The sequence below is a fragment of the Pseudorca crassidens genome, chromosome 1 (assembly GCF_039906515.1).
Source record: "Pseudorca crassidens isolate mPseCra1 chromosome 1, mPseCra1.hap1, whole genome shotgun sequence".
In the NCBI taxonomy this organism is placed as follows: Eukaryota; Metazoa; Chordata; class Mammalia; order Artiodactyla; family Delphinidae; genus Pseudorca; species Pseudorca crassidens.
The window spans coordinates 38,488,608-38,776,965 of NC_090296.1; the positions used below are offsets into that span (position 1 = coordinate 38,488,608).

General features: G+C 39.9%; 3 protein-coding genes across 7 annotated transcripts in view; 2 read left to right on the top strand and 1 right to left on the bottom strand.

Moving 5' to 3' along the window:
* The first annotated feature begins 25,181 nt into the window (after positions 1-25,181).
* PPP2R5E (protein phosphatase 2 regulatory subunit B'epsilon) lies at positions 25,182-177,088 on the top strand. Of its 4 annotated transcripts, none has more exons than XM_067733873.1 (14): positions 25,182-25,831; positions 28,251-28,414; positions 102,201-102,397; positions 134,564-134,665; positions 140,990-141,082; positions 155,633-155,763; positions 155,931-155,990; positions 156,972-157,080; positions 158,528-158,581; positions 158,684-158,734; positions 160,463-160,582; positions 165,079-165,206; positions 167,318-167,404; positions 172,347-177,088. In XM_067733873.1, the coding sequence occupies exons 2-14, from the start codon at positions 28,258-28,260 to the stop codon at positions 172,444-172,446; spliced, it is 1,389 nt and encodes a 462-aa protein (XP_067589974.1). In that variant the 5' UTR covers positions 25,182-25,831; positions 28,251-28,257; the 3' UTR covers positions 172,447-177,088. The 4 variants fall into 4 exon arrangements, with proteins under 4 accessions (XP_067589974.1, XP_067589980.1, XP_067589963.1 ...); XM_067733862.1 differs by having other exon boundaries at positions 25,188-25,831; positions 28,254-28,414; positions 167,318-167,419; XM_067733852.1 differs by having other exon boundaries at positions 25,191-25,831; positions 167,318-167,419.
* A 56,798-nt stretch (positions 177,089-233,886) lies between these two features.
* GPHB5 (glycoprotein hormone subunit beta 5) lies at positions 233,887-240,090 on the top strand. Its single transcript, XM_067740336.1, has 2 exons — positions 233,887-234,412; positions 238,802-240,090. Exons 1-2 carry the CDS (start codon positions 234,152-234,154, stop codon positions 238,988-238,990), a joined length of 450 nt encoding a protein of 149 aa, XP_067596437.1. The 5' UTR covers positions 233,887-234,151; the 3' UTR covers positions 238,991-240,090.
* Positions 240,091-258,110: 18,020 nt separating this feature from the next.
* The window catches only part of RHOJ (ras homolog family member J), an 82,699-nt gene continuing 52,451 nt past the window's right edge, over positions 258,111-288,358 (bottom strand). The window contains exons 2-6 of one of the 2 annotated variants that reach the window (XM_067733899.1): positions 279,699-279,757; positions 269,781-269,945; positions 267,792-267,887; positions 260,034-260,214; positions 258,111-259,880 (exon numbers count right to left, since the gene is read on the bottom strand). In XM_067733899.1, coding sequence (XP_067590000.1) covers positions 260,068-260,214; positions 267,792-267,887; positions 269,781-269,945; positions 279,699-279,757 — 467 coding nt within the window. In that variant the 3' untranslated portion in view covers positions 258,111-259,880; positions 260,034-260,067. Of the gene's footprint in view, positions 260,215-267,791; positions 267,888-269,780; positions 269,946-279,698; positions 279,758-288,358 lie in introns of both variants that reach the window. The other variant, XM_067733891.1, reaches the window with a different exon arrangement.

The following is a 288,358-nucleotide window of genomic DNA, read 5'->3' on the forward strand; positions in this document are numbered from 1 at the left end:
AATCTAAACTCGGATTACAGTAGATTTTTTTGACACATCCCTTGCTAACTGAACACTTCCTTCTTGCTCTCTGAAACTCAGGAACCAAATTTATTTAGCTAACGGTATTCGTTGCTGACCAAACTCAATGGCTGAACCTAGGAAATAAAAGAGATTTGGATTTCAGGAGATACTTGCTTTTCCATCCTATAATTCTGTGACCAAACTACCCTCATGTTCTATACTTCAAGTTTAAAACATGAAGAGAAGTTTAGAACATTTAAGACATACAACATTTTAAACTTTAGTTTCTATGCAGCATTTCTCCAAAGAAGATATACAGATTGCCAACAAACACATGAAAGAATGCTCAACATCACTAATCATTAGAGAAATGCAAATCAAAACTACAATGAGGTATCACCTCACACCAGTCAGAATGGCCATCATCAAAAAATCTACAAACAATAAATGCTGGAGAGGGTGTGGAGAAGAGGGAATCCTCTTGCACTGTTGGTGGGAATGTAAATTGATACAGCCACTGTGGAGAACAGTATGGAGGTTCCTTAAAAAACTAAAAATAGAACAACCATATGACCCAGCAATCCCACTACTGGGCATATACCCTGAGAAATCCATAATTCAAAAAGAGTCATGTACCACAATGTTTAATGCAGCTCTTTACAATAGCCAGGACATGGAAGCAACCTAAGTGTCCATCGACAGATGAATGGATAAAGAAGATGTGGCACATATATACAATGGAATATTACTCAGCCATAAGAAGAAACGAAATTGAGTTATTTGTAGTGAGGTGGATGGACCTAGAGTCTGTCCTACAGAGTGAAGTAAGTCAGAAAGAGAAAAACAAATACCATATGCTGACACATAAATATGGAATCTTAAAAAAAAATTGGGAATAAAGACGCAGACCTAGAGAATGGACTTGAGGACATGGGGAGGGGGAAGGGTAAGCTGGGACAAAGTGAGAGAGTGGCATGTAGATATATACACTACCAAATGTAAAATAGATAGCTAGTGGGAAGCAGCCGCATAGCACAGGGAGATCAGCTCTGTGCTTTGTGACCACCTAGAGGGGTGGGATAGGGAGGGTGGGAGAGAGTTGCAAGAGAGAGGAGATATGGGGATATACGTATGTGTATAGCTGATTCACTTTGTTATAAAGCAGAAACACACCATTATAAAGCAATTATAATCCAATAAAGATGTTAAAAGAAGTAGAAAAAACCAAAACTTAAATATGAACACTTGCAAAATAAATAAATTGTTAATTATGGCCAAAAAAAGGCTCATCTAGGAAAAAATAAATAAAAGTCTACTATAAAAATAAATAAAAATAAATAAAAGTCCACAAAAAATAAGGGAGTAAATCAAGGGAGGCAGCAGATAGCAGAAATCAGTGCCCCAACCCAGTATAGTGGCAGGATAACATTTGCAGCAGGCCCACAATATTCAGTCCAGATTGGAGGAGGATGAGCTATGGGGAGGGAGATGTCCAGGGAGAAAAATGAACTGACAGGTTACCCAATGCATTTGACCATGGGGAAAATGGTATAAGCGGATTAAACTCACCAATTACAGGAGATCCTATATTGAAAAATTTTAAGTGAAAACCTTTAAAAAATAGAAGTTTTTAAAAGATTAAAAAATAAAAGCAATAAATAAGATTCACTTAAAGGCATAAGTTAAAACATAAAAGGATGAGGAAAGGTAGATCAACCCACAGAATGGAAGAAAATATTTGCAAATAATAGATAAGAACTTGTATCAACTTATTTTAAAAAATGAAAAAAACTTGCCACTCGGTAATAAGACCACCCAGTGACTTCCCTGGCGGTCCAGTGGTTGGGACTCCATGCTTCCACTGCAGGGTGTGCAAGTTCAGTCCCTGGTCAGGGAACTAAGATCCCACATGTGGCGCCGCCAGAAAAAAAAAAGAAAAAGAAAAACAAATCTATTAAAAATATAATAAGACACCAACTTTTTGACTGGTCAAAGGATCTGAATAGACATCTCTCCAAAGAAGATAAACAAATGGTCAGTAAACACAAAAAAAGATGTTTAACGTCATTAGTCATTAGGGAAGTGCAAATGGAAACCACAGTGAGATACCATTTCACACCCACTAGGGTGGGTATAATAAAAAAATATTGGTGAGGGTGTAGAGAAATAGAAAGCTTCATATACTGCTGTTAGGAATGCAAAATGGTATAGTTGCAGTCTGGCAATTCCTCAAACGATTAAACAGAGTTGCTATTTGATACAGCAGTTCCACTCCTAAGGCATATGCTGAAGAGTGTTGAAAACAGTCCACACAGAAACTTGTACATGAATGTTCATAACAGTATTCATAATAACCGAAAGGTGGAAATCCAAATGTCCCATCAACTGATGAATGGGTAAAAGTATATACGTACAATGGAATATTATTCATCCATAAAAAGGCATGAAATACTAATACAAGCTGCAGCTTAGATGAATCTTGAAAACATGCTAACTAAAACTAGCCACAAAAGACCACATGTTGTATGAGTCCATCTACATCAAATGTTCAGAATAGTCAAATCTATAAAGAGAACATATATATATATAGTGGTTGCCTAGGGCTGGGAGGTGCGGGGGGGAATGAGAGGGTGTGAATGATAGCTAAAGGGTATAGGATTTCTTTTGGGGGGGTGATGAAAATATTCCAAAATTGATTGTGGTTATGGTTGCACAACTCTGAGCATATTAAAAACCATTGAATAGTACACTTTAAATAGATGAATTGTATGGTATGTGAACCATATCTGAATAAAGCTCTTGCCAAAAAAAGTATATGCCAGACAAATATGAACCCAAAAGGCCAGATTGCAATCTTAACTATTGACAAAATAGAATTTAAGGCTAATGTTGATTTCAAAACCAGATGAAAATGAAGGAAAAAGGCCCATTTTGTTTATGAATATATATTCACAGTTAAAAATACTAGCTACCAAATCCAATGGTGTATTTTAAAATACGTGACCAAATAGGATTTATCTCAGGAATACCAGGATGACTCCACATCAGAAAATCTATCAGAATAATGGACAAAAAAGGGAAAAAAAAGTGTGATTATCTTAATTGATATAGAAGAGCATATGGTAAGGTTTCACACCTATTTATGAAAAATACAGCATCAAGCCAGCAATGGAATAATTTTTTAACTTGGTTAAGGTTTATATATAAAAAATCTAAACTAAATGTTATTCTTAGTGGAGAAATGTTATTAGATTAAATGCATTTCCTTCAAGACCAAGGCAGTGGATAAGCCTATAATAGTATGGATTCTGTCTAATATCATAAAGAAAGATTTTTAAAAAACTATAATATATAAGGATTGTAAGAGAAGAGGGGAAAAAAACCTCTCCTTTGCAAAAGATAAATACCTGAAAAAATCCAACAATCAACAAATTATTTGAACTATAAAGAGGTTCAGCAAAGTTGCCAGAAGAAAGTCAGCCTATAAAACTCCAAACATCATTTCACAATAGCAAAAGTTAAAAACTATCAAGGAATTAACCAAGAATATAAGAGATCCATTTGCAGAAAACTCTAAAATTCCAATAAAGACATAGGAAATGATCTGAGAAACATTCCATGCTTCCAGTGAGATGACAATATTAAAAAAGTGAACATTCTAAATTTAATCTTTAATCCCAACCAAATTCTAGTTGAATTTTTTGAGGAATCCAAACTTACTTTAAAATTTGTATGGAAGAATGAGGTCCACAAATAACTAAGTAAACTTTAGAAAGGGGCATTTTCTCTATCAGATATTAAGATATTCCACAAACTCATAGCAGTAAGAACTGATATGGCCATAGAACAATGCAAACGAATAGAGCTCAGAGACAGCATGGATATATGGCAACTTAATATTTGTAAAGGTGACATAATAGAAAAGGAGAGTTTTTTATTAAGTGGTTTTGAGCATACTAGCTCACTATACAGAGAAAAATAAAACTAGATTCCTTAAATGATAGAATTAAATGATAAAAGGTTATAACTATAAATTTACAAGGAAGCATGGGAGAATATCTCTAACCTAGAGGGTGGCAACTGGCTTCTTAAACTTCAAAAGTATGAAGTATAGGGCTTCCCTGGTGGCGCAGTTGTTGAGAATCCGCCTGCCGATGCAGGGGACACGGGTTCGGGCCCCCGTCCGGGAGGATCCCACATGCCGCGGAGCGGCTGGGCCCGTGAGCCCTGGCCGCTGAGCCTGCGCGTCTGGAGCCTGTGCTCCACAACGGGAGAGGCCACAACAGTGAGAGGCCCGCGTACCGCAAAAAAAAAAAAAAGTATGAAGTATAAGACAAAAACAAAAGGAATTTGATTATATCAAAATTAAGCATTTCTGGTCACAGAACATCTATAGATAAATGACAGAATGGGAGAAAAGATACTTGAAATCAATGAGTGATTAAATGTAGACTACAGAAGGAATTCTGAAAATCAATAAGGGAAAACCAATGGAAATATGAGCAATGAATATGAAAAGGCAATTTCAGAAGAAACCAAAGAAATCATCAAACTCTTTAGTAATTAGAAAATGAAAATAAAATAATCACCTTGTATCTTTTAGAATTACAAAAGTTAGGAAATTAAATGATACCAAGATATTGGAGACATGTGGGCATATAGGAACCCTCATGCACTGCTGATGGGAGTGTAGACACACAGATACAACTATTCTGGAGAGCAAAAACATGTGTTCATCTACCCTCTGACCTAGGAATAACACTGCTTGGTGTGATATTCCAAAGATATTTCCATACAGGTCCATTGTCGGTCATTATTTGTGATGTCATGGAGTTGGAGACAACCTGGATATCCATCCCTGGGAGACAGGTAAAAATGTGGTGGATGTACACAGTGAAGTACTCTGCAATACGTACAAACCACAGACTAGATGTACTTTAGCCATATGGCTTAATCATAAAAATATAGTACCAAATGAAAATAGTAAGAAATTGAATACATGTGTGGGGAAAACCATTTATATACGTTTAAAATATACAAAAAGCAATTCACATTTTGCAAGAATATATAGACAATTATACATGTTAATCACGTTAGGGTGGTTGCCTGGTATGGGGAGAGAAGGGAATGGAAGTGGGTTTAGAAATAAAAGAGGAAGGGAGAATGAGAGAGGAAGGAGAGAGAGATAAGACAATAATTTTAATAGGAAAGAAAAGAAAATCTCTTTGAAGGGATAGTACAACCCCACTGGAGAGTTTGAGAACTAATCATAGGCATATGGAAAACCATGCAAATGAAGAGGCGGGGGATAATTTTTAACTCCAAGGGGGGAAAAATTGTATGAGAAAAGAAATGGAATTGTAGTATACTGCTTGACCCCGTGGCGAATAATATTTATGTAGTCATAGTGTAAGGACAATATTGATTTCATCAAAAGTTGTAAAACTATATTGAGAGCAAGGAAGGAAAGTGAAAGGGGTGTGCAAATGCTTAGCTTTCCTTTTCCATAGTAAAAAGTCAGCATTCTTTCTATGGAAAAGTCAAGAAAATAGCCATATAAGCGTATTTTTTAGAAGTATGTAAGTAAATCACCTGCCAAAACAGAAGAGTTGAAAGTGGTTCCCTCTGGAGAAGAAAGGCAGAAAAGAAAGGATAGGAGACTGCTGTTTTTGTTGTTCTTTGATTTTTGTTATATGCATACCTTCTGGTAGAATATCAGGATACTTTTGGCTGCAAATACAGCTCAATTCAAATTAACCAAAAAAGGAACATATTACTTTGCATAAGTTCAGAAGTGAAGCATTCCCAGGGCTGGTTGTTAGCAAGAATGCAAATTCTTTCCATTTTTCTGCTCTGCCAGTTTTCATCTTGTCAGGTTCAAGTTCACAAGATGACTACAATCAGCCAATGAGCACATCCATACTCAACAAAGGTTTTTTTAAATATATAAATTTATTTATTTATTTTTGGCTGCGTTGGATCTTCGTTGCTGCGCGTGGGCTTTCTCTAGTTGCGGTGAGCGGGGGCTACTCTTTGTTGCAGTATGCGGGCTTCTCATTGCAGTGGCTTCTCTTGTAGCTGAGCACGGGCTCTAGACGTGCAGGCTTCAGTAGTTGTGGCTCATGGGCTCTAGAACGCAGGTTCAGTAGTTGTGGTTCATGGGCTTAGTTGCTCCACGGCATGTGGGATCTTCCGGGACCAGGGCTCGAACCCGTGTCCTCTGCATTGGCAGGTGGATTCTTAACCAGTGTGCCACCAGGGAAGTCCCCTCAATAATGTTTAATGGAGACATTTGCTTGTGATTCTTTTTATTAACGATTACACACACTTTCTGAGAAGCTGTGCAGCAAGTGTCATTGGTGGAAATTTCATTATGTGCCCAAGCCAAAAATAGTCACTAGCCAGAGAAATACAGTCACCACCAACTGGCCCAATCATGATTCACTGCCTATGGTTTTGGAGATAACATATCTGAAGCACATGGGTTCAGAGAAGGGTATGGAAAAGTAGGTTGGGGTTGATGAATAGTTCTTCTACAGGTACTAACTACTTCAGTTATGTGTATGTGTTACTTCAAAATACTTTTCACTTTATCATTGAATCAAATAAATAAATGTAAGATATTTGTGAGGGGGAAAAAATGGTTCTGAAGAACCTAGGGGCAGGACAGGAATAAAGACACAGATGTAGAGAATGGACTTGAGGACACGGGGAGGAGGAAGGGTAAGCTGGGACGAAGTGAGAGAGTGGCAAGGACATATATACACTACCAAATGTAAAATAGATAGCTAGTGGGAAGCAGCCGCATAGCACGGGGAAATCAGCTCCGTGCTTTGTGACCACCTAGAGGGGTGGGATAGGGAGGGTGGGAGGGAGACGCAAGAGGGAGGAGATATGGGGATATATTTATATGTATACCTGATTCACTTTATTATAAAGCAGAAAGTAACACACCATTGTAAAGCAATTATACTCCAGTAAAGATGTTAAAAAAAATTTGTGAGATGATTAACTTGCACTGTTGTAGTGATCAACATGCATTAAATGCAAACTATTATATCTATATATCTATTATATCTTTATTGGACTATTGTTTAGAAGAGAGGTAGACATTTAAAAAATGGAAAGGAAAACTACTATATATAAAGTAGATAAACAGGGACTTCCCTGGTGGTCCAGTGGTAAAGAATCTGCCTTGCAATGCAGGGGATGGGAGTTTGATCCCTGGTCAGGGAACTAAGATCCTACATGACGCAGGGCAACTAAGTCTGCGTGCCACAACTACTGAGCTCCTGCGCCTCAACTAGAGCCCACATTCCGCAAACTACAGAGCCCACGCGCTCTGGAGCCTGCACACCACAACTAGAGAAGAGAAAACCCGCACACCACAGCTAGAGAGAAGCCGGCGCACCACAATGAAGAGCCTGCATGCTGCAAGGAAAGATCCCACGTGCTTCAACAAAGATCCTGCGTGCCGCAGCTAAAAATAAAGTAAATATTTAAAAAATATTAAAGTAAAAAAATAAAATAAAGTCCAACTGTATAGCACAGGGAACTATAATCAATACTCTGTAATAAACTATAATGGAAAAGAATATGAAAAAGAATATATATGTATAACTGAATCACTTTGATGTATATCAGAAATTGACACAACATTGTAAATCAACTATACTTCAAAAAAAAAAAATTAAAAGAAAAATTGAAAAATGTGCCAGATGATTTTTGTTGTCTTTTTCGCAAAGTTTATGTAATCTTCTGCCACTGCAATCAGTAATATCATATTGAATTAATTTATTATTCAATTACTGTCTCATTAGTAAATCCATCTCTTGGATCCACAAACCAACTCTCAATTGTCTGGCTTTGAGATTACTCACACATTAGGTCTTCTGAACTTTAGTGCTGCCTGGGTTTTGTGCTTTTCACTGCCCATTATCTTTTTGATCATGTGAAGTGTCAGAATTAAAATCATACGACTTTGCAGCCTTATCACCCTCCATTCTTCCCACTCTTACACCTTATGCATAAACCAAAAGAAATTACTTGAAATCCCTGAATACCCCATGAAAATAATGCAACCACACTTTGCATCAGTTTTGTTATCTGAAAAAGAAAGATGAGTATGTGACAGAACCTGCTAATTGTCTCCCATTATCTGTTCTCCCTTTCCATACTTATGGAAACCCCACATTTCAGGTGGGGATGTAATGCCTGGAATGAAGATTATATTCTCCAGAGTCTTCTGCAACTGTTTGTGGTTATAAGACTATGTGGGGTTGGGAGTTCCCTGGTAGCCTAGTAGTTAGGATTCTGGTCTTTCCCTGCCATGGCCTGGGTTCAATCCCTGGTTGGGGAACTGAGATCCCACAAACCACATGGTGTGGCCAAAAAAAAAAAAAAGACTATTTTGGGTTAATGAGATGTATGTAGAACCTCCATAAAATGACCGTTGAGTTCCCTGTGCTCCCTCCTGCCATCTGGACTGTGGATGTGATGGCTGGAGCTCTAGCCAACATCTTGGACCAGGAGGATGATGGCCACAACTAGCTTCTAGAGTAGTTGGCTAAAAGGAGCCTGGGACCCTGAGGTTTTGTGGAGAAAGGAGCTATTAAACTACTGCTTAAGCCACTCTTATTTTAGGTTTCTGTTGTAAACAGTGGAACCTAACTGATAACATTGTATAAAGTTTTTAAGATTGTTCAAAACATTATGTGAACTGATATATGTCAAAGCTCTTAGAGCATTATCAGCTTTTAGAGTGAGTGCAAAGTAACATTTATAATGTTATACTATTTCCATGCTTTGGTAAGGTTGTTCCCTCTGTCTAGAGGTTTATTTGGCAAACTTGTATTTGTCCTTAAGCCCCAGATTAATCATGTCCTTCTCTCTGAAACTTCTTCTGATCCCCACCTGGGGAGTTAATCCTTCCTTTGCTTTATACTGGTTCTTAATCTTGTGTATACTTTTATAGCAACTTGATATTTCAGTTTACACATTTGTCTCCCTATTAAACCACTCTTTCTCATTCAAAACAAAACAAACAAAAACAACTGGAATTCTCTCTCAATAAACATAAAAATCTCATGGCTCATGTAGATTCTGATACTGCCCCTAAACCTATTTAATAGGGTTAGATACTGATAGATACTGATAGATACAGCCCCTAAACCTATTTAATATTTTACAATATTAATATGCCAATCCTGCAAACCCCTCCTCACTCCCCACCCCCAGACCCCCGCCAAAAGATCCTGATGCACCACCCTTAGAGGAGACATACCGCTCCTTCCTTCTCCTGGCCGATTCAGTTGATCAGTTAGGATAAATATCTGTTGGACCGGACACTGTAGTAGATGATGCTGGAGAAAGAGATTTGGTCTCTGTCCTCACAGGGGCTGCAATGTGCTAGATGAGATAGAGTCTCTAATAATAATAATACGACGTACAGAGTGCACAAGTAGGAGGGATGGGAATATGATTCATTCTGTTTTCAGGCACAGGTTAAGAATAGATGATGCCTGGACTGTATTTTGAAAGAAAAATAGTTTACCTGATAGACTGGAGAAAGGGGAGAAAAGAGCAACAGAAGATAAAATGGGCAGAAGGAACAACATGTGCACAGACGCAGAGGCATAAAATACGTGGTTAATTTTAGTCACGAGCATCGGACTCAGGTCTTCCTGAGTTTCTCTGCAAACACATTCACAAAACATTTCTTAGGGTGAGTTACCTCCGCAGATGGCTCATCGCATCTCTTACGTCTTGATTTTTCACTGTTTTAATTCTGAGGACTGTGTTTCCCTGAGCCTGTTTCCTAGCGTCAATACCACTGGATAATAAGTGAAGTTGTTAATATTACTCTTCTGGAGAAGTGTTCCTCGGTGCCAGTTCAGGGCCTCGCCGTTGACTCATCCTGCAATTGTGCACATTCAGAAGCTCTTCCTTCTAAAGGCTTACGCTCATCTCTGACATTCAGAACATTTGCAAGATTGCTTTGTAAAAACTTCCTGGTTAGTTTTTAGATTTTCGTTTCTAGTTAACGCCAGGTTTGTTAGTTTTCTACCCTCTGTCTTTAGTCCCTAGCCTAGGGGCAATGCTGCATTCATTTAGCTTCAGTCTTCTTGTTTATTTGTTTTTTGGTTCCAGTAGCCTCCTCATTGATTAAACTAGACTGTATTTATGAAGTGGCTTCTGTTCTGAAAACGGGTGACATCCTCATGGTTGTCTGTAGGAGGCAGTAATGTGATCTGAGTGGTTAAGAGTGTGGACTCGGCTTCCCTGGTGGCGCACTGGTTGGGAGTCCGCCTGCTGATGCAGGGGACGCGGGTTCGTGCCCTGATGCGGGAAGATCCCACATGCCGCGGAGCGGCTGGGCCCGTGAGCCGTGGCCGCTGAGCCTGCGCGTCCGGAGCTCCGCAACGGGAGAGGTCACAACAGTGAGAGGCCCGCAAACCATAAAAAAAAAAAAAAAAAAAAAAAAAGGAGGAGTGTGGACTCAGATGTCAGATTGCCTGCGTTTAAGTCCTGGCTATGTTAATTATTGCTTCTGTGGATTTGGGGAGCAAGTTACATAACCTCTCTGTGCCTGGGCTTCCTCATCTGAAAAAAATGGAGCAATTAATAGCCTTTACCTTTTGGGTTGTTATAAGAATTAAATGAATTAATATGGGTGAAGCACTTAGCATAGTACTTGGGACAAGAAAAGTCCTCGATAAGTGTTAGCCGTCAACATCATCATCATCGTCATCACTGGAACCGAGTTTGTCAGGTAGCAGAAGTCAGATAAAATGAGGCCCACGACCATTAGTCACTGATCACAAAAATTTGTGCTTGCACAATGCTTTACAGTCTTCGAAGACCTTTCACATTTATTATCCTGCCTGATTCCATCACTCTATTGGCTGGTATAGCCAGTTATGCCATCTTCATTTTATGGATTCATTCAACACTACTTAGAGAGGCCTCTTATGTGCCAGGCACTGTTATGTTCTGAAAATTCAAAGATGGAAACGTATGGTTCCTGCTCTTTGGTTATCAAGAGCTATCTTTGGGAGTGGGTTTTGAGAGGCCATTTTATTTTCTACACTTTGTTTGAGTTTATATGATAAAAGTATATTAATTTTACAGTCAGAAAAGTAAAAGGTGTGGTGCAAGGGAAGAGTCTAATGGTGAGGCAGGGATGCAAATTACTAATTATAATACAGTTGTCATTGTGGAGGTACAGATAAGGATCAGTGGACATACAGGAATTCCAGGGGGAAAGTCAGAGGAAAGTGGCATTTAAGCTGGGACAGGAATGTTGAGAAGTTTGCCAAGTAAATGAAGAGAGGAAGGTATTCAAGCAGAGGAAGCTTGAACGACTATGGTGTATCCTGAGGAAACTACGGACCATTCAGTGTTGCCTGTCATGAAGTGAGGGGCAAATGATGTAAGTTAACACGGGTTAGGTAAGCAGGAGTCAGATAATGAAGGGATGTACTAGACAGAGGTGTTCAGAATTTGCCCTATAGGTGATGGGAGCCCATAAAGAATTTTATGTTAGGGAGTGACAATGATGAGATTTGTATCATTCTGTTGGCAGTGTAGACAAGGGGAACTGATAATTCTCTGAAAGGCTAAAGTGGTCAAATCAATACCAATATCAGAACTCAAGTCTTTTTGACCCAAGTTTAGCAGATTTTCCATTAAACCATGCTGACCCCGCTATAGAGCAGTGTATACAAGGTCCCACTATTTACTGTATTGATTTGCTAGTGTGAATTTAAATTCTTAACTAAGAGAATGGGAAAAAATTTCACAAAATCACTGAACAACTTAACCTTGTCTTTCCTCCCTTTGGAAAGACATGCCTATTAGAAGATAACTTTTCTGTTGAATTCCATCTCCTCATTAAAATGGAAGAGAGCTACAATTCATTCATTCTTCAGATATGTACAGAGCACGGATTCCACTGAGCAATTTGTTCTGGTGCCTATATCCTTTATAAATTCATGTAATTTTTTAAGTCTAAATTTAATTTTCATTGATACAGTGTAATCCCATTTCTCCTTTCATAAGATTATATATTAAGTCCAAGGATGTATGGACAGCAGCCTTTAACAGGAGAGCTTGCTTTCTCATTGAGACAATAACTACCCTCAGTGTGTTTAATCCTGTCTTTGCTTCTACACCCCTGTCCCCAATAGAGGGCATCAGTCAGCCTAATGCACAGCAAGCTGGCCAACAGAGAATCTTCCACTTGAGGTGACAATGCTTTTGCTTCTGATGCCCTCTACCCAGGGCTCATGCTGTCTGGCAGAAGAGAGGGGAAATACAATCCTGCACTATTAGCTCCCTTTCTTGGCTTTTCCTACCTAGAGCACTGTCCCATCAATCTGGCAGACCTTAGAATTCCAAGGGTTCTCTGAGCTCCCCAAATCCTCTGAGCGCCCCAAATCCTTGTGGTTAGTATGATCCTACATTATCAGCAGAGATTTAGTCTTATCAGCAGAGATTTAGTCTGAATTCATCCTAGGGATGTTACCATTCTGGCAAAATTCATGTCATTGAGTGTTTCTTTACCATCTGTGTTCTACTTCCTGCTTGCTGGAACAAGAAGTGCTAAACTATTCTCTCTCATCAATGACAACACCCACTTCTGGGGTTAAGTTCAATTTTCAAACTATACCCAGAAACATGGTCTTTTGTTCATGTACTTATTCATTTATCCATTTTTTTATAACATTCCGTTTTTGTTTTTTGTTTTTTTTAAATTTTATTTATTTATTGATTGATTTTTGGCTGTGTTGGGTCTTCATTGCTGCATGCGAGCGGGGGCTACACTTCATTGTGTTGCGCGGGCTTCTTATTGTGGTGGCTTCTCTTGTTGCAGAGTATGGGCTCTAGGTGCGTGGGCTTCAGTAGTTGCAGCATGTGGGCTCAGTAGTTGTGGCTCATGGGCTCTAGAGTGTAGGCTCAGTAGTTGTGGTGCACGGGCTTAGTTGCTCCGTGGCATGTGGGATCTTCCCGGACCAGGGCTCGAACCCGTGTCCCCTGCATTGGCAGGCGGATTCTTAACCACTGCACCACCAGGGAAGTCCCATTTATCCACTTTTTTGAGTGCTTATTCTATTTCAGAGACTGGATTAGTTACTTCAGGCACAGTATTGGACGAAACAGATAGGTCCTTCCATCATGTATCTTCTGATCTAGTGACCCTGATAATTGGGGGGGGGATATTAAAAGTGAAGAGTGGCTTGTCAACTGAGAATGGGAGGAAATGGAAGTGTCTACAGTTGCCAACATTGTAATTGATGCATCTTAAGTAAGAAGTTTAAACATATTGTAATGGTTGTGTATGAGCATGATTGCTATTTTCAATTTAATTAGAGGGAAGGCAACATGCCGCCTCTTAACATGTTGCAGGAGAGTCCGTGAGAATGGGGCTATTTGTTTAAAAGATAACTGGTTCTTTAAAAAACTAAATATAGAATTACCATGTGATCCACTTTTGGGTATATATTCCAAAAGAATTAAAAGCAGGATTTTGAAGAGATATTTGCACCTCTGTGTTCATTGCAGCATTACACTATTGCCAAGAGGTGGAAGCAGCACAAGTGTCCATGGACAGATGAATGCATAAAGAAAATGTGGTATAAACACACACTGGAATATTATTCAGCCTTAAAAAAGAAGAAAATCCCATCATATGCTACAACGTGGATGAACTTTGAGGACATTATGTTGAGTGAAATAAGCCAGTCACAAAAGGACAAATACTGTGTGGTTCCTCTTATATGAGGTATCTAAACAGTCAAAAATCATGGAAACAGAAAGTAGAATGGTGGTTGCCAGGAGCTGAGGGCGGGGAGGAATGGGGAGTTGTTTGATGGCTAAAGAGTTTCAGTTTTGCAAGATGAAAAAATTCTAGACATCTATTACTGAACAAAGTGAATACAGTTAACACGATTGAACTATACACTTAAAAATAGAGGGAAAATGTTATATTATGTGGGTTTTTTGCCACAATTAAAATTTTTAAAAAATAATTTTAGGGGACTTCCCTGGCGGTCCAGTGGTTAAGACTCCATGCTTCCACTGCAGGGGACATGGGTTCGATCCCTGATTGGGGAACTAAGGTCCTGCATGCCTCGGGGCTCGGCAAATAAATAAATAAAGATACTTTAAAAAGTTAACACAGTTATCATGGAAACAACCGTTGGTGTGATAAAATGAGTGGTGAGAGGGCTTCCCTCGTGGCGCAGTGGTTGAGAGTCCGCCTGCTGATGTAGGGGATGCGGGTTCCTGCCCCGGTCCGGGAGGATCCCACATGCCGCGGAGCGACTGGGCCCGTGAGCCATGGCCGCTGAGCCTGCGTGTCCGGAGCCTGTGCTCCGCAACGGGAGAGGCCACAACAGTGAGAGGCCCGCGTACCGCAAAAAAAAAAAAAAAAAAAAAAAGAGTGGTGAGTAGGTTTCAATTAGAAGGCTGGAGTTGTAGACCTAGCACTGCCAATTCCTAGCTGTTTGACTGTGAGCTTGGAATTGCATTTAACCTCTAAGTCTCAGTGTCCTCCCTGGTAAAATGGAGATCATGTCACTACTTCAAAGAGTTTTTCAGGGTTAAATGAGATGATGTGTGTGCAAGTTGGCAGACCCTAAAGCACTGTTTTATGGTGATGATGTGGATTTCTCTATTATCCGGCTTCCTCACTCTTGCATCTGGCCATACCAGGCAGGGTGGCATGTTGAAGCACCATGAGAGATGTTGAGCTTCTGTCTCCCATTTGTCCTGCTATTTTCTCCACCTCCAGATTACAGATTTTAAAAGTGGAATGCCTAACCTGGTTGCTGATCCTCTTACCAGCAACTGTTCTTACCAACTTCTCTCCAGGCAAGTTCTGCTTGCCTCTCTTTTCTTATTTTAGTTAATGCAATCATAGAATTGGAGAGATTAAATACAAACACGTGAGAAAATTGAATTGCAATGCAAGATAGTGGGATCACTCCTGACCAGGACTCTTAGAGTAGCTAGGACCCCTTCCTTCTTCTTTGAAGGAAGGAAAAGTCTTGAATAAACAAAATAAGGGAATGGAAGGAAGGGTTAGCATTTCTGGCAGGAGGGAACCTCATGAGCAAAGTTTGGAGATAAAAATAGATGACGAAAGCTTAGGGGACAAAGAGGACACAGGCCTGCTTGAAATGATGAGCCTGAAAGTTGAGAAGAGGATACAGATATTGGGGGGACTTCAGTAGTGGCTGAGGATACTGGATTTTGTGCAGTGAGGAGTTTAGTCATTTCAGTTTGACAGTGGAAGAATGATCTGTCCAGTGTGGATTTTAGGCTAAAATAATTCTTGGGCCTAATGCAATAGCAATCAAATCTCAGTGAATTATAATACTTAGGAGAGCTCTACAACATGATACCAAAATTCAACTACACGAGTCATCAGGTGAGAATAAGGAAGAAAAAGACTTAAAAGTGTAATGAAGAAGGACTTGTTGTAACAATAAATGATGGTGGGAAAAGTGATTATTTATAAAAAATCAACTTAGGTTCTCATTTTACACCATATACCAAAATTAATTCAAGCTCAATTGAAGGGTATAGTGTAAGAGAAAAATTAAAAAAAATTAGAAGATAATGTAGATAAATGTCCACATTCTGGATGAGGAAGGATTTTTTTGGACATCAGAATCTCCTATATACTCCTGGTGAGATTGTAAATTTGTACAAACATTTGGGAAAGCAATATGCCCCTATCTTGTGAAGTTGGAGAGCTCATACCCTATGACCTGATGCCACTACACACACTGGAGAAACTACAGTACACAAGGAGATGTTCACAGCACCACTGTTCAAGATAGTAAAATGCTGGAAACAACCCAAACATCACAAAATAAGAGGATGAATAAACTGCAGAACATTTGTAAGTAGAATGCTATATAGCAGGGAAAGTGAATGATCCAGAGTACCTCTATCAACATGGTTAAGTTAAAAACACATCATATTGAGTGAATAATTATGTTACAGAAGATAATGTACAGTATAACACCAATTGTATGCAATCATAAAATATGAAAAAAGTACTACATACTGTTTAGGAAAATGTACTTATTTAGTAAAAGTATGACATCATGGGAAGAATAAGCTCCAGATTCAGGGTCATGGTAACCTCTGAGATAGAAGGGATGTGACGGGGGACTGTTACATAGGAGACTTCCGCCACGTTGGTATTTATTTCTAGAGTCGTGTGGTTATACTATTGTTATATTACTCATTATGGCTCTTTGTAAGTTTAAAATGTTTTTTTTAAATAAGATTTAGGAGATGCATATTCCTTATACAAATTGAAACACTATCTCAGTAATAGTTTAATCTTTACTACCTACCTCTGACTCATGCCCCAAAATATTCACTGTTAACAGTTCCAAGTATATTCTTCCAGTCTTTTTCTAGATATTTACCTTTTCTAGATATCTATATATCTAACTATACATCAGGTTTCTCCTAATATAGAGTACTACTTAACCTAAAATTTTGTAATTCTTGCTTTTTTCACTTAATGTCATAGATACCTTTCCATATGAGTACATATACATCTCCTGTATTTTTAATGGCTACATAATGTTCCATAGTATGAATGTACCATAATTTATTTTACTATCCCTCAACTGATACATATTTAAGTTGTTTATATTTTTTGTTATTAAAATTCTTCAGTGAATATCCCTGGTAAACCTTAGGAGTATTTTTGTTTGAAATATTTCCAGGGGGAAGAATTTTTAAGGCAAAGACTTTCTAAGAATTTATGCTTAGCAATGAAAGAAATCCCAAAGGAAATCTGGTATACTCCTGTATGTAAAAATCAATGTGTAGAAAGCTCATGTAAGTAAATCACAAAAGCATTAAAACTGTAATAGAAAAATAAGCTATGAACGCTAATGGACAATTTGCAGGAAAAGAAATATAAATGACTACTAAACATGTGGAAAACATTTTAACTATTTTAGCTCTGTAACTAAAGAGATGAAAGTGATGATTAGTTTCAAATTTGGGGCCTATCAACTTAGACAAGATGAGAAAGGGAGTGATAGTGTTGGCAATGTGGCGGAACTTAATCAAGGACTTAAGGAATATTCTTATCCCTAGACCATTACTTCCACTAGTATAAATTTAATTTGAGGAAAAAAATCAAAGATGTCATAAGTAGACAATCATTGCATGTGTTCTGGGGCAATGGCTCCTTTTCTTCTTTTTCTTTCCCAGCACACATTGAAACAGCAGAGAGCCCCAGTCACTCATTTTGTGCAACACGCCTCTGATGTCCTGACCATAGTTGATTGGACCAGACATGGGTACCTGACCTAGGCTGGACCAAAGCCCCCTATCCAGGGATTCTAGCCTAACTTCTGCATGCTCTCTTAAAAGGAGCCAATGAAAATGTGAGAGCTTGATCTGCCGTTCTGTCCTCAGAGAAAACCCCTCTTTAATGAGAGAAAAAAATAGAGTACAATCACAGCAAGGGACAGAGACAAAAAAAGACCTCAGGGCTTTCCTGTCCTGCTGCTAGTCCCTGCTTGCTGATGCTGTGTGTCCCTGCCCAGAATTCTAACAATTCCTCCCCTTCGCTTACACCAGCTAAGTCCCTGGTAAGGCTCCTGTTGCTCTGACTCAAGAGAGAGACCCCTAGATTCTGCCCTATCCCTCAATATCCCAGCACACAGAGAGTGAAGGGTAATGAGTATCCTAATTCTTAAATCTGAAGGTGGCCTAGGGAAGATGTGAAGGAATGGAAGGAAGAATTCAACCCCGGTTGAGCACTTATTAATAAAATGAAAATAATCTATGTGACTCACTTGGATAGTTCCTGGCCTAAAGTAAAGAATAAACAAATGAACAAATAAGATGTCAAGCCAGGAGGGAATGAGAGCTCTGAGTGTCACAAGGTTCAGCTTATATATCATGCCCTCTTTTTCCTTTAAATTTTTTTTTTCCATTTCCCCCTCCTGGTCACAAGGTATTACACTGGGCTCTGGGCTCCCATAATAATTAGCTCTTGATCATAACATCTTGTAATACACTGGAGTGATAGTACTTATTATGTCTTATTCATATTTGAATTTTCCCAGAGCACAGAGTAGTTACTTAAATGTTTGGAATGAATGCATGAGGGAATGATTAAGTGAAATAATGAAAATTTGGTGAGGAAAGTTCTCTGATATTAAGTGTTTGAAAGGCTTATTGAAATGTACTCACCATGATGATCATGATGATTTGTCTTGAAGCTGAGCACTTGCTCCCATTTGCCTTTGAAGCCAGTGACTTTTAGTTAATTATAACTTTTTTCCTCTAAAGGTCAAGAGAGCTGGAATTTTATACTTTGAATGAGTCTCTTCCAACGCTTGTTCTTCAAAAATACTTTTTCATAAATAGTTTGTTCCAGTTGCCAACTGGTTTGTTAACCGGGTCACTAACCATCCAAATCTGAGAATAGAAGTTTGTTTTGTTTTGGTTTGGTTTTTTTGGCCGCACCGCATGGCACGCAGGATCCTAGTTCCCCAACCAGGGATCAAACCTGCGCTCCCTGCAGTGGAAGTGCAGAGTCTTAACCACTGAATCTCCAGGGAAGTCCCAAGAATATAAGCTTTATTGACTTTGAAACCCACCAGACAGAACATTTTCAAATACTACAGGTGACTGCTGCCATTATCCCTGTTTCAAAGCTCTTTAAGACTAAGTTTTCCAAAACAAATCTCTTCAACAACAAGAAGGTTGATTTGGATCCACACTGCAACCTAACTCCACCAGCAAAGTGTGCTTCTCACCAAAGACATAATGGGGTTTCTTTGTTATTTTGGAAAAAGGCTTAAATATCAAGGGAAATGAGCTAGAAAGGTTTCATGCTTTCTACATATTCTACACAGCACTATATACAAACCAGATTGTATAGACCATTTCCCAGGGGGGGACAGGCAGTAAAACAGTTTTGAATTTCAGTGCCTGTCTTCTAGTCTTAACTCCTGCCCAAATTCTGCCACTTACTAGCTGTATGACCTTTGAAAAGAAAATAAGCTTTCTGTATCTTAGTTTCTGCACCTGTAAAATGGGATAAAATTACTTACATTTACAGGTTATTTTAAGAATTAAGAGAATACATGTAAAATGTCTGCCATTGTTCCTGGCTTATAGAGTGGGAGTTCACGTTGATGATGATGGAAGACTTGGCCCATCGTTTATGCTTTTTTTTTCTTCTTTATGACATTGTATAAGACATTTAAATTCTGTATCTTATTAGTCTTTCCTTCTGTAAGATGGAGAAAAGAGTAGCCTCATATTCAATTACTTGGCCATATCATTAGCAAACAAGGATTTAAAAATAGAGGTAACTTGGTACAGTGTGAAGAGGACTGTCCCTTGGAAGAACAAATTGTGGTTCTACTAGTTACTAGCTGTGTGGCACTGGAAAACTTCCCTGATACTCACTTTTCTTATATAAATAAGAAAATAAATAAAATGGAAATAATATGTATCTACAGAATTAAGGTTCAAATTAAGTATTGCATAGGAAAGTGAGCTAAATTGCTGTGCACATGTTTGCAGTTATTATTACCAGCACCATACGAGATTGGATATATTGTCCTTATTGGTTTTTTTTTGTTGTTGTTGTTGCTTGCTTGCTTGTTTTAATAACAGTGTATTCAAATTTAAGTTCTCACCCTCTTTTGGTTGTCTTGCCCCTTGAGAACATTTTAGCAGTGATTTACCTTATGTTCATAGGTTTTACCCAATTTTATTGATATGTTAAAAGCAATGTTTGCTCTTTATGATAGATAGATAAGAACCTTAGATGCAATATTCAGTCATAGGCTGCACTTTCTAAAATATGGCCTTGGTGTTTTAAGTGACACAGTAAAAATGACCTAGTGAAAAGCTGCAGTTTGCTAAGAATAAAGCTTATTTTCGTGTTTGGTAAGTCACTTCACCATCTCTCCTCATGTAGGTGTATTCTAGGGGAACTTAACTCTGTAGGTGCAATTCTTAAGAATATCTGCCTTGAGTCTTAAAATAAAACCCAACAAATAAATTCGCCTTGATAAATTACATTAGGAAAGAATTTCTAGCAGGATCACTTTAAATGGTTTTCTTTCATGCTTAGGATTAGATTTCACCTAAAGATTTCATTTAGTTCAACCAGTAGAAAACCCCAGATTCAGGGCCTAAGAGTAAACTGAGGTTTGGAGAGGTTTAGTGACTTGGCCATGCCTTATTAGTCAGGATATTTTTTGGTGTAGGTTATAGACATTCGACTCCAAAGTGGCTTAAACAAAAAACGGAATTCACTGGGTCACACAACAGAAACTAGCTTCCAACATAGCTGAATCCAGCAGCTCCAATCATGTTCTTAAAACTCAGCATTTGCCAACGTTTTTCCCAGAGTATTGGCTTCCTCCAGGATGGAGGAGAGGGAGGGAGATGATCATAAGTAGCTCCAGCTTACATCATTTCTATGGTTTATTATCCAAAAGGAAGAGAGGCATCTCTCTCCCAGCTTTCACAGAGCAAATTTTGTGGAAGATCCAAGCGATCCCCTTGGATCCAAGAGAGATAACCCATCACTCTTGGTTAACAGTCCCACCAGGATCACATGAAGTGAGGAGTGTGGTCCTCAAAGGGAAAGTGGGGATGCGTGGGAAGCAGATATCCACCACACCAAGGCTAGGGCATTATTAAGGTGGGGCTAGGACTCAGTCCTAGTGCCGTTCTGAAGGTTGCAGTGAGAAAGAGAAATAGGTAAGCTTAGAGCAAAATAGTTTAAGCCTCTCTTAAAGGTGTATAAATTAGAAATGAATATAAAGCTTTGAAGTGATGTTAAGTCAAATGACCATTTTTTTTCTTTTACTTTCAAAAGTATATGGATATTGTAAAATGCAAATCCCCGTTATTGCTAATGAACGCTCCTACACGCACTTGATCATTTAGTGTGGAAGTGGATTGAAAGGCATGCCTCTCATTTCCTTGCTCCTTGTTTTCTTCCTGTCACAGAGGGGTATTCTGGAATATAATTTTGAGGGGAAAAAAAAAGACAAAACTTAAAGAGAAATTTCTAAGTGGATAAAAAGTATTAAAATGTGAAGAAAGTAGATGATTATGGTAATAACTAGTATTTACTTAGCAGTTAACATGTGCCAGGCACTATAGTAAGTGCATAACCTCATTTAAATCTGATGACCATCCTATGAGTTAGGAAGTGTTATTCTGCTCATTTAGAGGCCAGGAATCCCAGGCTGTGAGGAGTGAAAAATTTGCCCCAGCTCCTGGCTCTCAGAGCTGGGATTCCACCTTGGGTATATCTAATTCTAGAGTCTGTGTTCTCATCATTATGCTTATAATTAGTTATAACTTTAATTCATTTAATTGTATAAGTTGACTATTTTACCAGGAAAATTATTGCTTGTGGTGCATTATTTTGTGTTTTATCCTATGTGAAATAAAGTGCACTTGAAGCTGGCTTTCTCCTCCCCCCCCCCTTTTTTTTTTGGTCCATTTTCCTTCCCCATCAGTGACATGGGGTCCCTGTTCCTGCCTTGATCCACTAGTGACCGAGGATCTCTCACTGCTAGGAATGGAACTGGAGCTCCTAAACATTTTAAATCTCAAGCTATAATTATACACATTAATCACATGGAAAGCCATGCATGACCTATGACTTTTGAGGCACATCTGAAAATGCAACTGTACTCTTTAAATTGCGACCCAAGAAAATGTCACTGCTGAGGGTGTTACCTGTGTAGATAAATGTGGCTCGAAGAAATATAACACCAAAGTCCCTTGTCTACACTAGCTGTGTATGTAATCTTTCATTGCTTTTCCTAAGAGAGCAGCTCTTGTCTCAGGCTTTTTCATTATTCTTCCCTCTCAGCTCACAACCAGTTTAATGTACCCTCCACTCGCACTCACAAATTGGGCTAGTCTACCTCTGATGATGTTGTCTTATCAGCATAGGTCTTTTCCTCCTATACTGGTTGATAATTGTTTTGATGATACTGCTGCTTATTATCTTATCCCTTCTTTAGTTCACCAGTCAGCTACCATTTAATAGTCTACTATGTCTTCCAGTCTCATCACATGGCCAGTCTGCCAGTAGGTTCATGATAAGCTCAGCCTTGATGTCTGGGAAGTGAATGCTTTCATCTGATAGCAATGGACAGTGTTTTGTCACTTGATAATGGCTTCCCAGATGGCTATAATGTATTTCTTTTTGTATTATCTGGAGTAGCAGTCTGCAAACTTTTTTGATCATTCATTCCGATCAGTGTATTTTTGGGGAGCAATTCTTAACCAAACATATGTATATTTATTTGTAAAGTATATATCATCATTAGCTTATAACTCAATTATAATATATGCTCAGGATGAAGTTCACTGTTTTTTTGTTTGTTTGTTTTGCGGTACGCGGGCCTCTCACTGTTGTGGCCTCTCCCGTTGCGGAGCACAGGCTCCGGACGCGCAGGCTCAGCGGCCACGGCTCACGGGCCTAGCCGCTCCGCGGCATGTGGGATCTTCCCATACCGGGGCACGAACCCGTGTCCCCTGCATCGGCAGGCGGACTCTCAACCACTGCGCCACCAGGGAAGCCCTGAAGTTCATTGTTAATAACAGTGGATATAAATCCACATTCAAATAATCTTGATGAATTTGATATTTTTTAAGCCAAAATTTGATTGGATTTATTGGATCGTTAATTTTGAAATGTGCTGTCAAAAAACCTGATACTGGGAGAAGTGTCAATTCCACCATTTGCTTATTTTCCTGTGGTTTCTTTGCAAAGGACTCTGGTAAACTAACTTGCCCATTTTCTATGGGTTAGTTTAATTAAACCTAGATAATCAGTAAGTCCTCTTTAACCTAGCAAACCACAATAAGTCATTACATGTTGACAAGGACTGACTGGGTGGGACCACCACTGCCAACCCCTGGAAATGGGTAACTCCCACTTTTCCTTGAGGACATCTCCTACGATGTTATGGGCCAAGAGACCATTCCATGGGCTGGGTCCCTCATTATGTATATAAAATATTATATAAAATATTTTTCTTTTTCGATTAGAACTAAGCATAAATAGATGTCCTCATATTTTCTTCTCCTGCATCCCAAACGGACTGACTTGCATTCTTCCTGGAATATACATACCCCTGGGATGCATTGCATGGACCTCCTTTAGAAACTGTTGGTCCAAGGAAAAATCTCTCACATAGGCAAGGATGTTTCCATTTAAAAAGACCTACTCATTTCAGTTACTCAGCCATTTTACAGAAAGTGAAAGAGTTTTGAAATGAATCATCTTTACAGATTCATAATTTGCAAGCAAAATCCCCACTCTACAAAATGTGAAATGTTCTAAGCAACAGCTGTGAGCATTTCAAACGTGCACTACTCTTGGACAATTCAATTGTTGCCAAGGGAAATTGAGTTGGCTTTAAAATCTTCCTTGGTTTGAATTCTGCATTTACCCTTAATCAGAAATTGAGCAAACAAGTTCTGCATGGCTGGGGCACTGAACTCTTCACGAAGACTGGTATGGGAAACTGAGATGTGGAAATGTAAGTTTCTTGAAGGTGGGAAGGAGACTGGTATTCTAGCCAGTTTTGTAAGGCCTAGGGGAGGTGAACTTTTCAGAGCAAACACAGACACTATCTATACAGTGACCAATCACCTGGAGTCAGTAGAGGAAGCCTGCTTCCATATAAGAGCACCATCTTTTCCTGTTTCCCATTTCAGTTCAAAACAGGAATTAAAAAAAATTTTAATGGCACAAAAAAAGACCCATTCAAGACCCATTTCTGGGGATGTGCATAGAAGTTTGCAACACTTGAGTGCTAAATAACACAAACAAGAGAAATAACAATGCATATTTTTGTTATTGTCAGTTGTATATATGTTACAGTTTTATTTATATATAGTTCTATTTCCTAACTGTATAGAAAACATGATATAATGCGAAGGGGAAAAACTACAGAACGGAATACACAATTTTAAAGAAAAAAAATACTGGACAGAAGTACACCAAAATGCTAACAGTGGTTATCTCTGGGTTGAAGGATTATAAACGTTATTTTTTGTACTAAGCATTAAGAATTTCTTTCTTCCTTCCTTTCTTTTTTTTAAACCCTCTCAAAAGACATACGTAGAATCCACTCAAATAGAGCAAGAGTCCAAGAATATTCTCTGGAAATGCACCACTTGGCCTAGGACTCACTAAGGATGCAAACATATCTCTAAATATTTTATCACTTGTTCTAGCTAGAGTTAAGTGAAGCCTTCTCCATAAACTGTTTCGGATCCAACTTGCCAGTGAAGAGCTCCCAAGCTCCCGCAGTTTGAAGCTGGGTTTCCCTGCGCTCTGTACAGCGGGTGGGCCCAAGAGATTATCTCAATAAATGATCACAGAGCGTGGAGACCGCGTTCCCACCTGCACAAGTTACACTGAACTGGCCCCAACCAGGCTTGCAGGAGCTCCAGGGAGCTGATATTCAAAACAGAGGTTTAGGGAAAAGGAGACTAGGCGAGAGAGAATTCGAAGCGATACCCAACCCTTGGCCGGGCCCCAGGGGTTCAGATTTCCGTGCCAGGCCTCCCACAAGGTGGAGCGGAGAGCGACTGCTGGGGGCTTTACAGCCCCGGGCTGCGAGGGGCCCATCTACAAAGGCAGCGGCGCACAGGCTGCCTTTCTTTCTTTCTATGCGGCGCTGGTTCCCGTCCGAATGGGATTCCTCGAGTCCAGAAGGGCTAGCCTCGCCGCTGAAAGGGGCGGAATCAAGGGCCAGGGACGCCCCCACCCTTAGCCGACCCTTGCCCTTGGAATCCTCAGGTTGCAGACGACCGCCGCCCAGAGGATCCGCACAGCGCGGAAACCCATCGCACTGATGTCACGCGCACCCCTCCGGGTTTAAGGAGCTCGGCTCAGGCCTGGCGGCGGCAGCGGATCCCCGCTTCAGCCTACCCCACCGCCTGGCGGAAGCGGCGGCAGCGCGGCCGGAGATCGCGGTTGCATCCGGGTCCCTCTCGCCTCAGCCCAATCCTCGGCCTCCTCTCTTCCCACCCTCCTGTTTCTCCGCCCCCCCGCCGCCAATCCCCGATCGGATCTCAGCCCAACATGCTGACAAGGGAGTGAAGGCGGACGCCGGCCAATGAAGCCTCGCTTCCCGTTTGAAGCCTCCAGTGAGTGGGCGCTGGAGGCGGGCGCTGCTGGCCAGAAGGTTCGGTTGCGAGTGTGCCATGGACTCAGCTGCCCGGTGATATTGACAATAGGAGAGAGAAAGGGGCATTGACGGGGACTCACCGCGGGCACTGAACGGCGGCTCTGGCAGCGGCGGCTCCAGCCCCAGCGGCTCCTTCTTCTCCTTCCTTCTCCTCCTGCTGCCTCTGCGGATCCAGTCTTCCTCCCTCCCTTCCCCCCTCCCCTCGTCGTCGCTGCAGCCGCCGGGTCCGGGGCAACGAGCAGAGGCGCCGCCCGCCGGGAATGTGAGCGAGGAGCCACCGGCGGAGCCGCAGCGGGGTCGGTGCCGATTTGATGGGACGGGCCCGCGGGGGAGGATCGTGAGGCCGCCGCCGCCGCCGCCGGAGCGCTGAGGTTCAGGTCCGGCCGTGAGGCCTAGAGGCGCCGCTGCCGCGGAACCGGAGGGACGCCGCGCCGGACAGCCGTCGCCCCGGGCTCCCTGCCGCTGTCCGGACCTCCCCCCGCACGCCCCGGTCCCGCCACCCGCCCCCGCTGCGGCCCTCTCTCCCGTCTCCCGCCCCTCCGAAACCACAGATCATCTTCGGATTCTTCTCCAGAAGCTTCAAGGTAACTTCGTCCCTCCAGCACCGCGGCTCGTCTGCTTCCTTTCCTCCTTTCCTGCCTTCTACCCGACCTCCTGGGGAACCTGCGGGGCACCGACCTGGGGAAGGCCTGGCCTGGGCCGGCGAGGGGTGCGATGGGGTGAGGTGCGGGAGAGGGAGCGCCGGTCCCACTTGTCTGATTTATCTGCAAATGCTTCTGATGATGCCTTTCATTCACTCTGCCCTCCACCCCCCTTTTTCTCCACCTTCCGGCATTGGAGGCGTATTCTTGTCCCCCTTTATCCACTGACGGGGGCGGGGGGGAGGAAAGGGGGATTGGTGTAGTGAGAAGGATTCTGTAGCAGCTTATCTTCTCCAGGGCTTGGGGTGGCACGGGGTGGGGTGGGGTGGGTGGGAGCAAACGGAGTATGTGAGCATCCCTACAGACCAACCTTTTCTCTGTCTTTCTCCTCCACCCCAGTACCCGCTTTGGGTTATCCTGTGCCTTGGAAATGCCCCGTGCCCAATGCTTAGAGGATGATAAAGCTTCGGGCGTCCTAGCCCACGGCGAAACCTGTTTCCCCGGGCTTTGTACGGACCCGCTGCTATTGCACGTTCAATTCTGCAGCGCTTTAGGGTTGAGATCCTTGACGTTTATCCTGGACCGCGGGCAAATGATTAAAACAGAATTTGTTTTTGCTACCAGTAAATCATCTTTAGAGATGGGAGATAAAGAATAAAGGAGAGACAAAAAGAGTGGAGGAGGAACAGGATTTATGGAAATCTTGTGTTGTGAGGGTTAAATGTAGTCTAAATAATTCACATACCAGATTGGAAAAGCAGCCCCTAAATTTACAACATACAAATGTGATGTGGAGCTTCTTGCAGATGCAGTTATTATAAATTTTTAAGTCATCTTACTTCTTCTATAATCATTCATGGTTTGCAATTCCTTTTTATCTGTCACATTTTATTTAAGGCTAAATTAGATTGTTAAAAACTTTTTTAAAAAAGAGTACCAAACAGGACTTCAAAATTCCAAACCTCAACATCATATGGTTTTGTTTGTTTTTTGTTTATGTTTTTATTATTTTTACTTTGTCAGAATCCAGCTAATCCAGGTAACTTTTTATTCTCACACGTTCAGGAAAAAACTCCTTAACTCTTTTAGAGGTTAAAAAACACTTATGTTATGTATTGGAATGACAGGTGAGTAATTGCATTTCAGCATTTCCCCCATGTGCGTTATTTCTATTCAAGTCTGCCATTAATCTTCCATGGAGCATGGAGCCTCAGTGCCATAGAAATGATGGCATCTGTTTAAATTGGTGAATGAAACTGAGCTTAATCCTTGTTACTTTTAGGAAATAGCCTTCATTTTAATGATTTGAGAATGTTAAAAAAAATCCCAAATAACTGTTCAGTTCCATTAGTTTGATAGAATGAAAATTAATATTTGATGATGAACTTCAAGGGAACTCAACTTGGTTGTCTAAGTAGGCTGTGAATTTGTTTTTATTTCAACTTTGGTGTACCATTTCATCATAGTTTTGTTTATTAAGCTTTAGTAACTTCAGATGGCTTCATTCAAAAAGAAGACTTCTTTGAAATGATTTTAATTATGCCTTTTATGTGTTCTGTTTAAAGTAACCTAGCTTGTCCTCCTTTGTGGTGTGGTGTAGTTTATCATAGCTAACACAGCACATTGCATTAAAAGTCATGTCTTGGTAGTTGAGAAATTGTAGATTTCACCTGGCTGTGATACAGTGGTGTAGATTCTTGAAGTACCATAAGAGTTTCAACTCTAGAGCCCATTCATAATATTAACTATCTTGGGAAAATGTTTGGATGGAAATTTTGTAGCTATAGAATAGTTCCTCAGTTACTTCTGGATCTCAAGATGAGAAGAGCTGTGCAGTTATAAAATGAGTACATGTTCAAGTATAAATGAACATCTTTTTGTTTGTTTGTTTGTTTGTTTGTTTTGCGGTATGCGGGCCTCTCACTGTTGTGGCCTCTCCCGTTGCGGAGCACAGGCTCCGGACGCGCAGGCTCAGCAGCCATGGCTCACAGGCCTAGCTGCTCCATGGCATGTGGGATCTTCCCAGACCGGGGCACGAACCCGTGTCCCCTGCATCGGCAAGTGGACTCTCAACCACTGCGCCACCAGGGAAGCCCTAAATGAACATCTTTAATGCATATTGTAGTGGGAGTAGCACAATGCATTAGCATTACAGTATTGCTTATATAGTACTTATATTCTGTTTTCCACCAAGTTTTTCTGTTTTCCCATTGAACATGTGACTGCTCTTAATTGATTTTATTTGCTTTCTTTTAAACATACTCCCATTTTCAAAAACAGTGTATGGGAATTTTAGAATTTGAGTAACTCACTTGTATGCTTCTACCTCGGGAATGTGTTGATGATACTTCTTTCTTTTCAGTAGGGATATGTCCTCAGCACCAACTACTCCTCCATCAGTGGATAAAGTAGACGGATTTTCTCGGAAGTCCGTCAGAAAAGCCAGACAGAAGAGGTCGCAAAGTTCCTCACAGTTTAGGTCTCAAGGCAAGCCTATTGAGTTAACACCTCTGCCGCTGCTAAAAGGTAAGGCTCATGACCAGGTGATGGATTCCTTTTCAATTGATCTTTTTGTATCTGTATATAATTTTCGTTTTTGTAGAGTTCCATATTTGTTAAAATTCCGTGTTGCAGATTGAAGAGATGGGAGGTTTCTGACATGTTGAAGTTATTGGTGTGTGATACACCCACTCCCCCTTTTAAAGGGTTCAATTTAATATAAATAGCCATGGACAAATGAAAATAAACTTATTATCAGAGAATCTCTCACATTGATAAGTAGAAAAACTGAATGCCACAGAAACTAATGAGGTCTGGGTCTGTGTTTTTCTTATTGTCTTCTGTTGACATTTAGATGTATACATCGTATGCAGTGACAACTACAAATTGTACAGATTTAATCACAGGAGGTAGACCTAGTAGAGGAGATGGTGCCATTAACTTACATATAGAAAATGATGTTTGAAATAATTCATTTTTTAAAATTGAGAAAAAATGGTCAGTAATTGATTACATGCATTTTTGTTTTCAGATAGTACAAATAGAAAAAGTATTTAATGATCATATTGTTTATGGAATTAATGTGAGAACTTTTTTTTCTAAATTAAACCTTTTACCTTTTGTTTGAGTATGTGGGTACTTTTTGTTCCTTTTAATTTTTTATCTATTTGCTTTATGTTTATGAACAAGCATTGTTTGAAATGTATCCGAACATAGCATTTATAGCATGGAGCTATTAGAATCTACCGTTGAAGGTAGAATTTTGTCTGCTGAACACTTAAGAGTGAGGAGAAAGGGGACGTGAACAATACAATACACTTTACTGGCTCAGAGGAAATCAAAAAACTTGGTTGCTAGTTAGTTAGTGAACATTTATGTCTGTAACAATTTGTGAAATCGGAAGGTATTAAAAGAAAAACTGGAGTGTGACTAGAAAAGATCCTCAAAATGTAGCCTAGGATGTTTCAAACTTCTGTTTTTCCCGTATGAACATTTTTTTTTAAGGGAGGAAGATTCATAAATGAGATTTCCATGTTTATACTTGAAATTGGTAAACATGAAATGAATACTTTTACTGTAAAGATGATATATCTACAGTTAATGAAGATGAGCTCGTATGAGTTTGGGGGGAGAAAATTTTGACTAAAGTTTTTGCTGGTAAAAATGAAAATAGTCTTTATGAGGCTTTGGAAGAAAAATGAAGGAAAAACTCGCTAGGGATAAAAGTAACTGTACTTGAAATACAAAGTTGGGAGGTATATTGGATTCTTTAGTAGTTTATTTAATCTGAAATAGACATGTAATAGCTATTAGCATCTATATCTGGCAACGGATTTTATTCTGAGGAAGCAGTTTAAACTTTCTTAGGGTTAGAACAAATTTAAACTTCGTTATATTAATTTCTTGGGGCCCATGGTAAACATTTAAATTAGAACTTAACTGACCACTCAGAGCCATGATGTTGGTTTTGTGGGTAGTGAAAGAAGCATGCGTGAGAAGAATTTGGCACATGTTTTAATATTTTGTTGTTTCTTATCTCATTTTAAAAAAATTGTAATATATATATAACATAAAATTGACCATTTTACCTATTTTTAAGTGTGCATTAAGCATGGCATTAGGTACATTCACATTGTTGTATGTCCATCACCACCACTCATCTCTAAGGCTTTTCATCTTTCCCAGCTGAAACTCTGTATCCATTAAACACTAACTCCCCATTACCCCTCCCCCTAACCTCTTTGCAACCACTACTGTCTCTGAACTTGACTACTCTAGGTATCTCCTATAGGGGGAATCCTACAATGTTTGTCTCTTTTGTGGTTGGCTTATTTCACTTAGCATAATGTCCTCAAGATTCATCCATGTTGTAGCATGTGTCAGAATTTCTGTCCTTTTTAAGGCTGAATAATATTCCATCGTGTGTGCGTGTGTGTGTGTATGTATATATATGCCATGTATTGTTTATCCATCTGTCAATGGATACATGAGTTCCTTCCACCTTTCAGTGATTGTGAATAACGCTGCTATGAGAACATGGGTGTACAAATATCGTTTTGAGTCCCTGCTTTCACTTGGGTATATACCCAGAAGAATTGCTGGAGCATATGTTTAATTTTTTGAGGAACTGCCATACTGTTTTCCACAGCAGCTGTACCATTTTACATCCCTACCAGCAGAGCCCAAGGCTTCTTCCAATTTCTCCACATTCTCACAGACACTTGTTATTTTCTTTTCCTTTTTTTTTCTTTTCGATAATAGCCATCATAATGTGTATGAAGTAGTATTTCATTGTGATTTTTATTTGCATTTCCCTAGTGATTAGTGACATTGAGTATCTTTTCATGTGCTTTTTGGCCATTTGTATATCCTTTTCTCATATTTTAAGTGGAGTCTGATAGTATTGTAAAATTTCCAAGAATTCTGCTCTCCAAGAATATGGTTTTTGTGAACTTGTATGTTTTGCCAGCATAGGAGCATTGGAGAGCAACAAGATCATATAATACTAGATACATCCACAAGCTTAAATTCCAGACAGACTAAAAGTGATTCTTGTGTAATAAGCACATTCTGGGAAAATATTCCGGGAAGCATTCCATAAATTAGATTTCCATATCTGTAGAATAACAAAGAAGTACAATCATGTATAGACTTTAGAAATGTGTATTTGTTCTTGATTATTATAGTGAATGTAAAGAGTTTGTTGAATAACATTTGTTTTCCTTACAATGGATTGACTTTTATTTGTGTGCCTTCTCACAACTTTAGGAGGTGGTTTATGAAATATAAGGAAAACATAAAAGGAATTTTTTTTTTACCATTTCCTTAGGAAAAACCAGAGTAAATTATATATGCATGCCAAAGGGTAGTTATTGATTTAATTTTCTATAGAATTGTTTGGACTGAATCGGAAGGTTTAAGATAATTTTATTTGGGGGTGCAGTATAAACTGTAGTTGAATTTTGGGGGTTGCTTTAAAGAGTAAAGAAAAAACATGTCCTTAAGGTCTTTAATTTTAGGTGAGTTTGAAAACAGAAATTGTGTAAACATAGTAATTATGTAGCTCATCTTTTTAATATGTAATTTTTGAAAGCTCAAAAATTAGGTATTCATTAATCACTTGTTTTGTGTGTTTGCCTTATAAGAATGCTTATTATATGCATGGTAATATTTGACTGACTTATAAGTAACACTGCCATTATTTCTTAGCATTTTAAAAGTCTCTTCACTTGCAGCACTGTAACAAACTGAAAGGAAAGTTTCATCTCCTTTGCTCTTTTCCTAATAGGTGGGTTTTTGAAATTTGTATCAATGATGTTATTTTTCTGTAGACAGCAACACCAGCATGTAGTTTTGTGTAAATATATCAGAGTGACCTGGCTTTTCCTGCAATTGTGAAATTGCAGGATAGACCTTGACATGTAGACATTTGAGTTTTCTCCATAGAGTACTTCTGAAAATATTTTCAGAAGGTCCTAAAGTTTTTGAGCTTGAAGGACTTTTACTCATTTTCCTGATAAGGGGAATTCAGTAGAGGTTGAGTGCCTTATGTGCTTGATAAGAAAGTAAAGACTTGGATGCTTTCTGGGTGCCTGCACAGCAGGACATAAAGCAAGCTTGGACAGTTACCTAGGTAAGTCGCTGAATAAGGACAAAATAAACACTTAGGCAAATAGACACACACACATTAGTAACAATAGCAATAATAATAATAACTACTAGGGGTAGTCGTATCTGGTTAGGTGGTTTATGTTTTCTACCCACGCCGTATTTCCTTCTCGTTTTAACTTTAAACGATTATGTAAGTTTAGATTTGAGTGAGATGTTTTTGAAAGCTACCACCTCTTTGAAAATGGGATTATAATGAAAGTGGCATCATTGTTGCTAGCCTCACAATTCATCATAAATTTCTAAAGCATTTTGCTCATAGTTTGGACAGTCAGTATCAAACATTCCAAAAACTTTGATGGCTGGAGGTGCTGTTCAGCAGAAACTCTTTGCACCTTGGTGTTGAAACCTTTAGATTGGTAACGTATTTCTGTAACACTAATTCTCTGATGTTTTTTTAACTCTACGCTTACGATTCAGCTTACATTTTTATTTTATAGGGTGACAGTTTGTAAGAACTTGAAAAATTCCAAGTTAAAACTAGTTTGTGTGCTTTTAAAATTATTGGATGGGATAATTCGTCTCTTTCATCTTTATCTGCTTTGTATAGTGTAAAGGAGCATACAGATTGAATTCCCAGTTTTATAATGGACTAGTGCTCTAAACTGTATTTATAATGCGAATGATCTCCTAAGAAATAATGTCCTCGATTTTGGTGTTCACTGTCTTCCTTATAGGTTATGCCGTGGTGTCGCATGGGAGGAAGTACACGGGCTTTGTTGCCTGCAAGAGTCCTGGCTAGCTCACTAGCTGTGTTGCCTGGGGCAAGCGAGTTAGCTTTGGAAAGCTTGGTTTTCTTGTCTGTCAAATGGGGATGATAATAAAAATCAAGAGACGCGGCAGTACCACATTCAATATATTACTAACTGTTGTCATTTAACTGGGATTTCAGAAGTTACAATATGAATAATGTGAAATTATTATTTGACTTTTTGTATTTTCCTAGCAAAAAAGTTGAAACTGGAGATTTCTCTGAAAATTATGAAACAAGAGCATAGTTTTGAGGTCATGAACCTTTTTCAACCCCCCAAATACAAAGAAACAGTGTGCAAATGTGTTGAATTTAGTAGACTAGTTATTTTAAGCATCTTTACGTGGTGGTTTTTCACCTTCTGCATTGGTATCCTGCCACATTTTTTAGTGTAGTGCTTTTTGACTTATTCGTTTTTTGAATAGATAATACAGTTATATAGTTCAAATTCCAAAAGATACAAAAGGATGTATAATGAAAAATCTTCCTCCCAAGTCGGTTTTCCTAATTAGCTCCCCTTCCCAGAAACAGCCAGTCATAATATACTTGTATTGTAGGTATAGGCATTCTTAAACCCTTGAATGAATTTGAAATGCATTGAGCAGGCTGAAATTATATGCACATTTTGTATGAATTTGTCCATTTTTTAAGTGGGATAATTCCATAGCATTTTTCAAATTCTCAAAGGGGTGTCTGAATCAAAAAAGTTAAGAACCATTGATCTAGTTTGTACCTTAGATTAACGATGTATGTTCTTTTTTTTCTTTCCCATTATAGTTATATATACAAGATATTGAATATAATTCTTTGTAGGACCTTGTTGTCATTTATCTATTTTATATATAGTAGTTTGCGTCTGCTAATCCCCAACTCCTGCTTTATCCCCTCTCCCCCCACCCGTCTTCCTCTTTGGTAACCGTAAGTTTGCCTTTTATGTCCGTGAGTCTGTCTCTGTTCTGTAAATAAGTTCATTTGTAGTTGATGTATATTCCTTAGGCAACTAAATTGTAGTGTGAGTGTGTGCGTATGTGTGAATGGTTTTAAAAAAATAATCGTAAGCTTTGCTTTTGAACCAGAAGAACATCTGTAAGTTAATAGGTGTTAACATACAGCTTTGCAGCCTTTGAAGCAATGTGGTAATATATTTCTTTGGGGGAAGAAATTATAAGATCTTGCGCAAAACCAGTATCAAATGACACTGTTATCATGTGCGAAAGATTATACTAGTTGTAGTGAAGAGGCATTTCATTCACTTTTAGGTGAGAATTTTATATATCTATATCTATATCTCCTAATAGTTTGTTTCTGTAGCATAGAGAAAATTCCCATACGAAGTCTCATGTGGGCCAAAATAAATTGAGAGTAAGCGTTCCTGATTCGTGAATCATTTAAAAGTAGGGTAAGCAGCTTGCATTCATATCCGTCCCATCTGAGTGTGATAATTACTGCTTAGTTCTTAACTTAGGGTTCATGGATTTCTCGTTGGGGATAGGGTGTGTGCATCGTGGATGGGCTTCAAGTTTCTAAGAACCTCCAAAAATTATATGTAAAGTTTCTGTGTAGGTGCATTTGGTTTTTTTTTTTGGAGGATAGAGTTCATTGCTTTCATCAACTTCTCAAAGATTTAGCTCTACCATTCCTGCTCTTTCCCCAGAGTTAAGAGCTTTTGGCTTAGACCAAAAGATTGGGAATTATTATTATTATTGTTTTTCCTGAGTATCATGTTAGCTTTATGTGTGTGCAGATGCATTGGATACTTACCAATAAATATTGTAAGCTTTAAACAGAATTCATCATAAAATGGGTCTCTCCAGGATATAACCCATCCAGGGCATAAAAATGTTAAGGTGCCAAATGAAACCTCTCCTAAGGTGAGGTGGTCCTTGTCTACTTAGAACTTTCTTCTCTTGACTTTGTATCATTCTTCAAGTTTCAGCACAAATGGGACCTTCTTAGGGACCATCCTTCATCACTTTTAAAAATAGTCTCCTTTGACGTTTCTATCACTCTGTTGTTTTTTGCATCATATTTATAATCTGAAATTATTTTATCTTTGTTCACTTGTATGTTATCTGTTTTTCCTCCCCCATGAGAATATAATCTTTGGTGTAGAAACCTTGTTTCTCTTATCTCTAGGGGCTAGATCAGTGCCTCATACATAGTTGGTATTCAATAAGTATTTGTTAGTAAATGAATGAATCTTGTTAGTTGAAAACATCGAGGTTATTAGTAATAGCACTATAGACATTTATTTTTCCTTTCTAAATATTAAATTTTGCCCCCCAAACCCAGGCCATGCAGATTTTATTTTAACTAGTAATTTACACAAATTTTTTTTTTTTTTTTTTTGCGGTACGCGGGCCTCTCACTGTTGTGGCCTCTCCTGTTGCAGAGCACAGGCTCCAGACGCGCAGGCTCAGCAGCCATGGCTCACGGGCCTAGCCACTCTGTGGCATGTGGGATCTTCCCGGACCGGGGCACGAACCCGTGTCCCCTGCATCGGCAGGTGGACTCTCAACCACTGCGCCACCAGGGAAGCCCTACACAAAATTATAAACTTGTTTAATGAAGACTTTTTATTTTTAAAGGATCAAATTGCTGAGTGTTCACTTAAAAAGCTGAGAGTGGTTTTCTTCTTTGGTAATTCTGCATGTTTCAGGTTAAAAACAGAAGTGACATCTTGTGGAGAGAGGATGGAGTGGATTTTATGTATGACAGACATTCCTTTTACTTAGGAGATTCATCACTTTCATTTTGTAGAAGTTAAGATATTAAGTATAGTGAAATTTCTTTTTTCTGCTGGTGTTTGGGGACTGAATTACAGGCTGATCAGATCACCAGGCTTTCTTTCTTTATATAGTTTAAGAGAGAATAGCATATCTGATATTATAATGGACTTTCAGAGCAGTGTTTTATGGTCAAATTTTCTCTTGTCTTTAAAACTTTTATAATAATGTAAGCTCTTAATATTAACTAGATTTTGTAGTGCTTGAAAAAAAACAGTAAAGTTTCTAGATATTACAAAACGGCTAACTAAAGTAGTTCTTCGGTTTGTTTGTCAGTAATGACATTCTCTTTTACCACTTAAAAATATTTTTCTACCTTTTGTATTGTAAGATTTCATAAAAACAAAACAGGGATCTTATTTTTATATTATAGTAGAATTATGCATAAAGGAACTTATTAATTAAACAGTATAATATTATTATATTATTACCTAATAACAGTATATACCTAATATATGTAACATATTACCTGAGGGAGGCAGGTGGCCTCTCTGAGGTAAGAATGGAGGCTCTGGGGTAACACACACGTAGGTTCGAATTCTAGGTCCACTCACAGACATGTGACTTCCAAGCACTGGTTTTTTTATCTCCAAAACTGGGAGAGGAACCCACTTCGTAAGGTCAGATTAAGTGCCATCAAGCAGGTAACATTTAGCTCAGTGCTGACGATGTTGTAGGAGTTGAAGAATATTAACTATTATAATTATAGGAAGAACTGTGTAGTGTAAAATGTATGCCAGTGTTTCAGTTGATTATTTCTTTAATACATTACATGAATTATTTACACTTAAGGAAGAAAAATATGGAGTATGTGGAGCTGTGAGAATTAGACTTTGAAAGCAAAAAGGAGAACTGCTTCTTGTGGAACAATCTCAGCATTACTGTTTAGTCAACATTAGTTTGAAACTGACTTCTCATTTCAGGAATAAGAACTTAAGGTGGCTAATGTGATTATTTTCAAGGGAAATTCCATTTGTGGAGAGTTAACCAGGAGAAATTATTGTTAGGTAAACTCATTTTGGAAGTTGTCTAGTAGGACAGGATCTGCAAACTTGTTGTGATTGCTTACTCCTATCAGTAAAAATAATGTATATTTCTGTTTATATGTTGCACACATGTGCTATTATACGAATATATAATGCATGTTAAGAATATACACAGACATAGAAAGTTAAAAAGGATGATACTGGAAAATAAAGTGTGTAGATGTTCTTAATACTTAATTTTTTTACCTCCTTTTCCCTTGCTCACCTCCCAGCACATTCACTAACCCTAACACATCTTTGTTTTGACATTTTGCTTCATAGAGAGAACCTTCTCTTCAGGTTTTGAGCCTCGTTAATTTTGTAGCATTTTGTTTTGAGCCAGAAAGAGTTGACATTGGAGCCAGATGTGGAGAGTGAATGAGAAAACTTCTTTCTTTATCTTATTGAGGTTTTTGTCTAGGCTTTTGAATTTATTGCACCTAAAAGAAACAAAATCTGAATTGAGGATTTTGCCAGTTTAAGGAGTATCATAGAAGGTTCTTTGTCGAGGGCTCTTATTTTGCTGTTGATGGGTGGGTTTCAGAGTGTCCTTAACCCTCTTGAAATTCCAGGCAGTTTTTGTGTCTCTGTGCAGATTGACATTTTTTTTGGGCAGAGAGTTTAGAGCTTTCATCAGATTCTCAAAGGAGTTCCCCTAAGGGCTAGCAACCATTGCCTTGGGTGGTAGGTGTCAGTTTCCTCACTCAGAGCAGAGAGAGAGAATTTGTCATATAATTCCTTTCTGTAGAAGGGAGATCTCATGTCAAGAGGTTTCTCCTGCATGTGTTTTCTGATTTTTAATTCTTTTTTTTTTGATTTTTAATTCTTTTTGATACCAAACAGAACTTTAAAAGGTATTTGAGGGTAGAAGTTACTACATGACCCCAGTGTGGTTGTTTGGAAATTTTTGATCAGTGTCATTTGAAAAATTAAGCTGCTTGAATAGAACTACCATTGGTAAAATTGAGAGTGCCTGTAAAATAGCGTTTTCTCTGGAACAGCTGTGGACCTGGAAGAAGTCGGGAGGAGAAACTCAGGTTCTCTTTGCTGGTGAAGAAATAAGTTAGTAACCAGTGAAGGAGAAGAGAAGCAGTATCTCTTGGTCCTGCTGTGTGCCAGGTGAGGTACCACATGGTGTCACATTGAAGCTTCCCAACAACACCAAGAACAAGGGATGTTTGCTGTTGACTGCGGGTGGAGAGAGCCTGAGTTGGGACCCCAGTTCCATCCGGTTCCAAAGCCAGGGCCTTTTCCATTATGTGCATTAGTGGTGGATGAACACAGGTGAGCACTGGAGCTAACAGCCTGCTTGTTCATGCTGTGCTGGGATGATTTATTACGTGAATCATCTTACTACCTCTTGTAAGAACCCTGAAAATTGTGAGGAGACTGAGGTGACGAGAAAGAGAAGTGGAGAATAGAAGCGGGGGGAGCAGCCAGGCTGGCAGTGGCACTGTGGGTGGTGGATGGTGACAGGGAAGAGTTGAGGAAGAGCAGCAGGCCTCACAGACTCAGCTCCTTGGAAAGGCCAAGGCAGTGCCACCAAGAGGCAGACAGGAAGGACAGCCAGCACCTCACGTTGGCAGGGAGGGGGAGATGCCTCTCTGGACCCCTGTGGGACACAAATGCTGTCACCATAAAGGCGGGAGAGTTAGAGTTTGGTAAACAGGTAGCATTCTGGCAGTGGTATTTTTTACCATCATCTTCCCATCTTTGGGAACTAGCATATTGTAGGAAAGGATATGGGTTCAAGCCTGGGTGATAATTCCACGTCTGTGATTTGAGATCAGGTATTTAACCTCTTTGGAGCTTCAGTTTCCACTTTTGTAAAATGGGACTCATACATCCCAAGGTGGTTGTGAGGAATGAGATAATGTGGGTAAACTGCTAATGTGTGGTCGGTGGCCTAATAAATATTCCTTCCCTTGTTTGTCTGTTTGCCATTGATCTTTCTTTGAGTCACTCCTGTGGGCCTGCATCGTGTTTCAGAATACACAGTGTTGTGAGGGAAGGGATCTGGCAAAAGTTCCTCCATTTATGTAGGCACCATGAAGGACTTTCATCTTAAGGTGAGGTTACATTTTATGTAATTAACCTGCCGTTGCTAGTGCCTGGAACACTGTTCAAAGTCAAACGTTAAAACATTAAAAAGAACGTGGAGAAAATTGGGACTTGCCACCATTTCAGGAAAAGTACTGTCTTCTAACAAGGAAGATGAAGGCTTTGGAATTAGCCTTTCACCAAAGCAAGCCCAGAAGACAGTATCTGGGAATGGAGGGGTTGCGCCTTTGCCATACCTAATAAGGATATACAGTGAGAGTTCAGAGCGGTTTCAGGCTCCAGAGGACCTCTCATACATTCTTATATTAGCAGTTTGGAAATCACAGCTACATTGTACCTTCCACATTATAGGCATGTACCACTTTTCTTTTTGAATGAGTATTTTGAATTCAGGGACATTTGTAGCAAAAATGAAGCTTCTTTTGCGGGTCAGAAGGCTATTTCAACCTTTGACTCATCAAGTTAACTTTTCAGAAAGATATAGTGATGAATCAGAAGAATTGGTGTTTTTCCCTAATTTGTGAGCAAAAGTCAAAATGACTTGAAAGCAGTTTGATACAAGGGACTTTCTAAAAAGTAAAAGGATGTTTCAGTACTCTCTGTTCTGCCTTGTCTTCCATGCATTCATCTGTGTTTGCCTCTTCAACTACATCTACAAGTGGTATAACTAACTGGTGTTTTTAACGATACCTAAGCATTTAGAAATAAATAAAGTTCACTTCACTTTAAGAAAGCTTAAAGATATTTTAATCAATAACAGTTAAGATGAAGTTCTAAAACTTAGTTCCTTCAACTTGGGATGTGGCTGGTTCTTGGAGGCTTATAAGTTTTTAGCTATGAGGAACCTTGATGTAACCTTTGGCTGCTGAGAAAACCTTGTGCTTTACTATCTAGAGTTAGTTATTTCCTAAAGATTTTGGATAGAGCTATACTTTATTGTGTTTAGATTTACATTTTGACATTGTAAAAGGCATTTCAACTATTGGAATTTGTTTAGGCATTTCTGGTTTAGTGGTATGTTCTAGAAATGGTATATACTTTAAAATACCCTTGGGCTTAGGAGTGGTAGACCCTATACTCCTACTCTTGAATTATGGTGAGACTCGAATGAAATAAATGGTGTGCAAGTATTTTTCAAAGTATATATGAAGCAAATAGCTATGAAAGGAGTCTGCATATGACCTGGCTAAATCAGTCACATCCAAAGGCCTTAAATTCTCATTTTTGAAATTTTTCTGTGGGCTCTGTAATTCAGTTCATTCATTCATTCATCAGATTTCTACTGTGTGGTGTGATGTACTAGGCACTGTCCTGGGAACACAGTGATGAGCAAAACAAGAAGATTGATGAGGTACTTCTGAAAAGGCCATTGTAGCTGGAGGTCAGAGACTGATGGAACTATTTAGGTCATTGGGCCAAATCATCCAGGCTGGGTTAAAGTTTGTCCTTGACTCTGAGGGCATTTGTACATAGCCGTAAATATACAACGACAGAGTATATAAATCACCCACAAACCTCCTACCTAGTCATGAGTATTTTTCCCTCATGTTTATATATTCTTGTGTTATGCTTTAAAAAAATTTTGTTATGTGTAATGATTAATACCATTTAAATTACTTTGAGATAGTCTTATTATTGGAGTTGGAATTTTAAAAAGTTCTTTTTTCTTGTTGTCATCTTATGATACTGGGGTTTCTTTGAAAACAAATTGCTTAATCATTGCTTGCTTTTTGAAAATTATTACCAATGTACTTTCACACTATAAACATGAAATGTACAAACTGTAAAAAAAAGGTATCAAGTCCTTTAAAAACTAAATAAAATCCATCTGTAGGTCCAGCTACATACTCTGTACATGGCACTGTGTTATTAAAGTGCATGATCTTAAGTTTTCATGTGTTTTAATTCACTGTTTCATGAACTGCTGCTTGGAATAGTGGGGAACATAATAGATTAGATTTAATTCATTAACAGAAGAAAGGTTTAGAAAGATCAGAGCTAGCATTATTGTCAGCACCACTTAAAGGTCATTAAATGAGAATGCAGGCAACAGTAAAACCAGTTAGGCAAAGCAATTAACATTAGTAAGTGTTATGGTTACTGCAAAGATTGAGAAAAATAAATAATTGAAAGTATTTTAAATCTGACAAATTGAATGAAGTTAAAAATCGAATCCACCTACTTGTCATTTGCTAATTTAAAATTTTCCTGAGCTATTATGATTTAAATTATTGAGTGTTATCTGTGCTGCATTCTGTAGGTGGTGAAAATTGAGCGGAGTAAGTGCTTTTCAGTACCAGTGCTTGAAGCAGAACTGAATTTGTGATGGTGTACATAAGGAAAAAGCATCATCTGTGATTATCTCAGACTGTGACTTGTGGGGAAATCCAGCAAAATAAGTAAAAGAACTGTAGAGTCTGGAGTTTTTGACAGTCAGGGCTTAAAGAACCACTCTTGTACCTTAGTGGTTAATGAATTTCAAAATGATTTTAGAATCAATGTACACACCTCTAAGTGCAAATCTATATTTAATATTAATATACTCTTGGTAAAATTATATTTTTTTACAGTTTTACTTAATGGAATGTTTTATTTTCTGTGTTAAAGTAGGTAGGACACTTTACCCACATACATTTCCTGGCTAGAAAGATATCCTTTTTTTATTTTGTACTGTCTTTTAAGAGAATAATTTTACATCATAGTTAATGATTTATACTCATTTCTCCATAAATGCAAGGATAATTAAGTAGTTATTTGCCTCTTTCTTGGTGAGAAAGTTGTGATGTTTTGCTTGACTCATTTGGAAATGATGAGAGATCAAGAACTTCTCCACAGGGTGGTTTTGAGGATTGAATGCGTTAATATAACTAATGCTCAGAGCAGGGCCCAGATCATGGCAAGTATTATATAAATGTTAGCTATCTTTGTCATTGTTGTTACTGTTATTATCATTTATTTATAAATACTACTTAATTGTTTGTATCTTAAGGCTTGGGTTTCAAGTGGATCCTGTAAAGATCTATTTTTGTATACTATGTTTGGGAAATGGGTGTTTTGATTTTTAAAATCTATTTAGTCTACACATAGACAAAATTGTTTAAGTAAAACAGTATAGCACTATGTATTACATTTGCTAATGGACTTGAGAGAACATTTAAAATGAATTTTTGAGTGAAGTAACATTTGGAAGCTGTCAAAAAAAAAATTACTGAACCCAAGGGCTAGTCTAGCCAAGAGTGAGCTGCATTGCGTTATGTTCACCTAGAGCATTGCGTTCACCTGTCTTCCCCAGCTGGTGCTTTGCGGGGAGAGTGGGTTGGGGAGTTGCATGTGTGTGATGACACTGAATGAACATTGTCACTGTGAAACATTAGGAGGGACCGTAGGTGGTTGCTAAATGGAGTTAAGATGTTGTTGGATGCCACCTGGACAGATAGGGAAATAGCTATCAACCTAACATCTTTCATTTAGTGGGAACACTGAAAAATTGTAAAACAAAACAAAACACCAATCTCCACCCCCCCAGCCCACCCCAATCTAAAGAGTTTGCTAGGAGTTTTGCAAAAGTATCTTTGGAACAAGTGGGTTTCCACTTGAATATGAGTTTCAAGTGTATTAGAAGTTTTTCTTCACCTGTGAGTTTTTGCCTAAAGCTATTTTTATGAACTGAGATTATGGATTTGTTGTGCATGTGTAATTCTGATTAGCAGTGAAACCTGTATTTAGTCTTTATTCAGGCCTAGACCTAGAAAGTTTTCTTTTTCCCCCATGGGAAGTTGAGGTTATTACAATGTCCAAAGCACTCTTTTCTCAAACTTAACTCAAGATAATGAGTATTCTCATTGATATGTCTTCAGTTTCTGTTGAGAAATAATGAATTCAAATAAAATAAGTGACCGTGAATTGAAAATATTCATAAAAGCAGAGTGTACATACATTTGAAGTAGGTATATAATGAGGGAAACCAAGGCTCCAAGAAATCACTGGCAGTTCAATGTTGAATTGGAATGTTAATCAGAAAAGAACTCTCTCTTCCAAGTTACCTATCTCCTTGAGCTGGTAGATGCTGCTGTTTCTGTTCGACTTTGAATTTTTACTTTTTATCTAAAGATTTAAAATAAAGACTCAAAGACTGAAGACAAGAAAGCTTCAGTCAAGGCAAGGCACCTTATGTGTGTCCCATACTCTGCTGAAGCTTGAGACACTTCCCAGACTTTTTTCCCCATCTGTTTAGAAATTTTTTTAAAACAAAATTTCAACATTTGTTTTTCGTTCTCTGTTTCTCTTGCTTAGTTTTTTTCTTCAGGTGGGTTTACTTCAGGCCATATTGAGCTATGGCCAGGTCAGAAGTACAGAGGTAGCATGGGAAGCTAGGGAGACTGATGATTAAGACACAAAGATGTTGCATGTCTAGCAAGGTAGAGTTAATGGAAAGAGGATAGATTTGTGAGCCAGCAGCCAAAAGTCTTGGAATTCCAGTCAGTTTTCTTTGCAAACTGGGTGGCTTTGGACAAATGACCTTCTCAGAGCCTCAGTCTACTCATCTGTAAAGTGATAATATCTGCCTTGCGGGATTAGTTTGAGAGGCCATGTCTGTGATATGTCTAGACCAGTACCTCATACATGGTAGACACTTGGTAATTGACACTCGTCATGATATTTCCATCCTTGGGGTCAGGGCCCATGTCCATTTATGATTGTATTCCCATTGTCTAGGATAGTGCCCGCCCCCCACATCTTCCCTGCTCATTGAGTACCTGTTGAGTGAAGCCATCCTTCAGGTAGGAAAGGAATTCTTTATGTATGTAAAGCAGTGCTGACTCATTCCTTTTTGTTTTCTGATTTGTATCTTAAATATTCTTTTAACAAATGTATATATCAGTATGTATTTTAATGTGTAATGTAGTTGTCTAATAAACTGAGCATAGCTTTAAAGACAAATGTTTATGTAAGTTAACCTTAAAAATGCATTCCAGTATACATTAGGTGCAAACAAATCCTGTTTGATTCCACTTATACGAGGTACCTAGAATAGTCAAATTCACAGAGTCAGAAAGTACATTGGTAGATGCCAGGGGCAGGGGTGGGGGTGGGGGGTAGGAAGAGGGAATGGGGAGTTAGTGTTTAGTGGGGACAGAGTTTCAGTTTAGGAAGGTAGAAAATTTGGGAGATGGATGATGGTGAGAGTTGCACCACAATGTGAATGTACTTAGTGCCACTGAACTGTACAGTTAAATATGGTTTAAAATCGTATGTTTTATATTATGTGACTTTTACCACAATAAAAAAAACAAACAAGACAAATGTTTATGATTATGGCCCACTCTGGTTAGCTGGAAAGGTGCTGCTTTGGACAGAGCACAGTCTCTGAAAGGATTATCAAAAGTTGCTAAGTGCTGGACTTCGCTGGTGGCGCAGTGGTTAAGAATCCACCTGCCAATGCAGGGGACACAGGTTCGAGCCCTGGTCCGGAAGATACCATATGCCGCGGAGCAACTAAGCCCGTGCGCCACAACTACTGAGCCTGCGCTCTGGAGTCCGTGTGCCACAGCTACTGAAGCTCGCGTGCCTAGAGCCCGTGCTCCGCAACAGGAGAAGCCACCGCAATGAGAAGCCCGCGCACCACAAAGAAGAGTAGCCCCTTCTCGCCGCAACTAGAGAAAGCTCACACGCAGCAATGAAGACCCAACACAGCCGTAAATAAATAAATAAATTTATATTAAAAAAAATGTTGCCAAGTGCTTTGAAAGGCTTCCTCTTCTGGTTTTATCTTTGGTCTCTGCAGCTGTGATTGAGAGCTGGCTGTGACATGGAGTGAGTGTTTATAGAATGAATGAACATGGTGGTCATTAAGATATCAAAATTTCGTGGGGTCTTCACTGGGTGATTTTTATTTGATCAGCTTTGAAAAGCAGAAATAGTATGCAAACATTAAATGAATTTTAGTACCTCCTTGACAGTAAAACCAACTCAGTTTCCTGTCACATCTCGGGTTTGGACCAAACAGATTTGCTGGTTCACGGTAATTGCTGCTGACACTAACCTGGCACTTTGCTGCTCTCCTTAAAATACACCATAGAGAAGTTTGCCCTGAGCTAGAACCTAGGACCTGAAAAGCATCACGTTTGTATAGTCTCCTCTGGATGGGGGATGTTTGAGTGAAAGAGTGAGCTGTGGGAGAGAATGTGGATGTTCTAGTCTTTTCTCTCACTTTGGCCCCTCTTGCCTTGTAGGGATTTATGTCAGCTCAGACACACCCGTTCTGGCTCACCATGATTAATGAGAGAGAAGTGCTGTAAAAGTTACTACCCTGGTGCTCTGTGTAGTTTCTCTTTCCTCTTAGGTGGACTTTTTTCTTCACCCAGTCTGTCTTTACTTTTGTTTGGTGTGTGTTCAGGAAATCTAAAAAGACTTATTTTAATTCTAGCCTTAAGCAAACATAATTAAAAAGGAAAAGTTTCTGTTGGCTGTTGCAGGAGGCCCTCCCTGCTTCTACCCCCTGCCTCCCACCCCCTATATATTTTTTTAATACTCAGGAAGAAGTGAATTTTAGGTTATTCATGTTTCTATCCCTTCATTAGTGAGTATAATTAAGAGGTGCAAGGATTTGATGTGGCTTGCTAAAGTTTTAAGTAACATGAGAAGCACACTTCATGGTTCATATTTTTGAAAATCCGTACAGTATTTGGGAAGATTTTCTTTTACTAGAAACCTCATTTTCTGGGCTCTTCATTTTGCTATGCATACTTTGATAAGACTCAATCTATCTGTCCTTGTCCTTTGTACTTGAAAGGAGATGCAGTGTATATTCTGAATAGACCAGTCTATGACCCTGGGAGGCCTTTCTTTGGTGAGCATATAGCTTCAGATACGGAGGTAATCAGGATCTGTCACCCAGAATTTCCTTTCTTCCCGAAGCCCCATTTCCAAACGTCAAACATAAACTAAGCCCCTAAACTCTGGCAAGCTCTTTCATTTAACCATCTAAACAGGTTCTGTTTCAGTTCTAAAAAAGGTGATTTGCCCTCACCCATTAAATACTTAGGTTTCAATTTTTTTTTTTTTTTTTTTTTTTTGCGGTACGCGGGCCTCTCACTGTTGTGGCCTCTCCCTTTGCGGAGCACAGGCTCCGGACGCGCAGGCTCAGCAGCCGTGGCTCACGGGCCCAGCCGTTTCGCGGCATGTGGGATCTTCCCAGATCAGGGCACGAACCCGTGTCCCCTGCATCGTCAGGCGGACTCTCAACCACTGCGCCACCAGGGAAGCCCAGGTTTCAAATTTTTAAGAAAATATTTTGTGAGGGAGAGTGGACTGTTAACATTGATTATCTTTGGGGAAATAGGAATGGAGGTTTTCACTTTCTGCCGTGACATTTAAAAAAATTTAAAAAACAGAACAGGGCTTCCCTGGTGGCGCAGTGGTTGAGAGTCTGCCTGCCGATGCAGGGACACAGGTTCGTGCCCTGGTCCGGGAAGATCCCACATGTTGCGGAGCGGCTGGGCCCGTGAGCCATGGCCGCCGAGCCTGCGCGTCCGGAGCCTGTGCTCCGCAACGGGAGAGGCCACAGCAGTGAGAGGCCCGCGAACCGCAAAAAAACAAAACAAAACAAAACAAAACCAGAACAGTAGTCCTGTGTCTGTTTTCCAAACTAGTGAAAGTAAGCAAACTAGTGGGAATAAAATGATCCATTTAACATTGGTGATCATTAGATTAAGCCTCAGTTGTAATGTGAGAAAATATATTCAGGAGTCTTTCCATACAGCATAAATGTTTATACTGAAGGTAATTAATAATCGAAAGTATTATTGATGTATGTATGTCTGTCCTTCCATCCTTCCATCCTCCATCCACCCATCATCCATCTACCCATCTGTCTGCATCAGTCAAGGAACTGTGACCTCAACTTGTGATCTCTTTAATATAATTGGTTTCTTTTCTATAAGGAAAGAGCTTTAATTGCTCATCTATCTGGATAACCTTGAAAAAACATTATTTTTAACGTTTAGAAGGAGGGTAAAGTACTTGGTAATTTTCAGAAATGTTGTGTAGGACATTGAAAAGGTAAATTCTATCCGTGTGAAATCCTTTATTCTCACAGTTTTCTGAAATTCTTGGTGATTTTATTTCACAAAGAACTCAGCTCCCTGGCTGTCATACACCACACTTTAATGAGCTATACAGTAATTTGTGACTTGTGCTCTCTCCTTTTCTAATCAGCTTATCATCTGATCAACATCATGCCCATTCTGTTACCAGCCTGGCGCTGTTTGTCAACCCCTCTTTTTTTTTTTTTTTTTTGTGGTACGCGGGCCTCTCACTGCTGTGGCCTCTCCCGTTGCGGAGCACAGGCTCCGGACGCGCAGGCTCAGTGGCCATGGCTCACGGGCCCAGCCGCTCCGCGGCATGTGGGATCTTCCTGGACCGGGGCACGAACCCGTGTCCCCTGCATCGGCAGGCGGACTCTCAACCACTGCACCACCAGGAAGCCCCCATCATACCCATTCTGTATCAATTTACTTTAGAATTGAAATTTTCTTTTTGTGTAATGCCATTAGAGAAACCAAGAGAGCTTAGTGGTTTGTTTTCGATTTGCGGGGGGGGGGGGGGGGGTAAAAAGATATTGAATCAGCTTTTGCTGTTTAATAAACCATTCCAAAACTTGGTGGCTCAAAACACAGCCCGTTATTTAGCTCACCATTCTGTGGTTTGGCCGCTGGGGCTGGGTTCCGCGACGTGATGGTCCTGGCTTCTGCTGGGCTCACTCTTGCACCTGCAGTCAGCTGGCGCATAATGGAATCTTTCACATATCAGATGGTTGGCTGACCGTTGATTGGCTGTGGCTACAGGGGTGTCTGGGCTGTGTGAGTCTCAACATTTGGCAGATTAGCCTGGTTTTCTTTACGTGGTAAGTTGCGGGGTTCTGTGAAGCAGTGAGGGAGGGCAAGCTTTAAGGCTTAAGTACTTTTCAGATCTCTTGCGTTACGTTTGCTGTTATCCCACTGGCCACAGCAAGTTACAAGGGAGCTGAACTCCCAAGGGTGGAGAAAGACTCCACCCCTTTGTGGGAGGAGCTGTAAAATTATACTGCGATGTAATGAATACAAGGAGGAAAAGAATTTGTGGCCATTTTTGCAGTCTGCCACAGATATTCTGAGGACTTCAGATCTTGGTTCAGTGGATATTGTCTCCCTTTTGAAATACACGTAGAATCTACCGCCACTTTTCACTTCTGGTGCTACCTCTTAGTTCAGTCCATGATCACCTTTTGCCTCCTTACAGGTCCCTTGCTTCCACCCTTGCCCCCTGTGCTCTACACAGCAGCCAGAGCAAACTTTTCGAATAAAAGTCAGATCATGTTCAAAACCTTCCATTCACCTCCTATCTCTTTCAGAATAAAATTTAAATTCCTTACTAAGGCTGCAATACTACACGATACAGCCGTTTCTCTGACCTCATCTTACATCACTCTTCTCCTCACTCATCCTATCCTATCCAGCTACACTTCCCTTCTGGCTGTTTCTCAGATACACTAAACGTGCTCCTGTCTCAAGGCTTTGCATTTGCTGTTTTCTCTGCCAGATATCCTGCATGGCTCCCTCCTTCACTTCTTTTAGGTTTCTTTTATGTGTCACCTTCTCAGAGAGGCCTTCACTGGTATCCCTACGTATAATAACAGTCTTTCCTACCAATCTCTGGCTGGCTTTATTTTACTCCCTAGCACTTACCACCACCTGACGTGTTTTTCTCTCTCCTCCAGTTAGAACATAAGCTCCTTGAGGGCTGCAACTGAGTGTTTATCCACAGTGACTAGAACAGTGCCTGGTGCAGGGTATATGCACCCTGAGCCTCAGTGGAATGACTGTTAAGTGAAATTCATCACCTGGTCTCAGTGGGCTCTTCCCTAGAGCTGGTGATACTTGTGTCCTATCATTGCTGGGCTAGAGGCAACGTCTCTCCTCCCCTTGCCCAGTGCTCAGCTGGACTGGTGTAATGATATTTAATGAAGTTTTTATCCTATTTCCCTTAGAAATTTTTAAACAATTTAGAGTTACTGGTTTTTGGATCATTTTTCTTTATAAATGTCTATCTTCATGGACTCAGAAATGTAATTATTCTATTTTATCCTGATGGCTTAGGTAAATACATAAATACTTATTTATGTTTTTTTGCAGAGGGTGGCACACAGCAAACTCTCTGGGCTAGACGTGGAGGCTCAGTTGTTGTGGTGTTAATACCTTCTTCTTGTACTCTTGAAATTCCTTCAGTCCCCAAGCCCCTTTTTCTTAGGCCTGTATACCAAATTCAGGTCCTACTGGGCTAGGCTTCCCTTGAGCTTTAGCTAACCCAGGCATAGGGTTGCTGTCCTTCAGGTGTAATTTGTCTCTCAAATGGCTTTGCTGTAGCTGCCTCTCAGGCCTTGAATCTGAATTGTTAGTCCACAGGAGTTTACCATCTGCAGGTATGTGTTTGTAACATAGAGTCAAACCTCTAATTTGGAATAATGAGATGGGACGGGAATGAGTAGGAGGAAGGGCAGTCTGGCTTAGTGAAGCCTCCAAATCACAGAATACTTGAAGACAATTATATGATTTTTAAATTATAATGTATATTATAGACTAATATGTAACTGAGACATAATGAGCTGTGCAAGCAGCAGTATGGAAATATTCACAATTCACAAGAGGCCTACAGAATAAGCTAAGAATGGTAAGCAGCAACGTCTTTGTGAGGGTTATTTGACTCAGAATTTGAAGGCTAATCCAAAGAACCTGAAGAATCATAAATTTCCTGAAAGCTTTGATTTGAAAAAGTTACTGATTTTTGTATAGAGCGTTCCCAATTAGTGAAGACCTGAAAGTATGCAGGTACAGATGGACTTGTACTTGATCATAATCACATTCTTCAAGTTTAAAGTGGAAATTTGGAAGAGAAGGAGCTGTGACAGGTGGTCTCACTGCCTCAACTTCCTTCCTTGGAAGTTCAGGTAATCCTCTGTGGAAACATCTTCTCCCATCCTAGAAAGTGGGTGGATATGTATTAATTTCTGTTGCCCCAAAGCTGGTTGAGTTAGGAAGTTGGAAAGCAAAACAAGAGGAATTTAAAAATAATTTAGTGGAAAGAGAGTGCTCATAAATGGCAGCAGGGACTGGGGGACTGTTCTGGTCTCTGGCTTCTTTTTTTTTTTTTTTTTTTTTGTGGTATGCGGGCCTCTCACTGTTGTGGCCTCTCCCATTGCAGCGCACAGGCTCCGGACGCACAGGCTCAGCGGCCATGGCTCACGGGCCCAACCGCTCCGCGGCATGTGGGATCTTCCCGGACCAGGGCACGAACCCATGTCCCCTGCATTGGCAGGCGGACTCCCAACCACTGCGCCACCAGGGAAGCCCATGGTCTCTGGCTTCTTATGATGGTATGGACAGGGTTAAGAACATGCACTTTGGAGACAGGCTAAGGTTTTAGTCCAGATTTTGCCATTTACTGTTTGAGTGATCTTAAATTATTGAACCTCTCTACATCTCAGTTTCCTTTGTCATAACGGGGATGCTGATAGAACCTATATTTTAGATTTTTTGTAAGGAATAAGTGAGGTTAGTGTATGCAAAAGGCTTAGTACTAGAAAAGGCACATAATATATACTCAGGAAATGTTAGCTAATATATAGAGAAGGCACACTTTTTCAAGAATTCAGAAAAATGATGGTACCAGAAGGGCTTAAAAATGGGCACGAGGACACAGTCTTTTGTGACATTTTGGCCCCTATGAAAATATTGAATATGTGCAGTTAGTTTGTGAGAGGGACAGAGCGAGCGGTGACAGGGAGAGGGAAGGGGTTGTCATAGCATTCACAAGGCCTGCAGCTGGGGTGGGTAGCCAGTGGTTTAGCAAGGAATGGGCAGGGACTTTGACGTGTGCAAAGTGGCTCCACAGAGAGGAGTGTGAGGTTGTGTGAGGAGAGAAAAGCATATGTGTGGTAGTGGGGGCAGAGAGCTACCGGGGCAGGAGGAGAGCACTGGTGTGTATAGGAGTGTGTTGGGGACCGGGTGGGAGGGCAGGGAGTGGAGTAAGGACTTGCAGGCTTCAATCTGGCAATTACATTTGATGGCAAAGGCATTTAGGAGCCATTCAAGCTAGGCGTCTACAAGGAGGGATGATATAAACTAAGGCTCTCCTGTTGGTATAAGATGGATCAGTAGGGTAATGCTCAAATTTATCCACTGAGGTGCCTCTAGGCATAAGAGAATTGCCCTGCCACAATCCTGCAATTTCTTTGAAGTCTTTTTTTTTACTTTACAAATTCAGAGATTTTTGCATTCCATAATATATTAGCTTCTTTTCATTCTAAAAATTGGTGTTTTTAGTAAAGTTTATGGCTCCAGGGAGATGTGCCATGTTTATCCTATGGCTTCTAGAAGACACTCGCGCTGCCCTCCTTGGATCAGTCCAGGAGCAAGATAATTAGTAAGTAGGGTATTTGGAATGCGAGGGCCAAGGGCCTTTAGGAGGGCTTCACACTCAACAGCCTGCAGGCAGGCAGGCGGGGTCCCTCATTATTCTTCCAGGCCTTGTAGGCCCCAAATCCTTTCTGTAAGGCATCTAGAGAGTTTTTGAAAGCCCACTAACAGTGCTTTAGTGCTTACTACTTCCCCACCTTTTTTTTTTTCTTCTCTTCCCATGGCCGAAAATACCCAGCCTTTTTCTTACTGCTTTTTTCAAGAAATTTTATTGAGATATAACTTACATACTGTGCAGTTCTCCCATTTAAAGTGTTCAATTCAGTGTTTAGTGTGTTCACAGAGTTGTGCAACCATTACCGCTGTCTAATGTTGGAACATTTTTGTTCCTCCTAAAAGAAACTGTATCCATTATCAGTTATTCCTCATTTTCCTGCTCCCACCCCTGCCACCCCTAGTCCTTGGCAACCATAATCTACTTTCTGTGTATAGGTTTGCCTATTCTATTCACATAAATGGAATCGTATGTTATGTGGTCCTTTGTGACTGACTTCTTTCATTTAGCATGTTTCCAAGGTTCCTAATGTTGTGACATGTATCTGCTTCATTCCTTTCTATGGTTGATCATATTCCATCGTAACACGTTTTACTTATCCATTTGTCAGTTGATGAACATTTGGATTGTTTCCATTTTGTGGCTATTACGAGTAACGCTGTGTTTTTGTGTGGACATGTTCTCAGTTTTCTTGGGTAAATACTTTAGGCATAGAATTACTGGGTCATATTGTAATTCTGTGTTTAACTTTTTGAGGAGTTGCCAAACTGTTTTTCACAGTGGTATGCCATTTTGCATTTCCATTAGCAATGTATAAGGGATCTGATTTTTCTACATCCTTGGCAACACTTGTTATTCTTTTGTCTTTTTGATTAGCGCCATCCTATTGGGTGTGATTTGTATTTTCCTGATGGCTCATGATGTTTAGCATCTTTTCATGTGCTTATTGGTCATTTGTGCATATTCTTTGGAGAAATTTTTGTTCAAATCATTTGCCCATTTTTGGTTTGTCTTTTTGTTATCGAGTTGCGAGAGTTCCTTTAATATTCTGAGCGCAATTTTCTTATCAGATACATGATTTGTAAATATTTTCTCCCATACTGTGGGTTGCCTTTCACTTTTTTGATAGTGTCTTTTGAAGCAGAACAGTTTTTCATCTTGATGAAGTCCCATTTATCTCATTTTTTCTTTTATTGAATTGTGCTTTTCTTCCTGCTTTTTTTTTTTAAATTTCCTCCTTTTAAAAAAATATTTATTTATTTGGTTGCACTGGGTCTTAGTTGCGACAGGCGGACTCCTTAGTTGTGGCATGCGAACTCTTAGTTGTGGCATGCGAACTCTTAGTTGTGGCATGCGAACACTTAGTTATGGCATGCATGTGGGATCTAGTTCCCTGACCGGGGATGGAACCCGGGCTGCCTGCAATGAGAGCACGGAGTCTTAACCACTGTGCCACCAGGGAAGTCCCTCTTCCTGCTTTATAATCCCAAGCTATTCTGTGGAATGTTGGGATAGGAACAAGAGAACCTGGGTTTTAGTCACTTTTACCACTAATGAACTGATTGACAGTGCGCAAGTCATTGTCTGTTTGCCCTGCTTACACCACTCTGTCGTCCACAAAAGAGATCTTTTTCTAAAAACTCCATGCTGATCATGTCACTTCCCTCTTCAGAAATGTCTGTCTGTTTTGTATTGTCCATAAAGGATAAAATCTAAATACTTAAGTTTGACATTTAAAGCTGGCCCTCTGTTTCTTTAGCACAACCTTTCTAGACATGCCGAGTATCTCACCAATGTTTAAACCTATGCTGAATATCTCACCTATGTCGTACTCTTTTCCTACTTCATGACTCTCTGCTTGTGCTTTTTTTCTTGACTAAGAAATCTTTCCCCATCTCCTGTTCCTCTTTATGTAGTAAACTCCCTACTTAGTCTTTCAACATCTAGGGCAAATATTCATTGTTGTGCCCATGCGGTGCCTGGTACATAGTACATGCTTAATCAGTAATTGTTGAATGAATGAACCACTATATTTTCTTGAAAGCCTTGCCAGGCTTTTTATACAAAATTGTTAGTTCCTATTTTGGATTTCTAGAGTATATGCTTTTTTATGTCTGTGATAATACTCCCACACAGTTTTGTAATTTGTTTGTAATATTTTTCTCTTCCACCCAGTGATACCTTGGGAAGCAGGTGATATGTCCATTATGTTCCCAGCTAAGTTTCTGGCATGTGCAGCAGGATAGTATAAGATGATCAGTAAATGTTGCCTGTGAATGGATGAGTTTCTCTGGGGAACTCTGTAAATTAAAGAGGGGATATAGTTTGTTGATTCTCAGCTTTCAGAAACCAGGTTAGAGAAAGATTATAAAGCGGATGTAAAAGGATGTGAGGAGTTAAATCCTCAGCAAAAGATATTCCGTCAAACTTTGACAGAGACTGTTTGGAGACAGGCTGACTCCACGGATACAGCCTTCCTTGCCTGGTCTTTTGAGAGTGGGGAAAGATTTGGGGGGGAGAGTGAATGGAAAGAGTGTGTGAGGAGGTGGTTATAATTACGGTTGCATAGTCCCCACTGTTTATGTGGATTTCCTCAATTTTAAAGTAGTTACTACTGAGTTTAATTATCTTTTTAACCTTAGGGATGTAAAGTTGTTTTTGGCATCTTTAGAAACTTCCTTGGGAGTAACCAGATTACGTGATCCTGCTAATGCTATAATAAGATCTTTTCCAGCTCTAAGATTTCATGGTTCAAGACTTTGTCTTACCCATGAAATATTTCTTGATTACTTTAGTCCTCAATGATCTCTGTCTTCTTCTTTTTTTTGCGGTACGCGGACCTCTCACTGTTGTGGCCTCTCCTGTTGCGGAGCGCAGGCTCCAGACGTGCAGGCTCAGTGGCCATGGTTCTTGCCAAGAAAACACGAGGGCTGTTTGGTGAAATCAGAACTTTGAAGTTTATAATGTATACAGTGTGTCTGGGTCTCCCAAGTGGCTACCCAGGTAGTGTGATAGGAATAATCCATACCTGTAGCTGATTTTTCATTTGGAAGAAAAAAAAAATTTGGAAGTAGCTCATACTCCCTGGCTGTTTACCCAGATTTCATTTCTGAGTAATGAACTTATGTTTTCAAATTTGGGACTCAGGACCCTGGCATGTGATTTTGGTGCGGCATGCTAAATCAGAACTTCAAAGAGTTTTTCTGTTTTGTTTTGTTTTTAAAAACAGGGCGATGCCCTTCCTAGTAAAGCAGAATTTTTTTGTTTGTTTGAGTCGATTGGGGTTTTTCCAAATGTTTTCCCTTGCAATCTGCTATTAATAAGGGCTTTCAAGGCACTCATACAATTCTCACAGTTTCATTATACCTAAGAAGAGAGAGACTATTTATGATTGTCATATCATTTGCAAATATTTTCTCCTATTCTGTAGGTTGTCCTTTTGATTTGTTGATGGTTTCCTTTGCTTTGCAAAATCTCTTAAGTTTAATTAGGTTCCATTTGCTTATTTTGGCTTTTGTTTCCTTTGCCTTAGGAGACAGATCCAAAGAAATCTTGCTATGTTTTATGTTAAAGGGTGTTCTGCCTATGTTTTCTTCTAGGAGTTGTATGAATTCCAGTCTTACATTTAGGTGTTTAATCTATTTTGAGTTTATTTTTGTATATGGTATAAGAAAATATTCTAATTTAATTTTTTTACATGTAGCTGTTCAGTTTTCCCAGCACTGGTTATTGAAGAGACTGTCTTTTCCGCATTGTATATTCTTGCCTCCTTTCTCATAGATTGACCACAAATGTGTGGGTTTATCTCTGGGTCCTCTGTTCTGTTCCCTTGATCTATGTGTCTGTTTTTGTGCCAGTACCATAATGTTTTGATTACTGTAGCTTTGTAGTATAGTCTGAAGTCAAGGAGTGTGATACCTTCAGCTCTGCTCTTTCTCAAGATTGCTTTGGCTATTTGGGCTCTTTTGTGTTTCCATACTACTTTCATATTTTCACCTTACTACTAGCTTTGTATGTGATTGATTTACTACCTTTACTGTGTTTTTGCCTTTACCAGTGAGCTTTTTCCTTTTATAATCTTCATGTTCTAGTTGTGGCCTTTTCTTTTTTGCTTAGAGAAGTCCCTTTAACATTTCTTATAAAGCTGGTTTGGTGGTGCTGAACTCTTTCAGCTTTTGCTTGTATGTAAAACTTTTGATCTCTCCATCAAATCTGAATGAAATTTTTTGGTTGTAAATTTTTACCTTTCATCATTTTACATATATCATGCCACTCCCTTCTGGCCTGCAGAGTTTCTGCTGAAAAGTCAGCTGATAGCCTTCTGGAAGTTCCCTTGTACATAACTTGTTGTTTTTCCCTTGCTGCTTTTAATATTCTCTTTATCTTTATTTTTTGCCATTTTAATTACAGTGTGTCTTGGTGTGGTCCCCTTTGGATTGATCTGTTTTTTGTGACTCTGTGCTTCCTGAGCCTGAATGTCTGTTTCCTTTCCCAGGTTAGGGAAGTTTTCAGCTATTGTGTCTTCAAATACGTTCTCTGCCCCTTTCTCTCTCTCTTTTTCTGGGACCCCTGTAATGCGAGTGTTAGTACACTTGATGTTATCTCAGAGGTCTCTTAAACTGTCCTGGTTTCTTTTTATTCTTTTTTCTGTTCAGCTTCAGTGATTTCCACTGCTCTGTCTTCCAGCTTGCTGATTCATTCGTCTGTGTCATTTAATCTACTGTTGATTCCTTCTAGTTTCTTAAAAAAATTTTCAGTTACTGTATTCTTCATCTCTGGTTCTTCTTTATATTTTCTAACTCTTTTTTAAAAACTTCTAACTTCTCACTCTGCTCATCCATTCTTCTTCCAAGTTCTTTGATTATCTTTACCATCATTACCTTGAACTCTTTACTGGGTAGGTTGCCTATCTCCACTTCAATTTGCTCTTCTTTTGGGGTTTTATCTTGTTCCTTCATTTGCAGCATATTCCTCTGTCACCTCATTTTGCCCATTTTGCTGTTTTTATTTCTATGTGTCTGGTAGGTTGATTATGTTTCTTTTTTTTTTTTTTTTTTTGATTATGTTTCTTCACCTTAGAGAAGTGGTCTTTTGTAGGAGATGTCCTATGCGTGCCAGCACCCCACTTCCCTCTAGTCACCAGGGCTATATGCTCTAGCAGTGCCCCTATGTAGGCTGCATGGGTCCTTCTGTTGTGGTGGGCTGACTGCTATGGGCAATCTGGTAGGTGTGGCTGGCCCCCAGCCCAGTTGGTTGCCAGACCTTGCCTTGTGTGGAGGCTGCTGGCCACTGGTTGGCAAGGCCAGGTCATGAGGTAGCTGTCTGCGGAACCCCGGGGGGGTCCCACAGCTAATGCTGGCTCACTGGTAGGCAGAACAGGGTTCTGGAGTGAGTGGTTACAGGACCAGTGTTCCCGGATCTAGTGTAGGCCTGCTGGTGGGTGGGGCCAGTTCTTGTCATGGCTGCTTGTGGGTTTCGGGGTGTTCCAAAGCTGGTGCTGGCCTGCTGGTGAGTGGGGCTGGATCCTGGGGTGACTGGCTGAGGAGTTTAAGGTATTTCAGAGCTGGTGTTTACCTGCTGGTGGGTGGGGCCGGGTTCTGGGGTCTCTGGCTGCAGGGCCTTGGGGCTTCCAAAGCTGGTATCAGCCCACTAGTGGGTGTGGCTGCTGGCTGATGGGCCCAAGGTGTCCCAGAGCTGGTGTTGGTCTGCTGGTGGACAGGACCAGGGCCCTGGGGATCCTAGGGCTTTTGTCAGCCTGCTGGCATGTTGCATGGGTCCTGATATGTCAGTCTGTGGGGCTGCGGTGGTCCTGGGGCTGGTGCCTGCCCACTGGTAGGTGAGGTTGGTCCCAGTCTAGTGCTGACCTTCTAGTAGGTGGAGCCAGGTCCCAGAGTCTCTGACTGTAAGCCTGGGGGTCCCGGAATTGGTGTGTTGCTGGTGGGCGGGGCTGAGGCCCAGTGAGTCTTGGGGTTGGTACCTGCCCACTGGTGGTGGGGCCAGGCCCAGGGGTTCCTGGGGCTGATGCCTGCTCACTGGTGGGTGGAGCTGCGTCCTGGGCCCTCTGGTGAACAGGGCCCTGTCCTGGGGTAGCTGTGGTTTCAGGGGGTTTTAAGGCAGCCTGCCTGCTCATGGGTGGTGCTGTGTCCCTGTGCATCTAGTTGCTTGGCCTGAGACTTCCCAGTACTGGTGCTGACAGTCTGATAGGCGGGTCCAGATCCCCAGTGCTAATAAGCTAGAGGGAGGATTCCAAAATGTCGCTTGCCGACACCAGTGTCCACATGGTTGAACAAGCTCCCAATAATGGTTGCTGCCAGGGTTTGATGTCCCCAGGGGGGGCTCCAGTTGCCTCCTGCGTCTCTGGGAGATTCTCCAAGATCAGCAGGTGGCTTTGACCCAGGCTCCTTTCAAATGACTGCCTCTGCCCTGGGTCCCAGAGCATGTGAGATTTTGTATGTGCTTTTTAAGAGTGGAGTCTCTTATTTCCCACAGCCCTCTGGTTCTTGTGAAAGTCAGTCCCACTGGTATTCAAAGCCGGACGTTCTGGGGGCTTGTCTGCTGCAGGATCCCCGGAGCTGGGGAGCCCGATGTGGGGCTCAGACCTGTTGCTGCTTGTGCAGAACCTCTGCAATTGTAATTATCCTCCTGCTTGTGAATTGCCCACTCAAGGCTATGGGTTCAGACTATATGGGTTCTGACTATACCACAACCCTGCCCCTCCTACCCATCTCATTGTGGTTCTTTCTTTGTATCTTCAGTTGTAGAAGATCTTTTCTGCTAGATTCTGGTCTTTCTTATCAATAGTTGCTCTGTCAGTAGTTGCCATTTTGGTGTACTTGTGGGAGGAGGTGAGCTCAGGATCTTCCTGCTCTGCCATCTTGCCCAAGCTCCTCGAGTATGTAATTCTTGATGTATGGGGTGTACTGCTTATTGGACCATTCCCATATATTGGGCTGCCTTACTAGCATACCTTTCAGGGCTCCCACGTACAGCTTTGCAGATTTTACACTCACTGCATAATGTACAACCTTTTAATATAAAAAATTGTCCATTCTCTCGTTAAGATTTTCAGTTCCTTGGAAGTAGGAATAATCTTAGATTTTTATGTTCTCCATAGCACCCAGTTAATTGTTTATATTCAGCTTATTTCTTCTAATATTTTTATCAATTTCATATAACAAATATGGTGGTACTATTTTATCTTTTATTTAGGAAAGAACTGTACTAACAGAAATGATTTAAGATTAGTCACAGAGTCTTAAATTTGATGAAAGTTCTTTTTTAATTTTTAGAGTTCTTTTGCCACCAGTGCTTCATTTCCATTATAATTTAGCATGTGATGAGTAATGTTTTAATAACCATTAAAATTAAAGTACTATTGATTGAATATTATCTTTTGGAATATACAGCTGCTAAAGGAGATTTTGACCTAACAATTCCAGTTAGAAGCCTTGAGCTAAGTTTTTCTGAACCTCCCCCCACCACCCTCCAAATGTACAGATTGTTCCTCTGTGAATAGTTGAATGTGTTTTTTGGTCTTCTTCTGAAAAAGAAAAAAGGAAACTTTTTCAAAGTTATAAAAGTCATGCATATATCATTATAGAAAATACAGATGAACATTATAGAAGGACATAAAAATAATCACCTATTCTCAGCTCCAGAGATGATTACCATTTCAAACATTTTGTTGTATGTTCTTCAGGCTTTTTGGAGGGGAGGGGGTGACTCTGTGTATGGGCTCATGGTCTTGAAAATAATTCTGAATTTATTTATTTACTTATTTTAAAATTTATTTATTTTTACTTATTTATTTTTGGCTGCGTTGGGTCTTTGTTACTGTGCACAGGCTTTCTCTAGTTGTGACGAGCGGGGGCTACCCTTTGTTGCAGCGCGCGGGCTTCTCATTGCGGTGGCTTCTCCTGTTGCGGAGCACGGGATCTAGGTGCGTGAGCTTCAGTAGTTGTGGCATGTGGGCTCAGTGGTTGTGGCTCACGGGCTGTAGAGCGCAGGCTCAGTAGTTGTGGCGAATGGGCTTTGTTGCTCCACGGCATGTGGGATCTTCCTGGACCAGGGCTCAAACCCGTGTCCCCTGCATTGGCAGGCGGATTCTTAACCACTGCGCCGCCAGGGAAGCCCCTGAATTTATTTTTAAATTAACCCTACATTTTTTTGGGAAGGGCTAATTCTATCTTATCCACGACTGTGAGTAATTTATATTAATTTGCCTTTTTTATCAAGTTACATCAAGTAATTGACTTAGCTAAATAGTAGTATATCTCTTGGTTAGATCAGTGCTTGTTGAGCAACAAGACTGAAATATAAAGAACATAAAGCAGTGCTACTAGAATATTAGGTCGTATGTCCTCTGCTTCATTCGACTACCCATTTTGGGAACCACTGACTTTTTTTTAATATTGGAAACTGAGCCAGAACATTTTTGCTTGTAGTTTGAGGAAGGAGAGTACTCATGCTCAGCTTCTCTGCATTTTGGAGAATGATGATTTATGACATAATGTGTACATTTCTCCAGTTCCCTTCTCACCCTTCCGTCTTCCTGGCAGAAGGAATCCAGATAACTGCTGACTAATGCCAATACAAAGATTTCTTGTATTCATAGAGGGAGTATGGGGGAGTGGAAGAGAACAGGCCTTGGTGATTTGCTGCTTTCTACCTGTGTATGACCCTTGGCAAGAACTTAACCCTTTTGAGTCATAGTTAACTCATCCATTACAGTCCTTGCTCCAGTGGTCATCTCTGCTGTTATCCTGGCTGTCTTTCCTCACCTTACGTTTCATTTGGTTCTCATGGCAGGTGAGGGAGTGAGGAGGATGGGTGTTATCATCCTCATAATTTAGATAAGGGAAGTTGCAGGTGGTAGGAGGCAGGCCCAGCACCTCATGCCTCTAGCTCTGGTACCTTCTACTTTATGCTGTGTTGATGCTTCCATTAAAGACAACAACAACAACAACAACAAAAAACCCAGAACTTAAAATAATTTTAGATTTAAAGTTGCAAAAACAGAGAATTCAAATTGCTTCCCTAATAGTAGCAATTTACATAACTGTCATCTCCATTTTTTTCTACTGAATATGGTTCAGTTTTGAATATATTTCACCACCATCTTTTCTTTTTTAAACAGCTTTATTGAGATAAACAGTTGGCCCTCCCTATCCTCAGGTTCCAAGTCTGCGGATTCAACCAACCGTGGATTGAAAATATTCAGGAAACAAAAATTTCAGAATGCTCCAAAACGCACAACTTGAATTTACTTCATGCTAGCAACTATTTACATAGCATTTACATTGCATTTGCAACTATTTACATAGCCATTTACCTTACGTATTATAAGTAATCTAGAAATGATTTGAAGTTATAAGGGACAATGTGTAAAGGTTATATGCAAATACTATGCCATTTTACATAAGGGACTTAAGCACCTTAGCATTTTGGTATGTGGGTGGGGTATGTGTCCTAAAACCAATTCCCTGAGGATACTGTGGGATGACTATTATATGCATACCATACAGTTTACCCGTTTAAAGTATACAGTTCACTAGTTATTTAGTATATTCACAGATTTGTGTAACTATCACCACAGAATAATTTTAGAACATTTTTTTAAAAAATTTATTTATTTATTTATTTTGGGCTGTGTTGGGTCTTTGTTGCTGAGCGCGGGCTTTCTCTAGTTGCGGTTAGCGGGGGCTACTCTTCGTTGCGATGCACAGGCTTCTCATTGTGGTGGCTTCTCTTGTGGTGGAGCACGGGCACTAGGCACGCAGGCTTCAGTAGCTGTGGCACATGGGCTCAAGAGCGCAGGCTCAGTAGCTGCGGCGCATGGGCTTAGTTGCTCCGCGGCATGTGGGATCTTCCTGGACCAGGGCTCGAACTCGTGTCCCTGCATTGGCAGGCGGATTCTTAACCACTGTGCCACCAGGGAAGTCCCTAGAACATTTTTATCACCTCAAAAAATAACCCTATATCCATTAGCAGTCACTGTCCATTCCTTTCTCTACCCCTTCCCCCAGCCCCAGGCAACCACTAATCTACTTTCTGTCTCTCTAGATTTGTCTAGATATTCTGGGCATTTCATGTAAATTTTCCACCATCTTTGTGTCTTGTTAGCATTTCCTATACAGACTCTAGAGCTACACTTTCTGAGTTTAAATCCCTTACTAGCATCTGACCGTGAGCTCATCATTTAATTTGTCTCTGCCTTGTTTTTTTAGTTTGTAAACTGTAAGATAATGATAGTACCTACGTATGGGGTTTTTTGATATTTATTTATTTATTTGGTTGTGCCGGGTCTTCGTTGTGGCAGGCGGGCTCTTTGTTGCATCTTGCCAGCTCCTTAGTTGCGGCAGGCGGGCTCCTTAGTTGTGGCATGTGAACTCTTAGTTGCGGCATGCATGTGGGATCTAGTTCCCTGACCAGGCATCGAACCTGGGCTGCCTGTGTTGGGAGCGCGGAGTCTTAACCACTGTGCCACCAGGGAAGTCCCCCCGACATGTGGGGTGTTAAAAATTAAATGAGTTAACATGTGGAAAGCACTTAAAATTGTATCTGTCCCCAATAAGTACTCTGTAAATTTTAGCTGTTGTTATTGTGCTACGACCTGTCATATTTCTGATTAATTCATTTTGAAGTTTCTTTATTAGTATTTATTGTTTCTGTGTTGTTAACAGCTAACCTTAAAGTTTATAAAAATTATTCAGGTCAGTTTTAGTATTGTGTCCTAACTCCAGAGTTTAGAATTTAGTCATTGTAAACTGTTTCCTGTCACAGAGACTTAGTTGGTTTAAAAAAAAAAAAAAAAAAAAAAGCCTGCAGCATTTGGCAGTATGCATCTTCATTTGGCACCTTGATGTGTTTATTTGAATGGGAGATGATGCACCCATCTGATTTAGTTAAAGTAAAGTAAATCTAGGTCATTGGTTTCTGAAAACCAAATTGGACTTCGTTAAAGTAAATTTGTTTCTTGAAAAGTTGCATTTGAAACTGATTTTTTTGGACACATTTGATTTTCATATGTTCTTATAAGAAAAACTCCCAGTGCCCAAAAAACATATCCACCACCACCACTTCCATAGATGGGTAAACTCTGAGGCTCAATTTAAATGATCTGCAGGATAGTAAAATGAAGTGTGAGAAAGTCTGTTTAAAGTAGTTATCGTTGTCAAGATAATTTTCAATATAAATGCAAATCAGATCTAGATTAGGACATGTGAGAGGGATTGTGAAATACCAGATAAGACACTAGAGATGCTGCACTAGGAACCAGAAGTTCTGGGACTACGACTTGCTATCAGTTGTCAGCTGAGCAACCTGGAGCATGCCACTTATGTACTTGAGTTTTCTCATCTGTAAAATGAGACAGTGGGTCCAGGATAGATGGTCTCTTGGGACTCATCCAGAGCAAAAATTCTTTGGTTTATTTCTCATTTGCAATAAACAAGATACTACCAAACATCGATCAATTCTCTGTGCATTAGTAAGGGAAGGATAGGGCAGAGAAGTCACTATATCTGTGTTTTTATTGCTCTTTCCCCCATTCTTATCATTACTACCACAGCTGTTCTAGTTTCATGGTGAGGTGACTGTTTTATAATTTGTATTTATGCATTTTTGCCATGTGTATTTGTCTTTCACAAGCAGCTCTGACTTGTGATACCTTCAAAATCTTATTAAGATTATAGTTACAGATGGTCTGGCGGGGCAGCGTAGCTCAGGACTAAAATCAACCTTCCCTCGGTGGTGGTAGAAATGGAAGCTGCCTTATCCTGTGTTCCAGGGTGTCCTGAAGCCTTTTTATGAGTAATTGCATTTCTTAAAAATTGCCTATGAAGTAAATGCTTGTATGTAAATGATTTTTGTGACTAATTTTGAGTTTAAATTTGGAATTGTAGTTTTAGAGGGAAAAAGCATATTCATACCTAACACAATAAATTGTCACTTCAGATTCCAAATACTTATTGTAGAGATCTATACTCTTTGTAACTAGGCAGTTTTCTAGTTCATATTCCCTGCCAGTGGTTCCCAACTGTGGGCTTTAAAAGATGAGCGATATGTAGTTATTGTAAGGGGTTCAGTCATCTATGCAAACCCCTAAGCTGCTGACTAAATAAATAGGCCTCGGGCATAAATGTACTAGTGTTTTTCAGATGTATATAGGTGCTTGTGATTAATAAAGCACAAGTTTTTTAAAAAACATGTACTGAATTCAGAAAAATCTTTTGTCCTTGTATTTTCTTCAGTGATATTAATGATACAATCACTAGCATGTAGAGATCCACAGACACTTAAAACCCTTCCAAAGGTTCATGTACGTAAGCTTGAAAAACATTCTTGTCTAAAACCATGTCAAGAAGGTAGTGAAATGGTCAGCTGAACCCACCTGATATAGATTTGTTGAGAAACATGTATATATTAAGTAGTTTCTGTTTTAAGTAAAACTTAATTTAAGCAAGCTTTTGCCTTTTCACTTAATAAAACCCACATTATTTGTCTCTTTAATGGATTTAGGGCATTTGGTCTCAAGACAAAAAGATAAACATTCAAATAGCCCCTCAAGACTTGGTTGATCCTAACTAAAAAAAGCTATCTAACTTATAAGGGAAAGATATTAACTTCATTTCTAAGATGATTATTTTGTTGACTGAATTGGTATCATGCTTAAAATAAGACATTAGCTATAGAAACTGAATTCAATTATTGCCAAAGGTTCACTAAATGTATTATCTTCTCCTAGGTGAATAAGGAAATGAGATTTATTGATATTTGTGACAAAAGAAATATGAACAATAGAGATGTGATACCAAGTGTTGCCACTAAAATGAGTGTGTTTCTGGCCATGAAAGGAGCAGTGTTCTATGACAGCTTGCAGCAAGCAGTGAGTTACTTTCCAGTTTCTGGGTAAACTTTGAGCAGCCTCATGTGTTTCTATCCAGTTACTTACCCTGTACTCTGTTAGTTACCTTTGGAGAGTGAAGGGCTATGGTTTATCTAGAGATGGTGCTTGTCAAGAAAGAAAAGCATTGTGACCTTTTGATGTGGACTCAAGTTTTATGAAATCCCATGGAGCCAGTCTTCAGATCCAGGGTTCTAATTGAATAAAGACCTTCAAGGTTCTTTTGTCATATTGTTCTTTAAATGGAAAGGAAATAGTATCACACTCATATTTATGCATCTCTGTGTAAAATATTTAGAAATGGTATCGTATGGATGTAGTATATTTGTGATAAATGCCCGAATAAAGGTTAAAATGTCTTGGAAAAATGGGAAAGCTTAAGCAGGAGGAAATACAGTTTATTTTTATAATTTAGAATGTTCCATTTAAAAGCAGTTAAACTGGTTAGAACTGAGGTAGAGGGAGGGGTGCTAGGATGGTTTAAAGGCCATAGCTATTACCGTGAGTGCCTGACATTTTGTTTTGAACTGTGTCTTCTCGTTTATTGTAGAACCAGAAATTTTCTACTGTGCACCCAGAGAAAATAGTTTGTTATTTAAGTCTAGAATTGAGGTTTTAATTTTTATTAATTATCAGGTCTGTCAGTCCTTCACACGTTTGACTTTGGTTATTCATTGGAGATTTAAGTAGGAAAGGAAAAGCCACATCATTAAGTATTGATCATTTAGATCAATAAATTGAAAAAGACAATTAGAATCAAATTTAAATTTGACTGCCTAAGATCAGAGTCTGCTAAATTAAACAATAAAACATTTATTAAACATTTCATAAAAATTAAAAAAAATTCTGCTAAATTAAACTACTTCTTTCTGGATATGTTCTTAATTGTCAACTGGTTATGGTTCAGGAGGGCAGCTTGGTGAGGTTTCTTACCTCTTTGAAGCTGGTTTGGCAAATTGAATTAAGCCTATGTGACTTGCTTTGAAGGCATAACAATGTCAGCATAATGTTGGTGAACAAACAGTGGACACCAGTACATCCCAGTGTGTGATATAGAATTATCCACAAAGCTTGATTTATCAAAGAAGTGACACACAGAAAAAAACAGTTTTTAGGCCTTAAATTTGAAAAATGAAGATAGCCCAAGTCTAATTTTAAGTCTGTGTCTTGAAAATTACTGTTAATGGCTTAAAAAAGCACACACTTGTCGAAAAAATGAAAACAAGTTGGTGTATATTCTTTCAGATTTTTTTCTTTGTCTGCATCTACACAAATATATACATGTTTATTTTTACAAACATGAGACCATACTCTTTCTCTCTCTCTCTCTATATATATATTTCTTTGTACATTTATTTTCCACTTAACAGTTTGTCTTATTGTTGCTTTTTTAAAGAAAAATAGGTATACAGTCTTCCAAGGTGTGAATATACAGTAATTTATTTAAAACTATTTTCTTATTGACATTTGAAGTATTTCTAATTTGTTGCTGTTGTAAACAGTGCTACGGGAACTGCTTAATGCATACCTCTCCTCGTGCAGAGGTGAGCACATCTGTAGGATAGATTCCTAGAAGTGGAATTTTGAGTAAAAAAGTTTGGTAGTTGCTGCCAAATTGCTTTGTAAGTAGCAATTTACATTCCTAGAAGGGTATCTGAGAATACCTGTTTTCCTACAGTTCCTGGATGTTCTCAGTCCTGTTAATTTTTTGGTAATTATATGGGTCACAAAGTGGTACCTTGTTTATTTATTTTTAAAAATACTTGGAGACTTTTTTTCCCTCTTATTTCTTTTTTTTTTAAATTTAATTAATTTATTTATTTTTGGCTGCTTTGGGTCTTCGTTGCTGTGCGCAGGCTTTCTCTAGTTGTGGCGAGTGGGGGCTACTCTTCGTTGGTGGCTTCTCTTGTTGCGGAACACAGGCTCTAGGCATACAGGCTTCAGTAGTTGTGGCATGCAGGCTCAGTAGTTGTGGCTCGCAGGCTCTAGAGCGCAGGCTCAGTAGTTGTGGTGCACGGGCTTAGTTGCTCCACGGCATGTGGGATCTTCCCGGACCAGGGCTTGAACCCGTGTCCCCTGCATTGGCAGGCATATTCTTAACCACTGCGCCATCAGGGAAGCCCTCCCTCATTTCTTTTATTTATCTATTTATCTATCTATCTATTTATTTATTTATTTTTGGCTGCTTTGGGTCTTCATTACTGTGCACGGGCTTTCTCTAGTTGTGGCGAGCGGAGGCTACTCTTTGTTGCAGTGTGTGGGCTTCTCATTGCAGTGGCTTCTCTTGTTGCGGAGCATGGGCTCTAGGCGTGCGGGCTTCAGTAGTTGTGGCACGTGTGTTCAGTAGCTGTGGCTCACGGGCTCTAGAGCGCAGGCTCAGTAGTTGTGGCACATGGGCTTAGTTGCTCCGTGGCATGTGGGATCTTCCCGGACCAGGGCTCAAACCCACAGGCAGATTCTTTTTTTTTTTTTTTTTTTTTTTGCGGTACGCGGGCCTCTCACTGTTGTGGCCTCTCCCGTTGCGGAGCACAGGCTCCGGACGCGCAGGCTCAGCGGCCATGGCTCACGGGCCCAGCCGCTCCGCGGCATGTGGGATCTTCCCGGACTGGGGCACGAACCCGTGTCCCCTGCATCAGCAGGCGGACTCTCAACCACTGTGCCACCAGGGAAGCCCCACAGGCAGATTCTTCACCACAGCACCACCAGGGAAGTCCATGGTACCTTATTTTTATTTAAAACTATAGTAAAAAAATTAACAATCTGAGTTTAGGTGTTGGAACATCATGTCTTCTGAATAATTATTGTTGGTTAATCTAATAAAGAAAAATGTTTACAAACTAAATTAGTTACTGAGGCAGGAAGCTTCACTTACACTGTAGTTGAAGAACCTTGTGTCATGTGAAGCTCGGCTGGTTCCGATCCCTAGAGTACTTCATTAAATTGTTATCCTTCATGTTTGGTCATACCTGAAACTTCGTCAGAAGTATTTCTTACGAGGTACACGAGACCAGCTGTTTGAGTACAACTTAAAACCCTACGTGCAGAGAGAGCTGCCTTTGATATGGCGGCTACTGCAGCTTTTTCCAGGTGCTTTTGCTCTCTACCAATGATTCTTGGCCAGGGGCATTTTTTGTCTCCCAGGGGACGTTTGACAATGTCTGGAGACCTATTTGGTTGTCACAGCTCGTGGTGGGGGTGTGTGGGAAGGAGATTACTGCTGGTATCTAGTGGGGAGAGAGGCCACGGATGCTGCTAAGTATCCCACAATTCACAGAACATCGCCCTCAATAAAGAATTCTCTGGCCCCAAATACCAATAGTGTGAGATTGAGAAACCCAGCTCTACACAAAGAAGTTAGGATGTTTAGCCTTAACAACTATTTGATTCCTTTTCTTAAACTGTACCCCCACTTCTTGCAGCTTCATGCCAGGTCTATCTTTAATATGTCAGGATTCCTTACTTAGAGTGACTGGCTGGCGGGTGACTCTATGGCTACGCTTAGCTACCTTTGGGGACTTTGTTAGAATTTCTAGCTTCTTCATGTTTTGCTCAGACGTAGAGACAGGCAGAGTTAAGTAGAGCTTGACAAAATAAAGCCTGGTATAAAGAGTCGACTTCTGAGTTCTAGTGAGGACTCTGGTAATTTCTGCCTTGGAATTGGCTATTATTATTTTGCTATTATTTTCCACTCAAATGAAGAAGTAAAACAAATACTCCCCCTCCCCAAACAAAAGAACAAAACCCAAAAACCCAACCAAACAAAAAACTCCCAATAAACAAAAACAAAACACCTGGTGAACAAGGAGAGCCTAAAGTAATTATCTTTATCTCACATTTCAAGTTTGTACTTGACTTGGGCTAGCATAAAAGAAAACTAACTGGTATGACTGTCCTGAGGACATTTCCAGTGAAGAGGCTGGGAGAGTCCAAAAGAATGTTTTGAGTCATCAGATCCTTTTAAAATGCCAGATTCTTTCTGTGGGGTTAATTTAAACCTGTTGTGACCCTTTAAAAAATCTTCACGAGAGGCCTCAGAGTCGTAACAACATGGAATACTGCTTGTTTAGTGGAAGTCTTTCTAAAGGGCACCTTTATATTTGGCCACATTTCTTACATTATTAACCATCACGTAAGAGAAAAACAGATAGGAATTTTGGGGTCCTCAACGGAAAGAACAGTTGCTTAGGGTAGAGATTCTCATGAAGTACATTTCCTTTTGAATAAGAAGGAAGCTCTCCCATTGGGAAATAAGGTATATTCTTCTTTCTTCCTTTTCCCTGAAAGTTTAGGTTTAGACTAAGTGTATGAAGTGTCTGTCAAGGTGTAAAAATTCAGTGTGCTGTTTATTTAAGGTTTGCCTGCAATTCTTGTTCAGAGGTAGTAAGCTGTAAGTCAGGTTACTGAAGAACAGAGAATGGTTGGGTTTCTTTTGTGACCACAGAGTAGAAAGGTTCTGGGCTATTCCAGGTCCAAGGGAATGGGGAAAGTTTTCCCCTTTGTTTTTTGTTGTATCAATTTGTCTCTTTCTTTTGCTGCGGTTAGTTAAGTGCTGCCCCCCTCAAAATAGGATGCAAACCTCAAAGTGAGCCACATACATAATTTAAAATTTTCTAGTAGCCAGATTTTAAAAAAAGGAAAAAGAAACAGGTGAAATCAATTTTAATAATGTTTTCTTTAACTCGTTATCTAAAATATTATCATTTTAATAGGTAGCTGTTATAAAAATGAGTTATTTCTTTCTTCATACTCAGTCTTTGAAATCTCATGTGTATTTTATATTTATAGCACACCTCACTTAGGACTAGTCATATTTCAAATGCTCAATAGCTACATGTGGGCTACCGTATTGGACTGAACAGTTTTTTTTTTTTAAACTGAAGTATGATTGACAAATAAAAGTTATATGCATAATTAAAGTGTACAATGTGCTATTTCGATACATGTGTGCATTGTGAAATTACCAGTCAGGCTAATTAACATATTCATCACCTCACATAGTTACTGGTTTTGTGTGTATGTGTGAGTGTGTGTGTATGTGTGTGTGTGTGTGTGTGTGAGAGAGAGAGAGAGAGAGAGAGAGAGAGAGAGAGATGAGAACACTTGAGATCTATTCTTTTAGAAAATTTCAGGCATACATTATTATTAACTGTAGTCACTATATTACATATATTAGGCCTCCAGGAACTTATTCATCTTATAGCTGGAAGTTTGTTGTCTTTGACCAACATCTCGCCATTTTTTCCACCCCCTGGACAGCACAGTTTTAGTTGATCTGTTTCAACTCTGTAAGAATTTTTATTACTTATTAGTTACAGGCCATTCAGACAAAGGCAGTCATATACTAACACATATAATTTAAGAAAAAAAACGTAACCACTCTTGTTTAGGATACTCCAAATGTGTCTGTCATGTTTCAGCATTGTAGTTGATGGCATAAATTGGCCTGGATTTCACTGTTTGCGGCTGTGCAGTTTTCCTGTGACGGGTAGTCTTTAAAACCAGTTGTAAAGCTGAGAAAAGCGTCATCTAAGGAAAAAATGACTTCTACTTGAATTAAATTTTAATGTACTGTGTGATAGAAACATTCTAAACCTCAGTGTCCTCAGGAACTTGTTGATAATTAAGATTAAGAATTTTGCTATTTGGTAACCAGCATTGAGTGTGGTACTGTAGTACAAATCCATAAAGAAGAAAATGGATTCTGCCTTTATTAAGACTTTACAAATTGAAGATAGGACTCAGTTGGACTTAAACTTACACTTCTGTAAATGAACTCTGAGTTTTGAGACATATAATTTGTCCTGGATAAGGGTATGTGAAAGGCAGTGGCCCTTTAAAAGTGAATCAACAATATTTTATGCTCATCTTTTACTTTCCGAATACTCTACTGTGAGCTTGTTCTATTTTTATAATCAGAAACACACACCCCCCCCCCCAAAAAAAGGGGAAAACAACCTAGAAGGGAAGAGAAGCACAAAAACAAAAAACCAAAACCACCAGTAGTACACAAAAGTGAGGAGGTTTGAAGACCTGGTTCTAATCCTGGTTTTGTTGTTAATCATCTATATCATTTGGGGCAAGTCAGTTAACGTCTTTGAGTCTTTATTTCTTCACCTGTAAAACCAGAAATTAAGTTGATTAGTTTCTTTAGAAGGAATATGTAGCCTGAAGAGAGTCTTGAGAACTCCTTCTGAAGTCATACACTGAATGAATGTTTATTAAGTGCCTCCTAAGTGCCATGCAGTGTCCTTTAGCTCTGAAGAATTTGGAAAACATTGTCCTAAGTAGTAGTGGTGATGGTTGAGATGGGAGTAGAAAGGAGGAATGAAGGACAAAAATGAGGACAAATAATAGAAAAAAAGTGAGTATGTACATAGTATTGTATAAATTTAAAAGTACTTTTTTGTTTAGTATCTCATTTAACACCGTTTAATGTTTTGGAGACATGGGAGAATATACGGAAGTAGTTGGGACCGTGTAAAAGGTAAATAAGAGGAAATTATTAAGAAAACCTTGAGTACTATAATAAAGCAGTATTTGGAATAATCTGAGAAAAGAATATTTTGACTGAATCTGAGAGAAGAATTAAGAAAAAATGATTGTGTTGGGCTGACAAGTGTGAGGATGGAACCCTGAAATTAAGTGTTGTTGAGTTTTAGAAATAACAGGAAGGGTTCTTTGGGATAGTAAATATAGAGAGAGTATACAGTTGAGTTTATTACTGAGTTTAAAGAGTTTTGAAAGCTGAATGACCAACTGGTGAAGTAGAAAGGATTAAAATTACAAATTTGTTAAGACCCTCAAAACATAGTCCTCCCAGGTTCATATAGTAGTCTCTGAAATGCTTTTCAGAAACCACTTGATTGATTTCTAAACGCCTATATCCTTGGCACCGACCCTGTCCACTTATCCACATTTAACCACTGTGCTTCCCTTCTGCTTTTTTGTCAAATTAATTAATTTTTTAAAGTTTGTTTATTTATTTATGGCTGTGTTGGGTCTTCGTTGCTGTGAGCGGGCTTTCTCTAGTTGTGGCGAGCAGGGGCTACTCTTGGTTGCGGTGCGTGGGCTTCTCATTACGGTGGTTTCTCGTTGTGGAACACGGGCTCTAGGTGCGCGGGCTTCAGTAGTTGTGGCACACGGGCTCAGTAGTTGTGGCTCACGGGCTCTAGAGCTCAGGCTCAGTAGTTGTGGCGCACGGGCTTAGTTGCTCTGTGGCCTGTGGGATCTTTCCGGACCAGGGCTTGAACCCGTGTCCCCTGCATTGGTAGGTGGATTCTTTACCACTGCGCCACCAGGGAAGTCCCCCTTCTGACTTTTAACCATTTTCAAGCCCCTTTTCTTCTTCAAATGACTAAGCTGAAAAAGAAAATCATCTGTTGCTCTGGAGAAAGACCAAACATTTGAGAGAGGCAGGATAAATGGTTTTAATTGTTTAATTATTTTAATTCCAAGTCTGATTTCCTTGTGGAATATATCACTTTTCTCTTATTTTAAAATTTCGTAACAACTTGAGCTAATATTTATTTTCACTTTCAAGTCATATATTTAGTTGGTGGCATTATGGAAACTAAGGCAATGTGTTAAAATACTTAGGATACTGGTTTTGTATTACTTTTCTGAATGAATAACTTGCTTCTCAAAGAGCCAGGGTACCTGTGCAGCTTTATGGGTAGCTGTATCTAAAATAAATTATTTGCTACAGAAACATGTGGGTTTCAGACAGCTTAGCTCTATTCATGTTATGTGTTAGTCTCATAGGGACTACAGGGTACAAATATAATTAAATATAATTCCAAGAGGGTAGATATTATTTTGTCCTGTAATCTAGTTGAGTGCAGTAAGAGAGGTACAAGCAAGGGGGCCCTGAAGTTCAAAGGAGGGGAAAGATCACATCAGGTTGAGGGAATCACCAAGAATGGCTTCATGACAGAACATTGTGAAAGTGACATTTGCGGATGCATGGAGATAGAGCCTGGAGGAGGAAGGGGCCAGAACAGGGAGAGTGAAGACTTGCTGGGGGTCTTTTAACTGAAACACAGGTAACAATTTGAATGGGGCTTGGAGTTTATATGGGATGATGGGGAAGGAGGAGGCGGGAAAGCAGAGGAGGGATAGGAAAGAAAATGGGAGGGGAAGGAAATGGTGGAGCATGGTGGATCTCGTGATTTTTCCAGTTTTCTACTGTTATATCCCAAATGATGGTGTTGGTAAACAGTTTGTGATGAGAATTTACAGTGTGTAACTTAGTATGTACATCTCAAAATAATGTTGGCAAAATGTAAAATACTGGCATATATACATAACAGATCTTTCTGTTTGAGAGAGAGAGAGGAGAGAGGGAAACGCGGAAAAGAGTGTGTCTTTTGGATTTGTTAGAGAACCTCTCATTTGTGCAAATGTTTCCACTTACAAGCATCATGGAAAGAAAATTGCTTCATGGTGAAAATGTTAAAGAATGTGTGTGTGTGTGAGAAAGAGATTGGAGGAGTCGGAAGTTAGGAGAGGATGAGGGGGAGAAAGGTGAGGAGGAGAGGAGAGAAGTAAAAAGAGCGGGTGCGGAGCGTAGCTAGTACTAAATGTAAAGTGCACACGTTTTAAAAATTTTTTTCTTTCCTTGCGGTACGCGGGCCTCTCACCACTGCAGCCTCTCCCGTTGCGGAGCACAGGCTCCGGACGCGCAGGCTCAGCGGCCACGGCCCACGGGCTCAGCCGCTCCGCGGCACGCGGGACCCTCCCGGACCGGGGCACGAACCCGTGTCCCCTGCATCGGCAGGCGGACTCTCAACCACTGCGCCACCAGGGAAGCCCAAGATGACACATTTTTTAGAGGAAATGCCTTTGGGAGGATTCTCCACCACAAAAGTTTGTCAGTATACAAACAGATTGCAAATTAATTACAAGTTATATGTTACTAAAAATGGAAACAACTGTAGCCTTTTTTTTCCTACCTTAAAAAAATAAAAAAAGGTAAGAGAAACATGAAAGAGAGCATTCACATTTCATAGTTCCTCTTGTTGAACTATGTGTGTAAAAAGTATGGTTTTTTTTTTTTTGCGGTACGCGGGCCCCTCACCGCTGTGGCTTCTCCCGTTGCAGAGCACCGGCTCCGGACACGCAGGCTCAGTGGCCACGGCCCACGGGCCCAGCCGCTCCGCGGCATAGGGGATCCTCCCGGACCGGGGCACGAACCCGCATCCCCTGCATCGGCAGGCAGACTCCCAACCCCTGCGCCACCAGAGAAGTCCTAAGAAGTATGTTTTTACTTGAATACCGTAGCAGTACCAGCTCTTCTGTGAGTCAGAGAGATAGCAGGCCAAAACCCTACAAAAGGAATTGATGCTTCTTTTGGACAGAACATTTACTTTTGTGAAAACAAAGCATGTGAAAAGGCTATTTAAAGACGAGAATGGTTGAGTTTGGATATAATAATGGCTTTAAGAGAAAGATTTTTACCCCCTTCTCTTTAAGCGCTGAAAAGTAGTTTTTAAAATAAGAGGTGGGGTTCCATTGTCCCTTCCTACAGGAGTGTTGTCAGGAGTGCTCCCTCTGAGGAGAGATGAGCAAAGCTGCCCAGTGCTGCTTTGCTTCCTTGGTCTCCTGCAAATTTAAAAGAATTTGTTGGCTTATCTGTTTTCATTGTAAATTATTGAAGTATTAGGCCATAAAAGTTGAACTTCACTGTGCCCTGGTAGTGTTTTTAAACTTCTTGTGTCTTTGACTAGCCTGAGAATACTCTGAAGGACTCAGCAAATATACTTGGCCTAGATTTAGAACCTTGTTGTGTCTGGCTTTCCTGATCTTTTGAGTATGCCTCATTCTTAAGAAGTTGCTTTTTGCTTTGGGGTAATTGTGGGTGTTTGAGACAGTGTGTGCTTAGGACAAATGAAAAAAATGTTAAGAGCAGTGTTGTTGCAGGCTACTTCTTTCTGAAAAAGGAAATGATTAGAAGTCGTTGGTGCTGTCTTTATAATTGATATAATCGTGTGTGTGTGTGTGTGTGTGTGTGTGTGTGTGTGTGTGTGTGTGTGTGAGAGAGAGAGAGGGAGAGGGAGAGAGAGAGGGAGAGGGAGGGGGAGGGGGAGAGGGAGGGAAAGGAAGGGAGGGAGGGGGAGAGAGAGGGGGGTGGAGAAAGAGAGAGAGAGAGATCCATTCTGATGCCTTCAGCTGCCCCTCCCAGGCTAGAATTTTCCCTAATCCAGATCTGCATTTCTAGCTACTCTGTGGTCCCTTTCATGGGTACCTCACATTGAGCATGCCCCAAATCTCTCTAGGGTCTCTTCTGAGTTTCCCCATTTTAGGAAGTGGCACCTTCATCTCCATTGTGGGCCTCACTGCATCTATTTGGGCTCCGACGCTTCTACTTATAGCTGCTCAGTAGATGTTTGAGTCTGTCCTGTCCTCTCCTTTCCCCATCCTGCCTCTGCTCTTTCATTTCTTGCCTGGTCCCATGTGAAGCTACGTTTCAGAGCTGCCTCTATGAGCTTTCTGTAGCACAGCTCGGTGGTAGAAAGCCCCCCTGCCCCAGAAGATGGAACTCCCCTGCTCTGACCCCTGCCTGCCTCTCTGGGCTGCCTCTTCGCCATCATGTACACTAGGCTTCGTCCCGGGAGGCCGCCTGCTCCCAGCGCTCTGGGCTGTTGCTTCTCTCTGGGCCGTGGCACATGCTGTTCTCTGGGCAAGGGGAGCCTGTTGTCCTCTTGTGCTTCTGGCCACCTTCTCTTGCTCTCTCAAAAACTGGCTCAGGGGCTTCCCTGGTGCTGCAGTGGTTGGGAGTCCGCCTGCCGATGCAGGGGACGCGGGTTCGTGCCCCGGTCCGGGAAGATCCCACATGCCGCGCGGAGCGGCTGGGCCCGTGAGCCATGGCCGCTGAGCCTGCGCGTCCGGAGCCTGTGCTCCGCAACGGGAGAGGCCACAACAGTGAGAGGCCCGCGTACCGCAAAAAAAAAAAAAAAAAAAAAAAAAAAAAATGGCTCAGATGTTCCTCCTCTGGGAGGCAGAATTAAGTGCCTCCTCCTCCTTCCCTCTGAGCCTTGATCAAATCTCATGTAGTATCTATCACATTGACGTCATAATTAGGTAAATGTCTGTCTTGGCCATAAGTCTGTGAGCTCACCCTACTTAAAACTGTAACCACGCCACCCTCCCCATTCCTCTTTCCTTGCTTTCTTTTTCTTTTTCTTATTGCACTTATCCCCTTTTAACATACTAGCTAATGTTCTTATTTATAATAGTATCTGTGCCCGCTGCTAGAACATAAACCCCACCAGGGCGGGGCTCTTCATCTCTTTTGTTCACTGCCGTATCATCAGTGCATAGAGCAGTGTCTGATACACAGAAAATACTCAAGAAATATGTGTTGAAGGAAATATGTCGGGGCCCAGCTCACAACAGGCATTGGATACGTTAAACTGTTGATGAATAGTTTATTCTGTTATACTTGTCAGGAGGTGTATGCCTGTGCCCTTGTCTGGTACGTAGAAGTAACTATAATTAAATGCTTTTTAGGATTTTTATGCATTCAAGTAAATTTCCTCTTTTGTAAAAAGCTGGCTTACTCTCTATTAGTTTCAGATGTCCTAGCTGGTGAGATGTGTTTCGTGCCAATTTATATTTACCCCCGTTTCTTATCTAAGCCAAAACTCAACAACTAAGAAAATATTTCACCAAAACTCATGCTTTCAGAATACCCTCTATATAGAGTCCAAAATCACACATACCCCATGGCAACAGTTTTCAAACATTTTTAGTTATATAAACCTGATAGAATTTTGTAGAACATTGAATTTTTGAATTGATTCTGACGTTTATCTTGTATGTTTAGATAATTACATAGTGTGTAATTTCCAGGATATTATAAATATTGACATTTAGAGAATGTCAGAAAGAGAAGTTGGATGATGGGTACATGGGGGTTTATTATATTGTTTTTCCTTTTGAGTATATTTTAATACAAAACAAAAAGTAAAACAAGACAAAGCATGTGTATTCTGGTGTGAGACCACTGTCCTTTGATGCTACTAATACCATTAGCCTTAGTGCTGTTAACAAAGTAAGGCATTCTCTTAGGTTGAACCAAATGAAATTGCCTATGTTTCATATAGGCCTAGGACCACTTCTGACTTATAAAAATGATAGTTTTATATAATTCAACATAACAATATTTGATCGTATGTATTGTTCCCTCCATACCACTTTCATTTCACTAATTGGAACAGAGCTTGATGGCTCAGGGAGAGTTTTTTTTCAGGGTCTTTAATCCTTATAGACAATTTTTTTTAGTTAAAATTTGTCAAAAAGATTCTTAATTTGCTGTCAGTATGGTGTTAGGTGCTATATAGCTTGAGTTAAACATGTAGCCTTGTCTTACCTCTATTACCAATTACTTAAGTTACGTTTTGTTCAGATCTTTATTCCTAAGTGTGGGCAAACAAATGGGTCAGTTCATTTAGTGAGGTGTTAAGTGAACAGAAGAGAATGTTCGGGGCCAGACAGATGGAGCTGTCACCTGAATAGTACCTGACAAGTTGACTTTAGAGAGAAATTAATCTCCTAAAGAGCTCAGAGTGTGTGTCTCTGTGTTTTTGTCTTTGTTGTGAAGTATGGGAATAACAGACTGGAGATAGATACTGTTCTTAATGTTTTCTTTAGCCAGAAGGAGATTGGGATCTAGAGAAGGTAAGTGATTTAGTGTGCTATCATGGTAAATCAGGGATAGAGTCTGCTTCTCATGGATTCACAGTGTTGTATGCTCCATACCCTAGACTAGTTGTACTCAGCGTATGCTGCGTTAGCCAGCTTGGTCGTTGTCACCCAAGAGTTTCCTGGCTCTCTAGTTAAATGTGTTACTTTTATGCTTTTTAACTTAATAGAGGATAAATATTAAGCATTTAATATTTAAGCATTTAATGCATTTTTTTTTTGCCTAGTTAGGTATCATATGGCACAAGTTACAACAAAACTCTGGCTTTTGTGATATATAGATTTAGACTCTGAATTTTCTTTTCTTTTTTTTTTCTTTTTGGCCACACCACACGGCATGTGGGATCCTAGTTCCCCAACCAGGGATCGAACCCAAACACCCTGCATTGGAAGCACAGAGTCTTAACCACTGGACCACCAGGGAAGTTCCCTGAGTTTTCTTTTTAGAAAGCTCAGTAGAGAGCTTTGCCCTCAGTACAATTTGCTTTGATACTTTAGCCTCGCTATAGAGAATCTCAGGCATCTCATATGATGATTTTGTGGTATCTCACAAAAGAATAATAATGCTCAGAGATTATCTTGAGTTTATAGTAAAGTACTTTTTGTGTTTTGGATGGGACAGAAAAGTTACTGTGGTTTAGAACTGCTAAGCCAATATGATTTTAGTGTCAGCTGAGTTTTGTAGGGTGACTTCCTTGGTGTAGTTTTGGATGTATGTTTCAAGTTCTAGCTTTCATGTAGGTACCATGTTTGTATTTTCAAAACCAATAGTTGGAACTTAGGGTCTGGCAAAGATTTAATTTTTCTTCATGATTTTTGATACACATATGTATAAAACTCAGATCCTATTTAGTTAATATACTTCATTTCACCTTTACTGAAAAATACAAGATCACATAAAAGTGGAACTATCCTAGAAAATCTAAGATGGTGTTTTTCTGGTTTTGTGCTACCTGCAGTAAAGAATTCATTTTACAGTTTGACCGCAGTATATGCACATCCCCCCCAATTAATGCAACAGTGTACATGTAACCAATATAAAAGTTAAATGAAGTAGAACTTATACTTACTATGTTAGATGCACTTGTTTATTATATTGTTTCTGTTCTACTTCATTTAAAAATACATGGTGCTGCAATTCCCTAAGTTGATTTTGAAAAAAACAATGAAATGGTACATATTGTTACTGTACATATGGTATAAGTGCCTTCTAGAAGGAATTTTGAAAAACTGTATTGAATATCAATTCTTCTGTTCATTATTTGTGTAATCTTTCTTTCTTTTCTCCCTGCCTCCAGTATTTAATGGCTACTCTATGCCAGGCCCTGTACAATACCAACTGTCTAAGGCAGATACAGTCCTCTCCCCCTAGAAGGTTGTATTCATAATGATAACAATGATAACTGTCATCTTCTGAGCCACCTGCAAGGAGATTGGAGTAACATTAAAACCAATAGCTACCACTTATGAGTGCCTATTACTTACTAAATGTTGTACATTCTGTTTTCTTTATTTCTCATCACAGCTTGCTGGGAGAGTGGTATAATTCTCCCGTTGGATAGTTAGTCAGTGAGGGAACCAGGATTCTACTCCAAGTATGTCTTATTCCAGTATGCACTTGCTTTCCACTGGACTGTTTGGCTTTTTTGTGTGACTTAACCGCTCTGGGCTTCAATTTCCTTATACTTTTTTTTTTTTTTTTAAAAAAGGGTTGGATGTTGGATATTAGGTTGCTGAAGACCGGAAGTTGTCATTTGATGTTTAGCAGTTGAAAACAGTAGTCTCAGTGTTCAATTATACAGGGTAGGTGTCCACATCATAAAAATCTTTATTTGATTTTCCCTTCTTTGGTTTCCTTATTATTGTTTCAACAGATGACCAAGTATTAAATGAACCACCTATTAAATGAAATTGAGCTATGTCTTTTTTTTTGGTTATAATTTCCACATTTGAGGCGGGAAAGCAGCCTCAAGTGAGTATTGGAAGGATCTCAAAGCTAAATCAGATTGATTCATTTGCCCATGTTTTGCTTAAGAGCAGTACCAGTTGGAATTCATTGTTTCTCTCATGTAGATTTTTGGGCTTTTAACTCTATTATACACATTAATTAGGTACTTTTTCTGTAGGATCCAGTAGTGGATAGATTAGAGACTTAACCTTATAGCTATTCTATACTTTCTTTGAAAGCGCCTGCCTTAAAATGAGGATTTGCATTTATTTGGCAGTTAATTTTTACAGATAATGTACCTAACTTCTCTTTCCCTCATTTTCCTTATTCCTTCTTCTCCCCTTTCCATTTCCTTTTTCTATCACTGCATTCTTTTTTTTTTTACATAAATAAATCAGTAAAATGAAAGAAAAACACATTTTATTACAAAGAGATAAACCTTTGGACAGTCATCATTGAACTTGGCCATTCTTTCTGAAAGCTTTGACTTGTTTCTTCTGGAGGTGTTATCTATGGATCTATTTCCTTCTCTCTTCCCAGTTTCCTTATTCTTTTCTTCTACTGTTTTTATTTTACTTGATTGTTATGAAGATTGAGTAATATTGGTAACAATTATTAGCATTTATGGAGTGTTTATCATGTGCCAGACATTGCTCTGAGCACTTTACTTAAATTAGCCCATTTCACCTGCACACGATGAAGAAGGAACAGAGGCTCTGGTGATGGGTTTCTCCCTGACTGCCAGTGTGACCTTGGGCAAAATGTTTAGTCTCTGGGGATCTTAGTTTCTCCGTTTGTAAAGTGTGGTATAAGGAGGTCATTTCTGTAAACCACAGAGAACATTGCTTGACTCTCTTTAAAGGCTCAGTAAATGTTAGCTGCTATTATTTTTTGTTATTGTTAAAGCAGATTGACAATTCCTGGAATGTATCAAGTGCTCAGTAAATAGTAGTTATTCATATTATTTAATATTATTGCATTGCATATTTGCTTTTAGGTGGTGTATCGAGTTTGGCTGAGGCAGATGTGAAGTACTAGTAGTTTTATATGCTGTCTTAATTTCTAAATGAGATTTTTTGTTTCTTAGGAAATGATGCAGATGCTGGATCATGGCTACGATCCATACATATTTAGTAGATATTGTGGACTTCATAAAGGATACTCCTGAGAACAGCCATTAAATTAAATGAGAAGTAGGGAGAAGATTTGATACTGGTAAAATGGCATTTCAGGTTGCAAATCTAGGGCTGTTTGAATCATAATGTATTTCCATGTCCTGTGCTCTCTTATTTTCCTAGAGCCATAGTGTGAATAGCAAAACACTGGGGTCCTGAAAGGGGAAGCAGGAAGGTGTCTCAGTAGAGAAAGGGAGAAGAAGAGGAGCATTAAGGACAAAGTTCTGGCACCTGCTAATTTTGCCTGGAGCCTTCCTTGATTCCTTTAGATATGCTCTGTCTATTATGGTAGCCACTGCATGCATGGTACTATTGAGCACTTGAAATGAGGCTAATACAAATTGAGATGTGCTGGGAAGTATAAAATGCACACTGGATTTTGAAGACTTAATATGAAAAAAGAATGCAAAATATCTCATTAATATTTTTATATTGATTACATGGTGAATGATAATATTTAGATATATTGGGTTAAATAAAATGTCCTATTAAAATTAAAAAAATGATTTGATACTTGTAAATAAGCATTTTAAAAAGTAGAGATCTATTTGATTTTTTTTTTTTTGGTGTATGTATAAGTCACAAAACAGACCCTCTAATACTTTATATTCTAAATGATTCACTTCATTCTTTAATTTTCAGCTATTATTGGTCTCTTAGTTAAGTTTGTGTTAAATACATTGATATGATCTTATGCCTGAATGTCATGAATGAGTAATTTATAGATTATGACTACTGATTGTTAATGGGTTTGAAATCAGTGGAACTTCTAAGAAAGGATGGAAACACAGTGCCCACCAGCAGTCTTATAATGAGTTCATTAGGAAAAATAATAGCATAATGAATGAACTGTCAAAATTGGCTTTCTGGTAATATACCAGTATAGGAGGGCATCTAATGCCTCAGAACTGATAATCAAAGCCTGGTTAATATTATTACTTGGGTGAATAGTTGAGTCTGTTTTAGAAGTCACAGTATTTTATGTGATATTTGAACCAATTCCAGCAGGGATTTGAAACCCTTTAATTAAAGGCTATATTAATGTAAACTTTGGTATAGGGAGAAGTGGACCTCTTGAAGCCTACAAGACATAGATTTGAATATGGTCCCTGTTACCTCCTATGTGTATAATTTTGAGCAAATTGTGCATCTTTGGTGCAACTCAGGTTCCTCAATTGCAAAATTAGTATCAAACCTAGCCAGTCTAACTCACAGATTTGTTAGGATCACTAAATGAAGTAATATATTTTAAGGATGCCTTGAAAATCTTTTGAGTACTATACAAATGTAAATTAATGTCAGCTCTACTTTCAAATGCAAAGGCATTGTTTGAAGAGTGTTCTGGCTCCAGCTTGTGTTTATGGTTTTAAGTTTTTGTTTAGGTTCATCAGTGAGAAGTGTAAGCTGCAAGTATCATGATCCTCTATTTTTTTGACCACTAATTGAAATGAAGGATGTATGCATCTGTGTCTGGCTATATAGACAGACATAAGTACATGATAGCAGTGCTGTTCATGACACTATAGTTAAGCATTTGTCAGAGTTTCCACTGTAAACTTCTCTTTAGATTTTTTTTTTCTTTTTTTCCTTCATTTTAGCTTAGCTTTCCCGTGGGATGAGATTATAGGGCCCAAATGTTTTTGGTTGGAAACTTTTTATTTTTCCTTTTAAAAATAAGGAATGAATGCATGCTATTAAAAACTTTTTCTTGCACTTTATAACATTTTATCGTAAAAGTTTTAAAAACACGTGTACATATTTTTTCTTTAATGATTAAAAAAGTATTAGATAATTTCACTCCATATTCATAAGTAGCTTTTCTTTGCTGTCGTAGTTTTTCCACTTAAAATGATCACTGTCTTCAATGTATTATCCAAGGTAAAAGAATGTAAATCGTTTTTATAAACTTATGATAAGATCTAAAAACAATGATATCTTGAACACCTGGATGCTTATCCCAAGTTAAGAAAAAGTAAACTGCTTATAATATATAAACTTTCTTAGACCTTCATCAGTAGAAATATTCATTGATCTTTGTTTTAAATTTGAGTAAAGTATATTAGAGACAGGCCAAGACTTAGAATACCCATTATATCCACAGACCCTCTTCTAAAGGATGTCGTGTAGAACCTTGTGGTCTGGTCTCAGATGACTGAATCAGTGGCCACCTGACCCAAGACCATCCAATGGATAGGCAGGCCTTTGACCCAGGCAGTAATCCTACCCAAAGTCTCTACCCAACAGATGAGAGTGACGTGTTGTACCAATCAGAACCCCTAAGTTTGAACTTGGCACAGAGCAGTTGAAGGCAGGAATAGAAGCTGAAAACAGAAGAAAAAACAATTATGTTTACAGTGGGGCCATAGGGTAGGATTCCATAAATTCTTGCTGTTGTGTGGTTCTGCCTTTATTGTTGCTTTATTGAAATTTCTTGTCAAGGCCACCTCCAAATCCTGATGAACACATGTCTATCCGCAACACCTGATACTTGTCCACATTCTCCTTGGGGAAACATACTCTTCTTTGGCTTCTGTGACACTCCTCACATTTTCTTCCTACCTCTCTCTGTTTTTTCTCATTTTCTTTGCTGGTTCTTCCTTCTCTACTCCACTTGTATGTGTTATATTTTTCAGGGCTCCTTGTACTTCACTTTCTGCACTCTAACCATAGGTGATATCATCTATGCCATTGGCTTTAAGACCATTTATGTACTGTTGGCTTCCACATTTCTATCTCCAGCTCTGACTTTACTTCAAACTTTGGTCTTGTATATACAGTTACTGACTGGACATCTTCAGGTATGTGTCTCCTAAACATCTCTAACATAACGCAGTCTCAGTGGAACACTTGATTTCCCCCACTAAACTATTTCTTTTTTACTAACGACTCCTCTGTTCACCCAGCTATTCCAAGCAGACAACCAATAGTCATCTTTGATTCCTCTCTGTTTCTCACTTTCAAGTCACCTTCATACCCTCCCCCCAGAACGGTTACTATCAGCAAGTACTTTTGATGCCATGTCCAATATATATCTCTTAATTTGTCCGCTTTGTCTCCAGTCATTATAGCGACTCATAGTGGTAGCCTTTTATATACCAGTGGTCTAATTGGTTTTCCTACTTCTTCTCTTGCCCCTTTTCCATTCATTCAGCTCATAGTGACCACAGTAATCTTTTTAAAAGTAGAAATCGTATGCTATGTCTCTCCCTCAGGCTTTAACATTACCATGGATTTTCACTGCATCTGGAATTAAATCCAAGGTCCTTACCTTTACCTTTTGCTCTTCTCTCTTCACCTTGGCTTTTTTCGTGCAATTTTTTTGACATTACTAATTAAAATTTAATATTGAAATCAAAAGCATGTAGGTTAAAACTCCTGAGTGTCTAAGAGCTTGAATGGACTTGATTTTTTTCCTCTTTCATCTTGTCTCGTTTCCCTCTTGTTTCTTCTCTTAATTTGATAAAAACCACATCAAAGCCAAATTACAACTAGCCCTGTCCCAGTCTCCCAAGTCTTTGATTTCATTGGGTATCTCTCAGACCTCTTTGGGAACTTGTTTTGTTTGTTTCATTAGCATCAGGAGAATTTCTTTAAGACTACAGAGGAAGTTTTTTCCACTTGTATGTCTGTCATACACTGTTAGCATTGGATGTGGATTAGAAGCTCTACTTACTGTTTTTGGTTGACACTTCATCTTCTTGGTCCTCTGTCCCATGCCACACTGAGCTTTCTGCCTCGTTGTTGAGTTTTCTTTATCTTGTTTCTAGCCACTTTATGGTTCTATTTTTAACCTTCTGTTCTTAGTTCTCCATTTGCTTTGTCATTGAGCTTATCTGTTTCTCTGACTTTCACCTTTATGGGAAAATTCTGGAATCTCTATTCTCTAGTTTAGCCCCATGTTTCCAATGCTGTCATGAATTTCTCTTCCCTTGCATGCCCTGGAGTTAACCTCACACTCCATTGTCCCCAACACTGAAATACATGAGCTTCCTTTATAAACCCTCTCTGATGATTCCATTTTTATCAGCAGTATCATCATTCTCTCAACCTGGAAACATTAGTAATCTTTGACTGTCTTTCCTTTTCATTATATCTAGTATGACCAAAAAAAAAAAAATCCCTTTGTTCCTGTCTTTTAAACGTATCTCAGACTTCCTTTTCTTCCATTCCTCCATTGCCATCAGTGTAGTGTAGGCTGTCATAACTCTTCATGCTTGGTTTTGGTGACAGAGTTTTAGCTAATTTAATTGCCTCTGTCCAAACCTCTCTAAAACACTTATCGTGTTTGCTCCTGCCCAACAGATCTCTGTTGTCAGCTGCATGAAACCCAGATTATCATGTAGATTATTATCCTTTGAGGCCAGGTCTGTTCTAATTCTTCACTCTGATTTCCTACTCTTCCCACTCAACTATCCCCTCTATCCAGTCAGTTTTGCATATCTTCTCATATTTCCCATGTAATGTGCTCACTCTTTTCTTTTTAAAAAAAATTATTTATTTATTTATTTATTTATTTTGGCTGTGTTGGGTCTTTGCTGCTGCACGCTGGCTTTCTCTAGTTGCAGCGAGTGGGGGCTACTCTTCCTTGCGGTGCGCGGGCTTTTCATTGCAGTGGCTTCTCTTGTTGCAGAGCACGGGCTCTAGGCACGCGGGCTTCAGAAGTTGTGGCATGTGGGCTCAGTAGCTGTGGCTCACGGGCTCTAGAGCTCAGGCTCAGTAGTTGTGGTGCACGGGCTTAGTTGCTCTGAGGCATGTGGGATCTTCCTGGACCAGGGCTCGAACCCGTGTCCCCTGCATTGGCAACACCTGATACTTGTCCACATTCTTAACCACTGTGCCACCAGGGAAGCCCCAGTGTGCTCACTCTTAACCTCCATGTTCTTCTTGCCTAAAATGTCTTCTTACCTTTCCTTTGTTTATTCCTTGTCCTATTCGTGCTTCCCTTAAGTCGCATTGCCATCTACCTGCTGGATGTCTTCTTGACCTTAGGCCCTGCCAGTGATAACAAAGGGTTGAACACTCAGTTTGACTCATCTTATCAAAACATATGAAGGATCAACAAATGTCAAGTGTTCCAGAACAAAATGCAACAGCTAAACCTCTGTGTCATTACATTTCCCTGAAAAGTAAATTAAAGCCAAACAGAAAGAATGTTGAACTCTTTAAGGTAAGGCAGCTTAGGTGCAAAGGAGAATGTTGGAAGGCCAGAGAAGACTTGTAATCATCATTTGAAAGACTTAACACCAACATAAAGAGGTCCTTTAAATATTAACAGGAATAACAAGCCAGCTAGAGAATCTGTATAACCCCTGGTACTTGCATTTTGTTTGGTCAAAGTGGAGATAGATCACTGAGCTCATGCCTGCCTCAGTCTATATTAAAGAATCTATTAAGAGGATTAACCTTTTCAGATAGTCCCTCTAGTGTATGTTGTAGGTATGAGATGAAACAGCAAAAGTGGTTATTGATAAGCCAACTCATGTTACTCTCTAGCAGAGGTGATACAGTGTACAGGTGCCAGATTGCCCGAGTCTGAGGCTCAGCAGGGCTCCTTTCCAGCTGTGTGACCGAGAGCAAGTTACTAAATCTCTCTGGGACTCAAATTTCCTGTATGTAAAATAAGGATAATAATGCCTCCTGCACAATATTGTAGAAAGGATTACATGAGTTAATACATGCAAACTGCTTAGAATGGTGACTGTCTCAGAGTAAGTGCTTACTAAGTTCTTACTATTATTATGTATACATGATATGGCTGGGAAAGGGTGACTCATTCAAGGTTTTCCGAAAGAACTATTTATTGTGAGACAGGAAATGGCTCTTGAAAATGTTTTTCTTTTTTTTCATACCTGATCTGTCCTTGGTGGCTCTTGTTTATTTTGATTTATTCATTCGTGAACTAATATATTTTGACATTGTTGATAGTGTTGCAGATCCTAAAAGGGCAGATTGTCTATAGGAGATCATGGTATTTTAAACAGAGGATGGATTTTGAAAAATACTCTAATGAGAGTTGTGTGAATGAGGTTCTCCTGGCCCATCTGGATCCATGAACAATCTATATAGTTAAAGCATCTGGTTTTATTGGAAGTTGGAAACATACACATTTTAGCATGTGCTTTCTATTCCCACAGAATCTGGTGCAAAAAAATTTTTTTTTTCCAATTTAGGTAGTATGAGAATTTCCGAGCTCTGGATGAAGGTCATTCAATGTCATTCAAGCTCTGCTGAGCTTGCTGCACTTTACCCTTTCAAAGAGACGTTGTCGTTTGCATGCAGTGCTCGGTAACTCTCAAGACTTTGGACTTCAGGGAAGGGCAATGGCTCAGAAGCTATTGCTTGGTTAACTTTGTGAACTCAGTGTGCACTAATGGTATGAACGAACAATGTAAAATTTTTTTTTTTTTTTTTTTTTTTTTGCGGTACGCGGGTCTCTCACGGTTGCGGCCTCTCCGTTGCGGAGCACAGGCTCCGGATGCGCAGGCTCCGCAGCCATGGCTCACGGGCCCAGCCGCTCCGCGGCATGTGGGATCTTCCCGCACCGGGGCACGAACCCGTGTTCCCTGCATCGGCAGGCGGACTCTCAACCACTGCGCCACCAGGGAAGCCCCAATGTAAATTTTTTAAACTTCAGAATATATATTTCATCTTTTTAAGGCTGAGGTGAGTGAGGGTGAGGGAAGGGGAATTGGGTAAAGGCAGCCGAAAGGTACAAACTTCCAGTTATAAGGTAAATAAGTACTAGGGATGTCATGTACAACATGATAAATATAATTAGCCCTGCTGTGTGTTATATGTGATAGTTGTTAAGAGAGTAAATCCTAAGAGTTCTCATCACAAGAAAATAAATTTTTTTTCTATTTCTTTAACTTTGTATCTATATTAGATGATGGATGTTCACTAAACTTATTATGATGATCACTTCATGATGTGTATAAATCAAATCATTATGCTGTACACCTTAGACATGTAAAGTGCTGTATGTCAATTATATCTCAATAAAACTGGAAGAAAAGAAAGATATTTTCTCTTTTTATCAAGATGTGTTCTTTTATTCCTGTCCAAGATCTGTTGATAAGGCTTGCCTTACGATGACGTGAAAGTAATACAGATGTCGCTGGAGGGGCTCCAAGTAACTTGCCCATTTTGTTTGAAATTTCCATTATTCAAATTAGACCATTGGATGAAGCCATTTTGTTATTGTTTATGAAGTCTTTGCAATAGTATAAATATGTTTCTTTGTGGGGGTAAACCCATTAGCTCTTTAGCATTCAGGGTAATCAACCATATTTTCAGAGGACAAGGCAGATATTTGTAAGTGTGGAAAGGTCATGAGCGCAGGGTGTGGTTGTGAAAATACCATGTGCCTTGGAGGGTTGGAGGTGGGCTGTAAAAAGGGAAGTAGAGGATGAGGAGGACAGATTCATTGTTCTGGTCTCCACATTCCTGTTGCCACATATATCTGTCCAAATTAATGTCAAAGAAGGATTCCATTTTGATGTAAAGTTATCATACCTTCCGGTTCTGTATAATGAAACTGCTTCTACACCACGGTTATTGGCCCATACTAATAAAACTGAATATCTTGCAGCCTCAGTTTTCTTACCTGTAAAATGGGAATATTAATGCCTACCTTTCAGGATTTTTGCAAGGCCTCAATGAGAGAGTACGTGGAAGTACCCTGGCTGGAATATTTTAGGTCCTCGCTAAATGCTTTTACTTTCCTGTCTTTTAGTCCATGACATTTAGGTACTTCATTGCATTTTTCTTATATTTTTTGCTCTTATTTATATATGTTAATCTTGCTTCCCACCAGACTGAATTTTTTTGAGGACAAGCACCACTTCTTTTTTTATTCTCTGCAGTATATGCTCTTATAGTATCTTGTACCTTTTCTTCATAGTGCAGCCTGTTTTATATTTATGTATATGACCGTTTAATTAGGTTTTCTTCCTTTTCAGTCTGTAAGCTTCATGAAGGCTAGAATCTTGTTTGATCTTGCTCAGAAATGTGTACTTAAGGCCTAAACTAGTGCCTGGCATGTAAAAAGTGTTCTGTAAATATTTGTGGAATGAATGAATGAATGATTGATTATTAAGTTAAACATAGTAGATTCTAAGTGAATACTTGTTCTGGGAAGCCTGAAACTACCTATCATATTCCTTCCAGACTTAGCCTGAAGCCTTGTAGGAGGCTATAAAAAGTTTGCAGAATTTTAACTAACACCTTAGATCTTTAAATAACAGAGTGTGTGGAAAAGAAAAAAGGTTTACAAAATACTTTGAAGTGGTTCAGTACTTGATGTTATTTTAGTGGGAGGTCAGTAATGTTTGTTATAAATATGTTATTGTAAAGAACGCTTTAAGTGTAAATTACTGTTATTACTTTTAGCTAAAATTTATAAGTATTAACATCTGTGAATACTAATATTATTTTAAAATTTAGGCTTGAAGGACAAAGCTGTGAAACACTGTTTATTTTTCTTTCCTTTGCAAACTTTGCATAAACCTGATTGTATCTGAAGGGATCTTTGAGAATGTGTGAGAACCTGGTGGGTCCTGGTCTTGGCAGTGCTCCTCCAGTTTGTTGCACTTCTCATAAATTCTTGCTTTTCTGTTCCCAGTGCTCTGTTAGGCCATCATTCATTCATCCAAATGCTGACTCTCTTCACCCTTCAGGATTTTGACACATTGCTGATGCATGTCCTGACGGCGGAATCATTTCACGTATTGAATTGATTCAGCATCTTCACCTTTCCTCTAATCAAATTACAATTTTATTTCGAAGTAATCTCACTGGATATTAGTAGGTCAAAAGCTCAATATTATTTTCTTCAAATATGGCTTACACAATTGGACACACACACACAAAAAGGGAGGAAAGAAACCCTATGTGTGTCATCAATTTATGTTGTTCATTTGTTAGGTATTTTTTAGAAAGCTGACATATATGGAACATTTTCCATGTGCCAGGCATTGTGTGAAACATTTTATGTATTATGAAATGTTTGAGCTGTCACTGTGACACAGCTACTCTTCTTAGATTCATTTTGCAAAGGATAGTCTCAGCAGTGCTTTTTTTGCGGTACGCGGGCCTCTCACTGTTGTGGCCTCTTCCGTTGCGGAGCACAGGCTCCGGACGCGCAGGCTCAGCGGCCATGGCTCACGGGCCCAGCCGCTTCGCGGCATGTGGAATCCTCCCGGACCGGGGCACGAACCCGCGTCCCCTGCATCGGCAGGTGGACTCTCAACCACTGCGCCATCAGGGAAGCCCAGCAGTGCTTTTTAACAACAACAATGTAGCAGCTAAAGTTTATTAAGCACCTAAAGTGTTCCAGACATTGTTCTATGTGTTTTTATTTTTATTCAATCACTTAATCCTTAAGTCAATCATATGAGGTAGGTACTACTCTTATGCCCTCATTTACCTGAGGAAACGAATGCACTCAGTCTCACCTCTGGTTTTCCACCTAGGAAGTGGCAAAGCCAGGCTTGGAATCCAGCATTCTGGCAGTCTGATTTTGTAGCCCATTGTCTTAACTGCCATCCTACTCCCCAAATTGCCAAGCTGGTACACCGTGGAGCCTGGTTAGAACCTAGGCCCCATCCTACTCCCCAAATTGCCAAGCTGGTACACCGTGGAGCCTGGTTAGAACCCAGGCCCCTCACTTCAAAGTGTGGGACCTGAAGAATAATCTCAGCCATTTGGAAGAATGGAGAATGAGTTTATATTTTTTTCTAGTTTCCAATTTTTAATTGTGAAAGAAATTGTGCTGAAAGAAATCAACTTAATTTGGCATTGTAAACATTTCTGTGATGTTCCTCCAGAATTACAACTGACAAACTTTTGAGATAGTAGACTTAGGTGCCCTGCTTAGTGTTAATTTTATTACTCTTATTAACGCCAGATCTTATTTTGCATATTTGGTCTGGCTCCGTAAGTGGAAGATACAGTTGTAGAATATGTTTCCTAAAAGTCATTTTTAGCATAACTGAAGAGAAAATGTTTGTACTACCCAGTGGCATGTTTAGCTAAGCCCTGGGGTACCACATTGGGTGTAGAATGCTGAATTACATCTAGATTCAGTAAAGAGGCCTGTGCTCAGAATTGCCTCATTAGCATGCTTATCTTCAGGTTTCAATGACTCTTCCTACCTTTGGTGACAGATATTTGTAGCCAGGAAGTCAATAGCAAAGAAGGGACTTATGTCATAAATATTCTGGTTCTAACTCCTATCATATCTTACTATTTAGTGTTTTAAAATGCTTCTCTGCTCTGGAGGTGTTAAGCTTTCCAGATACATTCTTTGTCTTTTACAAAATTTCGGTACTACTTTTCTCTAAGTTTCCATTTTGGAGTCATGCACTCATTATTATGCATACGTATGTACATAATACATGGGTACGTACATGTAAGTTCCTGTCTCTCTATTGTTTTATACTTGACAGTACTGTTTTTATACATAATAAGAAATAAGGTTTCAAAATGGATTTCATTTTTCTTAGTATGGTATTTCAAATCTGAATTTTGGATTTCCTCAAACCTTATATATGGGCTTTACATTTATATTTAATTTCTGTTAGTTTGTATGAATCATAGGCACATTCCATAATTAGTGCGGTGTACTACATGCCATCACTGGATTTTATTGCCCAGATTATGACTTTAATTGTACATATACACTCTTTATTACTCTTGGGATTAGAGGCCATTCCACTGTACTCACGCAGTCCTCTGTCACTCTCAGGAGCTTAAGGTCTCATGTTTAAAACTCTCAGCTGAGGTTCAGAAATAGCATCTCTAAGCTGGCATTGCAACATTGCATTGACTCTTTTCTGTGCTTTAAATCTTTTTTTAAAAAAAGTTTAATGATACCTTTGGTGTCAGCTATAAGTTGTGAAATAGCAGACATGGGCTTAATTGATATTAATGTGATATATATCTAACTTGTTTTTAAACCTCATATCATACTGTTAAAATAGCTGAGGTTCATCTCATTCTGAACTGATTCCCCCTGATGTTAATCCTCAAAACAAATGGAAAGTAGATAGGCCATTTTTATCCCTTGCAGAAGTAATCCCTTGTGAAGGGGTTTGCGTGGGGGCGGGTCAATTAGCTGAATACTTGAAAATAATGTGTTCTTTAATTGCAGTTTTTTCTTTTTTTTGGTGGGGGAGGGTCAACTGAAGGATAAGTGCTTGCTGAAAAATCTATAATCCCATTAATTTATTTCTTACCTTATAATCATGGCACAAGTGAAAGTAGTCTTTTTGAAGATTTTTGTTGCTTATACTTTTGAACCTGGCTGAAAATTGGGCTTTAACAGTGCTGACTCTTGGGCACATCCCAGAAGTTTTTTCTATTAATTACTTTTTAATCAGATTATGATTTTATGATTTACTCCTTATCTTAAAAGCCAAATGTGGGAGAGAAGACAAATTGTGGTTATCTGAGGGTTTTTTTTTTAATAAATTTTTTTATCATTGTGTTCTGAATTCACAGCATTTTTAAGAACTTTATTTTTTTTTTAATTTATTTTTGGCTGCGTTGTGTCTTTGTTGCTCTGCGCGGGCTTTCTCTAGTTGCGGTGAGCGGGGGCTGCTCTTTGCTGCAGTGTGCAGCCTTCTCATTGCGGTGGCTTCTCTTGTTGCGGAGCACAAGCTCTAGGCGCACGGGCTTCAGTAGTTGTGGTGCGTGGGCTCAGTAGTTGTGGCTCGCGGGCTCTAGAGCGCAGGCTCAGTAGTCGTGGCACATGGACTTAGTTGCTCCTCGGCGTGTGGGATCTTCCCAGATCAGGGATTGAACCCGTGTCCCCTGCATTGGCAGGCGGATTCTTAACCACTGCACCACCAGGGAAGTCCCTATCTGAGGGTTTTAAATAGATGGCCTTTGTTTAATTGAACTTTGGTATTATTCGATAAAATTTCAAAAATTAATATTTCAAAAACTTTATTTCAGAATTTATTTTGTAAATGCTTTTAAAGTAATTTTGAAGATGTGCCAAAAAAGTAAATGTAAGTCTTTCTATACAGAAAATAGTTTTAATAGGAGTTATAAAATAGAGAATTGATTCCATACTGTATGTTGTAGATATTTGATAGATGTTTGTCAAATAAAGGATAACTTTTTGAAAGTACTTTTGGAAAGCACTCTACAGCCTACAAAACACTTACTCATTTACTTCTCACTCAACCCTGTGCAGTACATTTTCTCAGTTTTACAGATAAGGAAACTAATGCTCAGAGAAGTAAGTGGTTTGTCCAGTATCTCCTAGTAAACCATAAAGGTGTGATTCCATTTCTGAACTGGAGTCAAGGACAAAGTCCTTACAGTGTTTCCCAAGGCCCAACATGATCTCCTACACTCCTCGTCCCTTACTCTTCTGACCCATCTCCCTACTTTCCGCTCAGGCTCCAGCCATGTTCGCTTCTTTGCTGATCCTCAGATTGACCTGCACACTCCCTGCTGCCAGGGTACCTTTGTGTTTACTATCCCTCTGCTCAGGCACTTTCCCCACAGATATCCTCTTGGCTGACTACCTCATCTCCTTCAAGTATTTGCTCAAATGCCATCTTTCAGGTTAATATTCCACTTAAAATCATACCCTCCAACCCAACATGCCTCATCCCCCTTGCCCTGTATATTTTCCCCCAGAGCATATACCATACAATGTATTTATTATTTTTAGTTGCAGCTATTTATCTATTGCTGCTGGAATGTAAAGGTCTGTGAAGAGAAGGGGTTTTTGTCTCTTTTCTTCGTTGTGATATCCCTGCAGTGCTTAGACCTCAGTGAGTGTTCAGTGAATATTTGGTGAATGAACGCGAAGCCTATGCTCTTTGCACCAGATCTCCCACTTTTCATTTATTAATGATATACTTGACAAAATTATTAGTATATTTTTGCTATGAAGGGCATTCCAAGTAATACTACTTCATTAGTTTTGTGCATTCACCTTCATTTTGAATATTTTTTTCTGTTGCATTTTTCTCTCATCCGTGAATATAAACCACTCTGTTTGTTTTTAAAAGTCAGCCAGATTTTTTCTTTAGAAAGTGTTAGAAAGTAAGACATTATCTTTTTGGATATTAATAGGGGTAGATAGTTCAAAGAACTAAGGAATCATGCATTTTTTAGTTAGGTTTTTGTCAAGTCAGCTGGACTTCTTTTTTTTTAACTTTCATAAATGTATCATTAAAAACCATCCTATTTTAAAATTTTATTTATTTCTAGTTTTTTTTGAGATATAATTGGCATATAACATTGTGTAAGTTTAAGGTATACAGTATGTTGATTTGATACACTCATATATTGCCAAATGATTACCACCGTGCTGTTAGGTAACACCTCCATCTGGTCACATAATTATGATTTCTTTTTTGTGGTGAGAACATCTGAGATCTACTCTTTTAGCAACTTTCAAGTATATAATATAGCCCTATTAACTATAATCACCATGCTTTCATCAGATCTCCCAAACCTTTTCATCTTATAACTAGAAGTTAATACTCTTTGACCAACATCTCTCCATTTCCTGTACCCTTCCACCCCTGGTAACCACCATTCTAGTCTCTGTTTCTAAGAGTTTGACTTTTTTAGATTTCACATATAAGCAGTATCCTACAATATCTATCTTTCTCTGTCTGACTTATACTTAGTCCATCTTAGTTTTAAAATTTGCATTTCATGACTTGGTATTATTAAAATATTAGGAAATAATTTATTCTATTAAATATGTTATATTAAACCTTTTCCTCTATTCTTCAGTATAATTTTATTTCTAGAGGAATAAAGTTCTAATTTACAGTTAAAAATATGCAGAAATAAGATTCAATATGTAGAATTTATTGACTCAACCTGCATTTATTATGTGCCTGCCATATTCTAGAAACTTCTTTTAGGGGCTGGGTATTAAAAGAAGAACAAGACACATGATTCATCGGTTAAAAAAAAAAAGGTCCCAATGTAATGTGGCAAATCCTTGAATGGAGTTATGTATAAAGTTTTATAAGGATTTTTATGTTACAGGATTTCTAAGGGCTCCATGGTTGCCATAGAGTGAGGTACTTCTATACTAATGCAGGGTATATGATGATCTTCTCAGCTTTTACAGTCGTCTAAATACAATGGAAATTAGTACTGTCATTACAGCTGGACGTCTGTTATCCATGCTAGAAATGTTGGAACAAAGGAGTGATGTGGCTCAGAGATTCCCAGATACAGACTAGTGGAAAAGTTGTTACTGGGCAAAGTGAAAAAGAAGTAGAAGGGAAGCAAGATCGAGAGAAAACACATCTCCGTGTGTGTATGTGCTCGCATGTGTGCAGGCACGCACGCGTGTGTACCTATGTGTGGAGGATTGCCACCCTCCTTTTTAAGTAAGGATTTCTAGGTTTGCCCTTCCTCTTCTTTTACTATCCTAAAGGTCCTTTTGTTTTATGAAATTATAGTGGAAATAGGTGGTGGCTAGTTATTATTTTAATTCCTTTTCCTGAAATAAAAAAAAGTCAACCTGCTCTTTTTAATAATTTTACTGGTAAAATCCTCAGAGGGAGCCACTGTCAGGGATACTTCAGAACACTGTATAATTAATTCTTGCAGCCCTTATTTATTTATTTTTTTTGGTATAGCCCGGCATGCTTCAGGAATTCCTTATATTCAAAAGGCCCTGGTCCCTATACTCCTGGTGTCTCACCTCTGCAAAAAAGCCCGTAGGTAATGAATTGATAGTAGAGAGATTGACTGTGTTAGTCAGAAGCTATGGTGGCTTCTATCCTGTTGATAAGTTTGGTGGCAGGAAAGTAATCCATACCTATAATTAGGAATTGATCAATTTTAAAAAATAAATGTATTTATTTATTTTATAAAGAATTTTTGGCTGTGTTGGGTCTTCGTTGCTGTGCGTGGGCTTTCTCTAGTCGCGGTGAGCGGGAGCTACTCTTCGTTGCGGTGCACGGGCTTCTCATTGTCGTGGCTTCTCTTGTTGCGGAGCACGGGCTCTAGGTGTGCAGTCTTCAGTAGTTGTGGCATGTGGGCTCAGTAGTTGTTGCTCGCGGGCTCTAGAGCTCAGACTCAGTAGTTGTGGCGCACAGGCTTAGTTGCTCCGCGGCATGTGGGATCTTCCCGGGCCAGGGCTCGAACCCGTGTCCGCTGCATTGGCAGGCAGATTCTTAATCACTGCGCCACCAGGGAAGCCCCTAGGCATTGATCAATTTTTAAATGTTTTATTTTTCTTGTCCTGACAAGTTTCAATGACCACCTTGGCATTAGAAGGTAAAGCATGAGGGAGAATTATGAAAGGTTGGAAACAGAAATATTTATTAGAAATGGGTATGTGTGTGTGCATGTGTGTGTTTCCTATTTATTCTGATTAGAACATAGTGTCAAAACAATGTGAAAGCTCTGAATCCTGTGATTTTGACGCTGAGGCCGCTATTCTGCGTTAGTGGTCACCTTTGGGTTTTGCTTATAAACTGGAGTGTACATGTTTGTCAGCTTTTGGGAAAGGATAACTGGAGAGATCCATGAAAGAATAATAATACATGTTGATTGTCCAAGCTGGGAGGAATCATTAATGTATGATTATTATTTAAAACTTTAATTTACCCACCTACTATTGTTCACTCATTTAAGGCTAATTTTGTGCTGTTTAAGTTTTACAACGTGTAAATACTTGGCAGAAAAGTCAACCAAATTTTCCTTTAGTTTCAGATTACATCTTTTCTTAAACAAATAACCAGCCATGACAATTTACCCATTGCTCCAGTGGTGGTGGTGGTTGTTAGCTGCTACTATTTATCACAGTCATCACCATCATCATCATCATTATTGTTATTGGTGAGGGCACTGGAGTAAGACTACCTGGGTTCAGATTCTAGCTGCGGTCCTTAGTAGTGGGTGATGTTGGGTAAGCGACTTAGCCGTCTGGGCCTCTTCTTTTTCATCTGAAAAACTGGGATATTAATAGTGGCCACTCATAAGGTCTTCTGAGGATTAAAAGGGATAATGTGTGTCAGGAGCTTAGCACAATGCTTTGCAATAGTAAATGTTCGTTAACATTGTCATCATTCTTTTTTACCTTGAAATATCAGTAGTGGCCTTATCTGCTTTATGGTTTGTTGTTTAATTAATACACCTTGGTTTCCTTCTTTTGATACTTTTTTTATTGGTGTAGTAGTTCTATGAGACATGTTTTGACCCTAAAAAAAAAAAGGTGTATGCTAATAATCAGCAAAGTGTTTTTCGATCTTCCTAATAGACTGCGAAGAGTTCTAAAAGCAGCCAATTCTACATTCACATATTTATAGCCAAGGCAAAGAAGGAATGCTTTCAATGCTGTAGGTGTTGCCAGGGACCTGCCTTTGCTTGAAAACCAGAAATTTTCACTGTTAGCTTTAAATAAACTGAGAAAGAGAATTTCAAAGGTGAAGGAGATGAAAGAAGGATTTGAAAAGTTATTACTTTAAAAACAGTGGTTTTCAGCTGTGGTCACACATTGAAATCACATGAGCTGCTTCTATAAAATACAAATACCTTGTAGTGGAAACACACCACGACTACCACCACTATCATCCACAACAAACTTTTTTGGAACCCCTATTTTGAATACAGTAATAAAGTAATTGGAATGGTCAGGTATTTAATACTTATTTTAGCTCACATGTCAGTTTCTTATTTGCTTATTAACATGGAACTATGTTGTGTAACCAACATGGTATACTTGGGTTCAGTTCATAGTACATGAAGCCTAATTTTCTTATCTGATTCATTGTAAGGATTTATAGTGGTCTTCTTGTTTTAATGAAATATTGTTGGCTATGTCTGTGATTTTTTTCCTCAAGTGTCAAAAGCAATTCGTAATGGAAGCATAGTTCCACAAATAAAATAGGATTCTTTTTAGGATTTTTGAAATAGGTATGACAAAAAGGGAATGCTACCTGTTGTATCTATGTTTAGATGTAAAGTTGGTGGCACGGGTTTAGACAGACCACATGGACAGGCTATTAGGCATTTTACCACATGTGCTAACATACCACACTTTAGTCCTTCAAGGCTAAGTCAACTTAATATCTTAGTGCTAAGCTCTTCTCAGTGCTGTGAGACTAATTTTCTGTAAATATATTCTCATATGCATATGCAGGTACAATTTTCATTGACTTTGTTGAAGTTTTGGAGGGTCGTTTGTGAGGGACTGATCGCATACTTGGATGGGGATGTGTTCACCTTAAGGAAAGTTCTAAAGGATGAGGTGGAAGGGATCAAAGACCACATTTACATGCTCAATCTCTGCAGGTACCTTTATTTTTTGTGAGAATAGGGGAAATGGATGTAGAAGGGCGAAGTGTGTAATATTGTAGGGCATTTTCAGGTGAAAAGCATTGTTAATTTAGAAGAATATTTTTTCCATTTCCTTTGAATGGGAATAACCAGCTATAAATATTGTTCATCAGGAGCTCAAACAATGTTACTGCTTAGCTTCCAATGCAAACATGACCATTTTATGGAAAATTTATCTATATACATTTAAACAGCTTATGTGTAAATAACTTATCAGCCCACATTGTTTTTTTTTAAACCAATCTGCTTTCTTCCTGTGATATTGTGTCTAATCAATTTAATGTTGTGGGCCTTCTTTATTTCCTCGGTTGGCACATTTGCAGGTTGCAATGATTTTCAACAATTTCATTTGATTGGAGTCCCAGAGCACCAAACCCAAAGGACATTGGGCTCATGTTTTATTTCTTGTACCTTTGCTACTTTCTGCTTTGCAAAGTCTTGACTGAGTCAGGCCCCAAGGGAAGATGGGCTGATATTGGATCCATGACTGTACGCCCCAAACTTTAGATGGGATGGAACAATGAAAGCTCTTGATTAGGCAGGAAGGAGCTTCTGCCAGTTATAAACAAATAAATAATCAATAAACAACCAGCCCTTAAAATCATAATGAGGGTGAGGGGACGTGTGTGTGTGTGTGTGTGTGTGTATGTGTGTGTGCATGTGCACGCGTGCACACGTGTGCTTGTGTAACTAAATGTGTATAATACACGTTGACTGTTCTTTAGACACACGAGAATCTTTGTCCCTTAATCTGTACTTGCATCCTCCCTTTACTGTTGAATTCTGTGCCCATTTTTCCATTACCTTTTGCACTTGTAAATTTTAAAATTATTTGGGTATGAACACCTTGGAGGTGAGAGTAATCATTTCCCCAACTTACTGATGAAAATTGATAGGAGGCTGTTGAGAGATGGTGATAGAAAAGCACGTGTGAGAAAATGACTAATGCTGAAAAGGAAAGAGAAGGACAATACAGTAAGAAATGCAACCGCCAAGAGCATCGACCATTTAGCTGGTCAGTACATTATTTCCCTGGGTGAGAAACATATTCTGGAAATTAAATTAATTCTAAGAGTTTTTCCAGAGCAGTGGAATCTGACCTTATGGAATCTTATCAAGCTGTGATCATTAGATCAGTTACTCTCCCCATTAAATGAATACTAACATTGGATGGGTGGGTTGTTGTGCTAATGACCTGCATGGTATTATATAACCACTTACCGATTCCTCATTATTTATGGTTATGATTCTATGGGATCCCTCTCCTGCTGTTAGGGACGGCCTGTGCAGGACAGAGGTTTCTGTTGGAAGATAGATGACACAAGCATCCACTGCCTGGTTTGCTTTGGGATTCTGCGATGACCCTTAATTTTTCTAGTTTACATTTATTTTGAATGTCTATATATATTTTTCCTTCATCTAAGTTACTAAACATTTAGATTTTCAGGTGGCTTGGATTTGGGAGGTGGGTAGCTTTGAGTTGTTAAAATCTAGTGTTACTGCATGTGGTCAAAATGTACTGCTTGTCTGATTTCTTCTTTTTGTCATTTATGAGATTTTTCTTTATGGCCTAGTACCTGATACATTTTACAAATGTTTCTTTTTTTTTTTTTTAACATCTTTATTGGAGTATGATTGCTTTACAATGGTGTGTTAGTTTCTGCTTTATAACAGAGTGAATCAGCTACACACAAATGTTTCTTTAAAAAGAATATTTGTATTGCTACTGGGACTGGTTCCATAGACATTAAACTTGTATCACTGGAACCTTCTGCACTACTCAGAGTGTTCCTTCTCTGATCCTGGCTGGTCCTACCTTTTCACATTCTACTTTTTTTATATCCCACTGGGTCTAGGGAAATGAGGGCAAGGAGGGTGGGAGCAGCACAGCTATGTGGGGCAGTCTGAGGGCCAAACATTATAGGAAGAGCCCTATGCTTGGACTGTTGTGAATTAGGTCATCTTTCAGCACGAATGAAAACACAACTTAAAGAAGTTGTTATAATGGAATTGGCTCTTTCAGGACTCCATTCCCCTTTTTTCTTTTGGTCAGTCTTGATTACTTAAATTCTTTAATTTAGGTGAAGCAAGTTATTTTAGAGGAATTTAGCCTGTGATAAAGGATAAAGCATAGCTTGTTGCTGTATGTGTTCATTTCTGGGGAATGGGCTAGAGGGGTTCAGCATGATACTTTATAATGAGGGCATGTTGGAAATGAATTGGCTGATTTCTTTCTGTTTCTTCCTCTTTTCTCTTTGCACATACCCTCTTTTCTGGAATATGGTATTACTCTTGTGTTTCACTGAGGTTGATTGTTGCACAGTGGTGAAGAGTTCAGGCTCTGGAGCCAGTTTGCCTGAGTGGGAATCCTGTCTCCACTGCTTATTAGTTCTAAGACTCTGCGCAGGTCACTGACTCTCTCTGTGTCTTGGTTTTCTCATCTGTTAAATTGAATAGTACCTACCGCATAGGGTTGTTGTCAGGACTAAATAAGATATAATATATGTAAAGTGCTTAGAATAGTACCCAGTGCTCAATAAATGTAAGCTATTATCATTATTCCATTGGTTAGGTAGATAGCCTGCCTCACATTTGTCTATGACATTATATCAATTTGGATAAATAAAGAATAAATTTCAACTGTCTAACATTAAGAAAAAGAACTAAATGTTAACTGCCTGAATTTTTTTAAGTAGCCAAATGTGAATCTCTTGAGTATCATTGCAGTGACCACAAAGAGTAATCATTGTTGTCACTGCTTAAATGATGGTTTGCTTTTTGGAGGAAAAGCTATCATTTATAGATGCTTTTATATATGCTGAGTTAAGGAGTTCTCCATGTACATGGTCTGATTTTTTTAAGCATTATTAAAGTTACTGTATCAAAAATAGGATTAATTAAAATTTGTCCTGAAGACTTCAGTGTAACATTAATAAGGCTTTTCTTGTTCCCTGTGCAGTGTCAAAACTCCCCTTCAGATTTGAGGTATGGAATCTGATTTAGAACTTAGAAGACTTCAGTAATTAACCATGATGGTCGTGTACATATAATTAGCCATTGGTTAACGATATACAGTCATGTTGATGAGCAGCCTTGTTTAGTTTTTGTTTGTTTATGTAAATACCTGAAGCAAATAGCAATTAAAGGGAAAGCTTGGTTTGTCTAAATTTAGTTCTTATAAAGCTTAAAATGTTTCGGAAGTGATGAAGTCTAGGGTCATAGAATAAGACATATGTCATGGCTGAACTCAAATCCCCAATTCTTTGACTATAAGATACATTAGGCCTTTGGGGATTTATGGGGTGGAAGGGGCAACTCATTGGTTGAGAATAATTTCTAAATATGTAACTTGTTTTTGCTGAGAGTAGCAGTGGTGCTATATACCTTTAAAAACATCGACTACTTCTTGTTCCCTTATATCTGGTAGGGAAATGCTATCCTTTCAGATGCCCATTGCACCTCATCTAGGCTTACCCCAAAGTTGATGTCAGTAGGTGGTGTTTGGGGGGAATTATCCATGAGGTCCTGGGTACATGGGCTGGCGCTTGGGTTGTGGGGCTGTGGGGAGGCAAGGGGGTTGTGGAGAGGAGTCATGTGGATCCTGTGACTAGGAATCTAGCCCTCTCTCCCTGCTGCCGGTGGCTGTAAGACGGGTGCTGTTAGCCGTTGCACTTACCTCCAGGGAGCAGGTGGCCCACGCTGTGAGGCCACTGTAAAGCACTTACTGGGAGGCTGGCAACTGAGGATGGTAGCAAGTGACAGGTCAAACATTGTTCAAGTCCTTCTTGAGTCGTACAGAAGGAATGTGGGAGTGTGGTTAGAGACCCAGGTGCTGAGCCCAGCTTCATAACTCATTCACTGTGGGACCTCCATGATTGTCTCTGATTTTCTCTGTGAAAAATAGAGAATAATAAAATGATGCCACCTGCTTACCTCAAAGAGTGTTCTGAGGATTAATGAGTTAATCGCCTTGGATGAAGGCAGCAGAGGTTCTCTTGTTATAATTTCATCACCTTTCCAGAGAAGCTCCAGTTTGGTGGAATAAATAAAGTAGTGGAAAGAAGATAGGAGTGGAAAGAGCTATCGACAACTTAGTTGGTGTCTTTCAAGTCTAATTGTAGGTCAGGTTTCCGTTCTCGCTGGGGAATTTTAGTGTAAAATTTCTACATATTTTTTAGAAACGACACCAAACCAAATGTCTGACCTGCTGCCTGTAGGAAAAGAACAGATGTTTTTTCTGAGAACATATTAATAAAAATGTTAGTGGTTTTCTCCCACCATAAAGGAAGAAGATGGGTCAAAAAGGAGAGCCTAGATTTTAGTAGAGTTCACTCGCATTGTTCCATTACTCATGTGCCCTTTTTGAGAGGGTTGGTATTGCTTGATTTTGTTGATTTTTCGAGTTTCTTTGACAAAGAAGCGTCATAGATATCAAGCCAAAACAAAACAAGAAATATAAACTCACACACCCAACAGTTGCTTTAAATACCAAGGATGTCAGCATGAAATTAAAATGAATCAACTGACATTTCTGCTTTGAAATTTTTTTAGTAAAATTAATTTAAACCAACAGTGAAAACTTCTGTGTCTACCTTATAATGGAAAGTTTGACCTTTTTCAGTGTTTTTGGCTTAAGGGTGTTGACATTTGGGTGTTTTTGGTTAAAATTTGCTTCAACTCTCTAACAGCTCTTGGGATTTTGGTCAATCTTTGGTGGCTGAATAGCAAATGCTGTCAATTGTGTTGGTACCATGTAGTTTCCAAAGACAAGGTCTCTGAAGTAGTGGATATGGTATCCCCTCCTGCCCATGTGTAACTGTTTAAAAGAACACTGTTGTCATGTGAATTCTTATTTTTTTGAGCTTGCTTTTGAAGTTAACTTTCACAGAGAATTCCTGTTACCTAGAAATTGATGACAGACTTACACCATTTCCTTTTTTTTTCTTAGACGTTCCATCCTCAGAGCAGCCTGAACTGTTCCTAAAGAAACTTCAGCAGTGCTGTGTCATTTTTGACTTCATGGACACGCTATCTGATCTTAAAATGAAAGAATACAAGCGCTCCACTCTTAATGAACTGGTGGACTACATTACAATAAGCAGAGGCTGTTTGACAGAGCAGACTTACCCTGAAGTAGTTAGAATGGTGAGTTTCTTTTTTTCGCCGCGGACACATTTAAGCACCTTCCTTAGGGACTCACAGGTGTATTTACTGCAGGGTCAGGTCACTGGAGGTCACCTCTACAAATGAGAGCCAACCTTCTGAGAGCTAAGCACAAGTAGTTGGCACAATACTAAAATTTGAAGAGCATGATTTCATGAGAATGAAATCCAGAACTTTTCACCTACAACAGTATTGGAGGAATCAGTGACTTCAAAATACGAAGCAAAGATTGCCAGGGTGTTACTGGATTTCTGGCATTGGGAAAAGAAAAGACACAGGAGAATCAACAAAAGTTTTAGATCTGTGTTTGAAAAATATTCAAGCCTGTTGGATGTCTTGATTTTTTTTTCTTCTCCCTATTCACTGTGGTATATTAGAAATGGCTTTAAGCTTAATGAAATCGTGATATGTAGAATCTAGGTAAAGCCTCTCTTGGCTTTATAAACTACTCATTCTCTTTATAATCTTAGAAACAGGAGTGATGTCTTTCATTATTTTTGAACAGCGTCTTGTAATTTGTGTGGTCGTTAAGAGTTATGAGAAGAACCATTATTAGCATAATATGAGTAATTATGTTCTTATTGTGTCAATAATTATATTAGTTTTTCAGAAGCTGAGCCAAAATATAGTTTTCTGTTAGATGTCTGTGGGAGGGTTGCCTTCCTTGGCATCCTAGAAGATCTTGGATCTAGAGAGCACATGATATCTGGAGGAAGTGGGGCTGGTCTACTAACTCGAGAAGTTATGCTGAAGAGATCCAAGGGGGTCAGTGCATCATGGGAAGCCCACTGGGGAATCTCGCCCACCCTCTGTGTACTGCTGAAAATGTACTTAGCCTTTCTTTTTCACTTTTATCACTTGTATTCAACAAATGCAGAAAAGAGACATCTGTGATGGGGTAGTTATGGTTAAAAATGAATAGTTCAGATTTGGGAAGGGACCTGAATTATCACAACTTGAGAAACTATGACAGATATATGAAGGTCATTTCAAAACAATGTCCAATATATTCCTCAGATCCATATTGGAGTGTATATTGCATTTGTTAATTTATAGGAACGTAAAACAGGGTTTGTATGCTAACTGTTTATATTGTGGTTCTTGAGCAGTGGCTCTCAACCAGGGGCGATTTCCCTGCCAGGGCACCTTGGCATTGTCTAGAGACATTTTTGGGAGTCACAACCAGGGGTGGGAGGTGGGGTGCTACCAGCATCTAGTGGGTAGAGGCCAGGAATGCTGTTAAATATCTTACAATGCACAGGACAGCATTGTACAACAATTTTGTAGATTGTTCTACAACAAAGAATTGTAGATAATTTTACAACAAAGAATTATCTGGCCTCAAATGTCAATGATGCCACTGTTGAGAAACCATGCTCTAGAGTTTGCATGTTCTCTAAACCTCTTACCCTGATACTTAGGATATTCTCTAGCCCACCTGCCTTCTGTAGAGCACAGTCCCTTGGTTTTAACCTACCCATGTCCTCAGCGAACAGAGGTATCCACCGTTTATAAATTTCTTCTATATCTTTCCATGGATAGTCCGTGAATATTGAAGCATATACAAGCATATATGTATAAATATTGTTTTTTGTAAACACACAAATGGTAGCATAGTATACACACTCTCTGTGCCTTGCTTTTTTTACTTAGCAGTATATAATGTACATCAGTACATATAAAGCTGCCTCATTCATTCTATAGCTGCATTTCGTTGTGTGGATGTGCCATAATTTATTTAACCACGACCCCATGGATATCCTCGGACACACCTCAGTTCGCCCTTCTGCGAGAACATCTGGGTATTTGTGGATTTGTTTTGTAATAGCCCTTTTCCCTGTTCCTGGACCTTTGTGAATTCCCTGCCCTCCTGCCTTTAATTCTGATTCGCCCCTTCCTTTCAAGGTCTGGCTTACAGTGCTACCACTGGTTCCTGAAAAGCCCAGAGTTTTCCCTTCCTTCACTTCTACCACTTCTTGGCAACTCACCCTTTTAGAATTTGTTCATTTGCTGCTATTTAATCCTTTTGCACGTTTATCTGATTTTTCTAATTAGGCTGTAAGTACTCCTAAGCAGGAACTGTTCCGAGTTGTCCTGCACATCTCTGTGGCCTCTGTAATACCTCGTAGCCCAGGCCTACCTGGAGATTGTTGAATGAATAGATGAATTCCCTCTTAAAATAGGGGCATTTTAGGCTCTCAAATTAGGATGAAAATATTGGATGTCATTGGATTATATTCAGCTTTAAACCCAGTAGCTGGCATAATCCAAAAACCCATTCATTCCTGTGAACCAACTTGGTCCTAAACCAGCTTGAGTCTCTCAGAGGAGACCATTTTCTCTTCTTATCACCTCCCCCCATGCCCCTCTACCCCAACAAAAAAACTTTAAACAAAAGACTCCTGGGCTTCCCTGGTGGCGCAGTGGTTGGGAGTCCGCCTGCCGATGCAGGGGACGCGGGTTCGTGCGCCAGTCGGGGAGGATCCCACATGCCGCGGGGCGGCTGGGCCCAGTGAGCCATGGCCGCTGAGCCTGCGCGTCCGGAGCCTGTGCTCCGCAGCGGGAGAGGCCACAACAGTGAGAGGCCAGCGTACCGCAAAAAAAAAAAAAAAAGACTCCTGTCATTCGTGTGGGAATGTGTACTTTAAAATGTACTTAAGCCCTACTTTAGGAAGTATTGAATCTGTAGCATGCATGCTATTCTAGGGCATTAGATAATTGACTTTCTGGGTGATAGTTTAGGGTTCTCAGAGGTGTAATTTATTTTTCATATTTTGTGATTTGTGAAATTGCTACCTACTAATTTTGCATGGTTCCTAGACAAAATGGCATTTATAGAGAAGGAAGTAGCGTGGCAGTGTAGAAAGAGAAAGGGCTTTGAAACCACACAAACCTGGGTTCAAATGCCAACTCCGGCCACACTTACTTGCTTCATCACTGCGGACAGAACCCTCCATCTTTGGAGTCCTCAGTTTTTGTGAGGTGCTAAGAGGTGTGTGGCCTTGGGGGAAGGGCAGCCACAGTCTCTCCTGCCCTGCTCCATGAATAGTCCACCTGAGGAAAATCGTGCTTTGTTTGTACATCAAGGTTCTCACCACCTCAGACACACATACAACCTAGTAAACAGGGATTTATGTCTCTTTAAGAAGGATTGGAACCAAGTCCTTACTTGCCCTCTACTCCCTTCTGTTTTGCCACGTGTGAGCCCCTTGTGTGTAGAAATCCTGGTGCTATTACTGCTCGCTTTCCTCATCTGTAACGTACCTACCTTTTGGGTATTTTGTGAGGATTGGCGGTGATGTATGTAAAGCCCTTAGAACAGTCGCTAACACATGGCAAGCATTTAATCAATGATACTGTTACTGTATTTTGTGATTTCGTTATTAGATACTTGACTTTATAATCATTGGGGGAACCCAGAGTTCCTGTTTGTGGACTTAAAATGCTCTGTTAGCTCGATATGCTGTACCCCATTGCCTCAGTGGTCCTCAAATTCTGTAATTCCAATCCTGCCTGTTGAATAGTTACTGTTCCCACCTATTCCTCTTTCTTATTACTGTAAAATGAAACTACTTCACTAGGATTAGTGAGGGAAATGGTAGTGCTTTTAATGAAATATCAATGAAGCGATAGCTAGGTTTTACAAACCAGGATGAGTGATGACTTAAGATGGCATGTTCTGATGTCAGTATTATTACCAAAACCTGATGGGACTGTACTTTGAGAGTTGCTATGCCTGTTAGGGTAAGAAAAGAGTAGAAGATGAAAGTAATCTATGAGTGTGGAAACCATTTTTAGCATTTATATAAAGTCTAGACACCACCTACAGACTCTTAGAATTAAGAAAGACAAATAACTCTTTATGTGTAAACAAAATTTAAAAAAATATAGCACCTAACTCACCTGCAGAAGGGTAGTGTGGGGTAGTGGAAAGAGCCCCAGATAGAGAAAGTAGAAGCCACTGTCCTCATTTCTCATCTTCCACTTAACCAGTGGTGAGACTTGGGTTCCTCTCTAAGCCCCAAGTCTCCGCTTGTAAATGGAGGGAGTTGGTGGTGGTCTCTCACATCCTTCCAGCTCTGAAAAATACCAGCTCTTTCGTCAACACAGTGTAAGAAATTTAGAATGCATTCTGCCATTCTTTTTTTTTTTCTTTTCTATTATTATTATTATTTTTGGCCACGCTGCATGGCATGCAGAATCTTAGTTCCCTGACCAGGGATCAAACCCGTGCCCCCTGCAGTGGAAGCATGGTGTCTTAACCACTGGACCACCAGGGAAGTCTCTGGATTCTGCCATTCTTAAAGTTTACAGAACACTGTCCAGAGTAGTTGCTTCTGCTCTGTAAGTGGTTTCTTCCATGTGTTTCTTTCTCATGGGGTCACATCTGATGGAAAAATGAGAACCGGGACTGTTAGTTCCTTAGGCTCTGGCACATTTTGCCGTGCATCATCTCAAGTGTCAGGCTTCTGTCTTTGAGGCAGTATTTTTACCACATTATGCTCATGTTTTGTCTCTGATTCTGTTGCCATGCATCCATTTAAAAGATTTCTTAGAATTTCTAGCTCTCCAAGTAATCTTGGGTTAATTTTTTTTTTTTTTTTTTACTCAAACTTAAACTGTATTTTATACTCTTTATATTCACACATCTTCCTTTTCAAAACCATCTCTTTGGGGGATAGTTCAAATGTGAGAGGAAATCTTAACGGGTGAAGACATCATTTTAATTAATTCCAAGTAATGTTTATTGAGTGATTTAGAGCCATGTTTTTACATTTTGATGATTAAAAAAAGACAGGACCCTGCTCTGTCAACAGACTCACAGTCTGGTAGAGAGGGCAGTCATGTGAACAAATAATAAAATATGTCATACGTGCATTAATAGAAGTATGTAGAAGGCAGGGAAGGAGTAGAGCAAAAGGGAGGTTAATCCGAGGAGGGTAGGGGTGGTCAAGGAAGGCTTTACAAAGTGAGGAAAGCCCGAGTATTAAAAGGTGAAAACATGTTTTCCAGGGGCTGAAATCGTGTTGAAATGAAAAAGAGAATTACATGATGCAAAGGAATTCCCAAACCGCATGATATATTCAGAGGAACACAAGCAGTGTTGTGTTGTTACAGCATTAAGTGCGCGTGTGTGGGTTGATAATCATTGAAAAGTTGTAAGCAGGGGAGTGACACAGTCAGATTTGTACTGTATGGCAGTGAGCCAGGTAGATTGGAGGGGGCTGAACTCGAAGGCAGAGAGGAATTGATTAGGGGCCTGTTGTATCAGAGAAGTTGTTAAGAGGGCCTAAACCAAGCACGGGGTGAAAGTAGAGAAGATGAGGAAAGGATGGCATTTAAGACTCACTAGGAGGTAAAATTGAAGGCACGTAACATTTGCATTGATGTTTGGAGTGAGACAGAGAGGAAGCAGTCTAGGATAGCTTTGGGAATTTGGTAGTCATGGTGCTCCTATTTGAGAAAGGTACAGCAGGAAGGGGAGCAGGTTTTTTGGGTGGAAGCTGGGTTGATTTTTGATGTGTTAACTTTGAGGTTACAGGAGTCCTAGATGGGAAAGTTGGAGATTGAGATTGGTAATTATTAGCATGAGAGTAGAGCAGGAGAGAAAGAGAACAATACTGGGACCCCAGGTGATGCAGAGAATCCTTGTGCTTCAGTGCAGTGGTTCGGGGGAGGTAGTATGCAAAACATGAGGAAGTTGAAATGACGGCTGTAGATAATGATTGCACGTACAGTGGTGGAATCTTGGGTGTACTGTCCTCATGAGAGTAAAACCCTATCACTTCTTTCCTGCACAAAGTATATCTTGTTGCACTGGTCATTTGCTGTTATTATTTTCATATTTTCTCTTTATATCTTGGCTTTTCTTGATTTCAGAGTCTGCCCTATTCCTACCTCATCTGTGGTTAAATCTCTGTATATCTCAAACTGTAGAATATATGGTTTTCCAAAGCGAATGTAGTTTTAAGATAAAATATGTTGTACAACTTTTTCTTCTTTTTTCTATTGAAATCTTTCCTTGAGTCCTTTATATTGTTTCTTGGCCACACATTAGCTTCGTTTTTTCCCACTCTCAAATTATGTCCTGTCACTTGGTTATCTAAGTGCTTTATCTTTTATACATTCTGTGACTTAACTGGAAATCACAGCTCTGGTTAGCCTCTTAATAGGATAATATGGTTTTGTAGAAAAATATGAAGTCGCAATTAAAGGTCTCAGAGTGTGCCTACACAGACTCTTAGGAATGCTTTGTTAACTTCATTGCATCCTCTCTCGGCTAAAGGATGGAGGATTTCTTTTCATAAAATACCAGCTATCTAAAGGTAGCCTTGGGAATGATAACTACCAGGGGGAATATGAAATTTCCATTTTTCATCCTCCTGCATCTGATAAGGAATATAACTATACATCCCCGGCCAGAATTTGCCTTGGAGGCGACTCTTTAGGCCCAAAGGAGATAAGATCTTTTGGTGTGAGCCACTGGATGTGGGATGGGGGAAGGTGGGCTGCTTACAAGATTGGAAATATAAATAATGGGAAAGAATTGAGTGACATCTGGGAAAGTCATTTAGGAAGTGATGAACTTATTGGGGAATTTTTATGGATAGGATAAGTCTAAAAGATAGGACCTAAGAATTAAATTAGAAAAAGAATTCCTTGGTACTTTGAAAAGAATTTAAGGTTATGATGATGAAGATTACCAAAAGATACTTTTAGAATGAGGTCAGGAAGAATTGCTGCTCAAGGTTAGGAACAGATTGTTACCATTTGTAATTTATCAGAGGGTAGAGAAACTGGCAGGCGCTCTGTCCTTTCCTTAAACTGTCACTCTGTGCTACTTCAGTTAATGCTCATTTAACAATATTCATTTAGCATCTTTGGGTGTCCGTCAGTTGGTTTCATGGGGGTCAGTGGACCTCCTGATGTTGAGTGCAAAATTCTGTGTTTTGCCTCTTTTTGTGGGAGAAGATCTGTAGCTTTTGATTAAATTTTCAAAGATATAATCTGACTCCAGAATGGTTTAAGCTCGATTTTTACATATGCAGTGCTCTGCTTGATGCTGCTCTGTTGGAAAATGTAGGATGAGATTGGAAAGGAGCAGGGTCTTCCCATTTATGGCAGTAACTAAAGATGAAAAATGAAGTTGTAAGAATGATTTCACCAATGAAACCATCTGGGCCTGGAGTTTTCTTTATGGGAAGTTTTCTGGCAGTGAATTCTTTTTTTTTTTAATTTATTTTATTAAAGTATAGTTGATTTACAATGTTGTGTTAGTTTCTGCTGTGCAGCAAAGTGATTCAGTTATACATCTATCTATCTATCTATCTATCTATCTATCTGTCTATCTATATACATTCTTTTCCATACTCTTCTCCATCACAGTTTATCACAGGATAGTGAATATAGTTCCCTGCGCTATACAGTAGGACCTTGTTGTTTATCCATTCTATATATAATAGTTTGCATCTGCCAATCCATCCCTCCCAGACCCCCTCAATTTCTAAAATACATGTCTGACTATTCAGATTTTTTGTTTTACCTTGTGTCAATTTTTGTAGGTTTTTATAATGGTTATACAGTTTAGAATTGTGGTTGAATACTTAATCTTTAGAGGTTCTTCATAAAGGTGTGCACTAACAAAAGAAGGTCACCAGCACCTGTACACCTTCCATTGTTAGCAGCATAATAATCTGCAGCAACTACTGTGTGGATGAATTCAGTCTTAACAACAACCTTCTTTTGTATTATATATTATATAATTATATAATTTTATATTATATTATATTTTGTTATAGTATTATTATATATTATGTTATAGATGATGTAAAGGAAGTAGAGAGAGGTTAAGAAACTTGCCCAAAGGTACTCACCTGGGTAACTGGCAGAACTGAGGTTTGAACCCAGTCTTTCTGGCTACAGGGCCCATCCTCTTAACCGCTGTGCCATAATGCTCTCCTGGGATCAGTCTTTCTAATAGGAATGAAGACTAAAATCTCTAAATTTGGACTATTGGCCTCAGTACTATGTTCTCCTCCTGAGCCCCTCTGAATAAGTCATAAGGCCTTGATGCTTTCCCTCTACCTTTTCCTTGCTTGTTATTTTATCAAATAATAGGCTCTGGGGTTAAATGTTTGTTTTTGCTTAAGAAACAGCTTCCCTTTCACTCCATCTCCCCGCACCACCTCACTATCCTATATATAATAACTACATTGCCTTTGTGTTATTCTCAAATTAACACTTTTTCTCTGCCCTACCACTCCTTCCCAGTAGGCAGGAGTACATGGTGATTGGGGGTGAGGAGGACCTCAGGAGGAAAGCTGTGTAGTTCAGAACTCTCCTCTGTTCCATCCTCGAGATGGTCGTATCCCTTAAGTTCATGTGCTCCCGCCATGCTACTTTTCTCTCTGCCCCACCGTTAGAAGCAGGCAAGCTATGTCAGCAGCCAAGGGATCCCTAAATTGTTTGGTTAGCTTGGATTGGAGCAAGGGAGTTAGATGATTTAAATGTCCCTCCATCTCTTGGGCTTCCCTGGTGGCACAGTGGTTGGGAGTCCGCCTGCCGATGCGGGGGACACGGGTTCGTGCCCCGGTCCGGAGGGGCCCCTTTTCCACGGAGCGGCTGGGCCTGTGAGCCGTGGCCGCTGGGCTTGCGCGTCCGGAGCCTGTGCTTCGCGGCAGGAGAGGCCGCAGCGGTGAGAGGCCCGCGTACCGCCAAAAAAAAAAAAAAAATGCCCCTCCATCTCTATGTTGGCCCCTAATCCTTGGAAGCACTTAACATTTGTACAGCCTGCTTTTCCTTTTTGTGGTCCTCCCTGGGTCTGTGATGTAGATGGAATGACCTGGGCCACTTACCTAGCCGTGTGATCTTAGATGAGTCTTAATCCTCTTAAAGTTGTTACCCACTGTAACTTTATAAAGGTTGTTATGATGTTGTTACTGTTATCATTATTCATAGTACCACCTTTGCCACCTCTGCTAGACTTAACCTTTTTTGTTTGGATGGATTAATCAGTTTTTCTGGTTACAGTGAAGTCTTGCTAGCCTGAAAGCTTTTTTGTCTCTTTAAGATGACTTTCCATATCTTTGACTGTTGATTTTAAACTTTAATTCTCTCTGGGAAATTTTATTCTCAAGTCTTTTTTTGAGGGTGTGGGGAGAGCCCTGTTAATCTGCAGGTGCCCGTGTGTGTATAACTATATATATACATGTGTATATATGCTGCCCTACATAAAATTTTTCCTGATATTACTTGCATAGTAATGTCCACACGGTATTAATAATTTACCACTTCTCTCCTGCAAACATTCTCTCTTAAAATATCAGACAGGGATTTTAATGGGTTTAGTTTTAATTTAAACATTTTAAGGAGCAGATTTTTACTCAGGAAGCAATGAGCTACTCATGATTGCTGTTTGCTTCATTTACAAGCTGTAGTCCCTGTGGCTTAACTGCTTTACAGATTGTTCAGAGTTTTCAATATACCTAAAATGGTTTGACAGCTGTGACTTGTCTAGCACTGATCTATCCAATACTATCATTTCACGGAGATGAGAATATTCCCCTTCTTTCTCCTTCCCCCACGCCCCCAAGCTGGCAGCAGAGTTTTGCAGGATAAGTTACAGTATTGCATTCAAGTTTTGATTCCTCTTTTATCCCACCTTTTAATTTAACCTTGAAACTGAAAATATGGTTAGCGATGTAAGCAATACTTCTGGAAAAATCTGCCAAGAAAATGGATGATACAATGATTGGGAAATACTGCCTGTGGTATATATAAGTGGGTCTTAACCTCTAGCGTAGGAATTGATGTTAGTTTATATGGCTCAGTCTTCTCTTTACTGAGGAGAGACAGAAATGAGAGAGAGGTATTTATTGGTTGATTCTCTAAGGGGAAAGCCGGTTACGCCACAGTGGTGCATTATTAGCAGGAAGAAACGGAGAAAATGAGTGTCCTCCATGTGGCATTCTCAGAGACAGTAATGCTTGAGGCAAGAATTTGGCAAGAAAACAACGCAGGTCATTTCGAGGAGGTAGGTGGCTTCTGACCAATATTAAAAGCCAAACTTGGGCTTCCCTGGTGGCACAGTGGTTGAGAGTTCGCCTGCCGATGCAGGGGACACGGGTTCGTGTCCCAGTCCGGGAAGATCCCACATGCTGCTCCGCGGGAGGAGCAGTGCCAGGAGGGCAGAGGGTGACATACAGAAGAGAGGATGTTTCTGAATAAAAATAGGACCTGTTATAACTATTTGGTAAGTTGGAGAGTGAGTTTACTTTTTAATAAAATGGATAAGCAAGGTATTCTGGAGAGTATAATGTTTCCTGGCCCTACAGAAAGGTGGGTTACAAACAGAGAGCGGGGGCTGGGCAGGGGCTCCATGGGCTACCTTGAAATACCATGGAATTTCCCTTCCTGAAGAAGTTAAGGCATTTATGAGAATAGAGTAGAATAGAGTAGAACATTCTGGAATAATGCAGGCCTCTTCCTTTTGCGGGACGTTTGGCTTTTTCTCTTAGAAGTTAGAAAAATGTGTTAAGCTTATAAGGTGCTAGATAAGGTGCTAGAAAGTTGAGTTTTGTATTTGTGCTGCCATCAGGTACAAAGTGGGGAGTTTGTCATGCCCTATTCTGGAAAGTAAGTGTAGTTATTTGAAGGGTGAAATAATTGGAAGGCAATGGTCTTTAAAAGCACATTGAAAATGGAAGCTAGGGACTTCCCTGGCGGTCCAGTGGTTAAGACTCTGCACTTCCACTGCAGAGGGAATGGGGAGCTAAGATCCCGCATGCCTCGCGGTGCGGCCCCCCCTAGAAAAAGGAAGCTAAAAGGGTTGGTGGGCAGTACCTGCCCCTAGAACCCTGTCTTGGTTCCTTTCCCAGGAACTGACACCCACGCTCCTGTCTCCCCCTCCAAGATGAGGCCAGCGTGCCTCAGTGAGGCTGGTGAGGGAGAGCTGTCTGTCTGGAGGGGCTTCTTCCTCAATTTATTATGAAGCAGTAGTATCTGGTAAAGGGCGATGTTAATCTCTGGTCAAATGTAGGTCAGGTGTGTTTTGTTTTCACTGCTCACCCTTTAGCTCAGGGCTTTATTTTACTAATGAAGGGTCACAGAGACAGAGACTTACACACAGACACAGAGTAAGGGGCAGTGACAGTTTTGACAGTTCCCTGTTTATTTTCAGTGATTTCATATAAGAACACATACTCAATAGCCAGAAACTCTGCCTCAGGAGCCTCAAGTGTTGTGTGCGTTTTTAAAATTCAAAATTCAAGAGGTTTAGATTTTCTTTTAGCATTAGCTGATTTTGAACCGTAAAGTGTTCAAAGCAGATGTTAAAGGACTATACGTGTTCTCAAAAAAGCCCCGTGTTGTTATTGTTTTATCAACTTGTGCACTTTGGCTCTTACCAAAATGACTTAATTTACCAGTTTTAGTACCTTTCTGGGATGTAGGATCCGTAGTCCATGCATAATGATATGTAGCAAAAACCTGGTATCACAGGGCTAGCCTGTGTGTGGGACGTGAGTGCTTGACTGCCAGCAGCAAGATGGCCTGCTCCGTATTTATACACAGTAAGCACTATGACTATTGCAGTGTTTACACCTCTATTTTTGGATTCCAAGATTTAATATCAACAATCTTCACTTTTGGATTCACTGCTACATTTCCAGTTTTGGAGGCAGTGCAATATAGTTGTCTCTCTGTGGGAAATATTTCCTGGTGATGGTTCGTGTGGGGATAATAGACTCTAGAGAGAATTAATTTAACATTACTGTCAGCATTTCAGCAGGTAAAAAGTTGCCTCTTACTTTGAGCAAAGTTTAGTCTTGAAATAGAAGGCCTAATGGGACTGGAGGGTTCGTGGTTGGAATTTGTGGGTAATAAGATGGAGTGGCAGGGATGGGTCTAGATTACAGAGGTCTTGGCAAGCTAAGTAGAAGAGGTTAGACTTAATCTTATGGACAGCAAGCAGAGAGTTGCTAAGGTTTTTGAATAGGAGGTGAAATGTAAACGATATTCTTATTTTTCTTTCTCCTGCCCCACAAAAAAAGCTTCCTGCCAGCTGCTTTACAGAGACTTTTGGCTGGCAGATTTAACCCAGGATGGCTGGTGGCAGAAGGCTGTTGTCCTAATCTTGTCAGATGGTAGCAAAGGAAGAGGAACTGGAAAATAATATGTAAAGGGACTCCCCATCTTCTCTCTTTTTTTCCTGTGCTCATAAAAGAAAGTTTGGAAACCAGAGAAAAAAATGATCCATAGTTTCATTATTTAAATTCAATCATTGTCCACATTTTGGCCAGTTTCCTCCTAGTCACTGTTTTAAAATGAGATTTTTCCCTTAAATAAAAAATTTTTAGATATGCTTACATGGAATACAATTTTAAGAACAGGGCTTAGACAGTGAATGTTCAATGAATTTAACAATTCTATACACTCATGTAACGATAACGCCAGATCTAGAACATTGCCGTCACTTAAGAAAATTGCCTTGTTCCCTTTCCTGTTTTCCCTTGTTAAAATTTTTTTTCTAATCTTACTATGTATTTAATTTTGCATTAAAAATTTCTTTAGAATTATGATGTAAACATGCTTTCATGTAATTAAATATATTTTAAAAACATCGTTCTAATGTCTGCCTCATACTCCATCATGTGGATATACCATTGTTTACTTAACGCTTTTCCCATCTGGGGACATTTAAACTGTTCTCAAATTCCACTATTAAAAGTAACACTGGGACTTCCCTGATAGTCCAGTGGTTAAGACTTCGCCTTCCAATGCAAGGGGTGCGGGTTCCATCCCTGGTCTGGGAGCTAAGATCCCACATGCCTCGTGGCCGAAAAACCAAAACATAAAACAGAAGCAATATTGTAAGAAATTCAGTAAAGACTTTAAAAATGGTCCACATCAAAAAATATTAAAAAAAATAAAAAAGTAACACCACCATTAGCCCCAAGAGACGTTGTGAAGGAATAAATAAAATGACTTGTTGATAAGTTGCATAAAGCAGATAGCGGAGAGGAAGAGTTAAAGAAAATTCCAAAGGGTTAGACAGATGAGAAAGGTGAGAAGAGAATTCTCTTTCAGGGGAAAATAGAGGATGTGATTGGTTTTGACTAGAATGAATTCGAGATCTAATGAGATGTCAGAATTGCTCTGTACATAACTGGAAATAATGGAGTTAAGGACATCCTAGTGCCCTGGAAACAGAAATCATAGTAGAAGAGATGACAGAGAACTGAGTATTGAGACAAGAGCATCATGCCAAGGGTTCAGCTTTGCTCGACCTTGAGTTGTAGTGCTGATTTTTCTTTTGAGATTTGTGTACTTGTTCATTGGGTGAAATTGATGACTTTGAGGCATTCATTTGACTTCTTTATTCAGTATTCCAAGATCCAGAATGTGCTTTGCTTTCTATTTTGATTCACACTAAGATCTTTTACTGTGGTTGGTGCTAATTCTGAGAAAGGAAACTTGATGTGGGCATCTCTCACTTTACCTTGGCTGAGGTTAGAGCAGCTGCCATTTAGTTTTCTTGTCGTTCTGCTGGATTCTTTCCCACTAATGGGGGATTGACATTTTTGCATAAGAAAATTAAATTGCCTGAATTAGCAGAAGTTACTGGAGAATGGAAGAAATAATTTAATAGGAAACAATTGCTAACTTTTGAGTAAATAGTGCGAATTGAACACATACATGCGTTATGTTTACTTGCTTTATCTCTGAACCCACACAAAAATTACTGAAAGGAAATAAAGCCCACAGGAACAAAGCCAAACGGAGAGGACATCTCAGACTCAACATTTTGGAAGCCAGAAAGCAAATGAACCTGTGGTCACTATCTTGGCTGATTAGAGACAGTTGAACCCTAAGCAACAGCAAGGACAGTTCAGAAGTAGCCAACTCATACCGTATTAACCCCTGGAAGGTGCAGAAAGGTACTTTTCAAAGTAAGGGTGCATGGGGGCAAAAATAGGAGACTTGGTGGAAGGTCTGTGTAAGAAGTAGTTGGAACTCCTAATCCTACCCACTCCCCCCAAACCAGGCAGCCAGATGACTGTGCCCTCCAACTCCCAGCAGAAGACTGAAGGACTACTCTCTGGAGAGGCTAAACTGGAGGGAATCTAGACTCAGGGATATAAGGCACAGTTCAGAGCAATGGTACCTTTCTGAAAGCAGGGAATCATGTTGAGTGGAAGGATCCTTAACCCTCTTCCCCATCCCAGCTCCCAGATCCCTTTTGCCTCTACTCTGGAGATGGATGTTTCTTTTCTGGAGAATCAGACAAGCCCAAGAGAAAAGACCCAAAGGCACCAATAAAAGGAGAGTTCCTGGGAGGACGAAAGGGGGGTTGTGGTAAGGAAATGGCCCAGCCGGTCTCAATGCCACCCTCTCATACAGGGCTCCCATTTTAATATGCCTGGATGTGGCACTGTGAGTAAGAGCACAGATTTTGTGGGTTTGAGTCCTCTCTCCTTGCTCTGTACTGGCATTAATGCTATTAGTTAGTTTTGTGAGATTTTGAATTTTATATAAGTGCACATGGAGGGGGCTCTGCTCAGATATCCTCCTCTTTCCCTTGCATCCCCCTACCCTCCCGATCTCTTTTCCTGCTATTGGCGCATTGCTGTCTTCTGATTGGCATGTGGTAGGTCAGAGAGAACGGAACAAAAGACAGAGATCTTTCGTTCACGCGCTTTCTCCCTTTTGTCTCCTTGTAACTAAATGTTGATGTTATTCCTCAAAACTGTACCTAGTATTTATGTTTGATCTGTATTCAAATTCTATTGATCCTCTGGTCTTAATCTCTTGTGGACAGATCCCTTTCTTCCCATGCAGTTGTCAGTGCTCTGATCCTTCTAGAAACTGGTTGTCTAAAGGGATCAAATTATTTTCAGAAAAATCCAGTTACACCAATTGATCATAACAGTTATCAACTAAATACTGCCACCACCAACAGCAGCAGTAATAACATCAATGAAAACAGGTTTTTTTTTTTTTGAAAGAAATACTTAATGAAGGAAATATAAGTAAAAATGATGGTATCATTGTGAGTTAGGAAAATAGTACATGACCAAAATTTCTATTAATTTAATCTTGTCTTTTGAATTTGTCTACGTATTTAAAAATTCTAATTGGGCAACATAAATTTTTAAACTTCCTTTTTTGTTGTTTGTTACTCTCTTCAACTGACTGCTAAGCTTTTCATCATTTTAAGATGTTCTTTCTGCCTCATTTCAGAAATCAGGTTTAATAGAATGGCTGCTATGTCCTAGAAAGCCCTGTTAATACAGACTTAAGATATGAAAGTGAATGGGTAACAATTATTAGGTTGTAATCATTGACTTTAGAAATCTTTTAAATCCTCTTTTAGATTTCCGAATGTTGTAAAACAAATCTCACAACTGTCACAAGTACGTGTTTCTTAGTCACGTGGAAACAGTGCTCTCTGTCTTTGGTTCTGGTTCGGTGAATATTTTCTGAAAGGTATAGAGCTTTGTACACAAAGGTGGTTTTATGATTAAAAACGTGAACACCCTTGCTGCAGTAGCTTGACACACCTGTGTATCACAATATTTTAGTCCTTACTGTATCGCTAGGACGTGTGCTTGTGGCACACACCAGCATTGCCGAGGTGGTTTTGGTTCAAGGAATCATATTTAACTCAAGTGAGCATGTTTGAATAATAACTTGTGGAAACGCTTGTCTGAACATTTTAATTGTATTGATAATATTACATAGCAATGACAGTTACATGTTTAATATATTAGAGAATAAAGTGACACCTACAGTGGATGGCTCATAATCTAGGAAGTTGTCATACTGATTTAGTTAAATTTCTGCTCTTTAGAGTTAGTGCTAAGGACTTGTCTTTATGCTAGAATAAGGGATTTTAATGGTTTCACAACTTTTAAACAGCCTCATCCATTCACGTAGACAGTGAGGTTTAAAAAGAGAATTTATACCTAGTCTGACGACTACGGTAGATTTATTGCGGTAATTAAAAGACATAGTTTGGCTTTAGAAACAAATTATTGATTGAACAAATTGCCAGTGAATTAAATTAAGTGCTAATTGAAAGTTTGAAAATGCTGCCATTTGTTTCCTAATCAGAGCATCAGCTTCAAAGGTATTTATCTGCTCTAAATTCCTTGAGTGTAATTACATGTGCTTTGGGATTTTTCCCCTTGTTTTTATTTATGAGTAATTATTTATCTATAATTATTTAAAAGGGGCTGAGAGTCAGGTTTGAAAGGTTCTTTATCATTGGGACCGTTAAGAATTCTTAAATTTGGTGCTGCCAAAAGTAACTTGACATTATGTGTATAAACTATTTATTACTTTGATGTTATAAAACATACATAGCATAGCAGGGTATCTAGGCAAATTTTATTGGAATTTTAGTTCTTATTCTTAGAGTTTGAATATTTAATACAAATCCTAGTATGTTTGGAAATAGTCTTCTCTGTTCAAATGTCTGATTTAGAGATTTAAAGTAAGTTTTGTTTATGTTCACACTTTTGTTTTAGATGTAATTATTTTTGAAAATTGCATCCATGGTAAATGTTGATGAACTACTTATGAGATTTTCCTATTTTCTTTCAAGATTTAGTTTTACTATATCTATTTAGATGCATCTATTGGGCTAACACAAAACACTATGAAAATAATGCACGATGACCTAGCTTCAACATTGCATTTACTGGGTCCTCCCTCTGATTATAAATGCTGGATTAAATCATTTGTTTCTTTTCAGTAGTTGATGGATTATGGAATGAATGAATGAAGAACTGGATGAAAACCTCAGGGATATCATTAAAATTGTTACTTGCGTGAGGTCTTAATACAAGTAGTGCTAGAGGAATAATGGCACTTTGAATTTTGCTTGAAGTTTCTCTATTTAACATTGTTCATATAGTTCTTTTTTGTTAGAAAATTTGCTTCTTAGATAATCCCAAGAAAATGTATTTTATAGCTATGATGTCATTTTTATATTTACAGTTGGTATACTTGCAGTATTGCATAAGTGTATGAAATTATAGTTTCACAGATGAAAGAGGGAGAAATCTTTTTGATATCAACAAGTTCACCTGCTTTTATCAAAGAAAGATGGTACTTAATCATCTAGAAAATATTTTAAAGCACAGGGAAGATGATTTAAGTTGCCTTGTTATGCTGTGGTGAAAGTGGTCCCTGATTACATTACATGCCTGGTTTTCCCAAGCCTTAAGTATTAATAGTGCTAACAAATATATAACTAAAGGAAATAAAAAGTATTCCTTTAATACCTTTTAAAAATACTTTTTAATAGTCCTTTAAGTTAAATAGTTGTGTTTTTTTTTTAAAGTAATACTCACTCTATTGTCCTTACCTTCTGTTTTGTTCTTTATTAATCCTGGCAGGTATTTAGTGACTAGCTACTAGGTGCTAACACATTCTGTTCTTTTATAATATGCTAGTTATTTTCCTTAAACAATAACAACAGCAAGATGTCGACCAAAATCATGGTGTAAAGTTAGTAGTTTCTTTGGAGAGGAAGGGATTGAGGACAGTGAGTTTTTATTTATTCATTTATTTTTCTGCAGTGTTTTAAGTAACTAAAATATTAGTAGTTGTATTTTAATATCGCAAGTTAAAAAGTAATAAGTTGTTTAATCAAAAACTGATGAAAGTATGCCTAAACACTTCTTCCTCTTTTGCTTATCGGGCCATGCACTTAGGAACCTTTTAGTCTTCTCTTTCACGTTTGGCCAAGAGTTCGAAATTTATTTTTTTATGCCATAGTTAACAGTAATCAGCAGGAAACTAAAGAACTGAAAAGTTAGAGAGCAGCCAGTCCTTCAAAGCAAGACCCTGTTAGGTCCTAGGCCTTGCCCGCAACAGTATCCCCATCTCCTCCTCTTCCCTCGTATGTTACAGCACCAGTCCTGAGTCACAACTGAGTTGTAACCAGTAGAGGTTCTTAATTAATACTGGTGTTATTTTAGGGTTGTCAGATTTAGGAAATAAAAATATAGGGCGCCTAGTTAAATTTGAATTTCAGATAAACAATGAATAATTTTTTTTCAGTCCCCTTGCAGTATGTGGGACATACTTGAGCAAAAAACTATTTGTTTATGTGAAACTTAGACTCAACTGGTACACTGTATGTTATCTGGAAACCCTATTTATTTCCATTCATTGTATATCAGGCTCTAGGCATTCAGAAATTAGTAAAGAGCCCCCGAGGGGCTCAAAATCCAATTGCGCAGGTGAGAAGAAGGGATGTGAGGAGCAGGAACACCAGAGAGGAAACCACTGCCGTCATCTAGGTGTCTGATGATGCGGAGCTGAACCAGACAGCAGGCGTGCACAGCGTGTTTTATTTCTCTCTTAGTGCCGGGCAGGGTCATCCATCAGCTTAGGCCTGAACGCTCTCAGGTAAACAATGCCTATGGATGCCATTGAAAACCTAAGAAGGGGGTGATGGGCAAGGAGGGATGGGAAAATGAGAGAGTAATAAAAATGATAAAAAGAAATGATGGGGGGAATCAGAGAAAAAAGAGAGAGAGATATAAAGAAGTCGGGTCCATACATGGTCTTCAGGGGTTGGGGTGGAGGTGATGTGTCAAGGAAAGAACCCCCAGAACTCTCTGTGCAGATCACGGCGCTGTGTTACCTTGAAAAACTCACAAGCTCTTTGGACGTCACTTTTCTTATTTCATACAAATGGAGCTGGGTTACGTAGTCTCTAACGTGATCTGATTCTAGAAGCAACTCAGTAGAATCCTTAATCCTAGGTTTGCTGTCTTTGAGGAGGGCCTCCCGGGCCTCTCACTGTTGTGGCCTCTCCCGTTGCGGAGCACAGGCTCTGGACGCGCAGGCTCAGCGGCCATGGCTCACAGGCCCAGCCGCTCCGCAGCATGTGGGATCTTCCCGGACCGGGGCACGAACCCGTGTTCCCTGCATCGGCAGGCGGACTCTCAACCACTGCGCCACCAGGGAAGCCCGAGGAGGGCTTTTAACATTCCAGATTTTAATTCCCATTCCTCCCATTCCCCCAGCTTTGCTTTCAGTCCTTATCGTCACTTTCTGGAGGCCAGGCCAGTGCCTTCAAGCCTTTAGTTTGATTCCAACATTCAGTGTTTATTGGAATATCGTTGAAATGAAAATGAATTAGACTACCTCAAGGACACTTCTTTCTTTCTTTTTTGTTTCTTCTGGCATCACAGAAAGATTTTTATTGCTTTTTATTGTTGTTAAATGAGAAGGAAAAAAATTTAAACGGTTCAAGTTTAAATGGATGGTTCTTAAGTAATCATTTGGAAGACCAATATATCATTTTACACTGTGAACTATGTGCCCATATGTGTGAACTGGAAACCACGGGGAAGGGACACTTATTTCTTAATTTTATTTTTCTTTGCATTAACCCCAGTGTAGATTAAAATAAAATAGTTGAAAAATAAATTCTTCTAACATACTTTAAAAACTTATTTTGTTCATTTAAGAAAAATTGGAATATAGTTGCTTTACAGTGTTATGTTTTTACTTTCTACTGTACAGCCAAGTGAGTCAGCTATAGTATGCATATATCCCCTCCTGTTTGGATTTCCTTCCCATTTAGGTCACTGCAGAGCACTGAGTAGAGTTCCCTGCGCTATACAGTAGGTTCTCATTAGTTACCTATTTTATACATATTATATCAATAGTGTTTATATGTCAATCCCCATCTCCCAATTCATCCCACCCCTCCTTCCCCCTTTGTATCCATACATTTGTTCTCTTCGTCTGTGTCTGCTTTGGAAATAAAATCATCTATACCATTTTTTTAGATTCCACATACACGTGTTAGTATACGATACTTGTTTTTCTCTTTCTGACTTACTTCACTCTGTATGATCGTCTCTGTGTCCATCCACATCTCTGCAAATGACCCAATTTCGTTCCTTTTAATGGCTGAGTAATATTCCATTGTATATATGTACCACATCTTTACCCATTCCTCTGTTGATGGACATTTAGGTTGCTTCCATGTCCTGGCTATTGTAAATAGTGCTGCGGTGAACATTGGGGTGCATATGTCTTTTTTTTTTAAACATCTTTATTGGAGTATAATTGCTCTCCAATGGGGTGTTAGTTTCTGCTTTATAACAAAGTCAATCAGCTATACATATACATATGTCCCCATATCTCATCCTTCTTGCCTCTCCCTCCCACCCTCCCTATCCCACCCCTCTAGGTAGTCACAAAGCACCGAGCTGATGTCCCTGTGCTATGCGGCTGTTCCCACTAGCTATCTATTTCACATTTGGTAGTATATTTAAGTCCATGACACTCTCTCACTTCGTCTCAGCTTACCCTTCCCCCTCTGTGTGTCCTCAAGTCCATTCTCTACTTCTGCGTCTTTATACCTGTCCTGCCCCTAGGTTCTTCATAACCTTTTTTTTTTTTTTTAGTTTCCATATATCTGTGTTAGCATATGGTATTTGTTTTTCTCTTTCTTGCAGACCCTTTTTTTTTTGCCGTATGCTGACCTCTCACTGTTGTGGCCTCTCCCGTTGCGGAGCACAGGCTCCGGATGCGCAGGCTCAGTGGCCATGGCTCACGGGCCCAGCCGCTCCGCGGCATGTGGGATCTTCCCAGACCGGGGCACGAACCCGTGTCCCCTGCATCGGCAGGTGGACTCTCAACCACTGCGCCACCAGGGAAGCCCTGTTTTTCTCCTTCTGACTTACTTCACTCTGTATGACAGACTCTAGGTACATCCACCTCACTACAAATAACTCAATTTCGTTTCTTTTTATGGCTGAATAATATTCCATTGTATATATGTGCCACATCTTCTTTATCCATTCATCTGTCGATGGACACTTAGGTTGCTTCCATGTCCTGGCTATTGTAAATAGTGCTGCATTGCGGTACATGACTCCTTTTGCATTATGGTTTTCTCAGAGTATATGCCCAGTAGTGGGATTGCTGGGTTGAATGGTAGTTCTATTTTTAGTTTTGTAAGGAACCTCCATACTGTTCTCCATAGTGCTTATATCAATTTATATTCCCACCAACAGTGCAAGAGGGTTCCCTTTTCTCCACACGCTCTCCAGCATTTATTGTTTGTAGATTTTTTGATGATGGCCGTTCTGACTGGTGTGAGGTGATACCTCATTGTAGTTTTGATTTGCATTTCTCTAATGATTAGTGATGTTGAGCATCCTTTCATGTGTTTGTTGGCAATCTGTATATCTTCTTTGGAGAAATGTCTATTTAGGTCTTCTGCCCATTTTTGGATTGGGTTTTTTGTTTTTTTTTGATATTGAGCTACATGAGCTGCTTGTAAATATTGGAGATTAATCCTTTATCAGTTGCTTCATTTGCAAATATTTTCTCCCATTCTGAGGGTTGTCTTTTCGTCTTGTTTATGTTTTCCTTTGCTGTGCAAAAGCTTTTAAGTTTCATTAGGTCCCATTTGTTTATTTTTGTTCTTATTTCCATTTCTCTAGAGGGTGGGTCTAAAAGGATCTTGCTGTGATTTATTTCATAGAGTGTTCTGCCTATGTTTTCCTCTAAGAGTTTGATAGTGTCTGGTCTTACAGTTAGGTTTGTAATCCATTTTGAGTTTATTTTTGTGTATGGTGTTGGGGAGTGTTCTAATTTCATTTTTTTACATATAGCTATGCAGTTTTCCCAGCACCAATTGTTGAAGAGGCTGTCTTTTCTCCATTGTATATTCTTGCCTCCTTTATCAAAAATAAGGTGACCATATGTGCGTAGGTTTATCTCTGGGCTTTCTATCCTGTTCCATTGACCTATTTCTGTTCTCGGGCCAGTACCATACTGTCTTGAGTATTGTACCCTTGTAGTACAGTCTGAAGTCCGGAAGCCTGATTCCTCCAGCTCCGTTTTTCTTTCTCAAGATTGCTTTGGCTATTCGGGGTCTTTTGTGTTTCCATAGAAATTGTGAAAGTTTTTGTTCTACTTCTGTGAAAAATGCCATTGGTGGTTTGATAAGGGTTGCATTGAATCTGTAGATTGCGTTAGGTAATATAGTCATTTTAACAATGTTGATTCTTCCAATCCAAGAACATGGTATATCTCTCCATCTGTTTGTATCCTCTTTAATTTCTTTCATCAGTGTCTTATAGTTTTCTGCATACAGGTCTTTTGTCTCTTTGGGTAGGTTTATTCCTAGGCATTTTATTCATTTTGTTGCAGTGGTAAATGGGAGTGTTTTCTTAATTTCTCTTTCAGATTTTTCATCATTAGTGTAGAGGAATGCAAGAGATTTCTGTTCATTAATGTTGTATCCTGCCACTTTACCAAATTCATTGATTAGCTCTAGTAGTTTTCTGGTAGAATCTATAGGATGCTCTATGTATAGTATCATGTCATCTGCAAACAGTGACAGCTTTGCTTCTTCTTTTCCGATTTGGATTCCTTTTATTTCTTTTTCTTCTCTGATTGCTGTGGCTAAAACTTCCAAAACTATGTTGAATAATAGTGGTGAGAATGGGCACCCTTGTCTTGTTCCTGATTTTAGAGGAAATGGTTTCAGTTTTTCACCATTGAGAATAATGTTGGCTGTGGGTTTGTCATATATGGCCTTTATTATGTTGAGGTAAGTTCCTTCTGTGCCTACTTTCTGGAGGTTTTTCATCATAAATGGGTGTTGAATTTTGTCGAAAGCTTTCTCTGCATCTACTGAGATGATCATATGGTTTTTCTCCTTCAGTTTGTTAATATGGTTTATCACATTGATTGATTTGCATATATTGAAGAATCCTTGCATTCCTCAAATAAACCGCAGTTGATCATGGTGTATGATCCTTTTAATGTACTGTTGGATTCTGTTTGCTAGTATCTTGTTGAGGATTTTTGCATCTATGTTCATCAGTGATATTGGCCTGTAGTTTTCTTTTTCTGTGACATGTTTGTCTGGTTTTGGTATCAGGGTGGTAGTGGCCTCATAGAATGAGTTTGGGAGTGTTCCTCCCTCTGCTATATTTTGGAAGAGTTTGGAAGGATAGGTGTTAGCTCTTCTCTAAATGTTTGATAGAATTTGCCTGTGAAGCCATCTGGTCCTGGGCTTCTGTTTGTTGGAAGATTTTTAATCACAGTCTCAATTTCAGGGCTTGTGATTGGTCTGTTTATATTTTCTACTTCTTCCTGGTTCAGTCTTGGAATGTTGTGCTTTTTTAAGGATTTGTCCATTTCTTCCAGGTTGTCCATTTTATTGGCATAGAGTTGCTTGTAGTAATCTCTCATGATCCTTTGTATTTCAGCAGTGTCAGTTGTTACTTCTCCTTTTTCATTTCTCATTCTATTGATTTGAGTCTTCTCTCTTTTTTTCTTGATGAGTCTGGCTAATGGTTTATCAATTTTGTTTATCTTCTCAAAGAACCAGCTTTTAGTTTTACTGAACCTTGCCATCGTTTCCTTCATTTCTTTTTCATTTATTTCTGATCTGATCTTTATGAGTTCTTTCCTTCTGCTAACTTTGGGGTTTTTTTGTTCTTCTTTCTCTAATTGCTTTAGGTGTAAGGTTAGGTTGTTTATTTGAGATGTGTCCTGTTTCTTAAGGTAGGATTGTATTGCTATAAACTTCCCTCTTAGAACTGCTTTTGCTGCATCCCATAGGTTTTGGGTCGTTGTGTTTTCATTGTCATTTGTTTCTAGGTATTTTTTGATTTCCTCTTTGATTTCTTCAGTGATCTCTTGGTTATTAAGTAGTGTGTTGTTTAGCCTCCATGTGTTTGTATTTCTTACAGATTTTTTCCTGTAATTGATACCTTGTCTCATAGCATTGTGGTTCGAAAAGATACTTGATACGATTTCAATTTTCTTAAATTTACCAAGGCTTGATTTGTGACCCAAGATATGATCTATCCTGGAGAATGTTCCATGAACACTTGAGAAGAATGTGTACTCTGTTGTTTTTGGATGGAATGTCCTATAAATATCAATTAAGTCCATCTTGTTTAATGTATCATTTAAAGCTTGTGTTTCCTTATTTATTTTCATTTTGGATGATCTGTCCATTGTTGAAAGTGGGGTGTTAAAGTCCCCTACTATGTTTGTGTTACTGTCGATTTCCCCTTTTATGGCTGTTAGCATTTGCCTTATGTATTGAGGTGCTCCTATGCTGGGTGCATAAATATTTACAGTTGTTATATCTTCTTCTTGGATCGATTCCTTTATCATTATGTAGTGTCCTTCTTTGTCTCTTGTAATAGTCTCTATTTTAAAGTCTATTTTGTCAGATATGAGAATTACTACTCCAGTTTTCTTTTGATTTCCATTTGCATGGAATATCTTTTTCCATCCCCTCACTTTCAGTCTGTATGTGTCCCTAGGTCTGAAGTGGGTCTCTTGTAGACAGCATATATAGGGGTCTTGTTTTTGTATCCATTCAGCCAGTCTATGTCTTTTGGTTGGAGCATTTATCCATTTATATTCAAGGTAGTTATTGATATGTATGTTCCTATTACCATTTTCTTAATTGTTTTGGGTTTGTTATTGTAGGTCTTTTCCTTCTCTTATGTTTCCTGCCTAGAGAAGTTCCTTTAGCACTTGTTGTAACGCTGGTGTGGTGGTGCTGAATTTTCTTAGCTTTTGCTTGTCTGTAAAGCTTTTAATTTCTCTGTCGAATCTGAATGAGATCTTTGCTAGGTAGAGCAATCTTGGTTGTAGGTTTTTCCCTTTCATCACTTTAAATATGTCCTGCCACTCCCTTCTGGCTTGCAGAGTTTCTGCTGAAAGATCAGCTGTCAACCGTATGGGGATTCCCTTCTATGTTATTTGCTGTTTTTCCCTTGCTGCTTTTAATATTTGTTCTTTGTATTTAATTTTTGATAGTTTGATTAATATGTGTCTTGGTGTGTTTCTCCTTGGATTTATCCTGTATGGGATTCTCTGTGCTTCCTGGACTTGATTAACTATTTCTTTTCCCATATTAGGGAAGTTTTCAACTATAATCTGTTGAAGTATTTTCTCTGTCCCTTTCTTTTTCTCCTCTTCTTCTAGGACTGTGTTTGTGGTCTCATTTTCACAGGCTGCAGGTTCGTAGTTTCCATTGTTTTTGGTGTCTGTCCGCAGTGGCTAAGGTTGGTTCAGTGGGGTGTGTAGACTTCCTGGTGGAAGGGACTAGTGCCTGTGTTCTGGTGGATGAGGCTAGATCTTGTCTTTCTGCTGGGCAGGACCGCCTCCGGTGGTGTGTTTTGGGGGTGTCTGTGACCTTATTATGATTTTAGGCAGCCTCTCTGCTTATGGTTGGGGTTGTGTTCCTGTCTTGCTAGTTGTTTGGCATAGGGTGTCCAGCACTGTAGCTTGCTGGTCATTGAGTGGAGCTGGGTCGTAGCGTTGAGATGGAAATCTCTGGGGAGTTTTCACCGTTTGATATTACATGGAGCCGGGATGTCTCTGGCGGACCAATGTCCTGGGTTCGGCTCTCCCACCTCAGAGGCACAGGCCTGACACCCAGCCGGAGCACCAAGACCCTGTCAGCACACGGCTCAGAAATAAAGGGAGAGAGAAAGCAAGAAAAAAAAATAAAATAAAGTATTAAAATAAAAAATAATTATTAAGAATAAAAAAAATTTAAAGTAATAAAAAAAGAAATAAAAAAAAGAAAGAAGAGAGGAGCCAAACCAAAAAACAAATCCACCAATGATAAGAAGCGCTAAAAACTGTACTAAAAACAAAAACAAAATAATGGACAGACAGAACCCTAGGACAAATGTTAAAAGCAAAGCTATACAGACAAAATCACACAAAGAAGCATACACATACACACTCAAAAAAAAGAGAAAAAGGGATAAAAATATATATATATCATTGTTCCCAAAGTCCACCTCCTCAATTTGGGATGATTCGTTTTCTATTCAGGTATTCCACAGATGCAGGGAACAGCAAGTTGATTGTGGAGATTTAATCCGCTGCTCCTGAGGCTTCTGGGAGAGATTTCCCTTTCTCTTCTTTGTTCGCACAGCTCCCAGGGGCTCAGCTTTGGATTTGGCCCCGCCTCTGCGTGTAGGTCACCTGAGGGCATCTGTTCTTCCCTCAGACAGGACGAGGTTAAAGGACAGCTGATTTGGGGACTCTGGCTCTCTCAGGCCTGGGGGAAGGAGGGGTACGGATGCCAAGTGAGCCTGCGGTGGCAGAGTACGGCATGACGTTGCAACAGCCTGAGGCACGCCATGTGTTCTCCCGGGGAAGTTGTCCCTGGATCACGGGACCCTGGCAGTGGCGGGCTGCACAGGCTCGCAGGAGGGGAGGTGTGGATAGTGACCTGCTTCTTGGTGGTAGCAGCAGCAGCCTTAGTGTCTCATGCCCGGCTCTGGGGTCCACGCTGGTAGCCGCGGCTCTCACCCGTCTCTGGAGCTCCTTTAAGCAGCACTCTTAATCCCCTCTCCTCACGCACCCTGAAACAGTGGTCTCTTGCCTCTTAGGCAGGTCCAGACTTTTCCCGGACTCCCTCCCTGCTGGCTGTGGCGCACTAGCCCTCTTCAGGCTGTGTTCACGCAACCAACCCCCACCCTCCCCGGCGGGTGAGCAGACAAGCCTCTCGGGCTGGTGAGTGCCGATCGGCACCGATCCTCTGTGCGGGAATCTCCCCGCTTTGCCCTCCGCACCCCTGTTGCTGCGCTTTCCTCCGTGGCTCCGAAGCTTCCCCCTCCGTCTCTGCCAGTGAAGGGGCTTCATAGTGTGTGAAAACTTTTCCTCTTTCACAACTCCCTCCCACTGGTGCAGGTCCCGTCCCTATTCTCTTGTCTCTGTCTTTTCTTTTTTCTTTTGCCCTACCCAGGTACGTGGGGACTTTCTTGCCTTTTGGGAGGTCTGAGGTCTTCTTCCAGCGTTCAGTAGGTGTTCTGTAGGAGTTATTCCACATGTAGATGTATTTCTGATGTATTTGTGAGGAGGAAGGTGATCTCCACGTCTTACTCTTCCGCCATCTTGAAGGTCTCCCTCACATGTTTCTTTCTGAATTATGGTTTTCTCTGGGTATATGCCCAGTAGTGGGATTGCTGGGTCATATGGTAGTTCTATTTTTAGTTTTTTAAAATTTATTTATTTATTTATTTATTTTTGGCTGCGTTGGGTCTTCGTTTCTGTGCAAGGGCTTTCTCTAGTTGGGGCAAGTGGGGGCCACTCTTCATTGCGGTGCGCGGGCCGCTCACTATCGCGGCTTCTCTTGTTGTGGAGCACAGGCTCCAGAGGCGCAGGCTCAGTAGTTGTGGCTCACGGGCCCAGCTGCTCTGTGGCATGTGGGATCCTCCCAGACCAGGGCTTGAACCCGTGTCCCCTGCATTGGCAGGCAGATTCTCAACCACTGCACCACCAGGGAAGCCCTAGTTTTAGTTTCTTAAGAAATCTCCATACTGTTGTACATAGTGGCTATACCAATTTACATTGCCACCAACAGTGTAAGAAGGTTCCCTTTTCACCGCACCCTCTCCAGCATTTATCGTTAATAGATTTTTTGATGGTGGCCATTCTGAGTGTTGTGAGATGATATCTCATTGTAGTTTTGATTTGCATTTCTCTAATGATTAGTGATGTTGAGCATCTTTTCATGTGTTTGTTGGCAATCTGTGTATCTTCTTTGGAGAAATGTCTATTTAGGTCTTCTGCCCTTTTTCGATTGGGTTGTTTCTTTTAGTTATTTTGATAATTTGTGTTTTAAGGAATAAAATAGAAGGCTTAGGGCTAGAGCCTCATATATTTAAATATATTAATAGAGATAGTTTGTGACTTTATAAATACCTGGATGCATTTTCTTCTAGCTATATAGACTCTTTACAGTACTGCTCTGTGGTGAGGAGTGATGCTGGTGGTTACTTGTAGTCATGATACATTTTCATAGCACGCAACTAGCATTACCTATTTAATAATGTTAGCTACTTAATAATCCATTTAAAACCTGGGCTATAAATCAGAAGTGGCTGCCATCATAAAGGAAGATTTAATGGATGCAAATTTATTATTTTGTACCGTGGTTTTTAACCATTTTTAGATCTTGGAAGTCTTTTGAAAATCTTGTGAAGTCAACTGGATCTTTTCCCCAGTTGGGCTCACACATACAAAGTGTTGCAGAAAATTCAGGAGATTTAGAGGATTCCCCTCTCCCCCGCCCCTTTCCCCCAGCCCATTCAAGGATGACCCAATTTTACACTCATGATTTTGGAGCTCAAATGTATACTTAAAGTGGTCCCGTCATTCAGTCCTTCAACCATTCATTCATGAGCTAGACTCTAGGCATTGTGAGCAGCACTAATTTTTAACTCTCCTGACGGTAATAATCTTGTTCAAATTCAAGAGCACATTTTCATCTTGAAATTAAAAGTATAACTCACATACTGCATGTCGATACCTTATGCTTTTTATGGATTTAGGACTAATTTGGTGTGTCCCAAGAGGATAAACAGCAACTACTGTTTTATCCATATTTCTCTTGCTTTAATACAGCTTTTCTTAATTTCCCTTTAGTTATCCATTTTCATTCTTATCTTTGTAATTAGTCACACCGTTATAGTCACATCATCTTTCCCCCTAAATCTTTATTTCTAACATTTCTTTGTGCTTCAATATAGCAATCATCTTCAGTGCTACACAGTGTTCTACTAAATAGATATACGTCTCTAATGTTGGACATAAAGGTTATTTCCAGTTTTACACTCTTTGGAGAATGTTGCAAATGACTGCTTTAAGTAGTTTTTTCAGTCTTGTCTTAGATTAGTTTCTTAGGATAGATTCTCAAGGATGAGAGCAATGGTTCATTCATTCATGCCATTTTTATTAAGCACCTGTTATGTGCTAGGCACGGTCAAAGGCTTGGCCTTTTCCGTGACACTTGATTTGCTTTGACATTCTTTCCATTTGTGATAGAGAACTACTTCACCAGTTGAGTTGACTATTAATTGTCCAGCCTAATAGATCCTTGCTTCCTCATTACTCATGGTGAATGCTTAGTAGTACACTAAATGTTTAGAAGTATACTAAAGCGTCGTAAGGAAGGCAGATCTGAAGATATGGCAGTGTGTGGCTCAGTGAGATGTACATGCCTTTAGAACTATTTGCTGTTTGGATTATTTACACAATTCAACATTCTTTTGATGTGATGATAATTGAGAGATGAAGCTTTGACCAAGAGAGGTTTAGAACACTGTGCAGAGTTAAACATCTTAGGTTAGATAATCACTAAATCACTCAAAAATTTAAATTTGGTTAAAGGAAAACCAAAACATACAGTTTTATTATATATCCAAACCTTTATTTTGTGAACATTTATTGGATGCCCCATATGTGCCAAGAAAACAAATGTGAATATGACATTGCATATTCCTAATTAGGGGGAAGAGACATATATGCAAACAAATACTTGCTGCAGCCCATGATGGGCACATAAGAGTGTTAATGTGTCAGAGAGTTCAGAGAAACAGAAGATTGTGTCCTTTTACCCAGATTTTTTTTGTTGTTGTTGTTTTTCCCGGTACGCGGGCCTCTCACTGTTGTGGCCTCTCCCGTTGCGGAGCACAGGCTCCGGACGCGCAGGCTCAGCGGCCATGGCTCACGGGCCCAGCCGCTCCGCGGCATGTGGGATCTTCGTGGACCAGGGCACGAACCCGTGTCCCCTGCATCGGCAGGCGGACTCTCAACCACTGCGTCACCAGGGAAGCCCGATTTTTGCTCTTTTGATTACAGTATGACTGGCTGGTTGAAGAGAAGTCATTGGTTGATGATTATTTGAAAAGTCACCAGTTTCTTTGTAAACATAATTTTTAATAATCATTGGAAGGAACCAAAGTAAAATAATATGAATGTGCATGCTGTAATTAGCCATAGCAAAAATGTTCTAATACGATAATTTTTTTTTTCAGTCATCTAAGCTAAAGGAGAGCCAAAGAGGTAGTCTGCCCACTTTTCTAGAACACTATAGTGGAGCCTGACAGCTCCACTATAGTGTTAGTATAGTAACCAGCAGCTATGACTGGGTTCAGTCATAGCTGCTGGTTACTAATGGTAACCTCAGATCTCCACATCCATGCTTCTCGTTCCTCAGCGGTAAATTGGGGAATGACAGTACCCACTTCAGTGCTGCTCTGTGCTCATCTTAGTCCACCTCGGAACAACACTTGCTGCTGTTGTCCTCTTTTTCCTTCTTAAGACACTCTTCTCTCCTAGCTCCTAAGACCCCCCTACTCTACTGTTTTCTTCTCCTACCTCCTACTCCTTTTCATTTGCCTATTTTGGCCTTTTTTTTTTTTTTTCCTGTCTGGTTTCTAAATGTTGGATACTTCAGGGTCCTTTCCCTTCTTTCTATTCATTCCTTTCCAAGGAGATCCCTTAGTCCCATGGCTTTAAATATCGTCTGCATGCTGCTGAGTCCCTGTATGTCTCCAGTCCTGACCTGTCCAGCTCTGAGGTACAGATTCATGTGTCTGATTGGCTCCTGGATATTGCTCCTTTAACATATTTCTAACTGGATCTCTGGATCTCCCCACCAAGGCAAGGAAACAAAGAAAACTTCCCTTCCCCAGTCATCTCCATCTTTGGTAAATGACCTTATATCTGTGACTCATCCTTGAATCTTTCCTTTCGTTCACCCCATACATCCAAGCCAGCAGCAAATACTACCTCCAGAATATATTTTGAATCATTCTATTTCTGTCTTCTCTGCTAGCCATCATCATATCTTGCCACTTCCACAGACTTCTAACTTGTACCCTTCCTGTCTGTTCTATACATAGCTGCCAGAGTGATTTTTTTTTTTTTTTAAAGTAAATCAACCATGTCACTTCCCTGTTTAGATCCACTGGTGTCTTCCCATTGAGCTTAGAATAAAATCAAATCTTCTTTCCAGAGCTTACACATCTGGGTTTAATTTCCATATCTAGAAAATAGGGATAATCATGACTTTACCTAGAATATGAACTCCTGGAAGGCACAGATTTTTCTCTGCTTTGTTCATTGCTATTGTCCCAGTGCCCAGAACAGTGTGTGCACATAATGGGCACTTAATAATTATTTGTTGAATGAGTAAACACATTCAGATTATATGGGCCTCCAGAAGCCTTTCTTTTTCCCTCTTTCAGAGCAACATATCATAGCTTCGTATTTTCTCCTTTATACAGAAAGTCCAGCAAAGGCTTCTGGTGCAATCTCTCCCCCCCGTGCCTCCTTTTTTTTCCTGGCCCACAGCGGTGGCCTGCAGGATCTTAGCTCCCCAACCAGGGATTGAACCCGGGCCCTCCTCAGTGAAAGCTCCGAGTCCTAACCACTGGACCACCAGGGAATTCCCTCCCCACCCCTGTTTTATTTTTTAGATCTGAGGATACATTTGGGTCATTAGGAGAGGATAGATAAGTAATAGAACAAGAAACAGAATAGAAATTGGAAGGAACCCTGCGTAGGTTACTGCAAAATAGTAGCAACAGCATTTTAAAAATAAGCATTTTACTATAGAAATCTTGGAATATATGCAGAAATAGTAGAATAGTATAATGAATCCTCGTCTCTTCATAGCCCAGTTTCAACAGTTATCAACTCATGGCCATTCTTTGAGCATCCAGGATTTAATCTGGAAATTTCCCATGGTAAAGAAATACCTGGTCTATAGAAATTTGCATTACAGATGTGTCTTACCCTGGGCATTGTTACTATTTTGTAAACCAACTGAGAACAGATTAGATATGATTTTAAGAACTTCAGTTTCTGAAATATCTTTTCTGATTTGCTTTTTGTAGATGCCTGAAATTTTACTATTAGTATAACTGTAAATTTGCAAATCATGAATAAGCCCGAGAAGGGAAATACATGAAGCCCATTAACAGTTATTTATATTTTAGTGTAAACTGATTAATTAGGAGCACGCTTGACTGATAAGTAACGAAGCACAAGCTTTGATAGGAGGCATAAGATCACAGGGACCTGGGTGGGGGAGGCCTTATAAGGACTCCAAATACTGGTCAAGAGGGTGCTGCTCTGCTGTTTTCCATCTTTTCCTGGAGGTGGTTCTGGCCTCAAAGCCTATAGAAAGAGTTTTCCTTCCAGTCTGGTGGTGTTCCTGTCATCTGTCGTCTGGGTTCCCTTCTGCTGGCTGCAAAGACCTTGTGTAAGGCTGCTGAGGAGGTGATTCCATTCCAGCTAACTCTGCTGCTTGTTTATTTTTAGGTGTCTTGCAATATATTCAGAACTCTCCCTCCTAGTGACAGCAATGAATTTGATCCAGAAGAAGATGAACCTACCCTTGAGGCATCGTGGCCACACTTACAGGTACTTTGAACTACTATTTGTTATAAAAGAAAGATCCATTAACTCATTAGCTGATTAGCATGGGAATTCCTTGAAGGCCTTATTCACCAAGAAATCAAATTAGAGTACATTACTGGAAAGCTAGAGAATGCTTTTTATGTTTCTTACTGTTGATAATTAGGATGCCAAAAGAATAAAATAATAAGCATTATAATGCTTTAGGGTGGGCCCTCCTGGGTTGCATGCTCAGCCAGTGATTTTATTAGAGCTTCTATGTGATCCTTCCTGCTGGAGGCTCAAACAAGAACAGAACTATTTTCCATTAATACTAGTTAGATGTGATTAGGTCACAGAGTACGTACCTCATTTTCAGCAGTTAGGTACCCGGGGGACTTTGAATGCCTGTCTTCAAGATAACCACGAATGTGTTTCTTTAGCCTGGAAGGGCAAAATCAAATTGCAATAGCTATTTCACAGTGTTGTAAGGAAGAGCAATAGCTGAGAAAAATCTTGTGCAAAGGCCAATTTTGCACTCTTGCACTGAGAAGGCCATGTTTTCCAATCATCCTCATGTGCCAGGACAGATTAGGACCACCCCTGCATCTCCTTTCCCATTTGTATCATATTTACTTATCCATACCAGACCTTTTCCATCCTCCTTTCCTGGCTGCCCTCTTTCAAGGCCAGCATTTCTCAAATGAGTAGAACAAGGAAATGTGAGTGTAATGAACCTCAAAGCCATTTTTCCATTCAGTTAGAATGTCCTCAGAGGCTGTGTGACAGCTAGTGAGAAGGGAAGGGATGGTAGAGAAGGAATATGACCATGTCCATTTTCACCCTAAGGCAGAAGTCACTGCATCTTTGTAGAAGTGTGCTCACGGTTACTAGTTGACTTTCTGAAGGGCAGAAAACTATGCAGCAGGGAGATAAGGCCTAGAGATATTCTAAGGGTTTATTTTTTTCCCCACTTCAGAATTATTGACATAAATTTGCAGCTTTCCCTGTCCTGCTTTGGAAGCTCAAGGTTGCTGCAGATATACATGTAATGCTCTTTCCCCTAGTTATGTGGAGAGCTTTCAGGGGCTGTGTTTTCTCAACTCTTACCTAGGCATTAATACATATGTATTCCTGCTACCAATGCCAAAATACAGAGTAAATTAGTTAAAACATTGTAGTTGATTTACTATCTTAGATGCTTGATTTTTTTTATAAGGTGCCAGACATACTATCTGTAATCTAAGAAATTTGCAAAACTACTTGTGCTTTTCATGGTGTATCCCAGATTATGACAAAAAATCCAAAAAGAAAACAAAAAATGGAACTACTGTTTTGAATGGATGGACTTTTTGTCATGTCTTATTCTTGATGCTTGGCACCAGTTCACAGAAGTGCAGTATAGTCTGGAAGAAATTTAAAAAACAAAGCAAACAAAAAAGATACTTTTCTCAGAAAAGTCCTGCATCTTGTGGTTGAAAAGACAGGGAAGGAGATGTCTTCAAAGCTTCAACTTGTTGTCTCGTCTACCTCCTGAAGAAGAGAGAGTAGACCATTCTTGCCATTTGCAGGAGCTTTTTGAATACTCTAAATCATGATCGCCATAGATATAAATTTCCCCTAAAGTGTGATAAACTTCATCATACTCAATATTGAACTCAGTATTTCAGTTAATCCTTGCTAAGCTTAATGACTCTATAAAATATGGGTCTAAATTAATTTCTAAAGCTATTAAGCAGAATTCTGCCACCAAAAATCTTGAGCTTACACTGTGTCTTTACTACAGGAACATTAACCATTAGTTCATCTGCAATGCTTAAAACCAAAGCAACAGTGAGGAGTGATGCTGAGACCTGTACCCTTAATGGATCTGAAGTCACAAACTGTGTTCCAAAACAGGCTGGTTTCATCTGTGTTGACATCTTGTTTCAGCCTGTTGTCCTCTCTCCCCTTCTTTAGCTCAGGGGGAAACATGACATAGGCTGGATCAGGTAAAGAAGCCTGTAAGAGAAAAGAATGAATATATGTATATGTATAACAATCACTTTGCTGTACACCTGAAAGTAACATAACATTATGAATCAACTATACTCCAATAAAATTAAAATTAATTTAAAAAAAAAAATCTACTCTTAAAATTCACAAATGAACCTTCATTTATAGCAAAGGCCAAGTCAGAAGGCACTATCTTTTGCTTTATGGAAGTATTTGTACTGGCTCCTGACTTGTCTCACGAATTCTGTGTTTTCTTTGTATATTCTGACTCCACAAATCAGTCACCTTTCCATTTTCACGAATAAGTGGTTTTAGTACTGGCAAGAGCCCTCGTTGAATGTTTAAGAAAACTTCTTTTCTGTTCGTGATAGGTCGTTCATGTCGTGGTGACCCATCACTAAATTCAACATTTTACTTTATGATTGATCCAACAATCGATTTTTCCAGACCCAAACAGCACTTTCTTCAGCTTTTTCACTTTTTCTTAACTCCAGCATTAGCAGTGTGCTGCTGATTCTGGCCCACATTTTGCAAGGAAGCACGGCGTTTATTACCAAATCTCTGACAATAGTAGAGAACAACAAAATCACATTATGGTCGTTGGGTGGTTGGCTAGGCTCCTTGCCTCACTGTGTGCTCCTGCACACTCTGATTTTAATTGTGGCTCGTATAAAGTTACTCATTACAACAAATCATGGATCTTTGAGGATATTTAAAAATAAGAAAAAGTATTAAATCTACAAATTTTTAGTTCACATATGTCAAAAGATCTACTGTATGTGTGTCATTTGATCTTTTCTATTATCTGCGTTGGTATCTTTTAAACTGGTATCCCATGGTTATTTTTTGCGTATTTTTTGAAATTGGGTCTGTTTTTATAGTAGAATACAATTTTGTAGGACTTCCATTTACAATTAAGGGATTGTTTTTAATGCTTTACACTGGAGACTGAAAAACCAGAATACTAAAGTCTTTTTACTCGTGTTCCTTGAAGAATTCACTTATGTGACCTTGAAAAGTAATTTATCCTCTGCAGTCCCTAGTCCTTCCCTTTAGAAACTCAAGGGAGATTTTTGATTCTGAGGTAAAATCTGTCTCTTAAAAAATCTGTCTCTTAAAGTAGAGAACATTTATGCTTATTAATTAATATGTCTGAAGTGTTTCCATCAAATTTTTTAAACCATAACTGCTTTCAAGGGACCAGAGGGGAGAGGACATTTTGCCAATCCCACTGGAAAGCCCTGCTTGCCCACAAGTCAGGCCTGGAAGATGAGAATCTCTCCACTTTGTAGGAATCAAAAGAGAGATGAAACCCCTGTTTATGGGTTATTTGAACAAGGCTGATGTTCTGTTTGTAAAACCAAGAGTTGAAAGATTAGTTTATTGGAAAAAGAACAATCCTTCTAGGGGGTATTTGAACTCAGGCATTATTATGACTAGAAGTACAACTTGGCAATGTTCAGATAACTGGGAAAGAAGTTTCTTCTGAATTCAGAGAGAAAAACATAGTTTTATAAAGAAGTAAAATCCTAATGTGAATACCTAATATTAAGTGTTAGAGTCTGAAGTCACAAGGTCACTGTGTGACACATTTAGGTTAGTGGTATCTGTAAACCCTTAGGGGGGACCTGAGACCTAATTGTCAGTGGCCTGCAAGGTCAAAAGTAGTTTTATAATAATACTGTATTATTTGCTCCTTTCACTGTGTTGACATTTGCACTAATATTTGTAAAAGCAGTGGTGGTTGAAATTGCTGATGTGTTAGCACAAATAAGGCAGTTGTGCCCAACTGGTCTAGTAGTCATATTCTTCACTGCCATGCACTTAAAAAAAATTAAATTAAATTAAAAAAAATTAAATTAAATTAAAATTAAATTAAAAAAAAGCCAATTTCAATCAAGAATGTCCTTGAAGCAGCAAAAATTATTAATTTTATTAAATCTTGACCTTTGAGTACACATTAAAGATAATATTCTTCATGATGAAATGGAAAGTATGCATAAAGCACATCTGCTGCATACTGAATAGTTGTCTTGTGCTAAAACATTTGTGTGATTGTTTGAGCTGCAAGCTAAACTAGCTGTTTTTTCATGAACTGTCATTTTTACTTGAAAGAATACCTGACAAACTATGGTTGTTCTGACTTGGGTATTTGGTGGATGTTTTCTCTAAAACAAACAATTGTTTTACTACTGATAAAATTAAAGCATTGAAGACAAATTTAGAATTAGAATTTTGAAAAGCTGTATCTTTCCTTTATCTGTTACCTTGAGCTTTACAGCTCCCCAAAGCTTAAAGCCTTTTTTTTTTATAAAGTTAGAGATATTAAGGAATGTGACTTTTATTGATACTATGTATGTATGTAATGAAATGTGTCAACATTTGAAAAATCTCCATAACTCAGTGAACCAATATTTTCCAGTTGGCCAATGAATGATGTTAGGCAGTCATGCATGGTTAAAGATCATCCAAAGTGCAAGAGAGATGATTGGAATTTAGTTTAATGGTATGAAAAATTCATTGATACAGTTTCAGATTCTACAACTGCAACTTTTCTTCAAGAAATGACTGTCAAGTTCTGGTGTAGTATCAAAGAAAAGTATCTACAATTATGTGAAGAAACTATGAACATACTCTCCCTTTTTCATACTAGTAGATTTCTGTGAAGCTTGATTTTCTTTATATACTTTAACCAAAACAGTATATTACGACAGCTTGAATATGGAGACAGATAAGATTCTGTCTTTTCTTTTTTTTTTTTTTTTTTTTTTTTTGCGGTAGGCGGGCCTCTCATTGTTCCGGCCTCTCCCGTTGCGGAGCACAGGCTCCGGACGCGCAGGTCAGCGGCCATGGCTCACGGGCCCAGCCGCTCCGCGGCATGTGGGATCCTCCCGGACCGGGGCACGAACCCGTGTCCCCTGCATCGGCAGGTGGACTGTCAACCACTGCGCCACCAGGGAAGCCCAAGATTCTGTCTTTTCATATGCTGTTAAAGAGATTTACAAAAATAAAAAAGTGCTTCTCTTCCTAGTAACTTTTTTGGAAAATAAATTTGTTTTTCACAAAAATATGTTAGTTATGTTAACATGTGATATATTTTATTGTTCTAAAATAATAAATATATTAAATTTTCTCAATTTTTATTTCTACTTTCATATATATATCTCATGTAAACAGAAAGCTTTTTTGAGTCTTCAATAATTTTTCAGTGTAAAGGAGTAAGACTAAAAAGTTTGAGTATGCTGTTTCAGGCAATATTGACAGTAATGACAGTGGTGATATGTGTTAACCACTGTGCAGAGGTTAATCACATTAATCTCAGGGATTATCATCCCCATTATACAGTTGAAGCAAAAGACTTTTAGAGAAATTAACTTGCCTAGGGTCACACAGTTAGTAAGGGGTAGAGCTAGGCTTTCAACCCAGTGTCTACCTGTCTCTTGAAAGTCCTGGTTTTGATATACTGTTGTATACTACACCAGGATTTAATATATACTTTAACATAGATTTATTTTGCAAAGAGCATAAACAGTGATCCCCCACGGTTTATTAAAACGGTTATTTGAGGTTGCCTCTGCAGATGAGAGTATTCTTACTCTTTGCAGATGAGAATATCCTGATACACCATCATATATTGCTTAGAGGAGTGTAAATTGCCATAAACTCTCTAAAAGGAAATTGGTAATGAATGTTGAAAATCCTGACGTGTTTGGATATCTTTTGATCTAACAATTCTACTTTTAGAAATATTTCCTCATAAAATAATTGAACACGTGCACACTGATGCATGTTATATAATGTACATTCTGGCATAATTTAATAGAGAAGTAATTAAAAACTACTTAAGTGTCTAAGCATAGGATATTGGTTAAATTAATTATGAGTATTGGAATTATTCATTATAAATATGTATAATGGACTGCTTGTAGCTTGAGAATGATGGCTTAGATATTGTTGGCATAAATTGTCCACAATATATTGTTTAGATGGTAAAAGTAGTTTTAAAACTATATTTTATATATATATATATATATTTATAGTACATTGGTATATTGTAGAAGTATAGAGAAAAATTGGGAGTTTTATACATTAAAGTGTTAACAGTGGTTAACTCTTAATGGTGAGATTATGGGATATTTTTATTTGCTCTCTTTGGCTGTGTTTCCAGATTTTACATTTAAAAAGTTAAAAATCACAACAGCAGCTGTGAGCTACAAGAAAGGCTGGCACTGCTAGTTGAATGATATTAAAACCTACTAAACCCCTTGTCAGTTTTAGTATTAGAGCTTTTTAAGGTTTTTGATACTATTCTCAGTGAATTATATTTTGAAATTAACGATAACCTATTTGTTGCAGCTTGTATATGAGTTTTTCATACGATTTTTGGAAAGCCAAGAATTCCAACCCAGCATTGCCAAAAAATACATAGATCAGAAATTTGTATTACAGGTAAGCACATTGTTGTGGTTGCATGTATTTGTTTTTCAGTTGATAACACTTTATCTCATTTTCTCTTGATGTTTGTTAACAAAATCTTACAGTGACAGTTATATCACCCTGTAAACAAATATATACACATAAGTTATTTTTCATTATTACCCATTAAAAGTAATAGGTACCTCTTTAGTTTATTGTGCTGGAAATTAATTACATTTTAAACAACAAGGAATGCTAATGCCTAAATCCCTGCAGTTTTCTTTCTTAAAGTTTAATTATAAAGGAATTTCATTTGTATAACCCTAGTTTGTGTGAATCCTTATGTAAGCTTGAAAACTTTTATTTGCATAAGGATTTTAAACTATTTCATTCATCTGTTAAAACTGAGTAGGCATGGTCTAGAGCATAGGTAAGCTTTAATAAATAATCAAAGTCAGGGTACTGGTGAGCTTCCACAACTAGGAAGTAGCACAGCTTAACACCTTAAGATTCCCTTGAAGAGAGTAACTCTCACCTGTTTGGAACTTTTCAGGATACCTACGTAATTTTCTTGATTTGTAATTTTACATTTTATAACTGTAAATCATATATTTTTACCCCGGAATTGGGTACTTTCATGGCCCTGAATATTTAGGTAGTATCTCCTTGCTCTTGTTAACATTCATCTATAAAAAAATGCATACTTGAGCCAACTGATGTATGGATTGTTGTAACTCCTTTCTAAGTGATTAGTGAGATGCCTTATGTGGAAAAGAATAAATATCTCCTAGTGAGCCAATATGCAGAACTTCAAATTTAAAGCATTACTTTGGAGAAAACTGATCTCCTATGCCTTACTTGGATAAAGGTTGATAACCTCAGTGATGACCTCATTCCTTAAATTAATACATTTAGAATTCTGGACATACTAGGTTGAGAAGGCTTGGAAAAGTGAGATTTGATATATAGCTAGAGAGGTAGTAGATAAATAGGTAGATTCATGGATCACTGGGAAATAGGTTGATCCAGACCCTTATCCCAAGTAGGTAAAATGCATTTCAGGCAAAACAAAAGCAAGACATAACAGGTCTGTGTTTGTATTGGAAAGTCCTTGCATTTCTGTAGCACTGTATAGTTGTCAGACCACCTTTACATGCATTATTTAATTTGATTTATACAGCGATCTAGAGGAGACATGGCAAGTTTTGTGCCCATTTTATAGATGAATAAATCTGAGGTCTAGAAAAGTTATCCAGGTTTCCCCAGCACATTTCCTACTCTGGTTTTCTGTCCATTAAACCATGATGCCTCCTTGTGATTCCCTTTACCATAACTTGGAATGACTTCAATGCAGGAGTAGCCCCCGTCTCTCAACACTGATGAAAAACAAAGTTCTCTTACATTTATGGTAAATTAAAGTGCCCGAGAGGATCGGATAATGATTCAACAGTAGACACTGTGTTTAGTTGACATGGAAACAGTAAATCCTGCAAAGGGCCCAGTCAGTGTGCTCTCCGTGGTTGATGGGTACTGATATAGCTCCTAAAATTAAAACAACAGAGAAACGCAGACTTGGAAGGGACATTTTGGGTTGTCTCTTCTAGTTCTTTACACCGTGAATCAGTTTTCTTTGAGACCCTGATGAGGGGTGACCTCTCCTTGCCCTTTTTCAGTGAGAAAGGGCCACATACTCAGGTAGATTGTTCCATTTTTGTTAGAAAGTTATTTTTTATGTTGAATCTCCTTATACCTGATACCTTTTGGCCTTATTTCTTCAGAAGAGTCCCTTAGTATATCACTAGCCCAGGCATAACCTTTCAGGTCTTAGAACACAGCTTTTGTATTTACCTCTTGCCTCTTTTTCTCTAAAACAGCAGTTACAACTCAAATGCCTATAGGCTCATTTATAATAGTCTGGTGGCCAGATGTCAGACAATAGGAGGCAGACCAGCTCCTACTGAAGGGAGCTTTGACTATACCTCTTTCTTAAGTATTGCCAGACATTTTTTTTTTTCCCGAAGAGAAATTTTTTTCTCCCAAATTCAGTTTTTTTGTGAAATTTTCTGATAGTTTTAAAATCCTGTTCAGAATGAATTAAAGCCATCTGCCTTCTGGATCTAGCCTACCAGCTGTCAGTGTGTGTTCTCTGCTCTAGACTGAATCCTTAGTTCTGTCAACCCTGTCTCATTTGTCAGTTTTTGGTCTTCAACATGTGTCCATTTGTCTTCAAGGATGACATCTATGTCTGAACACAGTGCCCTGAGCCTGGTCGATCCAATGCAGCTTAGAGTTGGGGGTCTCCATTCCCTTATCTGGATGCTAGGCTTCTTAAAGGGGAAGTCTCATTAGCTCTACTTGCTGTTCCATGACACTGCTAACTTAGGTTAATAAGCTTGTGGTCTTAACTGACTTCTAATTTAGTTTTACACATGTTGTCATAAACCCGTTTTCGTTTTCCCTTGTTCATTTTACAGTTTGCTTTTTTATCTGGGTGTAGGATCTGACACGTATTCCTATGGAATATCTTATCTCCCCAGCCTTCTGAAGTCTTTCTGGATCTTGATTCTGTCATCCACCTTATTCACTGTGCCTTCCAATCACATCTGTGATTACTAGCGATTGGTCTCATTGAAGCCATTGATTAAAATTGTTAAACTAGCCAGGACTCAGGATAGAGGCCGGTGGCATGCCTTCAGCAACTTCACTTTATTTTAGCACAGATTCACTAATAACAGTGTTTGGATTCCCTCCTTGAGCCAGTTAGAAATTTACCCTAGGATGGGGGCTTCCCTGGTGGCACTGTGGTTAAGAATCCGCCTGCCAATGAAGGGGACACGGGTTCGAGCCCTGGTCCAGGAGGAGCTCACATGCTGCGGAGCAACTAAGCCCATGCACCACAACTGCTGAGCCTGCACTCTGAAGCCCATGAGCCACAACTGCTGAGCCCACGTGCCACAACTACTGAAGCCCGTGCACCTAGAGCCTGTGCTCCGCAACAAGAGAAGCCACCGCAATGAGAAGCCCGTGCAGCACAATGAAGAGAACCCCCCCCGCCCCCACTCACAGCAACTAGAGAAAGCCTGTGCACAGCAACAAAGACCCAACACAGCCAAAAATTAAATAAATAAATAAATTTTTTAAAGAAAGTATCTTAAAAAAAAAGAAAAAGAAATTTACCCTGGGATGTCCTCATCCTCGCGTTTAAAATTTTTGTTTATAAGGAGAGTGTAGAGACTTCATCAGATGTGATGGTAGAAGCCAGGACTTCATGTTTACAGCATTCCCCTCCTCCATGGGCCTTGGAACTTTATCATAAAAGGAATGCCAGAATTTCCTGGCTCTCCAGTGGTTAGGACTCTGCACTCTCACTGCCAAGGGCCTGGGTTCGATCCCTGGTCAGGGAACTAAGATCCCTCAAGCTGCGGGCATGGCCGAAAAGAATAATAATAATAAAGAAAAAGAAATAAAAAGGAACGCCATTCGTCTGCCACGGGGCATTAGTGAACTTCTGGGGGCTACTATTGGTTTACTGGTAATGTTGCCCTAAGTACTTGCAAATCATGGCACTGATCATCTGTCCCCAAGTTTTGTGAGAGACAAGTAATAAAGTATAAATAGTGAAGCTCATCTACTTATGCTTTGTTTTCAGTCCCTGCCTCATGTTTTCAACTTTTTTGCCTTCTTTATCCTCCCTCTGCTGGATCTGTTGATGAACTCAGCCTTTAGACCAGGGCTTACCTCAGTGCCTGCATCAGTTATGAAAGGGTCAGGCAGGGTATTGGTGGAATTAACGTCACCACTGAGTGGTACTTGAATGTAATCCTGTGACTAACCAGTGCACTAATTTTCATGATGGGGAGAAGCTCTGGTTGCCTATCAGCTGCCGACTTCCAAATTACCCTGTTCATTCATGTTCGTAACCTGTAAAGTTGGCCTCCTATTCCTTTTCCTTCCCTAAGTTTGCCCCAACACCTTCTAGGAGTGGGGACTCAATCCCCTGCCTGCTTCTCCTAAGCTTCCTTCCTCAAGAGTTTTGGTCCCGACTTGAGACCTGATGGCAATGGGTGAGCCTTTTGGAGCTTGAGCGTTATTGCTGAGATTCTATCCTGTTATCCCCCATCCCACCCTACCGTCCTCTTCCTCTGACCACCATGCCTTAACTGTCCTTGAGCTGGCAGGTCCTTCGTATGTCTGTACCGTCTAGTCAGCTCATTCATTTTGCATACCCTCAGTTTTCCCTCTTTTTTCTCTACCGCATGGACTCCCAAGGTGCTACCTGGTCCTAGCCTGGTTTTCTTGTGCCATGGGAACCCTCATACTTTTCCCTATTGCAAATCAGGATGACATTCACCTTATTCCTTTTCTTTGAGCAGATTTCTTATTCTCTGTGGATTCTCAAAGATCTCAAAAAGAGTTTTCAACTCAGAACTCTTTTATTTAGTAAGACATAATTTATTCTAGCCACAAGATTTACACTTACTTTCTGTAGCAGCTAGCTGTATTCTTTACAGTCTGTTCTGACTCTGATTCCTGCATCCCCAAAAGCAAAATAAGAAGTGGGCTATTTTGGGCTTCCCTGGTGGCGCAGTGGTTGAGAGTCCGCCTGCCGATGCAGGGGACGCGGGTTCCTGCCCCGGTCCGGGAAGATCCCATGTGCCGCGGAGCGGCAGGGCCCGTGAGCCATGGCCGCTGAGCCTGCGCGTCCGGAGCCTGTGCTCCGCAACGGGAGAGGCCACAACTGTGAGAGGCCCGCGTACCCAAAAAAAAAAAAAAAAGAATTGGGCTATTTTAACAGGATGTAGTGAAGAGAAACTTAGAAGGCTCTGGATTGGAATCCTTACTCCCCTATGTACTCTAAGTATATTTTAGGAGCTAAGAATATGAGCTGTGGGATAAGAAGAAACTGCATTCAAACCCAGGCTTTTCTGCTTACTTGCAATGTGACTTTCAGCAAGTTAATACGCTTGCTACCAAGCACGAGTTTCCTCATTCATGAGGTGGGGATAACAGTATAAGTGAGATACTGTTCAGTAAAATAAGATATACCCCCAAACTGACAACTGTTAAATCTTCTTAATTGAATTGGCACTATGGATACAAACACAGGCTCCCTACCTTCAGTCTTAAACAGGTACTGAAAACTTGGGCAGATAATTGACTATTCTGAGCCTCAGTGTTTTCTTCTATAAAATGACAATAACAGTCGTCTTTCTTACAGGTTACAAAAAAATAGGCTGTTATGATGATAAAATAATATGACTTGTATAAATGTCTGCTGGTAGCATATATGGGGCCTAATAGTTGCTCATTAAATATCAATCCTCTTTTCACATCCTCATATTATGTTACCTGTCCATATTGGTAGGATGTCTTATTTTTCTTGATTCCAATATTAGTTTTAAAACTTCCACATTTTGAAACAAAATTTTAAAATTTATGTGAAACTTACAATAAAAATTTTGCAAAGAAGGCTTGAATAAATGCAGAAATGTAACGTAATCCTAGGTGGGAAGACTTTCCATCATAAAAATGCCCATAGACTCTCCAAATTAATCTGTACATTTCGTGCAATTCTAATTAAAATTTCAGTAGTTTTTCTATTTGAAAATTTCAGAGTTCATGAAATAAAAAGTTTTTGAAAAAGAAAACTAGTGATATTTTATTAGACATTAAAACATACTGTAAAGATACATTAATTAAAACAGCATGGTATGGGTATAGGAGACTGGAACATAGTAGAGGCTTGGGTGGAAAAGACCCTTTTTAGTATGCTATAAAATTCATAAAAATATATGAATAAGTAGATAAGATAGATACCTACCTACATACATATATATTAAATTGGTATAATGCTCTGAAGAGGAGATCTGATAGAATTCTATTGACTTAGATTGTGACTGAGCAATTCCGTGAGAAGTAGATGTGTACACCAAGCAATATGTACAAGGTTATTGAATGTATCATTGTTAATGATTATTAGAAAATTGGAAACAATTTAAAAGTTCTTCAGTAGGGGTTGGTTGAATAAGCTGTGGACATTCATTTAAGGAAATATTCATCAGGCTATAAAAAGAATGAGATAGAGCTACACATGATCTGTTTTTAAGTGAAACATGCATATTATGGAACAGTATGATATTTTGAACCTGAGTCTGTTATTTTAGGGAAAAGGAATGTTTGTCTCTGCACTAAAAATTTTGGAAGGAGATACACCACGTTTTTATTAATTGTCTGGTGGGGTGTAAGATTATGTGTGATGATCTTTACTTTCTAATTTCTATTTTTTGCATTTAAATAGTGAACATGTATGTTATAATCAATAAGAACAGTCAAAATATTTCAACTACAGCTACATTCTCATTTTGTTGCCTTGCATTTTTGTAAAACTCAGCTGATTCTGTTCATTAATCTTCCCAAGACTATGTTTTATAAGACTATGCCATTCTTTTATACTTAACATGTTTTTGTATTTCCTTCCTTTTATCATTTGTGCATGTCCTTTTAAAGTCTGAAGCTCAGTGGCAAGCTTCTTGTGTTGCCTCAAGGGCCTCTTTCAATACCTCTCTTTTTAATTCCTCAGCAGGAAGCAATATAGATTAGTGGTTAAGTGTATAGACTGGTTTGGATTCAGACTCTACCATTTTTTAGTGCATGACCTTGGGCAAGTTACATAACTGCTGTATGACTCAGTTTCCTCATCTGGAAAGTAGATGCAAAATACCCATTATATGATAGTAATTATGTTGTAAGGTTCTTGTGCAGATTTAGTAAGTGTATACGTATGTAAGCACTAAGAACAATTCCTGATAATAGTAACTGTTCAGTAAATGTTACACTGCTGCTGTCACTACTATCTTTATTAGGTTCAGTTCTTGTTTTTAAGACTTTCTTTACCATTATTTTCTAGAACAGCCTCAATCCAGGAAGTTACATGATGTTAGTCTGTCATGTCTTACCTAGCATGTTATCCATTTTTTGAAATCTAACTTTTACCATTCTAAAAAATCAAAAAACCCTTTTGACTCTGCTTATATTGTTCTTCGTGGGCTGTTGGGATTTTTAAAGATGTTAAATATGGTCTCTTGTCCTTGAATTCTCATCAGTTCCACTTCACCAACTGATTTCTTCCAATCAGTGTTAGAAGTAAATGTTTAATTAGTGCCAAGAGCATGTACTTTTTAGTGTGTAAGAACCAGGGAAAGCGCATTCAAATCTTTACAGAGGCCAGACAAGTGATACATAATGAAGTAGTCTGGGTGTAACAGAAAGGAGTTGATGGAAACAGTGGTGACCTAGAGAGCTCGGACCCTGCTGCCAATCTGTTCCTGTTAACTGTTGGCTGATTGCTAAGTGGGCCAAGTGTTGCTAGATTCTTCTGATTTTTTAAGAGAACCTGGAAATCTAGATTTTTGTATGGGCCAGTCAAAATCGTCAGTGACTTGTACCTTTGAAGGGTTTGCTCTTTTTTATTTCAGAATGGACTACTTTGTTTAAATTTCGTAGTAATTTTTGTTAAATCTAGATTTACATAACCTTTAGCACTTCTTATGTACTTAATCTAAGTCTTTACATAAGGAAGCTGTCAGAGACTTATCAAAGCTAGTCGATTGATTAAATAGTGCCCTTGTGTCCATGGTAATGTTGTTGATTTTAGACTTAGGTAACTTAGCTATAAGTGTGTCGGCTTGCCTAGGCTTTGGAAACAACCTTGTCTATTCCCAGTAAAGATAATTTTCATCTGCATTAGGGTGGTTGAGAAAATGGTTTCTTTATGACACTTCCCTCCCCCAAGACCAAAAGTGAATTGCCAAACCTTGAATTGCGTCACTGGGTGAATTGTCGTGGTAAGAGTTTAGTAGCATATCTCTAAAGACTGCGTTCAACCACTCTGCAAGTCTGAAAAGTAGTCAGTGGTTGCTAAGAGATGTACTATTCAAGCATCTCCATAAACATATGTACTGCTGGAGGTGGCTCCTTAGTAATTTGTACTTCACATTTGTGGTTATATTTAGCTGAAAGGTACTGTAATTATCATGCAAATTATGCAAATCATCCAGCCTGTCCTTAAAAGTGACCTTTTGTTATTGTGTTTTAAAAACTGAAGACAAATTGGACATGATACAAAACCAACCCATGAAAAAATGTTAGGTTCTTAACTGAAATAAAATTCACGAGGCCTTGAATCTCAGCTCTAATACAAAGAACTATTTTCCAAACAAGTTCCTTGAATATGTCAAAATGCTTACATTTCTCTCTCAGAGTCTATAGCAAATAAAACTTTAGAGAGTTTATTTCTACCAGGAATTTTATCAGATAGACATAACCAGTTAACAATAAATTGCCCCATCCCATCCTGTCCAACTATAACTCAAAAACCTTAAAAAAGGGCTGTACTGCTCTGACTTCTGCATCCAGAGCCAGCTTGGTAGGCAAGGAACTCGTGCAGGGGCAGCGGGCCCTGTGCTTAGAAGGACCTTTTTCATGGTTTAACGCTTTGCTGTTGCTGTCTTGAAATTCTTAGTACTTTTTGAACAAGGAGTACTTTTTGAACAAGGAGCAGTACGTTTTCATTTTGCGCTGGGCCCACAAATTATGTAGCTAATCCCTGCCTGTATCCCGCTAAGTGCATCATTATGTACCATAGCAACTCTTTCTTGAAATGCTGACCGAATTAAAAATTTAAATCGCAGGGTTTTCTTGAATCAGTTGGAATAAGTGCTTGAGAGAGAATAGAATGGACTTTTCTACTTTGTAGGAAAAATGCTGAAATTAGGAGAGAAATAAAAGCCTGTGACTTGGCAGAGTTGTTCATGTTTGTATGACTGACACCTTTGAAATGTTTATACGGAGTTATAGGGGTCCTGAAGTCAGAACTGCTGGAAGCTTATAATGTGCAACCTTTTGATTCCTTGTCCACGCTGTGCTCGCTCAGTGGTTGCCCATAGGTCAGTTCATTTCATACGTTGGTCCTCTTGAGTTGTTACCATTCATGGGAGTCAGGCTGCCGCTGGCTCTTCTTTCTTGGTTCTGGGCTGTTTTCTCCAGGTGCTTTATTACTTGATCGAGATGAAGGTATTAGGAAGATAATTTTTTTTCACCTAGCAGAGTAGCTTAAGTGAAAAACAAAGCCAGACATGTAGAGATCTGATTTTAGTTTGGTTTAAAACATTGAGAATACTAATTTCATTGATTATTTACTCTTTTTTTTATATGAAATAGCACTGGGCAGTTGCTTCTTTATGTAGAAGAGGGTAATGGGCTTTTTGTTTCAAGTCTTTTGCTCATATGGTTTATAAAGAAAAATAGCAAGCCCTGCCTGATCCTTCCCCAACCCAGAGTCTCGTTCCCTATAGGTAACCACATTCAGGTCTTCTAGCTGTTTCCTCATATGTATCTCCATAATTCTAAAGAGCACTCTTACTGCCCTTTGTTGATGTTTTTCATCTGTTCCTACTATAAGCCACTGCATGTCTCCCTCTATGTCTTTCCAATGCAGTTATGTCACAAAATTTAATTCAATCAAATTGTAGTGTTTGCATTAGTATGACTGTGTATATGTTGTTCAGAGCCAAGCCACACATTATGCTATAATTACATTTCTTCTCTTATAGGGCTTTTTTTTTTTTTAACCCCTAGAATTAGTAGTTGCCTTATTTTTCACTTGCTTGCTTTCTTATGTAGTCGTCATTAGTATATCCCTTAGTTCTCTGAGAGCACCATACAACTCTTCCCAGTCTGGCCCATGCTGATAACTAGTCTTTTTTTTTTTTTTCCTCTTGGAGGCCTTTTTTCTGGAGCTCCAGTCATCCTGCTCTAGTTGGCACTGGTTGCTTTCTCTAGGCTATATCTGCAGTGGCCATCCTGGGACTTAGCTTTTCTGGACTATGTCTTTATTTCCTTGGTTTCCTCTCTTTCGTTTTGGTGGGATACATACGCTAAATGCTTCCTAAGAAAGCATGAATGGGATGTAAATTTTTTGAGCCCTGCTTCTCTGAAAATGGCTTTATTCTACCCACATACTTGGTTGATGCTTTGGCTAGGTTTGGATTTCTAGGTTGGAGCCCATCCTCCCTCAGCGGTTTTAAGGAATTGCTCTATTGTCTTCTAGCTTTCAGTGTTGGTGTTGAGAAGGCCTGTGCCAGCTGAATTCCTTATCCTTTATAGTGACCTGTTTTCTCTGTAAGCTTTTGTGATCTACTCTTTGTCCACAATGTCCGGAAACTTCAAAGTGTTGTGCTTTGTTCATTTATTGTGCAGAGGACATAATGGCCCTCATCTGTATTGAAACTCATGTAGTCATGTCCTTTTTTCCTAGAAAATTACATTGAATTATTTCTCAGATAATTTCCTTCTCTTTATTTTCTCTGTTTCTCTGTCTCTGTACCCATTTAAAATGTCTGTTAGTCATGTGTTGGACCTTTTGGATTGATCCTTTAGTTTTCTTATCTTCTTTCTTCTGTTACAATCTTCATCGTTTGGTTATACTTTCAGCATAGATTTGCTCATTTTAACGCGCCAGTCCTTCTGAAACTTTTATTTCTGTTACATCTTGAATTTCCAAAAGCTCTATTTTATTTTCTGAGTATTCATCTGTAATAACATTCTGATTTTGTTTCAAGTATCTAGTAGATTTGTTTATTTCTGGGGATGTTATAGGTTCATTTTTTGCAGTTTTTTTCTGCTCCTTGCAGTATGGCTATTTCCTCTGAGTTCTTTATGATGGTTTGTTTTGGTCTCTATCTTTTATTTTAGAGTGTTTGGTGATCTTTGACAATATTCATAGTTATACGTTAGTCCAAAAAAAGCCTCCTAGAGGGCTTCCCTGGTAGTGCAGTGGTTGAGAGTCCGCCTGCCTATGCAGGGGACACAGGTTCGTGCCCCAGTCCGGGAAGATCCCACATGCCGCGGAGCGGCTGGGCCCGTGAGCCATGGCCGCTAAGCCTGCGCGTCCGGAGCCTGTGCTCCGCAACGGGAGAGGCCACAACAGTGAGAGGCCCGCGTACCACACACACACACAAAAAGCCTCCTAGAACCTGTGTCTGTGAGTGAGTGTGTGTGTGTGTGTGTGTGTGTGCAAATTTGCCTAATCTTCTCTCCAATCCTTTCTGCCCCATGGATTTCTTCCATTTTTATTCTTTTTACTCTCACTTCAGGGAGTGTTCAAGAGGAGAGAGGTTCAATCTCCCAAGTCTAACTGAAAGACCCTAACTACCTTTTTCATTTTGCCCTTTTAATTTCACTGTAGATTTATTATGAGGTTCAGGGGAGGTTCTTTGGCTAAATCACTAGGCAGTTCATCACTGTCTGTTAGTTTCAGGAAGGCTGATTTTGTAAACTAGGAGACAGCATGTTGACAGGTCTGTCTTTGCTCTGTAATCACCCTGGAAACTCCAGCTTCGCTTCTTTGACAACAAGTTGCCTGTTACATTGTAGGGAGCATAGTCTACCTAGGCATTTACAAATACTGGATTATGTTTTTCATTGCTTTTTTTTTTGTGGGGAGTGTTTGAAGTGTATATATGACTAAGCACACAAATATTACTTTGTTTTGGAAATTAGAGCTCATCCCACTCTCTCCTCTGTTTGGGCCTGTGCACTGTTCTACCTTTTCTTTTGTCTCATACATCATGAAATCATCAAGAGTGTGTTCTGTAGAGCAGCAGAAAATTAGTTTATATACTGCAATTTATCTTTCTCAAAGAACATAGAATATATAATATTTGTGGCTTTAAAACTCACTCAGGTTAGGTGCCTGGTAATACATTTTCTTTGAGGACCTAATGGAAACATTAGTTAAATAATTTTTGTTTAATTATTATGTGTTCATTAAACTCTTAAAGATTAACAGTACAGGGCTTCCTTGGTGGCGCAGTGGTTGAGAGTCCGCCTGCCAATGCAGGGGACACGGGTTCGTGCCCCGGTCCGGGAGGATCCCACATGCTGCGGAGCGGCTGGGCCCGTGAGCCATGGCCGCTGAGCCTGCGCATCCGGAGCCTGTGCTCCGCAATGGGAGAGGCCACAACGGTGAGAGGCCCGCGTACCGCAAAAAAAAAAAAAAAAAAAAAGATTAACAGTACATAAGCATGGTTGATTCAAGTTTTGCTAAAAGTACACCCCCTCAAACCTTCTCCTGCGTTAGTTGCAAATTACTCATTAAGCCCTTCTACAACACTTGAAAATAGAAACCAACTAAAAAAATAGAACTCAAAGGATAATTATTTCTATTAACAAGGAATGGAATGAGTAGGTTAGAAATCTTCTGTCATTTTATGCAGGCATTAGGTAAGAGATGCTGAGCCGGTGGGGCCTTTCTTGCCCATGGCGTTCACATCTTTCTTTCTTAGGCCGTTTCTTGTGGAAATGTGTAGTTGACTTGCTCATTGCTCTCCTGTGGACTCCAAGCTTGTTCGTGTGTGTGCACGCGTGCGTGCGCGCAGCAAAGAGGACAATCCCTGGTGCGTGCAGAGACTGACTGATTGACTGGTTGATTGATTGCATGACAAAGTAGGCAGAGAGATGGCAGGTATTTTAACCACATCTTCTGTTTAGATAGGCTGCTGGTGAAGGTATGTGTTATTGAATCTGCCATGAACACTTCCTTCACCTCTAACTCCTAATTTCTTCATGGATGTCACTTCCTATAGCAGCCTTCCCTGATCACTCCACTTCTCCCAAATAGAGTAGATGTGTCTGCTATGTATTTATATAGTATCCTGAGCCACTTACCATGCTGCTTATTCCCCTGTATCCCTCATTGCGTTAGGCTCTGTAAAAGCAGTGTTGCTCATCATTGTATCCCTGACACCTTGCCCAGTGACTGGCGACATACTCATTTGAAACAGTCATTGTTTGAATGGATGCATGACATTGTACAGTCAAAAATTTTGTCTGTCTCACTGCCCAGTTTTGAAGACTATTCTTCAGTTTGTGCTTTCTGCCATTATGTAAAGGGATTTTTTTTTTTTGTCTGTAACTCTGTCTTTTGTTCAAAGAAAAGCACCAAAGTAGATGATTTATTTGATTACTGCCCACTGCCTTCTTCTGCTGTCGGTCTCAACCTCAGTCTTAATCACTTGAAATCATGCTTTAGTCTGTCCTGATAGCTCTTTTTGGTAATTAGGGTAGTCTCTTCATTTGTATGCTCTCTATATGCTCTTGAAATGTTTTGCTATGAAGTCAACATTAGAACTATGAGTTTTGTTTTATTGCAATGATAATGAAGGTATGAAGAACTCAGTAAAATTTAGACCAGTCTCCAAGTTTGTTCTTCAGCTAGAGGAACCTGCCCACTATTGTTTTAAAAAAAAAAAAAAAAAGGCAGCCTTATTGAGATATAATTCATATACCATAGAATTCAGCCTTTTAAAGTTTACAATTTGATATTTTTTAATATATTCCACAGAGTTGTGTAACCATCACTGTTATATGATTGCAGAGCACTTTTTATCATTTCCCAAAGACACAGCCTACCCATTAGCAGCCACTCCTCGTTCTGCTCTCTGTCTCTGTGGATTTGCCTATTCTGGACATTTCACATAAATGGAATCATACAATATGTGGCCTTTTTGTGTCTGGCTTCTTTCACTTGGCATGATGTTTGAGAGGTTCATCCATGTGGTAACATATTTTTTACTTCATTCCTTTTTATGGCTGAATAATATTCCACTGCAAGCACACTTTGCAGCAGTTGACGTTGGGGTTATTTCCACTTTTTGGCTGTTATGAATCATGCTGCAGTGAACATTCATGTACAAGTTTTTGTGTTGACATATGTTTTCAATTCTGATAAGATGGGATCTTATCAGGATTCAGTTATTGCCTTTAGATTACAAATGATTGGGAACTTAAAAATAATGTTATTCATGTATAACGTACATATGGAAATCGTAAGTGTTTACCTCAGTGGTGAACACACCCATGTAATAAGAGCCAGGATCCAGAAAGAGAACATTGCCAGTATTGTTGGGAACTCTGATGCTTGCTTTGGTGTGGGTTATCTAAATTTACTTGAATGCTCTGGCAGAGCTGAAAGCTTAACTATATATTTGGAACATAAGCTCAGTAGATGGCTTATTGTATAGAATTGCGGTGATTGAGGTAATGGACTCTAGGGTCTCAACTGCTTGGGTTCAAATCCCAGCTCTACTGCTTGAGACCATGCGCAAGTTACTTAGCATCTCTCTGCCCCAATTTCCTCTTCTGAAAAATGGGAGTAAGACTACCTCATAGGGAGTATTAATATAAGCAGATTGCTTAGAAAATTGCCTGATGATCATACTAAGTGCTGTATATGTGTTACCTATTATTATGATTATTATGATTGTTATTATTGTGTATATCTTCTCTACAGTATAAGCTACCCTTGTCTGACTTATTTATCACTGTATTCCCAAAGACTAGCACTGTGCCTGCCACATAATAGATTTTCAATAATTTTTTGAGGAAGGAAGGGAGGGAGGGAGGGAGAAAGGAAGGAAGGAAGGAAGGAAGGAAGGAAGGAAGGGATTTTAAGTGAGTGGCAGAATTCCCAAATCCTTTTCTGAAACTGCTTTTGACAGCGACACTGTCTTTTATTTACAACAGCTTTTGGAGCTGTTTGACAGCGAAGACCCACGGGAACGGGACTACTTAAAAACAGTCTTACACAGAATTTATGGCAAGTTTCTTGGTCTTAGAGCATTTATCCGAAAACAGATTAACAATATTTTTCTAAGGTAAGTGGAGGGTGGGGGGAGAAGGAGAAGCAAAGTTGGTGGTTTTATAGAAGTATTAAGTAAACCTCAAGTATTTGACCATAGTGTACTGACTTTTTCTCTTTTTTCTTTTTCTTTTATCTCCTCTCCTCCCCTCCCCTCCCCTCTTCTTTTCTGTCTCTTTTTAGGTTTGTTTATGAAACAGAACACTTCAATGGTGTAGCTGAACTGCTGGAAATATTAGGAAGGTAAGCACATTTTTATCTCATTGCTAATCTCAGGTGAATGTCGTTGTGACAGGTTCAGGTGGCACAGGGAAATGCTACCCCAAATCCCTTGCTTGTATGTACGTCGGGTCTCATCTGTGCTTATAGCATGTTTCCCAGCTGACTCTACAAGACACAGTTTTGTGTTTCCCTTGTTCCATAATTATGAATTGCTATTTTTTTGGAATGACTGAAAGAGCTAACAGTTTATTCATTATTCATCTAATTGCAGTCAGGCCAGTTACATCTTATTCTTGTCAGTTTTGTTTCTAGGCTACGTCTCCTCTGCGATAATTTTTGAAAGTAAGTTTATAATAAGTTAGAAAGATTGCCATTTTCAAAGAGTCCATGTACCCAAGTCAAGTTCTTGAACAGCTGCTGCCTGGAGTAGTGGAATGAATTGGAAAGAGACAGCTGTTGTGTGGGTTTCTACACACAAGAGAGCTAATGTAACTGGGCGATGTGATTACTTAGTCTCTCCTCCTAATATGAGGAGAGAGGGAAGGTGGAGTCACACGGTTCTCTCTGGGACTTCCCATAGTTGGGCTCTTTACCCAGGGATAATCTTGGCCTGGGCCAATTTCAGGAACAGGAAGGGATGATGTCTGGAAATGGAAAGGGTCATGAGTGAGCAAGGCAGGCGATTATTTGGGGAAGGAAAAGAGGGAAGGAAAAATAAAGAGTTGTTGATACAAAAGCTTTTGGGAACTATCCAACTAGGTGTGAGATCTCAGGAGCCTTTGCTGGGAGATCAGAAGCAAATTTCCTTCTTTTAAATTTCCTTCCTACTTAAAGATATTCTTTAAAGCAACTAAGAAGTCTTGAATGCCACTGGGGTGGGTTTTGGGTTGTTCTGGACTAAACATAAACTGATTAAGATTTAACCTAATCTCACAGGAACAGTGTCTCAATTTAGCTTGTTGTGGTAACATTGCTAATTCATGTCTCTTTTTTTTTTCCTAGTATTATCAATGGCTTTGCTTTACCTCTTAAGGCAGAACACAAACAGTTTCTGGTGAAAGTGTTGATCCCTTTACACACTGTGAGGAGCTTATCACTCTTCCATGCCCAGGTAGAATTTTGTACAACTACTTTTGGAAGCAAAATAAAGTTTGTAAACCCAGTGTTTCATTGATATTGTTATTTACTTAATTTACACAAACAAAACGCTTGTTAAAGTTTAAAATATTCCCCAAGGCAAATAAAAATGTGTATATATTTTCCTATGTATAGGAGTATCATGGGAATATTTTTCAAGTGGGAGAAGCATTTGTTTAATCATATCATTTTACAGAGAGAACTTAGATACTTGCCCAAGTTCACACAATTATATACTGAACAGGTTGCATATAATAAAATGTAATGGGCTTTTCAGATTTGTACCTTTGGACATGTGTAATCATTTTGGGATGTTCTTGAATCTTTTAGCTCATCCTCATTTTGCATTAGTCTATCCTTGCCCTTTGCCCCCTCTTCTAGTTCATCCACCATTTCTTTCTCACTTTCTATATACAAATAACACTCTCACAAGTAAACAAATCAATCAGTATTTTCACTTACTTTTATTTTTAGCCTCCATTACTTTAAAAAGCACACCCTGTCTAGTCCCCACTCTAATTTCCCTGCTAAAACTGCCTTGCCTGGTAAGCATGTCAGTAGGAGGTAGATAAATGATCTAGTGGCATTTTAATTTTACCAGTTCAAACCTCTGACGCCCTCCTCCTTGCAATGGGAATGTTTTGAGTTTGCATAAAAATGTAACACATTTTTCAGAGTGGTGTTCCTCTTTAAATGTGAAATGCTGTGTTTCGAGGAAAAATTAGTCCATATGCTTCTAATTTAGAACACCATCAAAATGTTGTTTCGCAAGGGTGGATTTCTTGTCCAAGAATCTTTACGAGCCCTTTTGCAGATCTTGTCTCTAGTGTTTGAAATAGGATATCACACTTCATGATCATTTACAAATTCTTACCTCGATGAGTTAGCATCAGATGTAGAACTCTTCGTGTTTGTCCAGGGCTCTACCTGTGGCAGGTACAACCTTTTATCTTTCCATGAAGCTGCTTCAGTTTGCGCGTGCCATTTCATGCCACCAGCAATGTTTTTAATAAGTGCCTGCTTCTCATATAGGACTCTTCTGGAACCACAGTAAACCCCAGTATGTTGATGTTCCAGCAGAGAGAAAAGAAGCCCATGAGATGTAGCTCAAACTATATGTAGATGAGATACTTTCAGAATATACTGGATGTGCTGTTTCACCTCTGCTTTTCATTAGCTGAATATTTCATGTCCCAATATTCTTTTTAAAAAAATTTCCCTGGAGCCTTGTTAGTGTCAATCTTTGGCTTGAAAAAGTAGCTTCATATTTTGCTTTATATATATTTTATTTTAAAAATGAATTGAATGTGAAGTTATTAAAACCAGACTCTGGAAACTTTTTAGGGCTTTTTAATAATACATCTTTGAGCCCTGAGTATATAGAATTTCCAATTTTGTCTTTTGTCTGTTTGTTTCTCCAGCTGGCATATTGCATAGTACAGTTTCTGGAGAAAGATCCTTCACTCACAGAACCAGTAAGTATTTTTTCCATAATTTCAAAAAACTTCAGAAAGACCACTTTTCATGGTGTATAGAAGAAAATTAACTGCAATTTGTTTTTCTCCTTTTCATTTTAGGTTATTAGGGGATTAATGAAATTTTGGCCCAAAACATGTAGTCAAAAAGAGGTAAGTGCTCAATGTCAGTGTGTTAATAGCTTACTAGAGCACTGAGATAATAAGCGTGTGTAAAAATGCATTATCTCCTCTAATCCTTATTGTGACTCAGCAAGGCAGGGCTGTAAATATTCTCATTTTACTAGTTATGAAACTGCTATTTAGAGGTTAAGTAGCCTACCTGGGTATGCTAAGTACAGGTGATTAGGCCACAACCTGCCTCCCTGATTCCTGAACCCTGGGCTTTTACCCTGGGCTGCTCAGCCCTGGGTAAGCCCAAGGCAGACCCCAGTCATGTGTCCAACTGTCTAGCTCTACTGATGTCCCCTTCCTAGTGACCACCTACATAATATGAAGGTTTTCCTGTCACTGTTGATAGATGCTACAGCAAGCTGCCCCAATACCTACTTTAAAGCATCATGTAGGTGGGATCTCACTATGCACAATCTTAAATATATTACAGACCTTTAGTTTCAGCTGTTCACAAGTGGCCCTGGAAATCTCTGATCTACAATCATTTGTACTTTTGCCAAGACCTAAGTGAGCGTGTGCTGTGTGAGGTTTCCGTGGAGGAAGTGAAGCTCTTAGCCTCGCGGTGAGCCTAGCTGGGCACCAGATCTGCACCCACTTTTCTGAAAGGTTAGAAACCATATGGAAAATGGCCCACAAACAAAGGTCAGCTGTTAGTTTTTCATTTGGAGAGTATTTTGGAAGAACTTCAGAATGTTTCTCAACAAATGGCAAGGCTCGACTATATTTCGCTTTTAACAGAAACACCCTCCTTCTCAAATCAGCTACAATTCTCCAAAACCCTACTTTACACATTTCCAGAAAATCATCTAATTTCTTAATACCTGTTAGGTAAGATTAAACTATGCATTGCTACCCAGATGCATCTCAAGATATGAAAACGTCATGTTTTGTACTTTAATTGCAGGCTTAATTTTTTTTCTAGGCAGTTATTTCTTCATGCCTCAATAGGAAAGTGGTTTTAACTTCTGTCAGTTTTCCATTATACTGGAAACGAGTGACCCTCCTATTGATTTGACTCCATTTTGTGATCTAAAAGCTGTGGTTTTGGAGGCAGATGGTACTGAGGTCACAAGATTCATTGTGCTCTGTAGCGAGTGAGTGTGTTCATATGTATATGTGTGTAAGTGTGGAGATTGGGTCCGTGTGTGCTGAGGGGTTTAAAGTGGCGTGTGTGTGTGGCTGAACCTCCTCGTCTGTCTCTCTGACTCTGTGTGTTCTGCAAACTGGTGTCTCTTAGAGGAGCGCCTAGCACATAGCAGGGGCTGTAAATGTTTGGCAAATATCTGCGTGTGCTGCCGCTGTGAGCTTTGTCCATCGTGCCGGAGGGCCACTTGCCCACTGTTTTAAAAATATGGAGGAGGGGAGGAGAGCCCCAAAGGGATAGTCCCGTTTCCCAGGGCCCTGCTGCAGTGTGTAAGTACCCCTCATTCTGTATAATAGATGTAGCACATGGAGTATTTTTTCCAAAGTAAATAGAATCACATTTTCAATGCCGTAGGGAATTTGTTCTTAACAAGTACTCTCTGGTGAATTCCTTGTGAAATGAACATCTAACATAAGTTAAACCCTGATTTGTTTTGTTCATGTTTGGTTTTATGTATAAATTTTCATTATATTAAAACTGTGCAAAACCCTCATTAGTCCTCTCTGTCCATATGGATTTTTTAATCAAGCACCTCACACTTTGTGTTTTGCCTGTACTTCCAGGTTATGTTCCTTGGGGAGCTGGAAGAAATATTGGATGTGATTGAACCTTCACAGTTTGTTAAAATCCAAGAACCTTTGTTTAAACAAATTGCCAAGTGTGTCTCTAGCCCCCATTTTCAGGTTAGTAATAAGAGGGCGTGAGCCAGAGTGGCTTATAAAACATGTATTATTTTGGTCAAGTTTCATTGGTATTGAAAGAAATGTAATGGACACTAACAAATGTAATGGACCCTAACTGTTGTGGGGTTTTTTTGTTTTATTTATTTATTTATTTTTGCGGTACACGGGCCTCTCACTGTTGTGGCCTCTCCCGTGGCGGAGCATAGGCTCCGGACGCGCAGGCTCAGCGGCCATGGCTCACTGGCCCAGCCGCTCCACGGCATGTGGGACCTTCCCGGACCGGGGCACGAACCCATGTCCCCTGCATCGACAGGCGGACTCTCAACCACTGCGCCACCAGGGAAGCCCTACCTGTTGTTTTTATTGGCTGATTTTTCACACGATAACAATACTTTTGGTAATCACCACCTTCATCTTGAACACTTGCTACATGACAGCCGCTGTGATGGTGCTTTCTGTCCAGTAACTTGAATTCTCATGACCACTCTGCAAGGAGGGCATTATGATTTTTACAGATGTAAACACTGACCCTCAAAGTGGTAAAATAACATGTCTCAAGTAAAAGGGCTGAATAAGAGGTGGACTGGTAGGGCTCCTATAGTGTGTAAGAGAGAATGCTGAATAAAGCTTAAAAGAAAAAGGGAATGCTGATATTCTATACTGTGCTAGATGTTTTACATACGTTACTCCTAAACTTCAAATTATCCTCTGAGGCTTTCCCCCCACTTTCTAGATGAGAAAAATGAGGCTCAGAGAATGATTTGCTCAAATTCCCCACTTAATAGGGAGTGGGGAGTCACATAGGCGTCGCTTCTGGTGAAAGCCCGTGCCCTTCCTGTGGCACCACTCTGCCTCCTTGTGGCCGCTCTGGGAGAACACAGGGAGGGTGAGCCTGGGCAACCCTTTTCTCGACTGGGGACATTTTAGCAGTGCTGTGGGACCCACACTGGAGAGAAGAAGGTGATCTTGGGTGAAACACATTAGGTTTTATACTTTGGCTGTCTCACCAAAGGTCCAAGTCACAGACCTAGAGAACTGACTCTTTATATACTGCCTGTTGATTTGAAGAGACTGTTCAGATTGTATTTGGCAGCACAGAACCCCATTGCTAACATGGGGGACTTGATGGTGGACTTTTCTCTGAGCTGTCATTATCCTGCATAGTTAGAGACACTGGCTGTAGTTGTTGTTTTAATTTTTGACCTAAAGACATCTTAGTATGTCAAGTCAGTGATCTTATGACAACTTTGCGATTGTACCACAAAGCCAAAAAAACAAAAAAAGAGTAGAAACCATTACATGAACCATTACCTTCAGATGATATGACACGTCTAGATTTTTTTTAAAATGTGGGACACTATGTACATGTTTTACATATTACACATGGCCTGTGGTGCTCAAATATCTGGATTGTTTACCTTATTTTTCAGTTTTTATCATGTGTTTGTGGTAATGGAGGGCAAAGAGTGGGACTCTCTTCTCAAATGAGTACCACCAGGAAGCCTTAAATGAAGCTCAGAAGCTTAGAGAGGAGACAGACTGTCATAATTAGCTAGGGCTGTGTCTTAGGGCTACTCTAACAAAATACCACAGACTCTGGTGGCTTATAAACAACAGAACTTTTTTCTCACAGTCCTGGAGGCTGGCAGTCTGAGATCAGAGTGGCAGCAGCGTTGGGTGAGGGCTCTCTTCTGGGTCGCAGACTTCTTGCTGTATCCTCACATGGTGGAAGGGGCTAGGGAGCTCTTGGGAGCCTCTTTTAAAAGGTACCAATCCCATCGTCTTTGGAGGTTAGGATCTCAACATAGGAGTTTTGGGGGGACACAAACATTTAGACTGCAGCAGGCTTCCATAACAAAACACCCCACACTGTGTGGCTTAAACAACAGGAATTGATTTCTCATAGTTCTGTAGACTGGAAGTCTGAGATCCGAGTGCCAGTGTGGTATGCTTCTCTGAGGGCTCTTTCTGGCTTGCACATCTCACTGTGTCCTCACATGGCCTTTCCCTCCTGCATGCTTGAGGAAAGAAAAGGAAATCTCTCTCTTCCTCTCCGTATAAGGCCACCAAGCCTATCGTATTAGGGCCCCACCCATATGACCTCATTTAACCTTAATCAACTCCTATCTCCAAATGCGCTCATACTAGGGGTTAGGGCTTCAGCATTTGGATTTCCTGCAGGAGGGGGAGACGGAGATGGAGGTAGGGGAGCGGGAACACAATTCAGTCCATAGCAGAAGGAAAAGAAATTTAAATTCCTTGACAGAAGTAAAACTGAGAACAAAAGAAAGAAGGAGAGTAAAGAAGTTCTTTGTTCATTAATTGAGTGTTCATTGGTTCATCCAACAAACATTTATCGAGTGTCACCCTGTGTAGTCAGATGCCGCTCACTACTTGCCCAGGTGAGGCATTGGGGTTAGAAGGCTCTGAGCTAGAGACACTGCACTGTGTGTGTGCAGGAAGACAGTGGGTCCCAGGAAAGTAGTGGTTCTGTCCTGCTGTCAGACATGCTAGTTTTCACTTTGCATAAGCAGTGCCTTTCCTCTTTAAAGGGCTTTGCTGGATACTGACTTTCTTTCTGTAAGTGATTTTACATATTGGTGAATAGATACATAGAGCTTAGGATACTTATTAGCATTAAGTAGCAGGTAAATATCAGACTCATAGTTGGATATAGGAAAAGCCTAGGTCTCTCTGCCTTTACTAGCATCCTCTTGTGGTCTCTTTAAAAATTTCTCCTATGGGTTGTTTTCAGAACAGCCTCATGCCTATTCCTCCTCTTCACCCTGCCCTTTCCTTGCCTTGTGCTCTACCTGCCTCAGCCACATGTATGCCTCATGTTTCTAGACACATTGTCCATGTTGGTGCCTCTGCCCCCCTTTCCTGTAATTCCTTTGGCTTCTTTCCTTCATCCTTCAAAGCCCAGCTTAGATGCTATGGCCTATGGTACATTTCTGCCCCTCTTCCTCTCCCCCGAGTCATCTGGATTGTTCTTTCTGCTCTTTCCTCTGGCTCTTTATTTCTAGATCTGATACAGCATCTATCACAGTTCATGTTGGATTGGGGATCGTGGAACCCCCTTTCCCTGCCAGCACACGAGCTCCATAGGGATGATAGAGTGAAGAGGTTAAGCAGGGACTTAGGAGTCTGTCACTTGCTAGCCATGTGACCTTGAGGCTATGGCTTATCTCCTCTGAGCCTCAGTTTCCTCATTTGCAAAATAGAAATAATGGTACCTACTCTGTGTGTTGGTTGTGAGGATTAAATGAGAAAATATGTAAGTGAAACACTTACCACAGTGCCTGGCATATAGTAAACATTCAATAATAGTGAATTATTTTCTTTGTACTCTTGAGTGTCTAGTGCCTTATGAGACCCAGGAATTTTTTGTGAACCAAATTGAATAATGTAAATGGAAAGGTTCTAATTTCCCAGAGTCTATTGGTGGGCACAGGTTGTACCATTTTATTAAATTAAATGATTACATTTAAGTTAAATTTAAATTTATTTAATTAAAAGATCATTTCTTAATCTGTATGAATAAAAGAAGCTGCTCTTTTTTCCCTTTCCCCATATAACTACTCTTTTTAGAGGTTTTTAGATTTTTTTTTTTTGAGACTTTGGTTTATTGAAATTATTATTGTTATTTTAGATTACTTTTTAGATTTTTTTTTGAGGGCTTCCTCTGAATTCAGAGAGTCAGTTGATAAATGTGGCAGTCCGAAAAAAGGGGTCTGAGATAGCAAGCGAATGTATGTACAGCCAGTATCCCTGAGTCCTAAACTGAGTGACTTCCTCCTGGCTTACCCAGTTCAAAGGCAGGGACCAGAAATGAACTCCGGAAAGAGTCTGGGCACTAGACTCACATCCCAGTTTATCATTGACTAGCAGTGTGACTGTGGCCAGGTTCCCAATCTCTCTGAACCTCAGTGCCCTCTTCTGTACAGTGATTGCCACTCCTTGGATGGTGGTAAGGATGACACATTCTGCCTGCAGCGTGGGCACAGTGCCTGGCCATAGGAGGTGCTTAGCAAATGCGCCTGCTCTGCAGGGATGGGCAGCTGGCTTTTCTTCAGCAGCTACTGACTGAAGGCCAGCCACGCGCTGCACCTTGTGGTTGATCTACAGTGTGCGGGATGAAAGAGGTGAGCCAAGAAGGGGATTAAAGTGATGGGGAAAACAGTGTAGCACATAGAAGTAGGGTGAGGGTGTCTGGAGCTTGCGAGCTGTGTAGGGAAAATGTGGAATCAGATTAAATGGGCATTGTTAAAGGAGAATATAAATAAGTAGGAAAACTTCTTTTTCATCCCCAAATTGATGAACCACTTCAGAACTTTCTGAAAGATTTTAAACCCACAAAAATGTAAAGTGTGATCAACATTTAATTTTATACTTGATTGAATGATATTAAGATCATCTTAAAATACTTTTGTTTGAAGAGATTATAATTTTGTTTTATCTTTCTCTCTTAACATTTTATTTTTCTTTTCTCAAAGGTGGCAGAAAGGGCACTCTATTATTGGAATAATGAATACATCATGAGTTTGATAGAAGAAAACTCTAATGTCATCCTTCCCATCATGTTTTCCAGTCTTTATAGGATTTCAAAAGAACATTGGAATCCGTAGGTTTCCACAGTTTTCCCCCTCCATCCCTCCCTCCTCCCCTTCCTTCCTTCCTTGCTTCCTTCCTTCTTCCCTCCCCCCTCCCTCCATCCCTCCTTCCCTCCTTCTCTCTCTCCCCACTCCTTTGGCCTCTCTTCCTCCCTCCTTCTCTTTTGCTTAATAAAATGTCTTGCATGTATGCTCTGCGTCAGATGTTGTGCTTGATGCTGAAGATAGATATGTGAAAAGATAAAATCCCTACATTTTAGAAATTCACTGACTGGTTGGGGAGACCCACAAATAAACAGATATTTTATAAAACAGTGTTTTAAGTGCTGTTATGTTCAGATATCTGTTTACTTGAGGGCTTCTTGACCTGTCTGTGAAGGTAGCTGAGGTATTTTGGGGATGCTCTGGATCAAGAGGAGAAGTTTGTGGATATTGCTAGGGTGATGATGCTCAAACTGAATCTTAAAAGAATTTGGCAGGTGGATGGGATGGAGAAGTCCATTCAGATAGTGGGTCTACCCGTCACATCAAAAAGGCACAAAAAGGTAAGAAGCACCTGTCGTGTTCTGAGACCTGTGAATTTGGGAGGGCTGAAGCACAAGGTCATTTGGGGAGGTTGCTGGAAGGTAGGGTTAGAAAGTGGAGTGGTGCCCACGTGAGTCTTCACCCACTGGATGATAAGGAAACACTAAAGAGTTGTAAGAAGGGAAGTGCTCTGAACTGATTTGCATTTTAACAAGATCCATTTCTTAAAAACCAGTTCAGTCACTATATGGGTTCTCTAGGGGGAAAAACATTTTAAAATGTTCAAAGAGGAGTTTATCCTCTAGTCTTATGAAAGTTAAAGCATTCTGTATTTGAAGAGCTTTACATATTTCTCTGTGGAATAGAAAGAAAATTTAATGTGGCATTAAAAATTAGAGATAATTTAGTATATTTGTAGTATGTTTGTCTAAAAGTTTTACATACAACTATAAAATACCATATTTCTTACTTTTCACATTTGTCAATTTTTATGACTAAAACTTACAAGAATAAAGAGCTAGCAAACAAATCTCATTATGTAGATAGCCTCTTGAGAACCTAGAGAGTGGTTCTAGCAAGTGTCTGTAACTGCTCAGTAGCTTGTATTTGGCTCTTCTCCATCACTGCCCATCCTATTTGAGAAGGTCGTTCCCCATAAGTTTCCCTTTTAATGGACACAGGGCAGAAGCAACACAGCAAGTCCATTTTCTTATAAATGTTTTAGAAACATCAAACCCAGGGTTTATTATATGGCCTAACTTTTACCAATGCCTTTTTCAGTGGTATTCGAAACACACTAAAGGGAAGTAATGTCGTGTAGTTTTGCAAAGGGCAGTGTTATTTAGACTCGAGTCTGAATATACCAAGCCCGTCACGGCCGAGTCCTCACATTGCCAAGAGCTTATTCTTCCCCTTGATAAGCATAGGCAGCCGCTTGGCTCTTTAGCTGTTTAGTATTCCACAGCTAGTAGCAGCCATCACCAGCTTGCCAGTTACCTTACCAGCCTGTGTATTGGGTCAGCAAGGGGACTAAGGAGTGGATGGACTGATGCAACTCCCAACTAGAGACGTAACTCGTATTAAACTGCCCTGCTTACAGAGGCTTGGTATCATCTTTGAATATGAATTATAGATATATAAAATTTGTTACCATGGGAACAGCCTTTGATTTTGATGAATTATGTATATTATCACTTTAAAAATAAAATTCTATGTAAATTCAGGTCTTGAAGGTTGGTCCTACCACAGGTGCTCATTCTTAGGGTGAAGTTGCTTTATTTTTATACTTGCCTTTTTATTAAATTAAATTAACAAGTGCCCACAGGCAAGTCTATTCTGGGTACCCATAGTTAAGAGGGCAAAATTAGATTTTGTTTTTCTAATCCTGCCAACCCCTCAGAAAGATATCTTACCTAAAGAATGTAGCTCTCTTGATGTGGAAGTGAATTGTAGGTCATTTCTAGTTGTTCCAACTAAAAAGGGAGAGAGACTGCAGTGTGAGGAGCTCATTCAGATAAAGGCTGTACATCCGCTCTCTTCATTCAGCATCCCATTATGTAGGACTAACCAATACGTTCCCTTCTCTCTGTGCTTCCAGGGCTATCGTGGCATTAGTGTACAACGTGTTGAAGGCGTTTATGGAAATGAACAGCACCATGTTTGATGAGCTGACAGCCACATACAAGTCAGATCGTCAGCGGTAACTTTTTAAAGCTTTTTTGTCAGCCGTGCATAATACCATTGAGTTCTTTTTTTGCTCTTTGCTGAAGTTGCCTAATTGTACCTGAAATCCTAAGCAGCACATTTTATTTATTTCCATATTCATTTTCACATGATCATTAGCTGTGACTTTATTAGTCTGCCACTGGGTAACAAAGTGTCATTTTGAAAAAGGCTGCTTTCCTTCTTCCCTTCCATAATGTTTCTCTTCTGCCTCAGGGTTAAGAGCCTGGCACATAACTGGTATTTCAGGTCCACTTAAGGGGACCATCAGGTAGTTTGCCATCTGGAGTCACTCCCATTCTGAACTAGATTTCTGAACTGATTTGTACTTCACTCCAGCAGCAGGAGAGATGAGGCACCGTTTTTGTTTAGCTCTTTGGCCCGGAACTTACTTTCTATACTAAAACCCAACAAATTCCTTATGATTTAGAGAGCAGTGAAAAGAACAAGGAGGTAGAGTGTATTATACAGATCTTGAAATGTTTAAGATCAAAGGAGAGCAGAAACCAGTTGAACTCTTTATCGTAAATGCTCTGGTTTAGTAGGCCTTTGTTGAGTTCATTTACATGATTCTTCAATTTTGATATTTCTTGTTCACTTTCCAAAAGATGTTGTCTTAGTCTGTTTGGGCTGCTATGACAAAAGACCACATGGGTATTTTATGGGTAGCTTATAAAGAACAAAAATGTATTGCTCACAGTTGAGGAGTCTAGACGTCCAAGAGCGTGGCACCAGCATGGTTGGATGAGGGACCTCTTTCTGGTTCATATCTGGTCTCACTATGTCTTCACATGGTGGAAGGGACAAGGGATCTCTGTGGGGTCTCTTTTATAAGAGCACTAATCCCATCCATGAGGGCTCCACCCTCATGACCTAATCACTTCCCCAAAGCCCCACCTACTAATACCGTCACCTCTGTGGGTTAGGATTTCAGCATATGAATTTTGGGGGCACACAGATATTCAGACCCTGGCTTGATATACTTGGAGAGATTGAGGAAAGTCTGGAGAGCTTGTTAGTAGTTGAGCCTCTGGGTTGGCTTTTCTCATCCAGAAGAAAATGTCAGCTTTGTGTATATCATAAAACCACGGACCTTCAAGGATCCCAGAGTTTTCATACTCAAGACCTGGCGGAACCTCCTGAGCAAAACTATCTGTGGTTCCCTTGCATCTTTGCCCAATTTTTAATGTGTTACTTGGATTTTAGATGAAAAGAACAATGAAAGGAAAGGTTTGGTGGCAGGGACAAAGGACCTTCACAGTGATTTTTTTTTTTTTTTTCTGGTATGCGGGCCTCTCACTGTTGTGGCCTCTCCCGTTGCGGAGCACAGGCTCCGGACGCGCAGGCTCAGCGGCCATGGCTCACGGGCCCAGCCGCTCCGCGACATGTGGGATCTTCCCGGACCGGGGCACGAACCCGTGTCCCCTGCATCGGCAGGCGGACTCTCAACCACTGCGCCACCAGGGAAGCCGATTTTTTTGCTTTAATTACCAGGATGCAGTATAGAAAAGTGACTTAATTATGGACTATGGCGAGTGTTTAACGGTAGAGAGAAGAGACTGAGATTTTTTATGCCACATTGAAATAAATACCAGTTATTGGATATGTTGTACCATACCTAAAGAACTTTTAATTTACTATACAGTATTTATAGTTGCTGCAAATCATTAAATTTATAGTAACCCTCCATGTTCCAAACTTAAATTAAAATCTTTAAAAAAATGTTATTTAAGTAAAGGGGATACAGGACACGTTTTTATACTGTGACATACAATTAAGGAGTGCATTGTACATAATATCCTTTCTTTTATGGTAAGTAAAAACCCATTTTTATTATCCTAGTTGAATAAGGATTAAATCTGTAGAATTCCATTAAGACTATTAAAGACCTTATTTCTAAAATATTCAAATCGATTGAATTAAATTCATTCATTTCTGTTGAATTTCAGAACTGTTTTCTGATCATTTATCATTTAAACTAAATAGGCCAAACTCTTGAAAAAGATAAGAATGAACCAAGGGGACCAGGAATAGACACTATGAAGCTGATTCTGATAATCTGGTAAATTAAAGCGACTTATAGTGAGTGGACTTTCTTAATAACAGAAGGGTTTTTTTAAAGCCAGGGTAATATTTTGTCAAGTGAGCAATAGAAAGTTGTACTGAATAGTTGGAAATACTGGTTTTTCCATGGACGTGGGAAGAGAAAAAGAGACTAAAGAGATTTATTTGGTATTGTTAGACAAGAAATGAAAGGAGGATTTCACTTCCGGAAGGCAAGAAGTAACTAACTGTTTCAGTTCAGATCAAAATTTTTTAAGTATTACAAATCTGAAAACAGGTGGGTGTAGTAAGTAACACTCATAGATATTGATACATATGCCAACATTAGTGCTCTGTGAAATTGAAATTGGAAGAGAGTTTGACATTATCTCTAGTATGACAACTTGGTGGAGTTTTAAATTGCCACCTACAGGGAGAGAGAAAAGTGGGAAAGTATGGGGGTGACAGAAGCTATCTCAGAAATATTTAGGATTTTTGAAGATAAAGTTGTCAGTGTAAAAGATGTATGATAACTCAGCAAGAAGTTCATCTGGAAGAAAAGCCCCACAGGATAGTCTGCGATGATGCCATGCAACTCTTGATCAAAGACTCGTGAAATGCTTCAGTAACAAGATGAGTGTTTTAATCATGTCAGCACTTAATTTAAACTGCAGATTAGGGCAGTAAGAACCTAACATATGTTTAAGCTGTTTTTTAGTTGGATAAGGTCTCTAAGCCCTTGCTTACCATCTTCTTCCTCCTCCAAATAGGAAGATCAATATGCATTGAAACTCAGCAGGATCTGTAGAATTTACTTTTAAATCAGTGTTCTGTGATAACATTTATTTAGACCTAATATTATCCCCAGACTGTACTGAGAAACCGAAAGTGATAATTTACCAAACAGCTTGCTTTACAGTTAAGAATCTAGTATCCATAATGGTTGGAGAATTATCTAATCTTGCCCTTGTTACCCTATAAATAAAAATTTTCAGGATCAAAATTACCAAATAGGTAATTGTTTGAAAAACTATTACACTCACTGAAATTCATATTGTGCAGATTGTATTTGAGCTGGTTGGAACTAGTTGTAGTAAACAAGGCTTAAATGACCGAAATAATAATTATAAAATGATAATATTAATTACCATATTATATAATTAAATGTTCCCTCAATACCCTAGTGGAATGAGGTTATAAAATTCCTTAGATATTTCTAGAGACATTTTGGCAGGGGGATGAAGATTAATTTCTGTTGCTGTAGATATCAATATAACTTTCAAAAAATTGGTGACAATAAAAAATATGAGGCAATGGAATTATATACACATTTCACTTAACCTATGTGGATTTCCTTCCCTGAGTACGTATTGTACTGTAGTGAAGTACGAAATTCTTACTAAGTGGAGTTAAATTCTTGCCAAGTGAAGTTGCTTAAGGACCATAATCTGCCATGCCTGGGGTGGCAGAGCCCCTGTTTTCAGGATTTATCTGAACTTATGGATTCACAGATGTTATCTGGGTCTGCTGTTTACTGGTTCATCACAACATGAAGAAACTAGGGACAGTGTAGTGAATTATTTTTAATAAATATGAAATTATTTAATGTATAGTATAGCCATGTGTTCCTGATTTGTGTACTTACTACTTCATTGATGTTAAAGTTAACGTTCTTTATTTTATAAAAATATGGTAATCTAAAAATGTCCTTGGCAAAATAAAATTTGTTTACTCTATCTATCTATCTATCTATCTATCTGTCTATCTGTCTATCTATCTATCTGTTTATTTTTGGCTGTGTTGGGTCTTCGTTGCTGCGCACAGCTTTCTCTAGTTGCGGTGAGTGGGAGCTACTCTTCGTTGAGGTGTGCAGGCTTCTCATTGTGGTGACTTCTCTTGTTGCAGAGCACGGTCTCTAGGCACATGGGCTTCAGCAGTTGTGGCTCGCAGGCTCTAGAGCGCAGGCTCAGTAGTTGTGGCGCTCGGGCTTAGTTGCTCCACGGCATGTGGGATCTTCCCGGACCAGGGCTCGAACCTGTGTCCCCTGCACTGGCAGGCGGATTCTTAACCACTGCTCCACCAGGGGAGTCCCTACCCTATTTTGAACATCTAGTTTTTTGGTAAATTTTACCAAACAGTGAAATCTGAAAATTCTGGAAGTCATTAGTCAAATTGATATTGAGCCAAATTTGAAGGCTTGGAACGTTACAGATTTAATACCCAATAATATCAACAAAGTTCTGTCCAGAATTAAAACTGAAATCACAGAAGAATGTTTAATTTGTCCATATATATAGGTATAAAATAAGTTAGTAATGTGGATTTTGTGGTTTAATACTTGTAAGAACAAGATTCTGCTGAAGAGTTTACATATACATAATGTAAGAAAAATGAGTAATAATAAAGAGGAAGTATATTTTCTTGACCTACTACATTCTTTGTATCAGTGTCATCTCTATCAACCCTTCTGAGAAACTATTTGGAGACAAAAAGAAAATCAGATTTGAACTAGACCCAAAGTAAAAATGAATAATGTACCATTGGTTTTAGGATAACAGATACATAAAAATGATCATCATTTTTCTTTCTTGGTAATTTTGAAGTTAATTTTCTTTATTAAGCTAAGTATAAAGGAATATTAATGTAAAATATTAAAATATTCTTGTCATCTCCTACTCTAGTTTATGTCTATATAAGTGTCAAGAAAAAATAAAAAGCGAGAGAGAGAAAAACCAAAAATGCCAAACTTTTCAGAGACCTTTTAAAAAGTCTGGGGAAAAGTATGTCAAAGGGGCAGTTATTGTTGGATAATCTCTTTAAACTTTCTCAGTTGTTTACCTTGTATTCTATTTTTTCCCCAGTGAGAAAAAGAAAGAAAAGGAGCGTGAAGAATTGTGGAAAAAACTGGAGGATCTGGAGTTAAAGAGAGGTCTTAGACGTGATGGGATAATTCCAACTTAACAGAAATAATGACAACAACCTTACTAACCTGTGGAGTCACACATTTATGTAGTAGAAGATGGAACAGCAGTTTTCTGTATTGTGCAACTTTACAGTAGATTTCACATTTGTTTCATTATTACAACAGCACTGTATATACCTGTCTCTAAGTAAAGGAAAAAAAAATAAGGACTTCAGTCCAAAGTTTGGACAGTAGATGGACTTCTCAGAACTTGGCAAACATAATCATTGTTCTAACCCTCTTTTAAAAGAAAAAAAAAAGCAGTCTTCAAAGATCTGTCAATGAAATTTGTATATTAAAATTCCATTATTGGGAGTTCCTTATTTATCATTAGCAGAGAGTATGAAACAATTTTCAAATGTGAACAATCTTAAATTTAGCTTGTCTTTCTGCTAAGCTGTTAAGTGTATTTATAGTAAAGGAAGGGGGAAAAAAAGACTGTCATTTCCTTATAAGTTTGTATAACATCCTCCTCTGGGTAACTTGACTGTAATTTGACATCTTTTCCTTTTGCACATCTTCATGAGTTGAATGTCCACGTGGAATGGGGCCATGAATTATAAAGGTCCCTGATAAAAGTTTTGTTCACTGGAGTGAACATCTTTCCAGTAAGCAGGTAGTCCTGGTACTCCTTTAGTTTTAAAATTAGGAGTAAAAGAGAGCAGGTGATAAACATAGTAGGGAAGGGAATTTTGGATTCACGCATCAGTTTATGGTGACTCCTAATCAATGTCTTGAATCCTTTGAAAACAGGCACTGGGACATCATAGGGTTCAGTACCTGACCAGTATTAGTTATGTACGTCATTGAACACACAAACCAGAGATGTTTTAGAAATGTCAGAAGACATCCTTTTGGACCATTTTGAAATAAGAAAGACAAACACTAAACAGTACAACCATGAAATTGATCACCAGGATTGCGAATCTAATTGGGAATAGAGTCGAGCAAACAGCTTGGACTGTTTGGAGTTGTTGCCTTACTTTTTAATATGTATTTATAAAGTATTCCAGCAAAAGAGGATGAAGCCTCTGGGAAAAAAAGAAACATATTACAGTGTTTTTTGTAGATTCTCATTCTATAGCCCATCACAGCGCCAGCCCTGTTTTTAGCCAGAAAGGATTCAGGATAAACATTATTATGCATTCTGAATTGAATGCGTGTTCCTAACTACTGTATTTGTTACCAAAAGTGGTTCTACAAATGCTACTGAAAAAATCTGGAAATTCCTAATGTCCTGAGTGTTAATAATAAAGTTTAAAAATGCTTTTATATCAAAGGTGCATTGTGACCAAATTGTTTAAGAAAAACAAAAAACAAAATCTAAGGCTGTATTATAGATCTATCTTATTGGCTCTCTGCTTTGTATTTAAAAGAGGAAGCTTACATCTTGGGGAGTTAAAATGCTGATAAAACTTGTGTACATTATGTACTTACCTAAAGCAGTTGCATTATTATGTACTGAAAGATATGTGTTTTGGGATTTATTTCCAGGATGCTTTTGCTTGTTATGGACTTGGCAGCAGTGAGTTGATAATCCTAAACAATCCCTTCCAGCAGTATTCGTGGTATAGAGCTGATTCTGCGTTCATGTGTTGAATTGTGATAGTAGCAAACAGGAACATATGAACTGTTGTTGCTCTTAATAGAAATATGGTATCAATATGGGCTTGTATATTTTCTTCCTTCCATTTAAAATATAAGGTAGAATATGCAGTTTTATTCTTTACAAGAAAAAAGGAAAAAAAGAAGCCACTGACCTTTCTCCCCTACTAAGCGTTTCAGGATTATCAGGTCACAGTTTGTGCGTAAAAGTCAGCTGATTATGGATATTGTCATCTCAATAACTTTGTAAAACAAAAACAAAATTTGGCATTGTTAATTCTGAAAAAGAAACAGCAGTAAAGGAGTCATATGCAATACCAAACACAACATGGTTTAATGGAATTAATAGATTTTTTTTTTTTTTTTTTTTTAAGGAACGTTAATGGGAATTCAATGTAAAGCTGGCAGAGGCTGCCAAAGATGAAAACAACTTACTTTAAAAGTACTGGAGCAAAGGTGCAAGTTCAAATGCTAAAGATAAAAATAAATTTGTAACGAATCATCTCCTTTAGCCCTTTGATTTTAGCCTGTTAGTTTTAACTCTGCTTTACATTTAATTTTGATAATATAAACTTTTGTTTGCCATTAATTCATCTTTTTAGATTGAGGACATTACAATCACAGGTTTATGAAATATCTCTGCCCATTAGAATGAAATGCAGTCATTTGAGATGAGAAAGACCAGGATCCTTTTTTGCACCTTACCCTGTCCTCAGAGTTAAGGTGAGAGCTACACCGATATCCTTGATGTCAATTTCATATGTTGATCATTCCAAACTGAGAAGAATAAAGCCAAATTTTAGACATATTTAAAGTTATTATAGATATATGTCTAAAATTCATAGGGCAACTTCTGAGAAGAAACACTGTCTTTTCTTTTTTAACTGAAAGTGACAATGTGGCATTTGTCACGTTGTGTCCAGTGATGCACAGTAACTGAGGTAATCTGACTGTTGCACTATGTGACATATTTAAGGACGTACTTGCTGCATTTGCAGCAGCCCTCTCTTTGTCCTTTCCCACATTTCTGCTGTTGCTGCAACTTGAGTTAATTGTGACAAATGCATCTTTGTGTTATATTTTGTTTGCTTCCTAATTTCCAGAACTATATATAAATATATTTTTTAAATAGCAAATATTGTAGTTAGTGAGTGATGATCACTCCAACCTTATCCCTACCATATTGGTTTCAGGGGTAGGATTAAGAGTGTCTTTGGAAGAAAAAACAAAAAACAAAAAACAAAAACAGAACCCTGTGGTTTAGAAGGATGCTGAGGCCTTAGGCTGTGGGCCTAGAACAACCATGTGAGTGAATTGACCCATCTCATACTTTGAATCAAGCATGCATTCCTTTTCTCGTTGTGCAGGTGTCTCTAGTTGTTTTCCTTCAGTGTTTTCGTCCTTTTAAATTTTATTATATTTTGCTCTCCCTGACATCTGTTTTTTATAAAATAAAAAATAAAAAAAGTAAGACATAGATAATACCCTCAATGCCTCTGGATACTCACAAGCAGGGTTATGCTCCTTCATCTTGGGCTTGCTTGCCTAAATGGAAGGGTTTAATTTATTTTGTACCTCCTTCTATGCGTGGGACAGTCCAGGGTGCAGAGCTAGGAATTGCTTATAATTGCACCTGCTATACTTAAATGTATAGCCCTAGGCTCAATCACACTATGGAAAGAAAAAAAAAAAAGTATATTTAGAGCTTTAAAAGCTTTTTTATTTTTTTGTGGGGATCGGGGGGTGGGAAAGGGAAGATGTATGGATGTTATTGGCATTTTCAAATGTTCAGAGGTTTTTGTTTTGTTTTGTTTTGTTTTGTTTTGTTTTGTTTCTTCTGTTTTGTTTTTTCTTCCCTTTAATTGGATGCACTGACCTGGCCCAAGAAATGAAGAGATTCTCTCTTTTGATGCTATTACCAATGTTACAACAAAGTGACAGTCACCTGTAGCAAAAAGGTGGCACCAGACATGATCAGTGATATTTTATTTGCACATCAATATTTTTATTTTTATATTCTGGCTCAGCTGCTTCTCTGAGTGGAGTTAAGGAATGAGCCACAAAGGATTTTTGTAGTAGCTATATTGGCAATGCATTTTATATTTCTCAGTATTTAATTTTGAAACTCTAAAAGGATTGTGCATCTTGAGAGAAAGTTGAGCAAATTTTAATCTAGTGTTAATTTTTGCTGCTTCTTGTGCACGATAGCAGCAGTAGTATCTCTCTTGGAAATAAACATCCCATATTATGATGTCTATGAATATAGGTTTCCTTTTCTTTCCTCCCTCCTTCCTTCCCTCCCTCCCTCCCTCCCTCCCTCCCTCCTTTCTTTCCTTCCTTCCTTCCCTTCTCTTTCTTTACTTTTTTGGAAATCACTTATTGTATATAAGTTGTAATCCAGACCTCATGTATCAATGGGGAACTTTCAAATATAAATATTACCAATACATTTTCTGGTTGTTGTCTGATTTTTGACTGAGGTATAATGAGAATGACATGTCCATTGCTTTTGGTTTGAGGATTTCGCTTTAGCTTCATAAATCTTTTGGTATTTTAGTATTTCATTGTTTTAGCAGGAGAGGGCAGCAAAAGTTCATTTTCCCTGTTAGAAATGCTGTGGTTCATGATTGGTTTTAAATTTAGTTGTGTGTGTGTTTTTTTTAAACAGCATCTGTTTGTGGGTAGAGGTAAAAATGAAACATTTTTGATATGAAAAGTTGCATATGAAAATTATAGACTGGTTCAACCAGACAGTGAAGACTTCTGATCCACATTAAAGTTAAAATGCCACAAAGCAATCTTCCAGCGCTGGCTAAAATATGCTACTTCCTTTTCAAACACAACAAAATGCAAGCCGAGTCTTAAAACATTTGGAGTTTTAAAATGTCTTTCTTTGAAAATGATTTACTTTCTTCAAAGTGGTAACAGAAACAAAAATGAAGGTGCTCCCAAAGGGAAATGTAACCTTCCCCTTTCACAGGTGTGTGAGAGGTTCTGTACTGTGGGTGCATCCTAATAAAGAAGCAGTGAAGAGTTTTCAGGTGCCTGGCTGTGTGTATTTGTTTGTTTGTCTGTTTCTGATGTCCATGGCCTTTTTGAACCATACTAATGGTAGATGTGATCCATGTAGCTGTGAGGCAGTGGGGTTGGTATGTTCAGGCTTTCAACTTGAGAAAATCAGTTTGTGATTAGGGAGCGGTCCAATGTCTATTGCTGGATAACAAACTACCCCAAAACTTGGTGACAGAACATTTGTTCACAAATGTATGGTGTGGGCAGGACTTGGCAATAATGTCTTGTCTCTGCTATTCAAGTATCAACTTGGATTTATCAAGTGGGATAGGAGAAGTCATTTCCAACATGGCTCACTCATATGGCTGTTGGCAAGTTGGTGCTGGCTGTTGGCTTGGGGTTCAGCCAGAGGCCTCAGTTCTTCTTGACATGGGCCTCCTTATGGGGATGCCTTCTTGGGCTTCCTCACAGCATGACAACTAGGAATGAGTGTTTTAAGAGACAGGAAGTGGACACTGCCAATACTTTAAGGCCTGGGCCCAGAAACTGTCATGGCATCACTTCTGTAATATTTTCTTGGTCAAACAATGACAAGATCTGCTCAGATACAAGTGGAGGGGACATAGGCCTCATCATGATGTGTTGAGAGGAGTGTCATCTGTAGCCAACCATGGGATGTGCTTTCTTTGTAAAGCATTTGATTTAGGTGTGCTTTCCTCTCTTGGCTAATTAAATCATATCAGATTTGGAACCATGTAGAGTTAACCAATTACTGTTTCATGTTCAGTTAAACTCTGACTTGGGGAGGGAAAAATCTTTGTAAATTTAGCAGTTTTGTATTTCAAAGCATGACCATTTTAGCATCTGAAGGTCGTAAGTTATTTACCAAGAAGAAACTTGTAACAAAGAAGGGTTAAAAGAAATTTAGGGTTCAAAGAAATTTAAGAGTTGATTTTCATGAAATATCTAATCCTTTCTATAACATTGCCTCCTGCCTGTAAACACTATATTATAATGGAGGCAAAGTTAATGTACAGTCCAATTCCTATTTCCTGGAGTTTTATATAATATTGTGTCCTGGTGGTTTCTCTTAGATCAAATTCACATTAGATTTTTTTTTTTTAACAGAGACTAACTATGGGATAGTTAACCAAGACTAACTATAGGATAAGGGGAATTAAAATTAGATTTTTTTTCTGATTATGATACATGTTCAATGTATAATTTATTCTTGAAAAGAAAGATTTTAAAGAACAAGTTTAATAACTACATGCTGTGCCCCATACCTAAAAGTCCACTGCAAGTCATGTGCATTCGATTGATTGGAGCAGTGTTTATTGATTACCTCTGTCCATAGTCTTGCCCATTCTCTGATGTGCAGATTTCCTGCCTCTTTCGTGTCTCATTTAATTTATTTCACCTCTTGCAATCAAAGTCTGAATTAATTGTACAATTTGAGTCACATTTTGCTGCTACCAGATGATATGAGGCCTCAGAACCAGGATGGATATCAGCAACGGCCCCCTTTGTCCTTCCCAAAGCTCTTCAGGCGAGATGTCTCTGTCTAGAGTCACCCAAGGTGACGGCCGTGGACTTGGAAATCAGAGACTCTTGGAATCATTTGGCTTCTGACATTTATCAGCTGTGTGACTTTGGGGAAATCGCTTGATCTAAGCCTCAGTTTCCTTTGTAAAATGCAGGTAGAATGGTGCTTATAGTGTTGTTATATTCCATTAGGTAATATATGTAAAGTAGTTAGCATAAAGCTTGGCACATGGTAACCTGAAAAAATATTATTACCTTTAATAAATGCTTATTTTATTAAATCCAAAAGTTAAACCCAAAGTTAACAAAAGGATAGAAGTAATAAAGATTAGAGCAGAGATAAACAGAATAGTGAATAGAAATCAATGAAACCAAAAGTTGGTACTTTGAAAAGATCAGCAAAATGAACAAGCCTTTAGCTAGATGGACTAAGTAAAAGATGACTCAAGTTACTAAACTCAGAAATGAAAGTGGAGGTATCACTGCTGATTCTACAGAAATAAAAAAGTATAAGAGAGTACTATGAATGATTGTATGCAAAAAAAATTGGATAGCCTAGATGAAATGATTAAATCACAGTGAAATAGAAAATCTGAATAGATATGTAGGTAGTAAGGGGATTGAGTCAGTAATAAAAAATCTCCCAATAAAGAAAAGTCCTGGTCCTGACAGCGTCACTGGTAAATTCTACCAAACATTTAAAAAAGAATTAATACCAATCCCTCTCAAATGTTTCCAAAAAATTGAACAGGAGAGGACACTTCCTAACTCATTCTGTCAGATAAGCATAACCCTGACACCAAAAATAGACAAAGATACTACAAGAAAACTAAATGCCAATATACCTTATAAACATCGATGCAAAAATCTTCAGCAAATTACTAGCAAACAGAATTCAGCAGCATATTTAAAAGGATTATGCACCATGACCAACTGGGATTTATTCCTGGAATGCAAGGGTGGTACAACATACAAAAATCAATTAATGTAATACACCACATCAACAAAATGAAGGGGGAAAAAAACTCCACACAATCATCTCAATTTATGCAGCAAAAGCATTTGAGAAAATTCAACACCTTTTCATGTTAAAAACACTCAACAAAATAGGAATAGAAGGAAACTACCTCAACATAATATTGAGTAGGCCAAAAGGTTCGTTCTGTTTTTTTTTTTTTTCCCGTAAGATGGCTCCAGTAGCACTTAGTGGTCTTTAGCTTCATTCAAAACAATTTGTTAGATTGTGTGTGACAGCTATAATATCAGTGTGCATTTAAAAAAAGACATAAATATTGGTGAATTTTTGTGTAGCCATTTTAATATTGAAGATGGAAGAAAACATTTTCGACATATTATGCTTTATTATTTCAAGAAAGGTAAAAATGCAACTGAAACATACAAAAAGATTTGTGCAGTGTACGGAGAAGGTGCTGTGACTGATCAAACATGTCAAAAGTGGTTTGTGAAATTTCGTGCTGGAGATTTCTCGCTGGACGATGCTCCATGGTTGGGTAGACCCCTTGAAGTTGATAGCGATCAAATTGAGACATTAACTGAGAACAATCAGCTTTATACCATGTGGGAGATAGCTGACATACTCAAAATATCCAAATCAAGTGTTGAAAATCATTTGCACCATCTTGGTTATGTGAATCACTTTGATGTTTGTGTTTCGCATTAAGCGAAAAAATCCTTCTTGACCATATTTCCACATGCGGTTCTCTACTGAAACGAAAGGAAAGCGTTGCGTTTTTAAAACAAAGTGTGATGGGAGATGAAAAGTGGATACTGTACAACAATGTGGAATGGAAGAGATTGTGGGGCAAGCGAAATGAACCACCACCAACCACACCAAAGGCTGGTCTTCATCCAAAGAAGGTGATGTTGTGTATATGGTGGAATTGGAAGGGAGTCCTCTTTTTTGAGCTCCTTCTGAAAACCAAATTATTAATTCCAACAAGTACTGCTCTCAATTAGACCAACTGAAAGTGGCACTCGATGAAAAGCATACAGGGTTTGTCAACAGAAAACATAATCTTCCATCAGGGTAACACAAGACCGCATATTTCTTTGATGACCAGGCAAAAACTGTTACAGCTTGTCTGGGAAGTTCTGATTCATCCGCTGTATTCACCAGACATTGCACCTTAGGATTTCCATTTATTTAGGTCTTTACAAAATTTTCTTAATGGAAAAAATCTTAATTCCCTGGAAGACTGTAAAAGGCACCTGGAACAGTTCTTTGCTCAAAAAGATAAAAGGTTTTGGGAAGATGGAATTATGAAGTTGCCTGAAAAATGGCAGAAGGTAGTGGAACAAAAGGGTGAATATGTTGTTCAATAAAATTCTTGGTGAAAATGAAAAATGTGTCTTTTATTTTTACTTAAAAAACTGAAGGCAATTTTTGGCCCACCCAATAAAAGCCATGTGTGAAAAATCCACAACAAACATCATATTCAATGGTGAAAGACTGAAAGCTTTTCCTCTAAGATCAGGAAGAAGGTGAGGATGCCCACTTTAACTACTTGTATTCAACATAGTGCTGGAAGTTCTATCCTGAGCAATTAGGCAAGGAAAAGAAATAAAAACCATCCAGATTGGAAAGGAAGAAGTAAAATTATTTGTTTGCAGATGGTATGATGGTATAGAAAATCCTAAAGACTCCACAAAAAGTAGTTAGAACTAATAAATGAATTCAGCAAAGTAGTAGAATAAATGAATTCAGCAAAGTAGTCAACACACAAGAATCAGTTTCATCTCAAAAAAATGTTTGGAATCTTAACCAAGTTTTTTTCAGAAAATAGATTTAAAAAAATTTATTCCCAACTTATTTGATGAAGGTAGCATTACCCTGATACTAAAACTCGTCAAATGTATTAGAACACTAATAGTACAGAATCCTACAATCCGTTAACTCTCATAAACATTAATACAAAAATGCTTAATAAAATATTTGCAAATAAAATTCAGCAATATTTAAAGAAAAAATCAGTTTCATCTCTATACACAATGAATAATTTGAAAAGGAAATTACAAAAACAATTTCACATACCAATAGCATCAAAAAGAATAAACTCCTTAGGAATTAACCAAAGAGGTAAAAGACTTGTACAATGAAAACTATAAAACATTGCTGAAAGAAATTAAGACATAAATAAATGGGAATATATTCCATGTTTATGGACTGGAATACTTATTATTGTTAAAATGTCAGTACTACCCAACATGATCTACAGACAGAATGCAATTACTATCAAATTCCCCATGAAGTTTTTTTTGTAGGAATTAAAAAATAATCCGTTCTAAGATTCATATGGAATCTCCAGGGAGCCTGAATAGCCAAAACAATCTTGAAAAAGAACAAAACTGGAGGATACACAATTCTTGATTTCAAAATTTACTATAAAGCTACATTAATCAAAACAGTGTGATGGTTTTGGCATAAAGATAGATATATAGACCAACGGAATAAAATAGAGAGTCCAGAAAGAAACTCATATATATGGTCAAAAGATTTTTAATAAGTTTCCAAGATATTTTGAAAAGGATAGCATTTTCAAAAAATAGTGCTGTGGAAACTGGATATCCACATGCCAAAGAATGATGTTGGACCCTTATCTAACACCATACACAAAAATTAACACCAAATAATAAAGGACCTAAATGTATGACCTAAAACAATAAAACTCTTAGAAACATAGGACAAAAGCTTCACAACATTGTATTTGGCAACGACTTCTTGGATATAACATCAAAAACACAGATAACAAAAGAAAAAAAATAGACAAATTAGACTTCATGAAAAGTTAAAAAAAAACTTGTGCATCCTAGGACACTATCCACAGTAAAAAAACAACCCACAGAAAGGCAGACAATATTTGCACATTATATATCTGATAAAGTGTTAATATCGAGAATATATAGAGAATTTTCAAAAACTCAATGATATAAATACCAAACAACCCAATTCAAAAATGGAGAAGGATTTAAATAGATATTCCTCCAAAGAAGATAAATGAATGACCAACAAGCACATGAAAAAGTGCTCAACATCACTAATCATTAGGAAAATGCAAATCAAAACTTCAGTGAGAAAACTCCTCAGACCCATTAGGATGGCTACTATCAAATATCAGAAAACAACAAGAGTTGGCAAGGATGTGGAGAAATTGGAACTTTTATGCACTGTTGGTAGGAATGTAAAATGATGCAGCTGCTGTGGAAAACAGTATGGCAGTTCCTCAAAAGATTAAAAATAGAAATAGCATATGATCTGGCAATTGCACTTCTGAGTATATACCCAAAAGAAGAGAAATCAGGGTCTCAATGAGATATTTGTACACTCATGTTCATAGCGTCATTATCCACAATAGCGAAAATGTGGAAGAAACCCAAGTGTCCATCAACAGATGAATGGATGAGCAAAATGTGGTATACACATAAAATGGAATATTATTCAGCCTTAAAAAGGAAGGAAATTCTGAGATATGCTACAACATGGATGGACCTTGAGAACTTTATGCTAAATGAAGTAAGCCAGTCTTAAAAGGACAAATACTGTTTGATTCCACTTACATGAGGTACTTAAGTCAAAAATTACAGAAAGTGTAATGGTGGTTGCCAGGGGCAGAGAGTTGGAGAGAATGGGGAGTTATATTTTAATAGGTATAGAGTTTCAGTATTATAAGATGAAAAGAGTTACGAGGATAGATGGTGGTGATGGTTGCCCAACAATATGAATGTATTTAATACAAATGACCTGTACACTTTAAAATGGTCAAAATGGTAACTTAATTTTATGTGTGTTTTACCTCAATAATTAAAAAAATACTACCAAACCATTTTCTACAGTGGACATGATATTTCACAACCTCACCAACAATGTATGTGAATTCAAGTTGCTTCACATTCTTGCCAACATTTGGTGGTGTCACTTTTTATTATTTTAGACATTCTGGTGTATGCATATAGAGATGCCTTATTGTGGTTCTAATTTGTATTCTAATGACTAATTATATTGAACACTTCTTTTTATGTGTTTTCTGGCAATTTGTGTATCTTCTTTTGTGAAGTGTCTGCTCAAATCTTTTGCTCATTTTGCTTTATTGTGTTGTTGATCTTTTTATTATTGAATTGTAGGGGATCTTTATATAGCCTGGATAATAGTTCTTTTCAGATAGATGTTTTGTGAATATATCACAATGTTTTGGGAAATTTCCTCCCTACCTGATGAGCAAAAGGTTTAAATTTTATGAGACCTAACTTAATATTTTTTTCTTTTTATGATTATTGTTTTTTGTGATGTATGAAATCTTTCTCTTCCTCTGCTTCCTTTCCTCCCTACCTGCCAGACCAAATTATACTCTCTTATGTATTCCTTTTAAGAGCTTTATAGTTTTTACTTTTATGTATAGGTTCATGATTCACCTTGAAGTTTTTTTGTGCATAGGTTTTAATATAAAAATCTAGATTCTTTTTTTCTGTATGGATAGCATATTATTGCAGCATCAATTATTGAAAATTCTCCCCAAATAATTGCTTTCGTGCCTTTGTAAAAAAAAAAAAAAAAAAAAAAAGGCTACCATAAAAGTATGGATCTAAATTTAGGTTCTCTATTCTATTTCAATGGTTGACATTGATTTTTATACCAGTACCACAGTCATGATTACTGTAGCTTTAAAATAGTCTTGAATCAAGTTGTCTAAGCATTTCAATTTTTTATTTCTTTTTCAAGATTGCCTATTATAGATCCTTTGTATTTTAACATAAAATTTAGAAGAAACATGTCAATTTCTACAAAAGAAAAAAAAAACCTTGTGGGATTATGATTAAAGTTGCATTGTATCTCTAGATAATTTTGGGAAGAATTGACATCTTCATAATATTGAGTATTATAATCCAGGAACATGATATTATTCTTCATTTATTTAATCTTTAATTTCTCTCAGCACTTTTTAAATTATTTTCAGCATAGATATCCTGTACATCTTTTGTTAAATTTATTACTAAGTATTTTATGTTTTTTGAAGCTGTTATGAATTGAATTGTTTTTTAAATTTCATTTTTCAATTGTTTGCTGTTGGTATATAAAAACACAGTTGGTTTTTGTAGATTAACTGCTATCATTAAACTTTGTTAAAAGCAGTTATTAGTTCAATTAGTTTTTATAGATTGTTTAGAATCTCTATGTAAACAATCATGTTATCTGCAAATAGCAAGTTTTACTTCTTTATTAATGGTCACTAAATTTCTATTTGTTTTATTTCCTTTTTCTTGCCTTGTTGCAATGGTTCGGACTTCTAGTATAATATTGAATAGAAGCATTGAGACTGAGCATCCTTGCCTGATCTTAGAGGGAAAGTGTTCATTATTTCTCCATTAAATATAATGTTCACTGTAGGTTTTTTGTAGATGCCCTTTATCAGATTGAGAAAGTTCTCTTCTATTTCTACATTACTGAGAGTTTTTATCATGAATGAGTGCTGAAATTTGTTGTATGATTTTCCTGCATCTATTGAAATGATCCTATAATTTTTTCCTTTATTCTATTAACATGGTGAATTGCATTGCATTTCTGGGATTAAAGATATATATAGTTTATACATCTATATAGTTGACCCTTGAACAACCTGGGTTTGAACTGCACAGGCCCACTTATAAACAGATCTTTTTTTCAGTAAAAAATACAATACTATATGATCTGCAGATATGGAGGGCTGACTATAGGACTAGTGGATTTGGTTATCCATGGTGGGTCCTGGAACCAATCCCCTGCAGATACTGAGAGATGACTGTAGTTATATGTATACATGTTAATTCTTATGACAATGCAGTGTTTATTCAACTTGATATTTCTCTAAATATAATGTGTCATTTCTTCTGGATATTTTCAGGATTTCCTTTATCTTTTGTTTTCTATTTGCTTCTGATGTGCCTAATGGTTTACTTCATAATTATCATGCTTGGAGATCACTGAGTTGCTTAAATCTCTACATTTATATCTGTCACCAGATTTGGTAACTATTTTGGTCGTTATTTTCCAGATATTTTTTCTGTCCCATTCTCTCTATTTTTTTTCCTCTGTGATGCTAATTAATATGTACTTAAATCTTTGTTATTATAAGTCTCAGTGGTACTACTGTTCAGTTTTTAAATTATATTTTATTAAGATAGAATTCACATAAAATTAACCATTTTAAAGTATATGTTTTACTGATATTTTGTACATTAAAAATACTGTACAACCTTCATTTCTATTTCGTTCCAAATTTTTTCACCACCCCAAAAGGAAACTCTGTACTCATTAAGCAACCACTTTCCCATTCCTCCCTCCCAATCCCACAAACACAAATTAGCTTTCTGTATTTATGTATTTACCTATTCTAGATATTTCATATAAATGGAATTATATAATATGTAAACTTTGTGTCTGGCTTCTTTCACTTAGCATATTCTTTTTGAAGTTCATGTTGTTACATGTATCAGTACTTCATTCCTTTTTATTGCTGAATAGTATTTTATTGTATGATATACCACATTTTGTTTATCCATCACCAGTTGATGGACATTTAGGTTGTTTCCACCTTATGGCTATTGGGTATAGTGCTGTGATGAACATTATGAGTTTTGTTTAAATATGTGTTTTCAATTCTTTTGGTAAGTAGGTAGGAGTGGAATTGCTGGGTCATATGGTAACACTATGTGTAACTTTTTGAGGAACTGTCAAGCTGTTTTCCACAGCAGCTGCACTGTTTTACATTCCTGCCAGCAATGTATGGGGGGTTCTGATTTCTCCACATCCTTGCTAATGCTAATTATTTTCTGTTATTATTCTTTATTATAGTGACCCTAGTGGATGGTCTGTTCATCTCTTAAAAATATCTTTTTTCAGTTTTCTTTAAATTGAATAACTTATTGATCTACTTCATGTTCACTGGCTTTTTCCTTTGTCATCTCTATTAAATGTTATGCTCCTATAACAAATATTTTTCTTTTAGATACTGTATTTTTTTAGTTTTAGAATTTTCTCTTAGTTCATTTTTCTATTAGATTCTATTCCTCTGTTGAGATTTCTATCTTTTCATTCATTGTGAATATGTTTTTCTTTTTTAAAAAAATTTATTTATTTATTTATGGCTGTGTTGGGTCTTCATTGCTGTGCACAGGCTTTCTCTAGTTGTGGTGAGCAGGGGCTACTCTTCGTTGCAGTGCACAGGCTTCTCATTGTGGTGGCTTCTCTTGTTGTGGAGCACAGGCTCTAGGTGCACAGGCTTCAGTAGTTGTGGCATGTGGGCTCAGTAGTTGGGGCTCATGGGCTTTGTTGCTTAGTGGCATGTGGGATCTTCCTGGACCAGGGATCAAACCCATGTCCCCTGCATTAGCAGATGGATTCTTAACCACTGAGCCACCAGGGAAGTCCCAATGAGTATGTTTTTCTTAATATCATTGAGCATAATTATAGTAGCCATCATAAGATTCTTGTTTGCAAATTCTAATATCTGGGCCATCTCAGGACCTGTCTCTTTTAATGGTCTTTTTCTTGAGAATCTGCCACATTTTTCTGATTCCTCATATATTGAGTAAATTTGAATTTTTGTCCTGGATATTTTGAATATTATGTTATGGGAACTCTGGATTATGTAATATTTCTCTGAAGAGTATTAATTATTTTGTTTTAGCAAAGACTAATTTGAAAGGACTCAAACTACAAACTCCAACTCTTGGGCAGTAGCTCAAATCTTAGTTCAATTCTTTTTTCCTTCTCTGGAGTTTGTCCCACGCATATGAGGGTCAGGCATTAGTCATAGATTTAGGTTGAGTTATACACAAGATTTGGGCTCCTACTGTCTAGTGCTCTCCTTTCTATGATATTACCCTCACTTTCCAATGGCTGTGGTTGCCCTGAACTCTGTCCTCTGGTTCTTCAGGGAAGAAAAACAGGTTTTTTATTTGTGTTCTCCTGCTTCACCTAGTATTGACTCTCAGGCTAAAACACATTAAAAGGAAGATTTACCCAGTGTCATCTTTTTTCCCCAAGTGTTGACTTTCCTCCAGAATATGACATTTAGTGCTTTCAAATTGTTTTCCTCTTGCTCTCGCTCTCTCTGTACTTTGGCTACATTTTCCCATTTTAATCTGCATGAGGAGGTCTAGCAGAATTTTAATCATATATTCTTAAAGCAGATCTTCACTCAAGGGCTATCATATGGGGACACATGATTCCCTTCCTCCCCCACCCCAACATATTCTGCATATCAGGCATTGTACTAAGTCAAGATTAATATTTCTCACACATCAGTGATTTATATATCACTGTCATGAATTTTGCCACTTGTAGCAATCTTTTTTTTTTTTTTTTTACCACGCCATTGGCTTGTGGGATCTCAGCTCCCTGACCAGGGATTGAACCTGGGCCATGGCAGTGAAAGCCTGGCATCCTAACCACTAGGCCACCAGGGAACTCCCTACCCTTGTGATTTGTTAGCTATTTTTAAATGAATCATATTTTCATTCAATTTTATTTATTTACTTGCTTTTTAAACTCTTTATTTTTGAGATAACTGTAGACTTGTATACAAGAGTTGAAAAATATTACCGTGAATTCCTGGATACCCTTCTCGCAGCTTCCCCTTATGTTAACATCTTCTATAACCATAGAACATTTATCCTTGGTACAAGTATCCTAGGTATAACACTATCAACTAAAATACAGAATTTATTCAGATTTCACCAGTTTTCCCATTAATGTCCCTTTTCTAGCATCCAATCCAGGACTCCATATCATATTTAGTTGTTACGTCTCCTTAGTCTCTTCGACTCTGTGACACTTCCCCAGTCTTTCCTGATCTCTCATTACTGACAGTTTTGAACAGTACTGGTCAGTTGTTTCTTAGAATGTCCCTCAGTTTGGGTTTTCTGTTGTTTTCTTATGGCAAGGTTGAAGTTATATGCATTATTTCAGGATATTGATAGGATGATTCCGAGATGATGCTTCTCCCTCAGTGCATGACATCAGGGAGTACATGATGTCACTGTTTATTATTAGACTATAAAGAATATTTACATACTCATATTAATGCAGTCCCTGATTATTGATTGATTAATTATTGTTTATTGATTAAAATAGTGATATATTGGGAGGATGGGAGAGGGGAGACACAGGTTGTGCACTGAGCTAAATCCTTGACAATGTCTATAGAATTTCCAAATCAAGAAATAACAGCATAAGCAATTGGAAATGTGGAACCTATTTTACTGATAGCTTACAGAGGTAAAACTGGCTAAAAGTAGTCAAGGGGAGAAAGAGAAGAGACATCATGAAGAAGAGGCATAACTGTCTTTTACCAGAGTCTCAATGCCTGAGAAATAGGTCAAATAAATAGTGTGCATTCTTTTTTCAAAAGCTTAGAGGAGCAGACCTTAGAAAACCTCCCCAGCAGATTGAGACATGCCTGTTGGTATAAAAGGGGCTTTCTTCAGGCCAGGGTGATTACATATGTATAGATAAAGCAGGTCCAGGTCAAGCATTAGGAAGTAACAGGCCGAGCTGATATCCCCCAAGACACATAATTATTTTTCTGAGCTTTTGAGAATGCAGGGGTCAGGAATTGACCTCTGCCACTGTTTACTCTATCCCAGATTAGAAAAAAACCTGGCACAGATAGACTTCTAGTTTGCTTGAATAAAGAAATGTGAACATCAGATGGTGTTAATTAGTTAGGCGTTTACAGGCTATTTCACTGACACAAAAAGGATATTATCGCTATTCCCCCTTGTACTTCAGCACCTGGATTGTCTCAGACAATAGTGAATTCACATAACAAGCAATATGAAATGGTAAGTGATTATGATTGAAAAAATTGGGCTTGTGGAATCTCAAAGGCAGGTTCATTTCCTTGTTAGAACACTGTCACTTTAGAAAGCCTACTTCTGGTTCCAGAAGCTCCAGCAATCCAGGAGGGGGACACATGGAGGGGCCTGTGAGGGGGCAGTCAGGAGAGGGAGAAGAATTTTCATTATTGCTCCAGCAGACTGAAAATCTGAGGGTGCAAAGGTCATGAGGCATCCTTGTGGGAGTGGAATCCTGTACTCTTCTTATTGGTAATTTGTTGGGGAATCATCACAGGGAGAAACATCTGAAAATCCATAAAACACCACATGAACAGTTTAGCTAAATTACAGCAGTGGGAGAGGGAAGGGAAGTGCTGGGGAGAATCATTTTAAAAGCTCACAAATAAAAAGCATATCAATTTTGCAGGCTTTATTTTCATTATGAAATTATATGTACCCTTTCATTTTTACTATTTATTGAGGTATACTATCCTTGCAGAAAAGTGTACATGTCACACATGAACAAGTCACTGCATTTTTACTGATTTCTTTTTAGAGATAAAAACAAGAAACCAGAGTGAGAAGTAGAAGACAGGTTGGGAGAGACTGTATTCTGCTGTCACCATCTAGGGACAAGTGGCTTGATGCTCTGATGTATACCTGATGGCCAGGTATGGCTGCTTCTCCCTGGAATTGTCTCCACTCCTCTAAGGACCAATCAGGATTACCTCAGGCATGACCCCCTGTGAGGATGCCCACAGCAACGGTAGCCCTGCCAACTTCGTGGCTGCACCCAGCAACACCTGGGAAGACAGTAAGTCTTCATGTATAGGCTATAAAAGAAATAGGACTATGAGTGATTAAGGGAATAAATACGAAGTCCCTGCTATGGTTTTTCCAGGAGCCTCATGGTTTGTTTCCATCCCATGACACATCACTGATTCAGGTAAGTGAAAGAAAAGGCAGTGGAAGAAAAGGCAGTGGAAGCTGAAGAAAAGGCAGAGGATTGCTCTGAATATCATATCATGTCGATCCCCTTCCAAAAAACCTTTCCATGACTGCTTGATACATTAGGAATAAAATCTAGACTCCCAAGAGTGGTCTACAAGGTGCCAAGTTATCTGACACTACCCAACTCCCTGACCTTCTCACCTGCTACTCCCCGTCTTTACTCACTGATCCTAACTCCACTGGTTGCCATCCTGTTCCTTGGTTCTGCCTCAGGGCCTTTGTACTTGCTGTTTCCTCTGCCCTAGGAACTTTGTGTTGTTGGCTGCTTCTCACTTGTTAGTTCTTTGCTTAGATGTTACCTCATCAGTGGACTCCCCTGACTGATCTACATAAATGAAAGAGTCCCTTCTTCCGAATCACTCCTATCTCATCATTCTCTTTATTTAATGAATAGCTTACCACAGCTTGAAACTACCTTTTATTTATTTGTTTATCTGCTTCACCGATGGCTATAAAGTAGCCCCTAGAATAACAGTGCCTGGCACGTAGCTGGTGCTAAGCCTGTACTGAGTGAATGAGTAAATGAATAGTGAACAATATGCATAATAAACATATCTATTAGGCTAAGGTATTTGCAAGGAATGAGCCAATGCTCTTATCTTTGGAAGCACCCCCTGGGGTGCTGAGCATAGAGGTCTGAGTGCTGTGCCCTACATGTAGAATTCTGGAAAGCCCAGGCTAGGTTACTAAACTCTGTATTAGTTATCTATTGCTGTGTAACAATTTACCACAAACTTAGAAACTTTAGAAACTTGAATCACATTTATTAGCTCCTATAGTTCCTTTGGATTAGGAGTCTGGGCATGGCTTAACTGGGTCTGCTGCTCAGGATTTCTCATCAGGCGGCAATCAGGGTGTGGGCCTGGGTTGTGTTGTGTTCTCAAGGACTGACTGGGAAAGGAACTGCTTCCAGGCTCACGTGGCTGTTGGCAGAATTCAGTTCCTTGCAATTGTAAGGCTGAGGACCTCAGTTTCTGGCTGGCCATCGGCTGGTGCTGTCCTCAGTTTCTAGTTGGTTCTTGGCCAGAGACTCTCCTCGGTTCCTTGTTATGACGGCCTCCCCATAACTCGCTACGGCGAAGATAGTGAGGGAGAGAGAGTCTGCTACAAGATGGACGTTACGATCTTACCTCATGTAATCGCAGAAATGACAGCTCGCTTCTGTTGCCATATTCTAGTCTAAAGCAAGTCACAGGTCCAGGCTGCATGCTAGGGGAGGAGATGACCCAGAATGTGAATGCCAGGAAGCAGGGATCCCTGGGCCATCTTAGAATCTGCTTGTCACTGTCCAACTTCTGGCTCCCAACGGTTCACACCCTCCCGCGCATCCCTCCCCCACACAAAATACATTCACCTCCTTCCAAGAAGAGCCACGAGTCTCACCCATTACAGCATCTGTTCAAAGTCCAGCATCTCATTATCCAAATCAGAAACTGCACTCTGGGTAAAATTCCTCTACATTTATCAATTTTTAAAACTAAGAGACAATATGGGAATAGAATCTAAAAAAGAATGGATACATGTATACATGTAACTGATTCACTTTGCTGTACAGCAGAAACTAACACAACATTGTAAATCAACTATACCCAATAAAAATTAATTAAGAAAACGAGAGAGATAACTTTATCCACCTCTTGCCCCTACACCCTACAATGGTGGAATATAGGCATAGAATAATAGCTACAGATATTCCTGTTCAAAGAGAGGGAAACGGGAGGTAGAAAGGAGTGCTAGGAATAATCCTCATTGGTTCTGTCCTTTGGGTTCTTGCTTTTATCCTCGGAATGATCCTTCTTTTTTTTACTACTGTAGTAAAATGTACGAGGACACAGGTGAATTGGGTGGAAACTGTTAAACCAAGAAACAAGACTTAATGATTTTGAAAATTATTAGACTTCTTACATGTCAAAAGATGCTAAAATTAAGAAATGTTTTCCTTGCACTGTCAGGAAAACGTGGCATGGAATAAAAGCCAAGTCAATTTAGGTTTTCTCCCCCATGTGCCTCAGAATTCTTCCAGGCTCCACACAGCTCCAAAGCCATGCTCATATTTTCAGGTATTTGTCACAGCAGCACCCCACTTCCAAAGACCAAAATCTATATTGATAAATTTTGTGTATGACTCTCACCAACCTGAGTTAAGGGAAGATGACAGTTGACTCACTTTGATTCCCCAAGAGCTGAGTAACCTACCATACTCCCAGCAGCATGTTAGGTGCAAGAAAAACTACTTGGTGGCAGTTACCTTTTTGGGCAAGGTTGGTCCTGTTGTCCTGACTCTGTTATTCCATCATCGTGGAGAGATTTCTTTTCTCTGCACATTTATATGTCTGTGGGGTTCAGTCTGCCTCTCTCTGCTGAGTGAGTAGAGCAAATTGAAGCCAAACCACTGGGTGTAGATATGGGCTTGGGGTTTCCGGGAAATATTAGCAGCAAGGAGGACACAACTAGGTGAGAGTGGCTTAGAGGGGTATTAGGGATGGACCGTTTGGTGGTGGGTTTGTGCTCTGTGATCTTCAACCCATTTGAAAACGTGGATTCCCCAGCAGGCTATTGGGCCCCTGCCTGCATGTTTCCTCCAGCAGTCTGACCTTTGAGAGGATGAACACTTCCTATAATGGCTGTCCCCAGGGGTGGCAGCCAGGGTACCCAAGCATCCTGCCACATGATAAAGATGCTTCAGGCTAGAAGACCCTACTGGCAGCCCTGTCCTTCTGCCAACAAGCCAAGCTGGCAGTGGGACTCCATGACTTTGTCCACTTCTGGGGATACACCCTGAAGATGAGCCTTGGGATCACCGCTGGAGGTCTCCCACAGCTCAAGAGTGTTGCTTGGCATTCATGCTTGGTCCCTACTAATCTGGAATGTTTCTCTATAGCAAATACCAGGATGACAAATTTGAGTGCCTTAAGGAACATGCCTGTCTAACTCGTTACGTATCACATGAGCTTAATTCAGCATGATCTCATGAATGCCATGGGCATGCCTTATATCATAGTGTCTTAACATTTCACTTGACTCATTCTTTTACATGGCAAATTGCTACTGCATGTGCAGCATCCATCCTTACACATGTTTCCATTTCATCTAGGTCAATATGTTCCTCAGTTCCAGCCAGGATCCTATTCTCTGCTGTCGTGTATATTCTTTCTCTTTTGAAAGATTCATTTTTACTCCTTCTCTATTAGGAAAGTGCCCTCAATCATGGGTGGCCCTGCCTTGTAATTATTCCTAAGAGCCTTTGTCAAACTTTCTGATAAATTCTAATTAAAACTCATTGTCTGTTTTACTTTTCTGGGTGGATGGGAGGCAGGGTTCCCAGGGACAGTGTTGTTTGTTAACAATAGTTTCAGCTGATGTGGGACACAGGCAGTCTTAGAGTCTCTTGCTAAGTAGAAAATGCCAATTCTTTAAAAAAAAAAAAAAAAGACAAAGGTACTTTTTGTTTTATTAGCTCTGTTGGAGTAAGTTCCTATTCAGGTCAAGTTATATCACATTATTTTTGATCATCAAGCCTGGAGTGTCACTTGTCCAGAGGCAAAGGATAAGCTGTTTTAAGCAGAGGAAAGTGTACCATTTCTTCATCCCTGCCCGCCTCCCTTCAAGAGAAGTTAGCTCTTCTCACTTCTCTTTTCCTAGCGTGTAGTGAGTTGTATTATGCCCCCACTCAAAGATATGTCCAACCAGAACCTGTGAATGTGACCCTACATGGAATGGATCTTCCCAGAGGTAATTAAGTTAAGGATCTTGAGTGAGACCATCCTGGATTTAGGGTGAGTTCTGAAACCAATGTCAGGTGCCCTTAGAAGAGAAAGGCAAAGGGAGATAGAGACAGAAATTAAGCTCCTTGGAGTTCTAGGATGAAAGATTGGAAGTTAAAGGGATCAGGTTGTTGGCCATGGGGTTAGAATACAAGTATGCTTATACTTTCCTCCTGATCAGGAGGTGAAAAGCTAGGTTTAAGAAGCAACCACTATAGAGAACAGTATGGAGGTTCCTTAAAAAACTAAAAATAGAGCTACCATATGACCCAGCAATCCCACTCCTAGGCATATATCTGGAGAAAACCATAATTCGAACGGATGCATGCACCACGATGTTTATTGCAGCGCTATTTACAATAGCCAGGACATGGAAACTATTGTCCATCAAGAGAGGAATGGGTAAAGAAGATGTGGTACATATATACAATGGAATATTACTCAGCCATAAAATGGAAAGAAATAGTGCCATTTGCAGAGATGTGGATGGACCTAGAGATTGTCATACAGAGTGAAGTAAGTCAGAAGAAGAAAAACAAATATCATATAATATCACTTATATGTGGAATCTAGAAAAACTGGTACAGATGAACTTATTTGCAAAGCAGAAATAGAGTCACAGATGTAGAGAACAAATTTATGGTTACCAATGGGGGAAGTGGGGGGCGAACTGGGAGATTGGGATTGACATATATGCCCTACTATGTATAAAATAGATAACTAATGAGAACATACCATACAGCATGGGAAACTCTACTCAGTGATCTGTGGTGACCTAAATGGGAAGGAAATCCAAAAAAAGGGAATATATGTATATGTATGGCTGATTCACTTTGCTGTACAGCAGAAACTAACACAACATTGTAACGCAACTATACTCCAATGAAAATTAATTAAAAAAAAAAGAAATCACACATAACACAAAAAGATGGTATTCTTAGGTTCAGTGCACGTGAATGTAAATAAGTACTAAAAGCAAAATTTAAATGCTAACCACACTGTTGAAATACAAGTGAAATGAACCACATGTGAAAACCTTAAAAAAAAAAGCAGTCATATATGTGCTCAGTTATTCATTAGAGCATGGTTTGTGGTAGCAGAAGATTGGAGACAATGAAGCAATAGGGGACTGAAGGACTATACTATGGCATACCATGCAGCTAGTAATAAAGGATGAGGGAGATCTCTATGAACTGATAAGGTGAGATCTCCAGGATATACCATTGGGTGAAAAAAGCAGTATTGAGAAGAGTTTATACAGTATGCTTACACTTTTTAAAAAAGAGGGGAGGGATTCCCTGGTGGCGCAGTTGTTAAGAATCCGCCTGTTAATGCAGGGGACACGAGTTCAAGCCCTGGTCCAGGAAGATCCCACATGCCATGGAGCAACTAAGCCCGTGAGCCACAACTACTGAGCCTGTGCTCTAGAACTCGTGAGCCACAACTACTGAAGCCTGCGTGCCTAGAGCCCATGCTTGGCAACAAGAGAAGCCACCGCAATGAGAAATCCGTGCACGGCAACAAAGAGTAGCCCCCGTTCGCTGCAACTAGAGAAAGCCTGCGTGCAGCAACGAAATCCTAACGCAGCCAAAAATAAATAAATAAATAAATTTATTAAAAATAAAAAAAAAAGAACAACTTGTATCCTTAAAAAAAAGGGGGGGGCGGGAATAATATTTCGGGGTTATTTCTCTGTATTTGCCTAATGAAATAGAAGGATAAATAAGACATTAATATAAATGATTACCTATAGGGGGTGAGGGCAGAACTGGGTGGATGGGGACAGGGTGGGAGTTAGACTTCTAATATTGATTTGCTTTTAAAATAATGTAAATATGTTACTTTCTGAAGAAAAGGAAAGGATTAATAAGATTTAGGTTCTCTTTCTTCAAATATAACATATAAAATCTATGATATATAATAACATGATAATATATTATATATAAAACTATATAAATTTGTATATATACACATATGTATAGCCTATCATTTATCCATCCAGAATTTTAAAATTCATCCTGACAATTTAGTCTTTTACTTAGAGTAAAGGCCTTGAGAAGATGGGTGACCGGAGTGAAGAGAGAGCAAGGAGCAAGGCTGGTGAGGGAGGTGAGGGCTAGATCACACACAGCTTTGCAAGTTGTATTAAAGCATTTGGGTTTTATCCCCAAAGCTATCCAAAGCTACTGAAGGAGTTTAAGACATGGAAGGACTGAATACAATTTCTCTTTTTTTTAAACATCTTTATTGGAGTATAATTGCTTTACAATGGTGTGTTAGTTTCTGCTGTACCACAAAGTGAATCGGCTATACGTATACATATATCCCCATATCCTCTCCCTCTTGCGTCTCCCTCCCACCCTCCCTATCCCACCCCTCTAGGTGGTCACAAAGCACGGAGCTGATCTCCCTGTGCTATGCAGCTGCTTCCCACTAGCTAGCTATTTTACATTTGGTAGTGCTGAATACAATTTCTATGTATCACCTTGGCTGCTCAATTTTTTGGCCATTTCACTGATAGAGTAAATTGAAGTTCTTTGCAACTCCCAATACCATCTCACAAATCATTGTGAATTCACCATATTGCAGGAAAAAAGACTTTTGAAACTTAAATAAAATCCAGTGCCATTAACAGATTAACCATCGAACATACAGACAATTCTTTCAGTTAAAACAGCTTTGCTTAAAAACTATAGGAATTTGATTTTGAGATTCAGGAAGAAATCTTGGTATTTGGTGCCAGTCAGTATGTTACTGATTTCATAAACATTAAAGAAAGTTGGTGATCACCTCATTGAAAATGTATTGAGATTTATTTTAGTTCTACCATGAATAAGTTTAGGTAAAAAATGATAGTGATTTCTAGAAAGAATTAACCAAAAATCAAATTTCTCTCTCTCTTTCTCTCTCACCCCAGCTTCCTAGTCTAAGTTTAGTCTATCTTTACGTAGGGTGGTGCTTCTCAAAGTGTGGCCTTTGGACACTGAGACCCTTTTAGGAATCTGCAAGGTAAAAACTATTTTCAGAATAATATTAAGATGTCATTTGCTCTTTTCACTGTGTAGACATTTCCACTGGTAGTGTAAAATCAATGAAAGATAAAAGTGCTGAATTAAGGTAGTGGACACCAAACCATAATAATAGTAATTGAAATTTTCATTACCACACATTCTCACTTAAAAAAATAATGCTAGTTTCAATTAAGAATGTCCTTAATAAAGCAGTAAAAGTTATTAATTTTACTAAATCTCAGTCCTTGAATGATTTTAATGTTTGTGTGATGATGATATGGAAAGTGTGTATAAAGCACTTCTGCTGTATATTAAAATATGATGGTTATTCTGAGGAAAAGCACTTGTGTAACTGGGATGGGAGCTGAATTAGCTGATTGTTTTTCACGGGGCACAATTTGTACTTGAAAGAATGACAGACAAACTGTGGTTATTTATTTATTTAACGTATTTATTAGAGTATAATTGCTTTACAATAGTGTGTTAGTTTCTGCTTTATAACAAAGTGAATCAGTTATACATATACATATGTCACCATATCTCTTTCCTCTTGCATCTCTCTCCCTCCCACCCTCCGTATCCCACCCCTCCAGGCGGTCACAAAGCACCGAGCTGATCTCCCTGTGCTATGCGGCTGCTTCCCACTAGCTATCTATTTTATGTTTGGTAGTGTATATATGTCCATGCCACTCTCTCACTTTGTCACAGATTGCCCTTCCCCCTCCCCATATCCTCAAGTCCTTTCTCTTGTAGGTCTGCATCTTTATTCCCGTCTTGACCCTGGTATTTCTGGTATTTCTGACAATTTTTTTTTCTTTTTACATTCCATATATATATCTGTTAGCATACGGTATTTGTTTTTCTCTTTCTGACTTACTTCACTCTGTATGACAGTCTCTAGGTCCATCCACCTCACTACAAATAACTCAGTTTCGTTCCTTTTTATGGCTGAGTAATATTCCATTGTATATACGTGCCACATCTTCTTTATCGATTCATCTGTTGATGGACCCTTAGGTTGCTTCCATGTCCTGGCTATTGTAAATAGAGCTGCAATGAACATTGCAGTACATGACTCTCTTTGAATTATGGTTTTCTCAGGGTATATGCCCAGTAGTGGGATTGCTGGGTCATATGGTAGTTCTATTTTTAGTTTTTTGAGGAACCTCTGTTCTCCATAGTGGCTGTATCAATTTACATTCCCACCAACAGTGCTGGAGGGTTCCCTTTTCTCCACACCCTCTCCAGCATTCATTGTTTGCAGATTCTTTTTTCTTTTTTTTTGCAGTACGCGGGGCTCTCACTGTTGTGGCCTCTCCCGTTGTGGAGCACAGGCTCCAGACGCGCAGGCTCAGCGGCCATGGCTCATGGGCCTAGCCGCTCTGCAGCAAGTGGGATCTTCCCGGACCGGGCCATAAACCTGTCTCCCCTGCATCGGCAGGCGGACTCTCAACCATTGCGCCATACGGTAAGCCCTAGATTTTTTGATGATGGCCATTCTGATCAGTATGAGATGATATTTCATTGCAGTTTTGATTTGCATTTCTCTAATGATTAATGATGTTGAGCATTCTTACATGTGTTTGTTGGCAATCTGTATATCTTCATTGGAGAAATGTCTATTTAGGTCTTCTGCCCATTTTTGGATTGGGTTGTTTGTTTTTTTGATATTGAGCTGCATGAGTTGCTTGTATGTTTTGGAGGTTAATCCTTTGTCAGTTGCTTCATTTGCAAATATTTTCTTCCATTCTGAGTGTTGTCTTTTCATCCTGCTTATGATTTCCTGTGCTGTGCAAAAGCATTTAAGTTTCATTAGGTCCCATTTGTTTATTTTTGTTTTTATTTCCATTTCTCTAGGAGGTGGGTCAAAAACGATCTTGCTGTTATTTATTTCATAGAGTGTTCTGCCTATGTTTTCTTCTAAGAGTTTGATGGTGTCTGGCCTTACATTTAGGTCTTTAAACCATTTTGAGTTTACTGTTGTGTACGCTGTTAGAGAGCATTCTAATTTCATTCTTTTACATGTAGCTTTCCAGTTTTCCCAGCACCACTTATTGAAGAGGCTGTCTTTTCTCCACTGCATATTCTTGCCTCCTTTAACAAAGATAAGGTGTCCATATGTCCGTAGGTTTATCGCTGGGCTTTCTATCCTGTTCCATTTATCTATATTTCTGTTTTTGTGCCAGTACCATACTGTCTTGATTACTGTAGCTTTGTAGTATAGTCTGAAGTCCAGGAGGCTGATTCCTCCAGCTCCATTTTTTCTTTCTCAAGATTGCTTCAGCTATTCGGGATCTTTTGTGTTTCCACACAACTTGTGAAATTTTTTGTTCTAGTTCTGTGAAAAATGCCAGTGGTAGTTTGATAGGGATTGCATTGAATCTGTAGATTGCTTTGGGTAGTACAGTCATTTTCACAATGTTGATTCTTCTAATCCAGGAACATGGTATATCTCTTCATCTATTTGTATCATCTTTCTTTTTTTCTTTTTTTTTGCGGTATGCCCGCCTCTCACTGTTGTGGCCTCTCCCATTGCGGAGCACAGGCTCTGGACACGCAGGCTCAGCGGCCATGGCTTACGGGCCCAGCCGCTCTGTGGCATGTGGGATCTTCCCAGACCGGGGCACGAACCCATGTCCCCTGCATCAGCAGGCGGACTCTCAACCACTGCGCCACCAGGGAAGCACTATTTGTATCATCTTTAATTTCTTTCATCAGTGTCTTACAATTTTCTGCATACAGGTCTTTTGTCTCCTTAGGTAGGTTTATTCCTAGATATTTTATTCTTTTTGTTGCAATGGTAAATGGGAGTGTTTTCTTAATTTCACTTTCAGATTTTTCATCATTGGTGTATAGGAATGCCAGAGTTTTCTGTGCATTAATTTTGTATCCTGCTACTTTACCAAATTCATTGATTAGCTCTAGTAGTTTTCTGGTAGCATCTTTTGGATTCTCTATGTATAGTATCATGTCATCTGCAAACAGTGACAGCTTTACTTCTTCTTTTCCGATTCGGATTCCTTTTATTTCTTTTTCTTCTCTAATCGCTGTGGCTAAAACTTTGAAAACTATGTTGAATAGTAGTGGTGAGAGAGGGCAATCTTGTCTTGTTCCTGGTCTTAGTGAAAATGCTTTCAGTTTCTCACCATTGAGGATGATGTTGGCTGTGGGTTTGTCATATATGGCCTTTATTATGTTGAGGAAAGTTCCCTCTATGCCTACTTTCTGGAGGGTTTTTAACATAAATTGGTGTTGAATTTTGTCAAAAGCTTTCTCTGCATCTTTTGAGATGATCATATGGTTTTTCTCCTTCAATTTGTTAATATGGTGTATCACGTTGATTGATTTGCGTATATTGAAGAAACCTTGCATTCCTGGGATAAACCCCACTTGGTCATAGTGTATGATCCTTTTAATGTGTGGATTCTGTTCGCTAGTATTTTGTTGAGGATTTTTGCATCTATGTTCATCAGTGATATTGGCCTGTAGTTTTCTTTCTTTGTGACATCCTTGTCTGGTTTTGGTATCAGGGTGATGGTGGCCTCGTAGAATGAGTTTGGGAGTGTTCCTCCCTCTGCTATATTTTAGAAGAGTTTGAGAAGGATAGGTGTTAGCTCTTCTCTAAATGTTTGATAGAATTTGCCTGTGAAGCCGACTGGTCCTGGAGTTTTGTTTGTTGCGAGATTTAAATCACAGTGTCAATTTCAGTGCTTGTGATTGGTCTGTTCATATTTTCTATTTCTTCCTGGTTCAGTCTTGGAAGGTTGTGCATTTCTAAGAATTTGTCCATTTCTTCCAGGTTGTCCATTTTACTGGCATATAGTTGCTTGTAGTAATCTCTCATGATCCTTTGTATTTCTGCAGTGTCAGTTGTTACTTCTCCTTTTTCATTTCTAATTCTGTGATTTGAGTCTTCTCCCTTTTCTTCTTGATGAGTCTGGCTAATGGTTTATCAATTTTGTTTATCTTCTCAAAGAACCAGCTTTTAGTTTTATTGATCTTTGCTATCATTTCCTTCATTTCTTTTTCATTTATTTCTGATCTGATCTTTATGATTTCTTTCCTTCTGCTAACTTTGGGGGTTTTTAGTTCTTCTTTTTCTAATTGCTTTAGGTGTAAGGTTAGGTTGTTTATTTGAGATGTGTCCTGTTTCTTAAGGTAGGATTGTATTCCTATAAACTTCCCTCTTAGAACTGCTTTTGCTGCATCCCATAGGTTTTGGGTCACTTTGTTTTCATTGTCATTTGTTTCTAGGTATTTTTTGATTTTCTCTTTCATTTCTTAGGTGATCTCTTGGTTATTAAGTAGTGTGTTGTTTAGCCTCCATGTGTTTGTATTTCTTACAGATTTTTTCCTGTAATTGATATCTAGTCTCATAGCATTGTGGTCGGAAAAGATACTTGATACGATTTCAATTTTCTTAAATTTATGAAGGCTGATTTGTGACCCAAGATATGATCTATCCTGGAGAATGTTCCATGAGCACTTGAGAAGAATGTGTACTCTGTTGTTTTTGGATGGAATGTCCTATAAATATCAATTAAGTCCATCTTGTTTAATGTATCATTTAAAGCTTGTGTTTCCTTATTTATTTTCATTTTGGATGATCTGTCCATTGGTGAAAGTGGGGTGTTAAAGTCCCCTACTATGATTGTGTCACTGTCAATTTCCCCTTTTATGACTGTTAGTATTTTCCTTATGTATTGAGGTGCTCCTATGTTGGGTGCATAAATATTTACAATCATTATATCTTCTTGTTGGATTGATCCCTTGACCATTATGTAGTGTCCTTCTTTGTCTCTTGTAATAGTCTTTGTTTTAAAGTCTATTTTGTCTGATATGAGAATTACTACTCCAGCTTTCTTTTGATTTCCATTTGCATGGAATATCTTTTTCCATCCCCTCACTTTCAGTCTGTAGGTGTCCCTAGTCTGAAGTGGGTCTCTTGTAGACAGCATATATATGGCTCTTGTTTTTGTATCCATTCAGCCAGTCTGTGTCTTTTTGTGGGAGCAATTAATCCATTTACATTTAAGGTGATTATCGATATGTAAATTCCTATTATGATTTTCTTAATTGTTTTGGGTTTATTATTGTAGGTCTTTTCCTCCTCTTCTGTTTCCTGTCTAGAGAAGTTCCTTTAGCATTTGTTGTAAAGCTGGTTTGGTGGTGCTGAATTCTCTTAGCTTTTGCTTGTCTGTAAAGCTCTTAATTTCTCCATCAAATCTGAATGAGATCCTCGCTGGGTAGAGTAATCTTGGTTGTAGGTTTTTCTCCTTTATCACTTTAAATATGTCCTGCCACTCCCTTGTGGCTTACAGAGTTTCTGCTGAAAGTTCAGCTGTTAACCTTATGGGGATTCCCTTATGTGTTATTTGTTGTTTTTCCCCTTGCTGCTTTTAATATGTGTCCTTTGAATTTAATTTTTGATAGTTTGATTAATATGTGTCTTGGCGTGTTTCTCCTTGGATTTATCCTGTATGGGACTCATTTTGCTTCCTGGACTTGATTAACTATCTCCTTTCCCATATTAGGGAAGTTTTCCACTATAATCTCTTCAAATATTTTCTCAGTCCCTTTCTTTTTCTCTTCTTCTTCTGGGACCCCTATAATTTGAATGTTGGTGCATTTAATGTTGTCCCAGAGGTCTCTGAGACTGTCCTCAATTCTTTTTGTTCTTTTTTCTTTATTCTGCTCTGCAGTAGTTATTTCCACTATTTTATCTTCCAGGTCACTCATCTATTCTTCTGCCTCAGTTATTCTGCTATTGATCCCTTCTAGAGAATTTTTAATTTCATTTATTGTGTTGTTCATCATTGTTTGTTTGCTCTTTAGTTCTTCTATGTCCTTGTTAAGTGTTTCTTGTATTTTCTCCATTCTATTTTCAAGATTTTGTGTCATCTTTACTATCATTATTCTGAATTATTTTCAGGTAGACTGCCTATTTCCTCTTCATTTGTTAGGTGTGGTGGGTTTTTGCCTTGCTATTCAGCTGCTGTGTGTTTCTCAGTCTTCTCATTTTGCTTAACTTACTGTGTTTGTGGTCTCGTTTTCACATGCTGCAGGTTCGTAGTTTCCATTGTTTTTGGTGTCTGTCCGCAGTGGCTAAGGTTGGTTCAGTGGGGTGTGTAGACTTCCTGGTGGAGGGGACTAGTGCCTGTGTTCTGGTGGATGAGGCTGCATCTTGTCTTTCTGGTGGGCAGGTCCAAGTCTGGTGGTGTGTTTTGGGGTGTCTGTGGCCTTATTATGATTTTAGGCAGCCTCTCTGCTAATGGGTGGGGTTATGTTCCTGTCTTGCTAGTTGTTTGGCATGGGGTGTCCTGCACTGTAGCTTGCTGGTCGTTGAGTGAAGCTGGGTCTTGGTGTTGAGGTGGAGATCTCTTGGAGATTTTCGCCGTTTGATATTACGTGGAGCTGAGAGGTCTCTTGTGGACCAGTGTCCTGAACTTGGCTCTCCCATCTCAGTGGCACAGCCCTGACACCCAGCTGGAGTACCAAGAGCCTGTCCTCCACACGCCTCAGAATAAAAGTGAGAAAAAGAAAGAAAGAAAGAAGATAAAATAAAATTAAAAAAGTTATTAAAATAAAAAATAATTATTGAGAAAAATAAATTTTTAAGTAAAAAAAAAGTGGACAGACAGACCCCTAGGACAAATGGTAAAAGCAAAGCTATACAGACAAAATCACACACAGAAGCATACACATACACACTCACAAAAAGAGAAAAAGGGGAAAAATATATATATCCTTGCTCCCAAAGTCCACCTCCTCAATTTGGGATGATTTATTTTCTATTCAGGTATTCCACAGATGCAGGGTACATCAAGTTGATTGTGGAGCTTTAATCTGCTGCTTCTGAGGCTGCTGGGAGAGATTTCCCTTTCTCTTCTTTGTTCTCACAGCTCCCGGCGTTCAGCTTTAGATTTGGCCCCGCCTCTGCGTGTAGGTCGCCGGAGGGCGTCTGTTCTTTGCTCAGACAGGACGGGGTTAAAGGAGCCGCTGACTCGGGGGCTCTGGCTCACTCAGGCCGGGGGCGGGGGTGGGGGGTGGGGAGGGAGGGGCACGGAGTGCGGGGCGGGCCTACGACGGCAGAGGCCGGCGTGACGTTGCTCCAGCCTGAGGCGTGCTGTGCGTTCTCCCGGAGGAGTTGACCCTGGATCCCGGGACCCTGGCAGTGGCGGGCTGCACAGGCTCCCAGGAGGGGAGGTGTGGATAGTGCCATGTGTTCGCTCACAGGCTTCTTGGTGGCGGCAGCAGCAGCCTTAGCGTCTCATGCCCGGCTCTGGGGTCCGCGCTTTTAGCTGCGGCTCGCGCCCGTCTCTGGAGCTCCTTTAAGCAGCGCTCTGAATCCTCTCTCCTCGCGCACCAGGAAACAAAGGGGCAAGAAAAAGTCCCTTGCCTCTTCGGCAGCTCCAGACTTTTCCCGGACTCCCTCACGGCTGGCTGTGGCGCACTAACCCCCTGCAGGCTGTGTGCACTCCGCCAAACCCAGTCCTCTCCCTTCCTCAGACTGAAGCCCGAGCCTCACTCCCAGCCCCGCCCGCCCCGGCGGGTGAGCAGACAAGCCTCTCGGCCTGGTGAGTGCTGGTCGGCCCTGATCCTCTGTGCGGGAATCTCTCCGCTTTGCCCTCCGCACCCGTTGCTGCGCTCTCCTCCGTGACCCTGAATCTTCCCCGCTCCGCCACCCGCAGGCTCCGCCCGCGAAGGGGCTTCCTAGTGTGTGCAAACCTTTCCTCCTTCACAGCTCCCTCCCACTGGTGCAGGTCCCGTCCCTATTCTTTTGTCTCTGTTTTTTATTTTTTCTTTTGCCCTACCCACGTACGTGGGGAGTTTCTTGCCTTTTGGGAAGTCTGAGGTCTTCTGCCAGCATTCAGTAGGTGTTCTGTAGGAGTTGTTCCACGTGTAGATGTATTTCTGATGTATTTGTGGGAAGAAAGGTGATCTCCGCGTCTTCCTCTTCTGCCATCTTGAAGGTCCTCTCTAGTAAGACTCTGGCCCGGGGTCCCAGGGACTGTCGTGGCTTCGGCTGGTGATTCCCCTCCAGAGCCGGCAGCCTCAGTGAGGCCGCTCTCCCTTCGGGCTCCGGAGCATTTCAGTCTGTGGTTATTTAGAATTGGGTATGTGACAGATATTTTCTGCCAGAAACTTCAAGTGAACCTGTCACTTCAAGGAAAATAACTGACAGTATTTGTTGGCAAAATGTAATTTGAGATTTTAAGGGGAAATTAGAATTTTGAAAAACTTGTATCCACCACTGTGAGCTTGTCAGTTTCCAAAAAAAATGTAAAGACTTTTCTGGTGAGAGTGCTGGTGAAATTAATGAATGTGATTTTTTGATATTGTATGATGAACATGATTTTTTGATATTGTATGATGAACATGATATTGTATGAACACTTGAAACATTTGCACAATTTAGTCAACTAATGTTTTCTAAATGACCAGTGCAGTATGTGACAATATCATGCCTGGGTAAACGATCCAGTTAAAGTGCAAGAGAGACAAATGGATTTTAATGTAACTCATTATGAACAGTTCATTGATGTGGTTTCAGATTCTACATTATAACCAGCCCTTAAGGAACTACCACTTGTTGAGTTTTGGTTTTGTATCAGAGAATACTCATTATCATCACAGCAATATGTTTTTGGATCCGTCTTCTAGAGTAAAGGAAGTAAAAACAAAAATAAACAAGTGGGACCTAATTAAACGTAAAAGCTTTTGCTAATTATTAGAGAAATGCAAATCAAAACTACAGTGAGGTATCACCACACACCAGTCAGAATGGCCATCATTAAAAGGTCTACAAATAATAACTGCTGAACAGGGTGTGGAGAAAAAGGAACCCTCCTACACTGTTGGTGGGAATGTAAATTGGTATAGCCACTATGGAGAACAGCATGGAGGTTTCTTAAAAACTGAAGGTAGAGCTACCATATGATCCTGCAGTCCCACTCCTGAGCATATATCTGGAGAAAACTCTAACTTGAAAATATATGTGCACCCCAATGTTCATAGCAGTTCTACTTATAATAGCCAAGATAGGCAAGACATGGAAACAACCTAAATGTCCATTGACAGATGAATGGATAACACACACACACACACACACACACACACACACACACACAATGGAATATTACTCAGCCATAAAAAAGAATGAAATAATGCCATTTGCAACAACATGGATGGACCTAGGGATTATCATATTAAGTGAAGTAAGTCAGGCGGAGAAAGACAAATATCATATGATATCACTTATATGTGGAATCTAAAAAAACGATACAAAATGAACTTATTTACAAAACAGAAATAGACTCACAGACATAGAAAACAAACTTAGAGTTATCAAAAGGGATAGCAGGGCTGGGGCATGGGGGAGGGGAAGGATAAATTAGGAGTTTGGGATTAACATATACACACTGCTATATAGGGAAGAAATAATCAAGGACCTACTGTATAGCACAGGGAACTATATTCAATATCTTGTAATAACATAATGGAAAAGAATCTGAAAAAAGATAGCTATATGCACATATGTATAAGTGAATCATTTGGGTGCACACCTGAAATTAACACAATATTGTAAATTAACTATACTTCAATAAAAAAGTTTAAAAAATACACATTATTTGAGAAGAGTAATAAAATATTCCTCTCATTCCCAACTATGTGTCATTGTGAGGCTAGATTGTCTTCATATACATCAACAGAAACAATGTATCACAGCAGATTGAATGTAAAAATACTTAAGAGAATCCAGATGTTTCTATATTCCAGCTATTACAGCAATTTGTAAATGTGTGAAACAGAGCAGTTTCTGTTACTACTTTTTTTTGGAAAATATTTTTTTTTTCCACAAAATGTGTTATTTATGTTAACCTGTAATGAGCTTACTATTGTTATTTTAAAACAAATTAGTGGCCAGATATTAAAAATATCTATGGATATTTACCATGGTAGAACTGAAACTAAGGATTTAATGGATAGAACATACATAAACAAAAGCTCTTGGGAGTCTTCAGTATTTTTAAGAGAATAAAGGCATCCCGAGATCAAAGAGTTTGAGAATTTGTGGTCTAGAAAAAGCCTATGTTCCTTCATATGCATATCCAATATTACTCTTGTGCTCAATGATTTCAAGTTAGAAAGTCTTTAATTTCAAAATTCTCAGTTGAAGTGAAGCACAAACTAATGTGTACATAGAATAGACAATAGTTGAGATATTTAAAATTTTAAATATCACTCTTGGTAGTTTATTATTCTCTCTTCCTGTAAAATAGGGTTAACATCACCAATGTTATGGGGTTGTTGTATGTAAAATGCATGGCACGATTCAACTTGCCTCTCAGTGGTTTTTTTTTTTTTTTTTTTTTTTTTGCGGTACGCGGGCCTCTCACTGCTGTGGCCTCTCCCGTTGTGGAGCACAGGCTCCGGACGCGCAAGCTCAGCGGCCATGGCTCACGGGCCCAGCCGCTCCGCGACATGTGGTATCCTCCTGGACCAGGGCACGAACCCATGTCCGCTGCTTCGGCAGGCGGACTCTCAACCACTGCGCCACCAGGGAAGCCCTGCCTCTCAGTGTTCTTGATTATCATTTTTCAAGTAGATGTCTAAATATGCTTAAGTATGTTGACTTTATCTGGGAATTATATTCCTCTTTGATGGCTTTACTGGCACATTCCTGTGTGGTATCTGTAGTCCTGCAGCTCTCCCCTCATCATCAAATGAAAATTCCATATAAGGAAAATTCTAGATATTTTTCTTCATGCCCTATAGGGAAAATGAGTCCAAGTGGTAACCTCTGAGCAACAAGTGTTGCTTTTCTAAACAGAAAAAGTGATGAAGCCTGCTACAGAATATTCCTTATGGAGAGCTGGAAAACCTGCTAAGACACCACCTTATTCTAAAGCCATCTTAGAACCTTAGTGAATTTGAGTGACGAGTTCTTAAGAGGAGAGATTATGCAATTCTATTATTGCATTGAAAAATCCCTACTCATGACCTTTTCTTTTTCCTTCCACTTGACAAATTATTCCTAAAAACCATTGCCATTACTACTATTTTCTGATTCACCTACAACCCCTCTCAAAAATCCTTGGCTGTGATGTCTGAGATTTCAGAACAGTCTGGCTCATTATTGTGGCTGGAAACCAGATAATGAAATTTATGTTTGGCTTAACTACCAGGGAAAAAGCATGGAGAAATAAGCCACATGTAGTCCTTCTAGTATTTTCCTTTGATCAAATGTCATAGTCATGAATAATAGAAATCCTGGTTTAGTTGGAAAGTTGACTAAATAGCACAGAGTTACTATGTTATTCTAAAGTAAACAAATGTGTCTTTTGTTGTCTCTTTACAGATGGATTTTAAAAAGTTTTATATTTTAATGGTATGGATTTCATTACCATTGATGACATCTGATTGGCAGCTTATGAACATGAGTTGGAAGAAGATTAATTCTCTAGGGGACATTTTGGAAATGACTTGAGAGTATTTTGTTAACAGGTAGGTATCCTTTCTGAAGGAAACCTTCTCAATATCTAGTCATGGGAGAGGTGAGATAGAAACCCACTCAGAGCCTGCTGGAGAGAAATTGGATAACAGAATTGGAAGAAACTTACATAAAGTTTAAGTAAATATTAACTTAAAATAAGCTAATATTTTCCATATTAGCTTATTCTAAGTTCTGAATACGTTGACTTTGCCTAAGTACTGACTAATTTATTTTAACATTGGATTATTGAAGTCTCTTTTCTGTCTTTCTCTTACTTTCTGATATTTGTATATTTCATTACTCATAAAAATTTACACCAAAGGATGAGATTATAACAGAGGAGAAATTTACAGCAAGATGGAAGTCTGATGGTTACTTTCAGCTTGCCTTTCCTCATTTATAAAATGAGAATGATAATATTCCCTACCTCATAGTGTTGTTCTAAAGATTAAAGAGGTAATATGTGTAGAGTGCTTAACATAGCAGCTGGTACAAGGAAGATCAACACATATGAATTGCAGATCATTTTATGTGAATTAGTTTTATAGATTGAGGGGAAGAAGGGGTCAAATTATTGAGTGAAATGAGGCTTAGATTTTATCTATGTTTCCATCAGTTTCTCCTGAATTAGCTGGTCAGAAATATTATCAACAGTATACTTACGAACTCACCTAAGTTATTGTGCTTCTGAACTTTCTGACTTAAATACATGAATATTTCAATTTAAGTGAATTCAATGCTACCTCCTTGTTACAGCAGTGTCGTGTGAGTTACAGCCTACAGGTGAGTGATTCTACTCTGTTGGTTTCATTGTATCAGGTGAGATGGGGCTGCAAAGAACAGAAAATTGGATTAACAGTGGCTTAAATAATGAAAATACTTATAAATTCACATAATAAGAAGTCTGAAGATTGGTTACTTTAGTGGAACAATGGGATGCAGGGACTTCCATCATCACACTGCTGTCCTCATCACACTGGCTTTTGTTCACAAGCTTGTCTCCTCCTGTTTACTAGAGGGCTGCCTCAGCTCCAGGCATTGTGTCCTTATGTTACTGCATCCAGAAGAAGGAAGAACAATTTCTCCTTATAGGTCTCTTTTCATTAGAGGGGAAATTCTTCCCTAGAAGCCTCCCAGGAGACTTACCTGCCTTTGCTTGTGTTCCCCAGAATGCAGAGTCTGAGCATCAAAGTATTCCATCTTAAAGGGTAGAGCAAGGGAAGCAAAGAAGTACCCATCTGAGGCAACAAGAATTAATAAGGATGAATAATAATGGTGAATTTTGTCTAATGATGACCCTGGTCTTCTAGTGTGTAAGACTCTCTCTCTTTCACATTCTCTGTGTGCATCTGTTTGTATGTACACTCATGGGTGTGTATGAATTCATTCATCCATTTCTTTCATTCATACATAAATTCAATATGTACTGAGCATTGACTATGCTGTTTGCTGGGATTCAGAGACAAATGTGAAACAGCCCTTGATGCAAGGACTCCATGGCCTGTCAGCTCTCCCTTGTCCCTACTCACTCACCCAGGTCAGACTCCTGCTTCACTTCCTCATCCACTTTGTTGACAACCTCTCAAGCCCCTGCCTTTTAGCAGTCCTGGAAACCTCCCAATCTTGCCTCAATTTGACTCTCTGCTTTCTGCAGTTTGGCTGACCTTGGTCACTGATTTCTGCTGAATAAAATGCAGACCTAGGGATTAGTGTCTCTACTAATGTGTATTTTCAGTCCTATCTGAACTAGGAATAGCTGTGATTCTTTGGAGCAACTTTAGTTTGGATATATCTATGTAGATCCTTAGGGATATATACAAGTATGTCCTTATGGATGTTTAAGTCTTCCTTACACCTTTGCTTTGGATGAAAGAAAACTCAGAGCTGAATTTGTGCTTTGCTGTAGCACTCGAGCAGGAGCTCGCTGTGTGTACAGAGAGACACACTGGGAAGGGCCTCTGGCTGCCTGGCTGAGGGGAGAACCTTCCCACGGCAGGAACATAATAGCGGAAGGAGCCCTGGGCTGGGAGTAGGCACCCTAGAGGGTGGTCCAGTTCTGTCCCTTGATGGTTGTGTTCTGGGGCAGCTCGTATCAAATTTCCTGGCTAGTAATGCAATATTGTGCATCTTCAAATCTTCTACTGTTCCCTGTCATTCATTACAAAATCAGTTTTGATTGTTTTTCATGAAAGAGCTTATAAATGCTGGATAATGTTCAGGCTCATGTCATGTGAGTAAACAGTAGCCCTTTTGAAGAAGACACCCTTGCAAGACAATTAGAAAGAAGCAAGAAAGTTTTACTCAAAGTCTTACCTTTTCTGTGTTGCCTTTGCTATGGTTGTTTGCAGCCTCCAGCACTGGGGGTCAAGAAGGAGGCCAACTTACAATAGTTTGGACATATCTGATCTGATGTTGAGAAAAACAACATTTTCAAGACATGTGAAATAGTCACTCCAAAATGTCTTAATATAGTTAGTGACAACTCAGCTTATTAAAAAGAAAATAATTATATGGGATTTAAAGTATCTCAGTGAAGGAGTCACAATGTAAAAAAATGATCGAATATTTTTCAGGAAGGATACATTAGAAGTTGGGTTGTGCTTTTGCCCCAGGTTAAATAGGATATTGTGACACTGTTCAAACGGTGGGCAATACTTCAGATGGTTTGCAATGTCTCTTTGAGGCTCTCTTTCCTGGGAGATCACCCTAATGCAAGAGTTGTGCCTGGAGCAACTTTTAATCATACTATTGGTTTACCAGTTTAGGGTATCTGGCTGGTGATGTGTCCTCAGTAAATTACAGCCGGGCTCATTTTGCTGACAAAATATTTTCTCCTGTGTTGAACTACTGCCTTTCTTCACGTTGCCTGAATATGAATTAAATGACCTTTAATTTCTGTGGAGGAATATTGTATTTTGTAGATGCTTCATGTTTTGATACTGATTTGCAAAAAATGCTCTCTGGTGAGATGTGTTTTGCACTGCAGTTTCCATCTCCTTCTCCCTCCCAAGAAAGGGGTGTATTTAGCTCTCTTTCTCCCAGTGCTCAGTCTCTCCCAGGAGGAAGATTTTTGAGGCAGCTCCCCTGTCTAAGAGTGGTACTTTACTCAAGACATAGCACCCCCCCCAAATGATTGTGTTTTAAGACCCCAAGAGGCTAGTTACTCTATCAGAAAGGGTTCCCTGGGCTTGAGGAGTTCTCTGAAGTCAGAGATTGTAGTGGTCATGGCTGGTTGTCTAAAACAAAGATCCACCCACTCCTTCCTCCTGCAACCCATGTGAGGCAGTGGAGGCTGACTCTAGCCCTTCTCCAGGGGTGGGTCCTAATTCATGTGAGCCAAAATTGGAATTCAATCCTCCTTTTCAGTGATTGGTTCAGGGGTGGGCATGTGAACTAAGGGGGCTCAATCAGAGTGAATGGAATGACTTTTATTTCATGATGGTGGGGAGGGATCATAGTTAATTTTATGTGTCAACTTGAGAGAACTCTGACTAGTACAGGGGGAGAGTCTTGCACAGGTCTTTCAAGTCTTCTTGAAAGAGAAAGCACATTGCTCCAGGTGCTGCTGCAGCCATCTTGTGACCACGAGGGCAGACTCCTTCTGAGGATAAAGCAGGCTTGCTAAAGAGGGAAGACCATAGAGAACTGCAGAGAAAGAGAAAGAAAGCCTTACTTTTTCCTGGAGCTTGTCCTACCTTGGGGATTTAGCTTTGTGAGAAAATAAATTCCTTAGTTGTTTAAATCTGTGTGAGTCAGATTTTCCTATTTTTTTCAACAATGTATTTAGCATATTACCTACTTAGCAGCTACTGCGAGCCAGGCGCTGTCCCAGGTACTGGTGAAAAGCATGGTCAAAGTGGCTACCTTCATGAAACATGCCTTCTGTTAACAGAAAAAACAGTACACACATTTATATTTAATATGATATCAGGTAATCAAGCAGGGTGAGGAGTTAGGGAGTTTTGATTGGGGGTCATATATCTGAGAGGTATGCTATATGGTCAGGGAAGTGAATAAAGTGAGGGAGTGAGCCATTAAAACATTTGAGGAAAGAACTTTCTAGGCAGGGGGAACAGTAAATTCAAAGGTCCCAAGGCAGGAATGTGCTTGGTATGTTTTAGGAAAAACCTAAAGCACTGGTACAGCTGAATGAGATGGAGATTGGTGGTAAGAAGGAGGCAGTGGTGAGAACATGTGGGTTGATAGACTTGGAACTGCCTGTTTATGTGAAGCAAAGCTATTGGAAAATATTGAGAATGGGCGTAATTTGCAGCTCAAAGCAGCCTAATGGGTATAGAGGTAAAGTAACTTGGACCTGAATGTACAGTCTGCAAAGATCAGGACATGCTGATAGCAGGATTTGCCTTTGAACCTTTGAATAGTCATTGCACCCATTTAGTCTTCAAGGAATTCATCAGATCAACTAACTGTTGTTGCATTCTTATAGGTCTAATAACCAAAGTTCAATATAACTATGCACATATGTGTAGATATACAGATGACATTGAGAAAATACCTATCTTTCCTATTTTACTAAGAATTTAAATATTAGTTTAAATTAGGAATAACTGCTGTATTTGTTTTGTTACATGCAGCCTCTGTTGAGATGACATCATGTGTTTTTCCTCTTTTGATCTATTAATATGGAGAGTTATATGAACAGATTTCCTGTTACGGGATCATCCTTGCATTTCTGGAATAGACCCAACTTGGCCATGGTATATTATTTGTTTAATATGTTGCTGGATTCAATTTACTGATATTTTATTTATCATTTTCATATCAGTATTCATAAGAAAAATAAGATTATAGCTTTCTTTTCTGGTGCTCTCTTATCCCGGTTTTTATATTAGGGCCTTTGTAAAGGCACTTTGTTTTTCTTCTCTCTCTGGGATTATTTAAATAGTTTCAGAATTTTCTTTCCTTGAAGATTTGAAATAATTTGGCTTTTATGGTGAACACAATCTACTCAACTTAAAAATTATTCTTAATATGGCTTTCCAGTTTTTGTCCACAGGCTGGCATAATTGTTAAACAGATATACTAATATTTATTTTGTACAATTTTGCATTCTGATTTTTTCCCCTTTGTTTCAAATGCTTTTCCACATGCTACAGTCTTTATAATAATTTTAATTGATAAATATTATTCCATTGTGTGGATGGACCATAATTTAACACTTTCCTATCCTTGCATGATTAAGATATTTCCTGTTGCTATTTTTGTAAAATAATGCTGCAATAAAGGCACTTTGCAAAGTTGTATTCTAATTTTAGATTTTTTTCCCCATTAGGATAAATTCCCAGGAATGAGAAGGTAGAAAACTTTCTATGACTTTTAAGACCTATGGGCAAATTATTTTCCAAAAGTTTTGTACAAATTTACAAGGTCTCCAGAATTTTGATGTGTTATTTGCACAACATTTTTGTCAGCTTTGGATGTTATTTATATATACTTTTTCTGTTGTCAGGTGTGATATAGCATCATAAAAATCTAATCTCCAGTCTCAGGGGCAGGAGAATGAGGAGAGTACTTTCCATTAAACGCTGACCTTCCCACTGAGATTCCAGGGTTGATTTAGTTGCTGTTGTTTCTTGGGTGTAATAAGAGTTAGTCATGAGCTTTGTCTGAGACCAGGACCCCAGCTCTTCGCTGCATTGTACTGACTGAAGCCAAGGTCCATTATTCAGACCTGGTCACCTTTTTGTTTTTATTTGTTTTGCTTTTTAGTTAACATTCATTGAGCTCTTACAGTATGCCAAGCACAAAGTCTTAACTGCGTTTTCTTCTTACCAACCAGGACACATGGCTGGAGAACACGAGGACTTCTTTTTTTTTTTTTCATATTTAAATTTTTATTTATTTTTTGAATTTTATTTATTTTTTTATACAGCAGGTTCTTATTAGTCATCCATTTTATACATATTACTGTATACATTGTCAATCCCAATCTCCCAATGCATCCCACCACTGCCACCACCACCCCCGCCACTTTCCTGCCTTGGCGTCCATACTCTAAACATGAGGACTTCTGTGGGCACATGGAGCAGCCAGCCTGCCTCTGGGGGCCTCTTTTCAAAGACAAAATGCCTTCCAGCTTTACTTTCTCTCAAACTCAATTTAGTGACTATAAACACAGATCGCTGTCTTCTGAGTAGGCTGGTAGCTGGCTCAGGGAAGGGAAAAAATCTTGGCTCTCTGACACTGAACTTGAGGTTCTTCCCCAGTTACTCTGTGTGAAACAAAACACCACTTGCCACCTCAGCAGAGGAGACCTCTTATTTTTGGAAATCAAAGTACTTTGTAACCATGACAAACTTCTGATGTCAGTAAACTGTCCCCAGAGAGAGGTTCTGATTACAAAAGCCTCACATATAATAACCATGCTGCTGGAATTGTCACACAGGTGCTGGCCCCAGGAGGGAGTCTGATCTCACCGTACCTGCCAGGGGCCTTAGAGAAGGATTAACTGAAGAGCAGAAACCAATTAAGACCATTTCTATGGTATTTAAATTTAGTTTTAAAAGTGAGCCCAGGCAATTCAGAAAAAGAATACTCCTGTTTTCATGATGATAGGAGAAAAGCAAGTGGTAGAATCTAAAAACCAGATTTCTGCTCTTAAGTGAGTTAAGAGAATGAGGGGGCAGAGAGAAGAGGTATGCTCTTAGATTAAAATTCTTCTTGAGTGACATGCTAAAGCCTGGTGCTTTCCTGAATTTGAAGCACATCAGACTTGCTCTTTTTTGCCTCTTCCATGAACTATGAGTATACAATCATTGTTTAATAAACACTTATTGAGCATGTAGAATATTCTTTTTTTTTTTATTTTGCGGTACACGGGCCTCTCACTGTTGTGGCCTCTCCCGTTGCGGAGCACAGGCTCCGGACGCGCAGGCTCAGCGGCCATGGCTCACGGGCCCAGCCGCTCTGCGGCATGTGGGATCTTCCCGGACCGGGGCACGAACCCGCGTCCCCTGCATCGGCAGGCGGACTCTCAACCACTGCGCCACCAGGGAAACCCAGAATATTCTTAATTATGTATGTATTTAATCCTAGGGATATGAAGTCAAATAAGATTTTGTCCTTACCTTCAAGCTGATTGTGTCTAGCACAGGGGAAAAAAGTACATAGTCATAACAATGATGGATGTTAGGTCAAGGTGCTGTGGGAACCTTGAGGAGATAAATACTTTGGTTCAAATGAGCCAAGTATTAAGCTGTGAGGCTCCTTATTTGACCTCCTGCCCCTTATGTTTTTTTTTTTTAATTTTTATTGAAGTATAGTTGATTTACAATGTTGTGTTAGTTTCAGGTGTACAGTATAGTGATTCAGTTATACCTATACGTATATTCATTCTTTTTCAGATTCTTTTCTATATAGGTTATTACAGAATATTGAGTAGAGTTCTCTGTGTTATACAGTAGGTCCTCATTGGTTATCTATTTCATATATAGTAGTGTGTGTATGTTAACCCCCATCTTTGCTACATATCTTTTCTGGAAGATCTTGTTCACCCCCAAGCGCTTCCACCACTGCTTGTGTGCAGATGATTCAATTGTTTTCTCTCTTGCCCTGATCTTTCTCTAGATTGCAGACCTATGTGTCTACCCGTGAGTAGATGTCTCTATACAAGTGTCTGGCAGATATTTCAAAGTCAACCCAAAGTGAACTCATCTGCCCCCAAACCTATTCCCACACAGTACCCTGCTAGCCAATGCTACCACCATCTACCGAGTCACAAGGCAGACACTTGGGCCATCTGAGATGCTTCCCCTCCTTCATCCTTTATACCTAAATCCTGTTGAATTAACCTCTCAAATAGATTTTAGTTGCTCTCCTTTTTTATCTATACTTCCATTGTCTTAGTCCACACTCGGGATTCTCCCCTCGTTACCTCAGTGGTCTCATGTCGGGTCAGAGTCTTCTTTCTCCAATCTCACCCTCCCTCCCCTACCACACACACTTTAATTCCCTGGGTCAGAGGGATCTATGTGAAACTCATATCTGATCATATCACTCCTCTGAATAAAATCCTCCAGTGTCTGCCCAGCAGAACCTGGCCCTTGTTCCCCTCTGGCTGTGCGCTCCATCTCCTGTCATTCCCCCCATGCCCAAATGACTTTCGATTCCCTGACCCTTCTGTGTTCTCTTTCACTTCTGAGCTTTTTTATGCTCTTTCTTCTACCCAGAATGCCATTTCCTTTCCCTTAACATGTTCACTCCTGTGTCCTTCAGATGTTCAAAGGATGCCTCTTTCCAGGAAGCCTATCCTTCTTACTCCAGTATGACTTAAGTGTCCCTCCAAACCTGTAGCCCCCTATCCATATCATAGCCCTTATCACTGTTGAAATTACTGACTTATTTTTCATTCTATTCCTCTAGACTAAGAGCTCCTCAATGGCAAGAACTGTTAATATGTTCTTCATGTCTGTCCCCGCCCCCCCCATACCTAATGGTGCCCAATAGATGACAACAGGATGAATGTTGTTGAAGAGACAACTGAAACTCGCACATCCAAAAAACGTGGTCAAGTATTTAGGACCAAGTAAATGACATTCTAATAGATCTTACAGAACTCACAACAGAACCATTGCTAGAGAACTTTTGGAAGTTTTGGAAGAACAACAGAACCACTGCTAGAGAACTTTTGGAAGCAAGAGAGCCAAGAAATGAACAAATGTTGCCTGAAAAAAAATCAAAAGGTGAATTATTGAAATTAGGTAAGATTGACAGGTGTACCAGCACTTCTGAAGGCAATACTTATGGGTGACCATCATGAGCTCACCAAACAGTCCTGTCAAACTAGATAAGGAGGATATAGAGCATAAAGATTTCAGAAAAATGCCTAGAATGTCTTATTTTTCCTTTTTTGGCAAGATGGAGGAGAGGTCCAATATGGGTGGTGGTCACTAGTGCTATTACAGAGCCTCTGTTCATGGCCTCATCTGTTTTCCCCTCTTCCCTTGAACCTACTTAGGCAGATGGGACCACTGACCAGTATTTTAAAAAAGAATTGGATGAAAGGGAAAATACTCTGCTAGCGGGTTCAAAGAAGTTGTCATATTAATGCACATTTGCCCTGTCCCATTCTTCCCTTCTTGACATTTTGAGGCCATCATGAGGTTCTTGGGGGAAGCTTTGGGTAGGATGAAGGAAAAGATTATGAAAACTTCTTTATCTCTCTTTCCTCTTTGTTTAAAAAATATGTAAGTTTTTAGCCAAGAAATACATTATATGGTTAAAAACTCAAATACTATACGAAGAGTTAGAATGATAAATGGCATTCCCTTGCTCTACCCCGCCCCACTTCCAACCAACACTTTTCAATTCTTTTTAACTGTTTCTTTTGTAACTTACTTCTCCATTTCTAAGTAATATGCCTATACTGTAATTTCTAGATTTATAAATTTTAGATGTTATTTTGTTGACTTCATATAATGAAGATGAGGGAGCAGGGTGGTATAATAGAGCACACTTATATCAGCAGCCCCCTTTCCCTTTCCCCATATGTACATGGGGTCACTATACACCCTTCTTCTCCAGTTTGAGTTTGTTGTTCTCTGGGCCTTCTGTATGGCTATTATTTCGGGACTTCTCTTCAACTCTCTCCTGCCTTGGATCCCTGATTCCTGGATTTGATGTTTTCTTCTTCCTTTATTTACTTCCTTGTTTACGTTCTTTGGTAGCTTCCTGAGAAAGGGTACATGGGGTGTATACTTTTTGAGATGTTGCATGCCTGAACATTTCTTTATTCTACTTTAATGCTTGATTGAAAATTTGTCTAGGTGTAGAATTTCCTAAGATGAAAATACTTTTCATTTGAATTCTGAAGGCATTTTTTTCCATATTACTGTGGAGAAGCTCTGGTGAAAACAATATTATGTGTTCACCCAATTTATTTCATGTTCTTCTTGGGCGTGCAGGACGGCCTTGTTCCTCAGCCTTATTTGCAGTTAGGTCAGAGCCATAAGATTGAGTTATGGCCAATGGGATGTGGGTGGAGGTGATGTGCCCACTTCAGGCTGCACTGTCCTCCAGGCTCTCTCTTCCCCTTCCATGGTGGTCCTCCAGGCCACACCTTGAAGATGGTGTTATCGTAAGATGGACCCTCTGTCCCTTAATGATGGCAGAGCCCTGCCCTCTGCTTCTGCTGACTGTGAGTGATTTTATTTGGTAAGCCATTGAGATTTGGGCATTTTTCTTAGCTGATCCTGATTAATAAGTAAATCCTATGCCATTCTGATTCTAGTGCCTTCTTATGTGACTTGTTTTCCATGTGACCTATTTTTCTCTTTGGAAGACGGATGGGAAGAGCACAGCATGGATATGACATCTGAGCACATACCTGAAGGAGGAGTTGGAGTCTGCTGGGCAGAAGGAGCTGTGTAAGGTGGAGCACAGCAGCTTGGTTGTATAATAGAGTAAGAACGTTTGAAGAACAGTGAAAAGTCTGCACAGGAAGTCATTCATTCATTCTTTTTTTTTTTTTTTTTTTTTTGCGGTACACGGGCCTCTCACCGTTGTGGCCTCTCCCATTGCGGAGCACAGGCTCCGGATGTGCAGGCTCAGCGGCCATGGCTCACGGGCCCAGCTGCTCCGCGGCATGTGGGATCCTCCGGGACTGGGGCATGAACCCATGTCCCCTGCATCGGCAGGCGGATTCTCAACCACTATGCCACCAGGGAAGCCCCATTCATTCATTCTTTAAATCTTCATTGAGTGTCTGTTTGCTGTCAGATACAGTATTAAGGGGTGGGAAGACAATGGCCCTTATGGATTAGTGGTAGAAATAGAAATGTAAACAAAAATTTAAAAAATATTTAAATACTGTAGAGGAATATAACACAGTGGTCAAGGGCATGGGCTCTGGTTACAGACTGCCAACGTTCAAATCCGGACTCCATTACTTTTAGCTGTGTGACCTTGGGCAAGTTACTTAACTCCAGTTTTTTTCATATGTAAAATGGAGATAACAACATTATAACAATATTCTTGTTGTGAGGGTTAAAAGAGACAATAACATGTAAAGTGCTTCATATGTATTGAGCACAGAGTAAGACTAAAAACATTAGCTGTGAATGGAGGCTGATGCTAGGACCTTTTATAAGCTGTGTCAAGGCGTTTGGGCTGTATCCTGTAGACATTAGAGATCGTTTCAATGCAGAGATGAAGGAGAGATCCATTTTTAGTGCCTTGTCATTCTGCTTGTCTTAACAAAACTCAGTTTCAAGGGAATAACAATTTTCCTAAACTCTCGTAAGCCCATTACATGGCTACTCTGAACAACAGGCTTGGGGCATATTCACAAGTTCCTATTTTTATTAAGCTGACACTGGCTTCAAACTTCATCATTATTTACTAGTTTTGATTCCTTAAGGCCAATGTAAGTCAATGTGAGTAAAATTGTTTCCTTTCATAACATTTCTTAGGCTGATTGTGATTTGATTCACTGCTTGGAGACATTTGGATGCACAGTCATAGGACCACAGACTGTCTGGGCTGGAAGGGGCTTCGGAGATGCTCTCATCCAAATCTCTCGCTTTGCAGATAAAGAAACTGAGGGCGGTGGTTTATTTTTCTATGGTCAGCTGTGCTCCTGGCAGTAACTGTTAGTGTTTGAGGGTAATAAGTAATCATGACTCTCTCCTTGCTCTGAGCTTGGAACTAATAGAAAGATAGGATGCAGGAATCTGACAGGAGGAGGTACAAATATTGGCTTTCCTACTGAATGAGGTTAAATTAGAGAGCACAAGTTGACATGGCCTTTGCTCTGACTCAAACCAACACATGTGACAGGCACTGGTGGTTGTCTACCTGACACACCAGTAGGTGCCTTTCTCTCTTGTGAACAAAGCTGGTCTTCCAGCTGCAGACAAGGTACTCCCATTCCCAGCCTTCCTTACAGCTAGTGCATGATTGTGTGGCCTGATTCTGGCCAACGTGATTAAAGAGGAAATCGGAGGAAACTTCTGGAAGACGTTTTCTCCCTTAAAAGAGAAGTGCTGTGACAAGGTATCATACTTTGCTCTCCTTATTCCCTTTCTTTCCTTCCTTCCTTCCTGTTTCCCTCACTCCCCCTCTCCCTCTCCCTCCCTCCCTTCCGTCCCTCCTTCTTTCCTTTTTGCTTTTGGACACTTGTTGCTTAAGGACACTCAGTTTGGAGCTGGGGCAGGTCATGAAGGGTGGCATGTCAACACGCTGGGGATCACAGACCAGACACATGAGCAGCACCTGGGTCCTTGATGACACTGTTGAGCAGCCCCACCAAAGCCGGATCGTCCTGACTCCGGGTTTCTTGTTACTTAGGCTCAAGTATGCTTATGGTACCTTCAGTGGCTTGTTATGTGCAGCCAAAACCATCCCAAGTGATAAATCTACCTGAACTCTAAACCTCCAGGATGCTGAGTCACCTTGTTTATTTCCCAATCTCATCATTGGATCAGAAAAGAGACAGAGGGTGGGAGTGTGGAGTAGAGAGACAGAGGGCTGAATTGTTCTATCCATTCTCTCCTCTTGCCCACTACAGACAAGTGAGGATGGGAGATAAGCATCCCTTCCTCCCAACTAACCCCAATCATAACATTGGAAATTGGAGTCTAAAAATACAAAGGCCTTGTAATTCATTTTGAAGAGTTAGATCCATGCTTTTTACGTGATGAACAGAGTTGAATTGTGTGTGTGTGTGTGTGTTCTGATAGTACTTCTAAAGCTTCACAGGCTCAGTCTTTTGCAGGCCTCATCGGTCTTCAAGGCAGTGTAGAAAACAGAGCATCAACAACAGTGTCAGGCATGCCTGAAATATGCATCTCGTTTCCAGAGTCCTGGACATGAACAATGCAGAAAGGATGAACCTAGCGACCACATATTTGAGGTACAGTAATTTCATTATGAAGTTTCCTTCTTTACTTTTGCCCCTGAGGGGAGAGGATTATTAAAATTATGTCCTTGCCCATCAGGCTGTCAGAAAAGCCCAAACTCCTTTTTCCAAAGAGAGCTACATAATAGCAGAAGTGATCGAAGCAAATAGCTGTCTGCCAGTCAAATCTGATTTCCATAGTCTCCACATTTCTTTGATGAGATATTTCAAGCTGCAAAGAAGGAAAATGTTTTTTCCTTTCCAAGTAATTGTAGTCATAAAACTCAGCCAAACAGACCAAGGTGCCGAGGAGTTCCAAGGAGCAGATATGTGCCCTGCCTGACCACTCGCATGGAGGAATCTGTTCATATTGGTAGGGGGTGGAAGCCAGCAGGTTTAGTGTCCTGTGATGGGAAAGAAGATAACGGGAAAGTGGGTGCTGACCCTGCTCCCCGGTCCTCATGCTTCCAGAACTGCTTGTTGCCTGGGTGACTCCACACCCCTACACGTGGGCCCCACGTTGCACTAACTCAAACCTCGTGGCATTTCATGATGACCCTGCACTGTCCCACTGAGTTCTCATTTAGATATGGGAAGGCAGATCTTGTTGGATTGACTACTTGCTTTTCCAGAAATATTTGCCAACCTTTAATGGAGGTTCACAAAGTTTTGAGTTGGGGGAAAATGGGAATAAGTGATATTTGGTGTTCTCCACAAGCATTCAGTTTTCCTCATTTACTTAAGTGTTTATTGCCTATTCTGTACCAGCGCTGAGGATGGAAGGGTGAACAGGAGAGTGACAGGGCCGCTACTTGGAGCTTACAATCTAGTAGGGGTTGGAGACAAGTGAACCTCTGATGATGGTCCCATATGAAAGGAGCTGCAATAGGGGAGGCACGAGGCATGATGAGAGCTCACGTCTTGGGCATCCATCTCAGACTTTGAGGATCAGGGAAGGCTTCCTGAAGGAAGCAAACAGCTAAGCCAAGTCCTAAAGGATGAATAGGGGGTGAAGCAGAGGCAGGAACTGGGGAGAGGAAAGGGCAAGTGTGAAGGCCAGATGGGAGAGAGGGTGGTCCTTGGCTCATGCAGAGAGACCTGAACTTGGAGTGAGAATGGGGAGGGGCTAAGGAGAGAGCTTTGTTAAAGAGTTTGTATTTTGTCTTGGGTGCCATGGGGAGCAGTGATGAGTTTAAACCAGAATGTACAAATCATGTACTGACATTGATAAAAGATCTTTCTAGGTACAGTGAAGAGAGAGGAAGGAGTCAGAGGCATAAGTAAGAAGGGTCTTTAAGGGTTTTGAATTAGGAAACTGAGTCACAACGTATTTAGGAGATAAAACTGATAGAATTGTATGTGGGTGGGGGGGGGGAGGCAGGGAGGTGCTTAGAATGAATCTCAAAGGGTTTCATTTACAGAGATGGAAAATGCCAGATGAAAGGGGTGGGAAAGACCCTGGAGAAAAAGATAAAGAACTTTGTTTGGGACATAATGAGTTTGGGATGTTTCTGTGACATCCAAATAGAGAGGTCATGTAGATAGTGAGGAAGTCAACAAATGGTATTAGACGTTTGTGTACTTAATATTCAGACTGTTTCAGCTTCATGTTCTCGGCCTTAGTTGGCTTTCTATCCATGGCTTGTTAATTCAGATTCATGGGTTTGAGACTTTTACTTTATTCAGCTCTTAAACATCTCAAACTACATCTCTAATCCTTGGCCAGCATTTTGCAAATGTGGGTCACTTGTTCCAAGAGACACCCAGGGCCCAGGGGCCACAGCTACAGAGAGAAATGGGTCTTAGGTCAGCCTTAGAAATATTGCTGTTCACTATATCCATAGCCATCATGGCTTCAGGATCTTATATTGTATCTTCCTTCCCCTCAGCCTTTGCCTGTCCAGCTTATCCTTTAGACTGGTGATTTGTTTCAAAGCCTATCCTTTATTATGAAGTTCTTCCATTCCCTTGATTATATTAGTGTCCCATCTCTGGACCTGAATACTATTCTGGCTTCATCATTCACTAAATGTCAGGGCCATCTCTACTTAGAAGAAATTTCTCCCCATAATTTATTTTGATGTGAGCTCCTCAGTGAGGTTAAGGTAAGAAGCAGTGATTCAGTTAGGCAGACCAGCACATTTCTAAAGACTGAGACTCTCAAATCAAGTAATTAGGCTCAGCAGCTCAGAAATCAGGTTCTAGATAAATAAGCATTTTGATAAATTCTGAAAAAAAAAGTCATCTCTTTTATGGACTCCTGCTGCTTCAAGCTTTGAAATTTCACATGCATCAGCTGCACGAGCTCAGTTGGCGAGGGCTCAGATGTTTCCATAAGATTGATCTTATGATCCCTCACTGCAGGCCAAGGTTTCTCACTGGAACAGCATAATAAAGTGGCTAAAGCAGGCGCATAGAGGAAAAAGCAGTCAGTCAGAGCTGAATTTGAATACTACCTCCATCACTGATTAGTTGGAAGGCCATGGTCAATTTGTTTAACTTCTTTGGGGCTCAGTTTCCTCATCATAAAGGTAGATGATGATACTTCATAGGATTGTCGTTGCTGTTGTTGTGAGAATTAATAGTCGTGCCACATGGAAAGGGTCTAAAAGAAGTTCAAATAATTATTCCTTGCCACTGGGTAGCACCATCTGTGCATTAGACCTATGCTGTTCGATATGGTAGCTAGGGCATGTAGCTCTTAAGCACTTGAAATGTGGCTGCTTTGAACTGAGATGTGTTGTCAATGATACATATCAATACAGATCAGACTCCAAAGATTTAGTATAAGAAAAGGATGTAAAAAGAGCATAAAGAATTTCATGAATAATGTTTTATATTGATTACATGTTGATTATATGATAATATTGGGTACAATCTTATTTCTAGATTTTAACACACTGGAATTAATTATTATAATTAATTTCACCTTTTCCTTTGATTTTCTTAGTATGGCTACTAGAAATTTAAAATTGCATATGTGGCTTGAATTCTATTGCTATTGGACACCTCCGTTTTAGACATAGGACTTATACTGAAGGACTTCTAACATACGAGACTGTAAGCAAAGGACTCACCTGGATCGCCACAGCAACCTCCCCAGCTGGTGTCTTTGTTCCAGTCTGTCTCCTCACTGTGCTCACAGGATCTTTCTTGGCTCCTACTTTATGTTGGAATAAAGGTTGAACCCTTCAGAGTACCTGACCCGTAGCCCATCTTCTGCAACCATTCTCATCCCTGTCTATCCTCCTAAACACACTCTATGCTCAATCATGATGACTCCTTGTAGCTTCCAAAACTCACCACATCCTCTTCCACATCTTTATTATTCATTCAGTGAACAGTTTTTGATAATTAACTGTGAGCCAGGCAGTGTTTTAGGCCTTGGAGAAATAGCAGTGAGCAAGACAGATGAAGAGTCTGCTCTTTTAAAGTAATTTTTTTTGGAATATAGTTGATTTACTATACACAGTAATGTGTTTTGTTAATTGCTGGAGAGCAAAGTGATTCAGTTATACCTATACATACATTCTTTTTCCATTATGGTGTATCACAGAATATTAAATACAGTTCCCTGTGCTGTAGAGTAGTACCTTGTTGTTTATCCATTCTATGTATACTACTTTGTATCTGCTGACCCCAAATTCCCACTCCATCTCTTCCCCCTCCCCTTGGCAACCACAAGTCTGTTCTCTACGTCTGTGAGTCTGTTTCTGTTTCATACATAAGTTCATTTGTGTCGTATTTTAGATTCCACATATAAGTGATATAATATGGTATTTGTCTTTCTGAATGACTTCACTTAGTATGGTAATCTCTAGTTGCATCCATGTTGCTGCAAATGGCAATATTTCATTCTTTTTTTATGGCTGAGTAATATTCCATTGTATGTATGTATCACAACTCCTTTATCTGTTCCCCTGTTGATGGACATTTAGGTTGTTTCCATGTCTTGGCTATTATGAATAGTGCTGCTATGAACATAGGGGTGCATGTGTCTTTTTGAGTTATAGTTTTGTCCAGATATCTGTCCAGGAGTGGGATTGCTGGATCATATTGCAACTCTATTTTTAGATTTTTGAGGAACGTCTGTGCTGTTTTCCATAGCGGCTGTGCCAGCTTACATTCCCAACAGTATAGGAGGGTTCCCTTTTCTCCACACCCTCCCCAGCATTTGTTATTTGTAGACTTTTTAATGATGGCTATTCAGATTGATGTGAGGTGTAGTTTTGATTTGCAATTCTCTAATAACTAGTGATGTTGAGAATCTTTTCATGTGCCCTTTGGCCACCTGTATGTCTTCTTTGGAGAAATGTCTATTTAGGTCTTCTGCCCATTTTTCAGTTGGGTTGTTTGTTTTTTTGTTGTTACTGTTGAGTTGTATGAGCTGTTTGTATATTTTGGAAATTGTTGGTCGCATCGTTTGCAAATATTTTCTCCCATTCTGTAGGTTGTCTTTTCATCTTGTTTATGGTTTCCTTTGCTGTGCAAAAGCTTATAAGTTTTATTAGGTCCCATTTGTTTATTTTTGTTTTTATTTCAATTGCTTTGGGAGACTGACCTAAGAAAACATTGGTAAGATTTATGTCAGAGAATGTTTGCCTATGTTCTCTTCTAGGAGTTTTATGGTGTCATGTCTTATATTTAAGTCTTTAAGCCATTTTGAGTTTATTTTTGTGTATGGTATGAGGGAGTGTTCTAACTTCATTTATTTACATGTGGCTGTCCAACTTTCCCAACACCACTTGCTGAAGAGACTGTCTTTTTCCCATTGTATATTCTTGCCTCCTTTGTTGAAGATTAATTGACTGTAGATGTGTGGGTTTATTTCTGGGCTCTCTATTCTGTTCCGTTGATTCATATGTCAGTTTTTGTGCCAATATCATGCTGTTTTGATTACTGTAGCTTTGTAGTATAGTCTGAAGCCTGGGAGCGTTATGCCTCCTGCTTTGTTCCTTTTCCTTAGGATTGCTTTGGCAATTCTGTGTCTTTTATGGTTCCATATAAATTTTAGACTTACTTGTTCTAGTTCTGTGAAAAATGTCATGGGTAATTTGATAGGGATTGCATTAAATCTGTACATTGCTTTGGGTAGTATGGCCATTTTAGCAATATTAAGTCTTCCAATCCAAGAGCATGGGATATCTTTCCATTTCTTTGAATCATCTTAAATTTCCTTTATAAATGTTTTATAGTTCTCAGCATAAAAGTCTTTTACCTCCTTGGTCAGGTTTATTCCTAAGTATTTTACTTTTTTGATGCGATTTGTTTTTTTACATTCCCTTTCTGATATTTCATTGTTAGTGTAAAGAAGTGCAACTGATTTCTGTATGTTAATCTTGTATTCTGTTACCTTGCTGAATTTGTTTGATCAGTTCTAGTAGTTTTTGTGTGGAGTCTTTAGGGTTTTCTATATATAGTATCATGTCAAAAGAGTCTGCTCTTAACTCTAATGGTGGAGTCGTGTGGTTTCCTCTGCCTGAGATGAATTCTCTCCCAACTTGCTAGAGTCACCTCGATAGGAAATAATCTAAGGTCTCCTAGCACCCTATCTCCATTTTTACCACTGCACTTATCCCACTTAATGTTATATTGATTTATTTTTTTAAGCTTCTAATTCTTTTTATTTCTTAACAGTAATACTTAAAATTAACTTTTTTATGAAGAATACTTTTTTCATTAAAAAATTGAGATATATTTGACATTAACATTGTATTAGTTTTAGTGATACATGATGATCTCATATATAAAATGATTACTACATTAAGTTTAGTTAACATCCCTCACTACACATAGTTACAAAATATTTTTTCTTGTGATGAGAACTTTGAAGATCTACTCTCTTTTCAACTTTCAAATATACAATACAGTGTTGCTAACTATAGTCATCATTATGAACATTACATCCACAGGACTCATTTATTCATACAGAGACATCCTGTGTCCCATTCATCCAGTTTCCCTCAGTGTTTTTTGTACTTAAAACTGTAGTACAATATTATATTATCAGGGTATTGACATTGATATAATCACCCATCTTGTTTACATTTACTCAGTTTACTTATATCTATGTATGTGTGTATATTTAATCTATGCAGTTTTATTACATGTTTTGTTCATTTATTTACCACCACGGTCAAGAGCAGAACATTTCTATCATCACAAAAATCCTACATTTGCCCCTTGTAACCACACCCACTTCCTTCCTATCTCTGGGTCTCCTTGACCACTGGCAACCACTAGTCTGTTCTCCATCTCTAGAATCTTGTCATTTCAAGAATGTTATATAAATGGAATCATACAGTATATAACTTTTTAAGACTGGCTTTTTCACTCCCCATGATTCTCCAGAGATTCATGAGTTGTTGTGTGTTCATTCCCTATTATTGCTGTGTAGGATTCCATGATATGGATGGACCACAGTTTGTTTAACCATTCACCTGTTGAAGGACACCTGAGTTGTTTCCAGTTTGGGACTATTATGAAAAAGCTGCCATGAAAATGTGTACATGTTTTTACGGGAACATAAATTTCCATATCTCTGGGATAAATGCCCAAGAGTACAATATCTGGGCCATATGTATGTTGGTTTATTTATCACCCTCGCTAGACTTTTGACTCTTTGGGGGCAGGTTCTTAGCTCTGTTCATATTTGCATCACATGTACTTAGCATGTGTCTGACACACGGTAACATTCAATAAAATATGGAAGGACAGAAAGAAGGAAGGAAGAGGAGATAAAGAAAGGAAAGGAGGAAGGAAATCTATCATTACTCTTAGTTATTATCTATTTCACCTTCATGCCTCTCAACATCATCTTTTTATTTATTTATTTTTAATGAACCCAGTGACTTCAGTGCTAGACAGTGCCTGGCACATGGTAGTAGCTTAATAAATATGTGTTAAGTTATATAATGAGAACGCTGGAGAGTAGAACAGCTCTCCTCTTCTCTATCTCCACTCTCCCATCACCCTGCTCCATCTCTCAAGCATAAGCATTGGTGCACACAGGCACACGCACGCATTCTGGGGCTGTGATCCTAGGAACCTTTTTCTGGGACAAAGCCAATAACTAACAAATGAGGTGCTGTTGCTTCAAAGCTTAGCTAACAACAACCTTGGCCTTGTCTGTGCGACCGCCTAGGGAATTACAAATGAAGGATTTGGGGACCCAGCAGCTTTGTGGACTCATTCCAATGAGAATACAGGATGCACTTGAAATAAAGAATGATTCTTTGTGACTCATTAAGCTCCTCTCTGTTCCTCTCTATTGGGCATGTGTCTGCCATGCCCTGCAAATCTATGACATTCAAAAGTGGAAGAGTCAGGCGGAAATAAAAACATTCCACTTCAGCTCCTAAACCATGTTGCCCTTAATCTGAAATAAATCTGTGACAACTGACAGATACTTCTTTCAGAAAGTTGTGGAGAAAGGCTTGACTTGCCTTAGTAAATCATACACAGGCTTCATTATTTTTAGTCTCATTAGAAAAAAACGTTACCATAGCAACTGCACCATCATCTAGGGCAAATGTTACCCCTTTAAATCAATAAAATGAAGAGCTGTCCCACAAATGCCCAGTACTTCCAAAGGAAGAAATGACTTTTCAATAAAATTAATTTCTTTCAGGACTTCACCATTCATCTTCGTTTGTAATCCCAGAGTTTTTTTCCCAACTGAATAAGGGATATTAAAAGCAAAATTCAACTTTGTAAAATCCAAGGCTGACCTTTCTTGTATCTGCTTGCAGAAAATCATTAATTCTTTTACTTCCTTGAAACACATAACTTCATTTGTGGCTTTTTCATTCATCTACAGGAGGCATCATGCTAATTAATTTGGTCCTTGGACAGAGCATTGTGAATTCTGAGAGGACAACGTGGAGAAATGTATCAGAGCACGCATGTCTTTTCTCAACTCTTAAGAGATCATTGTAAGTGATGCAGCAGACAGCAGAGTTCTTGTGGGCCCTCACTTAGTACCTGTGGGACAGAGGTTGGCTCAGTTAGTTTGACTCCATCCTTGGGCAGAACTGAAATTGTTTGGGAGTATTCATGACGATTTATTAATATATTAAAACTTGGTACTGTGGTAAAGTTTGCATCCATGAAGTGTGAGATTTGGACCTTAAAAATTAAATCTAATATGTCAGACCTTTTTTCCTACTTAAAAATGTGTCAATTTTAGTGTCAGCTCAAAACATCACAGACTGTGGGGAAGCATGGTTGGTACCTACCCATGTCTCCTGGTTTTAGAATGCTGAGAAGGTCTCCTAGCCTCCAAAGACTTTGCTTCCTGTCTTTTCAGACTCCTATTTTTTTTTCACATTTAATACCTTTGAAATCAGGATATGCCTAATAATTAATGGACATAATTTTTTATTGGCGGATTTTTCTTTCTTAGAGGTACACACGATGATGATGGGGAAAAAAGTAAAACATTTATTGCCTGCTTATCAGATCTCAAGCACTGAGATAAGAAATTTATAGACATTATTTTGTAGGAGGCTCACATGAACCCTATGAAGGAGGCATTTTCAGTTTTGTAGAAAACAAACTCAGTGTGTTATGAGACTCCAAGATCACAAGCTGGCAGGTGTCAGAGTCAGACAAACACAAATCTAGATGACTTTAAGATAATCTGAACCTTTGGATTCTCCATCTGACTTGCCCTCAGCTTGTTATCTTCATAAATAGTTTTGCAAACCTTTAAATGCTGGTGCTAGGAAGGACCTTATGAGTCATAGGGTCCAACCCCATCATGTTGCAGAAGAGGAAACTGAGGCTGAGAGAAGTAACTTGCCCAAGGCATTCACGAAAGAAGTTGTGCCACTGAGAATCAGTATGGCTAGGCCAGGGAAGGGAGCTACCAGGCTCTTGCAATATCTCCATCTCCTGCACAGATTGTACACTCCCTAGTCCTCCCTGTCTGGGGCTGCCCACCCTGGACCAGGCCACAACCTTTCAAGGCACTGACACTCAGCTCATTCCTCTGTTTTCACGCTCCCCTAGACCTCAAGATGATTGCTCTCCTACGCCCCTTCTCCCCTCTCCTTACCCCTAGTGAACTTGTATCTTGTGACTCATCCTCCAAGGTAACAATGAATCCATGTGAAGATAATGGAACAAGATGAGAGAAGATTCCTTAGGGCCTGTGCTTGGAGACATTGCGCACATCTTTGCTACTATAAGAGAGGGACTTTAGTGGTGGGAACATCAACAGGAATGGAAGGGAAGGTGGCAGATACAGGCTAAATGGAAAGGAAGGTGGCAGATAGAGATCCTGAGATATTCTGCAGGTATCAGGGCCTTAAGTAGCCTTAGAAATCACACAGCAACCTCTCACTGCCTCTAGAGAGGCAGGTGGCATGGCACAGTGCACGGACTGCAAAATGGTGGCATCCGTATACCATTCCCCTTTCCTACACTCATGATGATGTTGCTGGGCCACAGCCTTCTGCACTGGGAATGGATTCAAGGGCCTTTCTTTTTTTTTTTTTTTTTGCGGTACACGGGCCTCTCACTGCTGTGGCCTTTCCCATTGCGGAGCACAGGCTCCGGACGCGCAGCCATGGCTCACGGGCCCAGCCGCTCCGCGGCATGTGGGATCCTCCCGGACTGGGGCACGAACCCGCGTCCCCTGCATTGTCAGGCGGACTCTCAACCTCTGCGCCACCAGGGAAGCCCCAAGGGCCTTTCTTAACACAGTGTTCCAGGCGGCACCTTCAATTGACTGCAGTTGATTACGGGGATGAAACAAACCTATTTGCCATCCTCAGTGCTGTCAAAGGCTTTGAAGGCAGGTAGCTTAGAAAATAACTGAGTCTCCATTTCTCCCAATGGAAAAAAGGAGATTAATTAATCTTTGATTTACAGAATTGTTATAAGATTTAGAGACAACATATGTCAGAGCACAGCAGATACCATGGAGTCTGGTACATAGGAGGTGCTCAGTGACTGTAAGTTGTCATCCTTATGAAGTTAATGCTGACGGGGAGTAGTCAGGATGCCACAGCTCTGCATTATAAGGAAGTTGGGGATTGTGAAAGAATGGTACTCTTGGCCTCCCTTTGTTGTCTTTCTTTATCTTGTGACATTGCAGACACAGGTATGAAAGTTTCAGGTCTCATCTAAAAGGGTTGAACAGTCTCAGGTCAGGATGGCAGCTCACCGCTGGTTGGCTAGCTCTTGGCCCAGCAAGTTAGGACTCTCACACCAGGTAAGCAGTCTGTCCCTATAGTACCCCAGGTCTGGTTATGCTACTCACAGGCTGAAGGGCTGAAGAAAGTCCTTTATTCCAAGCCTAGTTCAATTTCTATAAAATATATATAATAATCTGACCCTAGAGATGGGTCTATTGATGGTATAGTGATAGATTCACTAAGGGTTATTATATGTTTTGAAAGAAAAATCAAACCCTTAATGAGTAGCATGTTTATTTAAAGAACACCTTTCTTTGCAGAAAATAGAAATGTTTTAACTTCTTTATTTTGTATCATTTATTTATTTAATGTGCATCTTAAATGGCTTGGGCTATGTCATTATTAGCTATGATATGTAAACTCCTAAAGGCAAGAATGATGTTTGCTTCATTTATTTTTTAGAGCACCCTGAATAATGCCATGAACAATGAGGTTTTTTCATCCATTTACATGCTACAGTTGCAGACTGGAATATAAACTGTATCTCACACTCATAAGGAATACCATTTCATTCTTAGTTTAGACTTTTAAGAACCTGAACTCAAATGAAACAGTTCCATTACAACAGCATTGAATATCCTTACATGCAGCACAAATGGATACTTATTGGTTTATTAATTTTTAAAGTATCAATATTCTTGACTTTCTATTACAAAAGCCTGCCCCAAGTAGAAAATGTGAAAAATGCTGAAAGCTACTTAGAAAAAAAGTCATTTTTAAGTACCATGCTGGAAGATAATCGTGTTGAACATCTTAATATTTTTTTCCTGTGTGATTCATTTTAAAGTGTTATTGATATGATCTAATCCTTAACTCATTTTAAGACATTCAAATGTTTCTTCTCACTGTGATTTCCATCCTTTCAGTTAGCGATCCCATGTTCTCTCCAGGAAGAATTATTGTCTTGTTATCTTTCAATCTATTGAAATGTGTTGTGAGTTAAAGGAAAAAGAGTTTGCCCTGAGCTGCTGGTGACTGCCTCCTGTTTCGAAGGAAAGTTGTGGTTACCGCGAAGGAAAATCTAATCCATCTTGCCCCAGTGCACTTGGTCTCCCAGAGCCAGGTGAACTACCTTTGACTGTTTCCCTAGGATTATGTCACCCACCAAGGTAACTTTCTGTTTCAGTAGGCGATGTTAAGAAACAGAACAACACCCTTTAAGTTAATCACTTTTGGAAAATAGAGAATGGCTTTATATCCCAAGGCTTTGATGTGTTTAGCGGTTCCTGTAAGGCTCTGCCTCCCTTTTGTTTTGATTGACGAGACCTTTCCTATATATCTGAGCAATCAAGCAGCCCAGTAACAGAGGGTAGAGGCATTTACCCAGAGCAGACTTGTACCGCTCATCGTGACTTTCCAAAGCCTTGGGTGCAGGTTTCAGCTTTAAAGAAGAGGCAGCTCCAGTAAAATCAGGTAAGTGCTTCTCCATGCTTGTAACTTCATTCTACTTGAGGGTGAGTCCAGATAGCCTTGCTAAGGTGGCAGATCAGAAGTAGGAACTGGGAGATCAGTTTGGGAATAAATAACTTTGCAGCCAGTTTTAAGTCATAATGAACTGGGGGTGTTCTATAAGTGTAGTGTCCACCCTCATTTCAACATCCAGGTATGTTCCGTCTGGTGGGCCAAGCATGAAAGGAGTGATTCTGGCTCCTGAAAAAGCACAGGAAATGACCAAGACCCAGAGAGGATAGACAGTAGATTGGTATTTGACAGGGGTTATGTTTTAAATACCCGTGATGCTTTCCATCATTTGGCTTTAAGTTCACTCACTACGAGGTGCCTATTAGAGTGGAGGTTAGCCCAGAGGGAATTTATAGCAAGTAGGACACATTCTTATGAATGGCCACCAAGTCAGGTGTGAGGATTCACATCTGCATATCCAAGTTTTGTGGTGGGTTGGGTTAGTAGCAATACGTATGGGGCATACAATTATTGTTTATTTACCTCCGCCCTCCATTCCCCACCCATGATGTTGGAAATATAATTGTGAGCAAAGCATGTAACATAATTCCAAATACCCTGATCTGAATAAGAATTTGTGTATATCCCTGTATTATGTTAGGATATGCATTACTTTTGGTGTTACTCATAATCTGTGTTCATTTTGAAGAGACGATTGGGACAAACTTCTTTCACCCACAAGTCAAGTCCAGCAGGTGGAATGCTGTAAGGAAAAGCCTGAGGATGCCCTTGGAGGGTTGGATGTCTAGTGAGCTCAGTGGGTCCGTGGAATCCACATTGGAGCCACTTGGAGGAAACGCTGGACATTTGTGTTGGAGTTTGTGGGCACTTACAATTTCTTGGCTCATTTCTCCTGAAATGCTAAGAGCGATGTCCCTTTGATAGCGACCAGCACATTGATGGCAGTCCCATGGAGGCAGCTGGATCTGTTAATAAACTCTCTTTCCTCTCCCTCTCGGGGAACAGTATGAGGCTGGCATACCTCTTCCTTGGCCCTGCGGCCCTCCTCCTCCTGGCTGGCTGCGGCTGTGTCCTCAGCACCTCCGGCGGGAACCTGCACACGTTTGTGGGCTGTGCGGTGAGAGAGTTTACTTTCCTGGCCAAGAAGCCCGGCTGCAAGGGCCTTCGGATCACCACGGATGCCTGCTGGGGCCGCTGTGAAACCTGGGAGGTGAGTCCCAAGACAGGCCTAGGTGGCAATGCCTTCAGGGTCAGCCCCTTGGCCTGGTTCTTAAGTATTCACTTTTTAATCAAATGAGTTAGAGCTGGGGTGTCTACATTTTCCTGTGGATCAAACAAACAAACAGATACAAAACAGCTACATGGTATCCTCCAAAAATAATCTGAAAAAAACAAGATACTGCCCATCTAACAAAGCATTGATAAAATTAATAATTTGATTGACACAGGGTTGTCTATTGGGGAATCATCTCTGGGAGGTCAAGATGTGCTATCTTTCTACCCATTTTATAGATGACATGGAAGAATTCAATTGGTGGCTGACTGCAGTCATGTAGGGGGTCAGTGGAAAGTTCGGACTTGGTGCAAGCTTGTAACCCAAACTCTTCCCTGTATTCCTCCACCAGTGAAAAGGCCAGCCAGTTACCGACAGAGGCCCTGAGCTAAATAGCAGGCGAGGGCGGGTCCTCAGCCCCTCCTTCAGTGCCTCATCCACAGTCCTACTCTCTTCCCACCCCCTAGAGTAATTCCTGGGGCCCCTCAGGGATTATCACTGACAGATCCGTTAAGGCCCTTCATATACTATTATATCCAGCTTTTTAAGAGACAGTACATTTAAAATGGGATAAATATCTCAAAATTAGAACCCTACTGGGCTGAGAGGAGGAGATGTTTGAGGTGTGAGGAGAAACCGGGCCTTTCAGCATCCCATCAGATCACACCGTATAGTGACTGCTGCCTCTTCCCACTAGGGCTGGAGTTGGCTCCTAGTGAAGCACTAGATCTGATTTTGTCACCCTGACTCCAAAAACTGTTAATGACCACCAAGTACTGCAAATTCAATAACCAACTTTTAAGGTCCTCAGCAATATGGCGTCTGCCTATTTCCCCAGTGACTACACATATTCTTAGTTCTGCCTAAGAGATTGGATTTTTTTTTTTTTTTTTTGCGGTACGAGGGCCTCTCACCACTGTGGTCTCTCCCGTTGCGGAGCACAGGCTCCGGACACGCAGGCTCAGCGGCCATGGCTCAAGGGCCCAGCTGCTCTGCGGCATGTGGTAATTTTCCGGACCCCCGCATCGGCAGGCGGACCCTCAACCACTGCACCACCAGGGAAGCCCTCTTTGTTTTTTTAAACATCTTTATTGGAGTATAGTTGTTTTACAATGGTGTGTTAGTTTCTGCTGTATAACAAAGTGACTCAGCTATATGCATATGTATACCCCCATATCCCCTCCCTCTTGCGTCTCCCTCCCACCCTCCCTATCTCACCCCTCTCGGTGGTCACAAAGCACAGAGCTGATCTCCCTGTGCTATGTGGCTGCTTCCCACTAGCTATCTATTTTTCATTTGGGAGTGTATATATGTCCATGCCGCTCTCTCACTTCATCCCAGCTTACCCTTCCCCCTCCCCGTGTCCTCAAGTCCATTCTCTACGTCTGCGAAGAGACTGGATTTTAAAGGTTTTGTTCAAAGCTCCTCATGAAATCATACTTTTGGTCCTTTTCTCATATTCCTGCTCGTGTTTATTCCTCGGTGCCTGTCTCCAGTGCCCACTCCCCTAAGCCTTTTCTGACTCTCTGCTCAGCCCATGTCCATCGTCTACTTTTTGTCTTACTTCCTCCCCACTCCCCACAGTAGGTTTTAAGTTTTTCGAGGGTAGAGGTTCATTCTTGTGCCTTTCACAGCTCTTGTCAAATGACATGTACAAACAAGGCATTCGATAAATGTTGAACTATAAGGGATGGATCCCCTCCTGGAGTCATGCATCCTCTCGCCTAACTGAGCCAGCTTAGAAGCCCACAAGCGCCATGAGAAGACACTGCCATTAGGAAAAGCGTCCTTCTATTCAGGGACTCAGAGAGCAACCTGCTGTCACTTGGATAAAATTATGGCCCCGGGATTGGAATTGGATTATGGTGGTGAAACCTCTAACTTAAATGAAATGACCCCACCAAGTTCGCTTCATTTTTTTCCATCATTTGGGGGCTTGAGACCTAACAGTGAGATGAAAATTCGGTTGTTGCAGATACTGTGGCTGTCACATGACATCAGACTTATGCGGGAAACTTTCTTGTATTCAGGGCGTGGTCTGGCAGTGCCTTCCCCTGCTCACAGCTGTGTCAGGCTATTGGGAGCTCTCTGTGGGCCAAAATCTCAAGTTACCATTTCCCCTTAATTCACCCCATCTTCTCTTGACCTTATAAATCAGTGAACGGCTTTAATTGGGTAATGGTCACCCGCAGGAGGTTAGGGACTCTGCTGTCACTGGAGAAATGGAAGCACTGAGACTGTGAAAGAGCGAGATTCTCCTTAATGTCAGCAAGCTTTTATTTATGCCTTTACTGTGCTCTGAAAAGGGAGGTTACATCTAGAAAATAAATAAAAGAATGAGATTTAGTTTCCCCACAATCTGAAAGTTTCTGAGATACAAAGCACTGATTTTTGGTAATTTAACTGGGAAGCCTGTCTGAAAATAAGGGTGTTCATGACGACAAAGTGGCTGGATTTACTTTGAAGGTGGAACTATTGCTGAAAATAGCCTTTGTTCCTGGTCTGGGTTTAGGGTTACCAGAGTTAGCAAAAAGCGCAACCAAACCAAGCCAGGAGGCCACTTAAATTTGAATGTCACATAAACAACTGTTATTTTCTTTTTGATATAAGTCTGTCCCATGCAATATTTGGGACATACTTATACTAAAAAAAATAGTTGTTTATTTGATATTCAAATTTTACTGGGCATCCTGTATTTTATCTGGCAATGCTGCCTGGGATTCCAGATTACTGAGGGTAAGAGGACATGAAGCGAACTGAGAAAGGGTAAAATGTTACCTGAGAAATAGGAGGAAGAAGTGCATATTGAGTTCAACTCTTCTACATGGTCCTTGACAGAGGCAAAGCCATTATTTCCATGAGATGCATGTAAGAACTTCATCCTGGGCCTCCATTAAACATATTTCATTTGCCCAGGACAAGTGTAGCTGTTGTCCTCTGAAAGCTTGTTCATTGTTATTCTTATTCTTATTGAATACTTCCTTACTCTTATAATTGCTCTGATAAGAACAATAGATTACATTTACTGAACACTTACTTGGTGCTCGGCAGGTATTACATACACTATCTTACCTTATCTCCACAGCAAGGCTGGGAGGAAGGTATTTTGTTTTACAGTTGAGGAATCTGAGGCTTCAAGAAGTTAAGTGGATTTTCCAAGGTCTCCAGCAAGTGGCAGAACAGGGATTCAAGCTCAGTGGCTCTGACTGCAGGGTTTGAGATTTTAACTACTACTTTGTGCTGGTTTCCTGATCTGTATGCTCTGTTTATCAAAATGAACTTTGGATGCATGATTTCTAAAAGGTGAAGGAAGGAAGGGAATCCCTTGGTTATCAGAACCAGCGCACAGGGCATTCAGGAACCTGCCTTGCTCTGTTTTCTTTCACTGATTCAACGAATAGTTGTTGAGAACCTCCAGGGTGCCAGGTATCTCTAGGGAGTAGAGGCACAGCAGTGAGTAAAACGGGCAAAAATCCTTGTCTTAATGCAGTTTTCTTTCTAGAGTGGGAAAAATACAACACAACTAAATAAAACGCATAATATGTCACGGGGTGTTGACAAGTGCTACGGAGAAAAATAAAGCAGGAAGAGGGCGAGGAAGTGGCAGCGTGGGAGGGGAAACTTGGCAACTTTAAATAGGACGGTCAGAAAAGGCTTTCCTGGGAGGGTGACGTTTGAACAAAAACCTAAGGTCGAAGAAGGAGTGAATCACAAGGGAGAAGAGCGTTCCAGGCAGAGGGACTAGCAAGGGCAAAGGTCCTGGGGTGGCACTGTTCCTGGTGGGTTTGGGGAAAAAGCAGGAGACTATTGCGGCTCGAGCAGAGTGAGGAAGCCAGCAAGACGGGGTCACTGGGGACATGTCAGAGGTGAAGGTGCAGGGAAGATGATGTAGGGTCTTGAGGGTGAGTGTAAGATCTTTGACTTTTGCTCCCAATGAGATAGGAAATCATAGCGGCTTTGAGCAGAGGGGAGATAGGATCTTACATTTTAAAAGGATCTCTTGGGGCTGCCCTGTCATAAATAGACTATAGGGGGTAAAAGAAGAAGTGAGGGGACCAGTCAGAAGGCTTTTGCAATGATCAAGACTATTCATTTGCTAAGTATTTATTTAGTACCTACTCTGTGCCATGGGCTCTTCTGGCAGTTCGGGATACGTGAGTGAACAAAACCACCTTCCTGCTTTCAGGAATTTGCTTTCTACTGGGAGGAAACGTATTAAGTAAAGAAACGAATAACAAGCTAGTCTCTGATAGTGATAAATGGTCAAGAACATGAAACACGATGCTATGTTCTAATGGGTTTTCTGTTTTCTACCTGTGGGGACAGAAGCCCATTCTGGAACCCCCCTACATTGAAGCCCATCATCGAGTCTGTACCTACAATGAGACAAAACAGGTGACGGTCAAGCTGCCCAACTGTGCCCCGGGAGTCGACCCCTTCTACACCTACCCCGTGGCTGTCCGCTGTGACTGTGGGGCCTGCTCCACTGCCACCACGGAGTGTGAGACCATCTGAAGCTGGGCGACCCTCAGAACACAGCTGGCGGCCTGCGGCCTCACGGACCCACCTGCACGGGCAGCACAAGCAGCTATACCCCCTGCACTCAAGGACTGTTTAATTTCGACCCTACTTGTGGAGGAGGTTACCTGTCTCCCTGACCCACCCTCAGGCGCCAGGCCGAGGCAGCATACTTATGCTAAAAATGCAAAACAACATTTGTGCCTTCGCTAAGATAATTTCTCTGGTCCACACACTGCAAATTAATTTTTCCTTGAATCTCAGAACATAATTCATTTATCACAACCCTCCTCCAATTTGGATTTTTAATAAGCCAATGTTTTAAATGCATTGGGCATAATTAGGAGACGGGCCTAGAAAGACTTTAAATTCTCATGTCTTAGGTAATGACGGGTCTCCATCTGGATTTATGATTAAAGCGCCAGAAATTAATAAAACCAATGTTTTAGTCCTTATGGCCTCCAAGAAAATCCAGGTGCAAGCTCCCTTAGAGAAAATACTTTCTTTTCCTTTTAACTGAGCAATTACCGACACAAGCAATAGAGACTGCTCAGATTAAAAAAGGGAGGACGATAGAGGCTCAAACGGAAAGGTGTCTGGATTTGGGTGATTCTTTTCCCAAGCAAAATTCCCAAGGTCCCTTTAAGATCCTTATAAAGAGAACCCTTTGTGAATAAAAAAACTCAGAAAAAAATATGTAATCAGAGCTATCATATACACTTAAAAAAAAAAAAACCTCACGAAACTAAACTCATGTTTTTAGACTCATGTGATGCTCTCCCAAAGCCATGCCCCAAATGACCAATCACAATTATTCTTTCCAACTGGGCATATTTTAAATTTAAATTGTAATTTTTTAAACTCAAAAGTTTTACATGTTTGTAGGGGTAAAAGTGTACTGCTGACTCAGAGGAAAAAGTCTGTGATTGTCTAGCTCTTGCCCTTGCTAAAATCTTACAGCAGCTGATTCTCTGTGACTTTAAAAAAAAAAAAAAACTCTAATGTTACACAGGTGTCTTTAATTCTGACATTTTTGGGGTTGAAATGAACCTTGTTCCTTTTTCACATTATGCCAGGAAAATCTGTATTAATGCCAATAAAGCATGTCCTCTGTCTTTTGAATTCATGAAAACTTTCAAAAAAGTCTTTTTCATCTTTAAGACCCTTGGAATAACAACAACAAGCACGCTTAAAATGAACTGCGAGGTTATTTTTACTTGCACATTAATTTAGGATGTCATATTTAGTAAGGGACACCGACAGAGGACTGGGTACCATGAGTCCCAAAGGTGGCTCAATCTGTATTTATATCCCTGGCATTTCGTCACTAGGAACCAGGGGTCCTCCTTGAATGAGGAATCAATGAGTCCCCATGAAAACAGTAAAGCAAATGTTAGGACTGATGGTCCAGGACTGGGATGCTGAGGTGGACGACCAGGAACAAAGGACAAGAGCAAAATCCATCCCAAACTTCAGTGCAGATCTGTTGGCAGGCAAGAGAGCCGCTCTAACATGAGAAGTACTTGAGTGCCTTGGGCTCTCTGCTGGGGTGGAGAACGGGAATTAAGGATAATACTGGAGGGCACCACTCAGGTGTTTTCAACCCACCCCTAAGAACTTCCCTCAGGAGTTTCTGGGAGAAAAAGCTGCTTCTTAAAGAAACTTAGGGGAAAAAGTGGAAGCAGGAAGGGCTTGCCAGAATTTGAGAAAAGATGACTGTAGCATCCTTAAGGTTCCTGGTGGGAAACAAACGATATACTGCGGTTGCATATTGAGGAGAATTCAATGAAGAGACTATTTGCAAATGTGAAGACGGAGTTGAGGAAACCCACAAGGGGGTGGTGAAACACTCCTAAACACTTGTTTGAAGCAATGGGTAACCTAGGCCGAAGGACCAGGAAGAAGTGATGATCAGGCCCCAAAGACAACTGTAGGAGAGGAATGCCTGACAGGGGCTGCGGCTTTTCGTAGGAGGATGCAGCCATTACCAATGTGAGGCCTGGGAAGGAGGGAGGCGAGCAAATACTTCAGCCTCTCTCTGCTCCCACGCCCTGATCTTCTGCCGGAGCAAATGGGAAGGCAGAGAGTAAGGGAGCCCACTGGTTCAGCTCATAAATGTTGGCAGCCTGGGAAGCAGGTAGGAGAAGAGTGGATCTAAGGGGGCCAATGGATAAAATCACCCATAGGTATCTTACGGGAAGCTTAGCGGGAATGCCGTAGGCAGTCGTGTTGGCCACGAGAGCCATAAATCCTGCAGCATCACAGTTACTCAGTAAGACTCCTCTGTGATGAATTGGGATGGGATACACGTGGAAAGGTATGTGCTGGCTAATACAATATTGACAACATTTGAGAGATGTGGGAACAATGGTAATTATCAGGACTGTGGATGAATTGGTTGTTGAGTGCAATCAAAGCACTCAGGGCTTTGATTGCCCTGAGTGAAAGGGCAATGAGGCTTCAAATGAAAGCCTCGCTTCAAGAGTCTCTTCTCCTGAAGCTGGAGGGCAGACTGTGCTGAAATTCAGGCCTCAGACCTAATTGGAAGAGCAGGTGAATCATCAAAAAGGCTGAATCCATCACCCTGGCAGTCTCCTATACTTAACGTCCTCATAGGGAGGGAGCGGGACACAGAGACCTGCAATGGGGACAACCCCTAGATGAGCTTGAGGTTCCCTTGCTGAAGGGGCCAGCTCCTTCTTCCTAGAGGAGGCCAGCCTCCGGTGCCTGGAGACCAGGCTGAGGCCTCATCTGAGGAGGCTGCTTTACATGATGATAACTTGCCCGCCTCAAATACCATCTGCAACCCCTCATTTATTCTACATGGATAGTTAGGGTCAAGTCTCAGGATGACCCGGCTGGGGAATGACTTTCCCTGTGGTGGGAGGAATGAGATTTTCCATTGAAGGAAACTCAGGACTTGACTAATGCAGACATGGATCCAGGGAATGCGCTTGAGAACGGATCTTAAGGGTGTCAGATGGGATGAGGGGGAGGGTGGCAGAATATAAGCCCAGATAAGAAGAGTTTATTGGGGCATCCTCTCATGACTCAGGATTTAGCATCTTCATAAGGGAAGCTGGATCTCGTTCCAGTTTGCTGTTGGGATGGCTCCCTAAAGCTTGGAGGAATTGGTGGCTTACATGAACGAAGAGAAGATGCCAGACTGTCCTGGCAGAGTATTTGAGGACTAAAGGCTCAGAGAAGGGGGCCTGCTATCTTCACTTGGAGAGTTCATTGGCTAGTCCCCTCTCTAAAGCCATGAGGAATGCACAGGTGAAGGACTTCTGCATCACAGAAAAGCTTGATAGTGGCTGTCCTTTGTCGACTGGGTTGATGGCAGGAGGAACTGCCATGGACTGGGCTTCCTGGTATCAGCAGAGGTGAGAGGGGTCTGGAATAGCAGAGACCTGGTGGTACCATGTAGCTGTCAGAGGCAAGGTGAACGTAGTTGCCGTAACAGGCAGAAAAGTTGCAAAAGCAAGTGGAGGGCTCTAATCCGCAGGATCTGTGGTGCTGGCTAAGACAACTTCTACAGTAAGTATTTATTACAATCAGAAACATTATTAATGAAAAGGGGGAAACGTCTGTCACTGATAAACTTGAATCTTTTTCAAATCTCTCTCTTCCCTCTTCCCGTCTTCTCCTCTGCCATTCTCTTTTTCTCCCTCCCTCACTTCCACGAATATTTATGAACTATAGTTTTGTGCAAGGCACTGTGTTTGGGGAGTAAGATATAAATATTGCTACCATTTATGGATTTCTTACTATAAGCAGGACCCTTTATATTAATTCTTTGTAATTCTGTGTCAACCGTGCTCACAGGTATTGTAATTGCCATTTTACCATCACCATTTTGCAGACGATGAAACCAAAGCTCAGAGGGGTCAGGTAACCTGCTCAAGATCAGACAGCTGATTGGCGGCACATGCCAGGTTTCTCTGGGCCAGAACTAAATTCTTTCCATTGGAGCATGATGGCTTTTTGGAGTGTTCCTTCCAAGTTGTTCCTGCCTGGAGAAGTCTTTGAGTTTACTGACGTTGGACAGTCTCTCACTATGATAAGCATGTGTGCAGTCTCTTCTGGAGGAAACTCAGTGCAAGCGCGGGTTGTTTTATGGAGATTGTAATTTTTCTCTGGTTTTCTTTATAACCTCTAGCAAGATAGTGCTTTGCTACAGCTCAAACCAAAGCTTATAACAGGAGAGACTGAGGGAGAAAAAGAGCAGAGCCTCAAAGGGAAATTCAAAGAGACTGCTGCGGAGATGAAGGCTGTATGCCCTCAACTCATCTCCCAGGCAATGTGGACACTGGCAGAGGGATGGTGGTCCAGTGCCTATTGGGGGAGCTCTAGATAAAACCAACTCTCAGCAACTCCTTACTCTTGGAAATATGTTTATTTTGCAATTAACAAAAGGTAAAGAGAAGGAGAATTTCCTAGATTTTTTTTTGGTAAGAGCGTTTTTCAATGGAGAATGTAAGTGCTCACTGCTCATTCTACCTCTGGGCTTACTAGTTCCACTGATTGAATTCATGCTTTCCTTCTTCCACTGATTAGGAAATGAATGAGCCACCAGAAAAGCGCCAAATTCTGCTGAAGTGACTCAAAGAACTGTTCAAATTAATTAGGTTTTAAGTATACTAAAAAGCATTTCTCAGAGAGTAAATAAACTGTATATCTAATCGAAAATAATGTGGCATTGATGAGAACAAATTGCATTTCATCAAGTTTTCCAAGAGGACTGATAGTTTTTTTCATTCAGGAGACGTTTTTTCTTTTTTTAAAAAATAAATTTATTTATTTTATTTAGTTTTGGCCGCATTGGGTCTTCACTGCTATGCACAGGCTTTCTCTAGTTGCGGCGAGCAGAGGCTACTCTTCGTTGCGGTGCGCGTGCTTCTCATTGTGGTGGCTTCTCTTGTTGCGGAGCACAGGCCCTAGAGCGTGCAGGCTTCAGTAGTTGTGGCTCGTGGGCTCTGGAGCACAGGCTCAGTAGTTGTGCTCCAAGCCAGGAGACATTATCTTAAAAATAATATGTACCTTATCCTTTTTTGAGTTTTGTTTTCTTCAAAATATTAAAGCAAATTATTAAGAAGTAACTTTAAAAGGATTCTTTAGCAAATTCTGAAAATTTTATTGTCTGTTGAAAATTTCTACTAGAGAAACAGTTTACTGCATTAGAAGAATTCGGTCCTTATTGGCAAGATGAATCTTCTGGCAATTCTCTTACAATGATCTCATTTTGTTTTAATGAACATGGTTGCTGGCAATTGTGTACAGGGAGATCTAAAAGGCTCAGTGGGTGGTTGTTGTGATCCTGGAGTATCTGAAGGGGGTGCTAAAGACCTCTGAGGAGGTGATGTCTAACAACAGGAAGAAGAAATAGGGAAAGGATGAGAAAAAGAGGAGCAGGTGCACAGCACTGTGACCAGTAGTGTAAGCAGAGACTTGTTCCAGTGTTAAGGAATTTAGAGGGACTATTCGAGTCTCTAGGTCCTCATTAGCAGGAGAAGAGCAAACAGTTCCTAAGCTCTTTGGCTTTATTTTTGGCTCTAAGTTCCTCTGGCTGTCTTTCTTTAGCGTATTGAATAATTGAGTTTTAAAAAAAAAGCTTCCTGATACACAAGATCAATTATATGCTTTGACCTTGAGTGTGGGCCATTGGGGCTTCTGGAAAGTCATTCAAACCCCAAATACAACCTCTCCCAAACAAACAATCAATCAAATACACACACACACACACACACACACACACACACACACACAAACAACCTTCCCCAAAAGAGAAAAAACATTTTGCTTCAACAAAGAATATCAATATTACCAAGATGAGAATGGTAATTTTTTTTTTTTTTGGTGATGCTGAAGATATGATTACCAGCAAGGGATAAATATAAATATCCCTGAGTCACAAATAATATCATACAACTTAAAATCACTTGAAAGAGCATTTATTCACTTAAACTCTCTATATACACAATAAAGGATATTGATGAATTATTATCAGTCATTATCTCTCTGAAGTACACATACAGAATTATGCACTTAAAATAGAAATTTAATCCTCTGAGTTTGCAACTTCTTTCCACAGGAAATGCATGAACAGATCACACTTTCTTGGTCTCTGTTGCTCATGCAGAGATTATCAAGATATGGAGAGGTGCATCCTCAAAGGAAGGTGATCTAAGCTTCTAGGCTGTTCTGAGCCTCCATCTTCCATTATCCTCTTGGCATCTGCATATCAAAATTAAAATATTTGGGGAGACCAATTTTACTGAGTGGAATTAAGACATCCGGCATTTAAAAATATGTTGTCTTTGAGAGGAAGATTTTGCTCAGCTTTTGGCTCCTGTTAGAACAAGCTTAGGAAGCTAATGCTGAAAATCTCCCCATTGAAACATAAGCACTAGTTAATGAGAAAGTCCAGTTGAAACTGGTGCCAAATTTCAGCGTGAACAAAATCTGAGCCACCTTCTGGACAAACCAAAAGGAACTGATGTACCATAATTTCCCCCATGCCTGTCTCTACGCTGCAAGTTGCAGATCAGTGGAGTAGAAGTAAGTGGGCTCTGATCAGGGGGCTTCTCCGGCACTTGATTATTTCAGTGTGCTTAATTCAGTAGAGGGCTTTCTGATTTCTTGGACTGGGATTTTGTTTTACTGTTGCAATAAAGGGACTGGGAATCAAACGTTTAAAAATGATAAGTAAATGGATTCTTAAAGAGAGATCGATTGTTGATGCCAGTTTTCCTGTCCTATTAGTTTCTTAGGAAGAAGAAAAAATAGGCTTTATTTTGCAGCCTGGGGAAGGGAGTGAATGGATGGAGGTGCAGGGCTCCAGGAGGACGTGCAGTCCCTGGGGTAAGAAGCACTTTTTGGCACCTTGCACTGGTGGTTATGACCAAGAAGTAAACGGTACATTTGCAATAATGAAAATCATCTTTGGTAAGACTTTGTTTTTGGATTTGACTAAATTCTTCCAAGAATGCTAGCCACTTCGGGTAGCCAAGCTGCTCCCAGATGTAAAAGCTGTCCCACTTTAAAAGCTGTACCCAATTTAAGGATATCTTGGGACCCAAGTGTTTTCCTGCAGCCTCAAGCATGAAGGAACAGCCGACTGACAGGACCAGAGTCAGAGCTTTAGGGGGCAGAAGGTTGTCCTTCTCAGAGGAAGTGGTCCCTTAGTGACGGTACCTGCACAATGACATCAGGTTCTTATTCTGGGATGGAATCACTGATACCCTAGCTAAAAAATTAGTAGCCATTTGTACAAAAGAAGTGGTAATCCTTGTGCTCTTTCTTTGTTTGAAAGTAGGTATGATTTCCTTCAGAACTTCTGCAACAACAATGGAATTTGAATAAGATAATAGGCTTAAGCGTGTGTGTGTGTGTGTGTGTGTGTGTGTGTGTGTGTGTGTGTACACTTTTCAATCTTTAAAGGGCTCTTGGGGTATGGATGGGGTGAACAAAGCATGGTCCCCTGTAATGTTTAGTAAAAAATACGTTAAGTGATAACAACTCTGGTCTGTGCTTAGGGCAATAAAGATATAAATCTGGGAGACGCCCTTTGTAGAGGACAAGCTATAGTCAATCCTTACTCTGGCCTCTAGAGCACTATCTAGAATATTGTCTTAAGCAATGAACAACAAAGCTTTACTAAAAATTTTATGCCTCAGAAATGTGTTTTATCTTCATTTTATAAGTTTACATTACATGATATAAATCTTTCTTTTCTTTTTAAAATTTTAATTAATTTATTTTTTAACATCTTGATTGTAGTATAATTGCTTTACAATGTTGTATTAGTTTCTGCTGTGTAACAAAGTGAATCAGCTATACATATACATACATCCCCGTATCTCCTCCCTCTTGTGTCTCCCTCCCACCCTCCCTATCCCACCCCTGTAGGTGGTCACAAAGCACCGAACTGATTTCCCTGAGCTATGCAGCTGTTTCCCACTAGCTATCTATTTTACATTTGGTAGTATATATAAGTCCATGCCATGCTTTCACTTCATCCCAGCTTACCCTTCCCCCTCCCTGTGTCCTCAAGTCCATTCTCTACATCTGGGTCTTTATTCCTATCCTGCCCCTAGGTTCTTCAGAACCATTTTTTTTTCTTTTAGATTCCATATATATGTGTTAGCATACAGTATTTATTTTTCTCTTTCTGACTTACTTCACTCTGTATGACAGACTCTAGGTCCATCCACCTCACTACAAATAACTCAATTTCATTTCTTTTTATGGTTGAGTAATATTCCATTGTATATAGGTGTCACATCTTCTTTATCCATTCATCTGTTGATGGACATTTAGGTTGCTTCCATGTCCTGGCTATTGTAAATAGAGCTGTAATGAACATTGTGGTACATGATGCTTTTTTGTTTTTTTTTTTTTACACTTAGAGTTTTATTTCTTGGCCATTTTTTTTAAATCTTTATTGGAGTATAATTGCTTTACAATGGTGTGTTAGTTTCTGTTCCATAACAAAGCGAATCAGCCATACATATACACATGTTCCCATATCTCTTCCCTCTTGCGTCTCCCTCCCTCCCACTCTTCCTATCCCACCCCTCCAGGCAGTCACAAAGCACCGAGCTGATCTCCCTGTGCTATGTGGCTGCTTCCCACTAGCTATCTACCTTACATTTGGTAGTGTATATATGTCCATGCCTCTCTCTCGCTTTGTCACAGCTTACCCTTCCCCCTCCCCATATCCTCAAGTCCATTCTGTAGTAGGTCTGTGTCTTTATTCCTGTCTTACCCCTAGGTTCTTCATGACATTTTTTTCCCTTAAATTCCATATATATGTGTTAGCATACGGTATTTGTCTTTCTCTTTCTGACTTACTTCACTCTGTATGACTGACTCTAGGTCTATCCACCTCATTACAAATAGCTCAATTTCGTTTCTTTTTATGGCTGAATAATATTCCATTGTATATATGTGCCACATCTTCTTTATCCATTCATCCGATGATGGACACTTAGGTTGTTTCCATCTCTGGGCTATTGTAAATAGAGCTGCAATGTACATTTTGGTACATGACCCTTTTTGAATTATGGTTTTCTCAGGGTATATGCCCAGTAGTGGGATTGCTGGGTCATATGGTAGTTCTATTTTTAGTTTTTTAAGGAACCTCCATACTCTTCTCCATAGTGGCTGTATCAATTTATATTCCCACCAACAGTGCGAGAGGGTTCCCTTTTCTCCACACCCTCTCCAGCATTTATTGTTTATAGATTTCTTGATGATGGCCATTCTGACTGGTGTGAGGTGATACCTCATTGTAGTTTTGATTTGCATTTCTCTAATGATTAGTGATGTTAGCATCCTTTCATGTGTTTGTTGGCAATCTGTATATCTTCTTCGGAGAAATGTCTATTTAGGTCTTCTGCCCATTTTTGGATTGGGTTGTTTGTGTTTTTGATATTGAGCTGCCTGATCTGCTTGTAAATTTTGGAGATTAATCCCTTGTCAGTTGCTTCATTTGCAAATATTTTCTCCCATTCTGAGGGTTGTCCTTCAATCTTGTTTATGTTTTCCTTTGCTGTGCAAAAGCTTTTAAGTTTCATTAGGTCCCATTTTTTAATTTTTGTTTTTATTTCCATTTCTCTGCGAGGTGGGTCAAAAAGGATCTTGGTGTGATTTATGTCATAGAGTGTTCTGACTATGTTTTTGTCTAAGAGTTTTATAGTGTCTGGCCTTACATTTAGGTCTTTAATCCATTTTGAGTTTATTTTTGTGTATGGTGTTAGGAAGTGTTCTAATTTCATTCTTTTACATGTAGCTGTCCAGTTTTCCCAGCACCACTTATTGAAGAACCTGTCTTTTCTCCATTGTATATTCTTGCCTCCTTTATCAAAAATAAGGTGTCAATATGTGTGTGGGTTTATCTCTGGGCTTTCTATCCTGTTCCATTGATCTATATTTCTGTTTTTGTGCCAGTACCGTACTGTCTTGATTACTGTAGCTTTGTAGTATAGTCTGAAGTCCAGGAGGCTGATTCATCCAGCTACGTTTTTCTTTCTCATGGTTGCTTTTGCTATTTGGGGTCTTTTGTGTTTCCATACAAATTGTGAAATTTTTTGTTCTAGTTCTGTGAAAAATGCCATTGGTAGTTTGATAGGGATTGCATTGAATCTGTAGATTGCTTTCGGTAGTAGAGTCATTTTCACAATGTTGATTCTTCCAATCCAAGAACATGGTATATCTTTCCATCTGTTTGTATCCTCTCTAATTTCTTTCATCAGTGTCTTATGGTTTTCTGCATACAGGTCTTTTGTCTCTGTAGGTAGGTTTATTCCTAGGTATTTTATTCTTTTTGTTGCAATGGTAAATGGGAGTGTTTCCTTAATTTCACTTTCAGATTTTTCATCATTAGCGTATAGGAATGCAAGAGATTTCTGTGCATTAATTTGTATCCTGCTACTTTACCAAATTCATTGATTAGCTCTAGTAGTTTTCTGGTAGTATCTTTAGGATTCTCTATGTATAGTATCATGTCATCTGCAAACAGTGACAGCTTTACTTCTTCTTTTCCGATTTGGATTCCTTTTATTTCTTTTTCTTCTCTGATTGCTGTGACTAAAACTTTCAAAACAGTGTTGAATAATAGTGGTAAGAGTGGACAACCTTGTCTTGTTCCTGATCTTAGAGGAAATGGTTTCAGTTTTTCACCATTGAGAACAATGTTGACTGTAGGTTTGTCATATATGGCCTATATTATGTTGAGATAAGTTCCCTCTATGCCTATTTTCTGCAGGGTTTTTACCATAAATCGGTGTTGGATTTTGTCAAAAGCTTTTTCAGCATCTATTGAGATAATCATATGGTTTTTCTCCTTCAATTTGTTAATATGGTTTATCACATTGATTGATTTGCGTATATTGAAGAATCCTTGCATTCCTGGAATAAACCCCACTTGATCATAGTGTATGATCCTTTTAATGTGCTGTCCGATTCTGTTTGCTCGTATTTTGTTGAGGATTTTTGCATCTATGTTCATCAATGATATTGGCCTGTAGTTTTCTTTCTTTGTGACATGCTTGTCTGGTTTTGGTATCAGGGTGAGGGTGGCCTCGTAGAATGAGTTTGGGAGTGTTCCTCCCTCTGCTATACTTTGGAAGAGTTTGAGAAGGATAGGTGTTAGCTCTTCTCTAAATGTTTGATAGAATTTGCCTGTGAAGCCATCTGGTCCTGGGCTTCTGTTTGTTGGAAGATTTTTAATCACAGTCTCAATGCCAGTGCTTGTGATTGGTCTGTTTATATTTTCTATTTCTTCCTGGTTCAGTCTTGGAAGGTTGTGCTTTTCTAAGACTGTGTCCATTTCTTCCAGGTTGTCCATTTTATTGGCATAGAGTTGCTTGTAGTAATCTCTCATGATCCTTTGTATTTCAGCAGTGTCAGTTGTTACTTCTTTTTCATTTCTAATTCTATTGATTTGAGTCTTCTCCCTTGTTTTCTTGATGAGTCTGGCTAATGGTTTATCAATTTTGTTTATCTTCTCAAAGAGCCAGCTTTTAATTTTATTGAATCTTGCTATCATTTCCTTCATTTCTTTTTCATTTATTTCTGATCTGATCTTTATGATTTCTTTCCTCCTGCTAACTTTGGGGTTTTTAGTTCTTCTTTTTCTAATTGCTTTAGGTGTAAGGTTAGGTTGTTTATTTGAGGTGTTTCTTGTTTCTTGAGGCAGGATTGTATTGCTGTAAACTTCCCTCTTAGAACTGCTTTTGCTGCATCCCATAGGTTTTGGGTCGTCGTGTCTCCATTGTCATTTGTTTCTAGGTTTTTTTGATTTCCCCTGATTTCTTCAGTGATGTCTTGGTTATTAAGTAGTGTGTTGTTTAGCCTCCATGTGTTTGTGTTTTTTACAGGTTTTTTCCTATAATTGATATGTAGTCTCATAGCATTGTGGTCGGAAAAGATACTTGATACGATTTCAATTTTCTTAAATTTACCAAGGCTTGATTTGTGACCCAAGATATGATCTATCCTGGAGAATATTCCATGAGCATTTGAGAGGAAAGTGTATTCTGTTGTTTTTGGATGGAATGTCCTATAAATATCAGTTAAGTCCATCTTGTTTAATGTATCATTTAAAGCTTGTGTTTCCTTATTTATTTTCATTTTGGATGATCTGTCCATTGGTGAAAGTGGGGTGTTAAGGTCCCCTACTATGATTGTGTTACTGTCGATTTCCCCTTTTATGGCTGTTAGCATTTGCCTTATGTATGGAGGTGCTCCTTTGTTAGGTGTGTAAATATTTACAATTGTTATATCTTCTTGGATTGATCTCTTGATCATTATGTATTGTCCTCCTTTGTATATTGTAAGAGTCTTTGTTTTAAAGTCTATTTTGTCTGATATGAGAATTGCTACTCCAGCTTTCTTTTGATTTCCATTTGCATGGAATATCTTTTTCCATCCCCTCACTTTCAGTCTGTATGTGTCCCTAGGTCTGAACTGGGTCTCTTGTAGACTGCATACATACGAGTCTTCTTTTATTTTAAAAATTAATTAATTAATTTTTGGTTTCATTGCGTCTTTGTTGCTGCGAGTGGCAGCTACTCTTCATTGTGGTATGCAGGCTTCTCCTTGCAGTGGCTTCTCTTTTTGCAGAGCATGGGCTCTAGGCACATAGGCTTCAGTAGTTGTGGCACATGGTCTCAGTAGTTGTGGCACATGGGCTTAGTTGCTCCGCAACTTGTGGGATATTCCCGGACCAGGGTTTGAACCCACATCTCCTGCATTGGCAGGTGGATTCTTAACCACTGAACCACAAGGGAAGCCCACGGGTCTTGTTTTTGTATCCATTCAGCTAGCATATGTCTTTTGGTTGGAGCATGTAATCCATTTACATTTAAGGTGATTATCAATATGTATGTTCCTATTACCATTTTCTTAATTGTTTTGGGTTTGTTATTGTAGGTCTTTTCCTTCTCTTGTGTTTCCTGCCTAGAGAAGTTCCTTTAGCATTTGTTGTAAAGCTGGTTTGGTGGTGCTGAATTCTCTTAGCTTTTGCTTGTGTGTAAAGGTTTTAATTTCTCTGTGGAATCTGAATGAGATCCTTGCTGGGTAGGGTAGTCTTGGTTGTAGTTTTTCCCCTTTTATCACTTTAAATATGCCTTGCCACTCCCTTCTGGCTTGCAGAGTTTCTGCTGAAAGATCAGTTGTTTACCTTATTGGGATTCCGTTGTATGCTATTTGTTGTTTTTCCCTTGCTGCTTTTAATATTTTTTCTTTGTATTTAATTTTTAATAGTTTGATTGATATGTGTCTTGGTGTGGTTCTCCTTGGATTTATCCTGCATGGGATCTCTGTGCTTCCTGGACTTGATTGACTGTTTTCTTTCCTATATTAGGGAAGTTTTCAACTATAATCTCTTTAATGTTTTCTCAGTCCCTTTCTTTTTCTCTTCTTCTTCTGGGACCCCTATAATTCAAATATTGGTGCATTTAATGTTATCCCAGAGGTCTCTGAGACTGACCTCAATGCTTTTCAATCTTTTTTCTTTATTCTGCTCTGCAGTAGTTATTTCCACTGTGTTATCTTCCAGGTTACTTATCCATTCTTGTGCCTCAGTTATTCTGCTATTGATTCCTTTTTGAAAGTTTTAAATTTCATTTATTGTGTTGTTCATCATTGTTTGTTTGCTCTTTAGTACTTCTATGTCCTTGTTAAGTGTTTCTTGTATTTTCTCCATTCTATTTCCAAGATTTTGGATCATCTTTACTATCATTACTCTGAATTCTTTTTCAGGTAGACTGCCTATTTCCTCTTCATTTGTTCAGTCTGCTGGGTTTTTACCTTGCTCCTTTAGCTGCTGTGTGTTTCTCTGTCTTCTCATTTTGCTTAAGTTACTGTGTTTTGGGTCTCCATTTTGCAGGCTGCAGGTTTGTAGTTCCTGTTGTTTTTGGTGTCTTCCCCCAGTGGCTAAGCTTGGTTCAGTGGGTTGTGTATGCCTCCCGGTGGAGGGGACTGGTGCCTGTGTTCTGGTGGATGAGGCTGGACCTTGTCTTTCTGGTGGGCAGGACTGCATCTGGTCATGTGTTTTGGGGTGTCTGTGACCTTATTATGATTATTATGATTTTAGGCAGCCTCTCTGTTAATGGGTGGGGTTGTGTTCCTGTCTTGCTAGTTGATTGGCATAGGGTGTCCAGCACTGTAGCTTGCTGGTTGTTAAGTGGAGCTGGATCTTAGCATTGAGATGGAGACCTCTGGGAGAGCTTTTGCCGTTTGATATTACATGGAGCCGGGAGGTCTCTGGCGGACCAATGTCCTGAACTCGGCTCTCCCACCTCAGAGGCACAGGCCTGACACCTGGCTGGAGCACCAAGACCCTGTCAGCCACACGGCCCCTACTATCCTATAAAAATTGTAAATCGGGGGAATTCCCTGCTGGTCCAGTTGTTAAGACTCTGTGCTGCAACTGCAGGGGGTGTGGGTTCTATTCCTGGTTGGGGAACCTTTAGTTTTGGGGTAGTCGTTCAGGCGACAACCCCATCAGCTCCCATCCAGCCTCCCTCTTTCATCTTCTCCAACTTGTGGGCTAGGTAAGAGTTTAATATTGTGACGAAGGGCACAAGCTTCTTTTGCAGATCGCCTGAGTTATCAATGTTAGGTGACTGGATGATTGGAGGCTGCTGGTTTTGGAGGATCTCCTGCAGAGGCGGGGGCTGCAGTGCCTCAGTCTGGGGACAAGGACACTGGTCTCTTTCTTATTTCTTCATGGAAAATAATTTTGGAGGGTATTTTTCCTCTCCCTTAGAAACACCAGAAAGACTTTCAGAAAAGAAGTACTTTAGATTTATCAGATCTTTCAAACCAGATGCTGCTTTTCTGCTTTTGATTCCAAAATATGCTGTTTCTGCAGCTGGGAAGCACATGACAAGTAAAAGAAAGGACTCCTGAAAGCCTGTTTATTCATCCAGTAAATGTGAACAGCTCAAATATTAGCCTAAGGAATACCCAAAAGGTAGCATCAGAGGGACAGGCGAAGCTGGTGATTTCGTCATCTTGGCAGCTACATATTTGGGTGTAAAGACTGATGGTAAACTTTTTGTTGTCTCATAGGCCAGTATTCTCAAATTTTAATGTGCACATAAATCACTTGGGGGTCTTATTAAAATACAGCTTCAGATTCAGTAGGTCTGGCCTGGGGCTGAGATTCTATAGTCCTAACCATCTCTTGGGTAGTGCCCACCCGATTAGTTCCCAGACTACACTTTGAGTAGCAAATTTCCCATTCTAACAGAGGCCTGGGGAAGGCAGTTTTCTTGAGTGGCTGGTAGGGACACCCTCAGATCACCCAGAAATGACAGTAGGAAAAAAAGACTGTTTAATGAACTAAAAGAACATGGCACAAGATAAACTGCAAGGTTAGAGTACATGAAATAATATTCCGTTAATTATGAAAAGTATACACAGAATACATAAGAAGCAGATTGTAAGAAAGGCAATCCGTGAGCAGGTCAGCCATTCTCCCCTTGTCTGTCATTTCCTCTGTAGAGATTACATGGGGAGGAGGGTGGACCATTTCCATTGGGATAAAATTCTGCTTAGATGTACTTAAACAGCAATTACTGTGTACTCAGAGTAAAAAGCAATTTAAACCAGGTGATGAGGAGAATGTAGAATTCATTAGCCTTCTGCCCACAGCCCCTCTACGAGAAAAGATCTGATTGCTTACAAAAATTGATTTAAAAAATAGCAGGTGGTGATACTTTTAGGTGCATATTTACAAAGCTACCCCAAACGTACCACCCTGCCATGAAAGAGTTTCTATTTTTTCTCCAAAGAATTAACGTAAACTCAAAAGACTGCCTTGTTCAGGGTCTCTGGGAGGTGAAGTGTGCTACTATGGCTTCTAGGTGAGACTCAGCTCTGTCCTCAGATTACCCCAGGCATCACATCCCCTGAAACACTGATCAGGTCCTGTTCATCAAAGATAACTGCATATACTGGGAGGCTTGGAGGACATGGCTGAAAATACAACAAAATCACGCCAGCTACAATATCATGAAGTTTCCGAGTCACTGCAGAACTCAGAATAAAATGAAATTACCAGGGTAGAACATGTTTAAAACATGCACAAAATGACTCTGGATTTTAACATAATATTCCCTAAGGAGAAAAAAAACATAGATTGTGACCAAGACTAATCATGCAGCTTTTCCTCTAATTTCCTGTAGTAGAAGTTAAAAGCCAAGAACTGTTACTGAATTTGCATCCTCCAAATTCACAGATGAGCCAAACCCTCCTTGACTCATTCCTGTCCTAACCCCAAGAGACCTCCAAAGCGCAGGGCTGAGCCTCTAATGCCTGATGTGCCTCTGCGTAGAGCTTGGAGCTTTAATTTCCCTTCTGGTCTTTGTTGACCATGGAAACACCATGAATTGTTGCTTTATCTCATATTTTGGTACTCCGTTATTGCTATTGTACATTTTATTTTATTTTGTTTTGCAGTTTAGAAATGTTTTAATTTTAGGAAGGCAATGCTGTTGTGCATTTTCAATGCAATTAGAGATATTCTGCCAAGATAAATAAATATCCTTCATACAAGTAACTGTCTTTCCAGATATCCCACAGTCATCCTTTGCAGGTTTTAAATCACGTTCATTCTCAAGGAAACTTTCAAAATAATTTATTCACTCATATTTCTCAGTAAGTTTCCCTTGAATCCCTGCTCCATATTGGCAGAGAAAGTGTGAAGGGGATGACCTGCACTGCTATTTAAGACCCAAAGAGCACTGTCCAGCATTTCATCCTTTTTTTTTTTTTTTTTTTTTCGGTACGCGGGCCTCTCACTGCTGTGGCCTCTCCCGTTGCGGAGCACAGGCTCCGGACGCGCAGGCTCAGCGGCCATGGCTCACGGGCCCAGCCGCACCGCGGCATGTGGGATCTTCCCGGACCGGGACATGAACCCGTGTCCCCTGCATCGGCAGGCGGACTCTCAATCACTGCGCCACCAGGGAAGCCCCTATCCATTTTTAATGAATCACGAGGTGGAATTATCTAGGATTATCACACGATTAACTCTGTTGGCTGACTCTGCTTAGATACCCAGAAACATGGAATGCTCTTCATGTGAATGGTCCTGCTTTCTTCCCTATGCCTCTAGAGACCAGTCAGAGGTTAGCAATTCCCTGGGAGAATTGTCAGCTATGTGTTTTTGCCTTGTATTTGGTTATGGCTTTTTTCTCCATTCTCTAAATGTTTCCTGTTTAAAAGTACCTAACTTTCTTTGCAAGAAATTCGGTTTCCCTGACCTTCTCTCTCTCTCTCTCTCTTTTTTTTTTCTGTTTCTAATGGTCCTTGAAATGAAAATGTTTTCTTGAGTTTCCTTATTTGTACTTGGGCAGCCTACTCAATGACTCACGAGAATCGCTGGCGACCTGTGGTCCTCTCTGTTGAAGAGAATGCACATTTTGCAATCTGGCCTCTAAACATAGGGGTAGATTTAAAAATGAAGACATAAATGGTTAATTATCTCCAGCATGGTGTCAAACATTCCTTTAAAGTTAAACCTTGATTTTTAATCTTCCGCTTTGGTCTAATGGATGAGTTTGCCTTTATGAATGCAATACTGTTTCTTTAAAGGCTGACCTCAAGTCAAATATTTCTTCTTGAAGACTCTCTACTTCGCGCGGTTATTGCTCATAGGAACCAACACTCCTAATGATGATATTTTTGTTGCCTTCAAATTCTGGGTTAACTTTTTAAAATTTTCTCCTAAAATTGTGAATGTGGTTGTGACTGCCTCTTTACTACCGTTTGAATATTATTTCCTTATTGGTATTCTATGAAAGTTGTGTATGGTTACGGCCACTTCATCTGGTACCTCTCTTATAGACTGGAAATCTTTCAAATGGTTCTTTGCACGTCATGATCAAACATATTATTATTATAGTCTCAGGACCAAATCTCTCATCCTCTCATATGTGTATGACTCAAGTGTTTGATTTCCCAGTTTAGTGCTGCCTGGTTTAGGGTGGATGTAGTTACTGCATTCAGTAATTGCTCTTTGAATATAAATTTACTTGGCAGAAAGCAGCCCAGAATTCTCCTGTTAACACGGCTCTGACTTGTGTCTTAGTCCTTTTGTGTTTCCAAAGGAGTCTATTAATTCTACCAAACAACCCACCATCTGACTGAAAAAAAAATCTGTCAAACTAGCTACTTGATTAAGCCATTAGATTGAGATTACATTACATTGTATATTCCGGATTCCAGGCATATTAGCATGTAGATCAGATTCTTGTTTCTAGGTTATTACTAGTTTGATGGAATATGTTCTTATAGTGGCCCATGCCATGTGTTTGAAATGTGGCTAGGATCTATAGGATAAACAGATATAACTTGGGTAATACACCTACAAAACTCCAACTTAATATGCTGATAATGAATAGATTATAGTATGGCGTTGAAGGATGGGAAGCAGAGAAGCTGAGATCTGTCCTAGCTTTGTTGCAACACATCCCTTTTAACTCATCTGGGCTTGAGTTTTCTCATCTGTACAATGAAGGGATTGGACTATAGCTTCTTCTGTCTCTGAAAAGTTAAGACTCTACCCTCCAATGGAGATCAGCTGCCCCTCCTTGACTTTGGAAGATAGTGTAGACCTTTAAAGGATCCTTGTTGAGATTTCTATGTCTTTTTATCTTTGGTTTCAGAATATAGTTTTATTCAATCTTATGGCAGAAAACATTTTTTTTTAGTGAAATGAACTACCAATCGCCACGAAACAGGGAATACATGATTAATTTGGTGGAATGACATTAACACATTTAGGTTGCTTTGTTCTTCATTATTTTATTCAACAATTAGCTCATAAGACTGCTAAGAGCCTGTGCACCACACAGACACTAACAGTCTCTCTCCAGGTTCTGGTTCCAGGTGAGAGAGAGATCTCCCACCATGAACAAGTTAATCTCTGTGGCCCATTAGGGAGGTGATGGCTTGGGGAACCGTTCGCCTATTGAGTGCACATATCTGGAAAATTCTCCTGGCAGAACAAGCATACTGCTCTCAATTTTTCATCCACATCAGTGAGATGTGAGGAGTGGCTCTTTAGCAAGACGCGACCACACAATAACGTAACAAAACCAGCTAACGGCACTTCATTTATTATAGGGCTAAATGCTCATTATTGTTTGTAAAGGATGAATTCATAACCTCTGCAGAGTTATAGTTTATACATGGTTGATTTCCATTTACAAAGAGAGAAAGTCATTGTTTTCTCTAAATGTCAAGCTTTGACTTACAAAACTCCCGTTTTCTTTTAGGTTGGGGGGTGTGTGTGTGTGTTCAAGAAAATGTTTAGCAACTAGATAGGGGAGGAGGGAAATAAAACTTGAAATGTAGTAGGGAAAGCACATTTCAAAAATTCTAAACAAACAAACAAAACCCCCAAAACTGAGGGGGTTTCGTGGAAGGTCTTAACAGAAAAGACCCTCACCGTACACTTCTTTTTTAATGTGCTTCCTCCAGGAGCAGAAGGAACTGGAAAAACTGGATTTTTTCCAACAGGAGTGTGAATCTGGAAATTCTTAAACAAAAATTTGTATAATTTCATGCTGCAAAGAGGCACTCTGCTTATGCAATTGAAATAAAAAATAAAGTGCCTACCTGGGTGTTTCCAGAGTAACTGTAAGCAAATAAGACTAATTAGAAGCCTTCACAGTCTCTAATTAAAAGCTAGGAAATAACTCACTCTGCGATACAAGAATCCCTGGATGTTTGGAAGAGTCACTTCCCCAAGGCCAAAGTCCCTGTTGCATGGAGCATACCATTTTAGAAGCAGGGGATCCAGAGCTTGGTACCCATGGATCTAGCCCTGAAATACACATTTGGGACAATGAGTACAGGAAATAGGGAGGGGCAATATTTTAGTACCAGTTGTACTTGGAAAATATCATTTAAAAAGAATGGGAGCTCCCATGGACAAGCAGAGAAGCACTTTCAGTTGAAGTGAGAGGGAAAATTGAGGCACTTTGCTTAAGCTTTGGGGACTTTTAAACACTTAACTTTTTCATGCCCCATGGCCAGATCCTTCTTTGGAATAAAGTTATTATTGGGTGTGGGAGAGAGTGTGAAATCGAGAAAGGAGAGGTGCATGCAATGGGGAAGGGAGGGAGCAGGAAAGTTCACTTTGCTGAATAAAGAATCTTTTAAAATATAGGTCTGCCACATTCTCTCCCCAATCAGTTTGACCGAAAAGCAGAAATACTACTCTCTGAAACACAGTTCATTTGCAATTTTCCATCACAATATAATGTGGAAAAAATAAGGCTACCTATCAACGTAAGCATATCTGGGGTGAATCTTAGGCAAAAAATGTGGACCTGCAATAATTCAGATGGTATTTTCTTTCAGTCAGTTTCAAAAATTATGGCTCCATATATTTCCAAAAGTTTCAGCATTTTCTTGTATCTCCTTACAGTCAGGCATTCAGAGGTACGTGTTGGTTTTAATAGCTTTGGTAGAAACATGCTGAAATAGGAATGGATATAAAACCCTTTGTCTTTAGGCTAATTTGGTGTGGATTTATAAGGCCTGAGTAAACTGGTAAATTAGTAAATTTCTTAAAATAATACCAATGAATGTAAGACACATAGTAGAACAGCAGATTCAGAAAGAAAAATAGGTTAGTATTGTATTCCCATGTTTTGTAAAAGACATCAAGTAAGGCCGCCAATACAGGAACCGAGTTCTTTTTTTGTTTTTCCTGCGATGATTTCCTATCAGCTTCATGTTCTTGGAGGGGGCGATGAAAAAATGCGAGATGGCCTTTGACTTTGTTTCCTACGTGGTCAGCAGTGGCACTGGCTGGAATCCGGGCTCAGCATTCTCGTAGAGTGTGCAACGTGGATGCTTCTGGCTGGTAGGGAGGATGTGGCAGTTAGCTGATAGTGTGCCGTGTTTGGGAGGGCTCACAGGGCGGGGGAGCAAGCCTCGGTGTCAGAGACTTCCTCTCTGGTCATGCCCTCCTTTTGGCTTGAGCTGGGTCTCAGAGGTTGGCTGCCATTCTTACCCTTAGATGGGGTGGAGGTGGGTCTCAAGCTACCTCAGATAATTAAACAGCAGCTGTGACACTTGGAGCAGTGTTTCTTCTTTTTCTTGGGATGGAAAATGGTGAGGATCGCTTCATCAAAAACGGCTTTGAGACCTTTCTGAGTCAGGGCCGAGCATTCCAAGTAGCACTGTGCTCCAATCTTAAACACAAAAGAGAGAAAGGCATGAGAGGAGAAAAAGAGAGAAAAGCACAGTGGTGTCTGCCCTCTGCGCAGCCAACTGCTGCTGCTTGTCTCACAAACAGCCTGGGGGACGGTTTGGATCATGTCTTTTTCTTCTGCATTTCAATTTGCATCTGCTATCCTGATTTTTGGTATTTTTATATTTTTTGCTTTCTGATATTAACAATAAATGATTGTGGAGTGCTTTTGATAAGCAGCAAATTCTGAAAGTGATCCATAACCATTTATTCATAAATATAAGAATATAAATAATATAAAAATTGAGAGGATTCAAACCAGTGATATGGTTTAAATATATATTGTGAACAACAGGGTACATGATGTTGTTTTTAGTACCTCATTTGTATGCAGAACATGTAAATCTGGTGCGAGTGAAACATATTCCCTTCTGTATATAGTAGGGCAGGGTGTCAACGTGGTTAATAAAGCACAAAGAAAGAGAGTGGGTGATACGGTTTTATAGGTCATTCTTGATTAAAACGCTCTTCTGACAGAAGGTGTCTCTCGGCAAAGTAATATCTGATTGGTCATATTATTCAGTTTTAAGATACATTAAAAGGCATATTTTTAAGCAGTTAAACTCCAAAACACTAAAAATAAAAATCATAAAATGCATTTACTGACACAGACACCCTCCTTATCAGTATACAGTCTATGTGTATTTAAATGAGGAAATATTTTGTGCTTGCTTAGGGCTTTGTTTCAAAGCTTTTGATGATTTCATATTATGATGTATTTGATAATCACAAGATCCCTATGAGAAATATAAAAATTCAGGCCAGAGCCATAGATTCTCATTAAAAAAATTGCAGGGTAGAGCAGACCAGAAGTTGGCAATCAACTTCATGAGATAATTCATGTGAGGGAGACCCGGGGTTTTAATTGCTCCCAAGCTCAATATGAGCTAACAGTTTGATGTGGACCTTTTAATATTAAGGATATCTGGAGAAATGCTTCTATTATATGCTTTATATTATAAGAATAACTTTGAAAAATTAAAGTGTATTCAGAAGAGGATGGCTGGATGGTGAGCTCCTGGAAACCAACAACAGATAAATGACTAAAACAGGGTAACAAAATCACATGCCGATTAGGGCCAGTAGCTTATGTAACTGAGCAAAGCAGGGCTGGTGCCAGACAACAGGGAGAGGTAGAGTCTGTGGTGGCCTGTGAAGTAAACACCCCCTCCAGAGCTGGTAGTCTACGCGGCTTAGGCAACTGTTGCCAGGCAGGCACGTTGGTTCATCCTTGCCATCTTTGTATTTTTCAAGAGGACTTGGACATTTGGATTTTAGTTAATATTTACCAATTGAAAAACACTCTATGGGTCAAGCAAGATGCTGATGTGCGATGTCTTTGGCAGCAACCAGCCAGTTTGCAATGTGTGGATTAAAGGGACTGGTGACTTAGCTTAGAATAGAGTGGGAACAGCCCCAGAAGGTGAAATGTATTGTTTAAGGACATCCAACTAGAAAGTAAATGATCTAGACCTAGAATCTGTGTCACTTGATGTGTGTTCTTTTCCTAGTTCCATGATGGAAACTGTGACGCTCGTCACTCAACACTGCAAGAAGCTGGTCAAGCTGACAGTTAATGAAATGAAGCTGCCCACTTGTTTGAAAGTCCACAGATAAGACAGCTAAGCATGAGGTAAAACTCTTCTGGTGGCATCCAGATTTTATGCACTTGCTTTTTTCCTGTATGGTTAATGGTTACTGTATGAGCCAAAGGAAAATACTCAAAGAAAAGATGTTAGATATTGATAACTTATTTTATGGTTTCGTTTTGACCATGGTCTGGATTAGAATATGGCTTTTTTATATAATTAAAAACAATTGAATGCAAGAGAGGGATAAAGGATAGAGAAATTTTTCCTAATAATGTTCTGAAATGTCATCTGTTACATTTTGGGATTGTGTTCAGTATTCGATACGAACACATGTGAAAAGCACACTAATCTAGTGAATGTGTCAACTGAATGAGTGCTTGTCATGTGCTGGCTCTTGTCAGTCATCTTGAAAAAATACACAGAAAGCACTGTGGGGCTGTTCTATCTGGAATACCTCCCCACTAATGATCACAGCCTCAGTTGATTCTGGAAATTACAGGAGAGCTGGGCTGATCTGGGCTCACACGTGGAGTTCTGGACTGTCTGGTCCTGCAAGATGGGCGAGCACACTCTCTCCTCCTCCTGTCCCCTCTCCCCACCCCCTCACTCCCCCACCCCACCTCGGCCTCCCCCTCCCCCGCCCTCTCCCTCCACCCCACAGTGCTGCTGACGGCGTGTCAGAGTTTGTCTTTTGATGGTGCAGGAGGAGTCCAAACTTGTCTTTCCCAATTCAGACATTTCTGAAGATAATGAAACAGCAGAGCAAGGCATTATTGTGTAACTGGGTTAATATAACATTATTTTGTACTGATAGTTCCAGGAAAAGTAGCAAACAGATTTTGGGTGTGATTTGGGAAATATGTGTGAGAACCAGAACCCAGTTGTGAGGTGAGTGTTGTTAACCATGGTGCAAGGGCTCTGAGGGTCAGAGAGGAGAATTTATTCAGGTTCAGGGAAAAGGCACAGCCATGTTATAGGGACTGCTGAAGAAAAAATGTGTGCCTTCAAAGATGCAAAATGGAAAACCACCCCAAGGAAATACAGCCTCTCTTACAGCAGCAACTTCATCTGCCTTTTGGAGCAAACTGATCTACACAGTCAAATATTTAGAACACATCTGTATGCTCTCAGGATTCACAGGTCTTTGTTTAGATATACATGCTAGCAGTCTGGGACATGCTTTACCAAAATGATATGTTTTCAAGAACAAACTGGAGATTGAGAAATGTAAACTGAGAGAACACTTCCCTGCTGACTTTATAATAGCTAAAACTTATTGTCTCAAATGCTGGGAAATTTTTCAGAGGTGTAGAGAACATTTTGAGTCCGACAAGAAGAAATTAGAAAACAGGCAAACAAATTCACAATGACCAATCAAGTGGAAGAAAACCTAGTATTTCTTCCAGATGGTCCTCACGGAGGTGGGACACGTTCTAGAACAAGATAAGGTGTAACTGGAAAGAGTAAAGGTGGAGAGGTCTTCCCAGCTGCAGACGTGTCTGAGAGGACACAGTTTCAACAACTCTAGCTTGCTGAGCTAGATCTCCTGGTACGTTGGCTCATTCAATCAGGAGGTAAGTCTATCACCATTCTCCTTTGCAGCTCGGATAACTGATGTCCAGAGAGGTTAGGTAAACGCTCTAAGTCCTCACAACTAAGAAAATGGCAGAGATTTGAATTTGTCTGTCTCTTGAGCCAGAGTCTTAACCATTCTGTTGTGCTCTCTCTAGCAAGTGTAAAGAAATATGTTTGAAAGAGCAAAACTGACGAACAAATGGAGATGCTGTTATGGGCTGAGTGACGGTAGTGAGAGAAGCAGAGAAGGAAAAATAAGGCAGTTCCTGTAAATGGAGAGAAGACATGTCAGTAGAATGAACAGAGTGGGCTTGTATCTTAAGGAATGGCTAGTAGCAGAGAAGTTCCTTATTTCTTATTTAAGAACTAGGAAGGGTACACGCAGCGAGAGGGCAACTTGAGAGCCAGGCAAAGGAAAAGGAGCCAAATAGCTTGTGAGAGAATTTCCATCTCAACACATCAACATTATGACCAAATTGCTGAAAGAGGAGAAGGGTTTCCAGGCTGCATGCATTTGCTGCTGATGTTTTTTTCAAGAACTGGCAGAATTTGCCAATCCAAGGGTGGATAATGTGAGTGCACTGCTTGAGTGTAGGTTATTATGGAGTGGTGGGGACTGTGGCTTACTGAAGGGTATATACATTGTTTAAAAGACTGTTGAAAAGTTGCAGTTGATGAGGAAATGCTGGATAGTGCTGCCGGATGTACTGATTTTTTTTTTAAAGAAGCTAGAAATGTGTACATTTACATAAAGTTTCCAAATTGTTCAATGTTGACCACTAAATCACATCAAAAATACCTGTGTGTGTTGATCAAAGCATGTGTGGGTGAAATTTGGCCCATTACTTGCATGTATTGGTCTCCCTATCTGGAATTTCGTCTCCCCAGTCCCCTAACTTTGTCCACTTGACAAACCTGTTCCTATCCTGTAAACCTGGCTCAGTTCTCAACTACTCCAAGAAATCGTCTCTAAGCCCTCCTCCCCTGAATGTGTCCATCACTCACTCCTCTCTGTTACCTCAGCCCTTTGCGCACCTTTCTGTTGTATTTGTTCAGTTGGTGTACTTTTGTTTGTCTGTCTCTCTCATCTTCTGGCCTGGGGTCTCTTGAGGGCAGGGGCTATCTGTCTCTCACCTCTGTAGCCCAGACCCCAGCGGTGAAGTGACTGATTTCTAATGACCATGGGAGAAAGAGGAAATGGCCGGCACACAAAACAAGGAAGGTAGTGGTGACTCTTGCAGTCATGGGGAGGGTACTAAAGACTCCATGAGCATTGATGACAGGATTTTTGCGGCAGTTTTGCTGCTTTTTGGTGCAAGTTAAAAATCCAGGGGGAAACAGGTGCTAAGACAAAGAGTGAGAACAGCAATAAAAAAGGCACAGGGTGGACTTCCCTGGTGGCGCAGTGGTTGAGAGTCCGCCTGCCGATGCAGGGGACACGGGTTCGTGGCCCGGTCCGGGAAGATCTCACATGCCGCGGAGCGGCTGGGCCCGTGAGCCATGGCCGCTGAGCCTGCGCATCCGGAGCCTGTGCTCCGCAATGGGAGAGGCCACAACAGTGAGAGGCCCGCGTACCGCAAAAATAAATAAATAAATAAATAAATAAATAAGGCACAGGGTGAAGAAGAGGGCAGGAGAGGCCCAAAAGAGGCCAAAGACCAAAAAAAGGAAAGATGGTCATGTGCTTTATCAAGAAATACCTTAGGAAGTCTGAGCTTAGAAAATCATGTTTAGGTTGTATCCAATGGAATTGGGAAAGAGAATGCACAAAAGTATCATCTTAGAGCTAAAGTGACACATATTAGGTATCAGTTATTGCCAAGTAAGTCCAGCGGCAGTACGGACATACACAAATGAGAAAAGCATGGGAAAAGTAGGCTGAAGATTAAAAAATACAATAATGAAGAGAAGAGGGAGGATAAAACAAGTAAAGGGATAACAATGAATATTTATTATAAATTGATATAAAACATTTACGTAAATGTAGTTGCCTTTGGAGTGTAAAGAACTGGAAATATGTACAATATGAAAATGTCGTTTATAAATAAAATGTCCTTTGAGACCAAAAAGAGATGATAGATAAAAAATGTTTTGGAAATTGAAAAGTACTGAACAAAAAGATATAAAAAATCTGAACTTGCAAAGCCTTTAAGCTATGGGGAGAACATACACATAAAAATACGGGGCTTCAGTCTATAAACAAAGAAGCCCCAAACCTAAGGGTTTCTTTTCAGATTGTAGGAGGGAAGCAGAAGAGCATGGTGGTTAAAGCACAGTTTCATATCCTGGCTCTGCCACTTTCAAGCGGTGTGACTTTAGCCTCTCTGAGCCTCAGTTTCCTCTAGGAAAGTGGAGGTAATAATATATACACCTCAGGGGGTTGCTGTGAGGATTAATTAAGACAAAGCATGTAAAGCGCTTGGCATGAGACCCAGCCCACTGCAAACACACCATAAATGTTAGCTGTTATTATAAACTACTTGACAGGAAAGTCAGGGAGCAGAGAAACTTAAAGCATCTCTATAATTACATGAATTGTGATGAAACAAGTTAAATTCTTGCTTGGTTTTCTTCTAAATTGGATTTTGTAAGCTAAACATGATTCTCTCAGTATCTGAGAGCAGTTGCTAGGAGAAACTGGCAAAAGGCAATGAAGTGGTGAACTCAGCCATTGTTCCTAAAATAAATATGAAATGAGATGGGAGGCTTTGGAACAACTTCTCAGAGGGAAGAAACGACTTCCCAAATGAGAAGTCAATCTAGGACACTGACAGGATGGTGGTGAGAGAGAGGCCAGAAGCAAGAGACACAGAAAACAAGCTCCTGCAGAAAGGAGGCCTCCGGGACCTCCTTTTTGTGAAAAATGCCTAGTTGGGAATCACATACAATCATTTATGGAGCTATATATTTATGTACCTTAGGGAGAGAATGGAAGCTGGATGCGTGAAGAAAAGGTAGAAGAACCTGTAGATGTATGCCCGTCTTATAGGAGGAAAAACAAATGGTTGGAGGAGAGATTACACAAGGTCAGGTGCATGGGGATGACGTCCACAGGGCTGGCTTAGAGTTGTTTTATTGTGTTATTATCAGCTGTATGAATCAAACGTGTTCATCTCCCTAAGATTCTGTTCCCTCACCTGTAAGAGGAGACCAGGACTATGTGCCTAAGAGGGTGAGCATGAGGCTGAAATAGACAGAGCTTGTAAAGTGCTTAGTGAGAACGCAATGGATGGCTCACACTGCTGGTTCTGACATTACTATCCATAGAAGTAGGAAGCGTTAACTTTATCAAATATTTGTAAGATGTTCTCATATATTGCATCCATAAAACATAACTTTAACCCATTTCTATTCGAGTGCATCACTTAATTTTGTTGCCTATAAGAAAGTTTTAATAAGAGAAATGCATGCATTTTTATTCACAAAGAATCGGTAGTTAATGTTATTCTTGACTTATTTAAAAGAGGGACCCCTAACTCTGCCCCAGGGCATACATTTGCAGGGTTAGTTACTTTAGAAAGTAAAAGAGAAATTTCTGAAACCTCTGGCAGGGCTTGATGGGTTTGTGACTAAATCAATGAGGAGGTTATGGAAATATGATTTATAAACCTCCTCTTGCATATGGTACCTTATCCTCTTATGTGCATTTTAGTGTCTGCCTTTGTACACATCTTGGTGGTAAATGGGAGACAAAGACTTGGTCTGAATCATTTGCCCAACAAAATCACTGTTAAGCTCTTAGGAATGAAGAACGGTCTGTGGAAATTGTTCCAGCTGTGAGCAAGTAGCTATTATCTGTCGAACAGCCACTTGGATTCTCCAACTAGTTACCTTTTGGTCTGTGTTACTCTTTTAAGATGCTGTTTGTGACATAATCCAGCCTCTCTAAGTGGCTGTTCATTATAGGGTGAGAAATACTGAACAAATATAACCCTGCCAGATGCAAATCGAAGTCTCTCCCAGGAAAATCACAAAATGCCTTTTATGAAGTCATTTAAATGAGTCACACAGATAGTAAGCAATGAAATTTACAAATATGTATCTAATGATTCCCATTATTCATACTTAATATGGCAAATGGATAATTTTAGAGGTTGCTAAATCAGATGATAAGTGCTTCAGCTGTTTAAATTCACCAAATTTCTTAATGAAAAACAGACAGTGCTGGCTGACAAGAATGCTAACCAAATGGTCCCTTCCAGCCTGACTAGAATAGAGGGGAGAGTATAAAGCAGAGAGATGACTCTGAACACATTGTATTTTAAAGCAAAAGCCGATGTCGTTCTTCCATTCCAAAGCATACGCAAACTCTTCTCTCAGCATCCATTTAAAATGAAATTCAAATCGGTACCGCTTTTGCAAGCTTCACACCATGCTCATAAGTGAGAGGTTTCTCTTTCATATACAGCAAACGGGCCAAGGTTTTAGGGTCATCTCGGAGATCAATCTGGCAAAAAACACACATGTGATACACGTATTTATTTTTTCAGGCCTCACCAGATGTTTAAAACTGTCACATAATAGAGATGTTTTTCCCCTTGACACCTGTGAATTTTCTTTAAGGAGGCACACACACGTGGCCATGTTATGTCTAAAAATTAGAGTGAGTTCTTTGTAAATGTATACACCAGGCTTTCCTTATCGTTTCCCCTACAAAGCTATTACCCTGGGAGCTGATTCGAATGATTCTGTAGCTGTTTCAAATGTTTTTGAAATTTCCTGTTTATTTCTAGGTCCCACTTATAGGATATACAAAATAATCAATCAGTCTTACTACTGTACGGTGATGCCTCATTTGATCCCCGGTTATACTACTCATTATCTAATAGTTTATTTCCTGGCTCTGAATATATATATATATATATATATATTTTGGTGGGGGGACAGTTTCCAAACCCAATCTTCACCCTCAAAGGGATGAAGATTTGCCACCTGTGAGGATATTCTAACAAATGTGTTGAAGGCAAGTCCTGAAAAGGGCTTGCTCAAGGAATAAGCATTCATCTTTTCAAAGGCAGAACTACTTCGAAAATAGCATCTGTGTTTGGATTAGGGTTGATAATTTAATTAAATATTTAAGTTGCTTTAAAATCTCACTGTGTGTGTGAACCCATGCATACACTCATGGGTGTAAATGTGGGCACATAAAGGCTTGTGTTTTAAAGGAAAAATAATATATTCATATATTAGGGTCCCGTAAGCACATTTCTCAGCTTTACTAATTTGTGTGTGTGGGCATTTTTTTTTTGGCCTTAATTTTTCAACTTAGTGCCCACCAGTTATAAAAAGGATTCAAATCATACAAACATGTTTACATGTCCCATCACATATTTTCCCACCAAATGGTCAAACACTATCATCTGGAGTTAAGGCAAAAGATTTCATTTAAACAAACTAATAATGATCTTTCAGAGCAGAAGCATGAATTGTATTCTGAATTATGGATGTATTCATTATCTGTCCATACACTCTCTAGGAAATGTTTTCCTTTCTTTTACTTTTTAAAAAATTTCTCTTTGTGAAGCACAATGTAAAATGAGAAATAGAAAGGAGCAGCATATGAAACAGATAATAAAGCTCTTTGGTATCGTTACATTTCCATATGTCTTTGGGATAGTAATTTGGGTTTTAACATAGCAAAGAACAAAATCTATTTAAAACTATAAAAAGCTGGAACAATCTTTAACGCATTTGTGCAACTGGCTTACTGCTGGAGATTCAAACTATGGAAATTTATTAGCTTTCAAAACACTTTAAAGGCTTTTACAATCACAGCTTTATCTGGTATATATCTGTTTTAATGTTTTTTTTAAGATCTGAGAGATCGGGGGCTTAAAGGGAATAGAGAGCAATGAATTTCTGTCTTCCTTTTCAACGGCTGTTCCTGAAGAGTTTTTGTCATAATGAGCCAGTTCTGATTGCTGCGGTCATTTTGACATTCACACCTATTTTGTGACTTTCAAACAATAATGGATTTTAGATATAAAAAATATTAGATAATAAGTGTAATTGACATCTGCACCTCATTCCTCTGGCTCAGGACTGGAGAAGGCTGTCTATTTAAAAAATTACTTTGTTATTTAAAAGCAAAAAGCGGAGAGATTAATTTTTAAAGGCCCCATCAAAACTTCCTGTTTAATATTAAATAGCTTTACTGTCTTTTCAACCATGGGCTAAATAATCATTCAGTTTTTAATAAAGGCTGTTCATAGGATTGATGTATCTGAGACACTCTTCTATAGTGTTTGATAGAATAGGATGTTCAGGAGTTGCGAAAGGGTCTTTTCTTTTTCACAAACCCTCCACCGACCGACCCTCCCTGCCATGCCCGCCTTCGAACCTGGGTCCCTATGAGGACGTAAGGCACGTGAGGCATGCAGTCCTTCAGCTCCGGAACCCACTCCTCCTGGACGTTGTGATAAGAGGCAGGATTTACGACGGAGAAGCAGATCAAAAACACATCCGTGTTGGGGTAGGAGAGCGGCCTCAGCTGGTTGTAATCCTCCTGCGGGAAGAGCAAAGAGTTTGGGCTTTTGTACAGCCGGGGTGAGGTGTGGCTACGTGGTTCCAGGGAGTGCCTCGGGAACGATTCCACCGCCAAGCCCTTCGACCCCATTCCTTCCCTGACCCTGGAATCTGGTGGTTCCCTATATTACAAGAAGTAAAGGAGCCATCAATCCAGAAAACACCTGTTTGTTCTGTATAAAGATTATGAATTGCCTCCGTTTAAGATGAACTAAAAAAAAAAAAACCTAAAAAAAGTTTTTAAAATAGCTTTAGTGAGGTAATTTACATACCATGAAGTTCATCCATTTAATGTGTATAACTCAGTAAGAATTATTGCAATTCTGTCCCTTGGGAATTGTGTTGTATTGAATATGGATTTAAATTAGTGGGCCATTGGCCAAGGCACAGAAATTCTCTCCTTATATAATTGAAAAAATTGCATTGAAATTTAATTAAGAATAAGCTAACTCGAATGCAAAGCAGAGTTGTTGCCAAATCATACACCACAATATTTGAATAAATATATTGTCTGAAGGTTTAGAGCTAAGAATTTGGGGATTTGTTTCTAAAGCTACCTAAAAGCCATACTGTGGCCTAATAAATAAAATGCCAGATTAATGACTTTTCCCCAAAGACTTTTCAGACCAGAATATGCTCTAGTTGAAGAGCTCCTGTTTGCATAAGATGTTTATGTATATGCTGTTTTAGTGGGAGACGACAGAGACAAAGAAAAACATTGGATCATCTCAACTTTGGGAAAATGTCAGCAAGTACCTTTTATTGTATGTAAAATGTTTTAGGAGGTTCCAAGGTAAAATCTATTTCATTAGAAGATTTAATCTATTTTCATAGAATTTGGTAACACATAAGCCCAAAGTAACTTTATGTGTGTGTATACTTTACATGTATATACTATGTATACACACACGTTCTCACATACCACAATATGACAAAATGTTCGTACACACTATGTGTAATTTATATACACATACACACTACATACAGGCACACATACAAACATAGGTGCAATCAAATCTATATGTTCACACTTACACACGTGTACATAGACATGGGCAACATATCAATTCATTTATTAGGGTCTGTCCTTACTACTCTTCCTAACACTTAAAAAAGTTACAAAATTTATATATGCTCTTTGCAAAAATTCAAACTTTACGGAAGTACATAGGGTAGAAGTAAAACTTTGTTCCCATCCTGCACTTGATCTCTAAGTTTTTCCTCTCTTCCCAGAGGAAGCAGCTATGTAACAGTATCCTTCTGAACTTTTAATATTTATTTACGTATATAACATACACATGTTTATTTAAAAAAGAAATTGATTATATAGCTCATTGTTGTGACACTTATCTTTTTCAACTTAATAGGTCATGGATATTTAAAAATATTGACCTCACTATCTTTCTGTTGACCCTAATAATGTCTTTATAAAAAGGGGGCGCACACAGCCACGTACACGTATGCCCCTTCCCAGGGGAGGAAGCCCCTTGGAATGTCAAGGGTGGTCATCTCTGGCTGGTAGCCGTGCATTTATCTATCATTTACTTAAGGTGCCCAGCACATAGGGACTCAGTATGCATGGCTGGCACTATTACTGCTTTTAATACTAACAAAATCTAAGCAATTTCAATGCAAGCTGGCAAGGATGCTGAAAAATTCTAAAATCCTAAAAAGTGAACTAAAAGAACACACAAAACAATCAGTCATTGTGGTTGAGTACATTGCTTAAAAACTGATTGGGCCAGGCCTGCGATGGCATCTCAGCCAAGTTGTGCCCATGGCTATGTGTGTGTGTGTGTGTGTGTGTGCGCCTGCGTGGCGGGGGTGGGAGTGTGGGAGGGGACAGCTTGTCTCTTGTCAGTGACTCTTCCTCTTTCCACAGCTAGCCCTGAAAGCCAAATCTGTCCCACAGTCTCTCTGCCTCTCTCCTTTCTCTCTGGGACTTTCTCTCTCACAGTAGCTGTGAAGTCCACAAGCCAAGAACTCTCCTTCCCAGCCCATAATCTACAGCTGTTCATGATACCACCTGCTCCCTGCCACTTCACCCTCTCATCTGCATTGTCATAAATGGAGTAGGGGCCTTGTTGTTTTTTTCTCATGCCCCACTTGTACTCTGTCCATAGCAAATATTCCATAAATGCTGTTGACCGATTTTGATGACACCGGTCTGCAGTGACCTGCAGATGAACACATGGTTTTTCTGTCTATCATTTACTGCAGTAGTTTTCATTAGAACCATCCAGGGAGCTTTAAAAACATCCTAATGCCCTGCTAACCAACTACCTGCCTCTACCTTCCCTACTCTGGGACCAGTGAAATCAGAATCTCTGGAGAGTGGGCTTGGGAATCTGGGTATTCTGTTCATTGGTCTGAGGTTGGCATGGAGTTGAGAACAACTGATTTACATCATCTTAAATGTCAACAGAGGATGTATCAGGGGCTTATTACTAAGGGCCAGGCACTCTTTCAAGCTCTTACATGCATTATCTAGTTGAATCCTCACACTAGCACTGAAAAGGTGGTACCATCAACATCTGAGTTTCATAGAGAGGAAGTTAAGGTTTAGAGATATTCAGCACTGGACCAATGTTACAGAGCTATTAAGCACCAGGATGGGGGTATTTAGCCTGAATCCAGCTCTAGCTCTTAATTGTGACCACACGATTTGCTTCAGCCCGGAATTTTAAGGGACAGATTAAGCATTTTCTTGAAAATTCATTTATCCAGGAACCTTAATATGGGTTCATACTTTACCCAAGGATCTAGGAAAAGAAATGTTAGAGACCATGGGGTGGGTATAGTATCTATTTCTACAGAGCTATAGAGAGGCATATCTCTAGGCCTGCATCTACCAGAAATTACCACCAGATGGCAGCAGACACTGTATATTTAAAACCTCAAAGCTTAAAAAAGCACAAATGAGAGAAATGTCAGAACTAGGTAAGTTGGGTCACAACTAGGTAAGCAAATAACTGGTAGTCTGAAAGGATCATGTTTACTTGATTCTTTACCTAGAAGCTCTCAAAGGAATTCTGCTCACATTATGGAAAAGTTAGGAAGACCCCCTGGTTGCTGGATTAACTGTAGGTGGGAAGGAGAAAAGTTGGTTTTTCAATAATTTACCCTCCTGGTAGGTCCAGCTGAGTGACTTCTGACTGTGTCCTTCATTGGGCTTTGTCCTGCTCTGTATTCTGGATCTCTCTTCTGTGGAAACCTTAGTCCTGCTGTATAATTCCATTTAAAAAGATTTATTAATTGCCTACTGAATGTCTAGCATACAGCAGTCAGGATGCTATATGAACTATGTAAGGCGAAAAGAATTGGGGAAAAGCTAGTGGGGGAAAAATGAAAATATGGGAAACAATTCGATTTATGTGAAAATGAGACAGGTGAAGTGTCTCTTGCTTTTAGTAAGCTCTCTGATAATAGAATAATGTAGAATAGTTATTTGACTGAATTGGGAAAATACAACTTCAAGGCTGGAAGAGGTCTTAGAGTTCAGTTAGTGCAGTGGCTCCCAGAGTAGGGTCCCGACTCACAGCATGGGCATCACCTGCGAGCTTGTTAGGGGTGCACGTTCCCCGGTGCCACCCAGCCTTCCTGAAGCTGAGGCTCTGGGGGAGGGGTTGCTCCACCTGTGTCCTAACAAGCCCTCCAGGTGACTGTCATAGCTCAAGTCTAGACACTGAATGATTTAATCAGGACTACAGAGCAAACGTACCTCTAAAGAAGGCTCACACCTAGGCTGGTCGGGCTCGTTTCAGCCCCCGTTTGCCACTGGCTGCAGCTGACACACGGCAGTGGGTTCAGGATTAATAAAAGTAAGTGTCCCCTCAGACTGAGGCCTGGGTGCTGGGAGTTTGGGGGACTTGAATTTGTACCAGATGATAACTCGGGTGATTTTTTTTTTTTGCAATGGGGCACGTTTTGTGTCTTGGTTGGATGTGCACATGTTGAGATGATATAAAGGGGCTCTGAGCATTGGGTCGGTGGTTTATTTTGTATTTGAGGCCCGTTCCAATGTTGAAACTGAGAATGGAAGACTATAAGAGTGACTCAAAGGGGGCTTTAAGGGCTAAAGTGGACAAAGAGGCTGGGCAGGGTATGGGGGTGGAGGGAAGGGTGGGATTTGGGCAAGGTAGCCTTTTTTTTTTTTTTTTTTTGCGGTACGCAGGCCTCTCACTGTTGTGGCCTCTCCTGTTGCGGAGCACAGGCTCTGGACGTGCAGGCCCAGCAGCCATGGCTCATGGGCCCAGCCGCTCCGCGGCATGTGGGATCTTCCCGGACCGGGGCACGAACCCGTGTCCCTTGCATCGGCAGGTGGACTCTCAACCACTGCGCCACCAGGGAAGCCCAAGGTAGGCTTTTGAGTGCTTTCCACCCAACTTCACTCCAAAGGCAGGAGAGTGTTTGGTCTTAAGGCAATCTGGTGTTCTGGGGTAACTGTGGGTGATTATCAAACAAGAAAAGTTCAGGGACAGCCTCAGCCTCAGACGGGCTGAACACCTTGGGCTCGAAACATGCCTGGAACAGCCGCATCATGATGGCACAGTGGGGAGCAAGTGAAACCGTTAGACCAGCCCTTCTCAAACTTTATGCATATTTGAATCACCTGGGGATCTTGTTCAAATGCAGATTCTTATTCAGCAGCGGGCCTGGGGTGAAGTCTGAGAATTTGCATTTGTAACAGGTTTCCAGGTGGTGCTGATACTGCTGGTCCGGGGACCACACTTTGAGAGGCTAGGAGCGTTGCACTGAGCATCCCCTCCCCGCCTCCCCACCCCCATACCTATGTTAAATTGGAAATGGAATTCTGCTTCCAAGCCCTGTGGGTTTAATGGTATTTACCCCAGATTTTCAACACATTCTCACTTTCATATTCTCCCATAAGTACACTCATATCTGTCAGTCTTGGTTTGGAAAATGTGGACAGCACACGTAGGGCAGGAGTGCAGCCTAGTGTTTAAGAACATGGGCTAGGGAGACATATTCTCTGGGTTCAAATCCAGATGGCCTATTGGGTCAGCCAATAGCAAAGAGGAAGGCTCCTGTCCTTCCAGGTTGCCATTAATGAACCCCAGGTGTACTTGGCCTCCTTGCCTGGTCCTTATGTCTCTCTCTTCAGCCCTTGCGGGGGCAGGGGGCAGGGAGAAGGGGAGGAGAAGGGTTTCAGAATCCAGGACAGGTGAAGACGCGTGGTGTGCAGCCCTGGCTGAGTGAGGGGTACAGCTGATGGCCTTCCTGCTTCCCAACTTTCGTGGTTACCAGTGACAGCTGGGCTGCTGTGGTTTCTCAGTGACAGACACCATTCTGTGCTCGGCCACCAGCAGACGGCCCCCGATCCAGCAGTGCTTGTGTGCAGAGAACTCAGGGGTTTATCCTGCTGAGAAGCCAGGCTCCTGACACCAGGAGATTCTCATTCCTCCCTGGTACTGCTGCTAACTGCCACTTTTGCAAATGTTGCTTTTGAGATACGTCCATCCTGGAGTTTGGCCTGAGAGGCCACAATCACAGCAGGGTTTTACCCATGTTGCTCCTGGAGGCCAGGGCCCACGAGAGAAAGAGACAGGGTGTCTTAGTACCAGGACTGGTTCCAGTCTAGGTGGTCGGCTGAGGGGTGGGAGGATGCCTGGTTCAAGGCCGTGACCTGGGAAACGCCCCTCTCGCACTTTGGCATTCCTTAGCCGGCCAGTACCCAGGCTTGTGGCAGTATCCCCACCCCAGCTTCCTGCTCTCCCTCGTGACACACTCTAAAGAAACTGGCCTGCAATCACGTCATTTAAAAGTCGGCTCTCAGACTCTCTGTAGTCAAGCCAAAGATCTGAGCTCTAGAAATCCCTTTCAGAGAGACTCTCCGTAATACACTTAGGAGGGGCAAGAGTCGCACAGGCTGGGTTGGCAGGACCTAAATAGATCTGGTCTACAGACCAGGCCTTATTGCCTCCCCAGTGTGAGCTGAGTGGGTAACATGCCGAGTCACCCTGTACAAAAACCCCTCACTTCATTGCCTAACCGACTGTTTGGAATTCTACCCAACAGATGAACCAGAGTTCTGAAGGCTCTTTGTCTTCAAAAGACTCCACTCAAAGTCCAAGTATCAGTTTGTTTCAGGGGCTTGGGGAGAGAGCTAATGTTTAGTAGCAGCTGCCGCGTGCTGGCCGTGTTTGCACGTGAACTTCATTATAACCTGCCTTCGGCAGATGCTTGGCTGGCTCGTGCAGTGCTGCAAGCGTGTGTCAGGCGAGGCTGGTGGGGCTGCAGTGATGCCTGAGGTGACCAGGTGTGGCGAGGTGGAGGGAACCAGGTCGAGTGATTTTGTCCAGGGCTGGCTTTGAGGGTAGAAATAACGAGTTCCTATCAGTTTATCTTTCCGAACACACGTGCTTCTTGAAGTTGTTTTTGTTCACTCTGAGCCACAGTTAGCTCAGGACAAAGATGAGGGGCACTGCTCCTTGATTCGTTCATGCGAGAAAATCTAATTATTCACAGCAAGATGGAACCCTATAGCCAGATTCAGAGACTTATTTCTTTTTTTGTGGCTCAGGGATTAATCAATTGGTTTTGAGATCGCTGCTCTTCCTTGTTAGGAACTCTGACCAGATGAATAATTTTGAATTAGTTATAGATCTTCCTTAGCCATGTGACCTCAGCAACATTTGTTCGAATATAACTGAGGAGGCTAGATTATCCTCCTTGAGGCTGGCAATGGAAATGTTGGGACAATGCTTCTAAATTAAATTTGTCACTAAGCCTTATTGGTAGAGTCGTAGAACCATGGGAATCAACTTGGGTAATGGTTATTTTCCACCACATCCTCCTAACATTAGGAACAATGTTTCAACCACCAAAGACTCCCAGGGTCATGATTCTTAAATTTTAATGTGCATACGAATCACCCGGAGATCTTCTTCAAATGCATTTTCAGATTCAGTAGGCTGGGGACAGAGCCTGAGATTCTGCATTTCTAATAAGGTCCCTGGCAATGCTGCTGGTTGGTGGACCAGACTCTGAATGGTAAGGTTCTAGAACCGTGGTTCTCAAAGTATGGTATACAGACCAGCAACAGCATCACTGGGAAACCTGTCAGAAATGTAAGTATTAATACTTAGGCACCATCCCAGACGTGTAGAATCAGCAACACTGCAGGTGGGGCCCAGTGACTGGGTTTTAACAAGCCCTACAGGTGATTCTGATCCCTGCTCAAGCTTGAGAACCACTGTTCCACAAAATGAATTACTCATACGTGTCATCCTTCAGTGGAATGCATTCCAATACCTAACAGTCCTTTACTGCTGAGAGGTCTCCCTTGGGTCTAGCCTCAAATTGTTTTGCTTAATTATTACGGTTCTTTTTTTTTTTTTTTTTTTTTGCGGTATGCGGGCCTCTCACTGTTGTGGCCTCTCCCATTGCGGAGCACAGGCTCCGGACGCGCAGGCTCAGTGGCCATGGCTCACGGGCCCAGCCGCTCCGCGGCATGTGGGATCTTCCCAGACCGGGGCACGAACCCGTGTCCCCTGCATCGGCAGGTGGACTCTCAACCACTGCGCCACCAGGGAAGCCCTATTCCAGTTCTTTTAGGCATTCTCGAGGTCATTTTTAAAGGTCCTAATCATAGAATTTTAGTCCTATAAGGAGCTTTAAGATGTGTTCTGATTTCTTTTCCCCATGCTTTACTCTCCCCTATGAACCTTGTCCACCTCTGGGCTTTCAGAGTAGCTGGTGGAAAGCATTAAAGTGAAAGTTAAATTGAAGAAATATCTATAACCCATTTGTTGTTATATTCTATCGATGCTCATCACTTTCTTCTGTGTCAGAGGTTTGGGTCAATTTGGAGTTTAAAGATATTTTTTCCTCTGCCTTAGAGTCTCAACTCCTATACTAGTATTATTAAATTTTTCTAAGGACAGAGCAGTGGGAAAGAATAATTAAACTGCCTTTATGCAGTTTTATTGGATTCAAAATTAAATAGAGGCCAGGGAGGCTGTTCTGGGGGCAATTAACGCACAGAAGCAAACAATTGTGGTGGATTGCTATAGAACTGGGGAGAACTGGGTGGGCACAAGGGGCACAGAGAGCATTTTTAGAAGGCAAGGGAAACAGAAAGCGGTTTCAGAATCAGGCAATAATCCTTGCTGTATTGAATTTTTCAAACTGGATTATATTAATAAAATATGATTATGGAGGAAAAGGGTGTAAGCTCTTTTTTCAGGCTGTGAGTCCCTGATGGATGGGGACACCCCAATGACTGAATTAGGGTAGGCAACTCCAGCCCGAAGAGCAGTCTCCCTCTATTGCTGGAACGATTTCTGGTGGAGGGGCAGTCAAGCATGAGCTGCACTGAAGCCCTGTACCTTAGCTCAAAGGAGCCAAATCACCTTTCCAATCTGGGCATCTGTGGGCATCCTTTTCTAGTCGTGTGTCTCGGTATTGATGTGAGAGGTCTCCTCCACTTTCCAGTTCCTGAGAGTAGTTGGCTAAAACACCCATCAGCCAGCGAGGGGAAACTGGAGGCTTTTAAGAGCCTTGAGTCTGGTGCTAGATTTTCCAAGTTCTCCGCTGCCTGGGCCTGCCCAACATCTGACTTTGATGTTCCACAGACATTTATACAGTGGTTCTTGCAAATGCACACAGAAATCCTAAAGAGAATTTTGTTTATTATGATTTGTTTTTTAGTATAGAGATATCAAATTGAGCAAAAAGACGTATCTCCAGATAATTGTGAAAAAAATCTAGACAAATGCATAACTACAAAGAACAATTACCAGGAAACTCACAGTGGGAATAAGCATGGTCTAATGTTCACTCCAAAGGACTTAAGATGTATGAATTTGGACAGACTGAACAACCCGCTGATTTTGACCTAAATAAATGACCCAGGATGTATGGTACCAAAAGCTCTGTCAAAGAAATTGGGCCATAACCATCAGTTGCTTAACCACTTCCCCTCTAGCCCATGAACTTGTAACATTAGAAACTTTTTTGTAGTGGAGTGTGGGATGCAAGGAAAAAAAGATAAAGTGGCATTTTCACCCAAGCAGAGCATGTGCTAACTGATTAAGCACTGAGGGTTCCAGTCCATTGCCTTACATTATTGTTTGGCCAGGTTCTCCAACTTGAAGAAATATTTCTGACAGAATGAGCATATTTCAGGAATCTTGGAGAATTCAGAGTTAACCCCAGTTATTCAGGGGTTGACCCTCACTTTGGGAAAACATCCAGGATCCTGGATTTTCTTCTTTCTAGCACTTAATCCATCTTCTTCCTACTCCTTGATCCCCATCCCCTATCTCTTTTTGTACCTTTCCACAGCTTGTTAGGCAATTCAAATAAAGAGCAGGCAAAGAATATAACATGAAAAAAAATAATGGGTGAAACTAAAATTTATGAAATTGACTCAGTAATCCTGGATCTGGAATTGGTATGGGTAGGAAGAAATTGGAACTCTTGGCCAAATATGGTATTTTGGTTAGTGATAGTCGTCAATCCATAAATGAATGGTTATTTGCCTGTCAACACCTTGAATCCTACAATGATTTAGTTTTCTGTAATTGAAAATATTTTTAAGATATTCAAAATATTTTGGTTGTCATTTAGGTAGACAATAAATTTGTCCCAAGTGATCAGAGGAGGTAATATCTGTACCGTGAGTCCCCTTATGCCTAGCCAAATGGATCATTCTTTCCGTCCCGCCCCCCCAAAAAACTCTTAATGAATCAAGGTAAGAAAAATGTACCTGTCCTGCGGTGTCATACAGTCCGAGCAAGTGTTGCTTGCCTCCCACTGTCACGGTAACTAGGGGAGAAGAGAAAAGAGAGTCTGTAAATGCAAGCTTCAATCAGGAGTCTTCACGTTTCTCTATGCCAGCATCTCCTTGGGCAGCAAGGACAAGCATATGCCTCACCCGTGTATATTCGAAACCAAGTTGACAGCACGCCTGCCAAGTGAAAGGCAACCTTGGGCGGCAGTGAGAGCAGATGGGCTGAGCCAAGTCCAAATGTCTCAACCGAGGTGAATACTATTGGTGCCACTAGGCCGGCTGTTCACTGATCCTGATTAGGCCCTGTCATATCAAGCTCCTGAAGGGAAAGGATGCTGGACTCTTTCTTGGTTCGTTTATTTTCTTCTTTCATTTGGTTTGAGCCGCCTTTCGGGATATAGACTCGTGTAAGCAACCTTTCTGTTAGAAATCTCTTGGCTTTTATTTGTCATCAAAATGTTCAAAGACCCTGAAAACAAAGGCTATTAACCCACCTGCCTATGTTATAGTCTATAAGGCAAAGCTAATAATGAAATGCGAAGGGCTTAACATTTATTTCAAAAAGCGTTTTTATTAAATATCTCTGTGCTTTAGCTCAACTGATTCATTACAGTTTGAACCTTAGTTGCAGAAGGAGGTGTGGTATATGGGTTTCATCTCACATAACTGAAGGGCACATATAGAGTGCAAAGTAGAGAGTTTGATTTACTCAGCAGGCTTATTGCCTTGCCAAGCAACGATGTCCAAAAGTGGGAGGTAATAGAGGGATACCAGCTGCTCTTTACATGGCTGGAAATGAAATAAAGTCTCAACTTGAAACTAAACTGAGATTGAACAAATCGAAGGCAAGAGTAATATGATTCTCTTGGTGAATGGAAAGAGCAGATTTAAATTTCCACAGACATTTAATCTCTTTTTGGAAAAAGAAAGTAAACTATGAAGGAGAATGTGATTTTTCCTAGTTGATTAAAAAACGTACAAATGCAGGGATTCACATTCACTATCTTATAATAACCTATAATGAAATATAATCAGAAAAAATAACTGAATCGCTATACTGTTCCCCTAAAACTAACACGTTATTGTGAGTCAACCATATTTTAATACAAATGTGCAAGTCCAACATAAAAATGATTTTTGATTTCTCCTACCATTAGCTGTGCAGGAAACGAAAGATAAATGGAAGAGCAACCTTTTATAACCATATCTCTAAAATATGCCAGCCAAATTCTCTAGTCTGCTGCTCGGAGCTGCTGCTGTGGTACTGATCTGACTTTTATTTGTTTTCAGGTTCAGGGCCTACATGTACGCCAAGTGCTTCTTAATGGCTCTTTCTTTGAAAAGCACTTGTTTAAAAGCACTGCCTTCCCAGACACTGGGAACAAGTTTTCTAACCTGCTCAGATCAACGTGTGTTCAGCTTGATAACATGGCAGCAGCCGCACAGATGAGCTTTCACATGTGTGTTTTTAAGGGGCGAACCTGGCTCCATCCAACGCTAGTGACGACACCGAAGAGGGGCGTCTAACCGTTTTTCCTTCCCTTCATAAGCCAGGCTAGCAGTGGAAATGAAGGTGAGATGGCGCAGCCCCGAGCTCTTCGTCCTGTTATATTTTCCTCTTCCTGCACACTTGGAGCCCAGTCGGATGTTCCTGAAATCTGCCTGAATTGTTTCTTTAATGGCTAATTCACCACCTAGACGGGGATCAGGAATGAGGGGAAGAAAGCCAGCCATTACAACATGGAATTTCCTGCCTCTAGTGAGCCCAGTACTCACAGGTTAGGGGCAGCTGTTCCGGAGACCCCCTTGGATGGTCTCCCGACTTAGAGGCCCAGGGCCATCTGTGGAGCGAGGACTAGAAGCTGACTCACCCTCACGGCCCCACTGGGCACTGCAGAATTTCCAGAGCGATGGCTCTGACCTTTGTCACTGGAGCCCTGAAGCTCTTGTTTGAGTTTTCTCAGAGAGCAAACATTCCTTCCAGCCTGCTTTTCCTCAGGCCTCACCCTTTTCTCCCTTGGCAGCTCTGACTGCAGAGAATTGTTCCAGGCCTGAGGCGAGTGCCAGCCCGGGAAAGGTGGCCGTCGGGCTGAGAGTCTGAGCCCAGCCTTCCCTTCCCTCTGTCCTTCCCTTCCTCAAGAGTTTCTTGGGTTCTGGGACTGCCCTCAGTGTTGGGAGCGTAAAGGCCAGAGACAGCTCGTCCTGTCACGGAGCGTGGAGAGGAGGGTACAAGGCAGTGCAGTGAGCACTTTGCTGGTGGCAGTGCGGATGGGTGGGGGAGCATGCAGAAGGGGCACCACTGCACGTGCACACGCGCCCTGCTGGAGTGTGGTCAGAGAAGGCTTTCTGGAGGACATGTCTGAGCTGCGTCCCGAGGATGGCCAAGAATTACCCAGGGTGCACTGGGGGAGATGGGGCATGAGGCTCGGGCCCAACCCGACTCACTAATACAGCCTTTATTCTGAAGGCTTTGTTAAACTATGAAAGTCCTGAATTATTCTTGTTCCCAAAGAAAGCGAAAGAGAAGGAACTAAAATAATTTACTTGCGTTAAGGCAAAATGGTGAGAGGAGGGAGGATGAGGTTTTTGGGGTGGAAGCCAGGTCAGCTTTCAGCTTTGCTGCCTACTCTGTTGGACCACCCCTGCTGGAGGAATCCTGAGGGAACAGGGCAGTGCCCTCGTGCCCCCATCTCTGGAAATCACTTTTATTCTCTCTTCTCTGCCCTTTGATTCTCCCATTTTATCAGAAGGGAGGTAAATGGATCACACAGTTGATGACTGAGAACATCAAGGGACAGACAGCCAGAGACAGATCCAAGCATCACTCACATATTGTGGAATATGCAAATGGCTTTGTGAGTCCTTATCTTGGGCTAGCAATGGATGCCTTATCGCTTGCCAACCTGGGCTCTTTGAGGCTTCTCAGTTTGGAAATGAATTAGGTCAGCATAGAAGGAAGGTATGCTCTAAAAATGATCATAGGAAATGTAGAGACGTTGAGAGAGCGGGATATTTTAAGTCAGATGGTTCTGCGTTTGAATCCTATCTTTGCTACTCACTGTCTGAATGACCTTGGGAAAGTCACCTAACACCTCTGAGCCCCACTTTCCCTATTTGTTAAAAATGGGGGGAACATCACCCATCAAAGAGAATACTTGTGAGGAGGACGTTAAATGAGAAAATGCCTGACACACAGCCTGGCCCGTAGTAGGTGCTGAGAAGTTGTTATTTCCCCTCCTTCAACAAATGCTTATTGGACCTCTTCTAAGACCAGGGACAGTCTGTCTTGCTCTCCCCTGTATACCCAGTGCATGTGAAATGGCACAACAAATTTATAATATTTGTGAATTCCCAGTCACTTTCTACGCTAAATGGTAGCTATTTAGATCAATGTCTTGTGTCTCTGAATGGACAGGTAGGCCCTTGAGGACAGAATCTCCATACCCCATACCCCACACAGTACACAACACAGTTCTTGGCATACGTAGTAGTTGCTGAATCCACAGAGCAGAAATGAAGCCCCAGGGGCAACTCAGGCAGAAGGAGGTCCTTCGAAGTGTGCAGAGCTTCAGCTTGAAGCATCCTGGCAAGACGCTAACTGCTGGGAAGTACCTACAGCCAGCAAACCTGCCCCGCAGACAGTGGTCAGGCTAAAATCCCAGATCACCTTCTCTTCTCCAAGCTGTTAGAGTGTTTTGTTTTGAGCTTAGAGAGGTTTTAAAGAGAGTGGGTCAAATGACCTGCTAATGGCTCAGATGGTTCTCTCAATAAAGCGTGAAAAGTTGTCAGTGGCTTGTTAAGTATGTAAACCGAAGGCCTTCCTCTCCAAATCCATTTAGCTCTTGGCTTCCTTGTGTTTGTTCTTGGTGCAGATTGGATGGTTAATTTTATGAGTTGGAGTGAGGTGCTGATGAAGTTGAAGTCGTGGGTTTGCTCTCCTGAGAGTCAGTTGCTTTCACCCAGAGAGAAAGTGTCCCGGCAGGACGTGAGCCTGCCCCCGCCCCACCCCCTCTCAGCATTTCAGTCGCCTCATGAAACTGCATGTCATTTGCAAACCTGGATGAGGAAGTGTTGGTCATTCCCTGTAAGCCAGCTCAGACCATAAGTCCAGCCCATTAGCAGCACTAGGAACCTGGTTCACAGCCCCTGCCTTGTTGGTCATCTCATCCGCCAAGAGCAATCTTTTGGAGCCGATGTGATGAATATCTGTTGAATCCTGAGAACTGGCATGGCGGAAATGCCCAGTGCCCCTCCGTTCCCAGCACACAGCCAGCTGTCTGCATCACTCATGTCAAATGTACTGTATTTGGCAGGTAGGATGAGGCATACCTGACTATGTCTCATCCTAAATGTACTAGGATGGTACTAAAGGTACTAATAGGACCTTTAGTACCATCCTAGGCACTATTTTGGAGGAAGAAACACTAGATTTATAGACATAGCAAGAAATACAATTTTAATTAAGTTAAAAACATGGCCCCATGCAAATATAGAATGATGTTATGTCAAAGATTTATTAACTCGTTAATGAGAGAATCAGTAAGATGATAAATCTTGTTCAAAGAGCATTTTGAAGAACTGGGCATTTATAGGTACTTCAAAAGCAAAATGTTAGAATAAGATGGCTAAGTTCAATGGAAAACTGGTTGTTGTCCTATGGAAAAGATAAGCTTTGGTGTTCTCCTTTCTACTAAACAGGAATTATTTGCATCTTGACCCAACAAGATTTACAAGTTAACATGTAACTTCAGAGAATCTAAACTTTCAGTTAATAGCAGAATCAGACAAAGGCAAGTTACCCTAGATTACTAAGCCTCGGGGGAAGGGTGTTGAACACTGCCTTAGCATGGACAGTTGCATGTTCTCGGCCTTATATCCAATTTCCAGATAATTTTTCTTCACGTCCGAATTCAAGTCCATACTTAGCTATCTACTCATTTGGTGAGATGTTGGGTAGGTCAGTAGGTTTCTCCCTCACCTGGAAGATAAACACATTGTCTTTACCCTAAAGGAGTATAAAAACTCTTTATTAGCTGTTCCAGAGTCAGGGGTAATCACCACTGCAGTTTGTCTATGTCTGGGGTGCTGCAAAAAAAGGAGAGTTTAAATGAAAAATCTCAATTCTGACCCTCGTCATGCTTGCTGACTGAATATCTTCAGCAGTGTTCGCTGACCTTTTCCCTCTCTGAACTGACTCTCATCCCCAGCTCCTCCTTCTTTCTAGAAGATCCCATCTGGGACTGTGACTCACCTAGCACCGGGGTCTGCTCTCAGGAGCTGCTTGTGTGTGTTGTGACGTGGGTTAAGCCTCACAAACGTGCATGTTCATTTTATAAGGAAGCAACTCAGAGGCATCTGGGATGACATTTCCCTCAAATTAAAATAAGCTAGAAAACAGAATGAAACTAGAAATAGATAATACACTTTCATAAATATGAATGGTGGTGAATTCCTTCCTGGTGGGGTTTCATCCTTCCAACTTAACGTGTTCCTGTTAAGGCGGCTTGAAAACCTCATCCGTCTACACTGGCCCCCCTCAGCCAGCTCGTTTCCTTTCTTTGCAGAGAACGCCTCTTGTTTCCTAAGCATCAGCCCGTGTGTGTGTGAAATACAAGTTGTTCAGGCAAGTCTCTTATTTGAGGTACTGGTGTGAGGTCCTGTTTCCACAGAATAAAGACTGAGGGGAAAACCAAACAGTCTCCCTGAGAATCCATTAGGACACTGAGCTGAGGGTTTTCTTTCGTTAGGTATGTATATTCGTCCTGCAGTAACAAGAGCTCCTTTTGAACAGGGGAACGTGCCTCTGCCATGCATCTCCATCCCTGGTCATGTTTCTTTTCTCCTTTAGGTATGGCTATTGCAACAGGGGATTTCATTTGTAGTTGTTTGTTTAGTCTGTAGTGTAACCACCCCAGATTTTAAGGCAGAAGGACTGGCTGGAGGCCTGAACTCACTGTGAACAAACTCTGGGTTACTGAGCAAGTTACAGCTTCCCTTCGTTCTCAGTTCTTACTGGAAGTTTGAGGAGAAAAGAAGATCATGAATATAAAAATTGTGTACAAGTAAGCTAACACAAATACAAGGTGACATCAGTGAGCAAATGGCTTCTTAACAGTACTTTTGGGAACAGAGCCTGCTGGAATGAAGTTGGGTATGGGGGGGTGTTCAGGAAAGGTCTACCCTTGTCAGTACTTGTTTGATGAGGGAGGAGAGGGAGGAGGAAAAGGAAGGGGGGGGGTGAAAGGCAAGAGGAAGGGGAGGAGCTTGTGCAGTTCTAAGACCTTTGGAACCGGCTGGGGATGAGGCCAAACCAAAGACAGAGCCACGATTCCATGACATTCACATCCTGGGATTTTAGAGTCTTGCTTGGCCTCACCTTTCCTTCCCCAACATTCATTTGGTCTCTACATCCTGCCAATTCTACCTGCTAAGTATCTGTAGATGCTCGGGCTCCTCTTTACCATCTGTGTAACTGTCCTCATGCAACCCCCAACCTTGTCAATTGCAAAAGTCTCCTAATCAACATTCATTTCTCCAGACTCATTCATTTCTCAGGCTTAACGTAGCTGTGGCTCCCAATCATCTCCGAGATAAAATTCAAATACTTTCCAAGAGTGTACAATGTCCTTGTAATCTGGCCTCCGGTTTACCTTTCCAGATCTCTCCTATTATTTTACCCTCCTACAATCCAAACTTCTTGCAGTCTGTTTTTGTTTCTTTTTTTTTTTTTTTTTTTTTTTTTTTTGCGGTACACGGGCCTCTCACTGCTGTGGCCTCTCCCGTTGCGGAGCACAGGCTCCGGATGCGCAGGCTCAGCAGCCATGGCTCACGGGCCCAGCCGCTCCGCGGCATGTGGGATCTTCCCGGACCGGGGCATGAACCCGAGTCCCCTGCATCTGCAGGCGGACTATCAACCACTGCACCACCAGGGAAGCCCTTGCAGTCTGTGATACTCACGATGCCTTTGCTCAAGTTGTTCCCTCTGAAAATCTGGAAAAGAAATTCTGGAATGCTTTCCCCACACCTGTCAGCCTGGAAAACTTCCATAACCTGGAAAACTCACTTTTGTAACGCCTCCCTGATGTCCTCCAACTACCTTAAGTGTCTTTCCATGCTTCCTTGCCCATTGGGCCTTAAAGTGCTGTGTGCCGTTTATCTTCATGTACCAAGATCTGGCAGGGGCCTGGCACGTGGCTCCATAAATATTGGTTGAGTGACGGAAACGTGAATTAAGTTCCAGCTAAAGCGGAGGTTTTCTCTGAGGCATATATTTTCTCCAGATGAGTCTCTGGCCTTTCCCAAAGGGTCGCCATGAGCTTTTCTGGATGGTAGTAGTCGTGGGAGGATGAGTTCATCAGCAGTGGTGTCCTACACTAAAGCTGGCCTGACTTTTACGAGGGGATGCCATGGAAATGTGGCTCCCCTGGGTGGGATCAGTGTTTGGGGTACTCTGCCACTTTTCCAGGCAACTTTCACGAGCTACGGGGCTGCGAGACTCCATCGGTGGGGCAGGACCACTGGCAAGGTGTCCTGAGGTTCACTGTGGCCATATAGGCCATAGTAGCCTGGCTCCCCGGCGTGAACTACTGAGTACAGGGGAGCTGTCTTTTGATTAGGACTTTGCGAATCAGTGACTGAATTATAAGTGAAGCCTGCACATTGAGGTGTGTGGCCTGCAAACCAGGGTGTGCTTTTTGCATGATCCTCTGTATAAAGAGATACTTAAAAAAAAAAAAAAAAGCCAGCTCCTTCAGTGACATTCATACATTGCTAGAAACTCATAATAATTAAGCTGCCATTGAGGTATGGTGGAATCAATACCTAATTTAGAGGCAGAAACTTTTATTTTCAGCCTTGACCTTGACTTGGTGAAATCGATGTTTCACGGCAGTCTCCAGGGGGAGCTAGTTTTTTTTTTTTTTTAATTTTAGAATTTATTTATTTATTTTTTTATACAGCAGGTTCTTATTAGTTATCCATTTTATACATGTCACTGTATACATGTCAATCCCAATCTCCCAATTCATCCCACCCCCAGCCCCCGCCACTTTCCCCCCTTGGTGTCCATACGTTTGTTCTCTACATCTGTGCCTCTATTTCTGCCCTGCAAACCGGTTCATCTGTACCATTTTTCTAGGTTCCATATATATGCGTTAATATACGATATTTGTTTTTCTCTTTCTGACTTACTTCAGTCTGTATGACAGTCTCTAGATCCATCCACGTCTCTACAAATGACCCAATTTCGTTCCTTTTTATGGCTGAGTAATATTCCATTGTATGTATGTACCACAACTTCTTTATCCATTCATCTGTCAATGGGCATTTAGGTTGGGGAAGCTAGTTTTAGGTTGGGGAAGCTAGTTTAAAAAACACAGAGTCCTTGGTTTCACATCCCACCCCTAGATTCCAAGGAAGTAGGTCTGGGGTCGGGCCCAGAAGTCTGCATTTTTATCAGACTCTCTAAGTGAGTGATTCAGATCTGAATTTCAGTTTTCTCATCTTTAAGATGAGAATAATAATAAGCTCAATTACTCTAGAGCATCCTGTCCACTGTAGATGGTTTTGTAAATAACAGATGAGGTAATATAAGGGAAAAAAAGTTAAAATTTATAAAATGCTACACAGATATTATC

Bases quoted from the DNA above. Each gene is read 5' to 3' on its own strand.
- PPP2R5E (XM_067733862.1), top strand. From the start codon at position 28,258: ATGTCCTCAGCACCAACTACTCCTCCATCAGTGGATAAAGTAGACGGA. The intron at 157,081-158,527 runs GTAGAATTTTGT...TTGTTTCTCCAG, and splicing joins TATCACTCTTCCATGCCCAG to CTGGCATATTGCATAGTACA. The intron at 160,583-165,078 runs GTTAGTAATAAG...CTTTTCTCAAAG, and splicing joins TCTCTAGCCCCCATTTTCAG to GTGGCAGAAAGGGCACTCTA.
- GPHB5 (XM_067740336.1), top strand. From the start codon at position 234,152: ATGGAGGCAGCTGGATCTGTTAATAAACTCTCTTTCCTCTCCCTCTCG. The intron at 234,413-238,801 runs GTGAGTCCCAAG...CTGTGGGGACAG, and splicing joins GCCGCTGTGAAACCTGGGAG to AAGCCCATTCTGGAACCCCC.